At 42.6% G+C, this 248,742-nt stretch overlaps 4 protein-coding genes and 1 long non-coding RNA gene across 12 annotated transcripts; 4 read left to right on the top strand and 1 right to left on the bottom strand.

Annotated features, from left to right (window-relative positions):
* Window positions 1-22,314: 22,314 nt before the first annotated feature.
* On the top strand, window positions 22,315-60,916 carry PXYLP1 (2-phosphoxylose phosphatase 1). Of its 5 annotated transcripts, none has more exons than XM_072143121.1 (7): window positions 22,315-22,470; window positions 41,558-41,693; window positions 53,735-53,791; window positions 55,299-55,469; window positions 56,438-56,564; window positions 57,353-57,492; window positions 59,273-60,916. In XM_072143121.1, exons 2-7 carry the CDS (start codon window positions 41,615-41,617, stop codon window positions 60,202-60,204), a joined length of 1,506 nt encoding a protein of 501 aa, XP_071999222.1. In that variant the 5' UTR covers window positions 22,315-22,470; window positions 41,558-41,614; the 3' UTR covers window positions 60,205-60,916. The 5 variants fall into 5 exon arrangements, with proteins under 5 accessions (XP_071999222.1, XP_071999225.1, XP_071999223.1 ...); XM_072143122.1 differs by lacking the exon at window positions 22,315-22,470 and adding an exon at window positions 22,477-22,685; XM_072143123.1 differs by lacking the exon at window positions 22,315-22,470 and adding an exon at window positions 50,907-50,950 and having other exon boundaries at window positions 41,611-41,693.
* A 15,589-nt stretch (window positions 60,917-76,505) lies between these two features.
* LOC140122361 (uncharacterized) lies at window positions 76,506-86,744 on the bottom strand. The gene is made up of 3 exons (XR_011854314.1): window positions 86,589-86,744; window positions 77,915-78,125; window positions 76,506-76,591 (listed from the first exon to the last, which is right to left on the bottom strand). It is a non-coding gene; the product is annotated as an uncharacterized lncRNA (long non-coding RNA).
* On the top strand, window positions 86,607-131,161 carry CUL3 (cullin 3). Of its 2 annotated transcripts, none has more exons than XM_072143126.1 (16): window positions 86,607-87,064; window positions 97,867-98,064; window positions 112,792-112,905; window positions 114,268-114,428; window positions 115,024-115,138; window positions 116,345-116,573; window positions 117,313-117,458; window positions 118,588-118,764; window positions 118,858-119,028; window positions 121,420-121,527; window positions 121,642-121,766; window positions 123,776-123,872; window positions 124,008-124,142; window positions 124,913-125,099; window positions 126,157-126,302; window positions 128,297-131,161. In XM_072143126.1, exons 1-16 carry the CDS (start codon window positions 86,999-87,001, stop codon window positions 128,426-128,428), a joined length of 2,307 nt encoding a protein of 768 aa, XP_071999227.1. In that variant the 5' UTR covers window positions 86,607-86,998; the 3' UTR covers window positions 128,429-131,161. The 2 variants fall into 2 exon arrangements, with proteins under 2 accessions (XP_071999227.1, XP_071999228.1); XM_072143127.1 differs by having other exon boundaries at window positions 124,011-124,142.
* Window positions 131,162-135,723: 4,562 nt separating this feature from the next.
* FAM124B (family with sequence similarity 124 member B) lies at window positions 135,724-158,508 on the top strand. 3 transcript variants are annotated; one of them, XM_072143128.1, is made up of 5 exons: window positions 135,724-135,834; window positions 142,841-143,090; window positions 147,243-147,389; window positions 153,977-154,718; window positions 157,721-158,508. In XM_072143128.1, exons 4-5 carry the CDS (start codon window positions 153,990-153,992, stop codon window positions 158,228-158,230), a joined length of 1,239 nt encoding a protein of 412 aa, XP_071999229.1. In that variant the 5' UTR covers window positions 135,724-135,834; window positions 142,841-143,090; window positions 147,243-147,389; window positions 153,977-153,989; the 3' UTR covers window positions 158,231-158,508. The 3 variants fall into 3 exon arrangements, with proteins under 3 accessions (XP_071999229.1, XP_071999231.1, XP_071999230.1); XM_072143130.1 differs by lacking the exon at window positions 147,243-147,389; XM_072143129.1 differs by lacking the exons at window positions 135,724-135,834; window positions 142,841-143,090 and adding an exon at window positions 145,680-145,801.
* Window positions 158,509-167,875: 9,367 nt separating this feature from the next.
* Window positions 167,876-218,963, top strand: LOC140122364 (putative serine protease K12H4.7). Its single transcript, XM_072143131.1, has 9 exons — window positions 167,876-168,092; window positions 184,283-184,464; window positions 185,553-185,785; window positions 198,913-199,048; window positions 201,855-201,969; window positions 209,106-209,307; window positions 211,093-211,183; window positions 216,411-216,619; window positions 218,421-218,963. Exons 1-9 carry the CDS (start codon window positions 167,922-167,924, stop codon window positions 218,528-218,530), a joined length of 1,449 nt encoding a protein of 482 aa, XP_071999232.1. The 5' UTR covers window positions 167,876-167,921; the 3' UTR covers window positions 218,531-218,963.
* Window positions 218,964-248,742: the final 29,779 nt, after the last annotated feature.

The following is a 248,742-nucleotide window of genomic DNA, read 5'->3' on the forward strand; positions in this document are numbered from 1 at the left end:
GTGAATTTATAATGTATATTCCCATATATACAGAGAGGCCAAAGTAACATTTTTAACATAATGGGGCAGAGTTACTTACCCGGTCCATTCGGCGCGTTCTCTGCGATTCGGGTCTTCCGGCGATTCACTAAGGCAGTTCCTCAGACGTCCACCAGGTGTCGCTGCTGCTCTGAAGTCCGCCGAGGTCACGATCCGTTGCTGGATGCAGGTAAGCGCGTGTCCAGCTACACTTTTTTTTTTTTAAATGTGGTGGTTTCTTGGAATCCGTCGGGTTTTCATTCGGCCACGCCCCCCGATTTCCGTTGCGTGCACGCCGGCGCCGATGCGCCACAATCCGATCGCGTGCGCCAAAAACCCAGGGCAATTCAGGGAAAATCGGCGCAAATCGGAAATATTCGGGTAACCCGCCGTAAAAACGTGATTCGGGCCCTTAGTATATGGCCCCCACTGTATTGTAAAAATTCATATTTCAGTTGATAAAATTATATTCTGTAAAACTGTGTAGGAAGTCCTACAGGTCCTGGAAACAGGCCAGGATGTCAGCCCGATCCCATGGACAGCACATCGTGTACAGAAAGGGAGTCCTAGTATTACCTAAATATGATGCAAGGATTCCCATCGGCCGGACAGAATTCATTGCCTGAACTGTAACAGTTAAAACATTGTCACCTGACACCTGGATGGCAGTTGAGCAGTCCTTGCAACATATTTAAGTATAATGAAAGGACTCCCCTTCTGTACAAGGTGTGCAGAGTGTGTGGGATCAGTACAATATATGGGCCCGTTTCCACATGACAGTCACTAGATATTCAATCGCCTTATAGAGCTGAATTATAAAGTGAAACATTTTCTAGGTATGGAAATGTAATGTCCCGCAGGAGGCGTCATTACTAAATTCAGCTCTGATTAGTTTCCTGGTCAGCTGGAGAAATTCTGGCCAGCTCTCCCATGTCACCTTCATAGAGTAACTGTCATTTCAGATAATTTTCCTTAATTAAGAAATTAATGAAGTAAAATTAAGAAATTAAAAAGCTATCAGTACTGATCATTTGCTTCCATCTACTGCCCAAAAGGAGTGTTCTCACCTATATTACATCACATCATGCATGCCACTGAGGAGTGATATGATATCTATACAATGTTGAAACAATTGTATTCTTTCCTGCAGAGTCCCAGGCTGTGATTGGCTGGCAGCTCATGATCTCTAGAAGAATCTATAAATAGGAGCTCATTCCAAGGTTCTGGCTCTTTGTCTTTGTGATTGTCATCACCAGCCTTCTGACCACCTGTTCAAGGTTGATGGATTTCAAAATTCCCTACAGGCAGTCCCCGGGTTACGTACAAGATAGGGTCCGGAGGTTTGTTCTTAAGTTGAATTTGTATGTAAGTCGAAACTGTATATTTTATAATTGAAGTTCTAGACAAATTTTTTTTTGGAGTTTCAAAATTTTTTGCTGTAATTGAACCAAGGATTATCAATAAAGCTTAATTACAGACACCTTACAGCTGAGCATTGCAGTCTGGGGCTATAGTAAAGTAACCAGAGAGATTCACCAGAGGTAGGCAGAGAGGTCCGTCTGTAACTATGGGTCATCTGTAAAGTCGGGTGTCCTTAAGTAGGGGACCGCCTGTTCTCCACAATGGAAGCATCGCCAAAGCCAACCGATCTACAACCTTGTGTGCCTGCAAGAAAAACTGTAACCAACCTATTACTTGCTGCTATCTGGACTGTGTCTGCCATTAAAGAAACTGACAGTTTTGCAAAGGTTCCCATTGTCCAGTGTGATCTCTGGTCTGTGACAGGATCACAGGATCTCAGCATCTGCCCGGGGGATCCGTTACCACACACACTGGTGGATCACTTATCTACCACACCACACGAGCACCAGCAAATAATTGCCCCCTCTAATTTAACTCTCAAGTATATATACATTCAGTACCTCCACAAAATTACTTCTATATATATATGAAGCACAAGAAAGCCTGCAAACAGTTTTCCAAAGACAAGTATTACATTTTTACTGGAACCAGTCCTGATAAGATGGTGTCAAGCGTGTGGTGGCTGTAACCAGGAGAATAAAAAGACCAGTGTTTCTTGCCTACGGTTAAGCATGGTGACGGGAGTGTCATAGTTTGGGGCTGTTTGACTGACTGATTGGAGCTACACTTCATTGATGGAAGCATGAATGCCAACATGTACTGTGATATACTAAAGCAGAGCATGAACCGCTCCTATCAGAAACAGGTCTATATTTCACTATTCCAACACAATAACAACCACAAACGCATCTCCAAGATGACCACTTCCTTGTTAAGGAAATTGAGTGTAAAGGGCATTGACTGGCCAAGTATTTCTCCAGACCTAAGACCTATTGAACATATGGATGGCATCCTCAAAAAGAAGGTGGAAGATCACAAGGTCTCTATCATACACCAGCTCTATGATATCATCATGAAGGAATGGAAGAGGATTCCAATAGCATCCGATGAAGCTCTTGTGGGCTCCGTAGTATCAAAGTAGATAAGGTTGGAAAAATATGCAGGTCCATCAAGTCCAACCTATAAAACGGTTTAAAGAGTTAGAAAACCAGTCATGCAAATTCATCTACCACAAATAAAAACTATGATGAGGCGGCAGATGTTCTCCTGAGGGTTCTTCTCCCAGACCTAGATTAAGGCAAGTGTCAACTCCAACATGGCATTGGTGGACGGAACAAAACATGATGTCCCAAAAGTGCTTGATTGGATTCAGGTCTGGGTAATAGGCAGGCCAGCCCTAAGCAGCAATGCCTTCATCATGCAGGAACTGCTGACACACTACAACGACAGGAGGCCTAGCAGTTTTATGTAGCATACAAAACTTAGAACAAAAGGCACCAGCATATGGTCTCAAAATGGGTCTGAGGACCTCATCCTGGTACCTAATGGCTGTCAGGGTATCTCATGCTAGCGCCTTAAGGGCTCTGCAGCCCTCCAAAGAAATACCTCCCCACACCATTACTGGCCTACTGCCAAAGCGGTCATGCTGAAGGATGCAGGAAGCCTTCTCCACCACATCTCCAGACAGTGTGAACCTGCTCTAATCTGTGAGAAGAGTACAGCGCCAGTATTGGTGTTCTCCGGCAAATCACCCTGCTCAGCGTCGGCTGTAAGCTTATTACCGGCCTCCATGCCACCCTCATTCTGACCGTTTGAGCAGACACGTGGATATTTGTGACCTGCTGGAGGTCATTTTGAGGGCTTTGGCTCCAGCTCTTCATTGCACAAAGCAGGAGGTAGTGGTCCTGCTGCTGGGTTGTTGCCCTCCTACACGAAAAATCCACACCTCCTGGTGAACTGGACACCGACAGACGCAGTTAACCTTGTTGCCACAGCTCACAGTGAGATGCCATCTTGGATGAGCTGCACTACCAGAGCAACTTTCATAGGTTGTAGACACCACCTCATGCTACCTCTAGAGGTGAGAGCAATGACAAAATGCAAAAGTGACCATTATGTCTGTAATATATATATATATATATATATATATATATATATATACAGGCAGTTTGTTCTTAAGTTGAATTTGTATGTTAGACGGAACAGTATATTTTTTCAGAACTTTTTTGGTCTCTGTGACGATTGGATTTTAAAAATGTTGGGTTGTCATAAGAACCAGGATTAACACTAAAGCTTCATTACAGACACCTGTGATAACTGTTACAGCTGATCATTGTAACCTAGGGCTAAAGCACAATAAATTACCAATATCCAGTGGTCTGTTTGTAACTAGGGGTCGTATGTAAGTCGAGTGTTCTTAAGTAGGGGACCGCCTGTATATATCTACAACATATGCCTTGAAACGTATACATTACAAAGTTAGCAGCAGATTTCAGCTGTTACCTCTAGATAGTAAAATAAGCTAAACAGAATAAAACATTCTAAATATTATATGACATAAAAGTCATTGAGGCTAATGAAGTGAGATAAAAGTGTCACATAGATTAAGCTTCTCATTTTATTTTTGTATAGTGTACATAATGCTTATAATAAAAGCTAAAAAAAAATCTCACATCCTGCACGTTTTCTTTCCTCCAAGGAGCCTCTGCATGAGTGAATGGGAATTTTATCATTTTTCAGCTGAAAAATATAATTAAGTGCGCAAATTGCTTGCACTTGTCTGTAATTCGAGTATGTGTTATTAGCGAGGGAAATGAGCGTAGTTTTCGTTCATTTATTTACAGTCCTTAAATTAACGTACGGGAACATGGATTGCTCGCTTACTTAATCTACAGGCAGATTATGAAGGGGGGTCAATAATAAATACAGATATGCCCTGGAGGCTACCGGCAGAAATATGCATGCTACCTACATTATTATGTGCATGTAGGGTTAATATCTTCAGTTCCTCTCAACTTCTTTCTCAAAAATTCTGGATAATTTCTACTTGTCTTCTCCTTTAGTAGATTTTGATACTGATGAACTGTCCTCTGGGTAGGTCAATAGAATCAGCCGTGGAAGTCACAGCCGTCAGCTGCTCTGGGCTGCCATTGGTGCTAGAGCCAGATATTCATGTAAATATCTCGAGGAGAGCTACAAGTTACAGGCAGATAGGTTCTTTATCTGGGGAGGGGAGGGAGGCACATCAGATCTGATAGTGTGTTGTAGCAGAGCAGACTATGTTATTGTGTGTAATATACATCTCATTGCACTCATCTCATCTCTGAATTGTCTCATCTCTCTTTCAGAGAGATGTGTCAGATACTAGTACAATGTTCAGAAGGTAAGTGAAAGTGTATATAAACTTTGTACTCTCATAATCTAAGCACATTGGCGGCACACAGTATCTCATAGCACAGAGGAATCATGAAGTGTCTGCTTAGAGAGCCCCAGCCCACACTCTGAAATCTTACAATGGCCATCACTGAGTGATAGGAGCTAAAACAGCAATAAAACTGTAAAGTAGTTTTATTGTAAAGCAATTGTACAGCAGTAAAATTGTAAAGTAAGGGGTTAAAAATGATATTTATTGTGTACTTCCACATACAAAGGAGCTGCCTGAACTGTCCAGACAGGACTAACCAACCTGAGCTGGATGGTGGTGCATCGATTGATTACTGCTGCCTGTCAGGGACAACACAATGATGACATATTCTCGGTTTATTCTGGGCGGGACAAGGCTGAAGCCGTGCATAATTAGGGTGAGGAGAGGGCCAGGGCAGCCACAGGAGGAACAGAGCCTCATTATCATGATAATTGTTATTTCAGCAAAACCACTCAAAGTTCATGGATTAGACAAGATACGTTTCTGCATCAGTGTAGCTACAGCATTCTCAAGGTATGTTTGCTTCACAATGTATAAAAGCAAATGGTAGATTTCCTTTAATAACTGTGGAATAGCCTGCCTCAGACGCTGGTCACACCACGGACAGCAGAGAGCTTCAAGAAGGGTCTAGATGCCTTTTTACACCTAAATAACATTGATTGTTATGCTATATAGCAGTGGTGGCGAACCTATGGCACGGGTGCCAGAGGCGGCACTCAGAGCACTTTTTGTGGGCACCCGGGCCATCGCCCCAGCACACCAGACAGGACTCCAAGAATCTTCCTGCAGTTCCAAGAAACTTAAAAGATGCTGCTTTCAGTCATGTTTTAATACTGACTTTGCTAATTGGGACTGTAGGAAGAGGGGGAATTAGACAGGGTCAAATTATTTTTGGAGGACCTCCTGCTGGCCAAACGATTCTCTGTGTATAGAGTGACACTGGAAAGAAGCTAAAATGATGGAAATTTTCCACCTTTCTTCTGTGTTGCTGTCCTCAGGAGGCCAATAGGATTGAAAGTTGTTGAACAGGAAACAATAAGTTACAGCTTTAATTTTTGGTTGGCACCTCGCGATAAATAAGCAGGGTTTTGGGTTGTAGTTTGGGTACTCGGCCTCTAAAAGGTTCGCCATCACTGCTATATAGGATTGTTTCCCCTAAATCCCTTCCTCATCCAATCCCTACCCTTCCTTGGTTGAACTTGATGGACAAGTGTCTTTTTTCAATCATATAAACTATGAAACTATGAAACTGAAAATAAATATGTTAAAATCTTCTTCTTATGTAGCCCATGCTTGCATGTTTTAATGGAAATACATCCCTGCCCTTGACAACTTTACAAATATAATAGGTCCAGCATTGTAATGTTCTGGACTGGAAGGCTTACTGATACATTGTAACTACTACTGATATAAATATCATGAAAATGGTAAGGAAAAATCATGTCAATCATAATATAAACACATAGGGGTGAAATGTCTCGAAATGGATCCATCTGTTATGCATCAGCATTTTAAGACTCCCACAGATCCTATTTATATCTGGATGTAAATCCAAGTGTATTATGGTGTATTCAAGGCAAGGTCTGAAGCTGCAGTGTATAAATAGACTACTAGGTGGCGCCATTGCACCAATGACACCCATTATTATGACTTTTTGCAGCATCTGTTTTAGTTACTAGTCCAAATTTTAGTCCAAACAAGCTGAAAAGTTTTTCTTAACACCAATTTATTTTAAAAGAATCTAAATTATTGGCTTGATAACTCATTTGAAAAATCAATATAATTATTTAATTTGTGCCACATGGTTAAAAGCCTCCTGTGACTTAAAGGGGGTCTTTCATCTTGTCCACCAACTGCAATTCTGCATTAGGCCGGATGCACACAAATGTGTTCTGCCTATGAAAACCGACCTGTACATAAGTCACATCCCACAGATTGTACAGAGAGCACAGAACACAGGTCCTTGCATCATACTGAAATATGATGCCAGGACTCCCTGTCTGCTGGCCACACTTCAGTGCCGGTATTGTAAGAACTGTTACAGTGCTGGTGCTGCTGTTTGGCTCATAATTCCATAGCAGTAGTGGTTACATCTGGACCGCATAGATGAAGATAGAAGAGGAGGGTTATACACCTACGGGGGGGATGGCAATATACTACAGGGGGGCTGGCAGGCTATATGCTACAGGAGGCAGGCAGGCTATATACTACAGGGGGCTGGCAGGCTATATATTACAGGGGGCTGGCAGGCTATATATTACAGGGGGCTGGCAGACTATATACTACTGTGGGCTGGCAGGCTATATACTACAGGGGGCTGGCAGGATATATACTAGGGGCTGCCAGGCTATATACTACAAGAGGCGGGCTGGCAATATACTACAGGGGGGTGGCTGGCAGGCTATATGCTACAGGAGGCAGGCTATATACTACAGGGTGCTGGCTGGCAGGCTATATACAAGACGGGGCTGGCAGGCTATATACTTCAGGGGGTTGGCTGGCAGGCTATATACTAGATGGGGCTGGCAGGCTATATACTACAGGGGGCTGGCAGGCTATATACTACAGGGGGCTGGCAGGCTATATATTACAGGGGGCTGGCAGACTATATACTACTGTAGGCTGGCAGGCTATATACTAAAGGGGGCAGGCAGGATATATACTATAACGGGCGGGCAGGCTATATACTACAGGGGGCTGGCAGGCTATATAGTACACGGGGCTGGCAGGCTATATACTACAGGGGGCTGGCAGGATATATACTACAAGAGGCGGGCTGGCAATATACAACAGGGAGCTGACTGGCAAGCTATATACTACACGGGCTGGGGGGCTATATACAACAGGGGGCTGGCAGGCTATATTTTACAGGGGGCTGGTGGCTATATACTACAGGGGGCTGGCTGTCTATATGTCACAGGGGACTGGCAGGCTATATACTACAGGGGGCCGGCAGGACGCTGTGACCAATGCATTTTCCACCCTGGGCTTATACTCGAGTCAATAGATTATGGGCCTCAGCTTATACTTGGATCGGCTTATACTTGAGTATATACGGTATCAGGTGTGACACACACAGGTTCATGCCACACCATGTTTTCTATTAGATAGTAAAAATAACACGTTTTACTGCTTATTAATTGGTAATGGACAATTTTGTGGTTAACCCAGCAAAACCGCATGGATGTTAAAAATGTATTTATTATTGTTTGATCTTAACAGCCTAATTGAAAACAGCCGTGTGGTTGGTGACTGGATTGCACATTTGCCCTTATGCAGCCCTCAGGGGTGTTCACATGGTAGTTTTTGTGCATACAACATAAAGAAAACAAAAGAAGACCTAACATTAGGTCAATAATTAGACCTAACAGCGCTAGAACCACAGTGCAAAAGTTCGCTCTTTGTGAATACCTGTCTGGGCTAGGCTATGTAAAAGCTGACTATAGCAGAGCCAGTAATGCTTGGTGCAGGGGGTACTAGTGACACCTGCTCTATGACACAGGCAGTCTTATGTCACTGCAACATCCCCAGCCGGGGCCTAGCCTTTTCTTGGAGCCTGTAGGCAGCCGGGGCCCAGAATACCAGAGTGGGTTATGCGAATATTTCCCATTTGCGCTGATTTTCCCCGGGTTTTTGGCGCACGCGATTGGATTGTGGTGCATCGGCGCCGGCATGCACGCGACGGAAATTGGGGGTGTGGCCGAGCGAAAAACCCGACGGATTCGGAGAAACCGCCGCATTTTTTTGCACCCAGCAACGGATCATAGTATAGTATCATAGTATATAAGGCTGGAAAAAGACGCAAGTCCATCAGGTCCAACCTTTAAGAATTAAATAAATGTTTTATCCCCATAACCCGTGATATTTTTTCTCTCCAGAAAGGCATCCAGGCCTCTCTTGAGGATCGTGAACTCCGGTGGACCTCGGCGGACTTCAGCGCTGCAGCGACACCTGGTGGACGTCGGAGGAACTGCCTTAGTGAATTGCTGGAAGACCTGAATCCACCGCAGAGAACGCGCCGCTGGATCGCGAATGGACCGGGTAAGTAAATCTGCCCCATAGTGCCCAAACTACATCTAAAACCTACTTTTATGTCACAAAGTGCCAAGATGACAATTTAAGCAGTAACATATTGATCCCAACTGTATCATAAGTCTTAATCCTATTGGCATTCTGAGGACACCAATACAATAGAAAGAAAATTTGGATTGTAGCTTCCTTCCAGGGTCCCCTGAAGAGGAAGAATCAGGGGACCCGGAGCAGGAGCTCCGACCATAATCCATCTCTGTCCATACCTTCTCGCTTCTTGTGTAGTCCTTGCAGCCAAGGAGGTGTTGCTTTTAAATAGTTTTGGACCGCTGGAGGAAACCTTGAGTCATGTCTAGCATATACTGTGATAGGGTGAAAGCCTGGGTGCCCACAGAAAGGGCTCCGAATGCCGCCTCTGGCACCCATGCCATAGGTTTGCCACCACTGCCTTATAGTGACACAGGGCAGATTTGAAAAATGGGGCCGTGTCCTAGAGGCCAAAATAGGTTGAGTCCTGAAGGGGTTAATTGTGCCAAAACAGCAATAAAACTGTAGAATGTAAACCCAGCCTAATGTATAACAATGTATCTCTCTATATATATATCTAATAATCATTAAGACCGCCTCACTAGCTCCTCATCTGTCCCATAAGCCTCGCACTGAATCAGACATTACATTTTACTGTAAAACGACAATGTAGATAAAACCTATGGCCCGGTGACCTCGGCAGTTCTGTAAAACCTGCTTTGCCTGCAAAAGTGTATTCTGTCTACTGTAGATCATTTAGTATAAAACACAGGAGAAGGATTAATAACACTGCTGGAGATTGCTGGGCAGTATAAAGCAATTCTCTGCAGGGTTGTAAATTAGGATTTTTATATTTCCGCTCTCTTTGTGGAAAGCTTTCCAATGTTCCAGCAGAAGTGGCCGGGACAAAGACTCCCGGTATCTATATTGTACATATCTGCTATACAGTATATTTACTTGTATCCACTATACTCATTGATACGTTTTATCATGCCACAAATAATACATAAAATCTGAAAGTGAGGTTAAAGGGGCTGTTGATAAGAATTGTAAATACACTATAAACTGTTGGGGCCTGTGCTGCCCTCTTCCACGTCCAGAATTTATATCCCTTAGAATTCCTGGAACACCGTGGGGGGCGGGGCATCTGCGCTCCAGTTCCACATGGTCCTTGCAACCGGAATTGTTCTTTCCCCACTTCCGGTGCATTCATATAATATAAAATCCCACGTACAATAAGAAAAGAATGGCACTCACTCGGATGCTGGAAGTAGCTTCAACATTTATTGATACATACTCACAAATTATACAGAAACAAGGGGAGGGAGGACACACGGTGCACCCCAAAAGTGAGGAGCGACGCTGTGCACTATTTAAGACAGACTAGGCAATCATAACCACACCCCCTAAGGAAGAAATTGATATGCAAAACGTATGTTGGGGATTCGGCAGCACACATAAAAAAGGGTAATGTCATTTTGTGATGTTTTGGCTAATTGAGGTGATGTTGGTAGCCCGTGCGAGCACACGTCAACGCTCTAGAGAGAAGGAGAAAACGCTGCTCACCCCTCTCCAAAGGAAACAGCGACACAAGGCCGTTCTTATGGCCAAAGATAGAGCCTGTGCTATCCTTTTTGCAGCAATGGCAGTGTGCAGTGAGCCCCGCGCCACAGAAGTCAATGGGGACGTAGTTTGCAGACGGATATATGTCCGCACAATGTCCTGTGTGATTGAGGCCCCACCTTGTAAGAGATGGTGACTAATCTAGTATAGGCAGTCCCCAAGTTCCGTAAATTTATTCTTAAGTTGAATTTATATGCAAGTAGGAACTGTATATTTTATAATTGTAACACCAGACAATTTTTTTTTGGTCTCTGTGACAATTAGATTTTAAAAATGTTGGGTTGTCATAAGAACCAGGATTAATAATAAATCTTATTACATACACCTGTGATAACAAGGTGTTTATTGTAACCTACGGCTAAAGCTTAGTAAGTTATCAACATCCAGAGGTCCGTTTGTAACTAGGGGTCGTCTGTAAGTCGAGTTTTCTTAAGTTGGGGGCCCCTATACTTTGATACACTCTGAGCCTCAACCCTATGATTGGCCTCTTGGCTTTTTATACTTTATACCCTTTTGAGTGTTGTGCTATTTGACCGGGGAATAAGCTGCAATTAGATCTTCATTTTAATGCATTATTTTCTTTATGTAATATTTTTTAATTAAAATTACGGTAATAAAATGTAATGTTGGTGTAGTACATGACTCCAATTCTTTCTTGATAAAAATAATATGGGAGGAGTTTACACAGTATATACTATAAGGGGGATTGATGGCATTATCCAGCCCATAGATAGTTATTGAAAGGATGCAATTGTTATTATGTACAAGTATATGTCCAATACAATGTCACGTGAAAGTCAGTGCATGGGAGCTTAAAATTACAAGCACGTCAAGATATAAAAGGATAATAGAGAAGCAAATGATCTTGAGATGATCCACATTAATGATTTCTCCCTCCATATGGTCATTATCTTGTACACTGCAGTATAAACAGTAATCAGATCATTTCCTTTTTGGTAACACAATATTTTATTATAGTCATTCTTACAGCAAATATCAATCAGAGTAATGAGTGAGAAATTCAAGTTAGACCCTATCCACAAGATAGAACCTAACTTGCTGATTGGTGGGGGTCTCAGTGATGAGACCCCCACAGATTACAAAAGCAAGGGGTCCGATGGGGCCCTACGTACCTCAGTCGGACCCCTCATCGCTCCATAAGAATAATGGAGCAGACAGCCGCGCATGACCGTTCTGCTCCATACATCTGACTGAAATTACCAAGTGCCGCACTCCGTGATCTCCGTCAGATCTCCATGAATTTGTGGGAAAACCCTTTTAAGAAAAAGGGAAAACTTTTCAAGATAGGTGTTGACCATGGTGGCCATTTTGAAATCGGCCATTTTGGATCCAACTTAATTTTTTTCCAATGTGAAGAGGGTCATGTAACATGTCAAACTTATTGAGAATTTCCCCAGAAAAAATTTTTTTTTTAAAGTTAACTTTATTCTTTCTTGAGTTATTTAGAAGTTTCTCTTTGTTTACATACTGTAGGGTGATGTGCCTTTGTGGACACAAACCAATAAAGAAATGCAGAGATAATTCTTTCTTTATAAATCAGGCTGTAAGTGCACTCGCCTACAAAGACCCATGACTCAAGCATGCACTACAAATCTCAACTGAAGAGGTGGTCATGGGCAGTGATTTCCGAGACAGAGGGGGAAATTTATTGTGGGGTGACAATGTGGTTACATTATCAGGGTACAGGTTTATATACACATTCATCTGGCTTCTGACATTGTACTAACACACTGACACATAGAAGGAGAGATGAGACAGGGATACATGAGATGATTACACATCAGACAGACAGAGGCTGACAGGCTGTTACACTGTCAGCTCTGCTACATCTCTGTTCTCACAGATATGCGCCTGTCTCCCCCTTGCCCCGGATCACTTAACTGCCTGGAGTTTGCAGCTTGCAGCTTCTCTTTCCTCACAATGTGGTGCTGGCAGGAAGTGATTGAGTGTCCGTGCAAGTGGCGAGGCTCCAGGCACAGAGCAGAGAGAGACAGAAATCTCAGCAGCATGGCCTCACACAGGAATCCAAGATGGCGTCCCCGACCCTAAGAAAAAAGTTACAGGGTCGTGTCTAGGGACAACTGAAATTGTGTAAACCAGGAGCGATAGAGACAGGTTGGACTTATTGTGAATTGGAGAATGTGTTATTTTGCTATCCTGAGTACATAAGAGAAACTTGTCTTCGCTGGAATACTCATTTAACAAGCAAAAACAAAGCTATTGGTCTGACACTAACCCACAGTGGATAGTTCCTTCCAAGACTGTTGGGACACAAAAAATTATAGTATGGTGTGGTATATGGGGTACAAAGATAGTGGGGCATTCTTCATCAATGGAAACCTCAATGCAACTGGATATTTGAAATTTCTGCATCATGACGTGTTGGCCTCTTTTGCCCTGAAGTTGGCACGTTCCCTGAGCTTGTGCACCACCACATTATGGGTGTCACCCTCGAGCATTCCTACATGAACAGTTTCCTGGAAAGTGCATCTTCCCACTTTCCCCAACTTTCAGTTTTCCTCTAACACTAGCAGTAGCATTGTCCCCCTTCCCATCCTTCCAACACTGGCAGCAGCAGCATTTCCCCCCTCTTCCCCTGTCAACAGCATTGTCCCCCTTCCCATCCTACGAACACCAGCAACAACATTTCCCCCCTCTCCCTCTGGCAGCAGCATTGTCCCCCTTCCCATTCTTCCAACACCAGCAGCAGCATTTTCCCCCTCTCCCCCTGGCAGCAGCATTGTACCCCTTCCCATCCTTCCAACACCAGCAGCAGCATTTTCCCCCTCACCCCCTGGCAGCAGCATTGTCCCCCTTCCCATCCTTCCAACACTGGCAGCAGCATTTTCCCCCTCACCCCCTGGCAGCAGCATTGTCCCCCTTCCCATCCTTCGAACACCAGCAGCAGAATTTTTCCCCCTCACCCCCTGGCAGCAGCATTGTCCCCCTTCTCATCCTTCCAACACCAGCAGCAGCATTTTCCCCCTCACCCTGTGGCAGCAGCATTGTCCCCCTTCTCATCCTTCCAATACCAGCAGCAGCATTTTCCCCCTCTCCCACTGCCAACAGCTTGTCCCCCGTCCCATTCTTCCAACACTGGCAGCAGCAGCATTTTCCCCTCTCCCCCTGGCAGCAGCATTGTCCCCCATCCCACCCTTCCAACACTGGCAGCAGCAGCAGTTTCCCCTCTGGCAATAACATCATCCCCTTTTCTCCCATTTGCAATTCTCCCCCTCAATAAGCCACCTTGCCCCCCCCTTCTCTACTGAAAGCAGAATTTCCCCACCTCCCGTCCTTCCACCTCTGGAAGCAGCGTTGTCCCAAACTCCCTCACTTCCCCACTGCAGCAGCAATGTCCTCATTCTTACCCCTCCCCAATTTTATTCTAGACATTTTTACAGTAAATAACAATCACAAGGAGTGGGAACTGAATCCTTATCTGTAACGGGAAAACCATCCATTGCTTGCATTTTCCACGCTCTGATCTCATATTCAGTAACAATGATCACACCCTTGTGTGCTTATAGCATTACCTGCTCATGCACACTGTGCAAACAGAAAGGAGCTATTTGACAGATCACATGTACCTGGAAAATCTTGTAACTTGTCCAACACAGGCTGCATAACATGTAGATAAGACTTGTAAAAAGCAGTAATTATGGAGATGTATTATATTCTCACATTATTACCAAGGAAAACCTGTAAACTTGTCTCATTAGTCAGAGAAATTACAATATTGCTGTTTATTACCTGGTACAGTATATTGCTATATTGATAATACATTAAGTTAGAGACAAGATGGCTACATAGCAGAAATGAGATCGCTGCTGTTAAATAGATGCCAATTAGTGTTTATTATGAAGGATGCTGCCCAATTGTTATATAATGTATTATATATACACACATACACACATATACATACATACATACACACATACTGTATGGTGATGTGCCTTTGTGGACACAAACCGATACAGCAATGCAGAGATAATTCTTTCTTTATAAACCTGTAAGTGCACTCGCCTACAAAGACCCATGACTTCAGCATGGACTACAAATCTCTATCACAGCTGAAGAGGTGGTCATGGGCAGTGATTTCCAAGACAGAGGGGGAAATTTATCGTGCGCCAGAGTATGATAGTGGCCACACACCCCGAGGTCCTGCTTTGCAAAACTACCCCACGCCCGGAAATTCGCAGGTCTTTGTAAAATATGCCCCATGCCCGACTACTCCAGAGGCAGCCAAATCCCTCTACACCCCCACCATGCCCACATGATGTGGATTTGGTGTAGTCGCAGAAAAATTGCAAAAAAAAAAAAAATCGGAGCTGCTTCATCAGTTTGTGGCCACACAGGTTTTTCTGCTGCTATTAAAGGTATTATTATTATTGGTTAGGGAGGTGTTTAGATCTGATGTGCTTTAATATTGTCTAAGATTAGTATAGACACATTTATCACCATGACTATTGGTGAATGGTTCTACTTTGGACTCCATTGAAAGTTTTTACCACCTATTGGTTAACTTAAAGGGGTTGGCCACTATTACAAAACTTTACCAGGTTAGTTACTTACCCTGGTAAAGTCACATGACCTACCAACAGCAGGACTCAAGACTTCTTGTGATGTCCGATGTTCTGTTGCCTTATGGGGGGGGGTAGTATGTGTAGACCCCCTTCATCATAACTGCTCCCGTAGAAGTGTTTGGAGGACCATGCAGAGTACACTGTTTAAGGAGATCTGCTAGTTTTTGGTGGCTGTGCACACATTTTACCAGGGTAAGTACTATATGGGTCTTGTACTTACCCTAGTAAAGTTTTGTAATAGTGCCCAACCCACTAAAAGAAAATTAGAAAATTGCTTTAAGATACTTTTTTTGCCTTTCTCACAATGAAGAATTGCTTGCTAAAATGAAGACGTGGCTTCAAGTGCAACAACAACCATAACCGGTGTGACACATTATGGTGCCGAGTTAGTCAGCAAATAGAATTTTAAAAAAGCCGGATCATCTACTGTCAGGAATAGGATCTACCTCATAATTTATCACCCGGGCAGCCAGCTACCACATGGGGCTGTTCAAACTATATCCATGTGTATGAGCCCATTGAGAGACATGGGGATGTGTGTATGTATCCTTAATCTCAGACTGGATTATTACATCTCTTCTCTCCCCCAAGGACTCCCATTGACCCATTGACCAGTGATTGCTCGCACAAGCAGCAATAAGTCAGTCGGGTCCATCAGGTGCCCTCCGGATTCATCCATGACTAGTCTGGTAAAGCATCATGGCTTCTTTTCGGAAGATGAGCATTTATTTATATTGTAGTAAAACTGTCAGTTTCATGGTTCAATACAGCAAATTGCTTAAAAATATATATACAGTATATATTTTGTAGAATAGTTCTATCATATTCTGCAGCAATCTACATATATAAACAAAATCGGAGATCACAGAGTAATAATATTTTCAGATCAAACAACAGGAGTAAGGGCCCTGCTCACAAGAGCTTACACTCTATGAGCACATGGAAGGGTTTAGGAGGGAGTGCTCCTCCCCTCTCCATAGAAATCTCAGTGGACACCACCGTATTCAAGCAAAATATAAAACATGCCCCATATTTTGCACAGGGGCTGCCCGGGTAAGTCACAGTGCAATGAGGCACTCTATCCGGGTGCCACAGACCTCAAGGCCAGATAACAGGCCCCCATATGGTTGTGTGAATTAGGCCTATGAGCCTATGGGGCCTATAGTTATTCACATATAACCAACCGTTAAACGTTAAAGGCAAGAACATCATAGGTCCACAACAAGCCTACTTATGGCTTCCAGTTTTCTGGCCACTGGGAAGATAATATGGTGAAGTAAAGGATTAAACGGAAATCTACCACTATTAAACTACAAATACTTAACTAAGCACTTCTTGATGTTGATCCCAGTGGTGTCCTTCTCTAAGCTTGACACTTCGGGATGACCTAGAAAAGAATGGTATAATTAGCAGGTCGGAGCGCAGGGATGAGATGTCCGGCGCTCCAGGCTGTTTATCATTCACGCCTCCCAACATGGGAGAGGGAGGCACCTGTCACGCAGGTGGCGTGAATCCAGCAAGGGAGAGGGAGGTGCAGGCGCATGCATAATTAGCAGCCCGGAGCGCCGGACATCTTATCCCCGCACTATGGGCTGCTAATTATACGGTTTTTTTCCTAGGTCATCCCAGCATGTCAATCTTAGAGAATGCAAACACCGGGATCAAGATGAATAGGAGCATAGGAATGTGTAGTTTAATATGTCTACCTGCTAGTGGTAGATTTCCTTTTAAGGTTACATTTTACATCTGTATTTGCATAATGACACTGTTAGGTTTTTTTATCTATTCTAAACCTAAAAGGGTTTTTAACAGGGAAAAAAAACAATGGGGAAGATTTACTTACCCGGCCCATTCGCGATCCAGCGGCGCGTTCTCTGCACAGGATTCGGGTCCGGACGGGATTTATGAAGGTAGTTCCTCCGCCGTCCACCAGGTGGCGCTGCTGCGCTGAAAATCATCTGAACACGCCGGAATACACCGAGCTGGACCAGGTGAAGGTAAGCGCTTCCCAAGCGACACATTTTCGGTTATTAAATGCGGGGGTTTTTCCGAATACGTTGTGTTTTCGTTCGGCCATGCCCCCCGATTTCCGTTGCGTGCAAGCCAGCGCCGATGCGCCACAATCCGATCGTGTGCGCCAAAATCCCGGCAATTCAGGTACAATCGGCGCAAATCGGAAATATTCGGGTAACACGTAGGGAAAACGCGAATCGGGCCCTTAGTAAATGACCCCCAATGGGTCCTCATTGTTAGCTTTATTATACTTTGTTCCCTAAGAATGTTGTATCTTAGGAGTAGCTATAGTATAACAGCAATAGTTGCCTATAGCGACAAAGCACCGTCTACTGAACGCTACGCTTCCATCTTCTTATAAGTCAGTATATATCACTTGTCATGGAATACACTAAAATTAGTCAGGAGTATTTTATTATTGATTACTTTTATACAATTATAGTTTACTACTGTTATTTCCCAGCATCCATTTATTTATACCCTGCTAATACTGGCAGGATTATTCATTCATTATTCAGTTAGATTTATGATGGATAAGCATTACTGTTGGTTTAATAAGGTTAGGGAATTGCATAAATATCGCTGGCTGCTGCGCAGGTGGAATGCAGGATGCTGTGAATGGTGGATATAGTATTAATAATAGTTTATAAGTAATAATCTGGTGACTTCTATCGTACTATATTCATCTTCGGTCACTGACGGTGTTGCTCATGTTCTCCCGTTGCCTCCTGCTTTTCTTTTTCTCAATAAAGTGTCCTTATTTCTGCCTCTTTTCTTCCCCTAAAATCTATGGATTTGTCCGACGTCAGATGTTTCCGCACAAAACCCACTAATAAAGTCCAATTTAAAGGACATCTACCACCAGGATGAATGATTGTAAACCAAACGCACTGACATACTGGTGTGCGCCCCCTCTGGCAGGATCTGCTCTTCGTTTAGCTTCTTATCCCCTGTTTTTTTTTTTCTTTTTTAAAAAGGCTTTTTGAAATATACAAATGAGCCTAAGGGGCTCCAGCCCCCATAGGTGTTAATGGAGCCTAGAACCCCTTAGATCAATTGCAGAACAGGGGCATAAGAAGCTTAAAGATGAGCAAATCTGCCAGAGGGGTCACACACCGCATGTAAGTGTATTTGGTTTACAATCCTTGATCCAGGTGGTAGATGTCCTTTAAGGCAGTAAGACTTTGGTGCATATTTTTATAGTGGGGAAAGTCCACAGCCTGTCAGTTTTCCGTGGCATATTTGACGCAGATTTTCAGTTTGTCAATTGCTGATCTCAAAAACTGTTTAGATTCTCTGCATTGAATTCTTGTTTAACCCCTTAACGCTCTGCGCCGTAGCTCTACGGCGCAGAGGTATAAGGGATGTATGAAGAGGGCTCACGGGCTGAGTCCTCTTCATACAAAGGTGGGGGTTTTTGCAAAATGCATAAAACCCCCACCGCTAATAACCGCGGTCGGTGCTAGCACCGATCGCGGCTATTAACCCCCCCCGTTGCCGCCGGCAAAGTCGCCGGCGGCATTTAAAAGACGGCGGCGCGCGGGCGCCGCCATCTTTTTTTCGATCGCCACGCCCCCGAACGTCATCGGGGGGCGGCGATCGGTTGTCATGGTAGCCTCGTGTCTTCTTTTGACACGAGGCTATCTGGCAGCTGCAGATTCGTTACAATGAGCCAGTGGCTCATTGTAATGAATGTGCTGCAAAAATGCCATATATTGCAATACAGAAGTATTGCAGTATATGGTAGCAGCGATCTGACCATCTAGGGTTAATGTACCCTAGATGGTCTAAAAGATAGTGAAAAAAAAAAGAAAAAAAAAAGTTTAAAAAATAAAAAAAATTAATAAAATATTAAAAGTTCAAATCACCCCCCTTTCCCTAGAACGGATATAAAACATAATAAACAGTAAAAATCACAGACACATTAGGTATCGCCGCGTCCCAAAATGCCCGATCTATCAAAATATAAAAACGGTTACGGCCGGCGGTGACCTCCGAGGCGGGAAATGGCGCCCAAATGTCCGAAATGCGACTTTTACACCTTTATACATAACATAAAAAATGAAATAAAAAATGATCAAAATATCGCACAGACCTCAAAATGGTAGCAATGAAAACGTCGCCTCATTTCGCAAAAAATGACCCCTCACACATCTCCGTGCGCCAAAGTATGAAAAAGTTATTAGCGTCAGAAGATGGCAAAAATTTTTTTTTCTTTTTTGTACACATTCGTTTAATTTTTGAAAATGTATTAAAACACAATAAAACCTATATAAATTTGGTATCACCGCGATCGCACCGAACCAAAGAATAAAGTAGGCATGTTATTTGGAGCGAAGAGTGAAAGTCGTAAAAACTGAGCCCACAAGAACGTGACGCACGTGACGTTTTTTTTCAATTTTTCCACATTTGGAATTTTTTTTCAGCTTCGCAGTACACGGCATGTTAAAATAAATAACATCACGGGAAAGTAAAATTTGTTACGCACAAAATAAGCCCTCACACAGCTCTGTACACGGAAAAATGAAAAAGTTATGGATTTTTGAAGTTGGAGAGCGAGAAATCGGCGGAAAAACCCTGCGTCCTTAAGGGGTTAAAATCTGTTATGCCTGTCCCCTAGGTGTCTGAAGAGCTTGCAGTCTGCTCCACCTGTGGGATGTGTTTATATATGTGTTAAAACAGGAAATTTTTATGCATTATGAAGCAAAAATACCTTGAGAATGCTGTAGCTACACTGCTGCAGAAACATGTCGCGTTTAATCCCTGAACTGAGTGGTTTTGTTCAAAAAACAATTATAAATTTCAGGATCTTGGGAAAGCTGGGTTACATGCAGGTTGCTGTTCATAAACACATTACATGGATCGTCCATGCGCTCTGCCGGTCGGCGCACACTATGATGCGGCGGTGTCGCTGCTGATGACTTCATAGTGTGAGACGACTGTTAAAGCAGAGAGAAGAAAGAAGAGGAGCCGTGGGAACAGGACCATCGCGGAGCAGTGCCGAGCATCGGGGACTGCCGGAAGGTGAGTATGTCAGTTAAAGGGGCTAAAGGGGCTGGCTGGCTACTAAAGGGGGCAGGCTGGCTGTATACTACAGGGGGCAGGCTGGCTGTATACTACAGGGGGCAGGCTGGCTGTATACTACAGGGGGCAGGCTGGCTGTATACTACAGGGGGCAGGCTGGCTGTATACTACAGGGGGCTGGCTGGCTGTATACTAAAGGGGGCAAGCTGGCTGTATACTAAAGGGGGCAAGCTGGCTGTATACTACAGGGGGCAAGCTGGCTGTATACTACAGGGGGCTGGCTGCATACTACAGGGGGCTGGCTGTATACTACAGGGGGGTGGCTGGCTGTATACTACAAGGGGCTGGCAGGCTGTATACTACAGGGGGCTGGCTGGATTTATACTATATGGGGCTGACTGGCTGTATACTATAGGGGGCTGGATGTATACTACATGGGGGCTAGCTGTATGCTACAGGGGGCTGGCTGGCTGTATACTACAGGGGGCTGGCTGGCTGTATACTACAGGGGGCTGGCTGGTTGTATACTACAGGGGGCTGGCTGGCTGCATACTACAGGGGGCTGGCTGTATACTACAGGGGGCTGGCTGTATACTACAAGGGGCTCGCAGGCTGTATACTACAAGGGGCTCGCAGGCTGTATACTACAGGGGGCTGGCTGGCTGTATACTACAGGGGGCTGGCTGGCTGTATACTACAGGGGGCTGGCTGGCTGTATACTACAGGGGGCTGGCTGGATTTATACTACATGGGGGCTGGCTGTATACTACAGGGGGCAGGCTGGCTGTATACTACAGGGGGCAGGCTGGCTGTATACTACAGGGGGCAGGCTGGCTGTATACTACAGGGGGCAGGCTGGCTGTATACTACAGGGGGCAGGCTGGCTGTATACTACAGGGGCTGGCTGGCTGTATATTACTGGGGGCAGGCTGTGAACAATGCATTTCCCACCCTTGGCTTATACTTGAGTCAATAGGTTTTCCCAGTTTTTGGTGGTAATATTAGTGGCCTTGGCTTATACTTTGGTCGGCTTATACCAGTATATGCAGTACTCCCCACATACACAGCACTGTATACTGTAGTATGAGAAAGCTATTAGTGTCAGAAGATGGCAAAACAAATGATTTTTTTTGCGTACAGAATGTTTTGATTTTTTAAAATGTATTTAAACACAATAAAACATATGTAAATTTGGTATCCCTCTGATTGTACCAATTTAAAAAATAAAGGAGACGTATCATTCGGAGTGCACAGTGAAAGCTGTAAAAGCCAAACCCTCAAGAACATAGCACAAATGTGTTTTTTCACCAATTTAACCACATTTGGAATTTTTTTCCACTTCATGGTACCCGGCATACAATATTAAATACTGTGACTACCAAACACAATTTGTTACGTAAAAAACAAGCCCTCGCACATTTCTGTAAATGGAAAAAATAACAAAGTTATAGATTTTAAAAAGAGGGGAGTGGAAAAGGGAAACAAAAGAAGGGGCCAAGTCAATAAGGGGTTAATCTATATGGTATAATATCCGCTCTGTAAGTAAGCAGGGCGCAGGGCGCATTCACACAATGCGTTGCGTTGTTGACGCATTCCACTGGCTTCAGCCTTGATAACATGATAAGGTTACATTGTGTTACACTGCATCTGCTAAAACGCAATGTAACCTTATCATGTAATTAAGGCTGAAGCCAGTGGAATGCGTCAAAAACGCATGGTGTGAATGCACCCTGAGGGCACGTTCACACGTTGCGTTTTGACCTGCGTTTTCATCGCTTTTGAAACGCATATACAACAGCTGAGGAGAGGTGATTTGCCCAATTATATCACTCTAAACATTTCCGTTTACAAAACGCATCGTAAACGCGACGTTAACGCATGCGTTAACATTACGTTAACAAACGTAAATGGTAATGTAATTAGGCAAATTACCTCTCAGCAGCTGTTGCAATGCGTTTCAAACGCAATAAAAACGCGACCAAAACGCAAAGTGTGAACGTGCCCTCAGTCTGCATACAAATGCTCTCACCTGGATCAGGTGACAGATTGCGGGGCAGACAATCCGGACCGTGTACATGCAACACAAATCTCCCAATAACCGACAGTGGAAGCTGTGCCCTGATTGGTCCGTGCAGGCTGCACGTCCTTGTGACGTCATCCGCAGGTTTGATAAGTGACTGTAATCAAAGTGTAAGGCGTTTCCTGCTCACCTGGAGCCCTATTTGCCCATAACAAAGATGGCGGCGGAGCTGCTTTCATCACCCACCTGAGGACACGTAAAGTGTCCGGCATGTGACGTTTAGCTAGCTACGGTTACTAGGCAGTGGGAGAGTGCTGGCCCTGGCAGTGAGTAGAGGGGATGTGGAGGGGATGGGGGGCTCCGGCTGTGCTGCCCCTCAGTGTCTCCTCCTCTTCCTCCCTCCCTCTCTCCACCTTCTCTCATTCATCGCTCTGCCCTCGCCTCCTCCTCTCTCTATTCAGTCCTCTCCTCCCTCCTCTGTCCTCCTCCTCTTCTTCTTCTTCTCCTTCGCGATCATCCGGCTGAGTGATCAGGCTGCCAGGTAGGTCCCCTTCACCCCCGGTGCCCTCTGTACACCCCTGAGGCTGGGGATCCACGGCTCTCCTGGGTGGTCTCTCTCCCATTTGTTTGAGCAGCTGCCTGGGATCCCCCTCACCCTTGTATGACTGGGGGTGGGGAGCAGTATAACCAGTGCTGGGAAGGAGGTGACATCTCTACTGTGACTGTCATGGATCAAGGCTTGAGACTGGGCTTAAGCATTTTTGGAATTTTAGGAAAAACTTTTTAGTAGATGTTGATCATTGTGTCACTTTCCCAAACAGGATCTTGTGAGATTTTCTGGAATCCTAAAAGTGGAGACATCTCAAGTGTTAGAATACATTTTGAATTTTTTGGGGGGTAAAATGACACCCTTTGTTCTCCTGAAGTGTTACATTCCAACGTTCTGTATTCTAAGTACTCGGCTTGTTATCTGATAGATGCAGTATTAGGGCTCATTCGCACGTGTCCATTGTGCGTCCACCAGAAAATCATTAGTGTTTAGGTAGTGTATCCGCATCCTTTCTTCTTATTGTGTGTTTTTTTTTTTCCCCACATCTGCAAAAAAACTTGTGGTTTACAAAAAATGATGACCAGTTCCCATCTAGATGGATACTTTTAGTTTCAGTTTTTTATTTTTAGCCACCTGTTTTTCATTCCAACTATCCACTCAAGTAAAGCAAGGCCCAACAGAAGATGGAAAAAACGGATACTGAGGGTGCCACACATGGCGTTTTGAACCCGTTTTTGTTCTGTTTTTAAGCAGCCTGTCCAAAATTGCATTAGTTTTTGACCGGTTTTAATTTAGATCATTGGTAAAACCTGCCAAAAAACGCATGCATTTAAAAAAAACGCATGCGTTTCAAAAAAACGCATGCGTTTTTAAACGGACTGCTTAAAAATGGACCAAAAACGGGTTCAAAACGCCACGTGTGGCATCACCCTTAGGCTATATTCACACTGCCGTTGCCCGCCCGTACCGTAGCGTAGCGGGCAACGGCAGTGTACGGGGAGAGGAGGAGGAGGTGAGCGCAGCACGGCGCCGTATTACGGGAAAAGATAGGACAGGTCCTATCTTTTTCCCGGGTACGGAACGGTACGGTGCCGCACGTGTGCGGCACCGTACCGCTCCCGTAGGGTGCCGTGCGCCCATTGCTGCCTATGGGGGCCGTATATTGGCCGTATATACGTCCCCCATACGTTAGTGTGAATGTAGCCTTAGTGTATTGAAATCAATGGGGAGAAAATGGATACGTTATTCATCCGTTTTTAAGTGGAAGCTAAAAGACAAATGGGAACTGGGGAAATGGACTCCATCTGCTGTCCATTTTTTTTGGGGGGGTGGGGGACCCATTGACTTCTATTGAAGTCTATGTTCTGGAAACATGAAAGAAAGCAGTGTATGCCCGATTTATTTTCCATGGGAAAGAAAAATGGAAATGCGAATGGGCGTTTCTGGAAATCATGGGTTACAATTTGAGTGAACAATCGGATGTGTAAATGAGCCCTTCTATCAGGATATGGAGTGTTTAGATTTATTATTCTCTTTGAATCTATATTTTGCATCTTTAGGCTACTTTCACACTGCTGTGTGCTCGTCTGGCCGTAGCAGCACTTGCGCCAACCCCTTCCAATAGCGATGCATGGAGCCCCCGGCCGTAAACACAGGAAAATACAGTATGGTATGATGTGTGATCACCGTACCTCCGCTGGGCGCCATAGCCGTCTATGGGGATGTATACGAAGCTGCAAACTTACGGCCAGTGTGAAAGGGGCCTTAGATCTATACTTGCATTAATTTGTACCCAAGTAATAATATATGGGCAGATAAATTACCTGGTAACAAGTCCACTGGCGCTCAGGGAGGTCGTTTACAGGATGGGATATATATAATGCAGAGAAGTATGTATTGTGTGTGATATAGCTATCTTTTCTTTATCTATTGATCTGTCAATATCAGAGCCAGAATTTTTAGAACAGCACCGATTTCTGTGTAGAGGCCAAGTTGTGCTGTTGCAGCGCATTTAAATAGGTTGATAGAGTTGATCTATGGATCACCACACCCAGGGCTCCCACTGATCTGCTTTTTAATGAGCCTCAATTTTACCCACAACACTCCTCAGCAGGGGTAGACTGGACTTATATAGCGCATGACATGACACGGCTGAATTCATGGCGTAAAAACTTGGTGCATGTTTTACCCAATATTTAACATCCTGATTTCTTACAACTGAACTAAACTCATGTTCCGGGTTCAGTTCAGGTTATGGTCATTCAAGTCGCCTTCACAAGCAGCGTTTGACACGCACCATGCGCTGGCCGGATTTCACGGATTGAACACAGTGCAGAGGTCGGATTTCTAAGCATCATTGTGATATATGATAAAAGGAATCCCTTCTGCCCCATGGAACTACAGTATCCCAATTACAGCAGGGACTCCTTGTATCATATTTCACTTTGATGCTGGGAGCCCCAACCTTCTGAACTTTATCCGGTCACTACAGGTCTGTGATTTGGAGCACCGCACCCCATAGCAACACCTGAATTCCTCCCAGGAGTACACCACGAATGTAATGTGAACTGCCCTCTGTAATAGCTTCTATAATAGATTGAGGAGTTGATATTCAGGATTACTGTTCTGTGCCCAGTGTAGAGATGCCAGAAGTGCTGGGCACGGCTCTGTAGCCTGGAGGAGTCGTCATAACACCAGGGAAAGTTACGAGACCGTAAACTTGGCCAACTTCCATATATAATCTGCACCTGGTAAAGGGACATGTGGCGGATCTAAAAATCTGGCTGATTTTTTATTTATTTATTTATTTTTTTTTGAGATTTTAATCTCATCCAGACAGAAAGTTTGCAGTCTGATAAATTTGGAAGTAACCTTAAAGGGAATGTTTATCTGTAGATCTGCCCAGTCTGCAGTTACCACAGACATAATGTATGGTCATGTGCCACATTTGTACAAGCTAATAATCCATCTCTTGATTCTATCTTTGCACTGACCTCTTTACCATAGTAGAGCTGGAGATTGGGTGTAGTCTGTATGCAGGAGGCATGGATCTCCCTGTGCCAGGCGGGCGTGATGCAATGCATTTCTATTGTGGGTTCATGTTGGCACAGGTCATAATAGTACACACAGAAGCCCTATCCTGCCGCAATAGGAAACCAGCTGAGACCTGAAGGACATGGCAAAATGACTGATTCTTAAAGGGGTTGTGCAAATGATGCTTATTCCCTATCCATTGAGAGGGGGCAAGTGCACAGATTTGGTCTAAGCTTCATTCACTGCTGTTGGGATTTTTCTGTTCGTCTGTCCTCCCGCTTCCTGGGGGAAAAGATACTGCAGTTCCTAAATAACATATGACTATTATCTGATCGTCATGGAAGATATCGCCTTTTTTCCAGGGCCTCTGTCAGATATATGTAGCCTGCAGGCACCCAGTGGTAGCCATGTAATTGTAGCTTTGTGTTAAATGCCTTTAAGGACAAGGGAAAAAACGACTTGTCTTATAAGAAGTTGTAACCACTCTCCTATCAGACTACTGGTCATGGACTTGTACTTATATCTCGGAGAGGAGGCATGGGTGGCACAGCCTTTACACTAAGTACCAGAACTAATAGGAAGGGATTATTACTTGGATTTGTCTTCGTTTATCAAGTCAGAGAGAGAAATCTGTGACTGGCGACGGGGTTGTGGCACAATTGTCTGTCGACCTCTATGAATTCTCAGAAACTAAAATAGTCAAGTTAAAAAAAGGTTAAACTGGGAACCGGGAAATTATGTCTTTAACTCTATAACAATTAGTTGCAAGTGCAGTAGTTATGTCAAGAGATTATTTGTGGTCATCTAATAGTATTACTTGGTTCAGAGCAGCCACATGCATACAGAGACATGTAGGGAAGTGACTAGAATAGGTCATTTGTGGTCACATGCTTATGGACATGCATTGTTACATACGTGGACCCTGTAACGTGGATTACATAGTCCCAAAGTATTCTCCACCACTGGTAGGATTCAATAAAAAGTCTTTTTCGATATTATAAGGGAATAAAATTGTCATGGAACAGAGTGCAATTCCGGTCATTTTACTGAAGACGTTTTGGAATGATCCTAGAGATTATGGGGGAGATTTATCGATGCTTCTACATCCATTTTCTGACGTAGAAGCACTGAAATAATAGCAATGTCTTCCAGTGCTTCTACACCACCAACACTCCATATGGGCGTGGAGGGGGCATGAAAGGTGTTTCTACCCTGTGCCTGCACGCATTCTAAAATTCAATTTTAACTCAAAACTGGTCAGTCCCCCTATTACTCCCTATCTTTCTGTGACATGATCCTGTAGGCTACATGCGGACAAACATTGTTTGGGGATGAGTCCTAGCCGTTGTCATTGGTAAGAAAACTGCTCCATGTATTTCTATGGTGTCATGTACACAGTCCTGGTTTCCATGGCCCCTGTGTATGAGTTGAGCTGCAATATTTATAGAAAGTCCCATTCCTGCCCAAATCTTTCAGGAAGTCCTTTTAGATGTATGAGGACTTCATGTCTGTTCACCACTTGCTTGTTATTTGGGGCCTGAGGATGCACACATTGGGGGAGATTCATCAGAAGTGTCTGAGAGCCAATGGCAACCAATCAGAGCTCAGCTTTCATTTTCCCACAGCTGCCATGAGTAACTAGAACAGTTCTGTTCTCAGACACATCAGATAAATGGCCCCCATTGTGTTCTGGTAGACCATTACAGATATGTGGGTTGAGAAGTTCACTAGATAAGGCCAACAATGCTTGGCCCTCAACTGCTACAAAAGTGCATAGAGTTATCCACATCTGTGAGATTTTAGGACCCTCGCAATGGATTTGAGTCTATTCCTAGGAGTTAGTCACTTATGTCACTTCTTATGTCTTTCGAGGACTTTGCATGTTGTGTATTTGGGTTATGACATGGCTTGTACCCTGTAACTATTAGACCATGATCATTGTGTAAACCACAAATCATTAGAAATAACTCCCAGAGACTTTGCTCAATTTGAAATCAATCGCTTGTCTCTTCCTAATCCCTCTGTGCATATATAGTGATTACTGCGAAAAGCCTTTTAATAGTTATTACTGAAAACACGGGGGAGTTTAATAATTCATCCTGCCCACTTTGTTTTCCAGCCTCAATACGTCTATTGATTATTTATTTAGTTTACAGTTTTCCAATACATCTGCTCCGATTACAACATTTGCCTTGTCTCGTGCCAATTATGTCTGGATGCAGCCACCCACCGCACGTCTCCCATCATGGCAAATGGAAAAAGTGATTTGCTTCCCGGGGAATGATCTCTTCACAAACACATTTTGGAATGAGAGCTTGATACCGAATTTATCAAACATTACATGACAGCACTGGGTATAGTCTAGAATAAAGGTAGTGAGGGGGATTTATCAGGACTTGTAGGTCGGTTTCATGGCAAACAAGCTCCGAAATAATCGCAATCACTATCGAACCGTCAGTAATTCCGATTATTCTCCCTGTACCGCCAAGTGGGGGTGGAGGGGACTGAAGGTGGTGTAGTTACTGTCCCTCACCTGTGCACTCGCTATAGCTCTGCTATGAACAAGTTTCATTTAATGTGTTAGTCTTTAGACCAGCGCAGAGTAGATCTAAAAAGTTCTCTGCTCAGAGCCAAAGATGGGACTCTAAACATCATAGTGATATATCATATACAGAGTCCCTTCTTACCTGTGGAAAACACTGCCAAACTATAATCATGTGTACAGTGGGGAAGCAGGGACACCTTGTATAATATATCACTATGATGTTCCATCCTTGACACTATGATGGGTCAGTGAAATCCAACCAAAGCATGCTCCATTATTCACAGACCAACCACATCCGTGTGCTTCTAGACTAAGGAATTTTGTACATCAAGATTGAGGCTTTCAAGGCTTTCCATTTTCTATGGGTCAATAATGTCAATGGAGACGATGGAAGGGATAGGCTGATGGTTATAACCATACATCTGCAGAAGTTGTCAGTTTAAAGGAGAGTCTGTAGTACCTTAACTACGCGTTGGATGGCCAATATTCTCATTCCTCCAACTGATATAATTAAAACAGACGGCAATACACTTTTGTGTTTTGGAAAACTTTGGTCCCCAAAAGGTAAAAGTTATCTGGCAATGGTTTTAATTTTATGCAACGGCATAACCACTGTTACTGAGCTACCTGTTACCTGACCTCAAGACATATCAATGTGTTCTTAAAGATGTTGGCCAAGTTGAAACATTATTCCTTACTATGTGGATAGTTGATGGGGTCCAACCCCTGTGACCACCACTGTTAAGAACAAGGGTGGAAGGGTCAAGTGTGCCCAATGTGGCTCCATTCATTCTCTCGATGTACACAACTATCTCTGGAAAGGTCAACAGGCTTAAAATGGAGCAACAGTGTGCCTATTCCACCAGGAACTTGGTTTATTTAGGGGGATGAAGACCAGTTACCCAAACTCTTTCAGAGAGGACCTTGTACTGCGGGAAGTCCAGGTTCAGAAGTCTACTTGCTATGAAGCCACCATGGTATTTTGTATTTCATGATATTCACAAAATAAAACAATCTATAATAAAGTAATTATTTTAGATTTAATTCAAGGCCCGTATACCCTCAGCATGACTCTCTCATTGGATCTTAGATCCTCTTTAACCCCTTTAGTGTCGGGAGCATGTGTGTATGGAAAGTAATCTGTCATTTTGTGAAGACAGGCGAACCATGAATTTCAAAGTATCGCAAAAATGTTCTATATTGATGATCTCCACATCTTGTGCATCACAGAATGGGGGTCCGGGTGGGTCTATGATACAATTATAACCACAACTTTATGTACTTTCTTTAATGAACCTTAATATGGGATAATTTGGGGGGTACCATGAGTTGAATCTGTGAGCTAATGTTTCTGGTTTCTCCCGTGATCCTCGCTCTGAATAAGATATATACCAGCAGTAATTATGGAAAGTAATGAAGCACAAAACAATCACGGAGAGCAGAGTCATGCGGCGTTACACTTGAAAGAACTTCCCTTTCGCAGTTTTCTCTGCTTCTATATTTCATTTCCAAGTGACTGGTGTGAGGAGGACTTTAGGATGGTGAATGTTAAATAGCTGGATGCGTTTCAAGGCCTCGTTCCCTTATTAATACTTTATTGCTGCACGCACCACAGTCCGTCGTTTAATCTCATTACGGTGAAATCGTAATTATGAGCGGATCCAAGTACAATTGCTGGATAGATAGAAGTATATAGTAATTCTGTCTGTATATTTGTAAAAGTGATGGTCTCAAATGTTATATATACAGGGAAACTGCTTTTATATTACAGAGGCCTACCCAAGAATGTGATCATGTGGTTAGGGTATAACATGCTATTTGGTAGGGGTCCACACGCTCCATTTGAACTCTGTGGCCAAACGCTTAAATAATTCTAGAACCCCTTCAGTGTGTACATACCCCATGCCCCGTCCTAATTTTGGAGCCTTACATCATATCTTAAAGAATTCTTGGACTGCCAGACTGGAGCGTATTTAATCTCATTACTGTCATGGTATTACCGCTCATCCTAATCTTATTAGATTCATGTGAGTCTTTCTCCTTTTCTGGTTTAAAGACCCTGAGTTTTGTTAATGTGCCACAACATGATCCATGTACAGTTATGATATGATGCAATAATACCATATGTGACTCGGTATACTTGGTATATCTTATAGGGCTCTGTAATTGTAAGTCGTGGGCTCCCTCCTCATCCTCATTTTTTAATAAATTTATCCCATTCTGGAAAAAGTATTTTCATATTTCCCAGAATCCCATGGTGGAGCAACAATGGCCGTATGTCTCCACCCACCTACCTACAAGGTTGCCTTAATTGGCAAAGTCTCTGTTAGGAGAACTCTTCCTTTCTGACCCCAGTCAAAAGCCTCACTCAGCTAAACCAGTTTCCTACACTGTACTGCACAGACGCAACCATGTCGAAACAGTGCTGTCTACAGTCATTAGCCTGTTCCTTCTGGAATATAGATATGGTGGTTTGGCTTCCTGAAAGACTTGCTTGGTGGTAAGGGACGGAGCTTCCTGACAAGTTGGCAAAAGAGGCAATGTTGCCCTAATCCCATACTGGAAAACGTATTTGCATATTTCCCAGAATCCCTCGGTGGAGCACCAATGGCTATAGGTCTCCATATGCCTGAAAGGCATCCTTAATTGGCAAAATCTCTGTAAGGAGAACTTACTTCTTGACCCTTCCTCAGATATGTCCTGTTATCATAAATTGAACTCCCCAACCAAAACAATGGGACACATTTACTAAGGGTCTGCACGGCACATTTTCATCGGGTTTCCCGAATATTTCCGTTTTGCAGCGTATTTAAGTGGGTTTTTTGATGCATGCGACATAAATCGGGGGCCGTGGCCGCCAGACAACCCGAATGATTTGGACTAAGCGCGGGATTTACAATTCAAATTGTGCCGCAAGACAATGCGCTCACATACACCAGGAAGAAGAAGAAGAAGGCGAACTCCGGCGGACCTGAGCGGGGAAGCAACACATGCAGGAAAATGGACGCACAATCTCTTAAGATTCCTTGTTGGAGAATGGACATTGGGGATCGTGACAGGACCGGGCAAGTAAATCTGCCCCGTTGTCTTGCGTGAACTGTAAGACTGACATGGATCATCTCGTAGGACTAAATGGAGAGACTTTCTGTCCACACCTTGGATCTTGGAGAGTGTATTGGATGTCATGTTACAATGAGGACCAAATGCAGGGAGATTACATTTACTACAGGGTACATCATGTGCCAAAGATTTAATATTTGTGCTTCAAAAAACGTCCCATGTTTTAGTTTTCTGTGGTTGGTATTTCTCCTCCAGTGTTTGTTACTAATAGAACTGGTGTTTTGCTCTTATCTGTTGCACTCTGACCTGTTACCTTTTGTTTGCATTCCTATATCAGTTAATGGCAGCTTAGATCTACTGAACAAGTGAACCGCGGGCACCATAGGACTGAGGTGTACACAGCACAGATACACAGAAAGCTATTTTTATTAATACAGTAGTTGCTATTGCTATTTGAGATTTTACCAGTATCAAAAAAATCTACCATCAAGATAAACCAGGGACACTTACTCCTAGATCCAGGCACCAGGACTGTGGTAATCTTCTTATATTAGTTATCCATGGCCTCCTTCCTACTAAAAATCAACTTTTAAAATGATGGTAATGAGCCAGAAGTGCTGCCCTAGGTCCTCTGTGTTGTACCTATACAGGCTGTTAGTGTGAAGACCCCCACCCCACACACACAGACACACACTTAAACTGTGTGCTCAATTCTGCCGAGGTTTGCGTGGCGCTGTACAGTGTAACAGTTTGTAAAGCCAGAATACTGAGGTGTCATGGAAGACCCTCAGACTCATTGGCATAATTTTAAAAGTTGATATTAGAAGGAAAGAGGCCATGGATAACATAAAAGAAGATTCCCACAGGCATGTTGCCTGAATCTATGAGTAAATGTCCCTGGTTTATCATGATGGGTTCTGATGGAAGATATTCTTTTAAACATTTATTGAATTTATTCACAGAAATACAGCAGTATGAATAACTGCAATGGAAAATCACATGAAATAGAGATGTTGTCACCACCCCAATGTTGTGATAGTACAATCATACAAGATCTTCTGATAACATAACATTACAGTTTGCAGAGTGCAAAAAAATGTTAAATAGATAAGAAGCAGGAAGAAAAAAAAAAAAAGAGTAGAGGTCAGGAAGAGCAACCAAGAGGAATTGGTAGTCCGGTTACCAAAAGTTACATCCAACCTCTGCATCGTATTGGGTAGGAGGGAGGTGAAGAAACTTAAGAGATGTAACATCATGTTACTCATAGATCCAGGCACCGTGACTGTGGTAATCTTCTTATATCTGTTATCCTTGTCCTGCTTCATTCTAAGATCGACTTAATCAGCCTGATGGGCTCCTGTGAGCTTGACCAGAGCCCCTACTCTTACACTGTACAAGGAGCACTTCCCCTCCCTCCCACTGTGTGCTAAAACTTACACTACTACTGTGAAAATACAGCAGACACAGAGGGGGAAAGGCGAGACAGTATAACTGCCTGTGAAGTTGCTGCATAGAGGGGCTCTGGCAACACCTCCTGGAGCCCTTCAGGCTTATAGGCTTTCCTATGCCCTCATCTATCAGAACAAACCACTTGTTATACCATGTCTCCTAACAGTATACCACATTTTTTACATGTTTTGTTGCCCTGGCGGAATTTACTGCAAAATTTCCCAGGCCCATGTGAATGTGATCTTACCTGTCCAGTCCTAAGATTAATGACGCCAGATGTACTTTGCAGTCTCTTATCCCCAAACTATACTAAAATAGCGTGACTGTTCAGCCAGGTGGTGAAAATTTGTCTACAGACAGCTAAAATGTTCTGCATCTGTAGCAGTTATGTGCATGGCGTTACTTGACCTCCAGAATTCTATGACATCTACTTTATGTATATTATTTTTCTTTAAAGCTTTAAACCCTTTTTAACATAACAGAATCCAGGACAGGATTCCTACACACAGTTATCATAGAGACATTACAGACCCATAGACTTTCAGTGCAGTGCATGCACCCAGTAATAATGTACTGGTGATCAGGGGTGGCTCCAGGGTTTGGGGACCCTACAATCTTTATCTCCTATTCAGTGAAGAGTTAATTTTGGCTTGTGCTATTTCTACATTAGATAAGCATGTCATTAGAGAGACGTGCACTGTAGTCTTAACGTGAACAAGTCATGAGAAAAAGAAAGCGGCCTCTTTGAACTCCGGTTCCTATCATGTTGTAAAAAAAACTTCAGCAAGTGTGACCACATCTATAAAAGTAGAGGTTTTGCCATTTTGTTGGAGCATTCTGGCGTGTGTTTAAAAAGTGCAAAGGAAAGACATCATGACTGATCTGAGAGAGACAATTGTTGCTGTCCATCTATGTAAGGTTTACATGGTCATATATTTTACAGTCCATCATTTATGACAGTCAAGACAATTGACAATTTTCCCACGTGTGGACAATCCAGTAAGTTCTCCCAAGGGCAGATTGTGAAAGTTGAGCCCTCTCCATACAGACTGTGTTTTTGCTGCATATTGCTGCTAACACCCAGAATTTACACTGTTTACATGCTGCCTTCAAAGCTGATTGTGGTATGCATCGGCCGGCGACGTATCTTGGTTGTGTTGTTACCCAACAATGGTGTTATCAGGGAGTGACCATCCATCACCATGACGACAACCTGGGGTCTGCATGAGACCGAAGGCTAAGTAATTTCTGGAGATCTGTTACAGTGTGCCGCTGGCAGTAAATATACCATATATTGCAATACAGCTGTATTTCTGTGTATAGGGGGAATGATCAGACCCCCTAAGGTTAAGGTACCCTAGGAGGTCTAAAAGAATAGTGTAAAAAAAAAAACTGATATAAAAATGAATAAATAAAAAATTAGTAACACGTTGGGTACCATCGATCTATCAATGTTTACAAACTGTTATTCCTGGCAGTGAATCCTCTAACAGAAAATGGCGCCCAAATGTCCAAAATGCCACAATTTTGTAATTTTACAGTTATTAGCGTCATAATATGATGAACTGAAGAAATATTTTTTCATACAAAAGATTTTCATTTTTTAAAAACCTGAAATTGGTATCCCTGTAATCGCAATGGCCCAAAGAATAAAGGGGAGGTGTAATTTGTGCACAGTGAAAGCAGTAAAAACGGAGCCCACAAGAAAATAGTGTCAAATAATTTTTTTTCTTCAAGTTCACTGCATGGAAAACGAAATATCCCCAATAGGGAGTACAATTTGTTACACTTATAACCAACACTTATAAAGCTCTGTACACAGAAAACTAAAAAAGTTATGGATTTTTATAGAAGGGGAGCAAAAAGTTGAAGTTCAAAAAGTAAAAAGGGAATCGGCAGGACACATGGCTTGAGGGAAGACGTTGTCTGCATTTAGTAATATATTTTACATCAGGCTCATAACTTTAGGCAGCAATAGGCTGGACCTATTGATTGAGTGATTGAGGTCTATGCAGAGTTTTCTAGACCAGCTCTGTGAAGATAATAAATAATAATAATTCCTTATATAGTGCACATAGATTACACCGCGCTGCACAGAGCTTGTCAAATTGGTCCCTGTTCCCAGTGGGGCTCACAATCTAATCAACCTTCCAGTATGTTTTGGAGTGTGGGAGGAAACTGGAGGACCAGGAGGAAACCCACACAAACGCGGGGAGAACAAACAAACTACTTGCTGATGTTGACCATGGGTCTTGCTGTAATGCTAACCACTAAGCCACCATGCTGTGATTCCACACAAACACGGGGAGAACATGCAAACTCTTGCAGACGTTGACCCTGGGTCTTGCTGCAAGGCTCTAATGCTAACCACTAAGCCACCATGCTGTGACTATTGGCAGAGCTATTACCACTATACCACGTCCCCGCTGTTATGTAGGTGACTGATACGTAGAGCACCCTGCAAAGTTAGTAGGTCTCAGTCTATTATGAAGCCTAGTGGCGAGAGTTGGAATTACAGGATATACTACTTAGTGGCGGAGGCAGGGCCCCCCATATTCCCCCAGTTTTACTATCATTTATTCTTGAAGGATTCTTAAAGCTCAGATGTAAGTCATCTAGGAGTTGCTGGCCTGTGCATTGGATCTGAACACCAGTGGACGGACAAGAATGAGATGGCAATAAGTTCTTTTAGTTTTTGATCCATTGTACAGCGCACTGAGATGTACTTTCATATGAAAAGCTCTAAAATCTGGTAAAAGCTTGAAGAGATGAAATGATACATAGATGTGCGCAGCGCACCTCCACTTCAGTCCTCCCTTAGCGCAGAACATTACGCTGAAGGGTTTGGTAATGGATCTCTTTGGTTCTTGCCTGAGATCCTCTTTAGTACACACATGAGTGTTCAGTAAGTGGCGTCTACTCTGTTCTAATGGTGAATGTCTGGAGCCATCGGATAGAATTAGGCCCATACTTTACTGGAGACAGACACAGAGAGCTGCTATTGATTGCTGGTGGAGCCAGATGTTTTACATTGTCCTAATCTTCTTTTACAGGGAATTCTTTTAAATAAAAATGCAAATGTAACCAAGGGTAACGTGAGGATAGAAAGCGCTCAACTCCATGCATGATCTCCTGTTTTTGTTTTTTTGTTTTTTTTGTTATTTTGGAGCATGTTGTTCAAATCCGTTCCATCAGTTTTTCTGTTTTTTTTTACACTCTGTCATTTACCATATTCATGAGTCATGAATGAGTCAAACTGCCAGATCTGTAGAGATCACTTTTCAGCAGTTATCTCATTTTCATAACAGGTAGGGTTATATTTGATGGAGGAGATTTCTCAAGTGCTTGTGTATTGTGCTTCCACCCATGCCTCTGGTCCTGCCTCTAAATAAGAGATGAGTGGGACAGTGTTTGCGTTCGGGTTTGACCGTGCAACCTGGACATATTGCCCGATTTGCGTAATGCTGGCGACGGGTTCCGCCCCTGTTGCATTCAACATTGCACCCAGCAATCTTGAATTTGTGCTGCCGGCCATGAAGCTCTGCCTGTTCTTGACACTGCCAGTACGCCTGTTCTCGACTGACCTAAACCATTCAATTGCCTGACCCCTTGGTACTACGTATTGGTGTCTCTGTGCCCGCTGCTATCTATACTGGGACCACCACAAGAGGAAGTGGGTTTGCGACCTCTACACATTGAAGTCCAGGTCCCTGTATAGGGGTTATAGGGTGAATACCAGAGCGGTCCAAGGATAGCGCTGTTAGTGTATGGCCTTAAGTCAAACTAGTAGGATAGCACAGTGCGTTCACAACTCGATGCTCTTTACACCAGGTCTGCTCATTCCTACTCATAATATATCCGACTGCACAGCCATACAATGGTGCAATGAAGATCCGCGGGCTAGAAGTAGTGCACCGGAGCAGTGCACCCCCACCCTGGGCCAGTGCAACCCACAGCCGGGCGCCCCTACCCTGGGCCAGTGCAACCCACAGCCGGGCGCCCCTACCCTGGGCCAGTGCAACCCACAGCCGGGCGCCCCTACCCTGGGCCAGTGCAACCCACAGCCGGGCGCCCCTACCCTGGGCCAGTGCAACCCACAGCCGGGCGCCCCTACCCTGGGCCAGTGCAACCCACAGCCGGGCGCCCCTACCCTGGGCCAGTGCAACCCACAGCCGGGCGCCCCTACCCTGGGCCAGTGCAACCCACAGCCGGGCGCCCCTACCCTGGGCCAGTGCAACCCACAGCCGGGCGCCCCTACCCTGGGCCAGTGCAACCCACAGCCGGGCGCCCCTACCCTGGGCCAGTGCAACCCACAGCCGGGCGCCCCTACCCTGGGCCAGTGCAACCCACAGCCGGGCGCCCCTACCCTGGGCCAGTGCAACCCACAGCCGGGCGCCCCTACCCTGGGCCAGTGCAACCCACAGCCGGGCGCCCCTACCCTGGGCCAGTGCAACCCACAGCCGGGCGCCCCTACCCTGGGCCAGTGCAACCCACAGCCGGGCGCCCCTACCCTGGGCCAGTGCAACCCACAGCCGGGCGCCCCTACCCTGGGCCAGTGCAACCCACAGCCGGGCGCCCCTACCCTGGGCCAGTGCAACCCACAGCCGGGCGCCCCTACCCTGGGCCAGTGCAACCCACAGCCGGGCGCCCCTACCCTGGGCCAGTGCAACCCACAGCCGGGCGCCCCTACCCTGGGCCAGTGCAACCCACAGCCGGGCGCCCCTACCCTGGGCCAGTGCAACCCACAGCCGGGCATGACACTGCCTTTAAAAATGGCAACTTTATGAAGGCTTGTCCATCATTACTAGTCTGGGTAAATGTTTCCAAATATACGCACTGGTGAGAGAAAATGTAAAAATGTTTCATGCTTCTGGGCACGCACTCGATCAGATTCAGGCTCTTGTTTTATATATAATGGCAATTTGTTACCTCTCATGAACTACGTGTGTAGAATAAAAGCATTTGATGCTTTATACAATATTGGACATTTTGAGCTATTTTGCACTTTGCGGATGATATGATTACTTTGGGAGGCTTGAGGCGTCTTTATAAAAAATCTGTATTAAACTGAAATAACAGATTTCCTAAGTATTTTATCTGTTTCATGGCACAATAGCGGTAATTACCAATATCAATGGCGCGCTGCGCGGAGGAAACAGTCATTTCAGAGGCTGTGCTTTCTCCAGTAATGACAGAGCTGTAATAACAGATATTAAGAGCAGATGCTCGGGTTTACATCATAAAATCTGCACTTAGTCTACAATTTCTATATAAAAAAGATTCCTCTTGGGTCACACTTGCTGAATTAACTTAGATTTGTAAAAAAAATTGATATCCTGGTAGAGATTTTAGCCTTTCTGTACATGATTGTTCTTACTAGAAATTTCTGAATGAAATGACAGCTCTGTGTTACCACTTAGGGGTCGTCGCGGCATACTCCTATGTTAACCCCATTATGACTGCCATACAGCTATAAACATCCTAATTGCAGATAGCAAGTTTTATAGACATCAAGACCACTTAAAATGTTTATCTTCAGAACCATGGGACCTACAAGCACAGTTCTGGTGACAGATTATAAAATAAAAACTCCTCTTTAAAAGCCAATCAGGATTGTGGGTTTTATTCCCCATAGAGATATGCACAGTTACATTTGCAGAAACCGGATTTTTATATACAGCTCTACATTCCTGACTTACATTGATTCACACTTCAGTAACATTGAATTACAGTGACTATTTCTGGTTCTATAGAACCTAGAAATACAAATAAGGGGAGATTCTCCTCTATAATATGACACTGGAACTGTGTTTCTAGGTGCCATGGTGCAGAAGATATGTGTTCCCCCGGAGGGAGGGAAGCAATCCTGGTTAGCTAGGAACCCACCGGCCTATACCTCCACAACCGTGCGTCTGTAGCTGAAACGTTACACTGGGCTACCCGATTCTAGTTAGACTGTCATTTACAGAACTATCATGGTGTATTATGTATATATGATAGGTTTACATGATACTGTTTGAAAATGTATATTGTATACTTTTAATTTATATTTCTAAACCCCACGCCCAGGCGCCAAACCACATTTGTATGTTTACCTGTATTATTGTATTGATGTGCCATTACCAAATGTACTTGAATAAGGGTGAGGCTGCACGAAACGCGTCTACTATGGAATAAAGCTTGAAACTACATCCATGTTTTTCACTAATTTTGGAGTTAAGACTGACATTAGTTTTCTAGCAGATATTTTCAGGTGTTTTTTCTCTGCATCCCCTTTCAGCCTGAATTGTACCGGTAATTTGAAAAAAAAAAAACTTTATTGGGAAAAATTACAGGTGTTTTTTTTTTTTTTGTTTTTTTTTGCATTTTTAGTTATGTAAACAAAGAAAACATGTTTATTAATAAAACTATAAGAGCAAGTTAAAGTTTTGTATGTCATGGGGGAAAAAAATACAGGCAGTCCCCGGGTTACATACAAGATAGGGTCTGTAGGTTTGTTCTTAAGTTGAATTTGTATGTAAGTCGAAACTGTATACTTTATCATTGTAACCCCAGCCAAATTTTTTTTGGTCTCTGTGACAATTGGATTTCAAAAATGTTAGATTGTCATTAGAACCAGGATTAACAATAAAGCTTCATTACAGACACCTGTGATAACTGTTATAGCTGTTTATTGTAGCCTAGGACTAAAGTAAAGCAAATTACCAACATCCAGAGGTCCGTATGTAACTAGGGGTCGTATGTAAGTCAGGTGTTCTTAAGTAGGGGACCGCCTGTAAAGTAAAAATTGTTCTGATATGTAAAGCTGTTCCAAAGATCATCATTTAAAGAACAGCGCTGCAAGATATTTGGGTACTGTGGTCAGGAAGGGGTTGAAGGGATTATCCAGCTATAATGATATGGGATAGGTTAGCACTGGACCCCGAACAATTTAATAATAACCTATGTCTGTAACTTGCTGTATCTGTCACACTGTCCTACAGAAGCCACATAATGGATTATTTTGATTAGGAGATGTAAAATCAAAAGCCGTTCCAAATGGTGTTCATCTTGACCCTGATCATTGTAGGATTTTCCAGAATTCCTGGTAAATCCCTTTTCAAAGAGCACATGGATTTTGAGGGAAAATTTGGGACCTGGGTACACGTTTTGGAATTTGCTTGCTAGAAGTCCTTGAGATTTTTATTGGAGGGCTGTTTGGTATCCGGAGAGGGATCTTCATGGTAAATGATGGGTTTGCGCATGATTTATTATGGGTTTTAAGGGCTTGTCACATGGCTCCCTCCATGGCTCACAGCCGTCTGATCTGAATGAGGGTTGATGAGACCAATAGTTTGACATATACAGGCAGTCCCCAGGTTACGTACAAGATAGGTTCCGGAGGTTTGTTCTTGAATTTGTATGTAAGTCGAAACTGTATATTTTATAATTGTAGATCCATTTTTTTTTTTTTTTGCCCCAGTGAAATTTGGAGTTTAACAATTTTTTTTTTTTTTGCTGTAATTGGACCAAGGATTATCAATAAAGCTTCATTGCAGACACCTCACAGCTGATCATTGCAGTCTGGGACTATAGTAACATCCAGAGAGCTTCACCAGAGGTCACAGGGGGCAGAGGGGTCCGTCTGTAACTATGGGTCGTCTGTGAGTGGGGGGTCCGCCTGTATTTATGAATCCATGTTTATTAGAAAGATGTTGCAGCAAACAATTGTCACCTTGTCGGAGGTGGCCATGAATTCCCTCGCCAGCTCCCGGTAGTACTCTACTAAGAGGCTCCGGCCCTCCAATTCCCAGAACTGGTGGAGAAGGCCCAACAAATATTCCTCAGTGTGTCCGTCCCATGTGTCCCTTGCTTAGACACTAGAAAATGTTGAAAGTTTGCTGAAATGTGAGCTTAACTGCAAGACCATTGTGCCCACTTATGGGTAACTTGGTCTGTGACTGAGCACTGTGCCAGGGACAGGAGTCCAAGCATCATTGTTATACATGATTACCTGCATTACTATGTGAATTCAGGGACTCCTTGCATCAGGTAGAAATATGATATCTACTAGTAGTAGAATTTCTAAAGGTTTCATGATGGAATATCTGCATGTAGCTGTGCATTGTGTGCAGCTACACTAGCCTCCCATTAAGAAACACATTTTCTCGTATTTGCTTGTTGTCGCTGTACGGTTTTCTCGTCTGTTCCTCGCCAGGTTGTCTGTGTTCCTTGTTTATAAGACTGCAGTGTCATAAAGGCAATTACTGAGACGCTCACATAAGGAGAATGAATCTTCTTTTTGTGTGGGTTGTTCTCTAAGAAACTTCCAAATCATTCCACGAGCACAACAAAATGTCCTGCTCCGCTGTCACCTTTACATTATACTCGCACTGGGAGGATTTTCTGCAGGAAAACAATGCGTCTCTTTACTGCACGTCACCAAGAATATACAATGTCATCCATGTGTTAAAAGAAACAGATTGTGGAAAAATATGCAGAGAACTTTAGGGCTTATTGCAGATTTTGGCTTTAATATTCTTTAGAAATGTGTTGGATATTTTGCGGATTTCGCTGTTGTCTTTAAAGGGAACCTGTCGCCACATTTTCACATATACCGCTGCTGATAGGTTTCCATGGGGTCCTTTTCACTGACGGCCTTCTTTTAGTTAGACAATGTTTCCCTCACAATCCCATAGGTCAACTTTCTCTTTTAAAGTTGCACATAACAGTGAGTCCTGTCCCAAAACTAAATCCCATAGATCCCAATAATTACTTTTACATTCTTTCTTCTCAGGGATGTTTAATGGCAGAAACAAAGAAACCATGAAGACCAAGTAGAAGGAATTAAAGAATGCTTCTCCGAAACCGCTTTCTCCTACTGCTGGCCCTGGCTGCCCTTCTGGCCTTTCTAAGTCTCAGTCTTCAGTTCTGTGAGTAGGACTCTTAGTGTATTCTTCACACTTTTTGGTTTGGATATCTTATTTATAGCTGATGGTATCGCATACACCAAAAGGAAGTGATTTGTGACTTCATAGTATCATAGTATCATAGTAAACAAGGTTGGAAAAAGACGCAGGTCCATCAAGTCCAACCTTTCAGACAAAAACAAATGTTTTTGTTCCATAACCCTTGATATTTTCATTCTCAGAAATGGCATCCAGGCCTCTCTTGAACATGTAAAAGCCTCCTGTGACAGAGATTCCACAGTCTTCCAGTAAAGAACCTTTGTCTATGGCGATGATAGAACCGCCTCTCTGCTAGGTGTAGAGGATGCCCCCTGTCTATGGTGATGGTAGAATCTCCTCTCCTCTAGGTGTAGAGGATGCCCCCTGTCTATGGTGATGGTAGAACCACCTCTCCTCTAGGTATAGAGGATGCCCCCTGTCTATGGTGATGGTAGAACTGCCTCTCCTGTAGGTGTAGAGGATTTCCCCTGTCTATGGCGATGGTAGAGCCGCCTCTCCTCCTAGGTGTAGAGGATGCCCCCTGTCTATGGTGATGGTAGAACTGCCTCTCCTCTAAGTGTAGAGGATGCCCCATGTCTATATTAATGATAGAGCCTCCTCTCCTCTAGTTGTAGAGCAGTCCCCTGTCTATGGTGATGTTAGAACCACCTCTCCTCTAGGTGTAGAGGATGCCCCTGTCTATGATGATGGTAGAACCACCTCTCCTCTAGGTGTAGAGGATGCCCCCTGTCTATGGTGATGGTAGAACCACCTGTCCACTAGATGTAGAGGATGCACCCTGTCTATGGTGATGGTAGAACCTCCTCTCCTCTAGGTGTAGAGGATGCTCCTTGTCTATGGTGATGGTAGAACCACCTCTCCTCTAGGTGTAGAGGATGCCCCATGTCTATATTAATGATAGAGCCTCCTCTCCTCTAGTTGTAGAGCAGTCCCCTGTCTATGGTGATGGTAGTACCCCCTCTCCTCTAGGTGTAGAGAATGCTCCTGTCTATGGTGATGGTAGAACCATCTCTGCTCTAGGTGTAGAGGATGCCCCCTGTCTATGGTGATGGTAGAACCTCCTCTCCTCTAGGTGTAGATGATGCCCGCTGTCTATGGTGATGGTAGTACCCCCTCTCCTCTAGGTGTAGAGGATGTCCCCTGTCTATGGTGATGGTAGAACCACCTCTCCTCTAGGTGTAGAGGATGACCCCTGTCTATGGTGATGGTAGAACCACCTCTCCTCTAGGTGTAGAGGATGACCCCTGTCTATGGTGATAGTAGAACCTCCTCTAGGTGCAGAGGATGCCCCCTGTCTATGGTGATGGTAGAACCGCCTCTCCTCTAGGTGTAGTGGATGCCCCCTGGTCACAGGTAGAAAATCATCTAAGAATAAATGTACTGCCCATTCAGGTATTTGCACAATGCAATGAGGTCCATATAACTGTATGGACTGTTACATAGCCATGGATTGTGCCCTGTGGTAGCAAATGCCTGCTCAGCCTATATCTGCTAGCCTTTCTAGGTATGCTCTTTGCGTTGGGCCCTCCATACTCTGAAGCTTGTTTAGGTTTCGGATTACATAGAAGCTCTACGGAGGAGAGTTACAGCAGCTAGGTCTACACCTATCAGCTCGGAGACAAGCAGTTTGCATGTTCATTATAGTGCAGAGTCAGACGGAAAGCTGGTGCGGCCACCAAATAATGAAGACCCCCGGTGCAGACAAAAAAATAAATACATCCTCTCCTTTCCTGGCTCTTCTTCTCCTCCCTGCACCACACTGCAGCTTCTTCTCTCCCGGCTCTGTGCCGCTCCGTGTCCATCTCACCAGTATTCTGGGAGCAGTTTCTGTCCTGGTGTGCGCTGTAGATCCTTCCCCAGTCTCTTGGCTCCAGATTAAGAGCGCCGTTGTCGGACATTTTTTATAGACCGATTTAAGATGTTCAAATAGACACTGAAGACAAATTTTTTGTAAAATTGTAAAACAAAAAAAAAAAATCCTGGCAACAAATAGTTCTCATTTAACATGTTGCTTGTCTTGATGGATGAGTTGATGTTCCTTATGTGTTATACTGAACCAAACTGTTGTTCCTGCAAGTAAATCTTGTTACTGTCTATCATAATTCACTAATAATGTAATCTATTATATACTGCTATGATGGTTACACCCTTTTTCCAACCTTAATTGACGGTTAAACCGGTTGGGTTACGTTTATATCTCATTATTGATCTATGGCAGCGATGGTGAACTTAAATCCCAAACTGCAACCAGGACCCACTTATTTATTGACCTACTTCTTGCTCTGCGCTGTAGCTTTTAATGGTCCTGAGGACACTAGTATCTTTTACAAAAGGCAAGAAAATTTTTTCCTTGAAAACCCCCTGAACAATTACAATTGTTAAGCTCCAATGATAATCTGACCCTGTCCACACCTTCCAGCAGTCTCCGGTAGGCCCGGGTGCTTCACTTTGAAGTAACTGAGTGCTGAGTGTCTCGTCCTACCTTCAGTAAACTGATGGTAGATGTCCTTAAAGTCCTCAGGGAAAAGAATAGAAAAAAAGACTTGTCATAAATCACTGCCCATAGGAAATCAACATTGAAATCCTGTTTGGGATTCTTTATTGGGAGTACACAGCATTTCTCTTGTGTTCTTCATATACATATTCAGGACTGGAACATGATCTTCTACCTTGTGTTGTCCCACTGACACAATCCTATCACTGGCCCCATGCACATGAATGTATGGATCCATGTGGAGGTCGTAGGAGTGTCGGAGCAGATCCTATTCCTGCCAGTGTTTGTGGCCTAGGCCTTCCCATAGAAGTCTATGGGAATGGGAAAAATATGGATGCCACATGTCATCTGCGTTCTGTCCTCAAACGTGTGCAGGTCAGTCTGAAAGAAGCCCATAACTTGTACAACCCATCTGACTTCTTATACTTCTCTCTTATATCCCAATGTGGGAGGCCAGATTGGCACAGCTATATATATATTGGGAGGGGGGTGAGTGCCCTATAGTATGTATCCATTAGGGGAGCTGTTTAGGTTGTTTCCCATACCCCCAATGTGTGTGTGTATGTATGTGTATATAATATACACACTGCATTATTGGTAATTTGGTGTTTGCACTGTTCAGTACTCAAGTGTAGAAAACCTTATAACATTTGCACTGCAAGAAAAAACAATGTTTTATGATTATGAGGGGATGTGCCAGCAGCAAAAGCTTTTATATATGGCAGATGTTTGCCATCTACATTCATAGAGATATTAGAGTTATTACACCTATGAACAGGGTACAGTGCCCCCTGCTGTATGAAGTGTATATCTACCTCCTGAGCTGAATGCTGGGGGCTGCTCTTCATAGTGAGTGTCTATTCACTGCAAGTGGTTTCTGCGGAGTTTATCAGGAAAGGATCGGGGTATGAGCAGAGGTGGAAGGCGCAATACTGAGAAGTCTAGTCTGCTTGTGTCCAGCCAAGTCCGGTGGCTGTGCCGATGCAATAAAGTGCTTAAAGTCGGCCAGTCCAGAGATCGCACGTTTTTCCAGAAGAGTAAGAATACTCCTTTTACCATTTTTAGCTAAGGAGAAGTTTTAGATTTTTAGTAATAACCTTCTTTTCATCTCCTAGAGACTATAGGTTAATTCGCATGGATGTATGGGGGACGTATGTGCGGCCGTACATACGCCAACCATAGACAGCAATAGGCACACTGAGCGATACGGTGCCGCACACATACACGGGGAAAAGATAGGACAATTTCAACCAGATCACGGCCCCCATAGATTTCAATGGCTCCAGGCCACGGCTAGGTGAGAACATGGTGCATCACTGCACCGTGACCATGTCTTCTGCCTATGGATAGAGGAAGGGTGATGAGTGCGCATCCCACCCCCTCATCCTCTGTGCTCTCCTGGGATTCGGTCCTGTCCAGTACATGGCCATGGGAATGCCCCCTAAATTCTCCTGTATCTACTGACAGCCGAGATACAGGAATCTGATAAAGTATCTAATGACTTAAAGAGAACCCGTCAGCCAAATTAACCCCAATGAGTCATTATCATATTCAGCTGTCCAGCTTATGAGTGGGAGGTATAGCCACACCCCCATTTCTTGACTGACAGCCTGTATAATGGTGTAATGGCTCCTCCATGTGCCCCCTGCAGCCTGTATATATGAGATACTCCTATACACATGACTGACATCCTGTATATGATGTGAGGTATAATGGTGTAATGGTTCCTCCATGTGCTTCCTGGTGCTGGCGCCCCCTGCAGCCAGTGTGTGTATGAGATACTCCTGTACACATGACTGACAGCCTGTATAATGATGTGAGGTATAATGGTGTAATGGCTCCTCCATGTGTTTCCTGGTGATGGTGGTCAGGCCCCCTGCAGCCAGTGTGTATGAGATCCTCCTATACACATGACTGACAGCCTGTATAATGGTGTAATGGCTCCTTCATGTGCTTCCTGTTGCTGGCGCCCCTTGCAGCCTGTGTGTGTGAGATACTCTTATACACATGACTGACAGCCTGTATAATGATGTGATGTATAATGGTGTAATGGCTCCTCCATGTGCTTCCTGGTACTGGCGTCCCCTGCAGCCTTTGTGTGTGTATAGGAGATACAACAGCTCCAGGCAGCCATGATATAGCAGAACATGTCAGGTACTTGTGTAGCTGATGTCTGTGTCTCTCACATGTGTATTAGGAGGGAGAGCATGTCAGCAGATAGCAGATAAAGCACAGACACTAGCAATGCTTTACTATACATTAAACACAGACATGAGCAGGGAGAGGAGAGGGGAGGGGGAACAGGGGTGACATCACTGCCTCTGACCATGTGACCCGCCTCATTTACATAATAAAGAATAGATGATTTTATAATGATTGTATGAATTGACTAGATAAAGGCTGGGATGATCCTTGTGAGCTGCTAAAACAGGTAGAGGAGACAGGACAAGTGACACAGACCTGATGACAGGTGTCCTTTAACCCTTTCACGACCAGTGACGTAATAGCACGTCATGGGTCGGCCGCGGGTGCATGGAGAGGGCTCACGCGCTGAGCCCTCTCCATAGCCGGTAAGTCTTTGCTGCATATTGCAGCAAAGGCTTACTGGTAACACCCGCGATCGGGTGGGCGCCGCCATCTTTTCGAGGATCGCCGCTCCCCGTGACGTCTTCGGGGAGCGGCGATCTGTCGCCATGGTAACCTTGGGTCTTGCGAAGACCCGAGGCTACTTCGGGTAAACCCATGCATTACAATGTGCTATCAGCACATTGTAATGTATGAGTAGTAAAATCCCCATATACTGCTATACTGTAGTATGGCAGTATATGGTAGGATCGTGCAGACCCCCTAGGGTTAAAGTGCCCTAGGGAGTCTGAAAAGTACTAAAAATAAAAAAAAAAGTTAAAAAAAAAAATTATAATAAAAAACCCTAAAAACTCAAATCACCCCCCTTTCCCTAGAACTGATATAAATATAAATAAACAGTAAAAATCATAAACACATTAGGTATCGCCGCGTCCGAAAATGCCCGATCTATCAAAATATGATAACGGTTTTTCACTGCGTTTAATCCCGTAACGGAAAATCGTGCCCAAAGTCGAAAATGGCACTTTTTTTGTCATTTAAAAAAATTTAAAAATTCTATAAAAAGTGATCACAAGGTCTAACAGTCCTAAAATTGATAACATTGTAAACGTCATCAAAATCCGCAAAAAATGACACCACCCACAGCTCAGTACACCAAAGTATAAAAAAGTTATTAGTGCCAGAAGATGGCAAAATCCCCCAAAAAATTTTTGTACAGGAGGTTTTAATTTTTTTAAATGTATGAAAACATTATAAAACCTATACAAATTTGGTATCCCCGTAATCGTACCGACCCAAAGAATAAAGTAGACATGTCATTTGGGGCGCACAGTGAAATCCGTAAGATCCAAGCCCACAAGAAGGCGGCACAAATGCGTTTTTTTTACCAATTTCACTGCATTTGGAATTTTTTTCCCGCTTCCTAGTACACGGCATGGAATATTCAATACCATCTCTATGAAGTGCAATTTGTTACGCAGAAAATAAGCCGTCACACAGCTCTGTACATGGAAAAATAAAAAAAGTTATGGATTTTTGATCATGGGGAGTAAAAAATGAAAATGAAAAAACAAAAAAGGGCCAGGTCCAGGAAGGGTTAAAGTAAGAATCTCTTCTCCATCTCTATGATGTGTATGGGATCACAGATACGATAATCACTGCAGGAGAAAGAAGGGGCAGAGAAAACGCACAGGGAAGCTGCTTTACCCATTGAACAAAGTTTACTTTTATCATCTGCTCTTTTTATTTCTGAAATGAAAAAAAAAAAAAAAAATGCTTCAAAGGTTTGGTAACTCCATCATGTAAACAGTTTCCTGTATATGACGGAGATATCTAGCCAAGAAACCATGTGCCTTACATACGGAGTATTAGCTGTGTGCACAGTGTTACTGTCCTCACTTTGCTTTATTGGTACAATACCAACTGTATAGTTTATAATTGGAACCCTATACAATATTTTGGTCTCTGTGACAATTGGATTTTAAAAATGTTGGATTGTTATAAGAACAAGAATTAACAATAAATCTTCATGACGGACGCCTGTGATCTGTGATAACTGGTACAGCTGATCATTGCAACCTGGGGTTAAAGTACAGTAAATTACCAACATCAAGAGGTCCGTTTGTTACTAGGGGTCGTCTATATGTCAGGTGTTCTTAAGTAGGGGACCGTCTGTACTTCAAATTTATGGCTTTGTTCACAACTTATTGTCAGCCATGTTGGCATTTCTGAAGCCAATTCATCTAGGAACTCTTCCTCCTCTTCTCTCGCACAGATCCTTGTCTGTCTCTTTACTTACCTACCAGTAGCAGATTATAATATGGCCTGGGGTCCAAATCTTCTGGAGTGCCCATAGCCATCTAACCCGATCATGTTTGATACTTCCCAGTACATACAGAGAATGGCCTCCTGTCCTGTACTACTTATACACGTGTGGTGATGTCTGACACGTATGAATACAGGACCTTCAAAAGGTCCTTAAACTGACAATCCTAGATGTGTCTAGGGCCTTTTCTCACCCTTACATGACTATGGCTGTCACTTGGCCGTGTTTTTCACAGCTGATTTATTTTCTTTTTTTTTACTGACCTGTTGACTTAAGTGGATGAGCTCCACCGACCCGTGAGTAAGATCGGTGTCCTGTTTTATCATGGACAGGCATATAAGTGTATCTTCTGAGGTCTCGTAGAGCTTACAAGGTTTCTTCTGTTTCCAGTAATGCTATAGTTCAACATTATCAGCCAAGAGAATGATTGGAACCGACTTCTCCTCCCGCCCGGGTTTTATGGAATCGATGGAGCTTGTTTTTTCTCTTTAAAGTTATTTTATTGCAAAAAGGATTAAAGAAGTAACAAAAGGACAAGGTTGCCAAGAGAGCAGACAGGCATAAATAATACACCGCGTTGTCAATGCAAATCAGGGATCTACAGCAATATGCAAATATCAGACTCTGAGAAGCAAACGCTTATAGATTATACATAAGCAGAATGGGAAAAGGAAGAATATACAGAATACATATTAAAGGTCGGTAAACTCGTGAGTAGTAGAGGGTGAAGCAGTCATGGGGGAGATCTATGTGGGAGCAACCGGAGCAGAAGACTGGCTGACAAGCCTGGAAAAAGTTGCAATTCTTGGATGGGGAAGGACAGGAGTAAACCATGCGGGTCACATAGTGGGCCGGAAAAGGGCAGTACCTGACGCAGTATATCTGGCACAATCTCAAGGACGAGGCTAACATCAAGGTCTGCAAGCAATGACTCTCCCCGCAAACGTCTTTTTTTTTATAAATTGCATATACGGTAATTAAAAACACTTCCCTCCCGAACAGTGTTTAGTCCATTAAAATATTCTGGCCATATCTCCTCCTCTTGTCCTATAAATAATGTCACTCCTGGAGTTTTATATACTTGAGACCTTCAACCAGAAACTGTAGACTAGCGCTCAATACAGTGGAATCGCAATCGGCCTCTCGCTATGGGTTATACTTCCTATAAAAACGGATAAACATCCGACTTGTCCCAGTGGTGAAACTATAAGGAGAAGCAGGTGCCCCCAGGTCGTGGTCTCACATATGAAGACCATAACATGGGCGCTGCCTCAGACTTTATATTGGGATCCAGTTGGTTAAAGGAAAACCTTCTTCTTCACTTTTTGAAGCTGTCTGTAATGATTTGTACCAAGTTTTGATGGTTACTGGATAGGTGATTGGTGGGGGTCTTATTGCTGGGACCCCCAACCATTCACAGGAATGGTGGTTCTGTTCTCACTAATTGAATTAAGCAGTAGGTTGAACATATGTCCTGTCACTTCATTCAATACAATGGGATCACTTTCTTATGCTGCCATAGTATCGTAGCCCTAGTGTAGGTATCACTGATCCCCAATCCCAGTACTGACTTCTGATACCATTTTGTTGTATCTTTTAATATGTCTTAATAGGCACAGACAGCTTATTTAGAATTTTAGGGCCAAAACTAATGACACAGAGGTAGTAAAAGGTCTTTTTTTAAACTGAAGTTTTCAGTGTTTTCCAACATTTTGTCTACTAAAGTTAAAGGGCACCTGTCACCACATTTGCACATATATAGACAGTGACAGGTCCTATAGAGCTCTATTCTATTACATCCACATGAATCACCTTTTATCTTATATTACCTGACATTAGGGGGGGGACTGCCCCCCCCCCAGGCCTTATGCCACCTTACTGGTCACAGTTCATGTCATGTGACCAGACTTGCATCATCTCGGGTCCTTTAGGCTCTTAAAAATAGCAGACTGTACCCCATGCATGTATCTGACCACATGAAGTCACAACAGCCTCCATGGACTTCTACTCCTCTCCATCCTCCATGGAGGCTGCTGTGATTTCATGTGATTACATGGTGTACAGTTTGCTATTCTTAGAAGGAAAAGGACCTGCGATGATGTCACTGGTCACATGTTATGAATGTAACAGAAGATTGACACAATATTTCCCAACTGGACATAGAACTTTATATGTCTGTAGTGGAATATTAGCAGACAGTCCAAGGAGACGGACATAGAGCTGTCAGTCACAATAATGGGATGCGGTTCACTGTTATCTCCTCTTCTCTCAGGCTGCCAGAGATGAGTCAGAATCAGAAAAACATATGTAATTATGGTATGTAATATAGGGAGCACTTGTAACCCTTTATCAGCAGGCATTGTTAGTCCGGGGGGTCAAAATCTGGTGACAGGTCCTCTTTAAAAAAACAAAACCTGATTATCAACTAATTTTTCAATATTGTTCCTGTATTTAGAGAGTAGGGACCCTTAATGTAAAAGGAGCAGAGGTGATGTGGAAGGCGCGGGGAGCGCTGTGCCAGGACTGAACATGTCAGCAGTGCAGACCACAAAACCTCACTGGCCAATGGATAATGTTAGTTTTTCGGAGAACAAGTCGGCCTTTCTTTCTGTGGTCCCAGTCTGGCTTTTCCCCCTTGCAAGAAATTGAATCAACTGCTAGGTATGCAGAACCGTGAAAGGCCGCCCTGTCCCTCCTAAGGAGGTGCTCTGAAAATACACAGTGTGTGTGTGTGTCAAATATTGCCATTTCCATAGAGGAGCGCTGGAAGGATCGGGCCCGGGCAGCAGCATGCTTCCAGTACTGCTACTCATAGGTGCGTGCCTTGTCTTATATCATATCATATATGATATGTACTGTGTACTGTACATGTAGTCATTACCTAATGTCTGTGTCCTAGTCATAAGTCTTTGTTCTTACAACACTCAGATACATTGTCGGTATCACTGTCAGTGTCTATTGTAACAATCATCTGTTTTAGAAGCAGTTTATTTTGTTTTTTTAGATTTTATTTTTTTAAAGATGTAATTATCATGTGAGGACATATCTCCAGAGGACACATAGAAGGCCATGCTTGTACTCTTTACATAGGATTTAAGTGCCAAACATAGTGAAAACTTTTGCGGGGTCCAAAGACAAATGTGATTAATATAATTTATTAAAATATCTTTAATTATCCTCTTAATTTGAGGTCCTGTCACTTGGTGGCACAGGCTGGTCTATTTTGGGAATAACTTTTAGCACTTTTGACAGTTGTGTGCTTAATTAAAACAAATATATATATTAATTGGAATTAAAAAAAAATCATAAAGTGCAGGTTAACGACAAAATGTTATAAATGAATAGTGCAGATGATAATTGTAATATACTTTATTACAGAAATATCTTCTTTTTTCTTTCTTCCTTGATTAAAGGGACTCTACCAGCAGAATTCACCATTGTAAACCAGACACACTTGTTGCTTTGTGCCCCCCTGTATAGTGATCTAGTCTTGCTGTAGTTTTCTGTTATGCAAATGAACGTGAGGGGCTCCCGGTACGTTTTCAGAGCCCCTCCAGTCTCCGCTGTCTTTTCATTATGCACACCTCCATTTTGTTTAGTGTTCGCCTCCTCCCTCCACTCCCCAGCCAGAGTCGGTGACGTCAGTCGGCTCTCAACAATTCCTGGGCAAGTGCAATATGCGCACAATGAGGATACTACCACCTGAGAAATAAAGGAATCTGATAAAGTGACTAATGACTTAACTCTATACAGGCAGTCCCTGAGTAATATTATCTCCTCAGAGAGCTAAATGGTCAAGGGAAATATTCTCTGGCTATGGAAAGACCTAAATCATTAGCCTATTCATCTATCTGCAGTGGATAGACCTTTAGAAGGCTTCCAGATACACTGCTCACAGTAAGAGAAAGAAGCAGAAAAAAGACAGAGAAGCTGAAGTACAGTACAAAGTTTACTAATATCTCTTGATCTATTCTTTTCTGAAATTGAAAAAAAACAAACTTCAAATGTTTTGTTACTCCTTGACATTCAGTGCAGAAGAATATTGTCTAGAAACACCCACCCAACTGTATCAGATGCATTTTTATGATGTTTGATAGAAACTGAAATGTTCCTTGAGGCACCTGCTGCTTCTGTAATGGCTTATACTGTCTTCATCTAAGTAATGGAAGTACAGACAGTTTTTTTTTTTCCAGTCTCTGATGCTTCAAATATGCAGAGGGTGATTGTGGTGAGTTGGCTTCCTCGTGAAGCTCAGCAGGGCTAGTTGTTGAATATGTATGCCCATCTTGACACATTAAAAAAGGGAAGGGGAAAGACTGCGCTTAAGGGTCATGGCATGTACAAGTAAAATACAAGGGGTAACCTAAAAAGTTTGCCACATCAGTTTGTGCAACTAGACACATCTCTAGGTAGCTTGTTCAAGTGGTGCTACCACCACAAAGGATCTGACCACTATCTTACCAGGAATAGGTCAGGAATAGAAGACAGACAAGTTTAAGAATGGACTTCACTCACACACACTCTGTTCAGGATTGTGTTTTTTAGGTGTCACAGAACTGGAATGTAGCTGTGATGTGTAGATGCATCCAGGTGGCTGTGGTGTGTAGTTGTATCTCATTTCCGGTGGTGCATAGATGTATCCTGGTGACAGTGGTTTATAGATGTATCACGGTGCCGATGGTGCATAAATGTATCTCGGTGCCAGTGGTGTGCAGATGTATACTGGTGCCAGTGGCGTGCAGCTGTATCTCGGTGCCGCCGGCGTGCAGCTGTATCTCGGTGCCGCCGGCGTGCAACTGTGCCATACTGTGCCCCTGGAACCCATGTGAACCCTCACCACATCCATGGCCATGAATTCAGAGTTTAATTACAGTGGCATCAGTGGCACCCCTCAGGAGGGGGTATCTTTAAGGGAGATGAGATAAAACTAGTAGACAAAACTGGTTTCACAAAAATTGTTCCTGGAATGGTCTGTCCGCCTCATGGCCAGATGTGGCGCTGTTTTTGGAAGAAGATAGCCATGTTTTCAAAGCTTTAATATGATCTTTCTCTTCCTCTGCAATGTTCATATTGTAACCACAATGTCCTTTTTGTCTCCAGTCTCCAGATGGCTCCCCGTCAGTATGCAGCTTAAGACCCCAGTCCATGTTCTCCCAGGTAATGTACCACGAGGGGCTCATTATTACAGATCTAACATCTGCTGTGGATTATACAAGGACAGAACCACAGAGTTCATTTCGTTTTCTTAAAAAAAAAAAAAAAAAACGTGCGCGTTTGCAGTATCTGCGCTGTAACGTATCCTATGATTTAATGATAGTAATTACAGTAAACACATTTTGTTTCCAAGCTACCTCAATACGTTGCGGTGAACTCAGTATCCACCAGGGTGCAATAGGAGAGCGGCTCTTTGAGGCCGGAGAAATTGAATGGCGCACCGCAGGATAAGTCAGACTTGTAATTCTGCACTTTCCACACCCTGGAAATGACAGGACTGATGTACAGAGTAGCCAGGGCTGTGCTTTCTCATATATTTTGTGATCTTGGCTTGTAGAAAATGTGTACAATTATGTGTAATTCTTATGTGTATACTGCCTATTTCTAGCTGCCCATTTTCCGTTGCTTATTATCTACATCATGGCATTACAGACGCTTATGTGTGTGCCCAGGAGTATCGGGCTATTATACAGAAAGTATATTAGAAAAGTGTCTAGCGTTTCATCACACAAACTATATCAATGATTTGCCGAAAGTGGACAACCCCTTTAATTGGAGATACTAATTCTTTGGTGAAGTTGTAAAAGCAGCGGTTCCCATTCGGCTTTCTCACACCGATCAATGGCAAGTTTTAATTACATAGTGGAAACAGCTAAGCGCTATTTCTGTTTGTACTCTGAGTCTGGGGAAATGCGCTGACATCCCCTGTGTTAGGAGCCTGGAAAAAACTTGTCTGCATAAAATACATTTACAAGATACATGGAATTATTACACACTTTAACCCCTTCACAAATGCCATACGCCTGTATACATCCTAATCGCACGTACCCCATGGTACACTTTAAATGGCTACATCTTCTGAACTGTGGCACCTACAAAAGCAATTCAGTCATTTTAAAGAGGAGAATATCCCCTTTGATACTGCACCAGAATTGTGTTTTTAGGTGTCACAGAACTGGAAATATTCACTGTTAAGGTTGCTGTAGAAAATGTGAGCCAACCCTGCGCCAGATCGTGGCCCCCATAGAGGTTTTTTACACCCAGTCACCATTCATTGACCACTCGGCGCACCGTGACAAAGCCGGGTGGCCGCACCACAAATCATAGAGCAGGATGATTTAAATTTATTCATTCTTTCCTGTAGCGAAATAGAATAAAACTGCTGTTTTTCTACCTGTTTTAATTGAAATGTTTATGCAGTTCACCGTACAGTATAATAAACCTGATACATTATTCTGTAGCGTAGTACGATTTAGGAGATGCCAAACATGTACAGGTTTCCTTGTGTTTTATTACATTGGCAAATACAGTGACTTTTTACACTGGATATTTTTCCATTCTTTATTCTTCCAGTTTTCCTTTAGCCCCCTTGTGTATTTGTACTTTGTGCATGTGTGTGGGGGGGATGTTGGCTTCATATCAGAATCTACATTAATGTTTTTTCTCCCAGGGTTACCGGTTCGGCTCGTACCTATTGCTCCAGAGAGGGAAGGCGCGCTTACTGCCAAAAATCGTAAGAGAATCATGCCAGACCTGCTGACCGAGCCTTCTGCACCTGATCCTCTGTACGAGGCCAACCTGTACTGCAACACCCCTGGAGTGGCTGAGCGCAGTATGGAAGGTAATGGGCCATGATAGATTAGAGAAAACTTTATTAATCACCAAAGGGGAAATTCTTTTTGTCTCGGCAATATACAACAAAAAAAGACATAAAAGTCGATAATTATTATATATAACAGAAAAGACTTAAAAGTAGATAGTTAAAAGACAGATCTAAAACAACACAAAAAGAGAAAACAAAAAATACCAATTTCCTAGATGTTATTTCGGCATGGAGCTGTTATTACCCTATATATAAAGTGCTATGGTAAATGAAATAAAGGTCCTACGGTAACACTCTGTACACATTTTCTTCTGTAGGTACCTTCTCCACTAAACAAGCTTTTCCTGGCACTCCTGGTCTCATAGAGTGGGTGATCCTGGTTATTAGTAATGTAGATTATGTACTAGTAACACTAGCAGCGGAGGGCAGAATTACCTCTTAGATATATACAGTATTTTTCGGACTATAAGGCGCACCATCAATAAATGCCTGCTAAAACGTCTAGGTTCATATATAAGGCGCACCTGATTATAAGGATGAATGATCAGCAGGTGGCAGACCTGTGCACAGTTCAAGGCAGCTGTTGTCTGTAAATATGGTTCATATATAAGACGGACTGGACTATATGGCGCACCTTTGATTTCTGAGAAAATCAAAGGATTTTTAGTGCGCCTTATAGTCCGAAAAATACGGTACAATATAACGGCCTGTGCATGTTATGCCGTGTATATTAGATAAGCCAAATGTGTTTAACCCCTATGATATTTTACCATATGGAAGGGTAGGTGCGTACATCCATCGCTCTGTATGTACTAGTCTTGTAGTGCTAAGTATATACTGGTAGAATAATATTACCTTATCTGTATTGTTGACACTGATTTTTAATTGTAAATTTATACCGTGACATTTTTGCAATTACCTTATTGTTTGTTATATTTTAAATGTATTTAACATGTAATGCAGAACTAATTATTTCCTGTCTCTAGGCCATGCACCTCATAACTTTAAATTGCTGTCCGTCCAAGTGATGATACGTCATGGAGATCGGTATCCACTGTACGCTATTCCTAAAACCAAGAGACCGGATATCGACTGTGTGCTAGAACCAGACAGGTATAGTGCACGTTCTTAAGTAACCTGCTCTTGTCTTCCTCGTTTACTAAGATGAAAGGAGTATTCTTAACTAGATGACCCTACCCACACACAGTGACTGACACAGTGAGAATTCTAATGACCCCGTCCTTACACAGTGACTGACAGTAAGAGTTCTAATGACCCTGTCCACACATAGTGACTGGAAGAGAGTCCTGATGACCCTGTTCCCACACAGTGATTGGCAATGAGAGGACCCTGACAGTGAGAGTCCTGGTGACCCCGTTCCCACAAAGTGATTGGCAGTGAGAGGACCCTGCCCACACGCAGTGACTAGCAGTGAGGACCCCGCCCACACACAGTGACTTACACAGTGAAAGTCCTGAGGACCCCTCCATACACTGTGACTGACAGTAAGAGTTCTAATGACCCCATCCACACATATTGATTGGCAGAGTCCTGATGACCCCATCCTTACAGTGATTGGCAGTGAGAGGAACCTGACCCCTCAGTTGACTGACAGTGAGAGTCCTGATGACCCCATTCCCACACAGTGACTGGCAGTGAGAGAACCCTGCCCACACACAGTGACTGGCAGTGAGAGTCCTGATGACCCCGCCCACACACAGGAATTGGCAGTGAGAGTTCTGGTGACCCCGCCGACGTAGTGACTGACAGTGAGAATTCTGGAGACCGCACCCATACAGTGACTGACAGTGGGAGTTCTGATGACCCTGCCCACACATAATGACAATGATGATCTTAATGTCCATTTTAACTGAAGGTTTTCTTATCCTTACTTTTTATAGGGACCCATCTCATCCAAACTTGGCCGATTTTATTAGTCACATGACAAAAGGATCGGAAGCCCAGATGGACGGTACATTGAGCAGCCTGCCACGTTATCCCAGCCATTCACTCTGCGAGATGGGAGAATTAACCCAAACAGGTAGACGCCTTTTGTGTATTACTGGGTGACATTTGTGGAGGAAAAGCCCTTGTTCCTCATTGGTGCAGGTATAGGGAACTGGTCTGGTTAGGTGGAGGGCCAAAAAGGTCAATAAAAGGAAATATATCAACAGAAAGCTCATTTTTATTTCAAAAATGTCCTTATCAGCAGTATCCATACAGACCATCCCCGGGTTACGTACAAGATAGGTTTTCTAGGTTTGTTATTAAGTTGCATTTGTATGTAATTTGGAAGACCTGTATATATCTAATATATAAAGCTGTGTGTGTGTATGTCCGCTAAAGGAATCTGCATAGTCACATTTACCACCACCAAATTTTGCACAGTTGGTGCCTGTGACTAAGGGAACGTCGTTTTGAGACAAAATTTTTACCCCGCGCTTTCCAAAATCCACTTATTACACACCATACAGGAGCCATTGTCTGCTGCTGCTGTGGCAGTTGGAAGCTGAGCTGTGATTGGTTGCTGTTCTGTCACAAGTCATTAATATGAGCCCTGAGCGTTGATTGGTTACTATAGGCAATGAGTATTAGATGCTTATGTGTGAGGTAAGATGGATAGAGGATACAGAGATTCGCTGAGTCTGAGGTAAAACTGTTCCAGTTTCCCATGGAAACCAATGAGAGATCAGCTGTAATTTTATAAACCGCTTTGCAAAAAGGAAACCTGAGCTCTGACTGGTGGCCATGGGCAACTAGAGCCGTTCTGCTCTGCCACTTCTGATAAGTCCCCCCCTACCCCCATAGACAAAGTGACAGACAGTCACTGAAATGAGACTGCTGGCGACAGACAGTCACTGAAATGAGACTGCTGGCAACAGACAGTCACTGAAAGAAACTATTGGCGGCAGACAGTCACTGGAATTTTGTTGTAGCTAACAGCAGTTATTTATTATTCCAGGCAACGCCGGGAGCTACAGATAGTTATAATTATAACTCCAGACAAAATAATTTTTTGCCCCAGTGACAAATGAATTTTTTAAAATTTTGTGCTGTCACGGGAACAAGAATTATCAATAAAACCTCATTAGACACCTTACAGCTAATCATTGCAGCCTTAGACTAAGGTCCGTCTGTTACTAGGGGTTGTCTGTAAGGTAGGTGTCCTTAAGTCAGGACCGGCTGTAATTCCACTACTTTTTATTTGATTACTTCACATTACCTGGCTCCCTGGCTACAGCATGTGGTGGGTCCCACTGCAAACGCCACAAGTTGTCTTCCTCCTCTCCTCCTCCTTGTCACACATGGTCCTCCATCCCTCGGCCTCTCTCTTCCTCCGTGAGAGGGATTGAGGTGAAAAAGACTTGTGTCGTTTTAACTGCCCCTCCCTTCTTCCTTGGGTCTCATTACACGCTGCTTTTACCTTTTCCCATCCTGGAAAACATATTTGCATATTCCTTACCCAGAGTCCCCAACCGAAAATGTATTTTCAGATTCCTTTGCCCCAAAGAAATGATGATGTAGGGCAGTGATGTCGAGCCTTTTTGAGATCAAGTGAGAATTGTGGGGGGCCTGGAGCAAGTTCTCTAATAGCCCCAACCGACCCTAACCACACAGGCAGCCAAGATGGGTCACTTTAAAATAGCGCAGAGACTCTGCCTGAGTGCCTCACGTGTCCACAGGGAGGTCTCAGAGTGCCACCTTTGGCACCCATGCCATGGGTTTGCCACCACTGTTGTAGGGGGTTGAGGTGTTATGATTGTGCTCTGCACTCAATGTTTTTTAATAACCATTATTATTTTTCACTTTCCATCATGCAGGTGTGGTGCAGCATTTGTATAATGGACAAATCCTACGGGAAAATTACTTGAAGAAACACAAACTTCTCACAAAAGACTGGACAGCAAAGCAGGTTTACATAGAATCCACTGGAAAAAGCCGGACGCTGCAGAGTGGTCTGGCCTTACTGTACAGCTTTCTGCCGGGCTTCGACTGGAAGAAGATAAGTGTGAAACACCAGTGGAGCAGTATATTCTGCTCCGGTCACTGTGACTGTCCCATGAGGAACCACTACCTTGAAGAAGAGCAGCGTCGGCAGTATAGCTATAGGATTAAAAACGCCCAGCTAGAAAAAACCTATATTGATATGGCCAAAGTGGTTGAGGTCCCCACTAAGCAATTAAGAGCCTCTAATCCCATTGACTCCTTATTATGCCATTTTTGTCACAATGTCACTTTCCCGTGCACCAAGAATGGCTGTATAAACATTGAGCACTTTAAGACCATTAAAGCACATCAAATCGAGGATGAGCGGGAGAGACATGAGAAGCAGCTGTACTATAAGTACGCGCTACTGGCCACTTACCCCCTGCTAAACCAGACCGTCAGCCGGATGCAGAGGATCTCGGAAGGCAAAAAGGCCGAAGCGTTCGCCTTATACTCCGCCCATGATGTGACTCTCTCCCCCGTCCTCAGTGCCATCGGCCTCACAGAGGCTCGGTTTCCCCGATTCGCTGCCCGCTTGGTATTCGAACTGTGGCAAAACACTGACAAACCAAAGGACCACTATGTCCGGATTCTGTACAACGGAGAGGATTTGACTTTTCAGACTTCGTTTTGCAGAGAACAGGAGCGGCGCTCCAGCCGCCCTCTATGTCCACTTTCGAAATTTGTCAACTTTGTGAAAAGGGAGATGTTTTCGGCGCTGAACAGTACCAGTTATTACGATGCGTGCCGTCAGAAGATGTTCTAGAAGCCTATTCACTCACTGTAACATCGGAGACTTCATCTTGGTTCAGTAACTCTGCAAATAAAAGCCAACGTTAAAGGCCGTGCGGTTTGTTGTCAGCACAGACCACATCCGAGCTGCCACCGAGCAGTGTGTCTGCCATGCAGATTAACCCACAGTCCAGCCAGGCCCAAGGCTGGTAGTGCGCTACACGACATGCAATGTCCCATACCTGTGGTGGGGTTCAGGCGGGTGCGGGATGGGCAGCTGTGTGCAGCTAAGTATTTTCCCTTTACTGTATCATCAGTGGTCTGACAACATAAGGACTTGTTCAAATTACCCTACAGTTCCAGCATTTTTATCAGTTTTTTTCTTCAATTGTTATAAAAGGTGTTTGAGGGTCCACATGTTCAGTTTTTCACATGCAGTTTTTGAAGCCAAAAGCAGGTGTGGGTGATAATGGGTTTAGACATATAATTGAAAGGTGCTGCTCCTCCTCCTACTCTTATTTCACTCCAGGTTTGGGCATCAAAAACTGCGTCTGAAAAACTGGGATCTGACCACACGTTCAAAGGGAATGTGTCTCCAAAAAATAGGACTAGTTTTTGATTTTCATTGTTAGTTTTATTTGTGTGTTAAAGTTACAAAAAATTGGCTTTTTTGGTAAAGTATTGTATATATAGTTTTTTATGTTTTCTAATTGGCTCAAAATGAACATTAAAAACAACAGTGTATTTCTATGGGTTTTTTTAGTTGTTTTTTTTTTTCTTTTCTTTACAAGTTTTCGACTTGAACTGGGGCGTCTATAAGAGGGAAAATACCCCCTTTGGGGGCAGAGTTGTACTGGGTCTGATCCGCAGTTCGGATCAATGGTTCAGACCCAGCAATAACCAATAACGTGACCACCGGGTCTATAGAGCCAGCTCCTTTATTCCCTGCATAACTCTGACAGCCGGAGACCCGGTCCTACTCCTGCAGTCTGTGCAATAGCAGGAGAAACTGCAGCAAGGTCTTTCTACTCCAGACCCTCACCAGCTGACATCTGTAGTCTGTGGGCGGTCAGCATAGAGTTAATGTAAATGAATGTTTATTTTTGTATTTTCATGGCATTTTTATTCCCCCCTCCTTTTAGAGGAAATGTTTAAAATTGTAGTATATTTATTTTGTATATTGCACAGTTGGCCACTAGGGGGAGCATTATCTTATGCACTGTATCAATGCACAGCATGGATCACAAATGATTTGTACTTGACAAATGACCTTTTGTGATGTCATGATGAGAGTCCTGTTTTTGTTTTCTTAAATGCAGGGTTACAGGTTTTGAAAACCTTTGGTTAGTGCAGATTAGTATGTTAATATATGTAATAGCACACAGAGACCTCTACATGGTGCATCAGGTCTCTGGCCCTTCCTAAATCATGATGTCATCACAGGTCCTGTTCAGTTCTGCAGCATTAGCTCCTTCTATTCTCCTGTACACAGCTGATGCGCCCTCTAATGGCCAAAAGTGGAAAATATTAAAATATATTATATTTTAATATCTGAAATGTTTAAAGCAATAAAAAAGCCCCATAAAATCAGTAAATTAATAAACAACAAATCACATTAATAAGGTAAAATGTATATTTTGGAGACACATTCCCTTTGAATGAGAAACTCAACTGCAAGACAATTAAAAAAAAAAAAAAAAAAAAAAAGCCCTGTGTAGAAGGAAGCCTTACATATGATTGTATGAAGAGCAAGGAAACTGGTTCCTAGGGAGAATAATACATAGACAGCACTAGACCCATATGAGTGTACGGAGAGAGGAGAATACTGGACCTCGCCCTGGAGTGTCATCTGATTTTGATGCTGCTGTTTGTCAGGGATTCCTTGTATCATATATCATTATGATGCACAGAGTCCTGTCCTCTGCCCTGTGGTCCGTCCGTTAAACAGGACCCTCCATGATGTTTGCCTCTTTTCATGCAGCACTTTGCTACCTCGTACATAAATACAATGGAATTTGATAGCCGTGCTACTTAAAGGGGTTTTCTACTTTAAGCACATTGCAGCAAATAATTGATATTGTTTGTGTAATGAAAAGTGATACAAATTTCCAATATACTTTTTTTTTTTTTTTTTTCTTTAATCAATTCTTAACGTTTTTTTGGGTTGTTTTTTTTTTTTTTTTAGATATTCTTGCTGTCATTCAACAGGAAACTTCATTCTTTGCTTCCTGTAGATAAATACCAGTCCATGTGATGTCACTCCGGTGACCAGCTTGTTAGTATCACACAGCCCTAATTACTCTCTGATATAACAAGTCTTGCACCTGTGTGACATCACATGATCACTGACCGGTGTTTATCTACAGGAAGTAAAGCATGAAGTTTCCTGATTACATGACCGCTAACAAATATCTAGAAAAACTGTTAAGAATTGATAAAGTATATATAAAGAAATTTGTAGAACTTTTCATTATACAACCAATATTAGTTATTTCCCTGAATGTGCTTAAAGTGAACAACCCCTTCAAGGGCTCAAATGTCTTTTACTGTAGCTAGGAGGTCATGTTCCTAATCATTGTAATATTGCCTATGTTCACACTTGTACTCAAAAGAGGATTCACAGTGCTGTACTAGATCTGTCCATTGGACTGCTCTGACACCCCTTAAAAAAAACTAAAAAATGTATCCTTGTGACCTGTGACCCTTATATTATTAAGGCTATATTCACACGAGCGTGTGCCCGCCATACCATACCATAGCACGGTGGGCACACGTCGCTGCTCATCGCCGCTCTTCTCCATACAGAAACATGGCGCATGGAGCCGTATTCCCGGGGAAAGAAAGGACATGTCCCATCTTTTCCCGGGTACGAAACGTTACACCATAACACTCCATACGGCGCCATGCGCCCATTGCCAGCCTATGGGGGGGCGTATATATGATGTGTATATATATCGGCCATATATAAGTCCCACAACAGCCGTGTGAGTGAAGCCTTAGGCCGGCGGCACACGTTTTGAACCAGTTTTTGGGCTGTTTTTAAGCAGTCCGTTAAAAAAAAGTGTTACCAATTATCTAAATTAAAACGGGTCAAAAACTGATGCGTTTTCACAAAATGCACTTTTTAACGGACTGCTTAAAAACGGCCCTAAAACAGGTTCAAAACGCCACGTAAGACTGTGTTCACATCTGCATTGTGCCTCGTGTGTGTATTAAGTAAACCTCTAGTACCACAATTTGTAAGCAGTACATTATCTGTAGAGGGAGGAAGGTAATGCTAAGGGCTGCTGGACACAGGATTTGGCACATATTTTCCATCAGTGTCAAAATACTTCTCACATTGAAATGAACCATAGGTTGCAAAGACTTTTTTTCGACATGGAAAAGATATGAAATGATGGGGAAGATTTAATAGAAGTGTCTGAGGTAAAACTGTTCTAGTAGAACATGGAAACCAATCAGAGCTCAGCTGTCATTTTATAGACAGCTGCTGGGAAATAAAAGCTGAGCTCTGATTGGTTGGCATGGGCCAGTTCTGCTCTCAGACACGTCTTGATAAATCTCTACCAATATGTCTGTTATGATGATCATAGTTCTTCGCTGCTGTTACGCTATCTCTATGAGGTTCGGAGTCGTGTCCCTAGCACAGTGTTCGCTCCGTGAAATCCGTCCACCACGAGGCCAGTGATTCATGGACCAGACCCGGCCTTGTGTTTTTGGCTTTAGGCTGTCTGTGTCACTGACATGGCTGACCATTACTCGCTATAGTAACCACCAGATTTCCATTTGGCAAAATTGTTTCTGTTTGGTGAAAAACTTTGCATTTCATCTACTGAACCTGGTCTATCACCTGCCAGCTTGTACAAGGTCATTGTGTCACGTGTATGGTCAGCTCAAAGATGGGGGGGCCTCACACCTAGTACCCCGGACTATCCACTGTTTGAGGCATTTATAACATTGAGTGCCGCCTCAACGTCACAGCACCCATTATGTCTAATAACGTCACATGGCCTGTTTGTAGTACTCATGGAGCTGAAATACCAAGCACAGCCACTGTACAGTATATGGCGCTGTATTTGGCAGAGTGCAAAGAAGGCACAGTTCTTTTCTAAATGCTGCTAATGTTATGAGGGTGTTTGACTATGTTTTGTGTGTTTTTAAGTGCAATTTGTAACGTTCCGTGCCCTTTTTCAGTTTTGGCTCTTCTCAGACTTGTACATGGACTTCAATCAGATCGGGGAAGAATGAGTATAGAGATTCTTCAGTGGTGCTCATCTCAGTCCACCTCTGGCCAGGGCTGCAGCTCAGCTCCGCAGAATACATGGGGTTGTAACAAGGGTAAACGCAGTACAATTACAATTTGGGTCGGGGGGGGGGGGGGCGGCCTTTGCATTACCAAGGTGTAATTCTGCAACGCTTTTCTTTAACATGTCTTAATTTTATTTTTCAGATCATATTTTTTTTTATAAAATTGCATGTTAGCGGTTGGTTATTCCACTACATGTATCACTGACCTCGGCCACTGAATTAGATCTAGCGCCCCCTGACAGCCCACAGAGGATACATGGATTGTTAAGTGTTTGAGCTTTTTTCTTAGCTTATTTTGACTTGTGGTGCTCTTGCTTTATCCACTTGATTTGATATATTGTCTACTTACACTTCCCTACACATTTCAGTTATACGTAACTATCCATAGTTGATACTTGAGTCTACTGTGATCTGGACATCGCTTGAAAAGTGGTTAAAGCCGAACTAAAGCTTTGAAGAAAAGGCTAAACCTTTTTATTGCAGAAATTAACAGAGTAAGAGGTAATAAGGAACGTAGCTTCTCTGTACATTGTTTTCTGCTTCTTTCTCCTGTAGTGATCAGTGAATCTAAAAGAGCTCCGTGCTTTGCCCATTTTATAAGGAGGCTAATGATTAACTCTTTCCATACCTAGGGAATATATTTCTGTTGATGATTCTGCTCTCTGTGGAGAATAGTCATTCGGGTTCCTTTATCTCTCAGTAGATACAGGGCAGAAAGCTGATTTACACAAACTGTTTAAATAAAGCAGAGGCAAAAGAAGGACACAAACAGATTTTCTTTAATAAAATATTTACAAAGATTACTGTTATAATTTGAACTATTTATGCAATTTTCTCAAAAGTTTAGTTGCGCTTTATTTTTATGGTACTTACATTTGCACAATTTTCTGTGAAAAACACTGTAGGGGATTAAAGCTTTACATGTACCAAATGTGTCAAACATGTCCATAGCCTAGTATTCCTTTTCCAATATGTTTTTAATAACGGTTATTTTTCGTGGCATATACCATTATTTAAAAATCCCTTGCCACCCTTGTCATTGGGTTGTTGAAAAGTTATCTTCACTGTAATACCTCAAAAAATAAAGAAGGCCCCCGATTATATAAACAACCCATTAACCCCATGTCTATATGTATCAAGGATTCTGGCAGCTTCTTTTTAGTGCAAATGCACTATAGATACATGGCTGTCATACTCATTTTTGCCAGGTGGGGGCACTGTGAACACATCTTTTCCACTAATACTAGAGAGACTAAGTAGCGCTAAACCGTGAAATAGGGGGTTATTAATCATTGGTTTTCCTGGGCTTTTTTGGCTTAAAAAAAGTCTCAAAGTAGTCGCAGTGAGTTTTTCTGAGGCTTTTCACTAGTAAAAGTCTCACAGGATTATATACACCCTAAAGGACGCAGGGTTTTTTTTCGCTCATTTCTCGCTCTCCACCTTCAAAAATCCATAACTTTTTCATTTTTCTGTGTACTGAGCTGTGTGAAGGCTTAAAATGTACTTTTCCTTGGCGCTCCAAATGACGATCATGGTGATACCAAATTTATACAGGTTTTATTGTGTTTCAATAGATTTTCAAAAACTTTTTCATACTTCGGTGTACGGAGCTGTGTGATTTTTTTTTTTTTTTTTGCGAAATGAGCCGACATTTTCATTGCTTCCATTTTGAAGTCTTTGCAACATTTTGATCACTTTTTTATTCCATTTTTTTATGTGAAGCAAAATGGTGTAAAAGTCGCGTTTTGGACAATTGGGCGCTATTTTCTGTTATGGAGGTCACCACCAGCAATAACCATTTTTATATTTTGATTGACGCAGTGAAACCTATTGTGTCTGTGACTTTTACTGTTTATTATGTTTTATATCAGTTCTAGGGAAAGGAGGGCGATTTGAACTTTTAGGTTTTTAACTTTTTTTCATTATTTTTTCAATTTTGAAACTTTTTTTTTACCATATTTTAGACCCTCTAGGGTACATTAACCCTAGATGGTCTGATTCTTCCTACCATATACTGCAATACTACTATGTTGCAGTATATGGCATTTTTGCACAGCAAACAATGAGCTCATTGTCACTCACCATTACTCGTTGTAACAAAACTGTAGAAACCAGACAGCACCGATGAAGTGTGGGGGAGCGATGATCAGGTCCAATATGGCGGCGCCCGCACGCCGCCGTCTTTTAAATGCCGCCGGAGGTATCAGAAGAGTTAATAGCTGTGATCGGTGCAAGCACCGACTATGGTTATTAGGGTGGGGGTTTGCTGCAATATGCAACAAACCCCGACTCTTCATACATCCCCTGCACCTCTGTGCCGCACATGTACGGCACGGAGCATAAAGGGGATAATCTGCCGTAAACCTACAACTACTGCTAGTGCAACACTGTGCAAAGACTATTATGCATTTGAGACTTTTTTTGGGGGGACTTTTTGGGAAAAAAAATTACCAGACAGAAAATAGACCATAAGAACATTTATTAAAGGGCCAAAGCCACTTTAATGAATCTGATGGGCACCGGAGCTCCAAAAAATAGACATAGAACTGTCCCAAGGACCTGGTCTGAAGATAAATAACCCCCACAGTGTCTGCTTTATAGAGATAATTTCATTCTGTAGAGTATATAGTCTCCACTACTCTTACTCTGTTACTGCTTAGTCACACATCTGTAAACTCACCGGCCACTTTATTAGGTACACCATGCTAGTAACGGGTTGGACCCCCTTTTGCCTTCAGAACTGCCTCAATTCTTCGTGGCATAGATTCAACAAGGTGCTGGAAGCTCCTCAGAGATTTTGGTCCATATTGACATGATGGCATCACACAGTTGCCGCAGATTTGTCGGCTGCACATCCATGATGCGAATCTCCCGTTCCACCACATCCCAAAGATTCTCTATTGGATTGAGATCTGGTGACTGTGGAGGCCATTTGAGTACAGTGAACTCATTGTCATGTTCAAGAAACCAGTCTGAGATGATTCCAGCTTTATGACATGGCGCATTATCCTGCTGAAAGTAGCCATCAGATGTTACAGGGTACATTGTGGTCATAAAGGGATGGACATGATCAGCAACAATACTCAGGTAGGCTGTGGCGTTGCAACGATGCTCAATTGGTACCAAGGGGCCCAAAGAGTGCCAAGAAAATATTCCCCACACCATGACACCACCACCACCAGCCTGAACCGTTGATACAAGGCAGGATGGATCCATGCTTTCATGTTGTTGACGCCAAACTCTGACCCTACCATCCGAATGTCGCAGCAGAAATCGAGACTCATCAGACCAGGAAACGTTTTTCCAATCTTCTACTGTCCAATTTCGATGAGCTTGTGCAAATTGTAGCCTCAGTTTCCTGTTCTTAGCTGAAAGGAGTGGCACCCGGTGTGGTCTTCTGCTGCTGTAGCCCATCTACCTCAAAGTTCGACGTACTGTGCGTTCAGAGATGCTCTTCTGCCTACCTTGGTTGTAACGGGTGGCGATTTGAGTCACTGTTGCCTTTCTATCAGCTCGAACCAGTCTGCCCATTCTCCTCTGACCTCTGGCATAAACAAGGCATTTCCGCCCACAGAACTGCCGCTCACTGGATGTTTTTTCTTTTTCGGATCATTCTCTGTAAACCCTAGCGATGGTTGTGCGTGAAAATCCCAGTAGATCAGCAGTTTCTGAAATACTCAGACCAGCCCTTCTGGCACCAACAACCATGCCACGTTCAAAGGCACTCAAATCACCTTTCTTCCCCATACTGATGCTCGGTTTGAACTGCAGGAGATTGTCTTGACCATGTCTACATGCCTAAATGCACTGAGTTGCCGCCATGTGATTGGCTGATTAGAAATTAAGTGTTAATGAGCAGTTGGACAGGTGTACCTAATAAAGTGGCCGGTGAGTGTATATTGTAGATGAAAACCGTCCACCTTCTCCACAGACAAGACATGACCCTGGTGACATTATGGATGTGTTTGAGGACTGGTTGATCGGTCTATGACATGAATGAAAAAAGTAACTAATAGATATAACAGTACTTTCTATGGTGTATCTGAGAAAACCCCATACCATCACAGACAGTAGAGCTCCATGAAACTTTGAGGTAGATGCTTGACATTTGATTTCTTGGTATTGGCTCCATGTAGGTTGGATTTACCTTCAAGCTGGTTTTATTTTTTGTGGATTACAATAGATGCTATATCTATATAAAACAAACAAGTAATCAGTGATATGCTCCTTTTAAGTTGTTGCTGCAACTAGATGAATGTAAGGTCCTAATCGAATGTAAAGTCTCTAAGTCATCAACATGTATCCGGCATTACACAGTAAAAATCTGTGCAAATCTTGCTACAAGAAGTCTGCGCCCTGACCGGAGGTCGGCATGCATTGATCCCGCTGTGTGATGAGCACGGTCCATACTCTAGTCCAGGCCCTTCCATCATGGGGGTCATTCAGTATACAGGCAGTCCGCAGGTTACGTACAAAATAGGTTCCATAGGTTTGTTCTTGAGTTGAATTTGTATCTAAGTCGAAACTGTATATTTTATAATTGTAGTTCCAGACAAAAAAACATTTTTACCCCAATTGGAGTTTCAAAATTTTTCCAATAATGGAACCAAGGATTGTCAATAAAGCTTCATTACAGACACTTTACAGCTGATCATTGCTGTCTGGAGCTATAGTAAAGTAACCAGAGATCTTCACCAGAGGTCACAGTGGCCAGAGGGGTCCGTCTTTATCTAGGGGTTGTCTGTAAGTCAGGTGTCCTTAAGTAGGGGACCGCCTGTAATGACCATAATTACCAATAAACCATATTGTTATTTGTCATGAAAACACTTAAATTGCTGTAACGTTCCGTCCGTTGAGTAATAGAGTAGAAATCGATCGTCCATATTTGTCCTTCATTGGTACCGTCTCCCACGTCACTTCCTGTAAATGATAACAGATTGTCCAATGTACTTTTAATCTGACAGAAAAATAAAAATTGTGTTTTTTACCATTAAACAAAGATATTTGAACATGTCTGTTTCTTTAAAATTTGTATTTGAGCCTTCTCCATACAGGGTTAATGCTCATGTGTGCCATTGGGGCGGGGACTTTATCATACAGGGGCACACAATAAATCTCCCCCATTATGTGAGGCCTGGGGGACAGTGTAATCTGACATCTATTAACCCCTTTCTGACCAGGCCTTAAAAGGTTTTAATGACCAAGGCATTTTTAGCTAATTTTTATACCTATTACTTCAAGGTCCATTACTTCCTTTTTTTGTGCAATACCTAAAAATTTTTGTGCCGATTTATCATGAAACATAATGAAAGATAACCCCTTCACGACGTTGCCATACGGCTATATATGTGCTATTTGCACGTGCCCCATGCAGAAAGGACGTTTATAAACGTAAGTGACCAATCTCCTGAACCCTAGCATGTACAACACAATTCAGGTGCCATATTAACCCCTTAAAGATGCAGCTAGTTTGCATGTTAAGGCTTAGCTTTCATTCTATTTCCATAATTTTTTTTAGGAACGTTAGAAGGTTTATAGTTTTAGTAGAAGGTTCTCAAATTGTGTGCACTACTACCTCCTCTAAACACATGTGCACTCCTACATCCTCAGCACTACTATCTTCTCCATACACGGCGTGCACTACTACCTCCTCTGCACACCACATGCACTCATACATCCATTGTACATGGTGTGCACTACTACCTCCTCCAAACACATGTGCACTCCTACATCCTCAGCACTACTATCTTCTCCATACATGGCGTGCACTACTACCTCCTCTGCACACCACATGCACTCATACATCCATTGTACATGGTGTGCACTACTACCTCTTCCAAACACATGTGCACTCCTACATCCTCAGCACTACTATCTTCTCCATAAATGGCGTGCACTACTACCTCCTCTGCACACCACATGCACTCATACATCCATTGTACATGGTGTGCACTACTACCTCTTCCAAACACATGTGCACTCCTACATCCTCAGCACTACTATCTTCTCCATACACGGCGTGCACTACTACCTCCTCTGCACACCACATGCACTCATACATCCATTGTACATGGTGTGCACTACTACCTCCTCCAAACACATGTGCACTCCTACATCCTCAGCACTACTATCTTCTCCATACATGGCGTGCACTACTACCTCCTCTGCACACCACATGCACTCATACATCCATTGTACATGGTGTGCACTACTACCTCTTCCAAACACATGTGCACTCCTACATCCTCAGCACTACTATCTTCTCCATACATGGCGTGCACTACTACCTCCTCTGCACACCACATGCACTCATACATCCATTGTACATGGTGTGCACTACTACCTCTTCCAAACACATGTGCACTCCTACATCCTCAGCACTACTATCTTCTCCATACACGGCGTGCACTACTACCTCCTCTGCACACCACATGCACTCATACATCCATTGTACATGGTGTGCACTACTACCTCCTCCAAACACATGTGCACTCCTACATCCTCAGCACTACTATCTTCTCCATACATGGCGTGCACTACTACCTCCTCTGCACACCACATGCACTCATACATCCATTGTACATGGTGTGCACTACTACCTCCTCTACACATGGCATGCACTGCTACATCCTCTGCACACGGCGTGCACTACCTCCTCTACACATGGCGTGCACTACTACCTCCTCTGCACACCACGTGCACTACTACCTCCTCCACATACCACGTGCACTACTACCTCCTCCACACACCGCATGCACTACTACCTCCTCCACACATGGCGTGCACTACCCTGTTTCCCTGAAAATAAGGCAGTGTCTTAAATTACTTTTTTCTCCTAAAGAGGCGCTAGGTCTTATTTTCAGGGGATGTCTTATTTTTCCATGAACAAGAATTTACATTTATCATTGAACAAAAAATCTACTTCTCCAAAATCCTCATAACTCTCCAAACTCTGAATTTCATGCTGTATTTCTTGTGACTCCATTTCTATAAGAATCTTTGGCCCCAATCTCTCAGGTTTAGTAAAAGCACTTTCCATAAATGACCCTTCTTATCCTGGTAGCTGCTGGTATCACATTTGCAGCATACAACTAGTGATTTACTTCCATTAATTCTTCTCCATGTAACAATCTCTTGTGGTATCTAAAAGATTTCTAATACTAATATATAGTGCGGGGGAAGCTGCTGCAATGGCTGCCGCTAGGTCTTATTTTCAGGGGAGGCCTTATATTTCTAAGCCTGAACAAAATTGTAGTAGGTCTTATTTTCAGGGGATGTCTTATTTTAGGGGAAACAGGGTACTACATGCTCTGCACACGGCGTGCACTACCTCCTCCACATACGGCGTGCACTATTACCTCCTCTGCACACCACGTGCACTACTACCTCCTCCGCATACGACGTGCACCACTGCCTCCTCTACACACCGCATGCACTACTACTTCCTTCACACACAGCGTGCACTACCTCCTCCACATACGGCGTGCACTACTACCTCCTCTGCACACCACGTGCACTACTACCTCCTCCGCATACGGCGTGCACTACTACCTCCTCTGCACACCACGTGCACTACTACCTCCTCCACATACGGCGTGCACTACTACCTCCTCTGCACACCACGTGCACTACTACCTCCTCCGCATACGGCATGCACTACTACCTCCTCTGCACACCACGTGCACTACTACCTCCTCCACATACGGCGTGCACTACTACCTCCTCCGCATACGACGTGCACCACTACCTCCTCTACACACCGCATGCACTACTACTTCCTTCACATACGGCGTGCACTACTACCTCCTCCATGCACTATTCCTACTACTACTATCACAACGCACTTATAAGTGCAGTTGGGGGGAAGGACAACGAACAATGGGGGGCATAACATAAGGAAAAACGGACAGTGCTGGGAATAAGGCAAGGAAAAATGGAAGATAGGAGGGGATGAAATAGTGATTTTGCAACAGTACCTACAGATCTCACGTATCTCTTCAACACCACCAAATGAACAATGTGGCGTTGGAGAGCAGCTGATCTGTCCTAACTTACATATGTCATTACATGAACCGTCATGACTGAGATCTCTGTCACTGGCCAGCCTGTATTGACTGGCCAATGGCAGCGATTGACTTTGCAGGACCAATCAAATTGGTTGTTGCCTTGCGATCCCCACCCGCCCCATCCATTTGTCACCCTGTCACAAGACAGGCTGACGTCGGTAAACCAGGAAGCGCCTGCGTTTGATATATTGGAAGCTGAGCACTAAGTCACTGAGCTCAGCATCCGATATATTGGATGCGGAGCGGCAAGAAGTTAAACAGGAGAATCTCCCCTTTAATATATTTGGATTGTGTATGAATGCTTTCTCAGAAACAGAGATACCCACTCTTAAAGTTGTAGTTGAATCTTTTGATTTTTATTTTTATACAGCTCTCTATTTCCACAAGTTCCGATCGTAACTTTAAAGGGAACCTGTCACTACATTTTCACATGTACAGCAAGTGACAGGTTCCTGTAGAGCCCCATTAACTGACAGCCTTCTTTTAGATAAAAATTGTTTCCCTTACATCCACATAAATCAACTTTATATATATTGTTTTAACTGGCATAAGAATGGGTGTGTCCTGCTCAGCCGGCCCCTCCCAACTACTCCTCCCCATGCCCTATGCTTCCTTATTATTTAGCAGTTCATGTCATGTGACCAGAATCACATTGTACCCTATGAATGTATCTGACCGCATGAGGTCATAGCAGCCTCCATAGACTCCTACTCCTCTTCATCCTCCATGGAGCCTGCTGTGATTTCAAATGATCTCATACATGGTGTACAGTTTGCTATTGTGAGGAGGCTAAAGGACCTCCAATGATGTCACTGGTCACATGTCATGAATGTAACACAAGGCACTGTGTAAAAACACAGACACAATATTTCAGATCTGTACATAAAGCTTATAGGTCTGTAGTTGAAAATTAGCAGACAGTCCCTAAATACAAGGAGACGGGGCAGTGATCTCAGTCATAATAATGGGGCGTGCTTCACTGCCAGCCTGGGAGAGGAGAAGAGCATATTTCAGAAAAACAGCTGTAATTAAGGTACAGTGCATCACTGGCTGCTAATTTTAGGGGATATGGGGAGGACTTGTAACCCTTAACCACCAGCCATTGTTAGTCAGGGTGGTACAATTCTGGTGACAGGTCCTCTTTAAGAGTGAATATCTCTGGTTCTGTAAACCAAATTCATAAACAATCCAGATATCAACCACAGGCGCCAGGGTTCAGGAGATATAAGCAATTGAATTGTGCCCCCCTCTAGCCTGTCAGCTGAAGGCAAAATAAAGAAGGAGCGGCTGGAAAGAATTACCGTATATACTTGTGTATAAGCCGAGTTTTTCAGCACAAAAAATGTCGGCGAGGCTTACCGATGTCCCCGATGTCAGCGCGTCCTGTCTTCTTTCTTCTTCGCGGCTCTTCTTCTCTCTTCTTTCTTCCGGCATGGACGCGCATACTATGACGTCAGCAGCGGCCGCGTCATAGTATGCGCATGCTAGAAGAAAACATGGCCGCGTGCATGCCGGAAGAAAGAAGAGGAGCCGCGGAGAAGAAAGAAGAGGAGCCGCGGAGAAGAAAGAAGACAGGGCGCGCTGACATCGGGGACATCGGGGAGCCGCCCCGACATCGGAGGGTGAGTATTTAAGTTTATTTTTTTAAGGTCCGTGGGGGCAGGCTGCTGTATACTACTAGGGGTTGCTGTATACTACTAGGGGTTGCTGTATACTATTAGGGGCTTTCTGTATACTATTAGGGGCTTGTTGTATACTATTAGGGGCTGCTGTATACTACTAGGGGCTTGCTGTATACTACTGGGGGCAGGCTGTATACTACTAAGGGCTTCTGTATACTACTAGGGCTGCTGTATACTACTAGGGGCTGCTGTATACTACTAAGGGCTTCTGTATACTACTAGGGCTGCTGTATACTACTAGGGGCTGCTGTATACTACTAGGGGCTTCTGTATACTACTAGGGCTGCTGTATACTACTAGGGGATTGCTGTATACTACTAGGGGATTGCTGTATACTACTAGGGGATTGCTGTATACTATTAGGGGCTGCTGTATACTACAAGGGGCTGCTGTATACTACTGGTGGCTGATGTATAGTACTAGGGGCTTGCTGTATACTACTAGGGGCTGCTAAATACTACATGGGGGCTGGCAGGCTGTATACTACTGGGGGCTGGCAGGCTGTATACTATTGGGGGGGGGCTTGACCAATGCATTTACCACCCTTGGCTTATACTCGAGTCAGTAGTTTTTCCCAGTTTTTGTTGGTAAAATTAGGGGTCTCGGCTTATACTCGGGTCGGCTTATACTCGAGTATATACGGTAGCTTACAGTTTGCGGAATTGCAGAAGTACATGCACCCTCTGCATCTGTAGCTGAACCTGCAGAAGGGGTGATGAAATAATGCTGTACATAAGTATAACATGTTTTAGTAAAAGTTTATTCAGTTTTACTATTTATTTAAAAACTTTAAATCTGAAAAATGACAAAAGAACTTTTTTTTCAAATTTGTAGTCATTTATTGGCTAATTTTATAAATAAAAAAATATGTAATTACTAAAAGTATCCTATGAAGGTAAGGTCTTACATGTCTAAAGCTTTACATATCATAACAATTGTGGTGCATCGGCGCTGGGTTGCATGCGATGGAAATCGGGGCTGTGGCCGTCGGAAAACCCGACGGATTCAGAAAGACCTCGATATTTTTTTTTAAAAAATGTGCCGCTTGACACACACTTACCTCCACCCAGGATAGGATGGCGAACTCCGGTGGACTTTAGCGCAGTAGCGACACCTGGACGACATCGGGCGCACTACCTTAGTGAATCGCCGGAAGACCCAAATCCTCGACGGAGAATGCACCAGTGGATCGTGACAGGACCGGGTAAGTAAATGACCCCCAATGTTTCCCATCAGAGACAAATAAATTAAACTTGCTTTCATCAAGACAAGACAGATCTTTATCCTGTTCAGTGCTGAAGTGGTGAGCATTGTTGAAACGATTAGCCATGAAGAATCTCCACATTATCCTTTCCTCTCTTGCATTTGTCTTTTGAGGTCCACCTGTCTTCTTTGGGACTTGAATGAGTTTGTGATGTTGTAAAGATGCAATATTCTAGAATCACAGACTTGGAACAACCAGCTTCTCTTGCTATGGCTGATAGGGTCACCTTTTTGGCCTTTATCTGCTGATGAAAGGTGGAACGGTACGCTATTTTTACAAAGGCGAACAAATTGGAAAGTTAGACTCACAGTTTATAGGGTTTGTCAGATAATTAAGGAAATAAGCACCAGGTGCAAGAATAACACCAATAACTTGTAGGTATCTGAAAGTGTTCTCTAATTTTGATCAGTGTTCTTTCACAATTATGTAATTTACATTTTTATTTTGTGCTTAAGAATATATACAATTTATGAAATAAGCTTAAAATGCTGCTATTTTATTTCATGTTAGGATATATTCGCATAGGACTATTCAATGACCTTGGCATTATAGGCAATTGTGTCTTGTTCTATAATTCTGATCTCCAGTGTACGTTGGTCACGTTGATATCCTAGAGGCGGAATTAGACTGTCGGCCAATCCTATGAAAAAGGCAGGTTTGGGTAACATTAGGATAAGTCTACACATCCAGCGTTTAAACTGATAAAAAAATGTAAAAAAAAATCTGTATCAAATACACAGCCAAAACCTAATTTTGGCCTTTTTTGCCTTTAACATGGATTTGCACAAAAACAATAGTGGCAAAAATGTCAGGCACCCTGTGTGTCTTTGTCATACAACCTCAGCCACGATGATTAGTCTGACACATATTCTAGACTTCCTGTTTACCCTATTCATAAACATTGGTAATTATTTTATTTCGTCTTGTCAGTTCTCGTCTGTAATCTGTCCTTCAGAATTTACGACCTATTACCATGACTACACATTTTTAACATTACCTACACTGTCCGACCGGCTTGATTTTCTTTGTGCGCTTCCTGTTAATGGCTGAGCGCCGGCTCTGTTAGTGACACAGGTTCTGTCTTGTGGTATGCTAATTACCCTGTAATGGAAGACGACAAAACACTTTAAAACCGGTCACTTGTCGGTCATGCTCTTCCGTTCTCTCTGTATCTAAAAGTCTGAAATCCGCTCATTATTATAAAAGTAATTTATGTGATACCAACTGTAACATCTAAATTCATCATCTCCCTGATCACATATAAGCATCAGGGGGTACACTTGGGTATTTAGTAGGGTGTACGTGCTTAGAAATTTCAAAAGACAAGAGAAGAAATTACTAAGCAAAATCTACAAAACCACTTATCATTGATCTACAGGTCATACTATCCATTACACAGATAATATATTAGACAGGATTATTAGATCTGCCCAATTATACTGAACAATATCCCTTCTCTGGAAATAAAGCTCCATCCTAAACCATAAAAATCAAGACCAGTGTAACATCCTTTCTTCTCGGTGTGCAGCTGAAGAAGTAATAATTAATAATAATTGTTGTGGCTTTTTGAACTATTGAAGTGTGAACACGGTTTTAGCTGGCTATGATGTTTTGGGATTGATTTACTACCACACTCTTTCCTGCAAAATTAAAGGGGTATTCTCGTCTGGGCATTCACATTCAGTTTGATAAATCTGCCATACATAAACATTTCTTCAATTAGATGTTATTAAAAAATATGTTCCTGTGTGAAGATAATTTCTCATAAATGTGGTCATTTTGTCCCTTAGAAATGAGATGGCTTCCTCGGATACGGCCACCTCTGCTGGAGGGATTGTACAAAGAAAGAAAAGGTTTTTGTATATGAAATGTCCGGGATTTAAAACATGTCCCACAGCCATCCTGTGGTAATGATTGCTGAATCCAGGAGGTCAGACAGGACTCAATAGGGCATGTCTGGCCACTGCTGCCAGAGTGTGACGTGGTCGTTTAAGGGGAAGCCATCTCGTTTCTAAGGGACAGAATGACTACATTTATGAGAAATTATCTTCACACAGGAACATTTTTTTTAATAACATCCAATTGAAGAAATGTTTATAAATGGAAGATTAGTGAAACTGAATGTGAACACCCAGGCGAGAATACCCCTTTAACTCTGGTTCACAGTAAGTTAACACACAGTGATTGAAAGCTTTGCACACTAATCACTTGCCCCTCGTGTTATTAGGATCTTTGAGTTATGTCCCAATCACTACTGTAACCAGGCTCTGAGATCACCTACCCTTAGGGTGCTGGGTATAGTTATTCATGGCTAGCCCCATGCCTTGTTTGAGACTTTAATCACTGCACTCCTGTTCAGATTTTGTATTTGTGATTTTGTACTTTGTTTGCTCTGTTGTGACCCAGCTTGGCGACCATTCTTACCTGAGCATATCGTTTTGTCCTTGTCTACATGTTTTGCATTTTAGCGTAGGGAAGGATTGTTGACCAGTTGTCCTGCACCGCCTAGGATAAGTGAGGTAAGCAGGTAGAGCTTATGGGGGCTTTCGTATTAGGACTCACTCTCTAATCTGTGTTCTTGTACCAGGTCCACTCATTACAACCAGACCATTATCCCTAATTCCCCATAGATCACCTGTAAAAAAATGTAAAATAGGGCAAGACTGGCAAATGGCACTGTCAATGCTACGTGCATGTCAGATTTTTTTTACAGTCCATTGATCCTGCTCCAGTGTGGTAATTTTTTTATGTGTTTCAAGAAAGTAGCTCAGAGCTGTAAAAATTGGATGTGAAAATATGACACAACTAGGATAATACTAGGACTAAAAAAAAAGATGGTAGGAACCACTAGATCTGAAAACTGACCAAACTCTGAACTGACCAAAATCATATGATTTGACAGTTAGTACATGAAAAACTGTTTTTTTTTTTAACATATTAACATTTTAACATATTTTATTGGTATACCAAACAAAGTTAACAAAGACAACTGGCATATCCTTCACATAACAAAGTTGGTGCAGGGCAGTAAGTCCCAGAGACTGTGGGCCCTTAATGTCCGTACATACATAAAGAAAGCAAATAACCACAGAGCTCTAGAGAGATCCCAGGTTCAAGGGTGCTAAATGATTCCAGCTCATCAGGAAATCTTGAGTTTGCCCAATTTACCTGCTTAATCATTTTGAAGATACCACACCAGAGTAGTATAAGGGGAAACTATTTCCCAGATATTCTCATTTGAGTAAATCTCAAAAATAAAACCTCCCCATTTATCAAAGAACTTTTCTGTCAGTACAGTACTCCATCTTGATGCTTTCCAAATGAATGTATCTCCCGATGAGCTGTAATAGATCCTTAACCTGTGGGCCAACTGATTGTAACCATATGCAACGTTTAGCTGTTAAAATATAAACATGGAGCACTAAAGGTAGGGAAAAATCCAGCACGTCACAGTGAAGGAGTAGCAAGCTTGGATCCATGGGCAAATCTATCCTCAATTTGTCTTTCACCCGTAAAAAAAACTTGTCGCCAAAATTCCTGGATAACCGGGCATGCCCATATCCCATGAAATAAGTCTGTCATTGATATTTCGGGCACTTTGTTAGCCTGTGCGGTGCTGCAGGGTGTGGAGGTATATTGAAGCCATAGATAGCTTTGTGTAAGAACCTAAAATAACCATCTCTCCATTTCTCACTGATAACTGCCTTCCTAAGTCATTTAACCCCTTAATGACCGCCCTATCGGGTTTTTACGGCGGTCATTAAGGGTACTTCTTCTGACGTGTACGCCTTTCTACAGCGGCACGTCAGAAGATTTCGGGACACCGGGTCTCGCTGGTGCCGGTGTCGGGCTGTGATATCACAGCCCAGACCCGGCACTAACACCCGGGATCGGAAAAACTCCGATCCCGAGTGTTTAACCCCTTACAATCCGCGGTCAAGCATGACCGCGGCGTGCAAGTGTGTCCCCCGTGGATCGGACCCCCCCGGTGTGCTTACCGGGGGATCCGATCCCTCCTGCCACTCGTCGGGACCCGGGGCTTCCAGCTTCTCTCCCCGCCGGGTTCTGCCTTCCTGGCAGGACCCGGCTGTAAGTAACTGAGCATGCGCGGCATGCCTAGTTACTTACACTATACACTGCAATACAAGTGTATTGCAGTGTAAAGGCTTGAATAAGCGATCGGATGATCGCTTATTCAAGCCAAGAAGTAGAAAATGTAAAAAAAAAAATTAAATCTTTTTATAATATAATTAAATAAATAAATAAAATAAAAGTCCCATAATCTCCCCAGTAACACATAAAATGTAAATAAAACACAAAAACACGTACATATTTGGTATCACCGCGTCCATATTAATCTGTACAATAAATCTAAATCAATATTGAACCCGCTCGGTGAACTATGTAAAAAAAAACTCGGAAAACTTCCCATAATATACAATTTTTCATCAAACACCATCACAAAAAATGTTCTAAAAAGTGATCAAAAAAAGTTACGTTACCTAATATGATACGACTGAAAAGAACAACTGTTTTTGCAAAAAATAATCCCTCAACCAGATCTGACAACAGAAAAATACAGAAGTTATGGCTCTGAAAAGTTGTCAATAGTAAAAATAATGTGATTTTCTCCAATATTGGTTTTGCTCAGGAAAATTGAGCAAAAATAAGAAAAACTATATAAATGAGATATCACCGCAATCGTAGTGAACCAGAGAATAAAGATAAAATATTATTTTTACATTACGGAGAGCGGGGGGAAAAAATGCTAAAAATCCAGAATAAAAATTGATGATTTTGTTTGTGTCCCCCTTGAAATAGTTAATAAAATCTCAAGAATAAGCTTTAGACTCCCCAAATAAATTATCTATACATTGTATCTCATCCCATAAAAAATAAGCCCTCATATGTTCGCATTACCAAAAAAAATAAAAATGTATAGGTCGTACAATGTGACAATACAAATCTGCTGTGAATGGCGCCTCCATTCATTCTATACTCGGCCGTGCGTCCGTACAGCAGTTTACCACCACATATGGGGTATCAGTACACTCGGGAGGAATTGGGCATCAAGCGTTGCAGTGCGTTTCATCATTTAATTTATTCTGAAAATGTCAGTTTTGGCCTAAATGAATGTATTTAAAAAAAAATTCTATAGTTTCTAAATCGCAGGTCCATATTTTTTAACCCATGTAAAACACTTAAAGGGTTAATGGACTTAATTTGTTGTTTTACATATGTTGAGGGGTGAACTTTCTATAGTGGGGTAATTTGTGGGGTTTTACTATTATTTAGGCCTCTCAAAGTCACTTGAAAGCTGAGTTGTCAATTTTCATGAAAATAAGAAAAATCGCACCTAAAGTTCTGCACCTCATAACATCCTAGAAAAATGACTGGAAGCATAAAATATCATCCCAACATAAAGCAGATATTCTGTAAATGTTAATTATCAAACTTTTTGGGTAGTTTTACATCTTGTCTGGAAACCAGAACATTTCAAACTTGGAAAATGAAGAATTTTTACAAACTTTTTCCAAATTTTCACTTTTTTTCAGAACTAAACGCAAAACTTATCACTTAAATTTTATAACTAACATGAAGTACAATGTGTCACGAGAAAACATTCTCAAAATCACCAGGATATGTTAAAGCGTTCCGAAGTTATAACCAATTATCGTGAGACATGTCAGATTTGAAAAATCGAGTCTGGTCATTGAGCTGAAAACTAGTGTCGGTGATAAGGGGTTAAGCACCAGTCATTTAAGCACCAGTGGTGTAAGGCCTATGTCTTTCTCCAATGGTTTAAATGGAGAGGTTGCCTTCCTATCTACTTCCACTCTACGGAGTGAGAGGAACAAAAATGAAATAGAGTGGACAGCCGGGGTGGAGCGGAGAACCGCTTACAGGAAGGTGTGTGTTCTTTATTTTGTCCAGTCTCTGCAGTAGCAGAATTGGGGAATGGAGATGTCCTTCCTGACAGAAGAGGCGTCGGGAATCATTGAATTTTGACTTCTAAACTCAGCTGCTACATAAGCCAAAAGAAGCAAAATTATTCAAAATGTACTGATCAGCCCTGAGAAAGAAACCATTGAAACGATTATGAGTCAATTCTTATTGTGAAACTGAAGTGAGCCTGCAGCCATCGAGACTCCCGAGTCATTAGAGGCTGCTCCCTGCCCTGCCAGGTGATACACTATCAGGAGTATAGCGCTCTCCTCCCTGTGCACCGCAGAAATGTGATATAGCTTCCTTCTGATCCATTATTTCTCCGAACATTCATTTTTAGAGGATATCTACAGAAAGATCTGCAGAAACCCCGCAGGGCTGGTACCAATGTGGAAGAAAAACTATTGAAATGATTTTCCACAATATATATACATATATTTTTCAAAGAGTGGAATTTCTATGGTTAACAAATAGAAGTGTTCCTGCATTTTCACACGGGATACATGTATAGTGCATCCACAGGGCATGTAAATCCCTGTGGGGCTTTTAACACTGCAGCCATATAACAAATCCTGAAACCTTCAGACAAATTGCCTTAATGAACGCTGATGGTCAAATGTATATGCATTTACTTATAGGTACAACCCGAGCTCCCTTGGAGAATGAAATCTGTTATGCACCAAGTCTAATATCATGTGCTGCAGCCATAGAAATGAAGTTCATATCCTAGAATAGAAGATCATTTTTTCATGTCATAATCCAGGCAACAAATATACAGAAAATCTGTTTGGGACTATGGGAGACATCTAGCTTTCTGCCAAAGCGGATCTGGCTGCAGAATATGTGAATGAGCTCAGTCGTACTACAATTTTCACAGTATATTTTTGGGTTAAAAATCAGAGCATTTTGTTCGGCAGGCAAAGATTCGTCTTTGCTGCCAAAATTGGTCATCTTTACAGAGCTGATGTTGGAAGCTTTCAGGGAATGTCTTTCACCACTACTTTTATTATGTATATCCATCAACATTACTATATGTAAAAATACTGTATGTCAATGCCATAACTATACAGTAGACTGGTCATTGAATCTGAAGACCCCAAAATAAGAAAAAGGAAAAGTTGAAGTATGTAGGCAGAAAAATCAATATACGTACATTAAACTAGACTTTACTTTGAACACTGAGAAGGAGCAAATGTATACTGGTTAATAATTCTAATCTATAGGCTAGATTTGGCGGGGGGGGGGGGTTGTGCATAGGGTAGTCAAGAGATGTGCATTCATTTTAAATAGGACCTGTTAGAGCGATTTGGGTAACTAACCACCTAGAGGTCCTTATGGACTGGTCGTTTAGTGTCCCAAATTGCCATTTACCAAGTCTCTCCATTGGTGCTATTAAAAAAACCTCTATACTTACCTAGAGATAGGTCCAATTAGACGCATCAGAACCATCTTGTTTCCCCAGCGCTTACGCAGTACTTCAATGAAGCCGGAGCTGTATACTCATTGCGCAAGCGCTGTACCCAAATCACTGACGCAGTGAAGCTGGGGTGTAGTACTTTGGCTTCACTGCTATAATGTACGGGCACAGGGAGCACCGGAACAAGGTAAGTATTAATGTTTTTTTTTTAAGCGTCATCTGGGGACTTTGTAAAGGGCGATTTTGTACACTAAACCACATACATCAAATATACTGTTAACCCCTGCACTTTGCTCACTGTGGAATCTAAATAGCACTCAACACTTTTTATCCTGCAACATATATAATACAGATCGCTAATTTTGGCTGGGGAAGGGGGGGTGGCTAACCGCTCCAATAGGAACTCAGCTACATTTACCAAGTTTGACCACTGCACGGAAAACCTAAGATTCTTTTGGTTCTGATGATTCTGCAGTAGTATCACATGGGTCTTACTGCTGGGAACATCATTTGTATAGGAAACCTAGGTCCATTATTTGGAAGGCCTAACACAGTGCTCGCCTATGGGTGCCCCCTGTTGGTGCTGATTGCTGCACCCCATGGAGTCATCTCTGGCAGAAATCTGAGTACCAGAACTTTTACAATATAATGCAATAAAGTAGTATCACAGCACATTGTATGAGAGATTAGACCCCCTGGGGTTCAAGCAGGGCTTGTTTTAGACAAAGTGAGACCCTGGGCAAAACTAAAAGTGAGGCTCCAAAATAAAACTATTTGGTGAAGGTTAAATAAGCTGCAACGTTTCAAGAATAAAAAAGACTACTCAGCCGATATGTTAGAGCTTGGAATAAAGTTCACAGCTTATTACACCTGATACCTGGACTAGAGTGTTGCTATTTTATTTGATATGGATATACAGATAGATAGATATGAGATAGATAGATAGATAGATAGATAGATAGATAGATAGATAGATAGATACAACCCACCACCCCTATCTCCACACTGCTTCCCTAAAAATACCACAGTCACTTACAGTATAACGTCACACAAATAACACAGTGCTTACATACAGGAACCCATAATTATTATTATAACATATGCATTCTGTTTTTAAACCAAGTGCGAACACACAAGGAAAAACAAATCACCATATGCATATTTGTATGCAATAATTGTGCATATGTTATTAAAATAAGTAACAATGTGTTTTCTATTTTAATATTAATAATAAAGATGAATAATGTAAAACACATGTTCCTACTACTATAACACATATGCTTTCGATGATGCATTTATCTAAATGCATTTCAAAACATAATAGAAACGCCTCATGTAACCACATCCTTTAATAGTCTTTTATTCAGCACTCCTACCCCCAGTCACCAATCACTGCACCCCACAATCAACCTCAGCATCCCCACACACTGTGTCTGTGCAGGGCAGCAGGTGGGTGTAATGATGCCATCATACGCCCCCTGGGACCTACACACTGTACAACTGTCTTAACGCAGGTGCTATTGATTTGGCAGGATCATAGTCCTGCTGGGTGATTCAAGTTGTTGCCCTGGGCAAATGCCCCTTTGCACACATTAGACCAATGTCTGATGATAAATCTGGAGCAGTTTAATACTGTTGAGTCATACTTTCCACCATCTATTAGTTTTGTTATCTGTGCCAACTTTTAGTGCAAACTTTTTGCTGTGAGCAGTCCTGTTTTCCTGGTCACTCTAGCAGTAGTGATATAAATGCGGGCATTCCTTCATAGTGTATTATTTCTATAATCTGTAGCAGAGGAGCTTCAATACTAAGTGTGTACATAAAGGAGAGCCACATTTGGGGCCGGCTCATGGTGTAAGTAGCCCCGGGGCGACAGTCTTACTGGGCCCCTCTTCAGCAAACTAATGTCACAGCATCCCCACCCCCCATAAACACACTGTCACCCTCCCCAGAAGCTTACACTACTGCCTCCCCCTCCCCGGGGGAAAACATTTTAACTCACTTTTCTTAGCTCCCCCAAAGCAGCACAAGCATTCCCCTCCTTTTTTCAGCATCTGCCTGCTGTACTCTCCGGCTCTCCATCATCATGTGTGCCGGGTTCATAGACATCGCGTACAGTGGGGAGTGCCGCTTTGGGGGTATGAGGAAAGGTGAGTTTTGCTTTGTGCCTCTATACTGTGTTTCAGACAAGCGTAGCCTAGGGGCAGATAACAAGAAGAGATTGAAGGTTATTATTTGTACCAGTGTCTAAAAGCAACACTTGTACAATTGATTCAGTGGGCCCCTTTAGTACCTTTGGGCACCAGAATCCGTTTGGCAGGTGCTGGTGCCGGACCAGGCCACATTCATCTCAACTAAAGGCCTATAAGAAAGCACAACTTGCAATAATGGCCACATGTGGCCTTTCATGAGTTGCTGACAGTAAGAGTCCAATGAGCACTTAGCGGTGAGTGCAGCAAGATGTTCTCCCTGCTCCCAGGTCCTCTCCTCTGTGTTCTGAAATAGAGGCCCCAGGAGCAGGAGAGGACCCTGGGGTGGTTGTGACAGCTGTACTGTGCTGTTTGACCTGCCGCAGTTCTGATCCAGGTTTTGATACAACCAGCATTAGAAACAGAGCAGAGCAGCACATGGAGTAGAGAAAAAACTGCAGTATGGTGCACGGAGAAGAGCCAGGATAGGAGAGGATTCATTTATTGTTTTCTGTCTGCTCTAGGGGTCTCCAGTATTAGTAGTTTTATGCTCTGGGGGTCTCCAGTATTACTATTATCTGCCCTGTGACTTCAAGTGCTGTCTGCTCTGAATGCAGTATTTGATTTCTGGGGTGGTATTTATAATTTCTATGCTGACATTTTGTTCTGTACTGTGGTTATATGTGTATGTAGATGCATCTAGTGTACTGGTTACAGATGCGGTCCCTTAAAGTTGAGTAATATGACAATGTGGCCCTTGGACCAATAAATATTTCTCACCCCTGGCCCAAATCCTGAGATCAGAAATAGAACAGACATTTAAAGAAAACTCTGGCACCAGAGCCCTGGCTGAGGCCACACCCCTATTCACTGACCACGCCCCTTATTTGTGCTAGTCAGAAAACTGTCAAAAACTAGTCTAAAAGTCCTGTGATAAATGTGGCGCAGGGCAGTTACACACATTGAATGATGCCTGAAGTTTTATCTATGCAATCTATTAGATATGTAAAATAATTATTTCACACATCGACTCATGTGTCATAATATTAAAAGCACTAGAACGTCCCAATCAACGCTTTTTAACATTAATACAATGGTGAATAATAAAATTGTAAAGGTTGTACGGTTTCTATAAATGATGAAAACGTGGTATCTGTGTGACCTGTAACCACACATAGGCGGTATATACTGTACATGTGTGTATATACATTTATATAACGGCGGGAGAGGCCTCCATGACCTTCCTGAATTCCACAGCCGTTTGTGGCGTCGCTCCTGGACTCCACATGACGTCACAATTGGCTTTGGAATCCCATAGAACTAGTACAGCAGCGCCGCCTGACAAGCGCCGACAGGTCTGGGACTACTAATGTCACATTGTTCGCTGCCGCGAACGTCAATAAAGATGTTGAAGGATTGGACGCACGGCCTGACAGCATCATGGAGCTATACAAATAGGACTGGAGACGTCACGCGGGGCGTGGCCCGGCATCACGCAAGTGGGCGGGACCAGACGGAAATGCGGATTTGTCCAATCAGATCTTACTTTGCATTTGCGGCGGAAACGGGAGGTCAAACATGGCGACTTGTTGGCTTCAGAACCATTCATTTTTATTTCGCACCATAGAGGGCTAAGGGTGAAGAAGGGAGGTAGAGTTGCGAAGTCTCGCGAGATCCTCCCCACTCTCCTGCTCCTCCCACCGGCCGAGCTAGCTGAGTGAGGGATGCTTGTCCGCCATCGCGGAGGGGTTTAGTCAGCGCCGAGTAGACTAGTTCCGGTACAGAACACTACGTTCTTCCAGCCGCGCTGCTGGGGAAACAGGCCCGGATAGAGGACGCTACAGGAGCACCGAGGTCTTTGCTAGGCCGGGCCCGGGGCCTCCTCACACCGACACACGCCGGGGGGAGACAAGGAGGGGCCCCGGGGCCGAGAGAGGACGACGATCAGCCGCCGATATGTCGAACCTCAGTAAAGGCACCGGCAGCCGGAAGGACACCAAGATGAGGATCCGGGCCTTCCCGGTAAGAGAGGCGGAGAGATGGAGGCGGGCGGGAGGTGGGGGCAGCTGCACAATGACCGGCCCTACACCAGGGCAGATGGCAGCGCCGCCTACAGGCCCAGCACAACTACACGGCTATTGTTCCCTGTTATCAGCCAGGGCTTATATCTGACAAGAAGTGTCACCCAAAGGAGTAGCGCAGGACACCTCACCCCCATGGAGTCTGCCTCTCCTGTCTCTACATGGTCACCGCCTGCTGTCAGTGAATAGACAATTATTATTTATATCCAGGCCTTTCCTGTCATGTCCATGTAGTAACCTCCCAATCACTGCCTGCCGTCAGTGAATGGGGAGCTGGTAGCCACTCAGTTTCTGCCTTCTGTCAGTGAATAGACCATCATTATTTACAACAGGCAAATCCTTATCACCTCCGCCTGCTGTCAGTGAATAGTCATCAATTATAACCATTTCTTTCCTGATAATGTCCACAAAGTAACCACCCCATCACTGCCTACTGTCAGTGAATAGACCATTATTATTTACATCCAGGCCATTCCTGATCATCTCCATTTAGTAACCTCCCAGTCACCACCTGCTTTCAGTGAATAGACCATCATAATTTACAACAGGCCTTTCCTTATCACATCCATGTAGTAACCAACCAATCACCGCCTGCTGTCAGTGAATGGGGAGCTGGTAGCCATTCAGTCGCTGCCTGCTGTCATTGAATTGACCATTGTTATTTACAACCAGGGCTTTCCTGATCATGTCCAGAAAGTAACCGCCCAAAACTGCCTGCTGTCAGTGAATAGACAATTATTTACATCCAGTCCATTCCTGATCATCTCCATGAAGTAACCACCTAATCACTGCCTGCTGTCAGTGAATGAAGAGCTGGTAGCCACTCTGCTTGCTGTCAGTGATTAGACCATCATTTACAACCAGGACTTTCCTGAACTGATCTGGCGAGCTCTGTGCAGCGCTGTGTAATCTGTGTGCGCTATATAAATAAAGGAATTATTATTATGTCCACGAAGTAACCACCCAATCACTGGCTGCTGTCAGTGAATAGACATCGTTATTTGCATCCAGGCCTACCCTGATCATGTCCTGCCAATCATTTCTGTGTTTCCGTAAGTTTTTGAACGCTCAGGAGGTCATTAAGCTTTGTTTTCCTGGCACCTACTTTAGATATGTTATCAGTTTTGGGTATTAGGGGTCCCTTGATTTGTATGAGGGGGGGATTACAATGAGGGTGGCAGTACAACACCTGGCCCTGTAGGGACCACACAGATGGATGGGTTTGGTGCAGCATGTTGCCGTTTGCTCTCCAGAACATGAAACGTTGTCTTGTTGCTCTGGTCCTGAGTGAGGCGCTCACCTGTGAGAGATAAGGCCACACCACCAGGCTGGTAACTAAAATAAGGAGGATGCAGAAAAACAAGGAACGTGTGCATACATTTGCATATCCATTATTTTTACGACTATCCCCCAATCAGCATCTTGCAGCTACAGATGATCATGTGCTGCAGTCCTTATGGCCTATGTCCTAGTGATCCACCCCATGATAGCGCTGTGTGCTGCAGCTTTCTTGTGACCCTCTTACTTATCTCTGCTGACAGCACAAGTTTTAAGAATTGTCAGAGTTGGGGAAGAATGACAACTATGGGAGGTTCTGTCCAGACTCTCCTTTCTGGTACATTCTCTACAGATGGTACAGATGTGTGTCTAGTGGTTAGGTGGTGCCAAGGTCTAAAAATCAGGAAGGAGGTTACCAAAACATCGAAAGATGTAATAAAGAATATGACATTAATAGTATATGATCGACTGAGAACATCCACACTGTCCATAGAGATTAATGAGCTAATAGCCGACCTGTGTTACCGTACATCTCCTCCCGGGCCTGCCAAGATCAGCACCTGGGATTGTATCAGATCTAAAACAAGTTCTGCGCTCTCCCTCATTCCCTAAACAGCGCTGCTCCTTCCTTTATTACCACTCGTTCCCTTTCACTGCAGGCGGGTGTAGTGGTGTGCATTTGGGGCAGAAATAAGGCTTTTCCCTAATATTCTTATATTACAACTACAGAGATGTAGTACATACAGTGTGTAGCCTCCGTACACAGTACAAGGTTATCAGCAGATCTGTAATCACATCCACAGATTGCCATAGCCGGTTCTGGTGCAAAGGTTTTTTCAAAGAATCCAAAGTTGACCCATTTTTTTCATTCAATAGGGCTGATAAGTTTGTGTCATATTAGACCTTATGCGGATGGGTGACAGCTGAATATCAGCAGAATAAGCAGCTAAATATTAAATTCCGGAATGTGTGGACACGGCTTTGGAGCGCTGTCACTTTCAGTCCACAATCCGTCTTGCTTCATTCTATCCTAAAGCTTTAGTGCTGCACTGACACTGTCACCATTATATAGTGACTGTCCAGGCTAGAGCCTCGTTCACACTGCCATGGTTTACTTCTGCTCAGAACAGCAACTACAACTGGAGGGACAGGAGTGTGACAACTTTAAGACCAAAAGCTCCCTTTTACTGTTTTGTGTGACTGCCCCCTTGTTTTCATTAGATTTCTCATGTAGGTACCTATTAAGTGCCACTTCATTAGCTCACAGCTCTGATCTGTGACAACATTGGTTAAAGCTTCAATAAACATTTGAAGCAAATTATCATTTTTATTTCCAAAATGACTAGTACGGGTAATAGTAAACGTTGATATACTTTAAGAATAAATGCTTCTATGTGCCTTTTTTTCTGCTTCTTTATCCTGCAGTTAGCAGTGTAAGTGAAAGCCTTCTGAAAAAAATTCACAAGAAAATATTTCATTCGTAAACTATGTTAAAATGTTTACTGTTGTCACCTGCACTGCTGATTTCTGCTCTTTTGTTTAAAGTTTAGTTTGGCTGGCTGCTGTATGTAACACTAGTATGAATTTCATGGGCAGAATGATCGTAAAGTGTGGGGACCCAGGCTATTGCCCCAGCAAAGAGTACACCAGAGGCTGAATCTCGTATCACTGAACTAACATGCTGAGTTCAGTCCAGTGATACAAGGTTCTGGTCTGGGCCATCTCACCAATGCATGGAGTGTTTTTCTTGGACCAGACTTGCTTGAAGGTAACCAGCTAAAGGGCCTCAGACCTAAGTATAGGGTTTCTACACATCTGTATGGGCCACATGTGACCAAAGCAGTGAAAAAGTAAGGCCTTACCTGCAAAAGTGTGGGCCAATTGGGAACTGCGGTTTCTGGACAACCCCTTTAAATATTATATTGCAACTGAGGTGTATGCAGGCACCATAAAACATACATGTCTCAAATAAAAAATATCAAAGATAATGCACTAAAAAAAGGGCTTGCTTGTGCACCACCAGTTTTAATGCGCATATCATTATGATCCGGCTGTGCTGTTCTCATTCAGATGATACGCAGAATGAATGTGACATCAGTACTTCTGCATGGGTACAGGCCCAGGTGCTCCTCTTTGGCCTCTGTCAGTTGGGTTGGGGTGTACGGATACACCTTGGGAGGTCCCTGGCACATAGGACACAGTATGACTGAGCCTCCCTAGAGGGGAGCTATAACAATGCTGTATTTTTGTGATTGTCAGCCTTGGAGATGTCTTCACAGGCTGTGGGGAACAGCTGGCTTATGTGGAATCACAGACAGACATGAAGTGATACAAGCAACGACTATCTGTAATAAAATTTTAATGAGCACCATTGTGGGACCAGTGACAGGTCATGTCTCATCTACAGCTGATGAGCTGCGGTTAATTATGGCCGCTCTCCATTAGATGCGCTCATTCTCAGCACAGTGTGCGCTGTACGTTATATCCAGACGCACACCTTGCCGGATTGAACCTCCGCTCTTTCACTCGTCATCCGGCAACTGTAGAACATGTCACCAAATAGTGTCGTATGTGGCATGTCTTATCCACTAATGCTCTGCTCATAGCACTGACAACAGTGATAGGTATTCACCCAGTCAGACACATCTCGGGACTAGACACAATTGAGAGGTAGTCACACGCTATTCGCTCCCTGCTCTAGTCAATGAGAATCCCTAAAATAGTCAAGTAAACGTCTTCAAAGTCCAGCATGTAATATGCAGTTTCTGTGGGTCAGTATAAGTTTGCTTTTGTGGCTCGCTGGTTGTGCGCACACATAGAACGCAGTGACTGTCGTTTAACTTTCCTAAAATGTAGAGATATTTTTAAAATACCTTTTTTTAAATGCAGTGTTCATTGCATGGCCCCTATTATGGGCTCAGACGCTTTGCCTCATATAGTACCGGCTGCTTTATCTCAGTCTGATCTGTCCTCTACCCTTTGTTTTCAGGAGTCCACAATACACATTTTGGACTGAATTGGTGATCAAAGCCTAAAATAAGTTGCTCAAATTAGAGAAATCAGCCCATGATGTTGTGGCTATACACTGGATGTGTTTCATTATATAGAAGACCAAATTTTACTATTTTCTGTCCACTGTTGGAGCCTTTTCATTATGTATGTACCGTATTTTTCGGACTATAAGGCACACAAAAGCTCCTTTGATTTTCTCAGAAATATAGTCCGAAAAATATGGTAATATACATGTAATATATGGTCACGATTAGATGGGTGCTGGATGCTTGATGTTAGTGGACCTTCTCCTAAATCCCTGTGTCAGGTTATGTCTCCTCACTGTTACTTCTCAAGTGAAAGTCACTTTTCCCATTAAATGGTCTTTGTTGTGAGTGTAGTTTAGCTGTGGAAGACCTGATGTCTGTCATTTATCACATACGTTTCCCCAGAGCACAACAGCTGCCGTGCCGGGTCAGCGCTGCAGGAAAGAACCGCTCTCAGTGGGAACAGTCACAACACGTTGTCTACACGGTCCAACAAGTTCTCTAGTCAAATACTTCAGACGGTTTTGCAGTTGAATAATAATGAACTTCCTTTTGATTAGCATTTTTTCCATACCTGAGGTTTTTTTTCACGTTGTGACCTTGTAGTAAAGTCCAACGTGCACTGAGGGAATTGTTCTCACGATGAAACTGTGACCGGCACATATACCCATTCACATGGGTGGAAATGTACTGGAACTGTCTGTTAGACTGGACAGTCTTAAAATATGCGCTATATTAGCAGTCCAATATGGAGGAGGTGTAAAATGCGATAATGTCTCAGATTTATCATCCGACATAAACACTGTAATAAACTGACATTTTTGGCACCTGCAATGGTAACGTGGCTCGTGCCTATTTTTCATAAAGTTACAAATATGTCTAAAAAGTTTATGAAATGTTTGAAAATAACACAGTAGTCATTTTAGATTTTGGAAATACACCTAGCACATTAGTGGTCAAGGCGGGGTCACCCTGGCCAGCCAAATTTATTATGACCTGTGGCAAAAACAAATTGGTGCAGGTTCCAGGTAAAAGCTATTCAAGTGGCAAAGGTGGCATAGCTTTCAATTGTAATAGAAGAATACCGAGCCCAAATTACACAGAGATCCGAACCTCTTAGTGATTCCGAAACGGGGCCCACGGACTGCACTCTTACAGAGGACAGAAGTGCTTGTATTCTATCAACTTGTCGTCTGCCTGACGGTCTGCAGCGCCGCCACTTTAGTCTGGCGGGCAGACGAGGACTTTAATTTAATACAAGGTCTTCTGTCCTCTGCAAGTGTGGGGTCGGGGCTGACGTACGGGCCGGTGTTCATGGGCTGCACAAGCGTGTACAGGAAGGATAAAACTGTGTGTTTTTTTAGGGAAGCATAGAAATTCCTCTTGCATGGGACTGCTGTATAGTAGAACCCACCTTAGATTGCCTTTCACTCCTATGTGTGTATTAACTTTTTATTTGTTGCTGCATTAAGAAATTCTATAAGATTGTTATATATGTTATACAGTTGTGCTATATACAGTGAGGGGAACTTATAAAGACTTGGGCATTGTACCTGCACCAGGCATAGATTCCAGGATTCCCTGGCCCAGGAATCATGTATGTCCATGACCTACAAGGAATTATAAATGCCCCTTGTTGTTGGTTTCCTGGGGGAAGTGAATATACTATAAAAAAAAAATATAATTAAAATGTGGTATTATAAACTGGCTAATGAGATTTTAAGATGTAAAGATTTTTTTTCTCGGGGGGTGGGGGGTTGACCAGATCCCGATCTCTGATCCTTACCGATGTGTTTATATACTTCATTTTCTTGGTAGTTGTCTTGATTTGCCTAATCACAAATGTTCATGAGACGTTGTCTGTTTCACGCACATGATTTTTGCATGTTTTATATTTGTCAGAGGGAATATAATGAGATGTACAATGCTTCCCCTAGCATATGCTGCAGACTTCCATCTTTACCAGGATTTATCTTCTGGCCTTAGTAGTGTATTAGTTCTCACAGATAAATACAGTTTTTCATGAGTCACTATGACCTGGGCGTTTTTTTGCAGCATAGGCTTAGAAATATGTGTATTTGTGGATACGTAGTGTTCTTACAAAGCCTGGCTCTTTAGTTTTACACACAGTTCTATGTATATAGCCATGATTTAGTAGCCCCTTCCATGTTCTGCAGACCCTTTATACTCACTGGGACCCTGCAACATGAATTCTCTATTCATGTTATTTGCAGCTGCGCAGTTTGATGTATTTCATATAAAATCTGAATTGGCAAATCTGATGTTTAGTTGCGGCTACATGCAAATACAATGTATGAATATTCTGGAGGGAATGGATTTTATCCAGTGCTCATGATACATTTACTAAAAAAAACCTATTCACAAATGGTAAACTTTTGCATTAGTAAGTTATCTTACTTAGCCTTGTGCTCATGAACATTATATTTCTGTGGAGTCACCCATGCATATCTGCATGCCAGCTGTGTGTCGCACAACTCGAAGCAGGTCCTATTCCTGTGTGTTTTTTTTGTGGCTCTCAGTTGCTGTTATTGGTGTCTGAGTGGACCTCAGGACTTACCGAACACGAGTGCATGTAGGCCAGCGCGTTCCCCTCCGGCTCCTGTGCGCCCAGCGCGTTCCCCTCCGGCTCCTGTGCGCCCAGCGCGTTCCCCTCCGGCTCCTGTGCGCCCAGCGCGTTCCCCTCCGGCTCCTGTGCGCCCAGCGCGTTCCCCTCCGGCTCCTGTGCGCCCAGCGCGTTCCCCTCCGGCTCCTGTGCGCCCAGCGCGTTCCCCTCCGGCTCCTGTGCGCCCAGCGCGTTCCCCTCCGGCTCCTGTGCGCCCAGCGCGTTCCCCTCCGGCTCCTGTGCGCCCAGCGCGTTCCCCTCCGGCTCCTGTGCGCCCAGCGCGTTCCCCTCCGGCTCCTGTGCGCCCAGCGCGTTCCCCTCCGGCTCCTGTGCGCCCAGCGCGTTCCCCTCCGGCTCCTGTGCGCCCAGCGCGTTCCCCTCCGGCTCCTGTGCGCCCAGCGCGTTCCCCTCCGGCTCCTGTGCGCCCAGCGCGTTCCCCTCCGGCTCCTGTGCGCCCAGCGCGTTCCCCATCCGGCTCCTGTGCGCCCAGCGCGTTCCCCTCCGGCTCCTGTGCGCCCAGCGCGTTCCCCTCGTAATAGGTAGCAAATTAGTTCTGTGAAGTCTATTCCTGCAGTTCTTAAATTTCATGATTTCCTGCCAACAGCAAGGGAGTTTAGCTGCAGGATCAGACTGCACAAGATTTGTTTGTAGTCTGTTACCATGGAGACACAGGAGCTCTAGAAACAGATCGCTTTCAATGCATAAAAAGGAAGCGGAAGCATTTGGGCACAATGTATAATTTTATATAAATGAACTGTAAAATAATCAAAACTGGATGACTCTTATGAGTTAAAAAATCGTCCGTTTCCAGAGGGTTTTCTGACTTTCGGCCAAGATGATAAAAGCCTAATAACTTAATTTGGTATTAAGCCATACACATATGATGGCTCTAGACATACAAGTACTGAAGCGATCACTGCATCTGCCCCCTCCTTTAGTAGTCAGTATTGATCCTCGTTGGGCAACAATGATAATCTTCTCTGCTCCTCTGGGCTCCGTATGTGCTGTAATAGATAGTCCTTGGCAGTGGTAGAACAGAGACGCATTGAGTAATGCTGATATATTTATGTACTCTCCATGTAACCTCTTTACCCAAGTGTCTCCTTGGTAAGTGACTCGCTATGCTACTAGACGTCTGAAGATGGGGGCGTCTGAAGTGCTACTCTATAGTCTCTAAACTTGACTCTTCTCATTCAAAATCTTCTCTGATCATCTTCATGCGACTTTGGAGGAGATTTCTTATAAGTAAATGGGCGAGATTTCACAAAAGGAATTCTACGGACATTTCATACCCTACCATGTTTTAGTGGGATAAAGTCTGGTTGAGGGATTGGAGAAATTTCTGCCAGAATATGATTAGAAAAAACTATCCAAATGTCCATTGAGCTCATATACAATAATAGACGGTCCTGGTCAGGGTTGACTCTTCCATTGTTTTGTAACAAAATCCGTTTTGTTCTTGGTGCACTGTGTGATTGGTTTGTGTGTGATTTAAAGGGTTTGTCCAGAATCTACCAAAAACAGTGGGTGTAAATGTAATAGAAGATGTAATGAAGCCTCTTCCCATTCCACCATCCTAGACACGTAGCTAAGATGTGTTGGGCAGACGGATTTGTGAATGTTGCAGTGCAGGTTTCTGCCAGCTTGGGTTTGTACAATGTGTCTCATACAAGATATTGTGGATAAGATTGCTGCCTGTGAATGGGAAGGAGCCATCTGTTCTGATGAGTTTTACGAATTGCAGAGCGCTGCGGGGAGGGAAGTGCATGCCACCGTGCCCACACATCCCCGACTCCACTCTCATTCATTTACATGTCTTATCATCCGCTCTTATATCTGCGTATTATCCTGTAGGAGAACCAAACTACTTGGTGCCCTTTCAGAGTTATATCGGGGTTTTGCATAAGATTTTTATTTAAAAAAAAAAAACACAATTGTTAGCAACAAACACACCGCACTCAGATGCTGTGCATGTTTTTTTATCGGTGACTTGTAGATTTGAAATGGTCATTTCTCACAGACGCCTCTAGTGATTTTCATGAAAAATATTCATGTCTTAATGAACTCATTGAGTAATGGGGGGGGGTGTATGGAATCAATTTTCTTGCCTATAAACATCATTCAGTTGTTGCAACTTACAATTTGCACCTTATTGATGACCTTTTTGCAACTTTTGTCCACCCACTCCTACAGAGGTTGCTTTGATGCCTGTACAAGCGTCATGGATGTTTGAATAGGTTATTTTATGAATAAATAAAAAAATAAAGTACAAAAAATTACTCCCACTCCTAAATAAATTGGATTATTTCAAGATGCAAATTTAACAACACAAAAGGTCATAGTCTGGTCAGGTGGGGGTGGGTCATCATTTTCAGTCAGTCTAACCTGGTGGGCCTGTGTGGACCACAGTCTGGCCCAGGAGGGGTCGTAGGCGCCAATTATTGCCCAGACTGGGTTCAGCAGCGTCAGCCATGGTTCACTCTGTAGGTTGAAATTTCTGAGGAAACAGAAAAAAAAAAGGTTGAGCACTTTTTATTTATTGCATGATGTAAAAATACTATTATTGTCTGTCTCTATTGGATGCCATTTTGCCTTTTCAGAGAATTTGCATTAATATAATTGTGTATTTAAACCTTCCTGGCTGCCAGAATCCTGTGTGAGTCCCAGGGTATATTTTGGTTTGGATGCATTACAAAAAACATGCGACTTGTCTGCTGCTCACTCACTCATCAGCTCTCAGCCCCCACTTTCTGCTACTGCACAGCTCCTCCCTCCTGCTCCTTTACTCACACAGGGACAGAGCTCACAACCTGGTGAGCTGACAGTGGGGGAGAGAGAGAAGCTGTACAGGAGCACAAAGGTGGGGGCTGAGAGAAGGAGAGTGAGCAGCACAGAGAAGTTGCATGTTTTCTTTTATTCATTATATATATATTTTTTTTAAATGCATCCACACCAAAACAACCCCTGGAACTCCCCAGAGGATTGTATCGGGAAGCCAGGTAGCTTAAAACACACATTTATATTATAATGTAAATGCCCAGAGAAGGCAGAAAGACACATTTGCGATGCAGCTGTAATGGGATTCTGCAGCCTGTCTTTAGTGAAAATGAGTCCCCTGGTGACAGAAAACAGGGGCAGTGATGATTTCCTTGTGTAAATATCTGTCTATTAACACTATATTCTATTACTGAAAATGTCATACTACTCATCGGCTAAAAATACTCCTCAAAAATATTACCCCTCTGGAAAAATGTTAGTACGGCCTTTGCACTCCACTCTTTAATTCGCAAAACTTCAGATTTATCATCTGCATCAAAAAGTTGCAAATTTAGGTGCAAATGCAATCCAGTGTTGTAAGAAATACTAAAGAACTTTTTATTCAATAACAAAAGTTACAGATCCCCTGAAGGCTTCATCACTTCATGTGCCACATTTATCTCTCTGCCTAAGCCACGGTCATACAATATCTAATGATAAATCTCCCCCAATGGCTCGCTGTGTAATTCCAGTCCCCTCTGTTACAAGCACGGATGGGGCTCATGTGCCTGGGCCCTCAGGGGCTCCTATAGTTGTTTCCATTCTGCCACTTAGTGATTGCATACACTTGTATGGTGACACTGGGCTGGACGCAAGCCTAGCCCTGCTGTAACGCAATGTATGCTGTGTATGGATCCATCTATTCACCTATATCCAGTGTAGACAAGGTGCTTGGGCTTCCTGAAATGTAATATTTTCTTGGGTTCTCTTGACGTATTTAAGTGTTTCCAGTCTTGATTATTGACTATTTTCTCTTGTCTGTTACAGATGACTATGGATGAAAAGTATGTGAATAGCATATGGGATTTGCTAAAGAACGCAATTCAAGAAATTCAGCGCAAGAACAACAGTGGACTGAGTTTTGAAGAACTATATAGAAATGCCTATACTATGGTGCTGCATAAACATGGAGAGAAACTATACACGGGACTTAGAGAAGTAGTGACGGAACATCTCATAAATAAGGTAACCAGGGCGAGCGCTTCCATCTCGCCCCTATGTATGTGTCTGTGTCTGTGTGAAGGAATCCAGTTAATATTCAGTGTACTCCGGGCTGAGCCCTAATCAGACTAATGGATTTGTGTCCACAGCAATAGCTGCAAATTCCTTGAGGTATTTCTGCATGAATTGGGTAAGGTTCTTGGATCTGGTAAAGTGTTTCAGGAGTGTTTCTCTTCGGACACTGACCCTGCTCTCTAAAAAGTGTCCAGATAGGTTGGCCAGTGCAATAATTTTTTTACAACTACTCCTTAATTGGTTAAAACCATAAAATAGCAGGTTCTGGTGCTGTCTCATACCCTCATGGACTGTACTTCCTGGTTCCTCTAGATACACAGGAAATGGCTGCTTATCCAATCAACAGTTAGCAGTGTCCTGCCGTTTCCTGTGGTTGGCTGGCTGGATATTTCCTCGGGTCAGGAAGTCAAATCCCACTTTACAGAGACTTTGCCAATTAAGGCCACCTTGCAGGCATGTGGAGACTTACAGCCATTGATGCTCCACTGGGGGATTCTTTGATATATTCCATTACGTTTCCCAATATGGAACAAGGAAAACATTGCCTTTCTAACTATATTGAAAGGCAGCACCCTTGGCACCAACCATGACTTCGTGAAGCCTAATGACATGCTGTGGGATTAAAGGGGTATTTCCATTTTGGAAAATTAATGTTATTGTTAGTATGATGAAAAATTATAAATGTTTCCAATATACTTTCTGTATCAATTCCTCAAGGTTTTCTGGATTCTGCTTGCTGTCATTCTATAGAAAGCTTCTGTTTTTACTTCCAATGGACTGAAATCTGACCATGGTCTTATGATGGACACGAAAGTGGACAGCTCACTAAAGGGGTTTTCCCACGAAAGAAAATTCTAGCATCTCATTCCCCTAGTGATGTTAACACAATAAAGATCATTTTAACCCCTTACTTTACAATTTTACAGTTTATTGTTAAGTTTTGAGTTTTATTGTTGTTTTAGCTCCTATCACTCTCTATGCTGCTCAGTGTAAAATCCCAGGGTGTGGACGGGGCCTCTCTAAGCAGACACCTGACTGTATTATCCATCTATTTCTGTGGGGTGACAATGTGGTTAGATTATCAGGGTGTAGGTGTATATACACTTTCATCTGGCTTCTGAAATTGTACTAACACACTGACACATAGGAGAGATGTGACAATCAAAGATGATGAGATGCCTATTACACAGACAACTGTACTACATCTCACAGATCATGAGACACAGCTCTACTACTTCTCACATTCCCCTGCCCCCCCGGTTCACTTATCTCCTTGTAGTTAGCTCTCTCTTCACCATGTGATGGCAGGAAGTGAATCAGTGAGTGTCTCTGTGCTCCCTGCTGTGGGCGGGGCCACAGCCACACAGCAGAGACAGACAGAAACTCGGCTCCACAATCTCATCCAAGATGGCTGCCCGACCCTAACAGGGCCGTGTGTAGGAGAAACTGAATTTGTGTACACTAGGACTGATAGACAGGTTGGACTTTTATCTGTGAGATGCTGCATTTTTGTTCATAACAGTGAATTAGAGAATGTGTTATTGTGTTACGCTGAGAACGTATAAGAAACTTGTCTTTGTGGGAGGAAAAGCCCTTTTATATCATAGCGTGTAGTTATGAGCCGTGCACCTGTGTGACCATGGTCAGATTTCTCTCCACCTGAAATAAACAATGAGTTGCCTATAGAATGACAGCAAATTTGAATAATGAAATTTGTATAACTTTTCATTATTCAAACAATAACATTTATTTGCTGAAATGGGAATAACCCTCTAAAGTAAACCAGTATATGTCTGACTTTATCTTGTCAGTGCAGTGCAGGGATCCGGTTCCGCTTGGTGAGAGGCTTTTGACTAGGGTCAGGTAGTATAAGCTCTTCTGTGTGGAGACTTGCAGCCATTGATGCTCCACTGGGGGATTCTGAGAAATGTGTAGATCCGGTCTCCAGGATGAGATAAGGTGTTGGGGAATTTGTTCCTTCTGGAATAGATATGCTGGTTTGGCTTTAATCTTGCTTCATGAAAGTCGAGCCTGATTTTAAAAGGGCCGTCTTACAAGGTAGCCATAAGAGGCAATGTTTTTTTTCTGCAATATCCCTGGATATTTCCTGCCATTTGTCTGTCAATAAATAAAGAATTGTCACCTTTTTATTGGCTAACTAAATTAGACAACAACAACTGAGAACTCTCATCTAAGGAAGAACAAGAACAGAGAGGGTAGCAGGGACCTGAAATGTGAAATAGCACCATGTGCTGGGACTGTAGCCACCCATGCAGGGACCCCTGCTGGTGAACGGAGGTGTTACGTGTTGGCCATTAATGTGAATGAGAGAGCATGTAATACATAAATAGGCATGCTGTGCCAGAGATGCTATTTCCCGTTATGATCATGTTCCACATACTCACCGGCCACTTTATTAGGTACACCATGCTAGTAATGGGTTGGACCCCCTTTTGCCTTCAGAACTGCCTCAATTCTTCGTGGCATAGATTCAACAAGGTGCTGGAAGCATTCCTCAGAGATTTTGGTCCATATTGACATGATGGCATCACACAGTTGCCGCAGATTTGTCGGCTGCACATCCATGATGCGAATCTCCAGTTCCACCACATCCCAAAGATGCTCTATTGGATTGAGATCTGGTGACTGTGGAGGCCATTTGAGTACAGTGACCTCATTGTCATGTTCAAGAAACCAGTCTGAGATGATTCCAGCTTTATGACATGGCGCATTATCCTGCTGAAAGTAGCCATCAGATGTTGGGTACATTGTGGTCATAAAGGGATGGACATGGTCAGCAACAATACTCAGGTAGGCTGTGACGTTGCAACGATGCTCAATTGGTACCAAGGGGCCCAAAGAGTGCCAAGAAAATATTCCCCACACCATGACACCACCACCAGCCTGAACCGTTGATACAAGGCAGGATGGATCCATGCTTTCATGTTGTTGACGCCAAATTCTGACCCTACCATCCGAAAGTCGCAGCAGAAATCGAGACTCATCAGACCAGGCAACGTTTTTCCAATCTTCTACTGTCCAATTTCGATGAGCTTGTGCAAATTGTAGCCTCAGTTTCCTGTTCTTAGCTGAAAGGAGTGGCACCCGGTGTGGTCTTCTGCTGCTGTAGCCCATCTGCCTCAAAGTTCGACGTACTGTGCGTTCAGAGATGCTCTTCTGCTTACCTTGGTTGTAACGGGTGGCAATTTGAGTCACTGTTGCCTTTCTATCAGCACGAACCAGTCTGCCCATTCTCCTCTGACCTCTGGCATCAACAAGGCATTTCCGCCCACAGAACTGCCGCTCACTGGATATTTTTTCTTTTTCGGATCATTCTCTGTAAACCCTAGAGATGGTTGTGCGTGAAAATCCCAGTAGATCAGCAGTTTCTGAAATACTCAGACCAGCCCTTCTGGCACCAACAACCATGCCACGTTCAAAGGCCTCAAATCACCTTTCTTCCCCATACTGATGCTCGGTTTGAACTGCAGGACATTGTCTTGACCATGTCTACATGCCTAAATGCACTGAGTTGCCGCCATGTGATTGGCTGATTAGAAATTAAGTGTTAATGAGCAGTTGGACAGGTGTACCTAATAAAGTGGCCGGTGAGTGTATGTTCATGTAAATAGCAATACATATAGTCCATGTGAATAGAGCTGGGAGTGACCCATCCCGTAAAGCCATATTACAGGTAGTGTATATGCATTGCTGGCATCAACCACTCACCTTGCATTAGAAAGTCATCCTGGGCCGTGTCCATCAATGGTTGGGACGTGATATGATGTCCATATAAGGCCCTGGCTCGCCGGTGGCCCGTGTACTTTGATGTACAGTAAGTGGATTTGTACAATACAGCAAGTATTGCCTGCAATGCCGTATTGCCAGTCTTTCGGGTGAAGCTCGCCCGGTCACGCTGCAGGCTTCCACTCACTGAAAAAATTCACTGTTTTGTCCCCGCTCAAAATATTTGTGAGTTATGTGACGCCGCTTTTATGGTATTTGTCCACAGTAAGTATACGGGTCATATATGGATACAATTCTACTATATAACAACGTACAAGGGAAGGTCAGCGGCTCCGTAGCTATAGATCCAATGTTCTGAAAATGTGATAAAACTGTAGTCATGTTGTAAGAAAGATCCATCAGTGGAAACAGTAAAACAATTGCCTTGTTTATGGCTCATCCAGATATCGGTGAGGCGGGGGCTGACCCCTCTCTGTTATCTACCGTATGATCGGCTTTGGCCTGGCAGTATAGAGCATGGGGACAAATGCTTCTGGTTCTGTACATGCTGGTAAAGGGGTTGTCCGGAGGTTGAAAAACATGACTGCTTTTTTCCAAAAAAAGCTCAATAAAGAGTTTGTTTACACTGGCATCAGTTGTACGCCCCAGGAGGGGGAATCGCTAAGAGACATAAGGTAAGCCTGATGGACAAAATGGCAAAAACATGTGTAATGGCTGGTCACCAGGGATCTAGCTGCGGAGATTCATGAACATTGATTTAATGGCTGCTTTCTACCAAAAACTCCTCTCCTGCCCATGGGTAGTGTGTGCTATTACACCTGAGCTCCAATCATCTCTATACAGATGACCTGCAATATTGCCACAAACCATGGTCAGGTGTGGTGCTGTGCAGAGGTCGCATTAACGCCTCACCACGCGTCATAGACGCGTGATGAGGCGCCATTACCCCCCAAAATAATTGCCATGCGTAAAGTTACGCTTGGCAATTATTCCTTGCAGCGCGCAGGCTGAGCGACCCGGCGCGCGCTGCAAAAGAGGTAAATGTCGCGCGATCACAGCGTGCGCCGGACCGCTCAGCGCGACACTTGACACAGTGATCTGTGTCAGCAGCGCTCCGGAGCGAGAGCGCAGGCCCCGCGATACCTGTGGACAGCGGGGCTGCTGCTCCCTGTCCTGCTCCATCTCTACGTGCCCGCAGATCCGGACGGGTGAGTGTGTGATTGTAGGTGTAGTGTTCTGTGTGTGCAGTGTAGTGTAGTGTTCTGTGTGTGCAGTGTAGTGTTCTGTGTGTGCAGTATAGTGTAGTGTTCTGTGTGTGCAGTGTAGTGTAGTGTTCTGTGTGTGCAGTGTAGTGTAGTGTTCTGTGTGTGCAGTGTAGTGTAGTGTTCTGTGTGTGCAGTGTAGTGTAGTGTTCTGTGTGTGCAGTGTAGTGTAGTGTTCTGTGTGTGCAGTGTAGTGTAGTGTTCTGTGTGTGCAGTGTAGTGTAGTGTTCTGTGTGTGCAGTGTAGTGTAGTGTTCTGTGTGTGCAGTGTGGTGTAATGTTCTGTGTGTGCAGTGTAGTGTAGTGTTCTGTGTGTGCAGTGTAGGGTAATGTTCTGTGTGTGCAGTGTAGTGTAATGTTCTGTGTGTGTAGTGTAGTGTTCTGTGTGTGTAGTGTAGTGTGTGTAGTGTAGTGTTCTGTGTGTGTAGTGTAGTGTTCTGTGTGTGTAGTGTAGTGTTCTGTGTGTGCAGTGTAGTGTTCTGTGTGTGCAGTGTAGTGTTCTGTGTGTGCAGTGTAGTGTTCTGTGTGTGCAGTGTAGTGTTCTGTGTGTGCAGTGTAGTGTTCTGTGTGTGCAGTGTAGTGTTCTGTGTGTGTAGTGTAGTGTTCTGTGTGTGCAGTGTAGTGTTCTGTGTGTGCAGTGTAGTGTTCTGTGTGTGCAGTGTAGTGTTCTGTGTGTGCAGTGTAGTGTTCTGTGTGTGCAGTGTAGTGTTCTGTGTGTGTAGTGTAGTGTTCTGTGTGTGTAGTGTAGTGTTCTGTGTGTGCAGTGTAGTGTTCTGTGTGTGCAGTGTAGTGTTCTGTGTGTGCAGTGTAGTGTTCTGTGTGTGCAGTGTAGTGTTCTGTGTGTGCAGTGTAGTGTTCTGTGTGTGCAGTGTAGTGTTCTGTGTGTGCAGTGTAGTGTTCTGTGTGTGCAGTGTAGTGTAATGTTCTGTGTGTGCAGTGTAGTGTAATGTTCTGTGTGTGCAGTGTAGTGTAATGTTCTGTGTGTGCAGTGTAGTGTAATGTTCTGTGTGTGCAGTGTAGTGTAATGTTCTGTGTGTGCAGTGTAATGTTCTGTGTGTGCAGTGTAATGTTCTGTGTGTGCAGTGTAATGTTCTGTGTGTGCAGTGTAATGTTCTGTGTGTGCAGTGTAGTGTTCTGTGTGTGCAGTGTAGTGTTCTGTGTGTGCAGTGCAGTGTAGTGTTCTGTGTATGTGCTGTGTAGTGTGTGCTGTGTGCGCAGTGTGTGTGCTGTGTGCGCAGTGTGTGTGCTGTGTGCGCAGTGTGTGAGTGTAGTGTGTGCTGTGTGCGCAGTGTGTGAGTGTAGTGTGTGCTGTGTGCGCAGTGTGTGAGTGTAGTGTGTGCTGTGTGCGCAGTGTGTAGTGTGTGCTGTGTGCGCAGTGTGTGCTGTGTGAGTGTAGTGTGTGCTGTGTGCGCAGTGTGAGTGTAGTGTGTGCTGTGTGCGCAGTGTGTGAGAGTAGTGTGTGCTGTGTGCGCAGTGTGTGCTGTGTGCGCAGTGTGTGAGTGTAGTGTGTGCTGTGTGCGCAGTGTGTGAGTGTAGTGTGTGCTGTGTGCGCAGTGTGTGAGTGTAGTGTGTGCTGTGTGCGCAGTGTGTGAGTGTAGTGTGTGCTGTGTGCGCAGTGTGTGAGTGTAGTGTGTGCTGTGTGCGCAGTGTGTGAGTGTAGTGTGTGCTGTGTGCGCAGTGTGTGAGTGTAGTGTGTGCTGTGTGTGCTGTGTGTGAGTGTAGTGTGTGCTGTGTGTGAGTGTAGTGTGTGCTGTGTGCGCAGTGTGTGTGTGTAGTGTGTGCTGTGTGCGCAGTGTGTGTGTGTAGTGTGTGCTGTGAGTGTAGTGTGTAGTGTGTGCTGTGTGCGCAGTGTGTGAGTGTAGTGTGTGCTGTGTGCGCAGTGTGTGAGTGTAGTGTGTGCTGTGTGCGCAGTGTGTGTGTAGTGTGTGCTGTGTGCGCAGTGTGTGTGTGTAGTGTGTGCTGTGTGCGCAGTGTGTGAGTGTAGTGTGTGCTGTGAGTGTAGTGTGTAGTGTGTGCTGTGTGCGCGTGTAGTGTGTGTGCGCAGTGTGTGAGTGTAGTGTGTGCTGTGTGCGCAGTGTGTGAGTGTAGTGTGTGCTGTGTGCGCAGTGTGTGAGTGTAGTGTAGTGTGTGCGCAGTGTGCTACCGAAATTTTCATACTCCTCCTCGGGTAAAAATACTCCTCAAAAATGGTGAGAGGAGTATTTTTACCCTTCTGGAAAAATGTTAGTGCGACCTCTGGTGCTGTGTTTAAAAGAAAGCAGCCAATTTTTTTTATACCCCTGGACAACCCCTTTAATGAAAGGTATAATAGCTGAGCAGTGTGGAGTGTGTCTTATATTTATACCCTATCCTGTAGATAGGTGATCCATTAGAATTCCTGGGCAGGCTCTTTTATCTTGTTTACTGCACACCATAATGTATCAGTGTTTGTGGCTGTGGTGGTGGCTCAGGGTAATGTGACAGCTCTCCTGATGAATGATCTGTCGTTATGCTGTGAAATTGGGTAAACACAGGTTATTTCGGTTTAGGCAGCTGTAAGTGAAGGTACACACAATAGCTTCAGGCTCATTCCCGCAGAGTTATACGGGGCCGCTGCTTGTTGTCTGGCTCTGCTCTCGCTGACTCCAAAATGAATAAGGAACTTGACCTCAGGTGTTTTATTACTCGGCTTGTTCTTTCCTGTACGTCCACAAGGCTGTGAGAAAATGTCATGGAGTGAATACAACGTAACGTAATGTGGAAGAGGACAGTTTTTGGACATGTGGTTCATCCTTCACCATTCCAAAATGAGCCCATTGGGAGAATGTTTTGCATCTTATTCTGGTGTAAAAGGAAATCTACCATCAAAATCAAACATGATAAACCAGGGACAGATTCAGATTAGAATGAGCCATAAAGCTGTGTGGTCGTTACCAGAGCCTCTCTGTGCTGCACATCACAGGCTGCTACACTGAGCAGAGCAGGTTTCCCCTCCCCCTGCACTTCCTGCTGCTGCTAGATTATACAGGCAGAGGGAGGAGAGAGAGCAGGGGGTTGGGTGAGACATGTTGGGTTCATTGTAACAGCTTGTGAATCTGCAGCATTGAGTGGCTCCGGTAACACTATCTATCATTAACATAATTGTTGATATTAGAAGGAAGGAATCCATGGATAACAAATATAAGAAGATTATTTGGGATTTTGTTATTAGATTTCCTAAAAATATTTGATAACAATTACACTGCATTTTTGGCCTGGCACATTTATACTCCGCTTGTCTGAGATGAGGCGTTACAGGAGATGGCGGCTCCTCTGATGGCTGAGCAGATTGTTTGGGGTTTTCAGCTTTACTGTGAGATAACAGAAATGCTGATGCTGTGAATTGGTAATAGCAGCATGAAATCCCTCTTTTCTGCAGTTTCCTTGGTTTTCTGTATTCAATACTTCCCAGCTGCTTCCATCTACCCCCTGCCCTGGATGATGGCACTAGCAGTCTCCTGGTGGGCATTTCTTTGATATCCATGTCATTTTGGCTTGCAGGAGTATGTGCTGACAGATCCGCTAGAATCGTGTGCAGAATAAAAGATGCTTATCATTTTTGCCCCTGGGATATCTGTACAGCGCTGTGCACTGGGAGCTAATACTGAGTGGGTTGTCATCATGTACAGTATATAGTCTAGCAAACCAATTGTATTCAAGTTCAGAGGTCGTGTATAGGACTGTGACTTCCCGGAGGATCATCTGGCAGGCGATTCCATGTATGGTGGAATAAAGAACTTATTGTAAAAGGAATCTGCAAATAAGCCTGAGGGGCTCCAGGCTCCATTACCACCTGGAGCCCATGAACTCAGGCTCATTTGCATACAGTCCTTCATCCAGGTGGTATATGCCCTTTTAAAGGGCTGTCTGCGGTTGAAAATCTTGAGTGCTGCCTTCCAAATACATCTCCTCTCCTGCCCATGGGTAGTGTGTGGTATTGCAGCTATGCGCCATTCATCTCTATACAGCTGAGCCGCAATACAGACCCCACCATGGTCCGGTGTGAGGATGTTTATGGAAGAATCGGCCAGGTTTGTCACCCCTTGTACCTGCATTTCCTGGTGCTGGTACTGGTGTTAGGAAGAGGCTCATGGGCTCAGCCCTATACATATAACTAGTTTTCTCTCCATAAGGTGGCGACCATCCACTGCTGACACAGATTACAGGTGTTTAACCCCTTCTGCACCAAGCCATTTTAGAGCCTTAGGACCAGGCCTGATTTTTAGAATCTGCCCTGTGTCATTATAGGAGGTTATAACTTTGTTACGTTTTAACATATCCAGGGGATTTTGAGATTATTTTCTGGTCACACATTGTACTTCAAAATAAAAGAAACATTTTGATATCTTTTTGTGTTTGGTTATGAAAAAAAATGGAAACTTAGCAAAAATTTCTAAAAATTATTCATTTTCAAAGTCCACATTTTTCTGCTTCCAGGCAGATAGTCATAGCACCCAACGTATAACTAACCTTTCCCAAATGTCTGCTTTATATTGGCATAGGGTTTTATGCATTCTTTCTTTTTTCGGTTTTTACGAGGTTCAGAATTTTGGTTGCAATTTTTCTCATTTTTATGAAAATCACCAAAACCCTCATTTAGAAGCACCTGCTCAGGTTTAAGTGACTTTGAGAGACCTAAATAGAAGAAAAACCCCGTAAATTGTCATCTTACAATCTGAACCCTTCAATGTGTGAAAAATCTACTTGAAGAAGGGTGTTAACCCTTTAGATGTTTCACAGGGGTTAAAACGAAATGTAATTTACAAACTGTAAAATTTTTTTTTTGTAGACAATATATTAATTTTGGCTAAAAATTAAACTGTCACAAAGTATTAAATGACGAAAAACTCCACAGTTTGATACCCAATTTCTCCTGAGTATGAGGATGCCCCATATGTGGTGGTGACTGCTGTATGGGCACACGGCCGGGCATAGGACAGAAGCAGCGCCATTCAGAGCAGATCTGCACTGTCACTTTTTTAAAAAAATAATTTTTTATTTATATAACAGTTTTTAACAATAAGTGAAGTAGAGCAAACATATAGACAAGACAAGAAAGCAAATAGGTGACATGACCGCAGAGTCGCGGTCTGGCTTAGATTTTCATCGTCAGCTGAACTGAGCGGCCAAACGTTCGGTAGTATGCCTAGAATGGCCGCACTGTCACATTTTACAGGCTATAATTTTAAAAATTTTTTTGTAATTTGGACATATGGGGGATTATTTTTTTTTTTTTTTTCAGGTACATCATTTACGGGGCGTTCAATAGCTAATAATCAGATTGGTGGTGGTTAAAAAAAATAATTCACTCTTATTTATGGTTTTTCAGCATTTTTTTTTCCCCGGTCTATTACCATACCATAAAAATGATGTGTTAGCTTTATTCTGTCGGTCATCACGATTATGGCAATACCCCATTTATTATGGCTTTTTAATGGTTAACTTGTTAGCTTGGTTTTTGCATCGTCATGTAACAATGGGCTTAACATTTAATATTTTTTTTGGTTTACAAAGCTTTTTTAGAGCGTATTTTTTGGGGGACAAGCTGTACTTTTTCTTGGTATAATGTTTGGGTAAATGTAACTTGCGCTCTATCAGATTTTTGTCAATGTGAGACAGAATGCATACGGGTTCAGTGACAACTTTTATTTTATTGTACGGTTTGTTACAGACGTTGTGATACCTAATGTTTTGTTTTTTTTTTTGTTTTTTTTAATTTCACTTGAAAAAAAGGAGGGTCCCAATCGTCGCACTATGACCGCGGCATTTGTAAGGTTAAATAGGCTGTTACTGGATCCCGCGGTGATCGCACAGGCTCCTCTTCTGAGCCCAGGTGATCGCCATGACTTGATTCTACGTCAAGGTTTTGGGATCTACCCGCATTCTATGACGTAGAATGACATTAAGGTGTGGGAGGGGGTTAAATCATTTTGAAATGGATAAAATCTAAATTTATCCACTTAACGATTTGGCCCCTTTTTTCGTTTTTTTTCTATTTTTCACTCCCCAACTTTAAAAATCTGACTTTTTTTCTCCCATGTAAAGAGCTGTGCGAGGGCTTGTTTTCTGTTTAACAAATTGTACTTGGTAGTGACAGTTTATTATTTCATGATATATACAGGCGGTTCCCTACTTACTGAACCCCTGACTTACTGATGACACCTAGTTACAAACGGACCTCTGGTAATTGGCAATTTTACTGTACTTTAGCCCCAGGGTGATGCCACACGTGGAGTTTTTGGTCAGTTTTTGAGCATGCGTTTTCAGTCTGTTTAAAACTCATCTGTTTTTGCCAGTTTGTCCATTATCTTAATAGGTAATCAGGTTGTAGGCAGCCAAACACATGGTAAACGGTCAAAAACGCATGCATTTTAACCTGCTGAAAACACCATGTGTGGCATCACCCTTAGGCTACAGTAAACAGCTGTAACAGTTATCAAAGGTATCTGCCGTTAAGCTTTATTGTTAAAAGAACCTGTCAGGCAAATTAACCCCCGAAACTAAATATATTTTCATAAACTGCCATTAGAAAGCATTGTCCCTCTATATACCTGTTAACTTAAGCAATCAGGTAATAAAGCTATATGCCAATGACCTGTGAGATGTCCAATGAGTCATTATCATATTCACCTGTCCAACGTATTCATGAGTGAGAGGCACAGCCACACCCCCAGTGCTTGACTGACAGCCTGTATAATGATGTGATGTATAATGGTGTAATGGCTCCTTCATGTGCTTCCTGGTGCTGGCGCCCCCTGCAGCCTGTGTGTGTATGAGATACTCCTATACAAATGACTGACAGCCTGTATAATGGTGTGAGGTATAATGGTTTAATGGCTACTCCATGTGCTTGCTGGTGCTGGCGCCCCCTGCAGCCTGTGTGTATGAGATACTCCTATACACATGACTGACAGTCTGTATAATGGTGTGAGGTATAATGGTGTAATGGCTCCTCTATGTGCTTCCTGGTCCTGGCGCCCCCTGCAGCCTGTGTGTGTATAACATACTCCTATACACATGACTGACAGCCTGTATAATGATGTGACACTCCTGGTGCTGGCTCCTCTATGTGCTTCCTGGTCCTGGCGCCCCCTGCAGCCTGTGTGTGTATAACATACTCCTATACACATGACTGACAGCCTGTATAATGATGTGACACTCCTGGTGCTGGCGCACCATGCAGCCTGAGATACACACATACACATGAGTGCATCCAGTAGCAATTGTAATACCCCATCATGCTGTTAATCCTAATCACTACTTATGTAGCTGATGTCTGTGTATCACACATGTGTATAGTAGAACACAGCATGTCAGCAGATAAAGCACTAGCAATGCTTTACTATACATTACACACAGACATGAGGAGGGGGAACAGGGGGGGGGGAATATGATTTTTAGATTATGCATTCAATTAAAGCATCAAAGGCTGTGATGGATCCTTGTGAGCTGCTCCAACAGTTAGTGGTGACAGGACGAAGACCTGATGACAGTTGTCCTTTAAGGATACCCGATTTACGGACGACCCCTCCGCCCACTGTGACCTCTGGTGAAGCTCTCTGGATGTTACTATAGTCTCAGGCTGCAATGATCAGCTGTAAGGTGTCTGTAATGAAGCTTTATTGATGATCCTTGTTCTCATTACAGCACAAAATTTTTATCTGGAGCTACAATCATAAAATATAAATTTCAGACTTGCATACAAATTCAACTTAAGACCAAAGCTAACAACCCACTTGTTTATCATTAAATGCCAGCACACATTTTAACAAAGTAACTTATTGCTCCTTGCCTATTAACAATCCAAGGATCTTTCAGCTTTCTGAAGATTACGTAATCATTGAAAGTAGCAGGGGAAATTCATTATCGTTTTAGCTTCTCTCCAGTGCCCGGAGCAGGAGCTTCAATGATAACCCAGCCCCGGCCATACCTTCTCACTTTAGTAGTCCCAGGTAGCCAAGGACATGACACTTTAAGGCTACATTCACACTGCCGCATGGAGGACGTATATACGGCCGATATACGTCCTCCATAGACGGCAATGGGCGCACGGCGCCCTACGGGAGCGGTATGGTGCAGCACACGTGCGGCTCTGTACCCGGAAAAAGATGGGACCTGTCCTATCTTTTACCGTAATACGGTGCCGTGCGCCACTACTTCCTGTGGAGAGGGGCGGGGGTGAGCTATGGTACGGTACGGGCGGGCAACGGCAGTGTGAATATAGCCTTGGGTATAAATGAAAATGGCAGGTCTTTGTCTTGATGGTAAACTGTGCTGAAGCCACAGCCTGGTTGCTCCGGGAGGCCTCTTTGCTTTGGTACGCTGTGCCTAGGAGAAGCATCTGTGTCCTGCTTTCAGCATAGCTTTACTGATGTGATGCCTCTGCTGCCCTGTCCCAGCCTATACAGCTCAGCTGGCATATGAAAACCATATATAGGTATGTATAAAAACAAACTTGTTGAAATAATGTCCTGTTCATCCCAATATACATAAAACCTAAAAGTAATCGCGGTTGACCATTGCACAACAGTCGGTTTATAATACTAACCACCACTTACAAAGCCGTCCATAACCTGTCCCCTCCATATATCTCTGAACTAATCAGCCAATGCCGTCCCACACATAATCTTCGTTCCCCACAGGACCCAAATTTACTCAATTAGCATTCCGCTCTTCTCACAACCGTATCCAGGATTTCTCCCGTGCATCCCCCACACTATGATATGCTCTATGATACTCTATAGTATCTCTATGATCTCAAAATGTGTCAGACTGTCCCCCACCTTCCAAACATAACCTTTAAACCCACCTGTAAAGGATTCCTTCCCACACACAATAACCCCACTGCTCTGCTGCCTCACTATGTGTCCATCTATCCTTCCATATGGTGAGCGGGTAGGATCCTCCTTCCACTAGTTCTAGTTCAATGTGGTTTTCTGTCTTTTTGTACTTGATTTTTGTTTTCATCTTAAAGAGGACCTTTTACCGCCCCGCACATTTAGGGATGAACATACCATAATGTAGCGTCTACTTTACAGATTCTCAGGCATTTTTTTGTCTTTCTAACATCCACAGTTTCTTAGATATCATTCCCAGTAACGACCATTATAATCCTTTACACTAGGTGCTGGAGCAGAGAAGGGGGACTGTGTTAAGATACATATCCTTTGTACTAGCGCCTCCTCTCTGACAGTAGAGAGGATTACAGTGGTCAGATACTGGGACTGATATCCCAACAACCGTGGGGGCTAGAAAGTAAATAGTAAGTGTCCCTGAATGAGTGAAACGGCCCCTTCAGCATGGTATTTTCATCTGCATGTGTGTGGGATTGTGATGGGTCTTTTTTAATGTATGTGAACACCTTATCAAATGTACAACTCTATGCAATTGATGCTGCTCTGTAGATATATATCATGTGGGCATTGGAGTAGTACTTTTTAAAGGTTTTTTTTTTGTGAGACCCCTCTTTTGTTCATTGTGAGACTTGAGCTTGGTCCCTCATTCAGCATGTAGCCTTATCTTCATCACACAGCTAATTAAAGCGGAGCTCTCCTGCTACAATTCACCTTGTACATCTCAGTAACATGAGAATGAAGTGAAATCCTTTATGTAATAGAAGTTAATGTCTATTTTTTTTTCTTCACTTTTAGGTTCGAGATGATGTCTTAAATTCTTTAAATAATAACTTCCTACAGACGCTTAATCAGGCTTGGAACGACCACCAGACCGCCATGGTCATGATACGAGATATCCTCATGTACATGGTAAGTGTCTCCACAACAATCTATCTGCTCTATACACACTGCTTTTGCGTGGATTTAAGGTATTAGTGATTAGACCACCCCTTTAACCACCTGAAACTTTGTGCTCTTATATGGGGAGATAGTCCAGTAATTGCAGTCACCATTATATAATATATCTACGTTCTAGAATGTCTTCTGGCACCTTGCACTTGGCCCTGGTATTTCACTCTATTAATGTATCATATACTCGTGTATAAGCTGAGTTTTTCAGCACATTTTTTGTACTGAAATAGCCCCATTTTGAGTATAAAAAAAATAACTTTGCACTCTCTTTCCGGTGCCCTCTTCTCCCCAGATCTTCTCTACAGGTTCTCCGCAGTGCATGCAGCTGCACATCTATGCGCCTGTCGCCCCCCTGGTAACTTACCGTATTTTTCGGCCTATAAGGCGCACCCAAAATCCTTTCATTTTCTCAGAAATATGAACTTTTACAGAAATGTGCTAAAGACGAGATGTACTGTACATTTACCAGTGTTTAATAGCTCCATCCCCAGAAATTTCCTGCACCTTCCCACACAGTATACAGGGTCCCTAGCCCCTGAAGTGCCCTGGCACCACAACTAACATTGTGCCCATCCTGCCCTCCCCTAGCACGGAGAGACCCGAGCCACCATAGTGCTGACCACGAGGCAATCATCATCATCATCAGTAAACAATCCCCCATACCTGACAGCCCTGTAACAGGGGAAAGAGAGGGAGCCACAGGGAACCCCACAGGAATAACACCCTGGCTGAGGAGGGAAGGAGAAGGGGCAGAGGGAGACAGCTTAACCCCTGCTGCATCACCCTGCATTAACCCCCAGCAGCCCATACCTCTGAGATCAGAGCTCTCTGACACGCTGAAGACAAGTTTCCTGGGAAGTGTAGCTGGCTTGAACTGTGCACAGGTCTGCCACCTGCTGGTCATTTTTAGGTACTGCATTTGATCCTGCGCCTTATACTCCAGTGCGCCTTATATATGAACCTAGATGTCTTAGCAGGCATTTATTAGAGGTGCGCCTTATACTCCAGTGCGCCTTATAGGCCGAAAAATATGGTAATAGTGTGTGCGCACGGCAGACTGCGTGGACGTGTCTCTGCCTGCACTGCCAGGAACCCGAGGAGGATACCGGGGGTAAGTACCAAGTTTGTTTTTATTAACGGGAATGAATTTTATTCATGGGGTGCGGGATCTGCTAGAGACACTTTATTCATGGGGTGGGAGATCTGCTAGGGATATTTTATTCATCGCGGGGTGGAGTATATATACGGTCCATCCTGCTGGGTACATAAGACCGGTGTCTAATTTGTCTCTGTAAACACAGTTTCTCTTTTTGGTTTTAGGATAGAGTATATGTTCAACAAAACAACGTTGAAAATGTTTATAACCTGGGCTTGATAATATTTCGTGACCAAGTTGTTCGCTACGGCTGTATACGAGATCATCTACGGCAGACGTTATTAGACATGATTGCAAGAGAGCGGAAAGGAGAAGTAGTGGACAGGTAAATGTGCTGACTAGACATGAAGACTGGCCATTTCTATATACTCCATGCTATTAAAGCCGGTGTGTGGCGGTGGGGCAAGGTTGATAGGGTCATAACGTATGGTAAATATTTTGCACATCTGCCATGTAGGAGATATTTGCAGCTGGCATACTTTATCCTCCTATGTTCCTCCAATTCAGATTGAAGGATTACTAGTACAATGTGGATTCTGCCAAATGTGTGGGGGGGGACCTGTTGAATTTTGCAAAATAATAGGCTTTACCTATAAAGAGAAGACTACTGGCATTGTCTTATTCGGGGTATGTTCAGACTACTGTTTGGAACCTTCTTCATATAATCTATTACCCGGGAGCCAGAGAGAGTTGGATATCAATCCTGATCCCGGGAACCCCTGTTAAATAAGTTACTGACAAAGTCCAGTATGTGGGGCACTGGACTCAGGGATTTTTAGAGCTGATGTGTTTTTGTATCTGTCAGGACTCTACATGTGGTGATGATGAATATAACGTGTGGTAGAATATGTCCTTCCTATATAATGAGCGTGCAGTAGCTGCATGTTGTAATTCATGTTGTACTTTGTACATTGTTGCAGAGGCGCCATAAGAAATGCCTGTCAGATGCTTATGATCCTGGGCTTGGAGGGACGGTCTGTGTATGAAGAAGACTTTGAAGCCCCATTTTTGGAAATGTCTGCAGAGTTCTTCCAGGTAATTAGATGTGCAGAAACCTCTTCTACAGTTTCCATTGTTCTCTCCCTGCCGGAGCCTAGTATGACGCGCCGCTACTGATGTCATACTAGGCGCCGCCTGGGAGAAAAACAATGGCCGCGCCCAGCAGAAGAAAGAAGATGGGCGCGGAAGCCTGAAGACGAGCCGAGCGGACATCGGGGGAGCAGCGCTGCACATCGGGGCCACCGGAGGGTGAGTATATACGTTTATTATTTTTTAAAGGGGTTATACAGGTTTTAAAAATTACTGAGGGCAGTGCTGGGGCGGGCTATTTTAAACATAATAAACATGTACTCGCCTCGTCCGGCACTGCCGATGTCCCCCGCCACGGCCGGTCTTCTCTGTGCGCCGGTTTTATTACAAGGGCGCACAGGGAGCTTCCGGCCGGAAGCTTCCATCCGACACCATCTCCCAGCGCTTACAACGCTGAGAGATGGGGACGGATGGGAGGACCCGGCCACATTGCGGACCAGAAGCTCCTTGTGCGCGGCTTACGTGCCCTTGTAAAAAAAAAAAACAGGGTCACGGATCGAAGGGACCGCGGCACGGGACATCGGCGGCGCCGGAGGAGGTAAGTGCATTTTTAGCCTTGCCCTCACTAGTTTTTAAAACCCGGATAACCCCTTTAAGTATGCATGTTATCTATTGACTCGTGTATAAGCGGAGGGGACGTTTTTCAGCACATTTTTTGTGCTGAAAAACTCGGCTTATACACGAGTATATACGGTAGATTTATCTTCTCTCCTACTGTATCTATTTCTCATTTCTATTTTTTATCACCTATCTCGCTATCTATATATATTCTACTTTATATTTCTGCCTCTATAAATTTATCATCTATCAATAAATCTATATCATCTTTCATATTTATCTTCCATCATCCATCTACCTATCATCTTCAGTATCCTAGAAGATTCTCCTACACTCCCATATTACACATTGCCTTATCATACTACTGCTTGTAACTACAAAGTGTTTTATTATTGTGCAGGGCTAAAAGAGCCTCTTTGTGACTGTGACGGGCCCCCCTTTTCATTTTTCCCAGGGCCCTACTTTGTCTAAACCGGCCCTGTCTGGCAACTTGGTGGTTGTTTATCAGGTTTCATGAAGGATGTTCATATAGAGTCTGTTTTTATGTCACTTCAGTTTAAAAAGCCTTTGTTTTTTATTATTTGTTTTGTCCAGATGGAAAGCCAGAAGTTTTTAGCGGAAAACAGTGCCTCAGTGTACATAAAAAAAGTAGAGGCTAGAATAAATGAAGAAATCGAGAGAGTCATGCACTGCCTAGACAAATCCACGGAAGAGCCCATAGTGAAGGTGGTGGAGAGGGAGCTCATCTCCAAGCACATGAAGACCATTGTGGAGATGGAGAACTCTGGACTAGTTCATATGTTAAAGAATGGAAAGACAGAAGGTACGCAACACATTTAATGGGCCTCCCAAGTCTGTGCCCTTAGCAGCACAAGCACCAACTACTTTTCAAGGCAACAAAAATAACCCCACAATGTATAGTCTAAAACAATGGCTACAATTTGTCATGATCCCCAACCAACCGCAGAGCATAAAGTAAATTACCACCAGGGTGAAAGATAGTAAGCCAAGTACACTGAGATAAAAGTACAGTAGAGACTTTTACAGAGATTAAAGCCTCTGCCCCCCCAGGGCACTGTATACATTTAGAAAAAGAACATTGACACTTTCTTGAAGCCTGATTTAACTTTTGATGGATTTTTGTGTTGATGGATTTCTCCTTAAAAAACAAAAAAAAGGAAATATCTAACTTTTTGGGGTAGACGTTGTTCTTTTTAAATGCACTTTACTGTATCATCACAAGTGTCTAGAAAGACCATTGAGCCTTCTAGTGGTCACTTTACTCCTAGGGAAGTTTTTAGAGGTGGCTAGGACAGGGCTTGTTCACACTCCTTGATTTTGACATGTCTTTAGACAAACGTTTGCATTAGAAGATATTCACGACACAAGTGGTGAAGGTGGAAGGAGGCGCACTGCATTCTCTTTTACCACCGGTTGGAAATGTTGCCTCCTGAGATTATTGATTTGGAGAATCAAAGTTATGTACCCCGGAGGAAACCCTTACTGATGATGCTCCCATTTTCATACCTCTTACATGTGTATTTCTTTGATGTTTGCCTTAGACTTAGCATGTATGTACAAGCTGTTCAGTAGAGTCCCGAATGGCCTGAAGACGATGTGTGAGTGTATGAGTCTGTATCTACGAGAACAAGGCAAAGCACTGGTGTCTGAAGAAGGGGAAGGAAAGAATCCTGTAGATTATATACAGGTTGGTATAGAATCCGTCCTGCATCTGCTGTTTATTAAATGTGAAGATGATTTTTGTATGAAATGCGGACATTCGGCAACCTTTTATAGTCCACATTTTTGTTACACTGACATTACCCAAATTGGTGTTTGTAAGCAAGAATTGTCAACTCCGACCTTTGGTACCCCCAAAATATATCATCCGATGGCCAGTAATGATGCTGTGAAGTGAACACATAATGATGTCACTGACTTGGGTGTTAAAAATTTGTGTATATAGATCAATAAAATTCATTCACAAGAAAAAAATGTCATGATTCCAAATACAAGATGGCAATATAGTCCTCCTTATAAAGACAGGCCATAGAAAAGGGGTTATTGTAAGGCGGGGGATGCAGAAAGGAAGGTATAATACCCCCTTTCCTCTAGCTCTCCCACTTATAAGTGTCATTTGTAGCCATATCTGCAACCATATCTGCGCCTTTCCCTGCTCCTATGAAGCAGCCGCACTCCTCTTCTCCTTGGTGCAGCCACTGAATGCTGGGCTGAAGCCGGTATAGACACCAATTAATATGATTACATCTGCCGGCTATGGACCAGCGTACAGCGGCCGCATTGAGGAGAACAGAGAAGGACTGCTGCTGCTTCATGGGAGCGACGAAAGGTGCTGATATGATTGATAGGCCGCGGCACCAAGACGGGTGTGCCACAGACCGGTCTTGTGCCCTGACCCAGCAGTCGAGAACCGCTCTAGAGATTAACAGACCAACCTTTTTGGCTGTATACTCACGGCCTCAGTTTTTTTTTTTTTTATTTAAAGGGCATCTACCACCAGGATGATGGACTGTATGCAAATGTGCCTGAGGGGCTCCATAGGTGGTAATGGAGCCTGGAGCCCCTAAGGCTCATTAGCATACAGTCCTTCATCTGGGTCGTAGACGTCCTTTAAGAGAATTTTGTGAAATCCTTCTCCTCAGGGAGCTACAGATTGTAGCAGCTTATGTGATGCTTTCCTGAGACCTCAGAAAATCCAGGTAGTGTCTGATCAGAGAAGTCAGGAGGCTGTGGTGTATAATTTACTACTAATCCGTAATGTACTGATATTTTGTGTTTCCTGTATTACATTAATTTTTATTTTTAACTTTCTCCAGGGTCTTCTTGACCTGAAGAGCAGATTTGATCGGTTTCTTCAGGAATCCTTCAGTAATGACCGTCTTTTCAAGCAAACCATTGCTGGAGACTTTGAGTATTTTCTTAATCTGAACTCGAGGTCCCCCGAATACCTTTCCTTATTTATCGATGACAAACTGAAAAAAGGAGTGAAAGGAGTAAGTGCCGAACATTGCTTCTAGATGGATGGATTAATAATATAATATGTGGTATGCTTATAACACTGACATCCTCTGTGTGTCTTTATAAAGCTGACAGAGCAGGAGGTAGAATCCATATTGGACAAGGCAATGGTCCTGTTTAGATTTATGCAAGAAAAAGATGTCTTTGAGCGATATTACAAGCAACACTTGGCCCGAAGACTTCTCACCAACAAGAGCGTGTCTGATGACTCTGAGAAGAACATGATCTCCAAGCTGAAGGTGAGGATAGGATTGTGTTGCAACTTCTATTAGGTTAAGTAAGGGCAACTTAATTTTTTTTCACATGTGCTTCCAAAATGCATAGTTAAAGGGATTGTACTTGGTTATATTGCTATCCCCTTTTCACAGGATAATGAATGGTGTTCACAAAGCGGGTTGGGCTTGTGTCCATTTCCTCCATCCATTACTGTGGGTGGGTCAGAAATTAGTGAGCATAGACAATCAATGAGACCACTGTGCTCTGTAATCTCCAGCACTACCATAGTATTCAATGTAATGGCAGGACAAGCACTTGTTATCCCTAAATTTACATTTCTCTGCAATTTTATTGCACTGGCAGGAATACGATCGCTGCGATGGAGAATAGGAGGGGTGACCCCTCCCCTCTCCATAGCGAAACAGGGAGCATGGCGCCGTAACATGGGGAAAGATGGGAAGTGTCCTATCCTTTCCCTGTGCACGGAACAGTACACCGTATCACACTGTGCAGCCATTGTCGTCTATGGGGGAATATATGTACAGCCGCAAGCTTGCATCCCCGCCGACGGTCATGTGAATACAGCCTTAGGGTACATTCACACGGCGGTATGCCTGCCGGGCGCCGGAGAGGAGGGCGCTGTTTTCTACCTCCATAGAGCATGCTTTAATTTTTTTTCCCCCTATGTACTGCGCTGATTGGTACTGCCGCCATTGCCGTCTATGGGTATATTACATCCCCACAGACAGCCGTCTGAATGAGGCCTTAGTTCTATTTGCTGTGGCGTTTGCCTTACCCTTACACATTAGTTGTCTTTTGGTGGACAGCTTCATTCCTTCATCTGACAACGGTCTCTCCAGAGATGTGTACCAGCATTAGCTGAAAGTATGTATACTGGCACTGCAATAGATGGATATAACACATATCTCATTATTATTAGTAATGTAAAATTGTATATAATAGACATCTAGATTAAGGGCCCTTGCATTTAGCTGAAAGTACATGTGTGTCAGTGGCTTTCTCCATTCATCACACATGTGCCACCCACTCATCTCCCAATAAAAACGGTGATCAGGCTGCTGAATTCCAACTTCCCCAACTCTAATATCCTCATTGTGAGAGAGAAGGGAAACCCCATACACATTACTGCCATACATGCCATACAGCTATATACATCCTATTTGCACATGCCCCGTGCAGGAAGGACATTTATGAACTTCATGACGGTGGCCAATTTCAGTTATGTCTCCTGAACCCTGGCAGCTAAATGGGAGAATCTCCTGCTTAATATGATATCTGGAATGTGTATGGGTGCTTCACAAAACCATAGATATCCACTCTTAAAGTTGTAGTAAAAATGTTTTTTTTTTTTAAATACAGCTGTCTATTTCTGATATTTTCAATTGTAACTTTGAGTGGATAACTCCGGTTCTATGTAGCACCCATACACCATCCAGATATTTTATTAAAGGGGAGATTTTTAATATGACATCAGAACTGTGTTTCTAGTTGCAGGGATTCAGGAGATATAGGAAAGAATTAGCAGAATTGCAGAAGTACATGCACCCTCTGCCTCCCTAGCTGAAGCTAGTAAAGGGTGATGGAATGATGCTGTACGTATTTATAACATATTTTGGTAAAAGTTTATTTGGATTAACTGCTTATTAAGCAAAAACTTTTTAATTAGAAAAAATGACCAAAAAGCTTAGTTTTTTTCACATTTTGTAGTCTATTATCGGCTAACTTTATAAAGAAAAAAATGTCATTAAACTTTTCTATCAAGTTAGTCTCATATTTCAAGAAAAAAAAATAAGTTAATATTGTTATGTAAAATTTTCCAAAAATTTTGTCATATAAAGAAGCGAATAACAGAATTGCGAAAATTGACCTGGACTTTCGGCATCAATAACTGAAGGGGTTAAGCTTGGGGTTAAGTGTGGGGCTTAAAAAACAAACTACTTCTACTCCTCCCCGACTCCCATTCTCTTGTGGCACTGCCGGCCGCTGTTTGTTTAAAAGGCCAGGGGTGCCACCACGTCCACTGACGCACAACAGAACTTTAGGCATTAGTGGTCTGGTCAGCCCTGCTGGCGGTGATGGGCAGCGTTTGGGAACTAGACCTCCAGAGTAGGTGAGTAAAAGAAAGCCCCCAGCCATATACCATATGTTTTGTTTTTTTTAATCATCCCTGGACAACCCCTTTAAACATGTACTTGCCTCCTCTGCTGCTCTGTGTCCCTCTGTGCTGTGCCCCTCTGTGCTGTGCCCCTGTCTGTTTACAGAGGTGCAGCACCTCCGCACCAACAACTTCCGGCTGCCTGGCACACCTACCCATCCCTCCCTCTCCCAGCGCTGTATCAGCCGTCAGCATACTTCTGTATGGTAACCATTTTTACAATGCTTTTCTCTTTCAGACTGAGTGCGGTTGCCAATTTACATCGAAGTTGGAAGGGATGTTCAGAGACATGAGTATCTCAAACACCACAATGGATGAATTCCGGCAACATTTACAGACCACCGGGGTATGTCCAAATTCTCTTTATAACCAGTTATAGATTTACATGTTGACATTATTTGTTCATTTTTTACAACCTAGGCCTATGGTCACGTCTGTGTGCTGCGATTTTACATTTCAGGTATCATTAGGGGGTGTGGATCTCACAGTCAGAGTACTTACCACTGGCTACTGGCCCACACAGTCTGCTACACCAAAATGCAACATCCCACCAGCTCCTAGGCACGCTTTTGAAATATTTAGAAGGTATGTTTTCCAGAAATGAATCAACACTCGTTCATGGGCTTCTTTTATTATAGTGAGGTGGATTGAGAAAAGACGCCGACCCGTAGAGTTCAATTCTCTCCATTTGTACTTTATTGATGTCATTGAGAGTTTTAGATTAGCCTGTTATTAAAGGGTTGTACAGCCTCTCATGTGAAAAATCAAGTTTTGCCCTATGCACATGATCCACAGTGGTGAGTCTCAAAAACAGGGGTCTGTTGTCCCCCAGATGAACCGAGAAGCCAGTCACACATGCTCCCTACTGCACTACTATATCCATGTCTATGGTGCTGATAGTGGAGCGCCAGGCAGTTAAATAGACAGTGGATGGAGCGGCTGTATGCAAGTACAACCTGCGGCTCTATTCCTTTAGGGGTACAAAAGACTCCTGTCCTTGTGATCCATGGAGGTCCCAACACTGTGACTCACTGGACCATCAAGTTATCCCTTATCCTGTTAAACGGGGATAACTTGTGGCTTGACAACCCCTTTAAAGGGGTTTTCTAGCACCACAGATTATTAGAGACCTATCCATGGCATTTGTTAATGGGTAATGGGCGACGGAGCTATCTTGGCGCTTGTGTGAAGCCACTGATGGGCAGGGGTTCCCCATGCGTTATTAATGGTTTTAGTGAGAACATTTAAACAAAGATTTTTTTTTCTAGCTGCTTTTTAAAAGAAAGACTGTCTACCACACTTGATGATGTAATTGCTCACTTTCATACCCATATTGAATGTAAGCCCAAAAATGAATCCCTGTATTCAAGAAGTCAATAAAAAGTGAGGAATTATAGTGCGATAATTTAACAGATTAAAGATTTTGTATCTCTTTCTAAACCCTCCAGAATCTGTTATGCACCTAATACTTGACACGAGCTATTGCAGCTTGTAACCGGAATATCCGAGGCCAGTGATGGCGAACCTTTTAGAGATTGAGTGCCCAAACTACAACCAAAAGCCACATATTTTTCACAAAGTGCCAGAATGCCAATTTAAAATGGCTTATTGCTCTGTTACAGGTTTCAAACGTATTGGCGTCCTGAGGACCCCAATACAGTAGAAAGAAGGAGGAGATATTCGGATTATCATTGTAGCTTCCCTTTAAGGTCCACTTAAGAGCATGAATCAAAAGACCCGGAGAAGGGTCCGCAATGATAATCTGGCTCTGTCCTCACCTCCTTGCTCCTCTTACACTTGAAGTCACTTTAAAACAGCGCTGTACGTGGCACGTCCTGGGCTGCCTGTGACTGCAGGAGGACGTCTTGAGAACTAAATGGCCTGGGTGCCCACAGAGAGGGCTCAGAGTGCCACATCTGGCACCCGTGCCCTAGGTTCGCCACCACTGTCCTAGGCCTTCTCTTGTTATCTCCAGTATTTTTCCTTATAACCTGGTTGCAGTGTGAATAGAGATAAATTTGATATTTACAACTGCATATATTGAACCTGCAATAGTGATAGTCTATATCAGTGATGGCGAACCTTTTATAGACTGAGTGCCCAGACTACGACCAAAATCCACTTATTAACTGTGCAGTGCCAACGTGGCATTTTAAGCAGTAACTTATTGCTACGTGTTCTTCCACATCTTTCAATTGTATCGGCCTCTTAAGGCCACCAATAAAGTTGAAAGAAAGAGGGTCTCTCTGTATAGGAAGAATATTGGCTCCAGCTGGATGACCTCCAAAGATCATGCGGTTCTGTCAACACCACCTCACTTTTCCCAGTTCCAAACAGCCAGTGAAGTGTCGCTTTAAAATAGTGCCGAGAGCAGCATCTCGTAAGTTGCCTGGGACAGCAGGAAGATTTGGTGGATTTGGTCCTTTAATGGGACAACCCCATGTCAGCTATTTTTTTGTTTTGTTTTCCCCTTCGAAGACTAATGTTTCACTACACCTTATGTCTGAGCACTTCTTTTTAATGTTGCTTATTTTTTTCATTTTATGTGATGTTATATGTACAGTCTTGCTATAACCTCCTCTCTTCTCCTGAAGGTTTTATCTGGCTAAGCACAGTGGACGACAGCTCACGTTACAGCACCACATGGGCTCAGCGGATCTCAATGCCACCTTCTACGGGCCTGTAAAAAAGGTAACGTAAACCTTATCTGAGTGATAGGAATGTGCCGTGGGACTTGATATATGTTCTTTCGCTGTCTTTTATAGTGTTTTTAGTTTTTTTGTTCTTGTTTTTTTTCCCGTTTTGTTTTTTTCAATGTTGGCCTAGGAGGACGGCTCAGAAGTCGGTGTTGGAGGAGCACAAGTTACTGGATCCAACACAAGAAAACACATTCTGCAAGTCTCCACCTTCCAAATGACTATACTAATGCTCTTCAACAACAGGGAAAAGTATACGTTTGAGGTATTTCAATATTTGTTTGACTTTCTTGTTCACAAGTTGTACAAGGAAAGATCAATGTAAAAAAAAGTACGTAAAGCCCTTTAAAGGTCTTTTTTTTTTTTTTACGGGATCACAATTTCCCCTTGTTTATTCTGTACTTCGGGATCTCAACCATGCTATATGCCTATCCGAAAGTCCTAAAGATGTCAATGGATCACAGGACAGAGCTTTGGGAAGCTGAGGACCCCAGCAATCCTATAACTATGCCTTATCCTGGGTATAGGATAAATATTAATAATGACCCAACCCCTTAATAGGAAATCAACCATCAAAATCCATCACGATAAACCAAAGGACACTTGCTCAAAGATCCAGCTCCCGGGACTGTGGTTATCTTTTGGCCCCTTCCTTCTAAAATAAAAGGGGGGTGTTACCAGAGCTCCTTCATTCTTCAGCTTCACAGGCTATTACTGTCCCACCACCACTGCTGTGGATTTGTGATCTGGTAATGGATCCTGCCCTCCAGCATAGCTTGTTCTTATACACAAATGTGCCTCCCTTTTCTATTTCCCCCTGTACTTGTAAACCACTGACTGTACTTGCAGGAACTTCAGTGCCCTAAGTCAGGCTTTTCTATATTGTGACTTAAAATTTTAGCACATATATGGTTGTGTTTCTAATTAGTTTATTCATGACCTGTAAAAACTTTTCCTCCTAATACAGTGTTGAATACTTCTTAAATTATAAATCCTTTTTTGTAAAAAAAAAAAAATTATTTATTATATTTATAGGAAATCCAACAAGAAACAGACATCCCAGAGCGAGAACTCGTGAGGGCGCTCCAGTCTCTGGCCTGTGGAAAGCCAACGCAACGAGTCCTCACAAAAGAACCCAAATCTAAAGAAATAGAAAGCGGCCACATGTTCACTGTTAATGATCAGTTCACTTCCAAGCTTCATAGGGTTAAAATCCAAACAGGTAGGAACAACAAAACTTCCAACTCTGGTCACACACATTTGATGTCCCCTGCGCCCCTATACAGCGTACATGGCTGATTATTTAGATTACTAGAATATTTACAACATACTGTATACATTTTTCACATTTCCCCCCTTATCTTGCTGTCCTTCTATCGGAAGCTTCATTGTTTACTACTTGGTCCCTGGTCATGTGATGTCACACAGGTGCACGGCTTCTTATATATCTCACAGCTCTGATTATTCTCTGTTATACAGTGAGTCTGTGTGACATCACATGACCGGGGTTATAACAAGTTGTGCGCCTGTGTGACCTCACATGACCTTGGACTGGTTTTTTTTATCCACAGGAAGTAAACAATGAAGCTTCCTATAGAATGACAGCAAGCAGAGATCTAGAAAACAGCGAGGAATTGATAATGGTTATTTGCAAAATTGCATAACACACATACAATATCAATTCTTAAAGGAAACCTACCTTCAGGAATCTACCTATTAAAGTAGATCTGATAGATTCCTAGTAACATCTTGAAACGTAAGCTGTCCTCTCCTAGTCCTATAATCCTTTGTAACCTAATCAACACTTTAACTAATATGCTCATTTTCCACATAGGCTGCTGGGGCATGTAGTGGCCTCTCTGGGATGTGGGAGCAAAGGCAACTCCATGCCCCGGTAGCCTCTGGAATCCCTCCTACCTGCACAGCCAAGTCAAATCTTCGGTCACACTGCCGGCCCCGGAGCCCCAGTAGCCTCTGCAGAATATTAGCATATTGATTAGGTTAGAAAGCATTATAGGATTAGGGAAGGATAGTTTAGAGTTTAATTTTACTGGGAACCTACCATCAGATCTACCTTAATAGGTACATTCTTAATAGTAGGGTTCCTATAAGAAGCTCACGCTGATCGTCTCAAAAAAACAGCACGATCTTTTCTTTGTTTAGCACCATGTACATGCCATTCCAAAATGTCAGTTCATGTTAGATTGTATTGTATTGTCAAAGCCATAAGACTGATAAGATGCACAGAAGTCGATCTATATCCCTGCTTTGCTTTTCAGTGGCAGCCAAACAAGGGGAATCTGACCCCGAAAGAAAAGAGACGCGACAGAAAGTGGACGACGATAGAAAACACGAGATAGAAGCTGCTATAGTTCGGATTATGAAATCTAGGAAGAAAATGCAGCACAACGTATTAGTAGCAGAGGTACGGCACACGCTCTACACACCACAGAATATTACAAGCCAGACCTGAAACTGTGGCATTTCCACCAAACGTGATCCCATGCTCCACAATAAGTGGTATGAGGTCATGTTGGAAATGAAGTGCAATGATCTGCAGAATATTGGTTTGCCTGCCTATTGCTGGAGCAATGTCCTGATATAACCCCTGCATCTGGCAGCTCTCCAGCAGAAACACAATCCATACAATGGGATGTAGTCTAGTTTGATTCTTTTTGCATATATTCAATTTGCATTGTTACAAAACAATCTTTAAGAACAACCCGCCTCATTGTTTTACTACATTTTTATAGGTTTTATAGACAATGATTATGTTTTTATCCTATTCCATTGCTCAGAGAGAGAGAAATATGGCTTTTGGGTAAAGAAGTTGGAGGCATTTTTTTTTTTTTACTGCATCCCGTCATTTACCACTTAAGTATTGGCACCAGCATCTGCCTGGGGACATTTTAATATTGCTCATGACATCCAGCAATAAATGTAAATTAAAGAGGGCTCCTTCCAACAAGCCAGCACCCTCCTCACGCTGTGAGATTGTGGACGCTGATGTATGTACCTGTAAAAGGAGATGTTTCATATCAGAAAACAAATTATAAGATATACCAGTTCTGAAGTTTCCTGCTCCCATTTGTTTTCCATGATTGTTGAAGCTGGGTGTCTTGTGAAAGTTCTCAGAAAACCTTCATTAGGGGTTGTACGGGCTTTGAAAAAATTATATCTGGCCTAGGGGCTGTAAAAAAACAAAAAAAAACAAAGCAAAAACACAAACTTATTCTTGCCTCCTCCAAAGGAGGAATGCAGCGCCCTTATTTGTTTAGAGGCAGGAGCACAGCTCGCCTGATATAAAATTGAATCTTATATTGTATCAGGCAAGCCTCCGTGGGCAGATGTGCATATCTGCTTCCTAAACACCCAGCAGTGGCACTGAACAAGGCAAGTATAAGATTTTTGTTTTTACAGCCCCTCCAGGCAGGATATATAGTTTTTTTTTTTTTTTTTTTTTTTTTTATGTCTAGACAACTTCTCTTTGCTGCAGACAGATCTTAAAAGGATTTACAGTGTCCTAAAGTAGAATGTATAAGTGATGTGATGATTGCATGTTGTTTTTTTTTTTTTTTAAAAACCTCTTTTTATTTGGTTTTCAAACAAAACATACATATAAAACATTCCAATATTTCAACATTTTGGCAAGGTGCATTGTACATGATACATGGTGATTACATGCTAGCTACATTATCCATCTTGTGTTTCTAGTGCGCAGGAGGGGTGGCCTGCATCATCTTGTTCCTAGCGACCTTTGCGGGGATGATTGCATGTTAATGGTTAAAGTGCATTTAAAAAAAAAAATTAAAATTAAAGGCAAATATGTCAAATCCACCCCCTTTTATTCCACATGGCATAGTAAACTTTAGATATGATTAAAAGGTTGTACATATAACCAAAAAAATTAACCTATGAATTGCATAGCTTCCATATATAAAAACATAAAATGATGCTCCTGTAATCTCAGTGACTTGCAGAATACATGGGTATGCTAGTTTCCATCTTCGGCTGCGGGTGGGACTTGGTAAAGGGGTAGAGCTTAAAGAGGACCTGTCGCCCTGAAAAACGGCACTAGTAGCTGCTTCATGAGGGGGCTGCTCACTCCATAGGCCACCGCCCCCTCATGAATACGCTGCACTGCTTTGAGAGGGGTCTGGGGTTTGTAGTGTACAGCACAGCAGTGTTTGTTAGCGTTATCAGAGGTTTCTGACTTTAGTAAGCAGCTCCTAGTGCCATTTTTCAGGGTGACAGGTCTTCTTTAAGCTGCTACAGACAGTTCTCTTGCACCTTATAGGGCTAGAAGAAGGGTGGGCATGGTAATATAAGAAAAACTGAAGAAAGAAGGGTATTGAAAAGCAAGGTAGAAGGAATGTATATTTTTCTATGTTTTTAACATTTTTCTTTTCCCCTCTGCAGGTAACACAGCAATTGAAGGCCCGATTCCTTCCAAGTCCAGTTGTTATTAAAAAACGTATTGAAGGACTTATTGAACGTGAATATCTAGCACGAACACCTGAGGATCGCAAAGTATACACCTATGTAGCATAGAAAATGCGACCTGCTCATTGATTTCCTCTTGGACTTCATACCCCTTCGCATGGACTGGGAAGTTCTTTTAAATCATTACACGGTTTCCGAGCGCCATCTTATTAAGTTACAGTTCGTGTTCTAGAACATGCACGACGAGCCTACAAGATTTTACGACATCAGATTCCCTCGGGGGGGGCTTTGTAGATATCATTTATACAGTTCCTTTGCGGAATTGTTAACACCCACAGATTTCTCTTTCCCTCGATACTGTATGGAAAGAACGGGAAACACCAAAAAAGGAAAAAAAAAATGAATAAATGGAGAAAAAAAAAACTAATTTAGAAAATACAACTCAAGTTAATAAAATTTTGGGGAACTTACTCCCTGCCCCCAAATGTTAGTGGTGGTGTTTATGTTCATCTGCTGAATCTACTGCTTTTCTTTTTTTTTTTTTCTTTTTTTTTAAGGGGGATATAAATATCAATGGAAATGCTGAGTTCTCTGTTGCAGTTCAGGTTATGGGAATAAATGATGATTAAATTTTTTTTTTTTTTTTTTTTGTAGTGTTAAACACGGGAGCGTCATTACAATGCCAGGTTTCGGTGTTGGGCTGCTGTTTTTGTTTTGATCCTTGCACATAAGTTTTGCGTTCACATACCGATGTCTTTGTGATGACGTCTTAGTCTACCTTCTGTACATTACTATCCCTTTTTGTTTGCACTCTGGACCCATCCGCACCCAGTGACTCTCTTACTTCCACGTAACTGGTGGAAGATTTGCGGCTTCATGCCTCCGTCGCGGCAGCAATAGAGTAATATATTCTGTTTATTGGCGACTTCAAATTGTCTTATCTCATGTAACGTTTAACCCTATTTATTCAAGCAGTCGCTCAAGACACGGTGACCTATGAACTTGCAGAGATCGGCTTATCGCTAAACAATGAAACCCCTGTAGAACCTGCTATGCATCTAGTGTATATAACCACTGTACTTTCCTAAAAGTGATGCCTTATCACTCAACTATCACACACTGCTTCGTGTCTCCTCATTCAGCTGCATAGGTATGGGGCAGATCTCCTAAATCATGGTCTTTAGAAATTCACCCAAATGCATGTTGAGCGTCGAGTGCCATTGTTGACTTTTTGAAATCCATTGTCCTGTTTTTTTATTTTTTTCCAGCTAGAAATGGATATTAATTCTGCACCATGTTCGTACTCAATGTGAATTATTTTCCCCTCCGGGATGTTATGTTACGCATAAACATGTGAAAGTCGCCCATCAAAGGTTTATTTACTGAATCTCGGCAAGTCTTGTTCTATTTTTATCCACAGAAAACGTTGCCACAGACAAAGAAACAAATTGTTCCAGTGTTTGCAGTTGTAAATAACATTTTACTTGTTTACTATATTCTTTTAAAAGAACCATTTTATGCTATACATTTATGGTAATGAGAGCCTGCAACGTTTGCAATAAACAGGGTTTTTACTCTTCCATGTTTACATTGCAATGCAAATTTCTGGGGGAATAAAAGGTGGAACATTCCCGGCTTGCAGTTTCTATACTTTTGTATGAGTTGAAAGTTAAAAATGAGAAAATTACTTTAACAGAATACACTGAAGCTAGTGAAAGGGGTTGTATATTTTCATTAAATAAATGTTATAAAAGATATACTTTCTGTATCAATTCCTCATGTTTTTTTTTTAAGATCTCTGCTTGCTGTCATTCTTTAGGAAGCTTCATCGTTTACTTCCTGTGGCTAAAACCGGTCCCTGATCATGTGATGTCACACAGGTGCACAGCTAATCCCATGACCATGGATATAGCAAACTGTGCACCTATGTGACATCAGATGACCAGGGATGTAAAAAGTGACATCACATGACCGGGATTATATCGAGTCGTGCACCTGTATGACATCACGTGACCAGGGATGTAATGAGCCACGCACCTGTATGACCAAGGATATAACATCACATGATGTGGGATGTAACGAGGCGTTCACCTGTGTGACATCACATGAACATGGATATAACCAGCTGCGGACCTGTGTGGCATCACATGAGCAGGGATGTAACAAGCCTTGCACCTGTGTGACATCACATGAGCAGGGATGTAACAAGCCTTGCACCTGTGTGGCATCACATGAGCAGGGATGTAACAAGCCTTGCACCTGTGTGATCATGGACAATTTCTATCCACAGGAAGTAAACAATGAAACTTTTTTTTTTTTTTTTTAATTTTGAATGACCTCAAGTAGAGTTATAGAAAACTGAGGAATTGTTACATAAGGTATATTGGGAAATTATTTAACTTTTCATTACACAAACAATATCAATTATTTGCTCAGTGTCGCTTAAAGGATTTTCCTGGTATATAAACGTAAACTTACAGGGGTTATTTTGTATATTATTTTGTGCATATTATTTTATTTAAGCGTGAATGAGGAAACTGAGCCACCAAACCAAAATGGACTGAATTGCACATTATTATGTAGAGGTGCACTATATAACTCTTGTTGTGTTATCAGTAAGTAACGGCACTGGAGATGTTTTTCAGGTGTTAGACTGGAGAATTTTTTTTTTCTTGCATGTATAATCTGTCAGGGGGTCTATAATAAAATGAAGAGTCATATTGACTAAAGCTGTGAATTCCACGTGCATTATATTTGTTTCTGTATGAAGTCGTGCTATCATTCATTATTGGTTTTTTGTTTTGTAAAGGGGTCAGTGTTAGATTAAAAAAACAAAAAACATTAAGGCTGTTCCTATTACTATATAATTGGCTGCCAAATTCTGGTTTTGTGTAAATCTGATAAATTGACATGCAGACGACGCCCAAACCATTTTTTTAAAGGAATTATGGCCTTTCACCCGGAGGATGCACTACCCACAGATCCATTGTTTGTAGCCAGAGAGCAGCAAACGTCTCGTGTATAGGTAGCCTAACGGTGGAGTTGGGTGTCACATATATTATAATTAAATGAAAACCGCTTGTTACATGTAGATTTTAAAAATATTGGGCTGAAATTTGCCTCAGATTGAAGTCTTCTAAATCCTAAAGGGAACCTGTCGCCACATTTTCACAAATCCGGCTACTGACAGGTATAAAGTGGTCTGTTATCTACCCAAGGCCCTTCTATTAGCTAAAATTTGTTTCTCTTATATCTAAATCAACTTTATATTATACTAGCTGTAGCCCCTGGCATTGCCCGGGGTGGTAAATACAGGTAGTCCCCAGGTTAAGTACAAGATAGGGTCCGGAGGTTTGTTCTTAAGTTGAATTTGTATGTAAGTCGAAACTCTATATTTTATAATTGTAGATCCGGAAATGGGACCAAGGATTATCAATAAAGCTTCATTACAGACACCTTACAGCTGATTATTGCAATCTGGGACTATAGTAAAGCATCCAGAGAGCTTCACCAGAGGTCAGAGGGGTCTGTCTGTAACTATGGGTTGTCTGTAAGTCGGGTGTCCTTAAGTAGGGGACCACCTGTAACTGCTCTTAGCTATAACAAAATAGAATGGGATTGCAAAAAATATTTTATATTTCTCTCTCTCTGTATAACTCTCCATATTACCTCACATATTTGCTGTTTCATACTCATTGCCTATCGTAACCAATCAAAACATGGAGGCTGGGCAGTGATTTGAAGAGACTCCAAGCTGTCGGTCACAATAATGGAATCTTGCAATGTAGTAAAAATAACACCGCACTCCGGTCAATAGAGAGTGACTGGTGCCATAATAGGCAACTTGGAATAATATAGAAAATTAGTCTTATGTAGATTTTTATGAAACTTTAGTTCAAATAATCCAGCACAATCATGAAGTTTCAGTCCCAGATGGACCTTCATCAGATATATATATATATATATGAGAGAATCCAATCCAATAGTTTAAAAGGAGACCAATACTAATATATATGATACAAAATCAATACATAGCTGTTACAACATTGTCTCAATCAATAGCAAAACATAGTGGCAAAATCAGAAAACAGATATAGAATATATAACAAAGAAGATGGGAGGAGAGGTTATAATTCCAATTAGATTACCTTCCCAGCATATGCAATATGGGTTATCTAATTGGAATTAGAACATTTCCTCCCATATCCGCTTTGTACGCTCAGAAACATACGGACCATGCACTATTTTTTTTTTTTTTTTTTATCTGCCACTTTGAGACAATACTGTAACAGCTATGTACTGAGGTCGTATCATATAGACGTTAGTATTGGACTCCTAATAACCCATCTTTTGGATTGGGTATGAATGGTTTTCTATTTATTCATCGTGTCTGATAGATCAATCTAGAACCGAAACATCATGATTTCCTGGTTTGTTTGAACTAAAGCAATAAATGCATCATAACAATCTACATAAAACTATCTAATAAATAAAGCTGAGTGTGTGTGTGTATGTGTGTCTGTTAAAGGAATCTGAACCATCGCGTTTCCAAAATCCACTTATTACCCACCATATACAGGAGCCATTGTCTGCTGCTGCTGTGGCAGTTGGAAGCTGAGCCGTGATTGGTTGATATTTTTCCTCAGGTCATTAATATGAGCTCTGATCTGTGATTGGTTACTATAGGCAATGAGTATAAGACACTTATGTGTGAGGTAAGATGGATAGGGATAAAGAAATAGGGGAATATACATCAGAAATGTCTGAGGAAAAACTTCCAGTTGCCCATGGAAACCAGAGATCAGCTAGCTGTGGGAAAATTAAACTTGAGCTCTGACTGGTTGCGATAAGCAACTTCAACAGTTCTGCTCTCAGACACTTCTCATAAATCTCCCCACAGACAAAGTGACTGTAACAGAAATGGTTAGAGACTGAGACAGTCAAGACAATCAGAGATAGAAACTGAGACCGTTGGAGACAGACAAATGGTCAGAGACGGTCAGTGACGGGAGACAAAGAGAATTGGACACTAAGAGACTTTTCTGTCTCGACCTCTGACCATTTCCAAGACAGTTGGAGACAAACGGTCTGAGAGTTGGACAAAGACAATCCGACTTGGGAGACAGAAATGGTCTGAGTGAGACCTGAGAAGGTCAGAAACTGAGACGGTCAGAGAGCGAGAGATACATATAAAATAACCCATTCCAATTTGTTATAGTGAAGAGCAGTTATTTACTATCCTGGGCAATGCTGGGATATACAGTTTTCTATATTCGTCAACATATAAGTGGCTGTAGTTCACTGGCAGCCTAGGAGTCGAGGACTAATTTGCATATCAGAAAAATGACAGTAATTAAGGTAAAGGGCCTCACTGGCAGCTCATTTTAGGTAATATGGGGAGGACTTGTAACCCTTTATCACCAGGTATTTTTGGTTTGGGGACAGAATTCTTAAAACTTACAATGAAACCATAGGCCCGGAGCACACAGGACTAATACATTGCTGCATGTCAGCAGGGGGTTGTCAGGTGGTGCGTCCCAGACCCTCCCACAGAGATTTTATGATTCCATATGTCACTGGCTCATGTTCTGTCAATGATCTTACCTACTGTGCTGATTCTTTTGGGGAAGGAGTTCCCCCTACATATGGATGGCACAGGCGCCTGTTGTAGACATTCCACATGGATTCCAACCATGGCAGAAACTAGACAGAAAAGTTGTATTTTCTGCTGAGGTATTAAGCGGTGAATCATTGTATTGCAATGGTAGAATTTCAAAAACAAAATACGTAAACACTAAATACGTAATCTACACGCATTGAATTTTAAGCCTGCAGTTGAACTCTTTCCACTATAGGATGTGCTTGTAGACGCACAGATTCACATCTATTGAAATTGACCCTAAACTTTTATCCATAGATGTAGCAGTGATGCAAAAAGTCTGAGGTGAAGCAATTTTTGAAATATTTGGTTTTGGGACATAACTGATGGGGGGTACTTGAAAGTGTGTCCTAAGACTCTGGCTCATTTATATATGTAAACTTGACTTAAAGGAAATCTACTATAGGTCCAGGCACTGTGACTGTGGTAATCTTCTTATATTTCTTATGCATAGCCTCCTTTCTTCTAAAATCAACTTTTAAAATTATTCTAATGAGCCTGAGGGAGTCTGGATGAGTTTCACTCCAGATTCACAGGCTTTTACACGGTCTCCCCTACCCCTCTGCTCGATTTCTTTTACCTTTGCCTGTGTAATATAGCAGCAGGAGGGGAGACCTGTGCTACTTATTGTAACGGCCTTTGAAGCTGCAACATGGAGGGGCTCTGGAAACGCCTATCAGAACACTTCATTAGCATCATTTTTTAAAATTGGTGCAATTGCAGGAACAAATTAGTAATCAAACCTTTGGCCAATCATATGGAGCTTGGCTTACCTGTATTTGTTTTTGTACCTATGCAATTGATTATTTGGTGGAAATAGGATGAGGTTTTTTTACATTAATATGGCTAATATTTATTAATGTGGCTATTGTTTGGATAGACCATTGAGATCAGATCATGAGGGTCCAACCACTTGAAACTTGATTATAATACCCTACACCTAAGTAGAGTAAATGGGCCCAAGTGAACGAGGCTTGGGCCACACTACCTGGCAAGTCCTGTGACACTTTTATACGGGGGGATGCAGGGATATGCACTCTTGCCAATCTGGTGGGGGGGGGGGGGGGTGGTTACTGGATTCAGAAAGTTGCAATCCATAAATTGAATTCTATTGGCTGCAATTACAAGGGAAACCTATCAGGGACTGTTTAGCTTTGGGAATGAAAAGTCTGTAGACTGTAAGAGGGGGTTGGTGACCCATTAGGTCCTCAATCAGGACCCCCACACAGGATGAGCAGGAGTTAAGTGGGGAGCATTCCCATAAAATGTGTGACATTTTCCAACATTAGAATAGGTTCGATAGATGCTGGATACAAAAGTTTCAAGCTTGTGTGTCCACCAGAGAATCTGTACACGAAGATTAAGGGTTTGTTGACACCTGAAATGCAAAAGGTCTATAGTGTTTTCATATTTTGATATTATTTATCTGCTTATTTTAACTTTCCCAATAAAGAAGTACTATGTTTTTCTTGTATTGGATTGTATTATATTGTATTCTTGGACTATCCTTAAAGGGGTTGTCCACTTCTACCCTCTAGAGGACACCAATAACAGCGCCCGTGTTTGGTTTCCTCCGGCATTATTGTGCGTTACTCAACGTCTTCTCTTATTAGTTAACCACAAGGTCCAAAGAAAGGAGAGTGAAGTGAGTTCATTCTCGGGTGCCAGTGTTTAGCACTTGTAGACATGAGATAGGACTGTAATAGTGTTGCCAAGCAGCATGACGTTACTGCCCGGGAGAAAGGGATAAGACCTCTTGTTCTGTCTCATTTCCTGGATCACATTATCCACTAGTCAATGTCTGGCATGTAAGAGGAGACGTCAACCAGCCAGTGGACTGAGGAACCCATGAAAGGTACAGTACAAGCCATCATTACATTGCCTTACATTACACAGAGCACCTGGACCCTTGGAAGGAGAGTTAGAAGTTACCGGTGCCTGAATTTCCATTTTAATACAATTCATCAACATTTACGTTCTTCCTACACTGTCAATTCAATCAAAGGGATGAGTTTGTTTGGAAATCTGCTTTACTACTTACAATACAGCACAGAGGTGTAGTGAGGGCGAATATATCTTAAGCTCCTAGTATTTGTGAGATTTGGGTGATTTGGGGTTAAGATATGTAGTAGGTTGGGTATAACTATAGAGTCGGCTTTGCTGCAGCCTCTGTATATACTCATATTTAGTTTGTTTGGGACAAATGTTAGATGTTTGCAAAATTTATAATGAAATATTATGTCTTGTAATTATACTATGTTGTAAATACAGGCGGTCCCCTACTTAAGAACACTCGACTTAGACGACCCCTAGTTACAAACGGACCTCTGGATGTTGGTATTTTACTGTACTTTAGCTTTGGGCTACAATAATCAGCTATAACAGTTATCACAGGTGTCTGTAATGAAACTTTATTGTTAATCCTGGTTCTTATGACAATCCAACATTTTTAAAATCCAAATATTTGGCTGGGGTTAGAATTATAAAATATACAGTTCTGACTTACATACAACTTGAGAACAAACCTGCAGAACCTATCTTGTAAGTAACCCGAGGACTGCCTGTAGTGCATTATATAACAATGGGGCTGTGTAGATCCCTATAGGGGAAAAAAAAGTATAAGGCTGGTCAGTTTTCTGGTGGATAAAAGTCATACAACTGTTGCAATGGTGGGTTTTTTTTCCGACTTTTGTTCAAACCAATCCACTTTAGGAACCCAAATGCACTCCAGTCTCTTCCTTGCATAGGAAATACTGAGAAACCAGTTGTTCCAAAATTTACAACTTTTGTGCAACTTTTCACAAAAACTTGCACATTCACTTCAAACATTAAAGGACATATACCACCAGGATGAAGTATTGTAAACCAGCTCCTCCTGCTCTATAACATGTTGTCTGCAGATAGAACACAATCTACAGATGTGAGAAACACAATACAGGCAGTCCCCGGGTTACGTACAAGATAGGTTCTGCAGGTTTGTTCTTAAAGAAAACCTACCACCACGGATCTACCTATAAAGGTAGATCCGGTGGCAGGTTCCTCTAATTTAGAGTAGTATAGCACTTTTTAGAGCGAATTTGTTTGTTGACCAGAACTTTTATACATTTTAATTGCCCTTATTTGCAAATTTTCAAAAGAGCCTACTGGGGCGTGGAGTAGCTGAAGCTGAGGCTACATGACCCGGCTACTCCACGCCCCAGTAGCCTCTTGCGTTCTGCCTACCAAGGCAGCTTCGTCTGGGGAGCCGGGTTCTGTGCATGAGCAGTAGCTATGACTTCGGAGCTGAGACTGCGCAGCTGGCGGCCTGCTCTGTGCACTGAAGATGCATTGGTAGGCGGAACGCAAGAGGCTACTGGGTCATGGAATAGCAGCACCATGTAGCCTCAGATTCAGCTACTCCACTCCCAGTAGGCTCTTTAGAAAATTTGCATATTAGGGGAATTAAAATGTATAAAAGTTCTAGACCATGAACGAATTAGCCCTAAAAACTTATCTACCTGTCAGAACTGGTATATTTTGTACGTGTAAATTTTGTTTTGTCTATGTGATAACAGTGGTTTTGTGTTGTCATTGAAATGAGGATTAATAAAACTTCATTTCAGACACCTTTGACGACTCTTAGGCCAGTTTCTCATCCGTCCGTGATCTCGGACGTGACGAGTGCCGTGCCACAGACTGATCACTCTGCCGGGGACTGAACTCTGTGTATAATATTGAGTTCTTGTTTCTCCGATACAATGCAGAGCCAACAGTACAGGACCCCTACACATCGGGGAAACGGGAACTTTGTGCATCACATATCGATAATAGTACCATTTAGTGGCCATTATAATAATACAGAGATATTCATCATCAAAAATCATCAAAATTTTGCCAATAAAATTGTGATAATTGCTCTACGTTTCCCCTGGAATCACAGCCTAATCCCTGTCAATCATAACCTCTGTACCTGTGAATGGCATGGTCAGCCTCTGCCTGTATCACAGGTTTCTGAAGACACATTGGGTTCGGGGGTGAAATCTGCATTGGGATCTGCTGGAAGTAAATGAAACACTGTGGGTCATAATTCCCCATGTAAAGCAGATTAAGCCTGTAATTATACCCAACTTGTGCTTTTAAAAGGGATATGGCATTCAGTGTGAGCACCAGTCTATAAGGTGGAGTGGCGGCCTGGCCATCTTTAATTACTTTACATTTACCTGTCCCTCTGTGATATTAGCCAAAATACTCTTTCTAATTTCTGAAAAAAGTGCATATCTAATAGCTTAACTTCCTCTTTATGGAGATATTTAATTTATACCAGAGTTTCATGTATATCACATTACTTGTCAGACGTATCTCTCGTATATGATCCCCAGGAGAGAAAGTAGGACAGTGTGTTGTTTCACTACGTTATCTCCAAATAGGTTACACGCAGGCTTCAGGAAATGTCACATCAGGTATCAAAGAGGTAATTGGGAAAACTGAAAAGCCCACTGCAAAATAAATTATTATTAGCTACTGGTACAATGTTGTTACCTGGAGCATATTGAAGAGAAACTATATATATACACAAATACGTACGGTATATATATTTGTATATACACGCTTAAGAAATATATAAAAAAAAACATCTTTTTAAATTATCTGATAAAATTATTTATAATAATTATAAATAGTTATTCACCTGAACCAGGGCAAATTTTAGGAGATATCAGGGAAATCAACATTGCAGGTGATAACAGTAAACATTGTAATATACACTCACCGGCCACTTTATTAGGTACACCTGTCCAACTGCTCGTTAACACTTAATTTCTAATCAGCCAATCACATGGCGGCAACTCAGTGCATTTAGGCATGTAGACATGGTCAAGACAATCTCCTGCAGTTCAAACCGAGCATCAGTATGGGGAAGAAAGGTGATTTGAGTGCCTTTGAATGTGGCATGGTTGTTGGTGCTAGAAGGGCTGGTCTGAGTATTTCAGAAACTGCTGATCTACTGGGATTTTCACGCACAACCATCTCTAGGGTTTACAGAGAATGGTCGGAAAAAAAAAACATCCAGTGAGCGGTAGTTCTGTGGGCGGAAATGCCTTGTTTATGCCAGAGGTCAGAGGAGAATGGGCAGACTGGTTCGAGCTGATAATAAGGCAACAGTGACTCAAATCGCCACCCGTTACAACCAAGGTAGGCAGAAGAGCATCTCTGAACGCACAGTACGTAGAACTTTGAGGCAGATGGGCTACAGCAGCAGAAGAGCACACCGGGTCACTCCTTTCAGCTAAGAACAGGAAACTGAGGCCACAATTTTTACAAGCTCATCGAAATTGGACAGTAGAAGATTGGAAAAACGTTGCCTGGTCTGATGAGTCTCGATTTCTGCTGCGACATTCGGATGGTAGGGTCAGAATTTGGCGTCAACAACATGAAAGCGTGGATCCATCCTGCCTTGTATCAACGGTTCAGGCTGGTGGTGGTGGTGTCATGGTGTGGGGAATATTTTCTTGGCACTCTTTGGGCCCCTTGGTGCCAATTGAGCATCGTTGCAACGCCACAGCCTACCTGAGTATTGTTGCTGACCATGTCCATCCCTTTATGACCACAATGTACCCAACATCTGATGGCTACTTTCAGCAGGATAATGCGTCATGTCATAAAGCTGGAATCATCTCAGACTGGTTTCTTGAACATGACAATGAGTTCACTGTACTCAAATGGCCTCCACAGTCACCAGATCTCAATCCAATAGAGCATCTTTGGGATGTGGTGGAACGGGAGATTCGCATCATGGATGTGCAGCCGACAAATCTGCGGCAACTGTGTGATGCCATCATGTCAATATGGACCAAAATCTCTGAGGAATGCTTCCAGCACCTTGTTGAATCTATGCCACAAAGAATTGAGGCAGTTCTGAAGGCAAAAGGGGGTCCAACCCGTTACTAGCATGGTGTACCTAATAAAGTGGCCGGTGAGTGTACTTTACTTGTCACCGTCTACCCACCGACAAAAGACATGAGCGAATGTGGGTCCCAAGTCTGCAGTTTCTCATGTTCCCCCACTAATTTAAAAGCCAGAGACCTACAGAAAGTTCCTTTACAATGCTCATTTTGAGTTAATTTGAAAACTGAACAAAATGTATACTATGTATTACAAGAAAAATCTTTTTCTCCAGTTTTTGTAACCATAACTCAAAAAAAGTCCTTAAATATTTTTTTTACTTTTCAGTATCCCTGAAAAACAGTGCTATAAGTGCCCTGTCTTTTAAGGTCCAGTCACAAACAGATGAAAGAAAAAGCAGTGAAAGCTGCACTGAAGCATATTGGCGGCAAGTAAGAGTTTTCTGTATGGCAACTTTGCCAATTAGGGCCACCTTACAGGCGTTTGGAGACTTATAGCACTTGATGCTCCACTATTATACTATTATTAGCATATCTTACATCATAGAGATAAAGACAGGAAGCTCTTTATGCTTAATGAATATTTCACTTGTGGATTCAGCTCTGATAAAACTGTGCAGCAACTGTCTGTCAAGAGATAAATCATAAGTAATTTTATCAGCTTCTCCTAATCTAGCAGTGGGTCAGGGTAACCTGAGCAAAGACTTACCGGCTATGGAGAGGGCTCAGCGCGTGCTATTACGTCACGGGTCGTGAACGGGTTAAAGAAATGCTCACAGCAGAACACACCTTTAATTAAAAGCCCACAGCAGATGCCTTTAATGAAATGTCCACAGTAGAAGCCCTCTTTAACTAAATGGCCACTGCAGGGCCCAGCTCTAATGAAATGGCCACTGGAGAGCCCCCCTTTAAAGAAATGCCTACAGCAGAGCCTTTAATGAAATATCCACTGTAGAGACCCCCTTTAAAGAAATGTCCATAGTAGAATCACCCTTTAATGAAATGGCCACTGCAGAGCCCTCCTTTATTGAAATGGCAACTGCAGAGCCTCCTTTAATGAAATGCCCATAGCAGGGCACAGTCTTTTACAGAAATGTCTGCATAAGTGCCCCTTTAAAAAAAAAATGCTATACTCACCTTCGGCTTCTTCTCCACGGGCAATACTATGACGTCACGCGGCCGGTCACAGGGATGCATATGGGCTGGAAGAGGAGAAGATGGAGCTGCAGGAAGAAGAGACTGAAGGTGAGTTTAGCTTTTTTTTTTTTTAACCTGAAGCTGTGGCGTCCTTCATATAGAGCCCAGGTATGGGTGGCATGGACCCTGGGAAGACGAGGTCCAGGGAAGCCTGCCTATACCGCCTATATGAAGATCCGCCATTGCATGTGACCAGGGTAATGTCATTTAAGGTCCTTTACCAAATTACGTTTGCATGTCTACCCCATGTATGTATCTGATCACATAAAATCACAGCATGCCTCCATGGACTTCTAGTCCCTCCCATCTTCATGGAGGTATACTGTGATTTCATGTGATCAGATACTTATATGGGGTAGGTATTAGGACTTTAGATGACATCACTCTGGTCACATGCCCAATGATAGAACAGAGCTCTCTCAATGTTTCACACAGCAGCAAGTCCTAGCAGTGAGACCTGTCAAGGACAGGTAGACAGGGTAGTGCAGTGAACACTGTATATACCGGACCCCATTACTATTAGTGCACTCACATCAGGTGAGTTGCATACAGGTTGACAAAAAGTTTTTTAATTAAGTATTTATTTTGGGTGGGTTGGCTCTTTAAACAGTAAACACTTGAGATCAGTACCACTGATCGGAGCACTTAACGCAGGTGTTACTGGTTGGGGTCTGAGATTAGGTACTGAATAGGGCTTTAAAATTGGGGTTTACTGAACTTGGCCAGACCCGAATTTTAACAGGTCTGTTTAGCACTATTCACCCACTTCTTATAATAGACTTGTTGAAATGGGACAATTCAGGAAGTGAAGCCCCCTGGAAAACAAGTGGCATCCCATGTCTTAGGAGGCCACTCATTGGATGTAACAGGCCAGGGACCCCCAGAGCTTCCAGTCCAGTGCAAGATCTATTGGATCTATTGGAGTGCACTGGGAACAAGGCGGCGGAGCAAGTTTAATATGTGTTCCTTTTTTTCTCTTACCCTAGCCAGTTTGCGGTTTTCCATATTACTAGAAAACCCCTTTAAATAAAGTATATAGCAAAGTTGCCGGTAAATACTCATTATGGCCCAGGCATTTATGATATTGATACTTTCCAGTTATTCCCTGCTCTTAAAAACGATGATTATGTCATTGTAAATTACTTTTTGTTTCAAGTTAAATAAACCTGGATAAGACGGCACGGGCCATTTTATCTAATACAAGGCGATGAATATGTACTGAGTGTAATTGGGAGAGAAATCCCATAAATCTGTAGGATACAGACAGATAACACCAGGGCAACCTGAGGGAAACTTTCTTTATAGCATTAGGAATGCCGGGAATGTCACCTCCTGCTGAGCTGCAAACGATACCGAAACGTATTAAGCCATTAATTACTGAAATATATTGTCACACCGATCTCATTATTATACTCCTGGCCATGTCAGAGAATAGTGTAATGGATAACCCGGAACACATGACAAGTCTCTCAGAAAACTGGACTCTTCCTGCAGATTATTTTTACAAATTGATATTCCATGCCGTGTACTGGGAAACTGGAAAAAAATGTAGTGAAATTGGTGGAAAAGCGCATTTGTGCTATCAAAAAAATACATCTAAATACCAACAATTTCAGATAACTCCACAATAATATCTAAAAATAAAAACTGCTATATAATATTTTTAGAAAATCTTTCTGTAGAAAATATAGATTTTTGAATGTAAAGTGGATCTATTACTGCTGGTCTTTGTCATATATTCTCTCTAATTTTCTTATTAAACTGCCTTTGTGTTGCCTTTTATAGCATTTCACAGCCGGGAGAGAGAAAACTGAGGCAGCTAGTGCCATAAATTACTGTCTGACAATAGATGCTCAGACTGATGTAGGGGGTGGTCCCCTCCCCAGAAAAGGAAGAACAGAGGAAAGGTCGGGACTCTTCCTTTTCCAGCTTCAGTTTGTGAAAGAAGAGTGTAAGCCTAAGGATCTGCAGAATTGTATGTAAGACATTCCACCAAGAATGCATGATATGGATGACCCACCATCCTGAACAACCGGTAAGTACATTATTATAAGTGATAGAATTGGGGGACACAACATTTATACAGATTCCCTGGCCGTGGGAACCACTGCTGCCATGTACGATGTGAGAAATATCTATAGGCATCTATATACAGGTACACATATGGTACATATGGTCGAGATACATGTATAGAAACTATGGGGGATTTATCAGAAGTGTCTGAGGTAAAACAGTTCTAGTTTCCCATGGAAACCAATCAGAGCTCAGCTATAATTTTATAACCAGCTGTGGGAAAATAAAAGCTGAGCTATGATTGGTTGCCACAGGCAACTAGAACAATTCCGCCTCAGACACTTCTGATAAGTCTTCCTCATTGTCTCTCAGCAGGGTAGAAAGATTTTTCCTACTTAATTTAGCAATTTATAACTTTTCCTCATACTGTAAAGCATTCCCGAGTTATTTTACTCTTCAGACACAGGCAGCCAGTTTACAATCACTGGTGGCATCTATTGTACTATTTATTGTGTCATCTCTCAGCTTCTTAGATGCATTTTTACCATTTTTCTCTTCAACTCACGAGACTCCAGTGTGACTTTATATTCTGTATATGCTGCTGTTCTCATTAGGTATGAGTAATGACCAGATGTCACGCTCCAAAATGTGTCACCATTTTTTGTATTGTCTATGATCACAAGGTTATATTTTACTATTTTATACTTTGACCTGTGTTCTTCGTGATTGATATTTTTGTGCTTCCTTTTACATTTTATGGGTTCCCAATTTGACAGTACAGGCGGTCCCCTACTTAAGAACACCCGACTTACAGACGACCTCTAGTTACAAACGGACCTCTGGATGTTGGTAATTTACTGTACTTTAGCCTGGGCTACAATAAACAGCTATAACAGTTATCACTGGTGTCTGTAATGGAGCTTTATTGCTTATCCTGGTTCTTATGACAATCCAACATTTTTAAAATCCAATTGTCACAGAAACCAAAAAAATTTTAGGCTGGGGCTACAATTATAAAATATACAGTTCCAACTTACATACAAATTCAACTTAAGAACAAACCTACGGAACCTATCTTGTATGTAACCCGAGGACTGCCTGTACCCCACACAGGAGATAAGTGTCCAACCACTGTGACCTCCGGTGATCAGGAGACTGGAAGTGCCCATTGTGAATAAAGGTGCACATACTTACCTCTAACTTTTAGGAGACTTCTTCAATATTGTGGGGATCACTGGGGCTCCCAAAAGTCAGACCACAGCAATTAGACATTTTTCTTCATTCAGTGGAGTGAAAGTGTGAATCTGTTTATCCAAATCTGGATGGGGTATGGGATTTATTGAGATTTTGCTGTACATGTAGTGTTTATTTTACGTTATATAGAAGATTTTATTGACCTTGTCATACTATGGAGACATTCTTAGCAAGCAAGAGGGTTTTTATTATGTGTTAGATCTGTTTTGAGACATGAGGGTGTATACAGATGCCCATAAGTTTACATTTTAATATCTACATTACAGTCCAATTAGAGATAAACAAACCCAAACTTAAAGTTTGGGTTCAAGTGAATCCCACATAACCCTGGTGACCATGCAGCTGATCCGGCAAAATGGCGTTCCTTGCTTCTAGCCATAGCTGGGATTAGTCAGGGGGACACCCATGCATTCCAATGTATCCATCTCCCCCTGTAGTTCAAGTGAACAAATCTAGATTATCATAGTGTTTCATATTGATCTGAGGTTCAGTTAACTTGAGCTTTAGGGAATCCCGGCACCCTTAATGATAAAATGATGTTTTGTGAATCTATAGACCTAGAGTTTAACTTCAAACTTTTCTTTTGAAAGTTCTTAATACTTTTCAGCAGTCACTGACTGGGACACTGATCGATGTTGGGCTGATTGTTAACAATTATTAATTGTTATTGCTTACACAAAAGTTACTGACCTTTGGAGTTTAGTCCATTACATTGAAGAGCAGTATGTTGTTGTTGTTGTTGTTGTATCGGCAGATCTGAGTATATTGCTGCACATAAAGCTGAATGTTGAATGTATTGTCTTCTGCTAAAACTCAATAGTTTTATACATGTTTGGTATTTCAGAGTAAGAGAGAGACTGCGCCAACTTTCTTATACCACATAAGCAGCTTAGAAGTTATATTCACAAATACTTTTATTTGGATTTTGCCCATTTTAGGAGCAGAAGATAATTTTAGTAAAACACAAAACAAATGTCTTTGTTTACACAGATAATTGCTAGACACATCCAAGATCCAAAAAAAAAGGAAATTAATTCAAGAATGAATGTGTTCTTCTTGTTGCATTCCACTAAGGAGAACAAAGGAGGTGACGTCTCTGGACAGACGTGTAGTGTAGGGTAAGAGTGGTGTTGGGTATATTGTGGGTCACCTCCACAATGTAGCATTGTAGTCAGGGGTGTAACTTGAGGGGGTGCAGAGGTTGCAATTGCACCCGGGCCCAAGAGGTTTAGGGGGCCCTTATGGTGTCACTGTCCCATTTGAGAAGACTATTACTATAAACCATACATTATAGTCAGGGGCCTGGCACAGACTTTGCACTGGGGCCCATCAGCTTCTAGTTACGCCACTGATTGTAGACTTGTTTTGTGCAGCTTCTATGGTTCTATCTAAGGAGACTCCTTGATGTTCAGGGATGTGCAGAGTATAACAGTGGCCACAGATGGCAATGTCTGAAGACCAAGGATGGCAGTAAGATTGGTACGGCATTCGGGTATCTTCATTAATGTCCCACAGACCATACAAATTAGGGAAAGGATATTTATCAAGTCCACAATCTTTGGCCACTGTTATAATTTACACATTCTTTATAAGGAATCAGAGAACCATATGAAGGGAATCTGTGGGAAAAAATGATTTACTAGAAAACAAATTTTACTGATTAGATGGGAAATTATACAGAATATTTTCCCAAAAAACAATTTGTTGATCCATTTTACTTCTCCTGCTCTATACCAAGCTGCCTGCAGATAGGACACCATGCACAATCTCGTCTGCTCCTCCTGCTCTATAACTAGCTTCCTGTGATACGACACTAAGCACAATCTGCTCAGCTCCTCCTGCTCTATAACATGCAGTCTATAGATAGAACACTTTGTACAATTTGCTCTTTTACTCCTGCTCTATAACATGCTGTCTGCAGCTAGGACACTATGTATACTCTGGTCAGCAGTGGCGTAACAAGACTCTACTGGGCCATGGTACGAACTTCAGATCGGGGCCCCCATATACCTAAACTCTCACTACCACCCCTGTCCCGCACATTACACTTGAGAATACACATATATGCTACACAGAATTATACTCATAGAACCTTCTTATACACCTTATATGTAGTGTCCAGCAGCTTCCCTTATTCCAGCAGCTCTTATTAAAGAAATGCTCACAGCACACCCCTTAATGAGATTGCAGAAGTCGACCCCTTAAAGAGATGGCAGCAGAGGCCCCCTTACTGACATGGCAGCAGAGGCCCCCTTAATGAGATGTCAGCAGACGCCCCCTTAATGAGATGTCAGCAGTCACCTCCTTAATGAGATGTCAGCAGACGCCCCCTTAATGAGATGGCAGCAGACGCCCCCTTAATGAGATGGCAGCAGAGGCCCCCTTAATGAGATGTCAGCAGAGGCCCCCCACACACTGTATGATGTGGCGGTAGCGCTGCTGATGACATCATCAGTGTGCGCAGGAACCACGTATAGACGTGCATCTGCCTGCCTGCGCCACTATTGTAATCAATTGTATGAGTCTCTGACACGCATACAATTGATTCTTCTCACATCTGACAACCCCGCAGACTGCCCACTGGCCGACTGCGAGCCCTGGACCATTGCTGGGCCCGGTCCCTGTCGCACCTGCTGCGACCACGATAGTTATATTATACATAACCTGCATCAGAAAAGTAACTTCATTTCATAAATCTTTTCACTTAGGTTTTCTCCAATAAGATCTGATACAGGATTCCGTATATAGGGAGGGCCAGAAGGGGTTGCCTTGTACTGAAACTGTCACTAAGGAGACAAGGATTTTGCAATGTGAATAGAAGAATAACAGTAGTGCCGACTTGATAACTGGTTATATGGGGGAATTCCAGATACAGGGAACTAATATGTACTGACATGCAATTCTCTCCATTACACTACAGACACTTATCATAACTGTGTGAACTACTGAGAGACAAGTGACATCCAAAGAGCTACAAGGGAACATTACCACAAATGATGGTGAACGACAGCTCTATAGAGAGAAGATGTAACCAGAGCCTACTATCATCTGAAATAAGGCGGGAAAGGTAAAGCCAAATTTGGTGAATCAAACTTAAAAGATATCTACCATCAGATATACTCATGGTAAACTCCTACAAAGTACTTGCTCATCAAGATATCTTCTTTCCTACAGTGTTTTTATTCAATCCTGGGATAGGGTGATTTTCCTAAAAAAGAGTTTTATAAAATATTCTAATTAACTGATCTGTCTCCAGGGCTGATAATTGAGTGATGATAAGGCGGGACCCAGCTGTAGTAAGAATAATGGGGGGCTGCATAAATTATCAGCCCCCAGATCCAGGAGGCACTCAGGTGATGTAAGCCTGAGCGCCTCCAGCTCATTATCATATATTATAAAACCCTTTTTATAACACATAGCCCTGTCCCCGGATAGAATAAAAACACAATGGGAAAGAAGACCTCTTGATGAGTAAGTATATTATAGGAGTCTACCATCATTATTTCTGTAGATGTTTTTTAAGACAGGATTAGTTGATTTGCCTCTATGTCCTAATATTTAACCACGTTCTTCAAAGTAGCCAAAATCTGTATTTTTCTAATGTTTAAAGTAAATATAGTCCAGTAACATAATATTTTAAGATATTCAATAGGCAAAAGAGCTATAATGTAATCATATATTTTTTGCCATGCATTTCATATCAGAATCCTAAATCTTATTAGCACACAGAGGTACAGCTGCATTTCATGGACTGGTGCCTGAGAGGTCCAAGGGTCACCCTGCACAGACTAGTATTAAAAAATTGAGTCCTTGTTATAGGTTTTTGGAACTGGTGCCTGGGAACTTTAACCCCTTATCACCGACACTAGTTTTCAGCTCAATGACCAGACTCGACTTTTCAAATCTGCCCTGTCTCACGATAATTGGTTATAACTTCGGAACGCTTTAACATATCCGGGTGATTTTGAGAATGTTTTCTCGTGACACATTGTACTTCATGTTAGTTATAAAATTTAAGTGATAAGTTTTGCGTTTCGTTCTGAAAAAAAGTGAAAATTTGGCAAAAGTTTGTAAAAATTCTTCATTTTCCAAGTTTGAAATGTTCTGGTTTCCAGACAAGATGTAAAACTACTCAAAAAGTTTGATAATTAACATTTACAGAATATCTGCTTTATGTTGGGATGATATTTTATGCTTCCGGTCATTTTTCAAGGATGTTATGAGGCGGAGAACTTTAGGTGCGATTTTTCTTATATTCATGAAAATTGCCAAAACTCACATTTTGAGGGACAACTCAGCTTTCAAGTGACTTTGAGAGGCCTAAATAATAGTAAAACCCCATAAATTACCCCACTATAGAAAGTTCACCCCTCAACATATGTAAAACAACTTCTATTAAGTCCATTAACCCTTTAAGTGTTTCACATGGGTTAAAAAATATGGACCTGCGATTTAGAAACTATAGAATTTTTTTGGAAAATACATTCATTTAGGCCAAAACTGACATTTTCAGAATAAATTAAATGATGAAACGCACTGCAAAGCTTGATGCCCAATTCCTCCCGAGTGTACTGATACCACATATGTGGTGGTAAACTGCTGTACGGGCGCACGGCCGAGCATAGAATGAATGGAGGCGCCGTCCACAGCAGATTTGTATTGTCACATTGTACGACCTATAAATTTTTATTTTTTTTGGTAATACAAACATATGAGGGCTTATTTTTTATGGGATGAGATACAATGTATAGATAATTTATTTGGGGAGTCTAAAGCTTATTCTTGAGATTTTATTAACTATTTCAAGGGGGACACAAACAAAATCATCAATTTTTATTTTGGATTGTTAGCATTTTTTTCCCCCCGCTCACCGTAATGTAAAAATAATATTTTATCTTTATTCTCTGGTTCACTACAATGGCGGTGTTACCTCATTTATATAGTTTTTCTTATTTTTGCTTAATTTTCCTGAGCAAAACCAACTTTTCAGGGCCATAACTTCTGTATTTTTCTGTTGTCAGATCTGGTTGAGGGCTTATTTTTTGTGTAAACAGTTGTTCTTTTCAGTCGTATCATATTAGGGAACGTAACTTGTTTTTATCACTTTTTAGAACATTTTTTGTGATGGTGTTTGATGAAAAATTGTATATTATGGGAAGTTTTTGGAGTTTTTTCTTTACGTAGTTCACCGAGCGGGGTTCAATATTGATTTAGATTTATTGTACAGATTAATACGGTGATACCAAATATGTACATGTTTTTGTGTTTTATTTACTTTATTTGCATTTTATGTGCTACTGGGGAGATTATGGGACTTTTATTTTATTTATTTATTTAATTATATTATAAAAAGATTAAATTTTTTTTTAACTTTTTTACATTTTCTACTTCTTGGCTTGAATAAGCGATCATCTGATCGCTTATTCAAGCCTTTACACTGCAATACACTTGTATTGTAGTGTATAGTGTAAGTAACTAGGCATGCCGCGCATGCTCAGTTACACACAGCCGGGTCCTGCCAGGAGGCGGAACCTGGCACAGAGAGGAGCCGACAGCCTCGGGTCACTCGTCGGGACCCGGGGCAGCAGCAGGCGGGATCGGATCCCCCCGGTAAGAACACCGGGGGGGTACGATCCACGGGGGACACACTTGCACGCCGCGGTCATGCTTGACCGTGGCGTGTAAGGGGTTAAACACCCGGGATCGGAGTTTTTCCGATCCCGGGTGTTAGTGCAGGGTCTGGGCTGTGATATCACAGCCCGACACCGGCACCAGCGAGACCCGGTGTCCCGAAACCTTCTTCTGACGCGCCGCCGTAGAAAGGCGTCGCATCAGAAGAAGTACCCTTAATGTCCACCGTAGAAAGCCGATACGGCGGTCATTAAGGGGTTAACGTGTAGAGTGCAGATGGTAATAGTAAACTTTGTAATGTACCTTATTAAAGAAATCTGTTCCTGTGTCCTTTATCCCACAGTCTTTTTTCCTGTATTAAGAAGTTTGGGTAAATCAGCTTTCTGCCCTGTATCCACTGATAGCAGAGAGATAAAAGAACCTGATAAAGTTTCTAATAACGTAAGTCTTTATAGACAGTTCCTGGATAGTCTAGACTCCTCAGAGAGCTGAATCATCAAGGGAAATCATCTCTAGATATGGAAAGAGTTAAAGGGGTATTTTCATCTGGACATTCACATGTAATTTAATTCATCTGCCACATATACATTTCATTAATTGGATGTTATTAAAAACAATGCACCTGTGTGAAGATAATTTGTCCTTGGATACAACCACTGCTGCTGGAGTGATGGAGCAAAGAAACAAATTGCTTTTGCAAATTAAATGGCCAGGCGTTACTGAATATCCCACTGGCGTCTTAAGGTAATGAACTCTCAAATCCAGGTGGTCAGGCAGGACTCAAAATTGCATGTGTGTCGATTGCTGGTATGGTGTGGTGTGATTGTATCCAAGGATGACTGTTTTATTGATGCGGGACAACAGGGCTACATTTTTGGAAAATTATGTTTATAGAGGTAGATTTTTTTGAATAACCTCCAATTGAAGAAGTGTTTAAATATATATATATATATATATATATATATATATATATATATATAGATAGATAGATAGATATAAATAACAGATGAATAAGAAAGTAATGTGAATAATTATAATAATAAGCCTCCTTATCTGTCAAAAGTGGACAATCTCAGAATGTTTTCAGATACATTGCTCACCACAGGAGGAAAAAGCAGATAAAAAGCTTAAAAATGATATTCAGGACCTGTCCTTAGTCATCAGTGGTAAATCATCAGGACCAGACTCTGACACTTGTATTCATGCGCAAAGAGCTGTGTTAGTTCAGGTACATTGTAAACTGCAGACCACTGAGTAGTGATGTGTCATTCATGGACAAGCCGCCTCTCTTGTGTGAACGATGGGATGTCTTCTTTAACCCCGCCACTAACCGATCAACAATGCCCCCTTAAAGATCGGATTAAAAGTGGTGTGGAGAGGGGTGACTGACTGATCTGAGGCTCCCTATCATACATTTAATAGGGAGCTATTCAGGTGCCAGAAGAGCCGGCTATCTTAGTGAGCAGAGCCTTATCAGGCCCTGCGCCAGCACCCGGCTTATCCCGGCAAGTGCCGGGGTACTGGAGTGGCCCACTCGGGCACCGGAAAAATATTTCCGGCCCCCGGATCAATTGTACCAGTGTTGCTTTAAGACACTGGTACAAATGATCAGCTTCCGGCTTGTGCAGTTTTTCTGCCTCTATGCTGCGCTTGTCGGGAATGCAGCACAGAGGCAGAAACCAAAACTCGCCTTTCCTCGTTCCCCCGAAGCGGTGCTCCACACTGTGGGCGACAGCTCTGAAGCCGGCGCACATCATGATGTAATCAGATCACGTCTGCCGGTCCCAGAGCTGGTGCGTACAATGGGAGCATGCCGAAGAAAGAAGGTGGCTGCAGGTGCTGCTCTGGGGGAGCGAGGAAAGGTGAGGTTTTTTTTTCTTTCCCAGAGTGGGGGGTGGGGCATTGTGGCTACACGGGGAGGGTCAGTGTGCCTTATGGGTGGGAGGGAACAGTGTGGCTACTGGGGGGGAACTGTGTGGTTAAAGGGGGGGCAGTGGGGCTACAGGGGGAGAGGCAGTGTGCCTTATGAGTTGGGGGGGGACAGTGTGGCTACAGGAGGAGGGGCAGTGTGGCTACAGGGGGTGGAAACACTGTGGTTACAGAGGGGGGGGGGCAGTGTGGCTACAGGGGGAGAGGCAGTGTGCCTTATGAGTGGGCAGTGTGGCTGCAGGGGGTGGAAACAGTGTGGTTACAGGGGGAGGGGCCATGTGGCTTATGGGTTGGGGGGGGCAGTGTGGCTTATGGGTGGGAGGACAGTGTGGCTACATAGGGGGAGGCAGTGTGGCTTATGGGTTATTGGACAGTGTGACTATGTAGGGGTGACAGTGTGGGTACATATGGGGGGACAGTGTGGCTAATGGAATATGGGTTGTAGGGAAGATAGTGTGGCTATGTTGGAGGGACAGTGTGGCTATGGGGGGTGGGACAGTGTGGTTACTGTGGGGGGCGGGGGATAGTCTTGCTACTGGAGGGAGGCCCACTAAGGGCCCCACTAAGGCTCTGTCACCCAGGGGCCTACTTAAAGCTGGAGCCGGCACTGAGCCTAATGATCCAGCTTACTAAGAGGAGCCGGACTACCCATCACTACCGCTGAGCTGTAAATGGTTACTTATCTGGAAGATAAGGTCGAGCAGTATACTTATAGAATACCCCTTTAAGTTGTGCCTCTAGTCTTCCAAGCATGGCCTCAGCAGAGTGAGAGGATTTTAGCTCAGTTAACAGCTGCTAGAAATGAGTCAGAACACAATGAAAGGAAGTGGCACCTTTCCTGCATGTAAGACGCTTGTGCTGCTAAACAGGAAAGTTAACTTTCCATTCACAGTCAGAAGATACAGAAGTGTCTGAATATAACCTGTGATTGTGACATCTGAGATTATTATACAAAGGTGTGTTCTGCTGGAGGCTCATCATGTGCTGCACATCTCTCTGCTGCTTACATTGCATTGCCTGAACCCAAGTCTTTTAAGTGATTTGTAAACATAATCTTCTTGACAACCACATTTAACCCTATGATGTTGTACCATAAGTATAGTTATAATAAGCTCATGAGCAAAGCAGCTATAGTCATCAGAGGAAGAAGGTACTCTCTCTCTGATTACTATGGTTTTATGTCTTAATATTGGATATATACAACCGTAAATGAACAATAGCACATGGCAAATTATACTTTCATTATTATTATTTAACAGAAACTAGGCCAAAATGAATAAACACTGGGGTACATTTACTTACCCATCCGAGTCACGATCCCCGATCCGGACTGTCCAACGATGATGCACTGTGCTGCGTAGATCGTGCATGTGTCACTCCCCACTCAGGTCCGCCGGAGTTCTCCTTCTTCTTCCTGGTGTATGTAAGTGCATTGCCTTGCGACACAATTTAAAAGTTAAATCCCATGCTCAGTCCGAATCAGTCAGATCGTCTGACGGCCCGCCCCTCCGATTTCTATCGCATGAAAGCCAGCGCCGATGCACCAAAATCCGATCGCGTGTGACACAAACCCCTTTTAAATGCGGCGCAAATCGGAAATCGATGGAAACCATGCCACTTCTGATCCTGCTGACCCACTTGCGGCAGCCTGGCCAAATGGATGCGCAGAAACACTCCATTGGGTCTATGTGCTCTGCTAGTTTTGGCGCTCTCACAGACATGATCTCTCCAGGCAGCTGGGCTGTGGGCCGATCCCCATTCCCAGGATTGCTGTGGGTTCCAGAGGTGGAAATGCACCTATCATGTATTCCACAAATTGATGGGTAGCAACATGTATTTATGACCTATCCTGTGGATATTGCATAAATACGTGACTAGGGAATACACCTTGAAGCTATGACATAGGCGTCCGTTTACTATGGTTGCAAACAAAAGTTCTCCAGGCTCCTAATACGGAAAGTAAAATAAGCCAATCTAATGCTGATATCCATTTGCCAATGTTTTTATCACAAGCCTTTTTTATACAGTCAAGAAATAAGATCTGTATAATTTCAAAATGATAATCTGCTTCCATCCTGTCTTCTTCTATAACAGAGCAACACATTAAATGGATGGCAAACACCCGGCATTACCTGTCACTATTTACCTACTGGCAAACCCAGGTGACTCTGCAGTATTTCGTCAGGCAGTCAAGCGAATTCTTCAAGGTCTGTGCCTTGATATTCAACCCATCCAGGTCTCAGAACGAGCTGTCCCGATCCGGCACTATGAATATCGAAAGAGAAGATTTGAATTTCCAGGGATTTCTGTGATACTTTTTCTAAAGGAAGACGTGGGTGAAGAAAAGCTATCCCTCCTCCAAAGCTTCTTCCAGCTTCCCCCGTGGGATTATGTCAACACAGGGTTTGGCCAAGGACCATCTCCATCATCATGTCCAACGAATGATGACTTTTACTGTCTAGATGTTCATATGCCTGTGTGGGGAATCAGACAGGTTCACTATGGCACAGAGATCTTGAGAGTTACTCTATACTGTGATTTTGATAACTATGAAGATGCCGTAAGACTTTATGAGATGATCCTGGGGATGGAGGCCACCAGCCAAAAGATTGGATTTTGCTTCTTTGACTTACATTCTACTAAGCACACTTCCATACAATTTTCCTTAAAACAGCTGCCGCCTGGTGTTTGTGCACAAGTCAAACATGCCTGTGCCCTGCAATTCACCATACAAGCAATAGGAGAGCTGGTTCCATTGCTGCCTTATCCTTGTGTGCCAATCAGTGGCACAAGATGGCAAACCCAAGACTATGATGGAAACAAAATCTTGCTTTTGGTAATGAATCCTAGCATTGTCATACTTTAAGCCTTCTGTAAGTTATAGTTCTTAAGGGAAATAAGGGAAAATTCTAATACTTAGCATGGTGCCAGGAGTAAGCTTTTGGCCTTTACTGGACCTCTTTTTCCCTCTGGTTTTTCACAAACACTTACTACATTTATTTTTCAGAGACTACAGGATGAGTGAAAAGTGCCACCCTTTTATATTAGAAATAAAAGGGAAAATTACATATCCAAATACCCCAGCAAGTAATCAAAAAGAGAGATTCCCCATAGATGTCTGTATTTTTTCTGCTTCTTTCTACTGTAGTGAGTATCTGATGTTTCATATGCAGCACAGAGATAAGTAAAGCAGGATAAAGATGAACTCTTTCTATACCTTAAGAATATTTCCCTTGATGAGTTATATCCGAGAAGATTAGACTATCCAGTGGTGGGCTTGATGCGAAGCCTAGCGCTAGGCAGGTTGCAGATTTCTCCAGGCTTTGTCCAGGCAAACAGGCCTCGTCCCTGCCAGGCAGGACCAGTGAGAGGATGCAAAAAGAGGGGGAGGCCGCAATAAGATAAAGGTCTCCCTTGAGGCACCCCCGGTGTAGGGATCCCCGGGCAGATGATAAAGGGGAGGCCTGTGATGGTAGCGGCAGCAAGGGGTCACATGTAGAAAAAGGGTTGATTAACTCAAAAACTCAGTCTCTTTGTTGAGCACACTTCTAACACAGCCATGGGTCCTTCCTGCTGGGTTCCATGACGTAGCTGGTGTTGTATTGCAGTCTGGGTGTAGCTCACAGCTTTGGTCCTGTAGCTGGAGAATACCTTAGACTGCTTGGGCAGCAATTTGAGAGAGGCTATGTGGAGGGTTACATACAGAGCCACAGGTCGGATAGAGTGGACAGCCCTCTGAGGGGAGACAGCAGCTGCAGGCCACCAGTCTGCAGACCTTCTCAGATAGACCGGAACTTAACACTGCCCTGAAACCCAGCCACAGGGAATAATTATAATCTTCCACTCTGGTCTAATTCCAGATTTCCAACCAAGGGCTGACCTCAAAACAGTGAAGGATTACATTTTGATACAATTATTGTCAACAGTGAAAACATTAACCCTTTCTTCACAGGCAGATTGCAATTCACATGCAATACCATAAATAACCATAGATGGGGACAAAGACTAAGGAATAATTCCCTTGGACATAGCTCAAATACCCTGAATTAGTGCCCAGAGGTGCATATACTCTGGCTACCACACACAGAGTTACCAGGTTTAGTTCATAATGCCCTGACCAGCGGGCCATTACACTCGGACTGTATGTAAAGAGTTCAGTAATTAAACATTATCAGGTTCCTTTATCTCTTAGATGTTAAAGGAGAACATGACAGGAAGATTATTTACATAAATGGTTTACAGTAATTGGCTACTTATAGAAAATGTTTCATGGTAACTCTAATAACCCAAATAAGGTCACCCATATTATACTTACCCTGATAAAGTTTCTGTTGACTGTTTGCATGTCCCCTCCATCATACTATTACTATTTTCTCAGTTTACTACTATCATCTGCACTATTCATTTTTAAAAGTTTGTCACATGTTTGTCACTAGCTGGAGGGGTGTCATGTTTTTTTGCAATAGCAGTAAATATATATTAACCCACATTTTTTACCTGATATTGGACACATTTCCATTTCGTTGATAACATCAATAGTAATTTTCAATTACTAATAAGCTACAGTCACCCATAACCTTAAAGGGTCAAAACCAGTTTTTGGGGGGTCCTATTTTCTATTGATGGAGCATGGTCGAACATGTGCCCTGATGTTCCATTCAATGCTATTGGCGGGTGGGAAATTTCAGAACACAACACTCAGCTATGTCCGGCACTCGCATAGACATAGGAGTAGCAGGGATATCCAAGCACTACGCTCTACAATTTCTGACACTCTGTCAGTTTTGAATAGAGCTTGACCTTCCGCTCCATCAGTTCGTGGGAATGGGACCCCCAATTAAAACCCACTTTACAGCCACTTTAAAGGAAATCTACTATTTGCTTTTATGCATTATGAACAAAACATACCTTGAGAATGCTGTAGCTAAGCTGATGCAGAAACATATCTTGTTTAATCCCTGAACTGAGCTGTTTTGCTGAAAATGCTATTATATAATTATGATTATGAGGCTCTGTCATTTCTGTGGCTGGCCCAGCAGTTCTCCTCACCCTAATTATCCACTTCTCCAGCCTTGTCCTGCCAAGCACAAACTGATAATGTGTAATCACTGTGTTGTCCCTGACAGGCAAAAGTAATCAATCTCTGTTCCATCCCCCAGCTACTGTGTATGCGTCATCCAGCTCAGGTCTTGTCTGGACAGTTCAGCCTGCACCCAGCTTTCACGAGGTCCTGAATTTTATAATTCAGGGATTAGACAAGATATGCTTCTGCATCAGTGTAGCTACAGAATTCTCAAGGTATGTTTGGTTCACAATGCATAAAAACAAATGGTAGATTTCCTTTAAGAGGAAGGTACTAAGGAGGAGATAAAGTTTGCACATTGGGGCATATTTATCATACGCTGGCACTCGTGCGCCTCTTGATGTATCGGGGCAGCCGGCTGCGCAGCGTTTATCCTACGCCAGGCAGGCCCAGGCGTAGAAAAAAATCATAGCTGGCGACTTTTTACATATGAAAAGTCCCCGGCAGCAGCAAGTGCGCCGGTGCGGCGACAGTAACGCCCCACGCCGGCCCACTCCCGGCCGGCCGCGCCCTCCGCTCGGCCGGCTGTGCCCCCCTCCTTCACGCCCCACTGGCTTGAAGGTGGCGGGTCGGGGCAAATAATTGTAAGTGCTAGCAATTAAATATGCCCCATTGTCTCAGCTCTCTCTTTCCTTTGTTTTGGCAATTGTGTGAATCTGTCCATCAGACGTCTACAATTCATTGCTTTATTTTATAAGTGTTCCTTTTCAGTTTGACTTTATTGTTTTACTTGTTATACATTTTTTTGGAATTAGGTAACTGGCAGCACTGCGGTGTCACACAGTGATGACAAACCCGATCCTAACCTCTATGCTCAGCTGTCACCGATTACACAGCTGGCAAAACCTTCAGCCGAGGATGAGATTGTCCCCGGAAACCTGAATCTCAAGCAGGTTGTTAAGAAGTCCTTCACTACATCAGAGCGACGACAAAACGAGTGCGGTGCTTCTGATAACAATCTTCCAAAACTGATGCCAAGGCCGCGTCAACACATAGACGAGACAGAGACCAATGTGGATACAGGACACAGAGTTACAGAGCGGAGGCACCAGCTGCAATCTGTTTACAGGACGTCAAGGGATCTCCAAAATATTCCAGTCCATAAAGATATTCCAGATTTACCCTCCAGGCAAGGAGACTCTAGCTGCCCCCCGGCTGTCACAGGAAACAAAGAAACTGACAGCAAGACCAAAATATTTCCTTCTGAGAGACCTCAACGACTCCATAGTAATAGCAAAGAGCTCACAGAGGAATTCTTCATTTAATGTCAGCCAGGGCTGTGCTCTGTTCACCTTCTATTGAAGGAGTAACCATTATTCTAGCAACGAGACTTCAAAGGGGTTCTCCAATACTGGCACTAAGTAACCTATGCTTAATATAAGTCACCAACTGGAGATCAGAAGGGGTCCATCACCGGGCCCCTACATGACCAATTTGCTTCTGTGCAAAAAATTAATCAGCACAGGGACAGAGATTCAGACCCCCTAAGAGTCTCTAGTTAAAGGGAACCTGTCAACAGATTTTATCCCATTAAGCTACAAGCCCCTGCGGCAGAGTATGAAATGTCCTTTCTAGAATTACCTCTTTTATGTGAAATCTGAACCATTAATCATGTCAAGTCATGTGAAAATGAGCAGAGAAGAGTCAAATTTGCATTAGATGAGTCAGGTTTAGAGGCAGCAGGGGGAGTGTCACTTATGATGCTGCTGTATTCAGTTCCATAGTACAAGGAAACATGCTTTTGGTTTTATATGACAGATATGAACCAGAGAAACAAGCAACTAAAGACATAGGGGCTTATTTACTATGGGTCCCGCATTTTCGTTGGGTTTCCCGACTTTTCGGGGATCGCGCTGGGGATTGTGTCACACGCGATCGGATTGTGTCGCAAACACGCCAGCTTTCACACGACACAAATTGGGGGGAGGGCCGTCGGACGATCTGACGGATTCGGACTAAGCACAGGATTTAACATTCAAATATGTGTCACAAGCCATGCACTTACATGCACTGGGAAGAAGAAGGTGAACTACGGCGGACCTGAGAGGGGAGAGGCACAGTGCATCATCGTTGGGGAACACACCTCAGGGATCACGTCTCGGACAGGTAAATGTGCCTCATAGTTGGAAATGCGAGCTGCAGATAAAGATCTAATTGCTGCTGTCTGTGTCTCTGGTTCTGTAGCTCACAGAACAACATGCCTGAAAGATGGGATTCTATTCTTTAATATGATACCAGAAGAGTGTCTCTCAATGCTATAGAACTGCAGATATGGGCATCTCCCCTTGCAGGTTCTAAACTTGACTCATCTCAGGCAAATATGACTCTTCTCATCTCCTTTTCCCATGACTTTGGAGGTGTTTTTTTTTATAGGTAAGCAGGTGAGATTTCAAATAAAAGAGGGAATTCTAGAAATGACATTTCATACCCCACCTGAGAAAGCTAATAGTTTAATAGTGTAAATATGGTGACAGAGGCCTTTTAAAGAATTATCCTAAGTATATAGTCAGTCTAGGGAGCCCTATTAAGATTTTAAAAGGAAAACCATAATTTTAATTTCTTCTTAAAGGGATTACATTACCAAGAGATGGACAATACTATGGGGGGAATCCTGTACAAGCCTTTTCAATATACTTGTAAGCTGAGTAACACAGCCTTATGGTAATAGTGGTATTAGTGCACCCCCTACTGGAAAATAAAATCTAAGCAATTTAGATAAAAGTGCGTTGACTTCTACTATGATTAGAATGTAAAACTCTTTATTTCCCCTCCCTAAATCCAGTAGTCTCACAGATCAGCTTGTTTTATAATTTATTTAGTTCTATAATTATAGAAATTCTGATGGGGAAACTTGTTTCATGATCGGAATGAGTAAAACAGGAGAATAACAATCACCAAAGCGCTGTGATTGCTGTACAATTGCTCTACCTTGTCATAGCTAGAGATTAGAGTGAATTTCATACAAATTCGATTCAACATTATAAAATGTTTAAAATTTTTTTATTTGATCTGAATCTTGTGTTAAAACACTATTTTATGGGAGAGTGTTTGTGCAGCGCACTGCAAATGAGCCAAAGACGTCCCGGAGCGTCTCTTGTTGCCACCGTCTGATAATATATGCACGCCTCCTCTCTCTGTTAAATTTAGCCTATTCCCGCCCACTGATCCGCAGACAACCTGTGATGTCATCCGATGTCTACAAGTCTTGCGCATGCACGTTGATACTTTCCTTGTGCATAGTGGATTAGTAGGCGGGACCAATTAAGTGCTCTAAAATTAATTGTGTGGGGGTGTGCATATATTATCAGATGGCAGAGCCAAGAGGTGCTCCAGTGACACAACCCAGCAGCAGCATGGATGCAAGCAGCAGCTGAAGGACTGAACAGCCTGTCTTAAGTCGCTTGGCCCCCTAAACGATCAATTGCACCACCACCCCCAAAAATGTCCATTTTCTTCCACTAGCAGGTTCGACCTTCCCTCCATACAATGTTCCTTCAGCCTGCTGTGACATAACAGGGGCCATGATGTGGCCACCAATTTTGCAATTTCTATAAAAGTCTACAGCACGACGACCTGGCCAGACGGCTGCCGTGCAAAATGTGGGACATCTCCTATACTTTGCTGTCTTGTAGTTGGTAGTGGTTGCGAATAGTGCCCTCTCCATGTTAGGAGCTGTTAGGAGGACTGGCCATCTCTCTAGGAGAACTTAGTAATTGCGGCTGGAAACCACTGCCAGGGAGAGAAAAAGTTAACATGTGTAATGTTATTAACCAAGCAAGATGGAAGTTGATTGGAGAGTACTGCCACCTGACCAGGGGATTATAGGAACCCCTGATGGGCGGGAGCTCATGGTCTGAAGTTCTAGTACATTCCTGGAGCAGAGCGAGAAGCAAGTCCAGTGTGCAGCTCCTGCATAACTGCTGTCCAGAGACACCACTAGGAAGCAGAAGTATCTTGGGCCATTGCCTGACACCTGTAGCCAGTCAGGAGACTGAGCCCCAGAGCAGAGGCCCACTGTCTGGACTCAGCTTCCTCTACCTACCCAGCCTGAAGTTACTGCCAGTCTGTGAACCACCCTTCCTGCAGCTTTCCATCCTGCTGAACCTGCTGATGTTGATGTTAGATTGTAGGCTACTGTTCAAGTTCAAATACAGAACTGCGAGTTAATTTGCACAATGTGCCTCTGTGTGAGCCTTGGAACAGGCTTCTTCACCATCACTGGCTCCCGAACCAGGGATTCCCATATACACCTCAGGGGTTGTCCCAAGGAGAAACCTCTTTCTTCAGTTTTTCCCTCCACTTTTATTGCATATATCACCCGTTCAAGACCCACCAGGCTGTAGGTCCGTCCTCCGGTCCCAATACCAAGCACCATGACCATAGCGTGCCCACGGCGGTATAAGCCGGCCACTCCGGTTTTCTGGGCCCCGGCTTTCTACAGCCACCATAAAAAGGCTAGGCCCTGGTGGTGGATGTTGCATTTCTATGGAGAAGGGAAGGGTGAGGAGCACCCATCCCTCCGCTCTACTGCACCCAGTCGCATATTTGTTCATGTGCATTTGCCTTTAGAACATGTTGCCTTCTTTGGCATAATATAAACAAGTGATTTTTAAACTTTTTATGGTTGTACATCATATCCAATCTCTTACTCACAGAAGTTTTGTGCAGAGACAGTGCTCCCAAAGGGATTCACAAGATTTTTGTTCTGTCTTTGATCATAATGTAATTTTTCTGCTACAGCTGACCTCTAGATGCCTGGTGCAACAACAACAACAAAATCTAAATGTGTTTAGCAAGTTTTCTGAATACATTAACTCCACATGTGACTTATCTTAAATCCATATATTCATGCCAATACATAAAAAATGAATAAACATTCAGTAAAAAGTTTCCCAATGTGACTACCACCCATTCTACCACTAATGGACAATCAGAAAGATCCCCGGGTCTGAATACAAAGAATACATACAATACATTTTATCACCCCTTTTAGCAGAATACTTTTCACCTGCTGGGGATGGTCTCTATGGGAGGCTTCAAAAGTTTTTAAGAACAAGAAAAAACAAAAATTGTATAGAATGTTCTGTAACTGGAAATGGTTTTGTTTTCATGTCGAGGACAGCAGTAAATGGCAATTAAAACAGCACGGCGGAGAGAAGACTCTGTAGGAACAATCTGGATTTGATTTTCCAGTACTTTTATAATTGGCCGCTTGGCTGAGGTTTATCTTGTCTGGGTACATTAGGAAGCCTTTGCTGCCTGCACAGAATAAAATGGGAGTTACTATTTTCTGGGCCTTTCTTCTTTCACAATGAGGATTTGTGGTCTTGGTGCTCAGAAGAATATATCAGCAGCTTTGCATTGGATTTATAGCTCCACAAACATCGGCAATTAACTCATGAGTTTACCCAAGAAGAGCACTGCGCCCCAAAATAAAGAACAGTCACCGATTCTTCTAAGCTTTCTGTGAAAAGCTAAATAGCAATGATCATGGCCTTTATTACAATATTTCTAGGGGCTACAACCTGCACTCCTGGACTCATGTATTGTGAATACCATTTTTTACTTTTGTATTCCTGTAGATAGGTATTATGGAGCCTGAGACAACACCTGTAGCAGCTGTAATGACATGAGATGTTCATAGTACAGATGTACAGTGTACTTATATAAACACTTTATATACATTCACATATAGTACACTCCAATAATATACTCCATATACACACTTACACAACACAGTGCATACACAACAGAAGTACACAAACACAGTATTACACAGCCTCTCCCAGAATTACACAGCCTGCCCACCCAATACACACAGCCTGCTCCCCCAGTATTACACAGCCCTCCCCCAGTATACACAACCTACCCCTCCTGTACACCCCCTGTATACAGTCTCTCCCTCTGTATACACAGCCCTCCCCCACTATACACAACCTACCCCCCTGTACACCTCCTGTATACAGTCGCTTCCTCTGTATAAACAGCCTTCCTCCCAGTATACACAGCCTCCTTTGTATACATATCCTCTCCCCCTCAGTACGCAACAGCCTGCTCCCCCTGTATACACTGCCTCTCCCCCCTGTATATACAGCCTGCCCCCCCCTCAGTACTAGTATATACAGCTGACACCCATAATAAATAAACCTTGTACTTACCTCCCCCCGCAGCTCCTCGCACTCTTCTCCCACAGGCAGCCGCATTATGGGAGATTCGATTATTAGGGGAACACACAGGGCAATCTGTCACAAAGACCGTGCATACCGAACAGTGTGTTGTTTGCCGGGTGCTCGGGTTCGGCATGTTGCGGATCGGGTTGATGGATTACTGGGAGGGGCTGGTGAGGAACCAGCGGTCATGGTCCACTTTGGCACTAATGACAAAGTAACAGGTAGGTGGAAGGTTCTTAAAAATGATTTCAGAGATTTAGGCCATAAGCTCAGGGCAAGGACCTCAAAGGTAATTTTCTCCGAAATACTGCCTGTACCACGTGCCACACCAGAAAGGCAGCGGGAGATCAAGGAGGTAAATAAGTGGCTCAAAAGTTGGTGTAGGAAGGAGGGGTTTGGGTTCATGGAGAACTGGGCTGACTTTTCTGTGGGCTACAGGCTCTACAGTAGGGATGGGCTGCACCTCAATGGGGAGGGGGCTGCTGTTTTAGGGGAAAAAATGGCTAGAAGGTTGGAGGAGTGTTTAAACTAGAGACCTGGGGGGAGGGCAACTACACTTGTGCAGGGCAAATAGACGGTGTACATAGAGAGCTGGGAAGAGCCATAGTCCATGGGGGAGGAAGGGGGACTGGAATGAGATTGGGGAATAAGGACAAAAGGAATACGGACAGGGAAAACCATATAAAGTGTATGTACACAAATGCCAGAAGCCTCACAAACAAAATGGAGGAACTGGAACTCTTGATGTTGGAACGGAAATATGATATAGTGGGTATCAGCGAGACATGGCTGGACAGTAGCTATGACTGGGCTGTTACTATAGATGGTTATAGTCTTTTTAGAAAGGATCGTATAAATAAAAAAGGGGGAGGGGTTTGTTTATATGTGAATTCTTGCCTCAAGCCCGTCTTGCGAGATGACATCAGTAACGCAAATGTGGAGTCCCTATGGGTGGAGATAAGAGGAGGGAAAAATAAAAATAAAATATTACTAGGGGTTTGTTATAAGGCTCCAAATATAATGGAGGCAGCAGAGGAAATGCTGATAAGTGAAATGGATGCGGCTTCAAAGCATGGTGAAGTACTTATCATGGGGGACTTCAATTACCCAGATATTGACTGGGGGGCAGAAACCTGCAGGTCCTTCAAAGGTAGCAGGTTCTTGTCAACAACAAAAGACAATTACCTGTCGCAACTAGTCCTGGAGCCAACAAGAGGGGGGGCACTGCTGGACCTTATCCTTACCAACAGACCTGATAGGGTATCAAAACTACAGGTTGGGGGGAACCTGGGGAATAGTGATCATAATATCATTGATTTTGTATTACGCTTTACTAAGCACGTTAGTGAAGGGGCAACCAACACTCTAAACTTCAGGAGGGCAAATTTTCATCAACTAAGGGAAGACCTTAAAGGCATAGACTGGGATAATGCTCTCAAAGACAAAAGCCCCCCCCAAAAATGGGACTTTTTCTCATATATTCTGAAAAAGTCCTGTGAGAAACACATACCTTATGGGAAAAAGCATAAAAGGAACAAGAAAAAGCCTATGTGGCTAACTAGTCTTGTAAGGAAAGCAATAAGCGAGAAAGATAAAGCGTTTAAGGTGCTAAAACGTGAAGGTAGCGATGAGGCATTACAGGATTATAGAGAGAAAAATAAATCCTGTAAAAAACAGATAAAGGCCGCAAAAATAGAGACTGAAAGAAATATTGCCAGGGAGAGCAAAATAATCCCAAATTATTTTTCAAGTATATAAATGATAAGAAACTAAAAACAGAGAGCGTGGGTCCCCTTAGAAATAACATGGGGGTCATGGTGGAAGGAGATGAGGAAAGGGCCAATCTACTGAATGTCGTCTTCTCAACTGTCTTTACCCAGGAAAATCCCCTGGTGGAAGACACAATGAGGAATAATGTAAATTCTTTTTATAATGTCAACAGTTTAACCCAGGAAGAGGTACGGCGCCGCCTCACAAGCACTAAGATAGATAAATCACCTGGGCCAGATGGCATACACCCCCGGGTTCTGCATGAATTATGTACGGTGGTAGACAGACCGTTATTTTTAATATTTGAAGATTCACTGAGGACTGGTTATGTTCCACAGGAATGGCGCATAGCAAATGTGGTACCAATATACAAAAAAGGATCAAATAGCGATCCTGGAAACTACAGACCCGTAAGTCTAACTGCTGTGGTGGGGAAAATATTTGAGGGGTTTATTAGAGATGCTATCCTGGAGTATCTCACTGTGCACAACCTTATAACCCAGCGTCAGCATGGGTTTATGAGAGATCGGTCCTGTCAGACTAATCTGATTGGTTTCTACGAGGAGGTAAGTTCAAGACTGGATCTGGGGGACGCTGTGGATGTTGTATATCTGGACTTTTCAAAGGCATTTGACACCGTGCCACATGAAAGGTTGGTATATAAAATGAGACTGCTGGGAATAGGAGAAAATCTGTGTATCTGGGTAAGTAATTGGCTTAGTGATAGAAAACAGAGGGTGGTCATTAATGGCACATTCTCAGATTGGGTTGATGTTACCAGTGGAGTGCCACAGGGGTCAGTATTGGGGCCACTTCTTTTTAATATTTTTATTAATGACCTTGTAGTGGGTTTACACAGTCAAGTTTCAATATTTGCAGATGATACTAAGCTGTGTAAAGTAATAAATACTGAGGTCGATAGTTTAGCATTACAGAGGGATTTGTGGAAGCTTGAGGGATGGGCAGAGAAATGGTTGATGAGGTTTAATGTAGATAAATGTAAAGTTATGCACTTGGGCCATGGAAACAAAAAGTATAATTATGTTCTAAACGGTCAATTACTTAGTAAAACTGAAGCTGAAAAGGACTTGGGCGTATTGGTGGATGGTAAACTTAATTTTAGTGACCAGAGCCAGGCGGCTGCTGCTAAAGCAAATAAAATAATGGGATGTATCAAGAGAGGAATAGATTCTCATGATAAAGACATAGTTCTGCCCTTATACAAATCCCTGGTCAGACCACACATGGAATATTGTGTACAGTTTTGGGCACCAGTATATAAAAAGGATATAGTAGAGCTGGAACGGGTGCAGAGGAGAGCAACCAGGATTATTAGGGGAATGGGGGGACTAGAATACAATGACAGATTACAAAATTTGGGATTATTCAGTTTAGAAAAAAGACGACTGAGGGGAGACCTCATTACAATGTACAAATACCTGAACGGACAGTACAAGGATCTCTCCAAAGATCTTTTTATACCTAGGCCTGTGACCAGGACAAGGGGGCATCCTCTACGCCTAGAGGAGAGGCGATTCTACCATCACCATAGACAAAGGTTCTTTACTGTAAGAGCAGTGAGACTATGGAACTCTCTGCCGCAGGAGGTTGTTATGGCCGACTCTATGTACATGTTCAAGAGAGGCCTGGATGACTTTCTGGAGAGCAAAAATATCACGGGTTATGGGGATAAAACATTTATTTAATTCTTGAAGGTTGGACTTGATGGACTTGCGTCTCCTTCCAGCCTTATATACTATGATACTATGATTATGTGTAGTTACACAAGACGGCATGTGTAATGACATCATCACACACGCCGGCCCTTGTCCTTCAGAGCGGTGCACATAGGCGCACTGTGCTGCACTGCTATGCCTATCAAAAATGTTGGTGCATTAAAGTCCCTACTACCAGCAGCGATCTGCCCCCCTTCTACAAGGGTCTGCAATCCCTGCGGTATATGCAGCCCTGGTGCAGTATATAATATGCATGTATGTATACAATGGTGCACATGCTCTATTATTTAGGGTGTCAGGTCGGGTGGCCAGGCCCCCCTGACACTACAGGGCCCATAGCAGCTTCTATGGCTGCTACTCCAGTAGCTATGCCCCTAGGGTTATTATTCATATGGGGATGTTGACCTTGGTCTTTGACATGATTACAGGGGTGCACATACATCTAAAAATAGTATGTAAATGCCGGAGATAATGAATGTCACTAAGAGCTGTTAGAGAGACACAAGGATGATGCTCTGTGATCAGAAAAAGGGGGGAATAATAAAGGGCATGTGAAAACTACAATCACAATAAGAAACACACATTGGGGCACATTTACTTACCCGGTCCTGTCGCGATCCCGCGGTGCGTTGTCCAATTAGGATTCGGGTCTGCCGCGATTCACTAAGATTGTGCGCCCGAGTTCCTGCATCCGTCGCTTCTGCCCCGAGGTCCGCCAGAGTTCACCTACTTCTTCCAGGTGCTTGTAAGTGCGTGTCTTGCGACACAGTTCTAAATGTTAAATCCCGCGCGTTGTCCGAATTCGTCGTGTTGTCAGATTTCTGTAGCATGCAAGCCTGCACCGATGCGCCAAAATCCAATTGCGTGCGCCAAAATCCTAGGGAAATTCGGCGCAAAAAGGAAATCGTCGGGAAACCTGACGAAAACGCGCTCCGCTGACCCTTAGTAAATGAGCCCCATTGTGTCAAGTCCTGGAATAATAAGGATGTAAGATGTGAGATCTGGTTGAATAAACCTTATACATTATTTTTCTGGATCCACTCCGGGCATTGGCTTAAAACTCTGCATTCAGATATTCAGAGCAGAGCTCTTTTAACTCTTTCCTTACTATAGCACACACTTAGCTGAAACACTGATACATGTAGTAACAAAATACTCTAACAGGAACTAAGTATGATGAAAGACACATTTCCCCCAGACGTCACCGTATTTGTAAGAGGGGGGAACGTCAGCTGACATTAGGAGTCATGTGACATGAGGCAGGAGGCTGCAGTGAGGACATGGCGAGCGCTCAGCTACTACTCCTCGCCTGCCTCTGCTTGTCAGGAAGCCATGCTTTCACATGCAGGAGGTTCCAAAGCAAATCCGAAGTGCTGGAGACGGTGCAGGATCACTGGTTTACACAGAGGCTCGATCACTTCAATGGGGCAGACACCAGAGTGTGGGAGCAGGCAAGTTACACCCAGACACTGATTCATTTCCTAAATGAAATACACAGGCAACTGTGTAATAGCAGTTTACTAATACAATGTTATTTCTGTAATCTCACCCTCCCGGACTATACAAGGACTGTACTGTGATTTGTGATGTGCAGCATAGTCCCTGTACTTAGAAGTTATTTAACATGTTTTACCTGTAAACACTGAAACCGCATCAAAAACTGCATAAAAGGAACAAGCAGCTTAATCACCCCCCCCCCCCTACCGTCCCAAATCCAGCGGGACAGTCCTGCCCGGCGCGATGTATGTGCCAGGACATAAACACTGTCAGCATCCTCTGGACAGAGCTGATTACAGTAATAATGCAGAGAGCCGTCAGCAACCTGCACTATTACTTGCCTCCTCTCCTACTACTGAATTTAAGGGGAGCTGCTATAGGGGAGGGGAAGCTGCTGGTGGGGGGGTACACTAATAGGGGGGACTGCTGGGGGCACAATAAGAGGGGGAACTGCTGTAATGGGTCACAATAAGAGGGGAATTTAATATGAGGGGGAACAATATCTGAGGGGCTACAATGTGACAGGAAACTTGGGGGACACAATGTGAGGGGTAGATGGAGGGCACTAAGGGGGAAAGTATACTGTGTGGAGTAAGGGTCAGAATAAAAGGAGTGACTTAGGGCAAAACATTTTTTCCCTGGCATATGTAGTGTACCGTATCTTTTGTCCCTCGCTATCCGTTATGTGGTATGCTGAGCTTTCCCCGCCGTGATCTATGAATATATATGGAGGCTACTTGCACAGTTTCCTTTATTGCTTGTAAGAAAAAAAATACAATGAAATTCATGTGTTTTGTGTTGGCAATTTCCTAGTCACCTATCCTATAAAAGGAATCTTTTAAGGTCATTTGGAATATTACACCCGCATATTGAGATTACACTTCCGCGCTGCTGTTTTGCAGGGAAGCAGGGACTCTTTGTATCATATATCAATATGATGATCGGAGTCCCGTCCTCTGCCTCTTGAAATTCCGTGATTCACAGATCAGCCTTGGTAATGTGGCTCGGCTTGGGCAATGGCAGCCATACGCTATGGACCTTGCTTTAACGTGGACTCCTGATTACAAGTTGTTATCTGGAGTCTATTAGCCGGTCCACATTACAATTATATAGTACACAGAGTGTCAGAGGGTAACCTGGAGTGGAGCTAGCATGCAGTAGTAGTTCTGTACTATTTCGCTAAAAGAAGAACTGGCATTTAGACTGCTTGCCATTTCCTATCTTTTACGGTATGGCTAATCCCCTTGTACACACTGCGGTGGGCAATACGGCCATTCAAATTAATGATCGCCTGGCCTATTGAAGAGAATGCAGCCTTGTGCTACACCTATCAAAATGGGTAACACTCCACCAAGTCCTACTCTTTGGGGGACATGTATCATTATTTCTGCTAGTTAAATTGTCTCATTTTTTTAGACTTTTGTCATATTTGCGACTTTTTTGCGATTTTTCAAGTGCACCTTGGTCTGCACCTTGTGCAGTGCCTTATGTATCTTAGTTTCCCAGATGTTCTGTGCAACTTTTCACTTATGTATCACTTTTTTGCTTATTATCTGCACCTGGTCCAGGGCAGGTGCAAAGGAAGTTTTTTTTTCATGGACCCGATTTTAACATGTAAATTGGAATTATTTCACATGCTTTAAATGTTTAACATTTTGCACAGTAACCTCTTTTGTCAAAATTCTTACATTTTTTAATTTTTTTTTTTAATTGGTTACTTCTAAGGGTGAGGTCACACGTAGCAGTTTAATTGCATTTTTTAATGCATTTTGAATATAATTACAATTACAACAGCTGAGGAGAGGTGATTTGCCTTATTTCATTACTGTTAACATTTGTGTTTACAAAACGCAATATAAACGCAGCATTAACCCCTTAACGCCAAAGCCACTTTTCACCTTCCTGACACGGCCCATTTTTTCAAATCTGCCCTGTGTGACTATAAATGGTTGTAACTTTTGAACGCTTTAACATATACAAGTGATTGTAAAATTGTTTTCTCGTGACACTTTGTACTTCATGATAGTTGAAAAATTTTGGTGTTATGTTTTGTATTTATTTATGAGAAAATCAGATATTTGGTGAAAATTTGGAAAAATTCTTGATTTTCGAACTTCAAAATGTTCTACTTTTTCCATACATAGTCATAACCGCAAAAATACTTAATAACTAACATTCACTGAATGTCTAATTTATGTGGACATGGTTTTTTATGCATAATATTATTTTTGTAGGATGTTATGGGCTTTGAACGTTAGGTGCGATTTTTCACATTTTCATAAAAAACGCAAAATCCTGCTATTGAGGGACCTGCTCAGGTTTCAAATCACTTTGAGAGGCCTAAATAAAAGTAAACCCCATAAATTACTCCATTATAGAAACTACACCCCTCAACGTACGTAAAACAACTTTTATGAAGTTTGTTAACCCTTTAATTGTTTTACAGGGGTTAAAACAAAATCGGATGCAATTTTGAAAGTACATTTTTTTTGGCTAAATGAATGTGTTTTTCAAAAAATTTACAAATTTTCGGTGGATAAAATACCAAAACGCTCCACAAAATTTAATACCCAATCCCTCCCGTGTATAACAATCCCCCATATGTGGTGGTAACCTGCTGTATGGGCACACGCCAGGGCATTGAGGGGGGAGTTGCACTATTCAGAGCAGATTATGCATTGTCACTTTTTATTGGCTATACAATCTTTTTTTTTTTTTTTTTTTTTTTTGGCAATTTAGACATATAAGAGCTTATTTTTTGCGACATGAGATGCACTTTACAAATACTTCATTTTAGTTGGTCATTAGTTTATTGATGAGATTTTATTAACTCTTGAATGTATGGGTGAAAAGAAAATTGTCAATTTTGGTTTACTTTCTTTTGGTATTTTTTGGGGGTCGTACACCATACACTAAAAATACTATATTATCTTTATTCTACAGATCACTACGATTACGGTGATACCTCATTTATATACAGTGCCTACAAGTAGTATTCAACCCCCTGCAGATTTAGCAGGTTTGATAAGAAGCAAATAAGTTAGAGCCTTCAAACTTCAAACAAGAGCAGGATTTATTAACAGATGCATAAATCTTACAAACCAAAAAGTTATGTTGCTCAGTTAAATTTTAATACATTTTAAACATAAGTGTGGGTCAATTATTATTCAACCCCTCAAACCACCAGAATTCTGTTTGGTTCCCCTAAAGTATTAAGAAGTAGTTCAGGCACAAAGAACAATGAGCTTCCCATGTTTGGATTAATTATCTGTTTTTCCAGCCTTTTCTGACTATTTAAGACCCTCCCCAAACTTGTGAGCAGCACTCATACATGGTCAACATGGGAAAGACAAAGGAGCATTCCAAGGCCATTAGAGACAAGATCGTGGAGGGTCACAAGGCTGGTAAGGGGTACAAAACCCTTTCCAAGGAGTTGGGCCTACCTGTCTCCACTGTTGGGAGCATCATCCGGAAGTGGAAGGCTTATGGAACTACTGTTAGTCTTCCACGGCCTGGACAGCCTTTGAAAGTTTCCTCCCGTGCCGAGGCCAGGCTTGTCCGAAGAGTCAAGGCTAACCCAAGGACAACAAGGAAGTAGCTCCGGGAAGATCTCATGGCAGTGGGGACATTGGTTTCAGTCAATACCATAAGTAACGTACTCCACCGCAATGGTCTCCGTTCCAGATGAGCACGTAAGGTACCCTTACTTTCAAAGCATCATGTCAAGGCTCATTTACAGTTTGCTCATGATCACTTGGAGGACTCTGAGACAGACTGGTTCAAGGTTCTTTGGTCTGATGAGACCAAGATCAAGATCTTTTGTGCCAACCACACACGTGACGTTTGGAGACTGGATGGCACTGCATACGACCCCAAGAATATCATCCCTACAGTCAAGCATGGTGGTGGCAACATCATGATATGGGGCTGCTTCTCAGCCAAGGGGCCTGGCCATCTGGTCTGCATCCATGGGAAGATGGATAGCACGGCCTACTTGGAGATTTTGGCCAAGAACCTCCGCTCCTCCATCAAGGATCTTAAGGTGTGTCATCATTTCATCTTCCAACAAGACAACGACCCAAAGCACACAGCCAAGAAAACCAAGGCCTGGTTCAAGAGGGAAAAAAATCAAGGTGCTGCAGTGGCCTAGTCAGTCTCCTGACCTTAACCCAATCGAAAACTTGTGGAAGGAGCTCAAGATTAAAGTAAACATGAGACACCTAGATAACTTGGAGAAGATCTGCATGAAGGAGTGGGCCAAGATAACTCCAGAGACCTGTGCCGGCCTGATCAGGTCTTATAAAAGACGATTATTAGCTGTAATGGCAAACAAGGGTTATTCCACAAAATATTAAACCTAGGGGTTGAATAATAATTGACCCACACTTTTTCTTTTCAGTGGTACTATTTTGGTGCACATAACTTTTTAGAACATTTTTGTGTAGAGATTTTATGAAAAATTTAAATTTTTGGCGCGTTTTTCGGGTTTTGTTTTTATGGCGTTCACCGAGCGGGTCCAATAATGGTACTGAGTTATTGTACGGATTGTTACGGACGCGGCAATACCAAATATGTGGTTTGTTTTGGCGATTTTGTGTTTTTTTTTCACTTTATTGCATGTGTATAGGGAATATTTTTGTTTAGGGGACTTTAACTTTATTTAATTAATTCTTTAACGCATGCTCAGTGTGTTACAGCTGGGTCCTGCCAGAAGGCACAGACCCCGCTCACAGAGTAGGATCACTGGCATTGCACTGGCAGTCCCGGGGCTGCGATCGGAGCAGCGGACCCCCCTGGTAAGTGCGGCGGTGGGGGGGGGGGGGGGGATTTGTCCTATTCACTTTAAATGCCCCTAACACCCCTAACATGTTAGAGCCGGGTGTCAGCTATAATATATAGCTGACACCCGCAGCTTCTGGCCCCGTCTCCATTCAGGAGCCAGGGCCAGAAGTTTGACGTAATAGTACTGCATTTTGCGGGAACGCACCTCCCGCGATGCAGTACTAATATGTCAAATGTCGGGTAGGGGTTAATGCATGTGTTAACATTGTGTTTTACTATGCGTTTTTACATTCAAATGTTAAAAGTAATGAAATAAGGCAAATCACCTCTACACAGCTGTTGTAATAGGTTTCAAAATGCATTAAAAATGCAACATGTTAAATCCCAAATTAACATTAGGGTCCACTCCTGTATGTAACCCCCTCACATGGCTTGTTTCCTCTCCTGTATATGACCCCCTCACATGGCTTGTGTCCTCTCCTGTATATAACCCCTCACATGGCTTGTATCCTCTCCTGTATATAACCCCTCACATGGCTTGTATCCTCTCCTGTATATAACCCCTCACATGGCTTGTTTCCTCTCCTGTATATAACCCCTCACATGGCTTGTGTCCTCTCCTGTATATAACCCCCTCACATGGCTTGTGTCCTCTCCTGTATATAACCCCTCACATGGCTTGTATCCTCTCCTGTATATAACCCCTCACATGGCTTGTATCCTCTCCTGTATATAACCCCCTCACATGGCTTGTATCCTCTCCTGTATATAACCCCTCACATGGCTTGTATCCTCTCCTGTATATAACCCCCTCACGCGGCTTGTATCCTCTCCTGTATATAACCCCCTCACGCGGCTTGTGTCCTCTCCTGTATATAACCCCCTCACGTGGCTTGTGTCCTCTCCTGTATATAACCCCCTCACGTGGCTTGTGTCCACTCCTGTATATATCCCCCTCATGTGGCTTGTGTCTATGTGGATTTGAGACATTTGCAACAAAAAGTCTCAAAAAGAAGCCAAAATTTGCAACTGCCAGGATAGGAAAAACTGAACATGTATCACAAGTAAAAAGACAGGATCATACATAAGGTGCAAAAACTTTTACCTCAGAGAGACCAAACTAAGATACATGTGCCCCTTTGAATTTTTTAGGCTGTGTTCACAAGTGGCATTTGCGTTGTGTTTGCTTTGTGTTTCCAAACAAAGTGCATGGACCTATTGAAGTAAGATTGCATTTGCATCACGTTTAGTAATGAGGTCACTCCTGAGTAGAGATGAGCAAACATACTCGTCCGAGCTTGATGCCTGTTCGAGCATTAGCGTACTCGAAACTGCTCGTTGCTCGGACGAGTATTTCGCCAGCTCGAGAAAATGGCATCTCCCGCCGTTTTGCTTTTTGGCGGCCAAAAACAGAGCCAATCACAAGCCAGGAGACTCTGCACTCCACCCAGCATGACGTGGTACCCTTACACGTCGATAGCAGTGGTTGGCTGGCCAGATCAGGTGACCCTGGAATAGACTAGCCCCTGCCCACGCTGCTCGGATCATTCTCTGTCTGGATGCCGCTAGGGAGAGAGCTGCTGCTGGTCAGGGAAAGCGTTAGGGTGTTCTATTAGAATAGTGTTAGGCAGGAGTGATTCTACAAGAACCCAACAGCCCTTCTTAGGCCTACAATAGCGTTATATTTTCCTTTCTTTTGTTTGCTTGTGGCTGGGCTTGCTGGCATTAGTAGTGCAGCTAGTACCATATTGTGAGGAATTTGCTGGGAGACTTGCGACCGTTGTGTTTAGCTCTTAGTGACACGCATATCCACCTCAAACATCGAAGTGGGACAATTTATTAGGGGTTTGATTAGAATTAGGCAGAGTCTGCTGATTTTTTTTTTTTTACCTTTATTTCTTTTTATAGCTCAAACTCATCAGGCACAGCACAAAATCCAGTTGTGTGCTGTCAGTGTAGGTTAGAAACTAGCCATAGCAATAGGATAGCATCATTTGTTTAAAAAAAAAAACACACAAAAAAAAAATTGAAGTTTACACTTTAATTTTGAAAATGTTTAACCCGAGGGCTAGGGGTAGAGGACGAGGGCGTGGACGTGGGCGTCCAACTACTGCAGGGGTCAGAGGCCGTGGTCCTGGGCGGGTTGAGACACCACCTGCTGATGAGGAAGCAGGGGAACGACGCAGAGCTACACTCCCTAGGTTCATCATGTCTCAAGTTACTGGGACTCGTGGTAGAGCACCGTTGAGGCCAGAACAGTGCGAATAGGTGATGTCATGGATTGCGGACAATGCTTCTAGCCATTTGTCCACCAGTCAGTCTTCCACGCAGTCCACCCATGTCACATAAATCAGCACTCCTGCACCTCAGCCTCCTCCCCCCCAGTCTGCCCCCTCCCAGGAAAATTTGGCATTTGAACCGGCATACTCTGAGGAACTGTTTTCTGGACCCTTCCCACAGTCACAAACCACTTGTCCGGTTGCTGATGAGCAATTTTCCGATGCCCAGGTTTTCCACCGGTCGCAGTCTGTGGGTGATGATGACATTATTGACGTAGTGGAAGAAGTGTGTAAAGAGGTGTCGGACGATGAAGAGACACGGTTGTCAGACATGGTGAAGTTGTTGTCAGGGCAGGAAGTCCGAGGGGGGAGCAGACTGAGGGATCGGAGGATGATGAGGTGACAGACCCAAGCTGGGTTGATAGGCCGGGTGAACACAGTGCTTCTGAGACGGAGGAGAGTCCTCGACCAGAACAGGTTGGAAGAGGCAGTGGTGGGGCCAGACGGAGAGGCAGGGCCAGAGCTGGTGCATCAGCGCCAAATGTTCCCCGTAGTCAAGCTCCCGTGGCGAGGGCTAGATTTTCAGAAGTCTGGAGGTTCTTAAAAGAAACACTGGATGACCGACGGACTGTGGTGTGCAACCTTTGCCAAACCAGGATCAGCAGGGGTTCCACCACTACTAGCTTAACTACCACCAGTATGCGCAGGCATATGAATGCTAAACACCTCACTCAATGGCACCAAGCCTGTTCACCTCCGGACGGGCACACCACTGCTCCTTCCCCTGTGTCATCTGCTAGTCAGCCCCCTGCCCAGGACCACAACCCAAACACCTCCCGTGCATAAAAACCCCATCTTCGCCTCCACGATCCTCCACAGCATCCACCAGTGTTCAGCTCTCCATACCCCAGACGTTGGAGCGCAAAAGGAAGTATAGCGCAACCCACCCACACGCCCAAGCCCTCAACGTCCACATCTCCAAGTTGCTTAGCCTGGAGATGCTGCCCTATAGGCTGGTAGAGACCGAGGCCCTTCGAAACCTCATGGCGGCGGCCGCTTCTCGGTATTCGGTCCCCAGCCGCCACTACTTTTCCCGATGTGCCGTCTCAGCCCTGCACAAGCACGTGTCAGAGAACATCATCCGTGCCCTGACCAACGCCGTTTCTGACAAGGTCCACCTGACCACGGACACACGGACGAGTGCTGCTGGGCAGGGCCACTATATATCGCTGACGGCACATTAGGTTAACTTGGTGGAGGCTGGGACCGAGTCTGACCCTGGGGCTGCTCATATACTGCCGACGCCGAAGATTGCGGGGCCTACCTCGGTCCAGGTCTCAAAGGCCTGCTATGCCTCCTCCTCCTCCCACCCCTCCTCCACCTCCTCCTCCGAATTACCATCCGTGGGCATGGCGCCATCAGTCGGTAGCTCTAGGCACAGCAGCAGTGCCGTCGCTAAGCGACAGCAGGCGGTGATCAAACTGCTGAGCCTAGGCGATAAAAGGCACACCGCCCAAGAGCTATTACAGGGCATCACGGCGCAGACTGATCTGTGGCTGGCACCGCTGAACCTGAAGCCAGGCATGGTTGTGTGTGACAACGGCCGTAACCTGGTGGCTGCTCTGCAACTCGGCAGACTGACACATGTGCCATCATAGTTCAGCGTTTCCTCAAGACATACCCCAATCTGTCTGATTTGCTCACGAAGGTGCACTGCATCTGTGCGCATTTCAGGAAGTCCAGCACAGATGCTGCCACTCTCAGGGCAGCGCAGCGCCGCCTCCAACTGCCCGCTCACCGACTGTTGTGCGACGTGCCCACATTAACCATGTTATCCAGAGTTTACCAGCAGCGCAGAGCGATTGTAGACTGCCAGATGTCAACTTCCACCAGAACTGGTAGTCAGGTCAGTCAGCTTCCTCAAGTCTACAATGAGGAGTGGACGTGGATGTCTGATATCTGTCAGGTGCTGAGTAACTTTGAGGAGTCAACACAGATGGTCAGTGGCGATGCCGCCATCATCAGCCTCACCATCCCGCTGCTTGGCCTGTTGAAAAACTCTCTGATCAGCATGAAGTCGGAAGCTTTGCGCTCGTCACAAGAGACGGGGGAAGAAGATTCCCTTGTTGGTGCCAAAGCACCCTTAGGTCTGTTTCTCAGCGCATATCGGAGGAGGTGGAGGAGGATGAGGAGGAAGAGGAGGAAGAGGAGGAGAATGTTGGCGAGACAGAAAAGGGGACCATTTTTCAGTCCTTCACTGTTCAGCGTGTATGGGCAGAAGAAGAGGAGTTGGAGGAGGAGGAAATGGGCAGTCAGGCCAGTGAGGGGAGTGAATTCTTGCACGTTGGGACTCTGGCGCATATGGCAGATTTAATGCTAGGCTGCCTATCCCGTGACCCTCGCGTTCAAAGAATTTATTCCAGCATTTCCCTTCTGACAGCGCTAGCGGCAGAGTGCGTAGTTCTGCGGGACAAGTAGCGAGGGAGAGTAGGCGAGCAGGCAGCTTGTCCAGCACTGGCAGGGGTACGCTTTACAAGGCCTTTGCCAGTTTTATGTCACCTGTCCCCAGTCTCGGCAGAGTAGGGCTGATCTTTACAGAAAGATGGTGAGGGACTACGTAGCTGACCATACCATCGTCCTAAATGATCACACAGCTCCCTACAACTACTGGGTTTCAAAGCTGGACATGTGGCACGAACTGGGGCTGTACGCCTTGGAGGTTCTTGCCTGCCCTGCCGCTAGCGTGTTGTCCGAGCGGGTTTTCAGTGCAGCTGGTGGCATCATCACCGATAAGCGTACACGCCTGTCGACTGACAGCGCTGACAGGCTGACGCTTATAAAGATGAATAAAGCCTGGATTTCTCCGGATTTTCATTCTCCACCAGGTGAAAGAAGCTCAACCTGAATAATATATGCCCTCCTCCTCCTCCTCATTGTCCTCCTTCTCCTCCTCTTTGTACACTAAAGCATAGGAAACTGGCTATTTTTTGCCAGGGCCAACTGGCTCTAGCTATAGTACTCTATGTATTTAATTTTTCTGGAGGGCCACCTACCCGGTCCTCTGTTTTAAGCAATTTTTGGGAGTGCCACATACAGGCACTCAATCTATTTAATTTTTTTGGAGGACCACCTACCTGCTCCTCTGGTTTGAAAACTTTTTTGGACTGCCACATACAGGCACTATCCAAATTAAATTGTCTCCATAGCAGCCTCCACATGTTGTCTTTTTAGCTGGCTCCACACGTTGTCTCCATTGCTACCTCCACACGTCATTGCCATAGCTGCCTCCAAAAGTCGTCCATATAGCTGCCTCCATACATGGTCTCCTTATCAAACGAACTGTGTCAGGCAGAATTTTGGGTTGTTTTCATGGCTTCCACATCAAACTTGTTAACTTTGTCGCCACCCTGCGCATCTGTTTACATTCCCCTCACCCGCCATATCCCAAACTTATAAGAACGCTACTACACTTGATCTTATACAAAAGGTTCTTAGAAGTGCTGTTTGGGGAGTAGCCTAGAGACAGGGGCTTGGACAGGCGAAATCTCGCCTGGCAGTGGACCGCCAGCTCCATCCCAAGATTAGGCAGCCTCAGATGCATCCATGTATGCTGCCCCTGCTGTTTCCTGTCCATTTTGCCTCCACGATCCTCCACAGCGTCCACCAATGTCTCATTTCAACTCTCTATACCCCAGACGCTGGAGCACGAGAGGATATGCAGCACATCATCCCCTTATCAAACGAGCTGTGTCAGGCAGAATTTTCAGGTGTTTCACCAGATACATAGTGGAACTCGGCCCATCTGTCGCCACCATGCTGGAGACCTGAAGTTGCAATCATAGCAGCGCAATATGAATGTCCCATACTGTCGCTCTTAATCATGGAAGTCGTCTCCATGGCTGCCTCCACATGTCATCCCCTTATCATGTCGACTAAATATACCGTCAACCTTTGGTGAAACCTGAGTCCATTTAGGGTATGTAGCCATGACACTCTCTAGCCTGCCACTGCTGCCGCTGCCTCTGCATGCCGTCCCATATAGTGTCAGGGTCAATTATTGGATGTTTTAGATGCTATCTAGCTTCATTCGGTCACTCTGTCATGGCCATGCTGTTGCCCATAATTTTGGCATAATGGTGCGATTAAGCAGCCTCAGAGGCATCCATGCATGCTGCCCCTGCTGTTTCCTGTCCATTTCCGTGGTGTTTCCATCCTTTTCTGAGGTTCCCAGGTGTTTGGCCAAGCTTCCCTGTGCAGACCCTTGGTCCCCTTGAAAAATGCTCGAGTCTCCCATTGACTTCAATGGGGCTCGTTATTCGAGATGAGCACTCGAGCATCGGGAAAAGTTTGTCTCGAATAACGAGTACCCGAGCATTTTAGTGCTCGCTCATCTCTACTCCTGAGCTTTTTTTTTTCTAAGCGTAATAACCCAATGCAGAAATTTTAATTTATCTATAAACTCGGCTTTTACTCGAGTAAAAAAAATATAGGTTTTACCAGTTTTTTGTGGTAAAATTAGGGGCCTTGGCTTATACTTGGGTCGGCTTATACTCAAGTATATACGGTAATCTACTTTGAATAATATTTGATTTTTTTTGCTACTAGAACAGTAATTTACAAAAGTATATCAACACAAAACTTTAATATTCTAAAAATATGATGATAATAATTAGAGAACACTGTATCACAGAGAAAGATTATAACTAAATATTCTGAAGGTTACACTAGTCACCAATCAGTAGGAGGTGCACAGGCCTACTTTAGCACATCTGCAACCACAGGACATCACTAGTCCCTCGCACTGCTCTGGTGGGATTTTTGGTCCACTCTTCTTCCAGTCTCTTCCAACGTTGTGTGACTGTTGAGGGTTTCTTGGCCAGAATTTTTCTGTTAGATCAGAATTATGGGCCATTTCATTGTTACAATGTTCTTGTTTCACAGAAATGCTTTACCCTTTTTCTGTGTGACAGGGCGTATTGTCCTAATCAAGTATGTAATGAAGGAAACACGTGTTGTTATTGAATAAGATTCTGATACACACATTCACTCTACCATGTAGCTGTATGAGAAGTCCAACTCCTGCAGAAAACATTCTCCCAACCATGACACTTCTTCCACCACCTTTCACTGACTTCTCAACACACTCTGGGTTCAATCTTTCCCCAGTTTGATAACAAACACAATAGGGCTTATTTACTAAGGGTCAGCGGATCGCATTTCTGTTGGACTTATCAACATTTTCGGGGATTTCATGGCTGTGACAGCTATTTAGCCAGGGGATTGTGTCACGCGCGATCGGATTTTGCCGCAGCTGCGCCAGCAATCATGCAGCGGAAATCGGGTGGTGGGCCACAGGACGATCCAACAGATTCGGAGTGAGTGCAGGATTTAACATTCAAAATGTGTCACAAGATCAATCACTTACATGCACCAGGAAGAAGAAGGTGAACTTTGTCAGACCTGAACGGGGAAGCGACACATGCAGGATCTTAGTGAATCGCGACACTGTGCATTCCGGTTGGACAATATACTTCGGGTGAACTCCGTCGGCCGGGTAAGTAAATGTGCCCCAATGTTTCTCATCAGACCCAAATAAATTAAACTTTCATCACTACAATGGTCCACATTTATTGAAGTCTTTGCAGTAGTTTTCTATCTGGCTTTGCACTAGAAAGAACATGCAAACTGCTTGTGCATGTATTTATAAAGTGTCTGTGCAAGTTTTGTGTCACGGCTGCACTGTGTCCGACAATATACAAAAAATATGCACCAAAAGGGGCTGTTACTGCTTAGTCTGACTGTGCGCCAAAATTGTGTCTGATATGCGCCACAATTGTGTGTGCACAACAGTTCTGCAGCATGAGCAAAGTGCACCATAAAAAAAATGGTCCAGAGCAGTGCAGGGGGGCGCCAGATTCATGAACCACAATAAATGAATCAAGCGCACTCTGCACAGTTCACAGGCAAATTGCACATAGTGCAGTTAGCGCTGTTTTTGATAAATGTGGCCAATATGTTCCTCAGCAAAGGTGAGTCTAACCTTGTGATTCCTTCTGCTGGTGAGAGGTTTGGCCACTGCAGAGTGGGCTTTCAGTTCAAATGCCCTTAAACATTTTGACACTGCATGATGAACAATTACCTATGGAGATTATAAACATCATCCTGTCCTCTCTTGCATTTGTCTTTCGTGGAGTACCAGCCTTCTCGGGGACTTGAATGAGTTTGTAATGTTGTAGCTATTCTACATGAGATAGACATGAGATATGTTACATCACCACGGAAACATCTACAAATATGCTCAGCGATGGCTGGCAATGAATGCCATACAAAAAATATGTCTCTTTCTGCCAGCTTTTGACACATTCATGGCTTACGCTGGGGGCAATAAATCTCACTGCTAACCCCACCCCCACTGGATGCTCTTGGCCTAGTGACAATTACGGCCCTTATCTTTATGCGAAAAGCTATCCTCACAATGCCTCAAAATTAAAGTGTAACTCCAAGGATATAATGCTTTTACCAAATGATTCCCCCTTTAAAAACAAACAATACGATGCCCATATTTTGCTGTTTGCCCTTTTATTTTCAAAGTTATGGCATTTTCTTTTCTGACAAAAATATTCCTCACCAGAGGTGAAGTGGCAGAGACTAATCTTTTCCTGTATCTGCCCAGAAGCTGAGTTCAATTCAATCTGCCCACAGATCCCAAGACCCTCCAAATGTTAAGGTCATACAGTTAGTTTTTTATGTACATTTTTATGTTCCCACCAGGCACGGATTCATATAGGACAGGCTGTATTTTTTTTTAAATCTGAATTTGGCATAACAATGTGAGTAAAGTAAAGTAAAACCTTGGACTACTGACATTTTCTATTCTGTACCCAGGTCATATCCTAAGCTGTTACATGTCCAGTTTATGGCTATTTTTTTGTACCTGTTTTTAGTCTTGCTTTTCTTTGAACTTTATGCACAGTGTACTTCTGAATGTGTGCTCTGCATGCAGTTCACTGTTACGCAAACTTGACTAAAGTTAAAAACCTACCACACAGTCATGTGATGTGGTTCCTCTTTACATGAGTAACTCTTTGTTTCCCAAATTAAACTATTTACAATTTAAAAGAATAATGATTAATCTTGGGACAATGACCCCTGGCAGGGGGTAGTAGATGGTGAAAAGTCAATTCTAGAGGCCAATGTTTTAAAGGCAGGAAAGATGAGCTGGCTTGTGGATCTGTGGTCTTCGACAAGGGAAAATTTGTGGTGGCAGAAAGTCTGGGTTAAAGAATTTCCAAAATGGGGTGTCCAAAGTGGTAACCACTTTTTGGTTAATTCCTACCGACATTGGTTTAAGAAAAGAAAACTGGTGACTGGGTCATGTGCACCCAATGTTTGTTGGTGCAAGTGGGATATGACAGAATACTTTGTCCTAGTGGAAGTCATCTGATCCTTTGGCCATTGTGTTTAGAAGACTTAGGTCCTGGCATTTATGTGGATGCTACTTAGACAAAGATCAAGCTCCACCCTCAGTGGTAATGGACACTTTTAGCAGGATGATGGTTTACTGAAATAATCACATGAAAGTACTGGCATGTACAGCATCTTGACAGAAAGTGGCCAAATTGTGCACCATCTACAAGTGTTTTCTCATTCTGCATGATAGTAGAGAAAATATTAATGCATATTTCACTACCGTTATACTGTAGATGAATAAGCTCAGTGGAATTCAATAGGTCATAGGGTTATTTTTAATATTGCTCTAGAGTCTAGGACTTGTGGCCTAGGCTAGGTTATTAGTAGTATTAGTGCCAAGAAATCCCTTTTAAATACAAACTTGTTGATTATCTTATAAGATTACATTCGTGCTTGAGGCTTGGTAGATTATGCACTCTACATATTCTATAAAATTGGGAAGTAATAGGTTAAAAATTATCTTTATTCTGTAAACATCACAAGGAGATTTATATTTGAGAATTTTCTTTCTTGGATAAACCCCTTAAAGTAAATATGCAATAAATACTAATCCAAATTACAGAGGCCTATTGTTGGTTTAGAGGAATTTTAGGCTTCCCAAGTTTTATATAAGTAATTTATCTCTTCACTTCAGGGAGGACTGGTTAGGATTTACTCAAATCTTCTTCAAAAAATAGCAAAGCTGTTAAATAAAAGGTCATATATCCATGCTTTCCATGGTGTTTTTTGATTCAGTTTGTTTATTTCCCAACAATTTCCTAATCTAATTAACAATTGGTAGGAGTTGACACTAGTTAATGCTTTGGGAAATCCATTACATTTTCACACTCGTATTATCTCACTCCTAGCGGCGTCTACGATGCGACCAGGTATATGACCATTTTAGAAATACTGTTGTAGCACAGGTCTAGAAGGGCAATCTCTGCTAGCAGATGGACAGGAATTTTGGTAATTCTTAATATTAATGTAAAAACTTCCTCCTATAATTGTTGGATCCTTTCACGTGTCCACTGCCAACGTAACAAAGTGTCCTCCTGCCCACAACCTTTCAGGCAAATATTTGAGCAAATTTACTGAGTATGCTTCTAATTAGAAAAAAATAAAAGAAATCTGAATAGTGAAATGTTAATCTTATTCTTCAACTCTTCAAATTTAGCAGAATAGTCTGATAGAGAACAGGAAGACTTCTTACTTCTTGGTTAGACCACTAGAGGTCATGCAACCCTCAGATTACACTAGAACCAATTTTGTGTCGCAGTTGCATTTCATGGGCATGAATAAACTGTGGCCTGGTGGATCTTCAGCTATATCATGTAATATACTCTCCTATGAAATAATTTCCTTGCTTTTGGCTTTCTAATTTGTAGAAATTAGGTTAAATGAGAACTTTTCATTCAAAAAATTGACTATAATGTGTGCTGCATTGCAGAAGTAAGGTAATAATGTTGTGGAGATACAGTTATAAATACAGAAAACCCATTAACTATAAGACATGTCTCAATTATGCAACGCAGAAAAGTCTTATCTCAACCAGTTGACATTGGATGTGTTACAGTATGTTAGATTTCATTACTATATTCTTTATGTGAAAAGGTATTTATCTTCTTTTGCAGAGATATTATATGAATGACTCCTTCTCCCACAGTGAAGGTCCCGTATTCCTAATGATTGGTGGAGAATGTAGTGCCAATCCAGGATGGATGACCCAGGGTACTTGGATAACATATGCTGAGAAGATGGGAGCCCTCTGTCTGCTTCTAGAACACAGATTCTATGGAAAAAGTCACCCAACTAAGTATGTCTGGTGATTGATAATGTGTGGTGAAAGTTCAAATGTTATTACAGTATGTGGTTAGTTTACCATTAGGCTGGGACTACGTGGTGACAGGTATCCCAAAAAGTCTCAGTACAAAAATTCTCGACAAGTCATTTGTCTATTAACTTCCACTTTAAAAAAAAGTTTTAATCAGAAAAATATTTATTCTATCACGACTTTACATATAGTTATGTTTCTAATGACTGATGAGCAGGATTGTCTTCTGGGATATTTACATGCTATCAGCTATTACATGCTAATTTTTTTAGCTAAAATCTGTATATCCCATAAAACAACTCTTTAAATGGTTGCGTTGTTCCTTTATTATTCCTTCTAAAAATGAGTAGTTAGCTTAGTGGGTGTTACCTGTTATAGGCGTGTTCAAGCCCAATCTGACACCATCAATGCTAATTAAAGAGTATCAGATTGGGAAGGGGCACAAATCTAAGGTTGGGTTCACATCACATTATTCTGAAGTGTCCTTACAACATATGGCACAGACGTATCCCACTGTATGCCACTGTATAGGATGAAAAGAAGTAGCATTTTTTGACGAACGGGAGGTATAGTGGCCTGTTGGAGGCAACAACTATGCCTCCGTCTGTCTTCATTAGTTGTCAATGTATACACTAAACATATACGTCGGGGGCTTTCCCAACATATACGCTTAGCATATATACAAAACACGTGGTGTGAAGTTGAACCAAGCCTAACTGGTAACTCCCACTTGGCTTACTATTCACAATTTTCTAGAAGGAATAATATAGTTGTGGAAAATATAATGTAATCATAGATGATACTACAGAATTTTTAGTTCATGGGGTTAATTCAGTTTGTTAGATAAAAGACCATGTCAGAAGAGCTGGCATGTCTTCTCTAATGAAGCAGCTGAATAACAGTGTGGAAGTCTAGTGGTGGTCTTATAATATCACTCCGGTGTGTACATGCTCCATTCTGGAACATTGATATAGTAGCCACTGCAGGATGATCTGTGTCACTCCAATGAATATCAGGAAGAATACAATGAGATGTTCGTCTTCCTTTCTGTTTCCTTTTTCTTTCTATAGAGATATGTGCGTGGAGAATTTACGTTACCTGAGTAGTCAGCAGGCCTTGGCAGATCTTGCACATTTCCAGACAGTGATGACTGAAAAACTGGGATTGGGTAACAGGAAGTGGATTGTGTTTGGTGGTTCCTATCCTGGATGTCTTGCGGCATGGTATCGGATAAAATATCCTCACTTGGCCTATGCAGCGATTGCTAGCAGCGCTCCCGTTCATGCTGTCTTGAATTTTTCAGGTAAGTGTGGTTTAATGTCACTGGAGCATTGCATCTGTATGACTACAGATATCATACATCACTCATTGTTTTGTTATGGATGATGTAAAATCAATATTACTGTTCTATGGGGTAACCTACAAAGTAAGTAGTGTTGGAGAATATGTCCTCATCCACCAATCTTCTATGTACACTTGTACAATAATCTGCTTCACGATAGACATGTACTGTATGCTATGATTGTACAAATAGGAGCTTGGGCAGATGGATGATTTTGGGTTATAGACCTACCATGTCAAAAAATAAATGGAAATGGGGAACTGATTGCACATTTACTCATGATAGCTGAATAGATAACGAGAGTGGCACATCATTATGGTGAATAAAGGACACCTTCTGGCGTTTCACCTTTACTTGTGCTTTTTTATATTATTTAGGAAAGTAACTCCATTATAGAGGTAAATGTGTTAGACCATATTTAGCAGTTATCGTCTATAAGACCTGCCGATTAGAGATGAGCGAACATACTCGTCCGAGCTTGATGCTCGATCGAGCATTAGCGTACTCGTAACTGCTCGTTGCTCGGACGAGTATTTCGCCCGCTCGAGAAAATGGCAGCTCCCGCCGTTTTGCTTTTTGGCGGCCAGAAACAGAGCCAATCACAAGCCAGGAGACTCTGCACTCCACCCAGCATGACGTGGTACCCTTACACGTAGATAGCAGTGGTTGGCTGGCCAGATCAGGTGACCCTGGGATAGACTAGCCGCTGCCCGCGCTGCTCGGATCATTCTCTGTCTGGATGCCGCTAGGGAGAGAGCTGCTGCTGGTCAGGGAAAGCGTTAGGGTGTTCTATTAGCTTACTGTTAGGCAGGAGTGATTCTAAAAGAACCCAACAGCCCTTCTTAGGGCTACAATAACGTTATAATTTTTTTTTTTTTTTATTTGCAGCTAGTACCATATTGTGAGGAATTTGCAGGGGGACTTGCTACCGTTGTGTTTAGCTCTTAGTGACACACATATCCACCTCAAACACCAAAGTGGGAAAATTTATTAGGGGTTTGAGTAGAATTAGGCACAGTCTGCCAGTTTCTTTTTATTTTACGTTTATTGTTTTAATAACTCAGTGTCATCTCATCTGGCATAGTAGTGTGCTGTAATACTTGGCTAGAAAATAGCCATAGGAGAATACAAACGGCTTAATTACGCCTACAGTAGCGTTATATATATTTGATTTCTGGTTGATCTGCTGGTGGCTGTAGTTGTTGCAGTGCATCTACTAGTAAATTGTGAGCAATTTGGAGTCAGACTTGCGACCACTGTGTTTTAGTGACGCACATATCCATCGCAAAGACCGAAGTGGGAAAATTTATTAGGGCCCGGGGTTGTATTTCAATTAGGCACAGTCTGCCATTTCCTTTTTTATTTTACGTTTATTTTTTTCATAACTCAGCGTCATCTCATCTGGCATAGTAGTGTGCTGTAATACTTGGCTAGAAAATAGCCATAGGAGAATGCAAACGGCTTAATTACGCCTACAGTAGCGTTATATATATTTGATTTCTGGTTGATCTGCTGGTGGCTGTAGTTGTTGCAGTGCATCTACTAGCAAATTGTGAGCAATTTGGAGTCAGACTTGCGACCACTGTGTTTTAGTGACGCACATATCCATCGCAAAGACCGAAGTGGGAAAATTTATTAGGGCCCGGGGTTGTATTTCAATTAGGCACAGTCTGCCATTTCCTTTTTTATTTTACGTTTATTTTTTTCATAACTCAGCGTCATCTCATCTGGCATAGTAGTGTGCTGTAACACTTGGCTAGAAAATAGCCATAGGAGAATACAAACGGCTTAATTACGCCTACAGTAGCGTTATATATATTTGATTTCTGGTTGATCTGCTGGTGGCTGTAGTTGTTGCAGTGCATCTACTAGCAAATTGTGAGCAATTTGGAGTCAGACTTGCGACCACTGTGTTTTAGTGACGCACATATCCATCGCAAAGACCGAAGTGGGAAAATTTATTAGGGCCCGGGGTTGTATTTCAATTAGGCACAGTCTGCCATTTCCTTTTTTATTTTACGTTTATTTTTTTCATAACTCAGCGTCATCTCATCTGGCATAGCAGTGTGCTTTCATACTTGGCTATAAAATAGCCATAGCAATAGGATAGCATCGTTTGGTTTTAAAAACTAAAAAACACAAAAAAAAAACAAAAAAAAAGTTAAAAAAAAAATTCAAGTTATAACTCTCATTTTCAAAATGTTTAACCCGAGGGCTAGGGGTAGAGGACGAGGGCGGGGACGTGGGCGTCCAACTACTGCAGGGGTCAGAGGCCATGGTCCTGGGCGGGGTGAGACACCACCTGCTTATGAGGGAGCAGGGGAACGCCGCAGAGCTACACTCCCTAAGTTCATGTCTGAAGTTACTGGGACTCGTGGTAGAGCACTGTTGAGGCCAGAACAGTGCGAACAGGTGATGTCGTGGATTGCCGACAATGCTTCGAGCAATTTGTCCACCAGTCAGTCTTCCACGCAGTCCACCCATGTCACCGAAATCGGCACTCCTCCAGCTCCTGCACCTCAGCCTCCTCTCCCCCAGTCTGCCCCCTCCCAGCAAAATTTGGCATTTGAACCGGCATACTCTGAGGAACTGTTTTCTGGACCCTTCCCACAGTCACAAACCACTTGTCCGGTTGCTGATGAGCAATTTTCCGATGCCCAGGTTTTCCACCAGTCGCAGTCTGTGGGTGATGATGACCTTGTTGAAATACTGGAAGAAGTGTGTAAAGAGGTGTCCGACGATGAGGAGACACGGTTGTCAGACAGTGGGGAAGTTGTTGTCAGGGCAGGGTCCGAGGGGGGAGCAGACTGAGGGATCGGAGGATGATGAGGTGACAGACCCAAGCTGGGTTGAGAGGCCGGGTGAACACAGTGCTTCTGAGACGGAGGAGAGTCCTCGACCAGAACAGGTTGGAAGAGGCAGTGGTGGGGCCAGACGTAGAGGCAGGGCCAGAGCTGGTGCATCAGCGCCAAATGTGTCAACTAGTGAAGCTCCCGTGGCGAGGGCTCCTGCGGCGAGGGCTAGATTTTCAGAAGTCTGGAGGTTCTTTAAGGAAACACCGGATGACCGACGGACTGTGGTGTGCCACATTTGCCAAACCAGGATCAGCAGGGGTTCCACCACTACTAGCTTAACTACCACCAGTATGCGCAGGCATATGAATGCTAAACACCCCACTCAGTGGCAACAAGCGCGTTCACCTCCGGCCGTGCACACCACTGCTCCTTCCCCTGTGTCAGCTGATAGTCAGCCCCCTGCCCAGGACCCTGCCACAAAAACCCCATCGTCGCCTCCACGATCCTCCACAGCATCCACCAGCGTTCAGCTCTCCATACCCCAGACGCTGGAGCAGAAACGCAAATATAGTGCAACCCACCCGCACGCCCAAGCCCTTAATGTGCACATCTCCAGATTGCTAAGCCTGGAGATGCTGCCCTATAGGCTAGTAGAGACCGAGACCTTTCGCAGCCTCATGGCGGCGGCCGCCCCTCGGTATTCGGTCCCCAGCCGCCACTACTTTTCCCGATGTGCCGTCCCAGCCCTGCACCAGCACGTGTCAGACAACATAATCCGTGCCCTGACCAACGCCGTTTCTGACAAGGTCCACCTGACCACGGACACGTGGACGAGTGCTGCCGGGCAGGGCCACTATATATCTCTGACGGCACATTGGGTTAACTTGGTGGAGGCTGGGACCGAGTGTGACCCTGCGGCTGGTCATATACTGCCGACGCCGAGGATTGCGGGGCCTACCTCGGTCCAGGTGTTTGAGGCCTACTATGCCTCCTCCTCCTCCCACCCCTCCTCCACCTCCTCCTCCGAACGACCATCCGTGGGCATGGCGCCATCAGTCTGTAGCTCTAGGCACAGCAGCAGTGCCGTCGCTAAGCGACAGCAGGCGGTGCTCAAACTGCTGAGCCTAGGCGATAAAAGGCACACCGCCCAAGAACTATTACAGGGCATCACGGCGCAGACTGATCTGTGGCTGGCACCGCTGAACCTGAAGCCAGGCATGGTTGTGTGTGACAACGGCCGTAACCTGGTGGCGGCTCTGCAACTCGGCAGACTGACACATGTGCCATGCCTGGCCCATGTGTTAAATCTCATAGTTCAGCGTTTCCTCAAGACATACCCCAATCTGTCTGATTTGCTCACGAAGGTGCGCCGCATCTGTGCGCATTTCAGGAAGTCCAGCACAGATGCTGCCACTCTCAGGGCAGCGCAGCGCCGCCTCCAACTGCCCGCTCACCGACTGTTGTGCGACGTGCCCACGAGGTGGAATTCAACACTGACCATGTTATCCAGAGTTTACCAGCAGCGCCGAGCGATTGTAGACTGCCAGATGTCAACTTCCACCAGAACTGGTAGTCAGGTCAGTCAGCTTCCTCAAGTCTACAATGAGGAGTGGACGTGGATGTCTGATATCTGTCAGGTGCTGAGTAACTTTGAGGAGTCAACACAGATGGTCAGTGGCGATGCCGCCATCATCAGCCTCACCATCCCGCTGCTTGGCCTGTTGAAAAACTCTCTGGTCAGCATGAAGTCGGAAGCTTTGCGCTCCTCACAAGAGACGGGGGAAGAAGATTCCCTTGTTGATAGCCAAAGCACCCTTAGGTCTGTTTCTCAGCGCATATCGGAGGAGGTGGAGGTGGAGGAGGAAGAGGAGGAGAATGTTGGCGAGACACAAGAGGGGACCATTGTTGAGTCCTTCACTGTTGAGCGTGTATGGGCAGAAGAAGAGGAATTGGAGAAGTTGGAGGAGGAGGAAATGGACAGTGAGGCCAGTGAGGGGAGCGAATTCTTACGCGTTGGTACTCTGGCGCATATGGCAGATTTCATGCTAGGCTGCCTATCCCGTGACCCTCGCGTTCAAAGAATTTATTCCAGCACCGATTACTGGGTGTTCACTCTCCTGGACCCACGGTACAAGCAAAATCTTTCCACTCTCATCCCTGGAGAGGAAAGGAGTGTGAGAATGCATGAATACCAGCAGGCCCTGGTGCACAAGCTGAAACAGTATTTCCCTTCTGACAGCGCTAGCGGCAGAGTGCGTAGTTCTGCGGGACAAGTAGCGAGGGAGAGTAGGCGAGCAGGCAGCTTGTCCAGCACTGGCAAGGGTACGCTTTACAAGGCTTTTGCCAGCTTTATGTCACCCCAGCAAGACACTGTCACCTGTCCCCAGTCTCGGCAGAGTAGGGCTGATCTTTACAGAAAGATGGTGAGGGAGTACGTAGCTGACCATACCATCGTCCTAAATGATCACACAGCTCCCTACAACTACTGGGTTTCAAAGCTGGACATGTGGCACGAACTGGCGCTGTACGCCTTGGAGGTTCTTGCCTGCCCTGCCGCTAGCGTCTTGTCCGAGCAGGTTTTCAGTGCAGCTGGTGGCATCATCACCGATAAGCGTACACGCCTGTCGACTGACAGCGCTGACAGGCTGACGCTTATCAAGATGAATAAAGCATGGATTTCTCCTAATTTCCAATCTCCAGCAGGTGAAGGAAGCTCAACCTGAATAATTTATCCACTCCTCCTCCTCCTCCTCATTTTCCTCCTTCTCCTGCTCTTTGTACAGTAAAGCAGAGGAAACTGGCTATTTTTTGACAGGGCCCACTGGCTCTACCTATAGTACTTTATGCATTTAATTTTTCTGGAGGGCCACCGACCCGGTCCTCTGTTTTAAACAATTTTTGGGAGTGCCACATACAGGCACTCAATCTATTCAATTTTTCTGGAGGGCCACCTACCTGCTCCTCTGGTTTGAAAACTTTTTTGGACTGCCACATACAGGCACTCAATCTATTCCATTTTTCTGGAGGGCCACCTACCTGCTCCTCTGGTTTGAAAACTTTTTTGCACTGCCACATACAGGCACTCAATCTATTCCATTTTTCTGGAGGGCCACCTACCTGCTCCTCTGGTTTGAAAACTTTTTTGGACTGCCACATACAGGCACTCAATCTATTCCATTTTTCTGGAGGGCCACCTACCTGCTCCTCTGGTTTGAAAACTTTTTTGGACTGCCACATACAGGCACTCAATCTATTCCATTTTTCTGGAGGGCCACCTACCTGCTCCTCTGGTTTGAAAACTTTTTTGGACTGCCACATACAGGCACTCAATCTATTCCATTTTTCTGGAGGGCCACCTACCTGCTCCTCTGGTTTGAAAACTTTTTTGGACTGCCACATACAGGCACTCAATCTATTCCATTTTTCTGAAGGGCCACCTACCTGCTCCTCTGGTTTGAAAACTTTTTTGGACTGCCACATACAGGCACTCAATCTATTCCATTTTTCTGGAGGGCCACCTACCTGCTCCTCTGGTTTGAAAACTTTTTTGGACTGCCACATACAGGCACTCAATCTATTCCATTTTTCTGGAGGGCCACCTACCTGCTCCTCTGGTTTGAAAACTTTTTTGGACTGCCACATACAGGCACTATCCAAATTAAATTGTCTCCATAGCAGCCTCCACACGTTGTCTCCATTGCTTCCTCCAAAAGTCGTCCATATAGCTGCCTCCATACATCGTCCCTTTATCAAACGAGGTGTGTCAGGCAGAAATTTGGGTTGTTTTCATGGATTCCACATCAAAGTTGTTAACTTTGTCGCCACCCTGCTGTGTTATCCACAAAATATACTGGCAAACTTTTATCATTTACCAATATTATTTCAGCGCTTCTTGCGCTTCTGTTTACATTCCCCTCACCCGCCATATCCTAAACTTATAAGAACGCTACTACACTTAACTTGGTGCACGCTGGGACCGAGTCTGACCCTGGGGCTGGTGATATACTGCCGACGCAGAGGATTGCGGGGCCTACCTCGGTCCAGGTCTCAAAGGCCTACTATACCTCCTCCTCCTCCCACCCCTCCTCCACCTCCTCCTCCTCCGAATTACCATCCGTGGCCATGGCGCCATCAGTCGGTAGCTCTAGGCACAGCAGCAGTGCCATCGCTAAGCGACAGCAGGCGGTGCTCAAACTGCTGAGCCTAGCCGATAAAAGGCACACCGCCCAAGAGCTATTACAGGGCATTCCACATCAAACTTGTTAACTTTCTCGCCACCCTGCTGTGTAATCCAGAAAAGATACTGGCAAACTTTTATCATTTACCAATATTATTTCAGCGCTTCTTGCGCATCTGTTTCCATTCCCCTCACCCGCCATATCCTAAACTTATAAGAACGCTATTACACTTGATCTTATACAAAAGGTTCTTAGAAGTGCTGTTTGGGGAGTAGCCTAGAGACAGGGGCTTGGATTGGCGAAAGCTCGCCTGGCAGCGGAGCGCCAGCTCCATGCCAAGATCCAACTAACATAGTTTTAACTGCAGCACCTTTAATCTACTACTAGTTCACTGCCTCCATACATGGTCCCCTTATCAAACGAGCTGTGTCAGGCATATTTTTCGGTTGTTTTCATGGCTTCCATGTTAACTTTGTCGCCACCCTGCTGTGTAATCCACAAAATATACTGGCAAACTTTTATCATGTACCGATATTATTTGAGCGCTTCTTGCTCATCTCCTTTTGTTCCTCTCTGCCACCCATTGGTTTGAAGCCTGAGTCCATTTAGGGTATGTCGCCATGCCACTCTCTAGCCTGCTGCCGCTGCCTCTGCATGAAGTCCCCTATAGTGTCAGGGTCAATTATTGGATGTTTTAGATGCTATCTAGCTTCATTCTGTCACTTTGTCATGGCCATGCTGTTGCCCATAATTTTGGCATAATGGTGCGATTAAGCAGCCTCAGAGGCATCCATGCATGCTGCCCCTGCTGTTTCCTGTCCATTTCCGTGGTGTTTCCATCCTTTTCTGAGGTTCCCAGGTGTTTGGCCAAGCTTCCCTGTGCAGAGCCTTGGTCCCCTTGAAAAATGCTCGAGTCTCCCATTGACTTCAATGGGGCTCGTTATTCGAGACGAGCACTCGAGCATCGGGAAAAGTTTGTCTCGAATAACGAGTACCCGAGCATTTTAGTGCTCGCTCATCTCTACTGCCGATGAATGTAATCAATCTGCTGGCCCCCATTTATTTACAAGAACTGGGGTCCCTGTATGAATGATGTGACAGGGCTCGGTAGACAGGTTGCCATTTTGTTCATCCCCATTGGAAAGCCAAAGTTAGTTGAGTGCTGTTCTCGGGTATATCCATCAGTCAGATAGAGATGAGTGGATGAATGGGAAGGTGACTCTAAAAGCCTCCCCTTTACCTCAGTGGATCTTGGTTTGGAACTGATTCCTACATTTACATACCATACATATCATTTCTCGGCTTTTCAGCTGATGGTTAAAAGTCAACATGACAGCAGTGTGGAAACAGGGGTATTGGAATAGGTTATAAACTAATTCTATCTATGTGTCAGATGTGATGCAGCATCTCCTGTGCAGCCCGAAGATTCAATGGCGCAGAGACCATGTTACCATGTTACAGCTGAGCTCTTTTTAATAACTTCTAACTGTATATTGGAGCTCTGACCTGCCCAGAATAACAATGGTTGGTGACAGATGCGATTAGTACAGTAATCCTCACATTGGCTGTCTCATCAATATGATATTTTGATGTTTTGATCCAGCAGAAATCCAGGTTTTACATATTTCTACATATCACATACATATTATTCATATACAGTACATGTCCCTAAGAATTGCAGTGTTTGACTGACAAAAAAAACCTATTCTATTGCAAAGGAAAAGTGAAGCAGTTGCTAATATCAACCAATCGTCATCCACCTTTCACTTTCATTGTGCGATAGCTTGAATTAATCTATACTGCATGATGTGATGTACAGTCTGTTTATCTGTACCATGTATCTATAAAACTGTAGAAAGGGTTAATCAACATTGAGAGGAGCTGGCAAATTTCCACCATGTAGGGTTATAATAAGGACATGTTTTGGAGGGAAATATCTGAATTTGTTTACCATAATACCACACAGCCTGATGTCAGGAAACTTGGTTACCTCGCTAGAAACTTGTTGTGCCATAGAATATTATGGGGACTCAATGTAAGTCTATAGAAGATTGTTTTATCATTACTGGTGCTGAATGTCCCCACTCTACCATCTATAAAATATATATTAAGAGAACAGTCACAGTCCCTAGTGTCCTGCAGTTAGGGAACACAGCTTGGAGGAGAAGATTATGCCAGAATGCCTGAGGGACAAGAAGAAGAAGCTGAGACAGGGTACTCTGCCATAGAGCTTGGGTTCCCAACCTTTGACAAGGGTAAGAAAGAGAGGGATAGCTATCCCTTTGCTTGTATTAAATTGTTTTGTTTTGAACCTGACCTTGTTTCACTGCAGACCCTGACACTCTGACTAATTTTCCATTGGGGTGCACCAGACCTTACCATCTCTTCTATGTTTACTTCCAGTGGATAGAAATCTGTCCATGCCCATGTGATGGAAACGCAGGAGCCATCAGGATCCCACAGCTCTGATTACTCTTTGTGACAATTATATATATCTTTTTCTTACACTATTATATGTTGTAAGTGTACAACCCCTTTAATCCATATGCTTTTCAGGCAGTTGGTGCTCCAGAATGTCTGCCCCAGCACTGAGAGTACTGCGATCTATTTCTGGTGTCACTCCCATTTTCTCACAAGACAAAACTCTTGCATATCAGATGAAGGGTAGTGGTTCAGGCAAAAATGTCAGTGCCATGGGATGCCATATATAGTGCTACAGGATATAACCATATAAAAGCCATCCGTATTTTCATAGAGAACCCGTCAGGCAAAATAACCCCCCTAAACTAAATATATTTTTATAAACTGCCATTAGAAAGCATTGTCCCTATCCCTTCATTGTCCCTCTACATGCCTGTAAACCTAAGCAATGAGGTCCTAAAGCTGTATGCAAATGTCCCGTGAAATGTCCAATGAGTCATTATCATATTCGAACTGTCCACCTTATTCATGAGTGGGAGGTACAGGCACACCCCCAGTGCATGACTGACAGACTGTATAATGGTGTGAGGTGTAATAGTGTAATGGCTCCTCCATGTGCTTCTTGGTGCTTGCTCCCCCTGCAGCCTGTGTGTGTATAAGATACTCCTATACATATGGCTGACAGCCTGTATAATATGTGAGATATAATGGTGTATTGGCTCCTCCATGTGCTTCCTGGTACTGGCGCCCCCTGCAGCCTGTGTGTATGAGATACTCCTATACACATGACTGACAGTCTGTTTTATGGTGTGATGTATAGTGGTGTATTGGCTCCTCCATGTGCTTCCTGGTGCTGGCGCCCCCTGTAGCCTGTGTGTATGAGATATTCCTATACAAATGACTGACAGCCTGTATAATGATGTGAGGTATAATGGTGTAATGTCTCCTCCATATGCTTCCTGGTGCTGGTGCCCCCTGCAGCTTGTGTGTATGAGATACTCCTATACACATGACTGACAGCCTGTATAATGATGTGATGTATAATGGTGTAATGGCTCCTCCATGTGCTTCCTGGTACTGGCGCCCCCTGCAGCCTGTGTGTGTATGAGATACTCCTATACACATGACTGACAGCCTGTATAATGGTGTGAGGTATAATGGTGTAATGGCTACTCCATGTGCTTCCTGGAGCTGGCGCTCCCTGCAGCCTGTATGTGTATGAGATACTCCTATACACATGACTGACAGCCTTGTGAGCTGCTCCAACAGGTAGTGGTGACAGGACTAGTGACCTGATGATAGGTTTCCTTTAATTAACATAGGGTGGTGATTATCATAGTGATTATCATGCTCATAGAGAGCATGGGAGTTGTTAGATTATGGTCACATTGTAGCTGGGTTATGACATTGTGATATGAGGAATCCAGGTGGCAGGAATGCTGCATTACACATTGTAAGATTGGAATAGGAAATAAATACTTTTTTCCACCGGGAAGCAGAAGATCTGTTTGCCTAGAAGATCTATGTACCTTTTTCCTGTCCAAAATTCCTTAATGTATTTAACAGCAGAGCAAAAGTTTCATAGATATCTAAAGGTTTTATGTGCAGAACGTGACTGTTGGATGATTTCAGGCTTAATTTACAAAAGGAGAATCAAAAATATTTCTGTTCCATCAAATCTAGATACATTTTATTTTAGGATCTGTAAATGATTTCTTCATACATACTGCGGACAGCAATGCTCCAACAAAGATCATCAGGGGGATATTCTGGCCTAATTTTCTAGAATTTGTTACCAATCCATTCTAGTATTCTTTAGGAGTCAATTAAATAATCCTAAATGAACACTGTAAGGCGTAGCTGGATAATTATGTCTCTCTTTAGTGAAGTGTGTTTAACACTAGAATATAGTCCCTTCAGCTGGAACTAGATTGTAGTGGAACCAGTCTATGCCAATAACAGTCTCTATGCCCAATAACAGTCTCTATGCCCAATAACAGTCTCTATGCCCAATAACAGTCTCTATGCCCAATAACAGACTCTATGCCCAATAACAGTCTCTATGCCCAATAACAGTCTCTATGCCCAATAACAGTCTCTATGCCCAATAACAGTCTCTATGCCCAATAACAGTCACTATGCCCAATAACAGTCTCTATGCCCAATAACAGTCTCTATGCCCAATAACTTTCTCAATACCAATAACAATCTCAATAACAGTCCGACCTGACTGGAATTTACATTTCTTTAGTGCTCTACATTACTGTAGCTGCTTGAAGGGGTTTGCTATGAATAATTATTGATGGCCTATCTGTTGGATTGGGGACCACACCTGACCAGTGCAACAATGAACACGGTAAACAAATGACATGGAGCTGGAGTGTTGTGGGCAGAAGCCACAAGTAGAGCCAAAACTCACATTGAAAGTGAATGGAAGTTGTAGTTACAACTTCAAGCCAAAACAGGGACATGGAGCCTATTGTTTCTAGGTCTGTTTCATCTGTTTATGTAGTTCCAATGGCTGGTCTGTATAGGTGCTGGGTGCAGGACCTCTAACAATGAACTACGATGGGGATATGCTACCAATAGCCCATGCAAATGCTGTGTGTCTTGCATTCCTGTCTGCCTGCCTGGGGACTCTGAAATCCAGACGGATGCTGGAATGTTATAAACAATGGCGGCGTGTTACAATGGTTCTGGTATTGTTTTCAGGCTGTTGTGGTGGTTCCCTTCACAGACCCGTCTCTCTCTGCTCCTTCCACCTGCACTCATTTCACAACATTATGCCAACAACACTGCCCAGCTCTTCCAGTCCAGGTGGTATCTCCTTCCCCTGGGACTGACTTCTCCAGTTACCGTGCTCTCTCTCGTAGGTAACAAAACCATGAATGTAATATTGAACCCTATACTTTTTTCTGGTATTCAGCATTTCAGTACAGTTTAGGCTTCAGTATCACAGCATACAGTATACTGGATAAGCTGACGGCAGAAGGACACTTTTTCTGCATAGGGTATGAAGATATTTTACGTTTAAGAAACCTCAATGAGGATAATCGTTTTTAAATTATAGTTTGAAAAGTTAAAGAAATTAAATGATTAAATTAACCAAATTAATAATAAACTTTAATGGATTGCTTATCCATTGTGGGGAATATATACTATCAGACCTTATACCTTGGGCTTCAGTTTCTATCTTCTCAAACACACTTAAAGGAAACCTACCACTTGTAGTGGCAGGTTTCTGATGGAAATACCGGGCACCAGCTCAGGGTGAGCTGGTGCCGGCGCTTATTTTCGTTAGTGTTTTAAACCGCGGTATCGCGGTTTAAAACCCTTTTTAAACTTTATAGCCGGCGCAGGGAGGTACGCGCTCGGCGCTTACCGTGCACGCGGCTACATAGGAAGTGAATGAGAGCCACGTGCACGGTAAGCGCCGAGCGCGTACCTCCCTGCGCCGGCTATAAAGTTTAAAAAGGGTTTTAAACCCGCGATACCGCGGTTTAAAACACTAACGAAAATAAGCTCCGGCACCAGCTCACCCTGAGCTGGTGCCCGGTATTTCCATCAGAAACCTGCCACTACAAGTGGTAGGTTTCCTTTAAAGAATGATATATAGGATCTGATTAGGCAACCCTTCCTTATTTGCATGTTGCATATGAATTCTTTGAACAATGCTTTTGCTTTTATTTTTTAGAATACCTTGATGTGGTGCAGGCCTCTCTCTCGAGAAATCACTCGAATTGCCCTGGAAAAATTAAAATTGCCTTTGACACTTTGCTGGAGCTCCTGGATTACAAGGAGAATTATCTAAAAATAAGCAAAGACTTTTAGTAAGTTGTTTATGTAAATGTGTATATTGAAATATTGTGGGATCTGCTGTGGAAAACAATGTAGTCTTTATATTGTTGGCTACTTGTTGGCTATGAAAATACACAGGTGGACACAGTAGACCATCTCATGAACTTGAATGAGGTTCCTTTTCTATAGTAGAAACTGGCATAAAAGTTTTTCAAAAATTCTGGCTATAGATATTGAACAGCCTCTAATAAAGGCATAGCTTAATGAACAGAGTATTCTCTGTAATCCACAATTCCTTGTCTAATCCTTGTTCTGCCGTGTGGAGAAAACAGCAAAAATTTTTCCCTGTTTCATCTGGTTAGAGATGGGGGGGAATTGAGCACTCATTGTACCATGACCGTGCAGAATAGAAGTCAATGGCGGCCCTGAGCTAGTTGCCGATTTTACACCCAGCTCACGGGTACCATTTACTGTTGTGTGTAGGATCCGATGCTTAAAACTTTTTACCAACCATGCGAGTTATCCCCTTTCCTGTGCACAACAAGCCAATCAGCAAGTCAACAGTCTCACTTATGGGTCGAGTGTCAGGACGGGCATCCATCCTTTTGGAAATTGTAGAACACAGCACTCGATTATCTCTGTCACTCAAAATAAGTTCCATATGTAGCCGAGGACTATGCTATGCACACTTGGCTCCTAGAGAAATTACTCTGACCGGAGCTCTGACAATCCTTTATTAATTCTTTATGAATCCAACACGGTATATTGCTTGACGCATCGATCCTTTACAATGAGTATTGCACATCTCCACAGATTTCTGACAAGAATAGGTCACCATTCAGACCAGCTCCATCGCGTTTCCTAATCCTCCTTCATTGCCATCTCTCTTTAAGACAATTTCACTCGAAGAAATACGTGTACGGATAGTGTAGTATATTCTTTGTAGTTTAAAATTTTATTTAAAAATATACTCACAAAATATTTGTAAAAATGCGCATATCTAGAACTAAGCAGGACGCTAGTCACAGATGTCCACCCGACCCTGGGTTTCGCCTACACAGCTTCTTTTGGGGCGTTGGGCGACTCCCATACTATTGATGGAGGAAAGGACACATGCTTGTCTTGCGGTTCTATTACTGAGAATGGATCCCCCTCACTATGTGCATTTTGCCTGTGGAGTGTGCAGGATGTGCCCGATTCATGAATTGTGGCACCCGTTCATCATGAATCTGGCGCCCCTGCACTGCTCTGGAACTGTGCACTATTTTTTTCTGGTGCACTTTGTTCATGCTACAGAATTGTGGTGCAGACACAATTGTGACGCACGTTGGACAGAATTTTGGTCTGACTAAGCAGTAACAGCTCCTTTAGGAGCATATTTTTTTTCTGTCTTGTGCAGTCGCAACACAAAACTGCCGCAGACACTTTATAAATAAGGGTGCAAGCTGTTTGCACGGTTTTTCAAGTGCAAAGTCAGACAGAAAACTGGCGCAAACACTTAAATAAATATGGAGAACAGTCTCTTGGATTGGGTGTCTCTTTTTGGCAGTATCACATTTTCACAACTTTAAAACTCTTATTGAAACTGCAGCACTCGGATGCCTGCCCCTCAGTCTGTGGCATATTTTTGCAGCTGACTGTCTGATCTCCCTTATTTATACAAGCCCCCCTTGGCTAAGGATCCCCCATCACAGTTACTAATTCAGACTGTTCCTCTCCACGTTACTCAGCACCAGGTCCATAGAGTTCAGCATCTTTGATGAGGCTAGTAGTCACTTGTGAAACAAGGTCTTGCACAGTCTGCTAGACTAGAGTAGACCTATATAGGCCACCAGAGCCTTCTGTCCCACTATATACTTCAGCAGCTATAGATGACTCTTAGTTGCTGCCTTTTGGCCTCCCTTTATCGCTTTCTTGTAGGGTGGTGCTTCCTACATTGAGTGAGTATCCTAAAATACTAATACTGTATGTATCTGTTGTGCTCTATGAAGAATATGATCCTTCTATAGAAAAGTTGTAATAATGTACATACAATGTTATTTTTCTGTCTCTAGAGCCAGAGTTTTATTGGAATGTTTCATCTTCTTTATAGGAAGTAATGAGCCATGATATAATATTTGCTGTATCATTATGTGCTGCGGTCTTGTATTGGAGCCAGTGTAAACATTGTTGAGACTTTTCTCCAAAGACCGCAGCTACTCCTGAAACGTCACATTGGAACTTCTTCAGGGATCTGATTTCTGGAAATGACTATGGCTAGATGACATTAACAGGAAATGAAGCGATGCTATTTATTGGGTCCAGTTACTTCAGTAGAAACCTTTAGACTGTGTTTTTGTGCTGCTTGGGCTTTGTTCTCATCTGTGACTTACATTTTACCAGGAGCCACAGTACAGTGCTGGGCTCATTGTAAAATGGATATTTGTGGCCAATGCACTGCATTGTGGGAATAGCCCCTAAAGAGCAAATGTCAAGCAGCAGGATAAAAAGTGTCCAAAACGATGACCAGTGGTGTAACTTGAGGGGTTGCAGGTCCACCTGGATCCAGTAGTCTCCGGTAGCCCAAAAAATGTCTATTTTCTATACATAGAGACCAGTACTATACATGGTGCATTATAGTTATACAGGTGGACTAGTACAGATTCTGCATTTTTACCAAACGGCTACAAGTTTCATCTCCGGCTCACTTCTTACTTATTACACATGTGATCAAAAAGAACCTGTGTTATCGACAGCATTTAGTTTGTATAGATACAATAATGCTAATTTCAATAATATTAATATTTTGTATTTGTTGTTTTGGAAACCCAACTTTTATTCAAATTTTTCTTCTTTAAGTCTATGTGAAGTTTTGGTTATACGTTCAAAAATGGACATGGCCTTCCTCCTTGACACTATTGCTGAGTATATTATGGATGTAGTCCAATATAACAATGACAATCGAGAGTTTGAGGTAAGTTTGGTACTAGGAGTTACTTGGTTTAATATAAAATATATTGGGGGTCAATAAATTAGGCGGCATGCACACGAACGTATGCCTGCCGGCCAAAGCCGGGGAAAGCATACGTTCTGCACCATGGAGAGGAGGAAACCTCTTGTTTTTTCATTTCCACATGTAGAGAGCTCTGTGACGGCTTGTTTTCTGCATAACAAATTGCACTTCATAGTGACGGTATTTTTTTTTCCATGTCGTGTACTGGGAATCGGGAAAAAATCCCAAATGCATTGAAAATGGCAAAAAAACGGTTTGCGACGTTTTCTTATGGGCTTGGATTTTGTGGCTTTCACTGTGCACCCCAAATGACATGTCTACTTCATTCAGGGGGATATCAAATTTGTATAGGTTTTATAATGTTTTCATACATTTACAAAAATTAAAACCTCCTGTACAAATGTTTTTATTTTTATTTTGCCTTCTTCTGGCGCTAATAATTTTTCATACCTTGGTGTACCGAGCTGTGGGTGGTGTCAATATTTGAGAGTTTTGATGAGGTTTTCAATTCTATCATTTTTTAGAACTGTACAATCGTCTGATCACTTTTTATTGAATTCTTTTATATTTTTGCAAAAAAGTGCCATTTTCCACTTTGGGTGCTATTTTCCATTACAGGGTTAAAGGCAGTGAAAAACTGTTATTATATTTTGATAGATTGGGCGATACCAAATGTGTTTATGATTTTTAATGTTTATTTATATGACTTCTAGGGAAAGGAGGGTGATTTGGTATTATTATTATTATTATTCATTTTTATGTTTTTTTATTATAATTTTTTTTTAACTTATTGTTATTTTTGTTTTTACTATTTTCAGACTCCCTAGGGTACTTTAACCCTAGGTTCTTTGATCGATCCTACCATATACTGCCATACTACAATATGGAAGTATATGGGGATTTTCTTCCTCATTCATTATAATGTGCAATCAGCACATTATAATAAATGGCTTAAAACGAGACAACCTCAGGTCTTCGGAAGACTCGAGGCTGTCATAGCAACGTATCGCCGCTCCCCGATGACGTCACAGGAACTGACGATCTTCCGCAAGATCGCAGGTGTTACCAGTAAGTCTTCGTTGCAATATGCTCTGGGGATGCCCAGGATAGTAAATATCTGCTCTTAGTTATAAAAAAAACTGAATGGGATAGCAAAAATATTTTATATCTATCTCTCTGAGTCTGTCTTTCTTTCTCTCTCTTTTTCTCTCTGTCTTTTTCTATCCATATTACCTCACACATAAGTTGTCTTCTACTCATTGCCTATAGTAACCAATCACAGCTATTAATGACCTGTGGCAGAACAGCAACTAATCATGGCTCAGCTTCCAACTGCCACAGCAACAGAAGCAGTTGCTCTTGTATATGGTGGTTAATAAGTGGATTTTGTAAAGCGCTGGAAAATTTTGGCTCAAAAGCTGGTCTAAGAAGTTCCTTGAGTCACAGGCAACAACTGTTCAAAATTTGGTGACTGTAAACGCGAAGGTGCAGATTCCTTTAGCGGACATACACACATAAACACACACATACACTCCGCTTTATATATCAGATCAGTGAAGCATTGAAAATTAACTCAGCTGAAGCTTTGCCAAATTTTTCCAAAGATTCAGATTTGCTTTGGTCCCGTAAAATTGACCGTTTTGTACTGAATCTATGAACCAACAAATAGATATTATAACATAATGAAGTATTTCAATTGGGGAAAGGGAAGTCTTTATTTTTAAATTTTTCTTACTTTTATTTTTGTCCCAGGACTAAAACATCTGTTCACAGAGCTGAAAACCATGTTACTAGCTGCAGAAGGAGTTGACAGGACCGCAGGCCATCATTGGAGACCTGATTTCAATAGCAACACCAGGGATGGCTTTTCTGACAATGTCAGGGCCACTTTCAGGGTATGTTTTGCGTGTGCTTTTGACGCGCAGAACTAGCATTGCACTCTGACCCATTGTAATCAATGGGCTTTTTCAGACTTGCATTATTTATAACGCACACAAGTGCGTTTTTTTTAACATGTGTTTAAATCTCAGCATGCTCTACTTTTGCAAGTCACGTGCATGAAAAACGCACCATACAAGTCTATGGAGACGCATCAAAAACACGTTTTTTTACGCATCAATGGCCATAGAAAAGATAGGGCTCAGTCCTGAGTCCTTTTCACACCCATTATCTGCGCGTGAAAAACGTATTGAAATTGCATTGAAAATGCATTGAAAACGTGCGTGAAAAACTGAGACACTGAACAAACTCTGACTGAAAACTGATTGCACTCTGATGCAAAATGTCAGTTTTTCACTGACCAAACCCTGATCGCACCCTGATCAGACTCTGACGTGATCTGCAACGCAAGTGTGAGAGGGGCCAAAGATGCTGTGGACAGTACAGATCATGGCACTGAAGGGGTTAATAAGTTGGAGAAATGATCTCGTATTAGGCATTTTCCTTCATATTACTGGCATTAGCATTCTAGACCTTGCACAATTGTTCATCCTCCACTCACTTTTGTTCTCCTGTCTACACCCCTCTTTTACTCCCCCAGTGCATGTGCTAATATCTGTTTATATTTTGGATGATCTTTTTAGGGCGTAGTAGCACAAACAAGGCCAGGAAATAATCACAACCAGTTTCATTAAATGAATTTAATCTGCCTTATGGCTTAGACTGGGATTTATTCTGTTTAGTAAGTCTAGCTACACTTTCAGGTTTTGGAAGGCCTCTGAATGGAGAAGTGTCTGCCAAAAATATGTTTTCTTTACTCAGTCTTTTGTTATATGAACATGTAAAAAGGAGAAGCCCTGAGTCTGTACTGACCTTGAACTAAGGCTAAGTAAAGAAAAGAACCTCAGACTATGATATATAGTCAACGTTTAAGTTAAATTCCTATACTTATAAAGCCGAATGGTGTGAGGCAGTTTTGCAATACAGAATTTAGCAATACAATTTGCACAGATGAAGTGCATGATTTTAGGTGTATAGGGCATGAACATCAAAAACAAATAGTCATTTTTTTACACAGAGCGTCCCCTACTTAAGAACACCCACCTTACAGACGACCCCTAGTTACAGACAGACCTCTCTGCCCACTGTGACCTCTGGTGAAGCTCTCTGGAAGCTTTACTATAGTCTCAGACTGCAATGATCAGCCGTAAAGTGTCTGTAATGAAGCTTTATTGATAATCCTTTGTCCAATTACAGCAAAAAATGTTGAAAATCCAATTGTTACTGGGACAAAAAAAATAGTCTGGAGCTACAATTATAAAATATACAGTTCCAACTTGCATACAAATTCAACTTAAAAACAAACCTAAAGAACCCATCTTGTACGTTACTGTATGTGTAATATTGGATGTTTTTGAACAAATTGTCTGGTTGACAAAATAGTATTCTTTAAAATTCTATGCTGATATGCAAGTTATCACATGGTAAGACAAATTTCAAGCATCTTATGAATAAACTAGAAAAAAAGAGTGACTATAAAGAGAGTCTGTCTTTTTCTAGGAGGGTCCAGCAGGTTGTGGATGACCCCTTTAATCACACAGACTCATTTTTAGCCTATTCGTATCACTCTACTGTACATGTTTGTCTTCTGTACATTTTTGCTCCTAACTAAAGGACTATAGTTATGTTCCCAAATAAAGCTATCAAAATTCCTACATAAGGGACCTTATGTAGGGGCCAACTACATGAAGTGTCTCCTGTGGATTAAGATATTTTTTTTCTATACTATTCTATGGGAACCATTCTATACATATGGTTTGTTCTTGAGAAAATTCTTATTGAGAAAATTTTCTGTGGCCTCCCACACTTTCTCTAGAGCATTGTTATTAGTCTTTTGGTAATAAGTCAGATATCTGCAGCCTAAAGAAAGCAATGAACGAATGGATCTATGCTCAGCCGATGAAACCCTTGGAATATTATATAAAGGGAACCTCTCAGTAGGTTTTGGGCACTTAAACCACTAATGAACCAATGTATTAGCTGCCCAAACTTTTTTACCTTAATTGAGTTAGTGGCCCTGTTCTCAGGGTAGTGGGGTGCGGTGACTTCAGTCCACTGGAACCTCCAAAACATGAGTACTACACATAATGAAACGGAGATCTGTACACCTCACACAGCTGTGCACTCCCTGAAAATCAGCAAAGTGAGGTGCACTAAACACGGCTTCACATTGTGCATGCGCTCTGGGTCCTAATTGACTCAAGTCACCAAACCACATACTCTTTACCATTCAGAATCTTAGGAATATGGCCATCGACACAGGTAGGGTAAAAGTTTTGGAACCCTAGACTTTTAGGCATTTACCCTTATCTATGTGGCCCAATATTGTGTACAGCGCTTTTTGTTTATTGAATTATGCCCATTCCCTTATATAAAAGTTAATTTGACACCTGAAGTAGTGATTTTTTTAAACCATGGAACTTATTTTCTTTGTATATGTCCCCCATAATCTGGAAAGATCTATGCAATATGAAGGTATTATATCAATTTTATTATTAATATAATAATAATAATAATAATAATAATAATAGATTATTATTATTATTATTGGCATACTGTAGGCTAGGAGATTCCCAAGCATAAAGGAAAAATCAACAGGTTTTTTTTTCAGATTCATAGTAAAGATGGGGATCACTGCCTTAGAGACACGTGGGGAGCTATTGCTGTAAAGGACTCTACATATATTGCTGACAGAAATGTAAAGTCATACTTTTATGATTTTATGACATTCTAAGTCATTTTTTTTCATATATTTTTTCATATATTGATCCCTCAATTCCTGGCTTTATGTCCCAATGCAGCATATGGACATAGTAAAAGTCTCCTCCTTCTTGGGATATCGAGGTTATTTTTCTGAGAATTCTTAATGATCCTCTGGATAAGATAGACTATCAACCAATCCAATATTGTTGGCCTGAGGATAGGCCATCTATAGTCATTACTATAAAACTCCTTAATTTGTACATGTGCAAGCAGTAGTCAGGCGTTGGATAGCTATTATATATAGCTATTATATGTCTTTAAAAAACACATTGTCAATATGGAAAGTGGAATATACCAAAGTATTTGTGGTCCAGTAAGTGTGAACAGGTCATTAACCAGTCTGATAAATTAGTATTATCCAAATGTGTTACATAAGTCTTACATAAGTTTCACCTTTCCGCTACGTGACTTTCTTGTATTGCAAATTGTTCCTGTTATTGCAACATTTAAGAGCGTGAAATTTCCTAAACTCTTGGACATCTTTATATCCTCCTCTTTTGACATTTAAATACATCAAATGTTTGATGTTCGCTCATAATATTCATTTCCAGACTGAACATTGTGGTTTTCTATTCCTTCCAACTGCGTATCCCAGCATAAAATGAAAATGTTTTCCCATGTTAGAGAGAGGAAGAAGCCAAATTTGTACTGTTATTGTTTGTTTTGGAATGAATGGTGTGTACAATGATGTGCAGCCTCTTCAAATCTGCATGGGCGGAAGATTAAAGCATTTAACCTCAAAAATGATCTTCTGTAAAACCTTCCAATATTCTGTCTAAATGTTCTGTGAAGCATAAAAACTACTCTTATCATGTTTTATTTGAAATACTTTGCTTTTCCGGTTTCATTACAGCTGATCTGTCATGGTAAAATGTGACCCTATGGGTGGGATATTACCATGACTAGTCCACTCGGCTGTAATAGTAAGCTACATAAAATGTAGATAGTGCCCGTGCTTATATTGATGATGAGACACAAACTAGTAGTTAGTAATGGCACTTATATGTTAAAATTTGTAACTCTTGTTTTAACAACCAGTTTTCCCAAAATATATTATGCAGCCATATTGGTTGTTAAAAGGTTTCTAGGGATGGCAGAAGTATATTAAAATGCATATCAAAATTGTGCAGATATCATCAGTATCAGATTGGTGGGGGTCCAACACGTAGGCCCCATACCAATCAGCTATGCTGCTGAACCTATACAAAAGCAAAAGCAGATGGCTCCCAACAGCCACCGTACTGGAGACTTGCAGCTGCATTTAGCAATTCTGTACTGCTGCTATTCCATGTACAGAACCTTTAGTTTCTGGGTCTGTCATCTGTATGCTTCTGGCACCAGGGGCAGTATGAATGGCTTATTGGTATGGCATCCCAGTGTAATACCCACACTGATAACCTATCGCAAAGGATTGGTCATCAGTATCCAAAACAGCCCCCTTAATTTCATATTTATATTATACTAGTTGTAGCCCACAGCGTTGTCCGGGATGGTAAATAACTGCTCATCTATCTATCTCTCTGTGTCTGTCTCTTTCTTTCTCTCTTTTTCTCTCTCTGTCTTTCTGTATGTCTGTCTCTCTATTTCTATAAGCTGTCTTATACTCATTGCCTACAGTAACCAATCAAAGCTCCAAGCTTATATTAAAGGGGTTTTCCCACGAAACAAGTTAGGCCCTATCCGTGGAAAGGGCCTAACTCGCTGATTGGGGGGGGGGGTGTCTCAGTGATGAGACCCCCGCAGAATACTAGAACAAGGGGTCAGATTTGGCCCGATGTACCCAAGTGAAAGCCCCTCGTCACTTCCTGAGATGAGCAGAGCAGCAGGATGCACATGTCTTCTATGGAGCCGAGTACAATGTTCGGCAATCTGCGTCCCCTCCATAGAGAGGAATGGGGCAGCCCAGCCCTCCGCTACCGGCTGCTCTGCTCATCTCAGGGAATGACAAGGGGTCCAACTCATGATCTGTGGGGGTTTCATCACTGGGACCCCCACAAACCAGCAATTTAGGCTTGTTTCGTGGGAAAAACCCCTTTAATGACCTGCGGCAAAATAGAAGCTGAGCTGTGATTGGTCGGTAAGGGCCCCAGCAGCAGCAGACAATGGCTCCTGTAGATGATGGTTAATACGTTTATTCTGGAACACGCAGGGTGAAATTTTTACTCGAAATCTATTCTCTGACGTTGCCTGGGGGTCACAGGGGGCGACTGTGTAAAATTTGGTGATTATAAATGCAACAGTGCAGATTCCTTTAGCGGACATACATACAAACATGTACACATACACTCAGAAGTATATATTAGATGTATATATTTTTCTTTTTTTTTCTTTTTAAGGGTGTGAAGGGTGGAAATATTACTATCCAGACAGTCTGTGACATTATGTCCAATGAATCGCTTGTTTCTCCATATGACCGACTTGTTGAAGTAATTCAGAGTATTCGGAAAGCTAAAGAAGAGAAGTGCATTGAAACAAGTTATCAACAATTTATTCATGACATGCGTGACATCCACTGGGATGGTCCGGCTGCATCAGGAGGTAAAGAGTAGAAATGTATACCTTAATAGTGTATATATTGGTGGTGTTTCATTCAGCTGAACAATCACAATATTAAAAGTACCTCTATTATTGTCATTTCCAAGACATCCCTTTTTTAATCCATATGCTAATTAGGTAATTTGTACTCCCAGGGTGTGTCCTAAGTGCCAGAAGCACTGCTATTCCTGTGTGGCTCATTACCCTTTTCATCAGATGAGCAGTAGATTTGTCTATCAAGAAGTGTGGAGAGATACTAGAACAGTGATGGCAAACCTTTTAGAGACTAGGCGCTCAAACTACAACCAAAACCCACTTATTTACCATGTGCCAACATGACAATTTAAACAGCAACTTATTGCTCCCTGTTCTTCCACAACGGTCAATCGTGTCAAGGGTCTCTCTGTACAGAAAGAATCAGTCAAAGATGTGTCTCCTTAATAGAGCGGTAAGAGCAGCTCCTCAAGTTGTCTGGGACTGCAGAAATATTCAAGTCCTGTCTGGAGAACTCTGTTCAGGGACTACAGGCTGGGTGCCCACAGAAAAGGCTCTGAGTGCCATAGGTTCGCCATCACTGCACTAGAAGAAGAGGGAAATGATTGTGGTTGGAATAGCAGTGCTCTGGGTGCTGATGAACACATTCAGGGTACACCAACTACCTCAATAGCAAATACAGATTAAACTGTGAATATCTTGGAAAAGGTATAATGGAAAGAAATGATATATTTATACAAGAAATCAGAATGCATTTCTCTACAACATGCTGCAGATTATAACACACGGGGGAGGTGGTAGACTCCCTTTAAAAGACACTTCGAATATTGTTATATTACCATCACAAGTTCATTTTTTTCTGCTTTAACATAAAATGTGTATATTTATAATGTTCTTTACAGTAGTTGTCTTCTTCAAGACACATGTAGCATGAATATAATATTTCAGATGCTGAATTTCCATGTCGTTGGCCAATGACCAACATGTACATTGGTCATGTACACCGCTCTATCTGAAGTCTCCATCTTTATTTATTTCTATGAAGGGGATTACATTTGGGCAGGGGTCAATCAATCTGTGCCTATTTTCTGCCAAAACTATTCAAAAAGTATTGGGAACCTGGGTCAAGGAAACCATAGTCTTATATGAGATCTCATTCCCATTACAGAGGCTTTACACATCCTGAATGAAAAATTCTATCTTCTGAAATTCCCACCAGTCCTGAGAATGAAGAGGTCACCATTACTCACACTCAGCCAAATCTCATCATCCTTTTGAGGTTTACACTAAGAAAGCGAAGATTAAATTTTGAATGTGATTTTGTTTCAATAGTCCATGCCAACCATTTTGCTTATTTTTCTAAATGTCCCTTAATATTTACTTCTGATCAGTTCACATGCTATTGGGTGTTACGTGGAACCACCTCGGTGAGCTGTAGCTTTAGGTCCATGACCTGCTTTGCTTTTTGGTAGAACATGTTCAGAGATGTTTATTTTCTCATGAGAATCAAAGATTACAAGTTCTAGCCCATGGTAGATTTCGATGGAAGTAGTAGCTCACATCTGAAAATTGAAGCCACAGTTTTTACGTAGTACAGTGTATGGGATCCGCCATGTGGTTGTCATTACTGGTGTTGTTTCAGTTGCACTAAAAGGAAGTATTAGCTGCCAAATTTACTCTATGGAGAAACATTCTCATGCAGCTGATTTGACTGCTGCATATGATAATCTGCTTAGTATAGCTGTTTTAACATATATTCTAGTCTTTTTTAACTTTTTTAATTTTCTCTTATAGGTCGGCAATGGATGTACCAAACATGCACAGAATTTGGATATTTTCAGTCTTCTGATTCAGCTTTGCAACCATTTTCTGGTTTTCCTTTAAGGTAGTTTGTCATATCACAAAGTATCTTGTATATCTATTTTTTTTAAGAGCCCCAAATATTAAAATATAGATGGAGCCTAATTTGGGGCAGGAATGTATTGAATGTAGTGACCACACCATTGTGAGAGTGCATGTTCTGGTCAGGGGTGTAAACAGTAACGAAGAGGCCCAATAGCAAAATTTGGAATAGGGCCCCCACCATGGTATATTTTGATAGGCTTAGATAATCCACACTGTATTACAGTACAGAGATAATGTACACTTTGTGTACAGGGCAGGGATATTGCTACACTTCAACACTGTGTGGCCTCAATAAGGTGTGTGTAAATTTTTTTTGGTTTACTGTTCCCTTAACATAGAACACTAGTGCTAAAAGCATAGGCGTTTCTACACACAGTTATAAAAAGACTCCATTTAATGGTTTAACACTCTGCAGGTGTCTGATGGCTTATGATAACCACCTGACTCCGTGAGAGAATTTTTATGAGAACATAGCCCGGATTTAGAAAAGGCACAGACCTCAGAGTATAACTGATTCCAAAAGAACAGGAAATAAATGTAAATGGTTTGTCATGTGCAGAACCTCTCCTCTATGATGAGTAGCCGTCTACTATGTATTCCAGAGTGGTTATGCTACACTGTAGCTCTTCTCCGATTACACGGATAAGGTAGGAGACATATTAATCTTGATGATTCCTAGTGCGCAGACATGGAAAACGCTAAAGAATTTCCTCCTTCAAATCTGTGGATTATTGTCAAGTAGGAAATAAATAAAAAAAAAAAAACATTTGTGCTACATGCAATTTAATTTACCCGAATTGCTGTGAGTAAATTTGGCCTCCCCGACCTTCTAGAGTTTTTTTTTATTTTTGTGACGTTTAGTACATAAAACCGTAATATAAGACCTGTTACAAAAATCTATACATATAACTAAACTATTACTAAACGTACACTACTCTTCTGAACTTTTCTGATCTAGGGTTGCACCAACACCAGAATTCAACACCAATACTTAGTGAAGTATTTTTTTGCTTTGTGGTTTTTGCATTGAAAAGGATCATTTTAAAACTGGCATCTGCAGGAATGTCACTTATTTGCTGCAGATGAAAAATCTGCAGAGATAAGACAATTCCACAATGTATCTATGGGATTGTCATACATCCAACACACTACACGGATTCCTGTAGATTTGCAGCATGGAAATGTTGTGCAGCAAATCCGCTCATAATATACAACTTGTGCAGATTTCCTTCAGGGAATTAATTTATGACAGTTTATTATGTGTATTGTAGAGGTTGTCCAGGTAATATTAGTACACAATGTTTATATTAGTTTGTCTTACACATTTGTGTTACTTAAATGTAATTGTATTAATTATATGCTTAAAGGGAACTTGTCACCAGGAGACCCATTTTTAGCACTCCCCCAGTCCCCACAGAGCATAGTACATGCACTGCCAAAGTGTTTTTGTATACAAGGGTAGGTATAGGTTTTACAGAAAAAAGAGATGTTATATTGTGCCTTTCATTAGCATGTGCTGTGTGACTAGGCACTCATCCCCTGGGAGTGGCTATAGAGGAGCAGTCTCCCCCCCACCCTTGGGAAACTGCTCCTCCAGGTGTCCTTTTCAAATATATGAATAACTCCCTTCACTCGGGATTGGCTGTAGAGGAGAAGGGGGCGTCCCTAAGCCAAGTGATGGGTGTTTTCATATATTTGAAAAGGACACATGGAGGAGCAGTTTCCCAAGGGTGGGGGGGGCTGCTCCTTTCCAGCCACTCCCAGGTGACAAGTGCCTAGTCACACAGCAGATGCTAATGAAAGGTAAAATATAACATATCTTTTTTCTGTAAAACCTATTTTTTATACAAAAATACTTTGGCAGTGTATGTACTATGCTCTGTGGGGACTGGGGGAGTGCTAAAAATGGGTCTCCTGGTGACAGGTTCCCTTTAAAAGAATTTATTTAAGGGATAATGTAATGATGTATAGAGAAAGCTTGTGTAACAGTATATGTATAGGAAAGGTGAACTAAAGCTTATTAAAACATAACTTTTAATATATTCAATAAAAGGTCATAAAGTACTTCAGACCAGAGCCACACTCCATCTCATAACAGCAGAAGAAATGGAGAGCAGTAATAAAACAGACAATTTTACATCCATACACAATGGATAGATCTCAGATCAAAAGATAATAAGCCAGAAGGATCTCACCCATGACGAGGAGTCAGGAGCCACGGAAATTGAGCAGGAATATGGAGCTGCTACTGTCAACAGAAGGGGGTATCCCTAAAGCTGCTCTGTCCCTGCTCCCCGGAAAAGCTCCTGTCCTAACAAGGAAAGTTCCAGGAGACCCCAAGAATCTAAAGGTCCCTAGGATTGCCAGGAGGATCATTCATCAGGGGAAATAAGACAAGGTGCATAAATAATGTCAGGTTGGTCACGCCATGGACAGTGGTCCTACAAAGAACACAGTGGTGTATCTTAGTGGCCGCCACAAAAATGTGTATTGATGTAAAATTGTCTGTTTTATTACTACTCTCCATTTCTTCTGCTGTTATGAGATGGAGTGTGGCTCTGGTCTGAAGTACTTTATGACCTTTTATTGAATATATTAAAAGTTATGTTTTAATAAGCTTTTGTTCACCCTTCCTATACATGTTTTTGCTAGTGAATTTATACTCATCATAATTTGATGTAGGGAACTGCTATCACCTGTTGTGGTCTTCTCCATCCTGCTTCTTGTGTAACAGTATGACTATGAAAACTCTAGTAAAGCTATTAATTAGATCAAATACTTCCATTGACAGTTGGTAAGTGTATAGGGTAATGGTTGCAGAGAATGTATCACCAGTGTCACCCTCCACAAACCAGGTTGGCAGTGTCAGCATCAGAGAGGGTATCTCTCCACTTCTATGAATGGAACAGAGAACATCAATAAAAGTCTTTTTTAGAAGAATGCTGGCTCTAATCTCACGGATAGTGGCATCAGTGTAAAATGTATAAAGACATCTAAAACATACTCTGCTGTCACCTGACACAGCAGAGGAATTAAATAGTGCACACAGATTATGCAGTGCTGCACAAAACTTGCTAAATCCGTTCCTGTCCCCATGGGGCTCACAATCTAATCAACCTACCAGTATGTTTTGGAGTGTGGGAGGAAACTTGAGGACCTGGAGGTAACACACACAAACACGGAGAGAACATACAAACTCTTTGCAGATGTTAACTTGATATGGGACTTGAACCCAGGACCCCAGCACCACAAGGCTGTAGTGCTAACACTCTCCTTTACCCAACATCTTCTCAGAGAGGATTCCTTTGCAGAAACCAACAATAACCGAATTCAGTATTGACAAATGCTAGTCCTCTTTCCTGTACACTGCTGTGTATAGACCTGCCTGGAAGGGGGGTTTCTATGAATACGGGCTCCTGACTACAGTAAACCCCTCTAATGGTGGCCCCGATCCCCACAAATACAGGAGTTGTAAACTTGGTGAATTTTAAATGTACATGAAACTAGTGAGAAAGTCCTAAATTTAGGCACCAAGCCCTACATTGGTCACAATGGGATTTCCATCATATCGTTTCTCTATAATAAAGATAACCACCAGCCTCCACACTTGGTGGATCCTTTACCACAGCCTTAACAGTCTCTTTCTCTCCCTCTCTTTCTCTCTCTCCAGTCCTGTTTATCTTGCCATGTATAATATGGACTCTATACATGACCTTACACTCACCGGCCACTTTATTAGGTACACCATGCTAGTAATGGGTTGGACCCCCTTTTGCCTTCAGAACTGCCTCAATTCTTCGTGGCATAGATTCAACAAGGTGCTGGAAGCATTCCTCAGAGATTTTGGTCCATATTGACATGATGGCATCACACAGTTGCCGCAGATTTGTCGGCTGCACATCCATGATGCGAATCTCCCGTTCCACCACATCCCAAAGATGCTCTATTGGATTGAGATCTGGTGACTGTGGAGGCCATTTGAGTACAGTGAACTCATTGTCATGTTCAAGAAACCAGTCTGAGATGATTCCAGCTTTATGACATGGCGCATTATCCTGCTGAAAGTAGCCATCAGATGTTGGGTACATTGTAGTCATAAAGGGATGGACATGGTCAGCAACAATACTCAGGTAGGCTGTGGCGTTGCAACGATGCTCAATTGGTACCAAGGGGCCCAAAGAGTGCCAAAAAAATATTCCCCACACCATGACACCACCACCACCAGCCTGAACCGTTGATACAAGGCATGATGAATCCATGCTTTCATGTTGTTGATGCCAAATTCTGACCCTACCATCCGAATGTCGCAGCAGAAATCGAGACTCATCAGACCAGGCAACGTTTTTCCAATCTTCTACTGTCCAATTTCGATGAGCTTGTGCAAATTGTAGCCTCAGTTTCCTGTTCTTAGCTGAAAGGAGCGGCACCCGGTGTGGTCTTCAGCCGCTGTAGCCCAACTGTCTCAAAGTTCGATGTACTGTGCGTTCAGAGATGCTCTTCTGCCTACCTTGGTTGTAACGGGTGGCGATTTGAGTCACTGTTGCCTTTCTATCAGCTCGAACCAGTCTGCCCATTCTCCTCTGACCTCTGGCATCAACAAGGCATTTCCGCCCACAGAACTGCCGCTCACTGGATGTTTTTTCTTTTTCAGACCATTCTCTGTAAACCCTAGAGATGGTTGTGCGTGAAAATCCCAGTAGATCAGCAGTTTCTGAAATACTCAGACTAGCCCTTCTGGCACCATCAACCATGCCACGTTCAAAGGCATCAAATCACCTTTCTACCCCATACTGATGCTCGGTTTGAACTGCAGGAGATTGTCTTGACCATGTCTAAATGCCTAAATGCATTGAGTTGCCGCCATGTGATTGGCTGATTAGAAATTAAGTGTTAACGAGCAGTTGGACAGGTGTACCTAATAAAGTGGCCGGTGAGTGTATATGATAACTGCTACTTCCAGTCCACAGTCCGAAAACTCTATTTAACTGATGTGACTGCAAAAATATGCAAAGGGAAGAGAAGATAGAATACCATGTGTAGAGAAAATTGAAATCATGGCCGAGGTCATACCATTACTGGCAGACCATATTATAGCAGGATGTACATGTAGGACATGTATCTTAGGGGAGATTTCTATCAGACAAGTTTATCTCCTTTCCAGGTTTGTACATTAAACTTTGTATTTCAATTGTGCCCCCTTTCTGCAGCTACCACGTCCAGCAATGCAGTGATATCTATGGGAAGGACTTTATTTTACCTCTGGTTGTTAACTCCATTCAGCAAACAAATGAAAACTATGGAGGTCTAAACGTCAAAAGCAGCAGAATCATTTTTCCAAATGGATTGATTGACCCCTGGCATGCACTGGGTATTAAGACAAACCTCAGCAGTGATCTTCTGGCCTTTCCAATGGAAGGTAATAGTTATCCTTTTTATTTGTTTATTACAAAAATCTATGAACTGCATCAGGTATAGACCGCTTATGCTTCTATTTTAAAAAGCAGCTTCAATCACTTGTTCAGACAAATAACTACAATCAACATGAGCTCCCTGAGTTATTATATATATATATATATATATATATATATATATATATATATATATATATATATTCTATATATCCCAATTCCAGATGTGATTTTAATGGTGTCCTGCCAGGTGTAGGAATACATTTTAGAGCTGTCTGTGACTTTTTGGAGACTTTTGTCTAAAAAGTAGCAAATTCACTAACTCCTTAACCTTAAGTCCTTGAACATTCCTTAATAAGGGAAAACCACTAACATACATCTGACCAGCAGGAGATCCAAAATAGGTGCACAAAGACAAATGTAAGATACATGTGCCTATAGAAGGTAACTAAACAAAAGGATTCCATGATACTGCTACCGTAACATTATATATACATACATACATATATATACAGGCAGTACAAACAAGATAGGTTCCATTGTTCTTAAGTTGAATTTTTAAGTCGAAACTGTATATATTTAATAGTTGTAAAAACGAAAAAAAACTGGGGCCCAGTGACATTTGGAGTTTCAATCATTTTTTGCTGTAGTTGGACCAAGGATTATCAATAAAGCTTCATTACAGACACCTTACAGCTGATCATTGCAGTCTGGGACTATAGTAACATCCAGGGAGCATCACCAGAGGTCACAGTGGGCAGAGGGGCCTGTCTGTAACTAGGGGTCGTCTGTAAGTCGGGTGTCCTTAAGTAGGGGACCGCCTGTATGTGTGTGTGTATGTATGTATATATATAATTGGAAGACTAGCTACATATTGACACAACAAGTAAATATACTTGCCTCATTATTCTCAACTAGCAAGTAGAGTTGAGCAAACTCAATGTTTCACGTTCAGCCCGTGTGACCCGGACATATTGGGAATTTGACACCCCTACCAACCATAGCTATGATTGGCCAGGGGAATGAGGGAATGACATCCCTTCCAAGTAGCCATAGCTATGATTGGCCAGGGGAATGAGGGAATGACATCCCTTCCAAGTAGCCATAGCTATGATTGGCCAGGGGAATGAGGGAATGACATCCCTTCCAAGTAGCCATGGCTATGATTGGCCAGGGGAATAAAGGAGAGAGAGGGATATTGGCAAAGTAAACCGAGAAATGAGCACCTTCCACCGATAAGTTTATTGTTGCCACCTGTACTATTTATTTAAGCAAAGTTTGTTGAAAAGTAACTAAACATGTTAAATGTGGATGATGTGAATACATGCATTCTTGAATACTGTGTGAGGAATGAAGAAGTAAGATAAGATATTAAGAGTTCATTATGTATTACTTTCTGAGCTGGGTACCAGTGCACCTAATTTAATCACAATGGCCCACATTTACTAAAGTGTTTACGCCAGTTTTCTGTCAGACTTTGCACTGAAAAGAACGTGCCTGCGGCAGTTTTGTCGCGGTCTCCAACAAGACAGGAAAATGTGCACCAAAAGTGGCTGTTAGCGCTTAATTGGACTAATTCTGTAGCATGAACAAAGTGCACCAAACAATGGTAGTAAAGGTGATGCCAGATTCATGAAGACCGTGCACCAGTTTTGAGGAACCTGGTGCCCCCTGCACACTCCACAGGCAAACTGCAGATAGTACAGACTGCACTATTTTGGATAAATATGGCCCAGTGTCTTGTGGTGTTGGAACTTTCTCTATGTAATGCATTACAGTAAACTTCCTAAATTTCTGATGTTGTTACAGATGCTGCTCACTGTGCGGACATGTATCCCGCTCGGCCTCAGGAGCCTCCAGTGTTACTTGAAGTAAGAAGACAGATATTTGAGAAGTTGTCAGAATGGTTACAATTATAAACCATGTTCCCAAAATCTGAAATTTATGACCCGTAATGTATAAAATTGATCATAAAAAATTGTGAATTCTGTAATGCTGGAAAAATCGAATGTAAAGATTTGTTTGTGCGCCTTTCATTTGTTCTAAACTGATTAGCAAACTACAACTGACATCATATCACGCCACTCCTTTCCATGCTGGGAGCTGTAGTTAGCCAACATCTGGAGATCCACAGGTTGCCTTGGACAATACAGAATATCACGGTATTGGAATGTCTGGAACATTCTGGAGACCTTACAGATGGCGTCCAAATTTTTGGATAATTTCTGTGTCAATATGACCACACAGCTTGTGGCTTTATTTCACTGTTTGTATAAACTCCTTTAGTTTTTGATCTGGCGCAAATTTTGTTTAGTTAGAGCTCCAATAAACTTGCTGTTTATTTTTGCTAAATCTCTTAAGTGTCGTGAGTATTTTTCCATCCTCTAAATGTCCATCTAGTGTTTTTTATGGTCTTTTTTTTCTTCTAATAAGAATTTTTTTTGTTTTTACCCAATCCATAGACGACAGAATTTGTTGTACATATGTATCCAGTATGAACATTTTAACATTATGGGGCAGATTTATAAGAAGTGTCCTAAGGTTACTCAGTGCTCAGTTACACTAGACAATCTTATTCTGCACCAGATTCATGTGCAGGACGTTAAATCTGTCCTAGTATAAGACTCTCTAGTCGTATTCTGCACCTCCTATTAGTTGGCTTACTTTATGCCAGAAAAGTAGGACACAATTCTGTTGGATCAGCAGTATTTTTGACGCCCGGACCTTTTTGGGGCGAGGCCACGCCCCTATTTTGAGCAGACAGTTTTTTAGTGACATAATTCTGAGGATTAATAAATCTCCCTCATATGTTTTTAGGCCTTATAACCACCCTGAGATTAAGCTAAGGCCAGTGGCACAGTTCGTGAATCACAGAACTGGACACTACAATGGAGGATTTCATGGACAAACCACACTACCGGGGCCAGGCTTCTGTCCAACAGTGACCGATTAAGGGAACCATGGCCCCTTGGCTGTAAAAAGATACTCATGTATCCACCAGTTAATTTTTCTGTAAACACTTACTACAACAGCTAGAGATACAGTACCAGAACCAATTCTACAACCAAGACTAAGCTTAAGGCAATGTCAGAATTAATTACCATATAAAGTACCAAAACTAAGCCTACTACATACATTTGAAACCAGAAGTTTACATACACTATATAAAAAAACACACATGCATGCTTTTCTCACAATCTGACAAGTTTTAGGTCAATTAGCATTCCAAAATTATTTAGATTTGTCAAATGCCAGAATAATAAAAGAAGGAAATTTTTTAAAGACATTTTTATGACTTTATGAAAAGTCAAATGTTTACATACAGACATTTCATTTGTTTTCTGTATCATTGACCCAGGTCATACAGTTTAGGGTCAAATGTTTTAGATCTCCTTCTACAAGCTTCTCATAATAGCTGGTAGGAACTTGGACCCATTCCTCCTAACTGGTTTATGTTTGTAGGACTCCTTACTCACACTTGCCTTTTCGGCTTTGTCAATAAATTTTCAATAGGATTGACATCAGGGCTTTTTGATGGCCACTCCAAAACATTGACTTTATTATCCTGAAACCACTCTGTAAGCGGTTTGGCAGTATGCTTCGGGTCATTGTCCATTTGGAAGACCCATTTGGGCCCAAATTGTAAAGGAAATCTACCATTTGATTTCATGCATTATGAACCAAACATACCTTGGGAATTCTGTAGCTACACTGATGCAGAAACATATCTTGTTTAATAGTTGAACTAAGTGGTTTTGCTGAAATAAAATTATGAGGATCTGCCACTCCTTTACCTGGCTCAGCATTTCTCCTCTTGCACTGCTTCACATCTATTTTCACTTTTGTCATAGCTTTCCTTTATGTTCTCTGTTCTAGAATAGTGCAATGGAAACTAAAAATGTTCATCTCTCATCCCCCATACATTTTAATGTATGAAAGGTTACCTTCCATTTTGATTCCATCATTGATAGTGAAAAAAAAAGACAGGGTCTTTTTTTTCCGCCAATTTATTAATTGAAAGGGGAAAAGAACCTACTAAACACAGGTGTGAATTCAGCCAAAGTTCTGGAGCTACCTAGGTTTGGCATTTAACTGACAGTTATCCTTTGCTGCCAAGATGTAGTGTTAACACCTGTGTTAACACCTTTTTATCTTTTCTACATAATCCCAGGCTGGTGATTGGTTGGTGCCCTGGAAACGCCAGAATTGATATAATATTGATATTATAAATTCTTTCCCTTTCTGGATTTCTGGGTCTTTTCTCTGATCTCCTGTATGGAGGAATGGTCTTTCAGCTTATTCCTTTAGAGAGATACCTCATTGCTAAGTCTGCATCTCTTTGTGCTAATTCCATATCGACTGCAACTTTGCTGCCCAAGCAGCAGAGCCAATCTGGCTCCCTCCGACCACTCAACTAGGCTGAGGTACTTTCCAAGTTCCTGATCCACATCCAACCAATTCACTGCCTTGTGTGTGCCTACAGGAATGACTGTTTTACAGCCTGTTACCTGCTGCTTCGTTAGACTGTGTGCCATTAAAGAAACTGTAAATTACTTTTCAAGATTTCTGTCTCCAAGTGTGATCCTTGGCCTGCTGCTAACACCACGGGACTCCCCTTCACCACCTGCCAGGGGTTCCATTACCACACACACACTTGGAGTGCCCCAGGAGAATCCCTTCTCTATACCGTGGCCTTCACCTCTTCTTGCCCTGACAAGCGTGGATGAGGTCTGTTCTCAGAGACCCAGTCATGATGACATGTCCTGGTGCTAGGCTACAGCCAGCCACTCCAGACCCATGGAATCCAGCTGGCCCCATATTGCGGTCAGCCCCCAGTTGCAGTGGCACATGCTCTTAAAATACGTCAGTTTCTTTAATGGACAAGAAAGAAACAGATTTCAGGCTCGTCTGCTCTGGTTTCTTATTCTGAAGATGTAACTCCCAGTTTATTTTATTGGTGGCCTCAACTGTTACTGATTGGCAACAACAATCATGTGACCAGAGGCAACCCCAGCCCAGCTGGGAATGTACACAGCAAGACTTTGGGCTAATATGCAGGAATGGACGCTGAAGAAGTCTAAGTACATGTTATATTTTTTAACTTCACCCTGTCACATCCCTAGATGGTTTCCAGTTAGGATCAAGCATATGGACGATTATATGGCTGATCTTTTTATATAGTACATTTCCCATGGCAGTTATTTAATAAACCAGACTTGGATGGAAAAGTTACGGTGGCCTACAGCCTTGCAGCGCTGGGGTCCTGGGTTCAAGTCCCAGGATTAATATCTGCAAAGATTTGTATGTTCTCTCCCTGTTTCTGTGGGTTTCCTCCGGGTCCTCCGGTTTCCTCTCACACTCCAAAACATACTGGTAGGTTGATTAGATTGTGGAGAGGGAGAGGCCCGATTGGGGAGAGGGACTGATTTGTCATGCTCTGTATAGCGCTGCGTAATCTGTGTGCACTATATAAATAAAGAAATTATTATTATTACTATCTTTATGAAGCTCTAAAACTCATTTTTGTTAACTTTTCAAGTAGCTACATTGGGAAGTGAACCACATCTTCCCCGTATGTTCAGCATTCTGTCAATCCTTTTGAAGGTTCCTGAATAAGTATACCTCTCTGAAAATAAATTGCCTATACATTACTTTACTGCCCATATCAAGAAGTCAAAGAATGAGAAAATATATAACTGAAGCCTGGAAGTTGTCTTAACAATCCATCCCAGTGAAAGTCCCGATACATCACCAGCTGTGTGTGTGTTGCTGCTCTATTGCCGCTGTTGTGTGAAATGAATTTATGAACTGATGATGAATAGGCAGAAGTGAGAGCCTGGATTCAGGACCCACCTGGACTAATTAGACAAATTTATGACTGCCATAAAGTGCAGAGCAGCAATGTGTCTTTTCTAGTCTATCAGTCGTGTCTCTTTCCAGGTTGCACCATCTATCTACACAGAATAAATGAGCTCTGCCATAATTTGTGATACTTTTTATTGACCTTGGCAGCTATGAATACTCTTTTTATAGAGATATGTGGCACATCCTATTTTTTACAGCACATTGAGATCTCAGCACATCTGTTCTAATTCTACAAATAATTTACTAATATAGATTATCTATGAAAATCCCTCCCATTACATTTTTCTTCATATCTGAAAGTCATCTATGTGACCACAGTGAAAATCCTTCGTCGTGATGTTATGCTAGCAAAGCAATCAAAGGATCAGGATCTACTGTAGGACTGGTTATATATTTTCTTCCCTTTGCACCTACACTAAAGATCAAAATTAGAGAACAATGTATGAATTTTGCAAATTCAGTGCACACTGGAATGTTAGGCTGCCAGTTAAATAGGGGTTTTGAGATGCTGTATAAGCCGACCCTAGTTTAAGCCATGGCCCCTAATTTCACCACCAAAAACTGGGAAAACCTATTGACTCGAGTATAATCTAATGGTAAGAAATGCATTGGTCACAGCCTCCCAGTATGTAGCCAGCAAGCTCCCAGTAGTATACAGCCACCCCCCTGTAGTATACCGCCAGTCAAACCCCTTTATTAGCCAGCCAGCCCCCAGTAGTATATAGCCAGCCAGCCCCCTTTAGTATACAGTCAGCCAGCTCCCTTTAGTGGCCAGCAAAAAAAATAAACTTACATACTCACCTTCGGGTGATCCCCGATGCTTGGCTCCATTTCTGTCTTCTCTCTGCTGTAACAGCCGGCATCCACGCGCATACTATGACTTCATCAGCGGCGACACCACCGCATCATAGTGTGCGCCTGCCGGCAGAGCGTGTGGACACGCTTCTGCAGGGTGTTACAGCAGAGCAGAAAGAAGACAGAAGAGGAGCCGCGGGGAGCCACACCAAGCATTGGGAGCGCCGTAAGGTGAGTATGTAAATGTATTTTTTTTATTGACATTTATTTATTGAGGTTCTTCAGCACATTTTTATTGCTGAAAAACTCGGCTTATAAACAAGTATATACAGTAATAATGGAAATTAGCGTCAGGTGTCAGATTAACACCAATAACTTGCAGGTATCTGAAAGTGTTTTCTAATTTTGATCAGTGTTCTTTCACAATTATCTCATTAAAATTTTTATTTGTGTTATTTATATTCAGTTTATGAAATAAGATTAAAATACTGCTATTTTACTCATGTTAGGATATATTCACATAGGACCATACAATGACCTTGACATTAAGAAAATAGTTTGTTGCGCTCCAATTTTGATCTCCAGTGTACATCCCCAATGGTGCATCCCAAAGTGGATGGCCGTGCGTAATGAAGATACAGTGCACATGCGCCAGAGCTTTCTGAGAGCTTGGTGATGTCACCAGCTCTTGGGAGCAAGGGAGGGTGGGGGGAACAGTTTCACACACGCAAGGCGCATGCATTCTTATGAACAAGCGCCGAGTGTCCTGGTGCACCAGGATGGTGACGTCACCGAGCTCTCGGAAAGCTCTGGCGCATGCGCACTGCATGGCCGTCCGCTTTGTATTGCGGCCGTGTGAAATTAAGATACAGTGCACATGCGCCTGTGCTTTCCGAGAGCTCGGTGACGTCACCGGCTCTCGGGAGGGAGGGCGGGGGGGAACGGTTTCACATATGCAAGGTGTTGAGCATCCTGACGCTGAGCATCCTGTGTGTGACCAAGCGCCTAGCATCCTGGTGCGCCGAATAGGGTCATTTGATTAGTGTAAAAATAGATTTTTTGGCGAAACTGTGGATTTATCTGCCTTACCAAGACCACCTCCAGCATCAGCTTACATACCCCAAGGTAAAGTTATGTTTAGGTCAAAATGACCATTATGAAATGGTAGGTTTCCTTTAACAAAGAATCACTTTGGGACCCGGCAGTAGGGAGAGGGACTCTCGCATTTATGTCCACAAGCAATGAGCTCTTCATCTGTAGAAAAAATAACTTTTATTATTACTTTACTTCTTAATTAAGATGACAAACCATCATCCACTTACATCCTCTTGCCAGTCCCCCCAAGGCGGCGTTTGAACAGGCCATTGCCTCATTTATTGGTGACATATCTGGACGTCACTTCATCTACACAACAAAGTCCTAGGAGGCATGAGGAGGCTCAGGTGCTCGCTACAAGTGGCAGTACCCCCCTGGTCTCATGGGTGATATGTTTACATTTTAGCCCACTACGGCCAACCTTCTCTTACCCTTGTTTGTAGCTTTCTAATAAACAAATATAGGATTTATATTGTGTAATGTAATTATATAATTCCCATTTATCTCAGGCTACCATTATTATACATCTACCTATAAGTAGGCTACACAATCGCATTAATAGGCCATAGATATCACATTGCTTTCCACCCTTGGCAGCTGAAATATGCAAATCTCTTTGGTTTGTTATCCACACCGCCTTAATCATTGTAATGTTTATTCCAAGTCACGTCATTGAAGAAAATGTACAAACTATCAAGTCAACATGTGTAACGCTGACGCAAATGTCTGTTCTTACAGCCAAAATGCTCTTCCTACTGTCCCTGGATACGTGATTATGGGTAGATTACTATAACTAATCCAGTTCACACTGTGTTGTTAGGAAACAATGAAACAATTTTCTTGATTGGATGTAGGGTTTTCAGGTCATGATTCTGATGTCTTATGTTTTACAAACAAGATGATCTAATTTTCTTCATTTTGATGGCTACAGCTCAGTTTACACAACATCTTATCCTTTTATCCCTCCGGAAAGGGAGTATATCCCTATAGATCCCTAACATGGATCAGAATGGAATAGTATGAGATTTAATAAATCCATAATTAAAGTCAATTCAATATCTTTATATAAACCAAAAATAAAAAATGCCATACAAACTTACAGAAACTACAGTCTATATCAAAATACTCTATATTTTCTACCGAACAGCCAGTGAAGCTACAGCACAGAAGGGCTCTGGTAGCAATCCCAAAAGCCATTCAGGCTCATTAACATAATTTTAACAGTTGCCATGAATAAGAAATATAAGAAGAGTACCACAGACGCGGTGCCTGGATCTATGAGTAAGTGCCCCTGAGGGGGAGCTCAGTTATCCAGTCAAGCTATACCCACCTCCTACAGACCGCTCAGTGTCAGACCACAGCTCTTCCTATCAACTCCGCGGCTCCACGTAACAGAATCTGTAGCCATTTACTGCACATATGCGGTGCACCCGCCAGTACAGTGCCACCCTGTGTGTCCCTGGTTGGCTCCACAGGTGACACTGCTAATACACCAATACTATGCACAGCAACGCCGGGAGTATGAGGGTGCAGTCAGACATTGCGTTTAACGCATATGTTTAAAAACGCATTGCAACAGCTGAATTTTTTCAGCAATGTTTAAACGTACAGAATTCATGCAAACAGATATTGGACACATCCATGAACAAGGTACTTTTTAAGGCTTATGGGACTTTATGGAGGTGACAGGTTCCTTTAATATTTTTTTTTATTTTAATTTGATTGATGGCAGCAGATATGACTTTTTTCTAGTTTAATTTTGAGTGCCTATTCAAATGGAAACATTCATTTGACATTGGATTTTTCCCACATATTCAGCAGTTTTCCCCTGAGATAAGCGGTGCCAGAGATGTCTGGCAGAAGCAGGTGACCAGATTGTGCACATCCTGTACAATCCTGAACATCCTGTGTTTTTAATTGTCAACTGAAACACCTTTCGCCTGATACTATCCTACATCCACTGCCGACTTTAATGATGCTCCTCTAAGTATGGTTTATAAATGATAAATTTATTAATTTTGGATCTTTAACTAGAAAAGGTCTTCAGAATCTAGATCGTGTGCTGGCTTCCTGACACAACATCTGGGGCGCACTTACTTCATCCTGTGTTATCATATAATGTATAGCAGTTACAACCCAATCTATAAATAGATGAAGGTCACAATGATCCGGCAGGGAACCCGACTTAAGAATCAGAATGTAGCACGTGGAACCTGACATTAGCATATGGAACAATTCAAATGTATTTTTTTGGTAACTGTTTGATGTGCTTCCACTTTTTAGGCTTTATACATACCTAGAGGTTAGTCTATTGGGTCTCATGGGTGTTTTAGGACTCATCTTCACAATTGGGCAATGAAACTGGGGTAGTACACCTCAGCTTAACCATATACACTCACCGGCCACTTTATTAGGTACACCATGCTAGTAACGGGTTGGACCCCCTTTTGCCTTCAGAACTGCCTCAATTCTTCGTGGCATAGATTCAACAAGGTGCTGGAAGCATTCCTCAGAGATTTTGGTCCATATTGACATGATGGCATCACACAGTTGCCGCAGACTGATGTGACTGATGTCTGGTGTACAGACATTGAAGATGGGGTGTAATATTTTGGCTTCCGCGTAGTCATTAGGAGTGGCCAAAACCAGGTAGTATAAGGTTTTTTCTTTAGTTTTGCAGCCACAGACAGAGTTGGTACAGGGCTATTTGGAATAGCTCGGGAATATGTCTGTGTTGTGCTGATTGCATCTGAACCCTGAACCTTAAGTGGATATTCAAGCCTGCTCATCTCTACCTGGGGGCAGTTTAACATCCCAGAATCCCCTAACAGTTTCCCTTTAGTTCTATGAGTACAAAAGCAATTTGGAGCTACATATCACACAAAGAAAGCTCAGATTACTATAAATATATATTAAAAAATTAATTAACACAGGATTTTGAAGCCATTTGCATACACATAATAAAAATTGTTGACAGGTAAACATTTCCTGTAGAGAAAATAACAAATGCATCCTCATATGCCAATTTTACATGGGTTTGGTCATCCGTGATTGACCACTCATCATAACATATATCGACTCCTATAATATGTATATAGAACCAAAAACTGTTGGAGTGTCTGGTACAAAATACACAATTTATATATATATATATATACATTATACATGGACATATAAAAAGTTACTTGCATTCTGATTGTCCAGACAGGGGGTGGTGCCGGCAGGCAGAAGGCTGTGCAGTCAGACGGGAGTTCGGGTGGCTGCGGCTGTGATGACGGCAGGCGTTCTGAAGTCTGTGGCATCTGACACCTGTGCTCGGGGGTAGTTCAGCTGGATCAGTGACCCGGCGGGTTGGAGAGCGGATGGTTGTGGATGTGGTCCGGCTGGTTTGGATGCGCCGTTCTCCACGAGGGAGGGAGGCGGGCTGTGTGGCTGTCGTGGATGGGCGAGCGAGGGGCAGGCATGTTGGCGGCCAGTAAAGGTGGGCCAACCTGGGTTCAGCACAGCAGGCAGGGCCCCATTAAATTGCAGATAGCGAGCCTGTTACTGCTGTGCTGTAGGTGTCAGCGGAGAGAGATCAGGGTGGGCCCCGTAGTAGCTGCTAGGGCTGTTGTTACACCACCGTCATCTAAGTGATAGCAGCGCCTGGCGCCCCCACATGCGTTTCGCGGAATGCTTCCTCAAGGGGTGTATGATATATATCCTGTAGAGAGTAGGTCCAATTTTTACTGTTATCGCCTATTCACTAGAAAGGGATACCAATTGCCCCCACCTACTAAAAGCAGTGCAGTCTGTACTATGTGCAGTTTGCCTGTGTAGTGTGCAGGGGGTGCCAGATTGAGGATTTTTGCCTCACGTTCTTCATGATTCTGATGCACCCTGCTCTGCTCCACATTTTTATTGGTGCACCTTTAACATAGGGCGTGCAACACATTTCTGTCAGACTTTGCATTATAAATGTGGTGCATGGTCCAACTGAGCACCGGATCGCCCCTTTGTGTGCAGAAATTTGTGTCTCATGACCAATAGTGCAGCTGTGCCACAAAACGGTCTTGTGCAATACAAGTTGAAACTGGCGCAGGGGCTTTAATAAATGTGGGCCAGTATCTTATGTGGGGGTATGAGGAATAGGGTTAAAATCGTTTTCTTATTGATGGAGTCGCAAATTGCATCCCTCCACTTCATGAACAGGATGAAAGAGAGTGCGGGAGATAGCCAACTGCTGCTCCTGGAAATAGCAGACTCTCCTAAAGATACTGTAGGAAGCTGCCGGTAGCATTCTTGACCTGCCGCTCCTTAGTTAGGTAACCACATTCTTGTGATTGATGTGTGTCCGACTGCTGCAAGATCAGATTGGGATAGGGAATAAAATTAAGATTGGCCAACCCCTGCAAAGATCTGTATATGTAAATTCACTGAATAACTCATCAGGGCGGCTGAATAAACCCATTCATTAAAACTGTCCCCCGCTTGAGTGACTGCACACATAGTAGTTAATAATGCTCCACAGAGTTAATGCAGAGTTATTGGGAACGATGACTTGTAAAAATTAATATCTACTTTGCATTTCCTATAAATGTGTCTTCATCAAGTAAAATATGTTATGGGCTCTATAGCCTATTCATTCGGGTCAAAGCTATTTCCCTATGTTTGCCTCCTCCCCCCATGTGAAGGCAGTAATTGTTACCTGATTGGAAAAGTTGACAGTTCATTTACCTAATTAGCCACATAAAAAAGGCAGAGCAGCGACTTGCGCTCGTGAACGATCTGTGAAAGACTTCAACCTTGGCGTAGAAATAAATGAGGCTGTCATTCTTAATTATAGGTCTTTACGGCATAAATAATAGTGCCGGAAAGCCACATGAGTTTGCTTCTATTACTGTAACAGAACATAGGAAATCCTACTGTTTCGTTACCTCAGATGGGTCATTAGCCACTAATACTATTGAGGCACTATGCATATTGTTGATTCATACAATAAAAGCAATTGAGGTCAGATAAAACTGGGCAAGTGTAGGTAAAGACATAGAGCTGGCCATGTGCCCGCCCTATTATTATAGTCATGGCCCCCTATGACAAACTGTTATTAAATGTTCTGGAATTGCTTAGATAGATTTGCAAAACAACAGTAGACATTTATGCTCATTTATAATATATTAGGGAATTTATAACAAAAGATGGCTCTGTTACTTTAGGTTAAAATCAGCTGAACAACCCAATGGATCAAACATGAGAAAATTCTGTGGGGTTATTTGTCGTGCGCTGGTCCATGGTAACGTTCTCTCTGCCCCTTTGGTGTGCCAGATATATCAGGATGCTCCATCTGCCCCCGTCAGCAATTCTATGCCAGGCCTGGGGTAAAAATCACTCTTTAACCTGCACAGAAGCAGGGTGTTCCTGCCCACACCACCCATAAGTGTATCCTACACACCCCACCTTACTCTGCACCAGGAATTGTGATTATTTCAGGGCTTGATAAATGGATATGTGTGCAATAAGGTTATAAGCGTTACCTCTTTCATAATCTTATTGGGTTCTCCATAGAGCACATGCTCCATATCCATATTATATTATGATGTTAAAATGCGACTCCTCAAGAGGGTGCAGTTGAAAGCTGGAGGATGCTGGACTCACAAATTCCCAGAAAGGGAGGTATACGAAGGGATCATGGATCAAGGGGTGGGCCCAAGTCAGAAAGTGCATCTTGAGTGATAAATGGAGGGAAACAAACCTGTTTTAGAATACTCCATCATGCCTTATGGGTTTCCTGTTGCTTTTGTTACATCAAATAAAGTCACCTTCTTGAGATTGTGATACCTTTTAATGGCTAACTAAGATATAAGATACAAGCAAGCCTTCAGGACAGCTTAGGTCCCTTCATCAGGCATGGTATAACAGTCTTTCTGAAGTGACACAGATATTATACACAATGAACAGAGAACTGATGCAAAAAATGTAAACAAAAAGACAATAGCAATAATAAAGTTGAAACAAGAGGTTTATTTACATGACTTGGGAAGTCTGATGGTTTATTGCCTTCAAGTTAATAACTCTGGAGTCTCTGATGCCCCATCTCAGGATAACATTGGTTAGATGTTGTAGTGGGTCATGAATTCCTTTGGTAAATTGTGTCCTGTGTGGGGGAGGTCAAAGAGGGTAATAAACTTGTATTCCCATATTTGTCTCTCATTTTGTGACCGGATATTGCCCTTTATTATTAAAACCTTCATATCCACAGTGTTATGGCCAGGACTGCAAAAGTGTTTGGCCACAGGTAGATGTTACTTCTCATATTTTATTGTGTGGCGATGAGACCTCATCCAGGCTCTAAGTTTTTGTTCTGTCTCTCCAACATAAAGACCCCCCCACAGGACATTTTGTGCACACAGTCAGGTGGACCACATTAGAAGTGGAACATGAGAATGTGGCTGGGATCTGTAGCCTGTCTTTGCTCAAAATCAGAGAGCAGGTTTTGCAGCTCCTGACATTACCGGGGAAAGTTTATTTTTGTATGTTTGACAGTGGAGAGCTCCTGATCACATTGTCTTTAGGCAGTCATCTTTGTGGATTGTTGTTCCCCTTTTCTTTGTATTTGAGAAGATGGCTTCTGGGTAGCCTGGTGGCTCTACTGATTTGATTGATCAGCATAGGATGATATCCCTGATTTAGGAATGTCTCTCTAAGATTGTTTAGATGTGTGTCTCTGTCCGTTGGACTGGAGCAGATACAATTGTATGGGATGGCTTGGTTGTAGATTATGTTTTTTTTATATGTTTAGGGTGAAAGCTGTTCCATCTCAGGTATGAAGGCCGATCAATCGTTTTTTGAAATAGGGATGTCTGGATACATTTATTTTGCATTTTTATGGTTGTGTCCAAGAAGTTTATTTCCCTGTATTAATAGTTTAATGTCAGGTTTGATGTGGCCGGATTCCAGGAAGTCATTTTCTAGCTTTGCCATGAAGAGGTTGGCATATTGTGGTGCCATCTTTGTTCCCATGGTAGTTCTAGTGTTCTGTGGGTAGATTTGCTCCCCAAAGTAGAAATAATTGTGCTTCAGGATAAATTTGGTCAGCTGCAGTACTGGGTTTCAGGCAATCCCATTAACCTTGAGTTGAATTTGGTAGGCTTTTAGTCTATCCCTGTGTGGAATGTTAGAATATAGGGATTCCACATCCAGGGTAGCCAGGATACTGCCCTTGGGGAGATGGCCCATGGAGGAAAATGTTTAAGTGGGTCTGTAGGAAGCTGGTGGTATTTCTCACTAGTGTTTTAAGGATACACTCTACTCAACCTGAATTTTTTCAGTGAGGGTTCCCACACCTGAGATGACTGGTCTCCCCCTGGATTTCCTGGTTAATGAATTTTGTGAAGCATATAGAACACTTCTTTTTTGGGATTCTCAGGGATTAAGTCCAGAAGGTTTGCAAAATCTGTAGACAACCCTCTAATGACTTTCCTCAGTTCTCTTGTGTATTTTTCAGTTGGGTCCTTAATCAATTTGGTGTAATATTGGCTGACAGTGAGCTGTCTATGGTCAATGTACTCAGATGTATTCATGAGGACTACGGAACTACCCTTATCTGCAGGTGTGATTGTAATTTCATGGTTGTATTTTAAGGACTTGATGGCCCTTATTTCACAGGCACCGATGTTAGGGGTTTCTCTGTCTTGCTTCTCTAGTATTGAAGTTTCTACAACTTGTCTAAAATCTTCCCTGTATGCCATCTAAACCTGATAGACTGATCGGATGCCCAAATTGCTCCACTTGTGGTATGGACTGTGGCAATGCGACCATTCGTGCATTGTATAATATGGAATACCTGAAGGGGTCCCTGTGGGTAATGCAGCTATGATACTTATCATGAGGAAAGCAAGGTGGTCATGGTGCTCCCCAGGGGAGGCATCCTCATCCAGCCATATCAAACATTGGGCCCTGGATAACATTGTTAGAAATGTGTCCCTCCCAAGGCACTCTTTGTCATGTACTTTTTGCAGACAGTGAACTGTACTTTTTTAAAGAAAAAATGAAGCGGCACTCACCAAATATGTGTGGAACCAACAGCGTGATGACATGGACAGGTTGCAGACCGCGGCAAGCGACGGGCCGTTTCGTGCCTGTGTGGCGCTTTCTCAAGCCTGTTAGGCGCGAAATGGCCCGTCGCTTGCCGCGGTCTGCAACCTGTCCATGTCATCACTCTGTTGGTTCCAATAAAACTTCCGCACGTATTTGGTGAGTGCCGCTTCATTTTTTCTTTAAAAAAGTATTATATCTTCCACGTTATATCTGCAAGCTGAGCACCACCTGAGTGCAGCCCAGGTTCCATATTGGAGAAGCACGCATGAAGGAGAGCATCCTCAAGGGGTAGTGCAGGGTACTCGCTCTACATACCGCATATAGTGAACTGTAATAGTCGGAACAGTGCCATTTTATGTTTAATGTTATTTTCCTAATTTTTTGTTTACAACCAAATAAAATGTTTTAAAAAAAAAGCTGGTAAAATCAATGAGATTTAGCATTATGGTACAACCAGAGACCTTTTTGTATCTGTGCCTATGTGTTTTTAATTTAGGGATCACAGAAGTAAGATTGATGTAGTGCACTGACCCTTATTGAGCTTCATCTATACTAAGGTGCTGAAACTGATGCACAGAGCCATGTTATCTATATAGTATTAATGTAAGTAGGACAGACTCCAAAATAATTAAGCGTGCTCTACCGAGGGTGCGCTGTTAGAAAACTTGAAAACGATATTGTGTTTGAGAATGTTAAAGAAATAAGTTTTAATTCTTAATAATAAAACTCAATTTTTCAACACTGTATTGACTAGGTAGTACAGGCTTAATAATTAAATTATCTCTACTGTGATAGGTCTTGCCAACACAATGGGAAGTGTTGATTAAGTAATTCTACTGTAGAAGTGAATTTTAGATATGTGTAATCTTAAAAAAAGAAAAAAATATATTGTTTGCAGTAGTTCTGTAGGTATTAACCCCTTAAGGACGGAGGGTTTTCCGGCTCATTTCTCGCTCTCCAACTTCAAAAATCCATAACTTTTTCATTTTTCCGTGTACAGACCTGTGTGAGGGCTTATTTTGTGCGTAACAAATTTTACTTTCCCGTAATGTTATTTATTTTAACATGCCGTGTACTGCGAAGCTGAAAAAAAATTCCAAATGTGGAAAAATTGAAAAAAAACCGCACGTGCGTCACGTTCTTGTGGGCTCAGTTTTTACGACTTTCACTCTTCGCTCCAAATAACACGCCTACTTTATTCTTTGGTTCGGTGCGATCGCGGTGATACCAAATTTATACAGGTTTTATTGTGTTTTAATACATTTTCAAAAATTAAACGAATGTGTACAAAAAAGGAAAAAAATTTTTTGCCATCTTCTGACGCTAATAACTTTTTCATACTTTGGCGCACGGAAATGTGTGAGGGGTCATTTTTTGCGAAATGAGGCGACGTTTTCATTGCTACCATTTTGAGGTCTGTGCGACATTTTGATCATTTTTTATTTCATTTTTTATGTTATGTAAAAAGGTGTAAAAGTCGCATTTCGGACATTTGGGCGCCATTTCCCGCCTCGGAGGTCACCGCCGGCCGTAACCGTTTTTATATTTTGATAGATCGGGCATTTTGGGACGCGGCGATACCTAATATGTCTGTGATTTTTACTGTTTGTTATGTTTTATATCCGTTCTAGGGAAAGGGGGGTGATTTGAACTTTTAATATTTTATTAATTTTTTTTATTTTTTAAACTTTTTTTTTTCTTTTTTTTTCCACTATTTTTTAGACCATCTAGGGTACAATAACCCTAGATGATCAGATCGTTCCTACCATATACTGCAATACTACAGTATTGCAATATATGGCGTTTTTGCAGGTTTTACATTACAATGAGCCACTGGCTCATTGTAACGAACCTGCATAAACCATGTAGCCTCGTGTCAAGAGAAGACCCGAGGCTACCATGGTAACCGATCGCCGCCCCCCGATGACGTTCGGGGGCGTGGCGATCGAAAAAAAGATGGCGGCGCCCGCGCGCCGTCTTTTAAACGCCGCCCGCGACTTTGCGGGCGGCGTTTAGAGGGTTAATAGCCGCGATCGGTGCAAGCACCGACCGCGGTTATTAGCGGTGGGGGTTTTGTGCAAAATGCAAAAACCCCCACCTCTGTATGAAGAGGACTCAGCCCGTGAGCCCTCTTCATACATCCCTTATACCTCTGCGCCGTAGAGCTACGGCGCAGAGCGTTAAGGGGTTAAAGTTTGTATTATGTTTTTATTGTATTGTATTGTGTGGCTGTTGTGACGCGTTGAATTTATGGGGACGATAAAATTTTATCTGCCTTGTTATGTACTTATTGTAGTATGATACGTCATAGGGCTCAGGCTATTAGCCACAACATGGCTCAATCCGGTTGTAGTTAGGAGGGACTATGTCAGTAATGGGCAACCTTTTGAGCTTGGTGTGTCAAAATTCGCCAAAAAACCGAGCATAACTCGGTTGGTGTGTCACCTTGACAAAAAAACATATTTTTGTGATATTTATAGTTTAAACAACAAATATGTACACTATTTAACTTCTAGGGTACTTTAACCGTGGATTGTCTGATTGATCCTACCATGTACTGCCATACAATCAGACAGGTGTGAAATTGCTAGGTAACCTGCAAACTTTCAGTCATGAAAGTTCACAGGTTATAGCGAGGGCGCAGGCGCCGCTGTCCGCATTTCCTTCATGCCCTCTTGGCATGGAGAAGGTGTGCGGAGCAAAATAATCGCAATGTCTGGCGATTTGCAAGGCGTTGCGATTATTTCAGGGCTTGTACGTCACAAAACTGACACACAAGCCCTGATGACTGTCTTCTATCATACAGTGCACTGACCTTACTCACTGTATGATGGGAGTGGTTGTCCTCCCTCATCCCTGCTCTGGAGCTGGTCAGTGTAGAGGTGGCAGCTGCTGGGACATCACACAAGGCAGCAGCAATGTGGCTTCCTACCCCCACCACAACTATCAGGAGCTGCAGAGGAGCCTGCTGGGTGTATGGCCGGGTCACCTCTCTTGCTGTGCCCTGTGCTGATACCTGTGCTGACTGGAGACACTAGGCACAGCTCACACGTGGGGAGGGGCCGGCCCGGGGGAGGAGGAGGAGTGTCATAGGTTAGCCATCACTGGACTATGTCCTTAACTAGGCTCCACGATGAGATGCCACGTTTGTGATGTGAAGTTTCTGATCTACAAGAATAGATCTAGTATAACGGAGCAAAAGCATCTAAGAATAACTAAGAAAAGTTCAAGAACAATTAGTATCCAACCCAACAATGAAATATACGTCCCTGATGGCACAACAAACTAACTCCAAAGTAGAGGGATAACACCTAATAAACGTCTAAAATGCAACAAGACATTGCTGGTAATACCCTGGTTAACCTGAAAATATTACCCCACATAACCTAAAAAAAATCCCAATATATAGAACAACCAGCAGGATCTGCAGCATCAATGTTCGGTAATGCGGTACATGCCGGGGTTTGTACTACTTATTGAAAAAAAAGTTCAGCCATTCAGTGGAACCAGTGGAACCACGCAAAATCCATTACTTCCAAATTACGTCTTGGAGTGACATGTACACCAGAACTTGCTCCTACAGCTTAATGCTAAAAGTTCCTACAGATCTGCCATGTGCTGCCCAATACTATTTCACACATGCTATAAAAAATTCCAATAAAAAACAAATCTTCATCCAAAGAAATGGTCTGAGAGAGTGTTATATGTTCTCAGTGGACTGTACCTACGTAGTGTTCTGTAACTTCATTGTTGGGTCTTATGATGTGGTATACACTCGCTTTGTGCTCTGTTTCTAATTTGGTTTTGAGAAACACTTTTCCACATTGAGAAGTTAATTGGTTTGAGATAATGAGTCATTTTTGCATAGGGACACATTCTGAATAGTGCTGTAGGCACGTTCCATCCACAAAATCCAAGAGCAAGGAATTAAACTGCATTTAAACCTTTATTCAAGCCACATGTCAGATCTTCTGCTCATTGCTGGTTGCGGTAACAGATAATTATGCATTGTGTTGTGTTCTAGAGAGAATCTCAGGAGATATTGTAATTGTCAATGAAAAAAGTCTAAAAGCTTTCTCGGTATGTTCTGACTGTGCCAGTGCTACACTTTGTACCACTTCCCACTTTCTGTAGCATTGTGCAATGCTGTGTTTTAAAGTAATTTTATTAACTCAATGTAAGGTTAAATATCTTCTCTGTAATGAATAGGTTTTTCCCATAATTATTTAAAGGACATCTACCATCAGGTATAGTGATTATTGTATTGTATTGTGAGTATTTTCTAGGTTGAAATATAAACTTACATTCTATATGCTAATGAGCCGGAGGTGCTCAGGCTTACTGCACCTGAGCGCCTCCTAGCTGCGATGGCCAATAATTTATTCATGCCCTGTATATTTTAATTTTACCCGGGTCCATCCTGATATCACTCAGACTGCTGGTGAGGTCAAATTATTGGCCATTGGAGCTAGGAGGCGCTCAAGTTCAGTAAGCCTGAGCACCTCTGGCTCATTAGCATATAGAATCTAAGTTTATATTTCAACATAGACAATACAGTACTCTATCAGGTAATAAACATTTTTTAAAAAATGCAGAAGGTGGCAACTGGTGAGTTATAGGCAGCTACTATCAGTATACCGGATGGTAGATGTCCTTTAATATTAGTTGTTATTGGAATGCTGTTAATGGAATGCGCATTGAAATCCGGATTCCCCACATTGTCCAGGATTCATAGTAACACTATTTTCACATAGCAGGTTCATTTCTGTTTTTCTATCATTTTGGGGATTATCATCAGTGTTTTTTCTGTGAGCACATGTATTTTTTTAGTTTATATAGGATTTACAGATACTGTTGTTTTAGTACCCCGCTTTCCCGCTGTAATATACATTGCCATTGTTATTTTGACATCACTCCATTTGCTTACATACCTGCTTTGTATTTCATGCGTGGTATTTTCCACAGGACAGTGTCTGGGTCAGGGTTCCATAGGAGGGAGATTTTGTGACATTATCAGGTGCCATAGTCCTTCCTGTGTTTCATCTTTGGGAGACAGTTGGTCTATATTCCCTTTTTAAATATTTTTAATTCTTGTTTGTCCGATTAGTGTATTCTTTGTAAATGTATGGTTTATTAATAAAGATTTGTTTCTATGCTATGTGACACATGATTTTTGTGTATTTCTCATTAACCTGTTTTCAAGTGTGTAGCTAATAATTAGCATTCATGATTATGTGATATGGTCCTATTCTTTATTGTTCATACAATTCATGAATCTGGGGCACCCTGCACACCACACAGACAATAAGTTCCCTGATCTGCCACAGATGATCGGATGTATACAAAGATGGCAGTGTGACGTCACAGTGCCACAACATCATGGCGTCGCCATCTTGGTACTCCTCCGATATCCACTATCCTGACATCACAAGGAAAGGGAAGGAGGTGGGCACACATTGGGGGAACAATGGAAGGTGAGTACAATTTTATAATTTTACCTAGGACTGTATATAGTCATTATAGGGGGATTGTATATAGTTGTTAAGGGGGACTGTATATAGTTATAATAGGAGTCTGTATATAGTTATAGGGGAGCTGTACATAGTTACTATATGGGGCTGTTTATAGTTATTATATGGGGCTGTCTATAGTTATTATAGGGAGACTGTATATAGTTATTATATTAGGGCTGTTTATAGTTATTATAGGGGGAATGTATATAGTTATTATAGGGATGCTGTATATAGTTATAGGGGGCTGTGTATAGTTATTATAGGGGGTTCTTTATAGTTATTATAGTGGTGTTATATAGTTACTATAGGGGGACTCTATATAGGTATTATAGGGGGCTGTGTATAGTTATTACAGGGGGCTGTATATAGTTATTATAGGGGGCTGTGTATAGTTATTATAGGAGGTGTATATAGTTACTATAGGGGGGGCTAAATATAGTTATAGGGAAGCTGTATATGGTTAATATAGGGAGGCTGTATATAGTTATAAGGGGCTGTGTATAGTTATTACAGGGGGCTGTATAAAGTTATTATGGGGGGCTTTATATAGTTATTATAAGGGGCTGTGTGTAATTATTAAAGGTGACTGTATATAGTTAATATAGGGGGCTGTGTATAATTATTAAAGGTGGCTGTATAAAATTATTATAAGGGGCTGTATATAGTTATAGGGGGCTATATATAGTTATTATAGAGGGCTGTATATAGTTATTAAAGGGGTCTGTATATAGTTATTATAGGGAGCTGTATATTGTATATAGTTATTATAGGGGGGTTGTATATAGTTATTTTAGGGAGGCTGTGTATAGTTATTACATGGGGCTGTATAGTTATTATAGGGGACTGTATATAGTGATTACAGGGGGCTGTATATAGTGATTACTGGAGCTGTAAACAGTGATTACTGGAGCTGTAAACAGTGATTACTGGAGCTGTTAACAGTGATTACTGGGGGAGCTGTATATAGTGATTACAGAAGGGATGCATATATTTTTGCTGGGGGACTGTATAGACTGTTTACTGGGGGGTTGTATATCTTTATTATTGGGGGCTATATACAGTGATTGCTGGGGAGCTGTATATAGTGATTACAGGGGGCTGTATACAGTGATTACAGGGGGGGGCTGTATATAGTGATTGCTGGTGTAGCTGTGTATAGTGATTAATGGGGGGGCTGAATGTAGTGATTGCTGGGGGGTCTATATATAGTGATTGCTGGGGGAACTGTATATAGTGATTGCTGAGGGACTGTATATAGTGATTGCTGAGGGACTGTATATAGTGATTGCTGGGGTACTTGTATACAGTGATTGCTAGGGGGGTGTATGTAGTGATTACAGGGGGTTGTATATAGTGATTGCTGGGTGCAGTATATAGTGATTGCTAGGGAGTAGTATATAGTGGTGGCTGGGGGAGCTGTATATAGTGATTGCTGGGGGAGCTGTATATAGTGATTACTGGGGGAGCTGTATATAGTGATCGCTGGGGGAGCTGTATATAGTGATTACTGGGGGAGCTGTATATAGTGATTGCTGGGGAGCTGTATATAGTGATTGCTGGGGAGCTGTATATAGTGATTGCTGGGGAGTTGTATATTGTGATTGCTGGGGGCTGTATATACTGATTGTTGGGGCTGTACATAGTGAATACTGGGTGCTGGATATAGTGATTACTGGGAGCTGAATATAGTAATTACTGGGGAGGCTATATATAGTTATTGCTGGGGTGAAGTATATAGTGATTGCTGTTCCCTGTCTGGACTACATTCAATGGGAGCCCCCACCAGATTTTGCGCCCATGGCCCCCACCAACCTTAATCCGGCCCTGATTAGCCCACATGTACTGCAGCTTCCAGAAAGTGTATATGATGATGACACTAGTGACATTTTGTTGCCTGATCATCTTAACATTGATGAGGACTAGTGAACATCTCCTTTTGACCTTTTCCCAAGGGACCAACATTTAATGTTGTGGGTGGAACTGAAAATAGCTGACGGAAATGAGTCATAGAAGCTGGAAGCCTGAAGGATCACAGATGCCTCTATGGGATAACCATTAATGTAAGAGGACACTTCTTTCTGAATGGATATGTCTTAAGCCTTTACCCTAGAGGAAGATGTTGTTGTATGGTTTACGCTATTTATATCCTGCATGTCTTTCCCGCTTTTTACCAAAGATTTAATGCAGTTATTCCGCCCCAATAATAAGTGATCCTCATATGTCAGATATCAAACAATACTTTGAAAAGTGAGGGCTATAAGGAAGAATTTTGGATGGAGAATTAGATGTCAGTAACGAGGCTTTCTCAGTAATAGTTTGTTTCTTATTTGTTACTTTTAGATGTTACTTTGATGTTACCCAATTTCATGTTATATTCTTAATCACAGATACATTATATTGTATACACACATACAAACTGGAAAAGTAAATTCACTTCTCTAAGTGGACAAATCAAAGATTCCTCTGAGCCAAGGATCACCTGAGCCTCTTGGGTATGTACAAACACCGCTCAGGAAAAAGATGGATTCCGCTGCAAGAGTTCTAATTGTAAAAATAATTAATATTTAATTTAATCTTCAAAATCTATATAGGCAATAGATAGCTGGAATAACACATGGGAACTTTTAGGCAAAGCCTATGCTTTTCGGTATACTCTTACTCATGGCTTGTGAGCACTTCCAGACTGCATTCACATAAGAGCCTCACTGTTTGTTAACTGCTTATTACTTTGGTTCAGTGTACAAACAACTGTAATTACCAAAAACTCTAAAGATCATGATATTTTTGTGTTGAATTGCATCTACTATGTATTGAAATAACTTTTTAAAGCTTTAACTACAAATTCTTAATCTTTAGTATTTCTACAGCCTTCATGTATTCTCATACGTTGCAGGCTGCTTAATTCTGTTCAGTGGGAAGTCCAATAGACAAGCTCTCGCAAGGCACACACTGTAGCCATATAAAATAAATATAAAGGTCAGTGTAGGAGATAGCTCATAAAAGACGAGATAAAAGCTTCAGACATCTCCTCTCCCAAGTGTCACTCTGAAAGGGACTGAGCAGTCTGCAATGTCTGGGGACACTTGGTTGAGAATTTTTAACTTATAGGACATTACCACCAGGATTGTAAACCAGGCACACTTACAAACTGGTGTGTGCCCCCTCTGGTAGGATCTGCTCTTCTTTTAGCTTCTTATGCCTTGGTTCTGCAAAAAAGGCTTTTAAAATTAAACAAATGAGGTCTGAGGGGATCTGGTCTCCATAGGTGTTAATAGAGACTGGAGCCCCTCGGGCTCATTTGCATAATTTTAACCCCCCTTTAAAAAAAAAAAATAAAGGCATAAAAGCTAAAAGAAAAGTGGAACCTGCCAGAAGGGCACATACCTGTATGTCAGTGTGCTTGGTTTACAAACCCTTATTCTGGAAGTAGATGTCCTTAATATGAGATACAAATATTATTTTAATCAAATAATACACGCAAATAGATATGCATGATATAAAAATTGTGTTAAAGGGATTTTCTAATTTTAATGGAAAACCTCTGGGGCTGTCAAGGGGGTCAAGTCTGTGGCCTCAGCAGTCACAGGATGTCACTGTTTCTGCAAATGTGACCGGTGAATAAACATTATTTAGGATTTAGCCTAAAGGTGACTTTATATATAAGATGAATGTCAAAGCCACAGACTTCTGCAAGACTGGCCAACCCTTTAATGTGTATGGTGTATTCTGATTCTCCATGACAGCTGATGTCAGGTAAGAAGACAGGGGCAAATTTGATTTATTGTGTCCATTCTCTATGCAGGTAACACTCTGCAACAAATGTCTCAGTTCTCTGTACTATATGTATATTCGAGAAGGACTCAAGCAGCCAAAAGAGCTATTATTTCAGACAGTTATATCTTGTACAGGCGGTCCCCTACTTAAGAACACCCGACTTACACACGACCCCTAGTTACAAACGAACCTCTGGATATTGGTAATTTACTGTTCTTTAGCCCCAGGCTACAATGATCAGCTGTAACAGTTATCACAGGTGTCTGCAATGAAGCTTTAGTGTTAATCCTGGTTCTTATGACAATCCAACATTTTTAAAATCCAATTGTCACAAAGACCAAAAAATTCTGTCTGGGGTTACAATTATAAAGTATACAGTTCCGACTTAGATACAAATTCAACTTAAGAACAAACCAAAAGAATCTATCTTGTACATAACCCGGGGACTGCCTGTATTTCGGTACAAAGCAGGATATAACTAAAATGAATCCAAAATAAGTCAAAGTATTTATAAACTCACTCAACATTTATAATGATACTTAACAGATTGTCCAAAAGTTTTGTTTTCCTCAAAACATTGTTTTCCTGGGAACACTCCATGAAACAACCCATGATACCAATGTACACAGTGTATTTTACAGCCATAGCTCAATATAGCAATACTACAAAGGACGGCCGGAGGATATTCATTGTTTCTCGAGTATGCGAGTTACTTCAGTCATAATGAATCACTTAGAACATGTAGTAACTTTAATTTGTTTAACAGACAATCATTATGTTTCCTGGAAGTCTATGGATGAATAAGAAGTGACCACATGGCTGGATGGAGTCATGTTTTCAAGACTCGGGAAGACAGATGTCTGTGGTCCTAGGGATTCCAGGCACATACTTCATGTTATAAATTATTTAGTGACAACTACCTAGTAATGCTGCTGGGCAGAGGAAAGCCACATCAGGACCATTTGTCTATACATTATGAAGAGTATCAAAACTTTCTACCTACTTATCTGCAGTCAATTTGTAATTATACAAGCCATACCAACCAAAATTAAATATGTGGAGTCAATAAAAGATCTCCATTTTTACATACAGTTCTGGCAGGGAACTTATTTTATCAGAACTTCTTCAGATTTTTTTTTCAATGAAGTTTTGTCTATGACTTAAAGTGTAACTAAACCTTTGACACTATTATTGTTATATTGAAGACATTAATAGATCTATGCTTCTTTTTTCTCCTGTAGTGAGCAGTGTTTCTGAACCCCTTCTCAGATCCCATACCTAGCACAAAGATTAAGAACACAGGCTAAAGGAAAACTATTCCCATAGGCAGAGAATATAACACTTGATTATGCAGCTTGCTGGGGAGATTATACTTTCCAGGGACTGCCTGTCAGACTCTTTATCGTGCACCTTTATCTATCAGGTGTCAGTGGATACAGGACAGAAAGCTAACTTACAAATAACTGCTTAACTTGATTCTGACCACCCACTCATTTTATATTTTAGCTGGTGCAGGGCCCAGATCTGCATCTACATCTTTGGGTTTTGCTGCAGTTTCTCCTGCTCCTGCACTGATCACATATGCAGCAGCACAGAGACATTTTGAGACCCTAGGAAGAAGGTAGAAGCAGTTTACTGTACTGCCACCTTCTCTATGGACCTAGTGGTCACCGGGTCTGAAGGAGTTAAGCAGATCTCATGTGTCAGCTATCAAACCATACTTTGAAAAGTGATGGTTATTAGGAAGAATTTTATTTTGGATGGAGAGTTAGATTATCTTTTACAAGGCTTTCCCAGTAATAGTTTTTTTTATGTTTTACCCAATTATATGTTATATTATTAATCAGTTTATGGCACTGCCACCTTCTCTATGGACCTAGTGGTCACACGGTTACCAGGTCTGAAGGCGTTAAGCAGAGCTGCTGGGCCTGATCAGATCCAGTACATCTCTGCCCAAGAGATTTGCCCCCACAGGGGTTCATTTCTCCCTGTTACTGGGGCTCTTATAGATGACCAAGTTACAGTGGAAATCTTGACAGAAAAATCTCCCATGGGGTCTTTAAATGACCACATGGGGAACCTATTAAGTTTAAAAACCACACACTTGATATTTTAATAAAAATACACATTAATATTTACCACTGACATAGTATAAAATACCCCACTACATTATGAAAAACAACACTGAAGTCAGTCTGTTCACCCAAGAATAAACATATTATATTTTTAAATGTCTGTTACATACTAGGAAATTAATTTATAATGGTCATTTTTAGTTAATTTGAAAAAATGTACTATACATTGCAAAAAATATATATATACATTCGAAATTATGTAACCTTATCCTGAAAAAAATAAAGATAAGATACATGTTTCTTTAATTATGTTACAAATGTTACTACTATCATCTGTCAATTTTGTCCAAAGTTTAGTTACACTTTAAATATTGCATTAAAATATATATGCAAAAGAATGTCACCTAAATTAATGAATCTGCTCTTGGCTCAGGAATTCACTTTTCCCATGTGTTCCCAATGGGTTTTCTGGGATCAGGGATTTCTAAATATAGGCCTTTGGGGCTTATATTAGGCCTATGGGGCTTATTTACCAAGGGTCGCATTACTCACTTTCGTAGGACTTTGCACCTTTTTCGGGGATTTCATGGCTTGGACATTGGTATTTAACAGGTGTCTGCGCTGGGATTGTGTTGCAAGTGATCAGTTTCTGTCACAGCTATGCTGGCTTCCATGCGACACAATATCGCACAATATCATCTTACTGAATCGCGGCAAAGTGCATTATACACGGATAATGCACTTTAGGTGAACTCCTCCGGACGAGTGAGTAAATGTGCCCCAATGCACTTACATGCACCACGAAGAAGAAGGTGAACTCTGTCAGACCTGAGCGGGGAAGCGACACATGCAGGATATCGAATGCACGATATCGGGCACATGATCTTAGTGAATCGCAGTAGAGTGCATTCTCATTGGACAATGCACTTTCGGTGAACTCAGTGGACTCGGTAAGTAAATGTTCCTCTATATGTGCTATACTCACTTTGCTGTGGTTTACTGCGGTGCTGCCCATCACCTCACAATCGCTATACTAGCAGTTATAGGCTAGAAGTATAGCAAGTTAATTTTATTTTTATATATTTAAAAACCCTTGATCCCCGGACAACCTCTTTAATAACACAAGAATTAACAGAAGTTGCTGAGAAATGGGGTGATTTATCAGTGCTTCTGCCAGTGTCTGTTGTAGAAGAACTGAAATAATTACACTGAAAGAAATTGCAATTAGTTTTGCGGCTACGCCATCTCCGCACCATGTAGGGTTGGAGGGGCGGCGGACGGAGGAGTAGGCAGGCACGGGGTGTTCCTGTCCTGTGCCTGCGCACTTTTCAAAAACCTTTGAACATTCAATTGCGGGTGTTTATGAAAAACTATGTCAGTTTGGCATCAGTACGATAAACTCACCCCAATGTCCCCTGAGTGTCCTCTTACTGCTCTGATACTACAAAGGGCTTTCCATTCTCTTTCAGACACTTTTTCTAGCATTTGGACCATAAATCATTGGGAATTACCTGCAGTAACATGGCCGCTATTTTTCAGCATTGCATTTTCAAGTCATTGCTCTACGAAGGACCTAAAAGGTCTAAGTTTCTGCAGCTAATGACTTTACTATTCAGACTAGAAGCACTATATCTCTTATACTCCGACAAGCACTTGATGTCGGCACATATTGTCCAGTGCATGAGAGTAAAGCTGTTTCACAACCTTCCACTTACTGCGAGCATACAGCACACAGCATACAGCACTTGAGAGTCACATATGATTCCATTAGCCAAATCATGTTCTTTACAGAATAAGTACAAATGCAGTCCACTATTATTCTCTACTAATGATTGTGGTAACCATGAATTCTCTTGTGGTGATCTGGTTTCTTTCACTTTTCCTACTTTGAGTGAAGAAAGTGGAGGGAACACAGAATAGTTAGGTGCAACTCATAAAAGTTAAAGTTTAACAATGATGTTACTTTGTATGAATTTCAGACCTGGACCTGGTCGGCTGCATGTGGCACTCAGCTACTGCCGGATACAAGTGCTTCTTTTGCTTCTCAATAAATTAGAAGATCAGCAAAAGGTTATTTCTTTTCAGTAATTGAATTCAAAAAGTGAAACTCATGTATTATATACATACATAGGGAACTTTCTCAAGTGTTTATTTCTGTTAATGTTGATGATTATGGCTTACAGCTAAGGAAAACCAAAAGTCATTGGTCCACATTTATTAGAACTAGTGCAGTCTGAACTGGTGTATTGTCTTCATTAATCTGACACCCTCAGCACCAATCTTTTGTTGCACTTTGTTCATGCTGTAGAATTGTGGTGCAGACAGAATTTTGGAGTATGTCAGTAATAAATGTGGCGCATGATCCGACTAAGCGCTAACACGTCCCTTTAGGTGCACATTTTTTCTGTCTTGTTGGACACAGAGCAGCCACGACACAAAACTGGCACAGATACAATATAGATACTGTGCCATAGGTTCGCCACCACTGGTATACAGGCATGGTCCTAGAAGGTAGAGCACTCTACCATTCTACTATTCTAGCAGCTGTGTGCTCTCCATGCCTCGTCATTCTTTTGAAAAACCAGCAAACTTTTGTTTGTTGGTTTTTATGCAAATCTATGGCCAGGTTGGCACATGACAAAGGGGGGCATGGCCGCTATCATACCCTGGATCAGGAGCGCCGTCGTTTGATAAATCTCCCTTAATATGTCAGTAAGTAATTTGGGGTTCGGTTGGGTAAATTACAGTCAGAACAAACAAGTTTGTGAGCAAACAACATAACTGGACACATGTCTAAGGGGTTGTCTCTTTTATAAACTCTGTCCTGCCACACCCAATGCTAGATATCTTATGCATAGTTGCACCTATCTATCTAGAAGATCCAAAACCATGGTGAGCTGGCTTTCTTGTTGTTTTTTCTATCAATCTAGAAGGACTTGAACCTTTAAGTGACTTTGCGAAATTACATAGCAAAAGTCCATCACATTAGAACAGTATTAACATGTTACAGACAGAGAATGCAAAATAAATGCATAGAAAACACCACAAAACATAACATTATCCCTATAGCTTATGTGCAGGTGAAATTTGGGACACTACTATACTTGGTCTGTTTTACTGGCAGATTTCAAGTATTTATATATAATCAGGCAAAATGTGCAGTAATGGGCAATATCATTTAATTGAGCTCCACTCAACTTAAACACAGGTATATACATAAAAAACTTATACTATGGTCAATAAGATTTCCAGGTTTTTTTGTGATGAAATTAGGGACCTTGGCTTATACATGGGTCAGCTTGGTCAGTATATATTTATTTCACTTGCCTTACTTCAAGGGGAGAATATACTACACAGTGTACTGATCAAAGTGCTTCTGTCAAAGGCCTTATCATTACTGTATGCAGAATCCCTTATTTATCCTTTAATATTTCCTGAGATGAGCTTCCTTATAGATATATGTGTACCTCCCAAGTTTTGGGCGAGAGAAAGAAGGACACAAAAGTCCCTCCCACTTTTTTCCAAAACCATTATCCCACCCACAAGCATAGTGTAATATCGACATGGCCCCCACACAGTATAGTGCTCTATACAATGTAACTCGGCAACATAAAACCCCTCTTTAATTTTAGCGTCCCTTTACATTTGGTTTTTCACTTTTAATTATCTCTGAGAGCCTCCTCCTGACCCCGTTGATTCCGCTCTGCAGCTAGAATCTACGGGACGGGTAGGAGGTGGCAGGACATATCAGGGCAGAGAGGGGCAGACCAGGACAATCTCCCAGCTGCCTGGGATGGTCGGGACAGCGCCCAGAAACCGGGACTCTGACGCCGAATCCTGGACAGTTGGGAGGTATATATATACCCTAGACTGCTAGGGTAGATTTGTTTCAGAAATGTCTGCTGCGGTCTGTTCATTTAACCTGCGTATTAATATAACCTCAATATCTCAGACTGGCCATGCTCAGTAGATGACCATATTTATCTAGAATATGTGCACATTCACTTTCATGTATGCAGAGCTATTAGTTGGCATTTCTGTGCTGCTTATAATTTTCACCATGGAAGCCAATGGGTCTTCAAAAGAAAATCATGACAGTAACCATTTGGGTTCGTTTGCAGATTTGAAAATAACACATGTGGGTACAATAGCGACACAAAACTAGGCGTAAACGGATGCATTTATTGCGGATGGACAATAAACACGCTTGTGGGAACGTGCTCTATGACTATAATGATAACCAGTGCACTTGTGTAGGTGCTTTTGTGTTCTCTCTGCTTTGCATGCACCAGATAATGTGGGAGATTTATCATGAATATATGATAGCGGTCACAGCTCCCTGTGTCCCACCGGATACATCAAGAGGCTTAGGGCTGGTGGTGCTCGTCCACTCCATTTTTTTGTGTCAAAAATAATAAGTGCCCCCCACTGTCCATGTGTTTTTATCTCAATGACCAACAGTTCACCTGAATACACACATAAAAGTTCGGGGCTGCATTCACACGTTGTGTTTGCGTGCACATGATCCGGCCGATCCTCACCCACTTGCATTGCGTTTCTAAGGGTGCGTTCACATGTGGGACTGGCGCATGCGTTTTCTAATGCATTAGAACAGCTGAGAAGAGGAGATTTGCATGATTACATAGCTGTTAGCATTGCATTTACAAAAACTAAATAATGCTATGTTAACACATGGGTTTGTTAATGTTATGTTAACGTATTTGTTTGTTAACTATATGTTAACGCACGCGTTTGTTAATGCAATGCTAATGCAAGCTTTTGTTAACGCAATGTTAACAGCTATGTAATAAGGCAAATCTCCTCTTCTCAGCTGTTCTGACGCGTTTGAAAACACATTTTTTGGATCATACTGGACCGTTTTTAAACAAACTGCTAACACATACGTTTTTGTATGTTTATTACGCGTTTGGCAGGTTT

This window comes from Engystomops pustulosus, chromosome 3, assembly GCF_040894005.1.
Source record: "Engystomops pustulosus chromosome 3, aEngPut4.maternal, whole genome shotgun sequence".
NCBI lineage: Eukaryota > Metazoa > Chordata > Amphibia > Anura > Leptodactylidae > Engystomops > Engystomops pustulosus.

Bases quoted from the DNA above. Each gene is read 5' to 3' on its own strand.
- PXYLP1 (XM_072143121.1), top strand. From the start codon at position 41,615: ATGCTTCTCCGAAACCGCTTTCTCCTACTGCTGGCCCTGGCTGCCCTT. The intron at 41,694-53,734 runs GTGAGTAGGACT...TTTTGTCTCCAG, and splicing joins AAGTCTCAGTCTTCAGTTCT to TCTCCAGATGGCTCCCCGTC. The intron at 55,470-56,437 runs GTAATGGGCCAT...TCCTGTCTCTAG, and splicing joins GGCTGAGCGCAGTATGGAAG to GCCATGCACCTCATAACTTT.
- CUL3 (XM_072143126.1), top strand. From the start codon at position 86,999: ATGTCGAACCTCAGTAAAGGCACCGGCAGCCGGAAGGACACCAAGATG. The intron at 114,429-115,023 runs GTAAATGTGCTG...ACATTGTTGCAG, and splicing joins AAAGGAGAAGTAGTGGACAG to AGGCGCCATAAGAAATGCCT. The intron at 121,767-123,775 runs GTATGTTTTCCA...CTTCTCCTGAAG, and splicing joins GCTTTTGAAATATTTAGAAG to GTTTTATCTGGCTAAGCACA.
- FAM124B (XM_072143128.1), top strand. From the start codon at position 153,990: ATGGATGGCAAACACCCGGCATTACCTGTCACTATTTACCTACTGGCA. The intron at 154,719-157,720 runs GTAATGAATCCT...TTTTGGAATTAG, and splicing joins GAAACAAAATCTTGCTTTTG to GTAACTGGCAGCACTGCGGT.
- LOC140122364 (XM_072143131.1), top strand. From the start codon at position 167,922: ATGGCGAGCGCTCAGCTACTACTCCTCGCCTGCCTCTGCTTGTCAGGA. The intron at 211,184-216,410 runs GTAGTTTGTCAT...CCCTTTCTGCAG, and splicing joins TTTTCTGGTTTTCCTTTAAG to CTACCACGTCCAGCAATGCA. The intron at 216,620-218,420 runs GTAATAGTTATC...ATGTTGTTACAG, and splicing joins TCTGGCCTTTCCAATGGAAG to ATGCTGCTCACTGTGCGGAC.